Source organism: Phaeoacremonium minimum (genome assembly GCF_000392275.1).
Source record: "Phaeoacremonium minimum UCRPA7 unplaced genomic scaffold PA7_03_scaffold_468, whole genome shotgun sequence".
Taxonomy (NCBI): domain Eukaryota; kingdom Fungi; phylum Ascomycota; class Sordariomycetes; order Togniniales; family Togniniaceae; genus Phaeoacremonium; species Phaeoacremonium minimum.
Genome location: NW_006921370.1, coordinates 148,618 through 423,639, shown reverse-complemented (window position 1 = coordinate 423,639; position 275,022 = coordinate 148,618). Strand labels below are relative to the sequence as shown.

Here is a 275,022-nt window from a genome sequence, read left to right as displayed (position 1 = left end):
TAGATTGAGCGATGATTTGTAAATCGAGAGTCGAGAGTGTCGTTCAGACAGCCCAATCGAGTCCTCTGCCTCGTCCCTACTTCTAGTGCGCGCGCGGCTGAGTGAGTGATGGCGCTTCGCCTTCGACAGAGCTGATGTAAGACGCATCTGGCAGATGAAGATCACCACTGCAAGAGCAAGTATCTGCTTTTGCTTGATTCCATGGCCCTGGATACCTACCTTAGGTACTAGAATGACTCAACTGGCCCGTCTATACGACGCGAGGCACAGGCCACGATATCAAGTGTGCTGCTGCTACGGGGCATCGTGTCTCTGGCGCGCTTTGGGGACTCCATTTTTCCTTCGTCACCTGTCTTCCTCCTCTTTCCCAAAACGCATCACTCTTTGCTAGGGGCAGAGGGAGTGCCATTGACTCACTGGCTTCTAGTATCGGGACCTCGGCGTGATATCGGGCACCTGCACAGGAGCAGCGAAAAAAAAACATCAAAAAAATAGTTAAGAACGGCACTACTAGCGCCCAGCTGCAAGCCAGCCAAGGGAAAGAAAACTCCACACCACCCACCGCCCGACGGGGCGAGGGAGGATTGTGGGGTACTGGGCGCTAGCGAAGCCTTTTCCCTCAGCGCCATACTGCGCCGTACTATGTAGCAGTGGGCAGTCGCAGTCGGAGCCGAGGGACAACTCTCACCAGCGCAGGCAAATGGTAAGCATCGTGACCGCCTGTAGCTCAGGCTTGACATCGGTGGCTGGCTGCGGGCAGGGACATCATTGGCGGCCTTGGCTTGGGCGGCAAGAGACGCCGCCCCCTAGAGGATATCACCTGCTAGATTTAAACATGCGTGTTGACAAACAGATGAACTGATCGATCTACCGGTACTAGCTACGTACGCATACATACACGCACGCATGCACACGCGCAAATTGCTGCCGAGTTTTCAGATAGATGATACTCGAGTGACTCAAGTCAGGCAGGGCCATTGTGCAGCATGGTATGCGCCTCCCGTTTCCACTTTCTGGCCGACGACGAGGAGCTCGCTCTAGAGTCAAAGGTGGTCCGGGTAGCCGCCGCTGTCGGAGACCCAACTTGAACGTCCCACCCCACCCTTCCAGGGCTTCTCGAACACCAGGCCCGGTAGCACAAGGCGGCCAACCCACGACAGCATTGCTAGCTCTCCCTCTAGACCTCTAGACTGAGGTGTCGTCCGTCCAGTCCCGTCGCCCAAGACTCTTGTCAAGATGTCTGTGATATTATACCCGGGCCAATCGTAGAGCCTGAGAAAATTGGTTGACATGGCAAGCCTACGTAGGTAATGATTGTAGTATGCGTTGCGGAAGAGCGGGAGAGACTAATCAGATATTCACGATGGACATGCAAAAGTCCTCTATCAATCACCCTTGTCTGTCCACTCTCATTCACTATCAACAGACCTGGCCTGCATTATCAGAGGGTGATATCATCTCGTACCAGTATAGTAATCTCGAGCGGCAAGTACCTACTCTTACACCCGTTCGAAGAACTACCGGTCATTGTTGCAATTACACAACTGGTCTTACTAAGAGCCACAGATGAGCCTAACCTAACCTAACCTATGTCCTTCGACAAATGCCCAGCCCAAGCCCGCCTTAACTAGGATAAGTGACGCCAGACCCGTTCTGACAAGCCGCGATGAAGACGCAACAGCCTGCCAGAAGAGGCAGTCTCCCCACCGTCCCCGATCAGCGCCCTCCGGAGCCTCACCGCGCGAAGCTTCAGGTCCCCGGGAACTTGCAAGCTTGGCCTTACCTAACTCATTAGTCTGTCCATCATGCCTCCCGTCTTCAGCTCGGCCATCGGAGTGCCTCGATGCGGGGAAAGCCCCCTAACCAAACCCCCACACGCGCCGGCCAAGACCAGAGGCGCTCGAGGGGGAAGGAGCTTCAGAGGAGAAGAGTGAGCAAGCACATGCAAAAACTCTGATGATCAACGGCTTGCTGCATATGATATGACATGTTATGACATGATCTTGGCCTTCTTTCTACACGTTTCTGTGCGCATATACATCGAGAGAGGGAAAAAAAAAGGTCGGGGTGGTTTTCCTTGGTTCTTATTTTTCCATTATTCCGAAGACAGAGAGCAAATATCCCGTTAGGTATTCTACAGAACTTTCTTCCAATTAAGACATTTTCCTACTCCTCCGAGAGACCCAGGACAGTTCGATTCGTTCGGCCGTCCGTTCATTCGATCTCTTTCCCTCTTTTCTCCCTTCCTTGCCGTCCTTTGAAGAAGGGGAAAAAAGGGTTTCCATGTCGAGGCAGCGGTGATCATATCACTACACCTGCAGGGACACTCCTCTCATGTCCACGCCTCGGGCCTCGGCCCGTTTTACAGAATCTTTTTTGTCAAAAATCCATTCCCGACATATCGTGGCTGGTGATGCTACGACCAAAATTGTAGTGAAACAAGGAAGAACCAAAACAATCAAATCAATTCTCGGCGTCCGCCTGTGCCAACCAGGGTATCCTCAATCACGACCACTCACTCCTGCCTGCCGCCTGTCATTCGCGGCATCAGAATATCTGAAGTATAATGGGGGGAAGAAACAAGAACAATCTGCCTTCGAGCTCCAAAGAAGTCCCGTCATCGTCTATCGACGCCGCATGTTCAAAATTGGCTCCTCACCAAGGGAAGTGAACCATCCGTGAGAAGGAGAGTAGACATTAAAAATCATAAGTGTAGGGCGCCCCGTCAATTTCATACAGTAACCAGACAATCATAAACTCCCATGCAGATGGGACCCGTGGAACGATGAAATAAAGACAAAATTAAGGCTGAGGCTGGGACTGAGGCTGAGGCGGCTTCGGTTCTAGTGGCTGCTGTGGCTCGGACGGCGCTGGTTCCTTCTCCTCCTCTATCGGGCGCTTGATGTCCAAGCTCTTGCCTCTCACGGGAAGCAGAGGCGGATTAAGAGATCGGTCGGCCGGTGGTGACTTGTTGCGCCGCTCTTCACGATTCTCCTTAGCTTCCCGATACTTGTTTTTGATCCAGCCGGTCAGGCCCTTCGAGTCGTCCTTCACCTCCCTACTGCCAGAGTCCTGACTGGACAGGGCTTCGGCGCTGATAAGGGTCGGGTCTGAAGACTCGCCCGTGAAGCTCCGCCGCGCCATATTGGACCCAGTCCCCACAGAGCTGGTGCTTGCCTCCGCGTGTGTCGTGATGATTTTCCGGGGCGACGTCACACCAGGCTGAGGGGTAGAGCCCAGGTCCTCCTTCCTCCGAGACAACCGCCAACGACGTCTCTTCTCCTTGTCGGGTTGATCAGCTGCGTCTGCCGATGTTGGTGGCTCCTCGACTTGGTCGAGATCAGATCCCTCGTTGAAAGAGCTATGCAGAGATGTAGGAGGTGAGTTCTTGGGCTTGAGAGTGTGCTCTGCGCTGACCGGGTGCAAGCTGCCGGCCGAGGGAATCTGGGACGCCCGAGGGGTAGGTTCGGATGGAGTTTCGGCTGCAGATTTCTGCTCTGGTGTTGGCACGCCGAGCTCACCACTTGTTACCTCTCCGATTTGCTCCATGGGATTCGCAGATTCCACAGCAGGTGATGCTGCAGCCGAGTGTGTGAGAGACGCGGTTGAGCTTTGTGCGCTAGGGTTAGAGCTTCCTGGCAAGCGCCGCTTTCGAAGCTTGTTGGGTGTCTTTTTGTCTGAGTTATCAGTTGGTGACCTCTGAAATAAGCTTTGAAGAGTCCTCTCGCGAGAGGGCGTAACAACTTCAAGCTGAGGCTCGAGAAGCCTTTCTTGACTCCGACCTCCCGTAGTAGATGCTGCTGGGGGCAACCCTCCTGTGCTCGATGCGAGCGGATCATTGCCTGACTCTGGCGTTGCTACCTCCTCCACAGTTGGAGGGGCTGGAATCTGGGCATTGGGGTTGACAGGTGTCAAAGGAGTGACAGGTCCTGGAGAGTGGTCATTTCGGTTTCGCTGAAATCTACCAGACTGTAGAGCAGGTGACTTCTTGGACGGCACGGTGTTACTACGACCGAGACCTCCAGTCGGCGTGGTTGCCAAAGCAGGGCTGGCAGGGCTGGGTGCTCCGTTCGAGTGTCGTGAGTGTCTGGAAGACGTTGACCGGTTACGTCGAATCTTGCCATCCCTTGCCACGCTCTCAGCTCCCGCACTGGCATTGGAAGATGACCGATGCACTCCCGATTTCCGGATGGGAATGGGAGTAGCTGGTGCATTAGTTTGCGCGGAACCTTGTTGAACTTCCTGTACCGTCTTCTCATCCGCGGCGGTGCCCTGCATTCCAATCAGGAAATGATCTTGATTCTCGATCAAGAAAATGATGACGCATTGGTTGAGCCTGTACTCCTCTGGGGCCATAGCGTGCGCTGGGTGAGACAGCATACCGGGCTGGAAGATGGCTGCCAGATTCTGCGAGTTCATGCGATTCTCATCCGCCTTGGCAGCAAATACCGCGAGCAAGTCTAGAATGTAGAGCAGCAGCTGCCGGTTTAATGGCGGCAGCTCCGTGATTAGTTGCTGGTACCTAGCAATGGCACCGTCCAGGTCAAAGTTGTCTATGAACTGCGGCCCCTCGGCATCGGCAGCTCCTTGCTTGGTCGCACCTCTCAAAGGATCGCGGAACTTCTCATAGAGGTCCAAGGGCACGACCGGCTCGGGCAGATCGTTCAGATACCGCCGTAGGACATTGGCGGCATCGTGGACTGTGTATCCTTCCCAGCTCAAGCCCTTTCCATACCGGTCCGGAGAGTCGAATATCTGCTTGAGTTCTTTGATGCGCTTCTCCGATCCGCTCAGTCGGAAAATTCCCTCAACACCAGTAGCTGCACATGAATGTCAGCAATACCCGGCGGGGAAACCTGTAGGATTATGCAACCCACCCTTCTCCTTGAGGAATACGCCGCACTTAGCTACCACAATCGGAACGTAGCCGTAGATGTAGGACTTGCCGTTGTCGTCGACTAGGGAAATGGCGACGTTGGCATATGTTATACTCTGGCGCAGGGGCACGCCAAAGATGCCGGGGGGTTTGGTCTCTGCAGGGCGACGTTTAGTCTTCTTATTCTGTCGTCTCGTTCGCCTCTTGTACTGATTCATGAAGCGGTCATGTGAGGTCCTTCTCAGAAACGGCGAAGCCAGGCGGTTGAAGAGCCTCTTGGACCGACGCCAGGCTCTGCACAGCACGCCGTCGCTTGATTTGGCGGCTGCCCGGAGCGAGGCATGGGTTTCCTCGTGCTGGAGGATGGCCTGGAGGACAGCCTTGCCGGAGGCGTTGTTGAAACCGCCATCGACATCCTCGCGGAAGAGGGAGCTTCGCCTGAAAAAGACGGGGCGACGATGTAAACGGGGAGGAGGGGGATAGGAGGTAGGAAAGAAGATGGAGGGGGCTTCACCATGTGTCTCTTGATGCTTGGACGGCAACTTGAATCCCTTCCACCACGATTTGAGGTCTCGCTTGCTCGGCGGGGAGGCAGCTTGGGAAGCAGCTATATGGGCAGGAGGTTGTGTCTGATTGTTATACTGATGATGAGAAGCGATGGGCTGTGGGTTGGAGACGGTCGCGGGAGGAGGAGCGTTTGGATTTGGAGGCGGGACTGCGGACGTCATCGTGGTGACGGCGCAAAGGAGGTGCGGGCAGCTGCTGCCAGAGCGAATGTTTGGGGCGGCGCTTCTTCGCGACAGCTATTTCGTGGTGGTTTTGGTCTGATCTCTGCTAGTAATTAAAAATGTCAACCCTAAATGGGGGATGAAAGAGATCGCTTGTGATCGGTTGATCGAGGATGTTGGCGGTGCGTTGGGTGCTGTCCTTTGGTGGCTGTGATGGTGGTGGCGGATGTGGTCGTGGAGGTGAGCGGACGGCGATGCGCGCAATTGAATGAGTGAGTGGAAGTTGGACGAGTCCCCCAGGTAATGTAAGGTAAAGGCAGGTAGGTAGGTAAGGTAGGTAAGGTATGGTAGGGCAGGCAGTAATAGAGTTAGTTAAGGCAAGGTAGGAGGTAGGAGATTGGTAGGCTAGGCTAGGCGAAGCAGCGTTTGGTAGGGAACCTTGAAGTGGACCGTGACGCTATGCCCTGCAACATCGTGCAGACTTTCCCCCCTTCCCCCCCAGGCCAGTGTGGGTTGGTTGTGCTGGGTGTGTGGGCTGGTAATGTACCTAAGGTACCTAGGTACTTTGGGTACTTTGGGGAGGAGGGACTACCTAGGTCGGTATGAAGACCTGGACGACGTACCTGAATACCAATGCTGTGCTTCTTCAAGAGACGGAGACGGGACTGAGAGGGTGACAGCTTTGGGTATCTAGGCTGCTGTCTTGTTCAAATCGGAAGAGGATGCCCTGGACAATTCTGCTGCAATCCTTCAGATCTGTTTACTGCGTATTCGCTCGTTGATGCATTCAATCATCCATCTATCCATCCACCCACGCGGCAGGCTGCAGCTTGTTACAGGCACAGGGAGACTGACTCTCCTGTGGTCATTGAAGCTTATTTGGGTAGCCTGTCTCGGGGGTGTCGTTGCTTTGTTCTGTGGCTTGGAGAACAGGTACCTACCTGATAGGTAGGTATACCTGGTACCCTGGTTTTGGTAGGCCTGCTGGCAGACACTTGTGGAACAGCGGGGTGAAGATGCCTTGAAGATGCCTTGAAGAGTGACGACGCGTCCACAGCTCAGAAGAGGCGCGGCACAGAGAAGTGCGGAGAGCAGAGCAAAGCAAAGTAACACAATGTGATGCATGCAAAACCAATGAAGCAGAGAGGAATATCGGAGTCTCGTGCAGTGTAAGCCTCTCTGCTTTCTTCTGAGCTGAATGAGGAGGGCTTGTGATGATGATTGAAATTACACCGTAGAATGCGCGAGCGCGCGTGTGTGGGGAGCTTCTGCTTGGTTGCTTTGCTCTGCTTGTTGGGATGCGGCGGTTCTAAGGGTACCGGTAATTAATCAAAATTAGCTAGCAAGGTTAGCGTCTGGTAGCCAGTGGTAGGTGCGTCAGCCGGTGCGGGAATATAGCTGGGATCAGCTTGGGGGAAAATCTAGGCTACTCGTAGGTTAATTTGGGGGCATGGATGCTTCTCAAAGCAGCCTAATCTTCTTCAGGGCAGTCCATTTTTCACACACGGCACTGAAATGGGCCTGATGGGAGCTCTCTATGAAAAATCAAGGTACAAATTACGATACGATTTGATATTGACTGCATGGTAGCACGCACTTGGCCAGTTCCTGGGCAGGGGCTTCAATAAGGCAAGGTCAGGTAGTGTCCAGTCTTGTTTGAGTAATACCCCATTTGCTGCTCCAGTTGGCAGGAATCTGGCCTGTGCTCGGAAGCTCGCTCACTCAAGGGACCAACTTTGGAACGCTTACTACAGTCAAGCTGATCCTGGTAGAAAGCTCTGCAAAACGGCCTGATACTCTTCAGCACATGGACATCTCAGGGATCTCAAAAAGTGTCCAATTCAGTCCTCCCATCAAAGATCATGAACTTTGTGTCCCTGAATAGGAACGCTGTAGACTATTGGAAGGCTGTGGATACCTCGGCCACTGTTCAGGTCCCCAACGCAATCCAGGCAAGGCCAGAACTGCTCCCCAGGTTACATTGCTAAACCAGAAGGCTGGCATTACAACAGGCTCTGGCAAGTTTTCCAACGGCCTGCTCCAAGCTTCCACAGCATCCTTGAGAGCTTGAGTACTACACAGAATGTGCCGCGCTGCAGTTGAGGCACTGCAGGGGCCTGGGTTGACACGGTTGAGCTCTAGAGCCGTCTAGGTCCTCCGCGCCTGTCTACACCCAGCTAAAATGGATCTGGGAAGGTAGTCGCCGATCGGTGCGACCGAAGGTCAAGACAAAAAGATCACCCATGGCTGGCTCGCCATTCAGTCCTACCATTCAATGTGTGGCTCAGCGGTGGGAGAGGCCTTCCATGCTGGGCGGTCACGGTCTGAGCGCGCATGCATCATCATCTCTTTCAGTCTCGACCACCTAGCGGAGACCTAGCGGAGCTGGTCGATGTGCGTGCTTCACGTCGATCTCTCTGCTATATGCCTTCTTAATACCGCTGATAAGGCTGCGAGGAGCGCATCGAGAGGATGGGATTCTTTGCTTTCGCCATGTTTGGTTGGCTGGCGTCCGGGCATGCCCGTTGCGCTGAGAGAGCAATAGAAGCCAATCTCTTGAGGACCGTTTTCCCTCAGTCTTGCCGATCTTAACTGCGTCGGATGACTGGCTGTATTGTATTGTATTGTATTGTACTGTCCTGGCCTGGGCTGTACCTGGGCGTGTACATACTGGTGCATGCACGTAACATTATCTGGGCTTTCCGGCCGGCATCCTTGCAGTATGCCCTGGCCTCTCTCTGCAAGTCAATCTGAGTGACCGGGAGAGAAGCATACACAATGACGTAGGACCTATTCTACGCGGTGACAGCTATTCTGGAGAATCATCCTCATAGTCCGATGCTGAGCAACAGGTTATCACATTCCTCAAGATGATGGGCACAAAATCCGGGGAAGAGACCTTAGATTTCCCGCCGTTTTTTTCCCACGCCGAGGAACGCCGATTCTTTTTTTAGCTGCTGAAGTCATGCAGACTGCAGGTTCAGGACATGTGCCATAATGTGGTGGTGCATGCCAAATGTGCCTGCGACGTGAGCGAGTGTGTGTGTGTCACTGTGTGCCCATCTCCTGCCACAGGGCCGTAATGGGTATGTGAGCGAGTGGGTACGCATCCCGAACAACTTCAGAAGCAAGTTTTCCAGGCACAGCCTCGTCGGCCTTGACCCGCCGATGCCGTCGGCCATCGCCTGGGAGAGAATGCCGGTAGAGGGAAGGTCGATCGTCGCATCCCGGTTTCCGAGGATTTCGCTGGAGCCACTGATCGCAACCCTCCAGGAGCCCATCGTCTCCTCAACGGTCGACCTGTGGCTGAGCCCATGGCACATCGCCGTCATATGGCTCCATACAGAATGCCCGACGCCGCCGGGTCTTCAGCAAGTTCAGCTCATGTGCATGCGTGATGATTCAACAACCTCCAGCTCGTGTTTCACCTTTCAATGCACCTATCTGCAGGGTGTTCCCTTCGACAGAGTTGGCTCACGTCACCGGTAGGCTACTGTTTCGCAAACAAAAAGCTAAACGGCTTTCTTCGGCTCCATGTGTGGCGTAGGTCGTGATTCGTCGCTGGTATCCCATTAAAGCATACCAAGACAGCAAAGCTTGCGACCCGGGGAACCTGGGATGTCACTGCGTTATCGTAGCCTCATTGTCCGACATGATTGATATGCAGCAGCCTGCAATACGATGCAAGATGCTTTCGTATCTGCGCCGTGATGAGTTGCTGCCAACGGTCACGTTCAAGGTTCTACACGCCCTAGGATGTAGACTGTGGCAAAGGCAAATGTAACTGGCTTTGCAAGGTAAGAATGCTTATCGAAAACAACAAGTCTTGATAATTGGTCGACTGCATGTAGATGAAGCTATAGCTGGGATATTACACTTTCAGGCTCTACATTCTCGCAGAGCCACATTCTGGTAATTTTGAACCTGGGCAGTATGCGGCCGCTGGCCAAGGTTCTAATAGTGAAGAGGTCGTGTATCCATCTAAAAGATTCATTGTCTTCTGTTTCTTTGATCCCTGTGTTGCACACCCGAATATTGAACTCCAATTGCAGTCACGTGCTTGGTCTCTAACAGCTCGAAGAGAGCCTACTGGCTCTGATTGGCCTGTGACATCACTGGACAGCTCCTGCCGGGTCGCGTCCTCGTAATTTTCACAACGAGCATCCCGACCTTAAGCTTTTTGTACACCATACCCTCGACGCCCATCTATTCATCGAATTTTCGCCTCCACGATACCCTCTCCTCCAACACAGACTCTCTCACATAATGGATGCGTTAGTACCCCCTTTATACTCTAACAGTTGATGCCACCCATCACAAGAAAACCGGGAGCTAATGGACACGCAGCCTCGGTGGACTCAATGCCTCTGAGCAGCGGGAGCTCGAGCAGCGCATGCAGAAGCGCCAGGTCAAGGAGTTCGTCAGCGTACGTTTCGCACTCGCCCCTCGCGCGCACGCAGCTATCCCGCCTGAGCACGCACCCATACTGACCGTTTCCTCCCGTCCCACAGCTGTTCGGCAACCTCGTCGACCACTGCTTCATGTCCTGCATCGACGACTTCACCTCCAAGTCGCTGTCGTCCCGCGAGTCCGGCTGCGTCACCCGCTGCGTCCAGAAGTCCATGGCCATGTCCCAGCGCCTGAGCGAGCGCTTCCAGGAGCACAATGCCGAGATCACCGCCAAGATGCAGAGGTAAAGCGCCTCGGAGAAGGTTGCTAGGCGACGACGCTCTGCTTGGCCGGCCCATCGTATCCCAGAGATGAAAAAGATCTCGGAATCGATCAAGGCAAATGGCCAAGCAGGCTGTATCATATTGACAAGTTAAGGTCGAGGACCCATGGATCGGGGGGCTTGCTCTACCTGTTTCGGATCTATAGAGGCGAAAATCTGGACCCGTGGCCTATGGTGGGCCTGGGATGTTTTGTAGTAATACTGTTGTACATTTTACCTGCCTAGGAGCCGATGGCGCTCAATGAGTCTGTTGGGCAAGACGTTGCGGTTTTGGCGTAGTACGCAAAAGCTATGCCGGCATCAATTCAACTCCAAGATTTCACACATTTACACTTGGTCTCTGTCGTAACTGGGCCGCGAGCATGGTTGGACAAGGCCTATGTTTGCACTAATGTGATATCGATTTCTACCTATGATCACGCCGCTGAGCTCTTCGGCTCGGGTTTCATGTTCCCTGTGTCCCCTGTTCACGGTTGCCCAGGGCACGTGTGATGTTACTTGCTTCGTTCATACATTCCATGCCTTTCCCAAAGCATTTTTTATCCTAAGTCATATATCTTCAATCCGAATCGCTCAAGATTTCTTTGACAGCCTCGAGCAACGCAACCACCTTCGCCTCTAATTTATTGTCTGATTTTCCAGGGGCACCTGCCGCGGCAGTCTTCATGCTCCTCCAGTCGGCCTCCCTGCTGCCGAGTGGCAAGATCCTATCCCTGAGAAGTTTGCGGCTAGAGAGCCAGAACTCCACATTCTCAAGTAGTGTAGCCGCATCCCATGCGACATCGGGTATATCCCGGTTGTTGTTCATTCTCAATATGGCCAGCACGCGCGTGATCAGGGCCAGGGAATGAACCTCTGAGACCGTGATGAGGCTGACGTACTGCGGTGCTTCACGAGAGACCGTTCGACTAAGGCCTGGCGCCTCGAAGCGCTCTATGCTGGACTTTAAGAGGTTGGGGAACCGACTGAGAACAAATGCAACCTCAGGAGCAATGGTTGCACCGAGAACCGTCAATATATTGAGGAGCAGAGGGAGTATCCCCTTTGCCCAGATGCCGTAGCATCGTTGTGCGCCAACGCTGTCTGTATATGGAGACACGTTCGGTCGCTGAATATGAGTGGATATGTTGGCTGAGGTAAGCTGTCCAAGAAGCCCATCGCAGGCCAACTGCTCGGCGAGCAGTGGCAGCGTGGATAATTCAAGGAGAAATAGAAGGCTTAGCTCCCCATATACAGGATCGCCCTTGTCAGCCAATTTGTCAGACCACGAGAACAGCGATGTCGCAACATGGAGGACGTCGTGTGTCACCATGATGTTAAGAATCTGAGTCTGACATTGGTCCATGCCTGGTATGGCCAAGCAAGCCTGTAGGATAGCTGTAAGAAGCGCAATGTCTTCTGGGAAGACCATGGCCTCGGGGTCATGAATCAATGTAACCAGCGTTCGGAAGCCTTGTGCGACAACACGATCGAGGATGTTCAGGATACCCTGGTTAATAGCAACGATTGAGTCATTTGCCGCCTTGACATTGCCAACAGGCACTTGAGATCCATTATACCCTCTCAGGACGATGAAGAGTGTTTTCAGGAGTGTCCGGTAGTACTGGAGCTGCTCCGAGCCGAACGGGTTTTCGATGCCGTTAATGGTAGTCCAGAGTGTCGTGAGAAGCTGAACAATGTCCTTAGGCATTAATGACACCTCTGTCAGGCGTTGGACAAGAACCATGGCGAGATTTGCACGAGACTGCGTGATCCTCTCAAAGATTCTCGTGGGACCTTGGCTCTCCTGATTTGCGCTCAGGCACTGTTCTGCGACTTGCATCATTTGTTTTGTGATGAGCTGACCCTTTGGTAGGAGACACGTGCTAAGCTCGACCAACAAGAACTCCCAAGCATGGAAAAGGGCCTGTATGTGTTAATTTACTGAGAGCATCACCGAGGGGAATGTTTGCAACACTTACGATTTGGGCATCAACCAGAGACAGGTTGAGATTCGCCGTCTCCATCTCGTTCTTGAAGCCATTTTCTCGGGGGCCAATCCAGCCGGGGTCAAGTCTTAGCATCTCGTCCGCGAGTTCGAGGGCATAATAGTATTGTTTCCCTAGATCGTGTTGGGATACCAATGATCGCTTGAAATTGCCCAGTGAAAGGCCAGGATACCGACTTGCAAAATTCTTCGCAAAGTTCACGTGCAAAGAAGTGTTGTAGCCTGATATTAACACACCCTCTCGGAGGAAATAGTCAAGTCCACGAACGACTTTCTCGGCAAATTCGTGTTCTTGCCCCATCTGACGAAGATGATAAAGTTGCATGGCCAGGGTTTCTGCGATATACGCAGCAACCCGAGCATCGTTCGCAGCCTTCTCTGCGTTGTGTCTCAAGGTCTTTGACGAAGGCTCCAATACGCCACCATATGCTCGAAGCTCGTCCATGGCCTTGTCCTGATGGATAGCAAATATTGTCCATGGCCAATAGTTCTGTGCTGAGGTGAGGAAGTCCAAGATTGCGAGAAGCTCAGGCGTTGGAATGCTACTGATTGACTGAAGTTTATTCAATGCCGTAGCCAAAACAGAGTCGGGGCATAATTTCGACAGCTTGCTGTCTTCCTTCAAGGCTTCACGGGGTGTCTTGCCAGTCAATAAACAATTTGCCATCCATTGTTGCCGGTTTCGGATTATTACGGAAAAGAACTTCCACGTCTTTATCTCCTCAGCAGATCTTTCGAAGGGCTTGTCCAGTTTGGAAAGAAGTTGAAGGAAGGATTTGGATATTTGAGGACCTAGATGTCCAAGCAGCGATGGTGGATCAGTATTTGCACTGCCCACGCTGCTGGCCAGGGCACTCAAGAGTGAGAATGCCGAGCTTTTATAAGTGTCGTCCACGGCGCACAGTCGAGCAAGAACTGAAGCACCCTTGAAAAACTGCGATTCAATTGTCGCAGACGGTTTATTAAGATAATTGGCCGTCTTGATCAACGATGTTGCAAACTCGAGAACCCCTACCAGACGAGCAGAGATAATCTCAGTCCGCCTTGAATAAAGAGTCGAGTCTGGTAGATCAAATGCCACGAGTAACGTTGATAGTAGGGGCTGAAACCTCAGTGTTCCCGACGAGGAAGATAGGAAGCTGTCAATGACGTAGCTAGCAGCAGACTGGAGACACGAAGTCAGGAGATTGCCGTCATCTGGTTGGTCTACACCGAAGGTGTAGCTTGTGAGCTTGGTGAGAATAGGCACAACATCACGGACTAAACGACTCCGTTGGACTTCCGATGAGAATCGCCATGTCGAGGAGTTCTCAAGCACGTCTACAGCAGTCTGGGCTATAGACAAGCTGACTTGTGTCAAGACTTTGTCGGAGGTGCCTGTCCAAACGCTCTCGCCTCCTTTCTGCCGAACACCGAATTTGCCGCCGACCTTGCGATGAACGGCACTGCTCATAGCACTGTCAACGAGGCTAGAGAAAAAGCGGATGGATGCTGCTAAAACATCAAATCGCTCTGCAAAGAGATCCAGAGTTCCTGTGATACGAGAGAGTCGGCCGGCACGCGAATCTGTATTCAGCAAAGCCGATCTGGCCATGTACGCCCATATCCTGCCTGGCGAGATGGGAAGAACAGTGTGTAAGAATTGTATGCATGCTGTCAGGACCGCGATCTCCGATGCTTCGAAGCCGGATACGTCTCGTTGGATGTAAGTGTCAAGCGTGTCGCAGATTACGCTGACGATATCTTTTGTTCGCGGAAGAGCTCGGCTAGCCTCTCTCAACACTACGAGGCCGGCTTCAATTGAGTCAGCGGCGTCATTGCTATCAGGGACCTTCAACATCTCTGTAGTTATGAGCGTAGCTAGAAGAGATATCCCTTCACTTATCTCATCAGCTCGTAGCACGCCAAGTTGAGCGAAATTGGAATCCGCGCTTAGGTTCACGTCCAAGCGTTTCCCCAGCAAAGATAACGTCGAATGTTCATACTCCATCAGTATCACACGCCCGCTATCAGTAACAAAGCGGCCAAATGTACCAGCTGGAATGCAGAATTGTTCCTCGTCCGTAATTCGCCTCTTCCATGAGGATGCAGATCTGAAGAGTGGAATGTCTTCAACAATCCGGATAGTATTTGAGTTATCTTCTTCCTGGGCTAACTCGTAGCCCTGGAATCCGTCGGGCAAGACAAATGTGAGTGTGGGTGTCTTGAGTAGTGCTCTCAGCACCACCTCGGTAGCGTCATTGGTTGACTGACTAGTCAACAGTATTCGGCAAAGGCTGATAAAGGGAAGGAATTCGTAGGGGTATCGGTTCAATGCCTGAAGCAGATAAAATTCCAAGAATGTCTCGTCTCTCAAAGCGAGAGTGATAATATCCTGACTGGAGTCCGCAGTTCCATCATGTGTGATATCCCAATACTGCTGACCGCCTGATAAGACTGGGAGGAGGGTTGAAACTGGTTCAGGTAAATAGCCGACAATGGGATAGCTGGCCTTGAGAAGCTCAAGGAAGACGAGACGCATCCTGGATCCAACGCTGGCGCGGAAGCAAGCGTCTGGTGTCTGGCCCAATGTCTGAGCCATATCTGCCATGATATCGTATACTCGGCCACCTGCTGTTACTTCCATGGCAAGCTGCTCGACGACTTGCACATCTTGTTGCATAGATGAATCGGTCAGAAACAGGTCGTAAGATTGCGACTCCAGCGACACTATGCTTCCCGCAGAAAGCCGTCGACCCACGGGGCCGGATTGGCCCTGAATTTCTCGCTCAAAGCCTTCCTGGGCCTGTCGATTTTGCGCGATATCCCTTCGCTCGGCTCGTTCCTGGTAGGAGACATACATGCGATGAAGGATCAATGTCCACGAAAAGATGACAGGACTAGCCGTGATGAGATTCTGATTGGCGGCACCCATTATGGTGTCGTGTATCTCCTTCAGAATATCTGCAGAGGCCAGGTAGGTATCCTCCTTTGCCAGAAGGTCAATGTCACGGTCGAGATAAGGGATGGCTCTGTTGAGGTTTAGCAACTTCATCGAGATGACGCAGACCAAGCTCTTGATAGGCTGCACGAGCTCTGCTATTCGTTCATGAGGCTAGAAAGCAATCAGTAAGGCTGGCCTGCATAACCGCGATAGTGTTGCCAAACTTACAGATTGAAGACGGTCCATGAATCCATACTTGTCGATGAGTCGGAACCATTGAGAAACAATCTCGGCTGATGCGAACAGCTCTGAGGTGTCTAGAAGTTGGAAAATGAGAGACATCGTGTGTACTGTTTCTGTTAGTGTCGTCCTCAGCCAGTCGAGTTCTAGATCGTCTGTCACGAGCTGTGTGTCTTCAACAGCAGCCTGGATTCCTGCCTCTGAGAGGTCGATGCACCCAGGGAGTTGAGCCAGATACGTAGAGATGACTTTCTCGAGTTTTTCGCTCGAGATAGCAGAACTGTCCTTCGTACCGAGAATGGCTTCGCTCAAGGACTCGCGAGACTCGGCAACGCGACTGTCGGGCCGACTCTTTGCCTGGAGTGAGGATCCGTTCACCATGAAAGCAAAGGCGTATTCAGCCGACATCATGAAGTAACGCCGCTCGGAAAAGTATGTGGCTAGCAAACGCTGCCGCCTGCCTTCCTCCTTCTCGAATGCGGCCCAGATAGCCTCCGCATCCATGGTGTTGGACATGTTGATGGACGCCAGGAAGTTTGTTGCTTGAGCACCGTTCACCCCAACGGCGTCCTTGAGGTTGGCAACATCTTGAGTCGACAAAGGGCCACAGAGGTGGCTCTGGGCTCTCGACTGGAACTCGATTGCGACGATTCTCAAGGCGGCCACCTCGCTGATCTTCGCATTTTTGCTCAGCCATTGCGCATCGTCCTTGATAGCCTTGATATCGTACTTCTCATTCGCCGTCGGCGTGACGTTGATTGCGGCCGTCTTCGTCTCAAAGGCAGACTTCGTCTGGGCATCGGGTTTGCCGAAAACGGCGGCAGGGTCTGAGAAGCACTGTTGTACATAGGGATCCCTGAGGAAACGAACGAGCTCGGCGCTGGTCAAGCGGTCGGAAGAGGCATCTGAAAGGGCTGATGCGACCAATTTCCATGACCTGCGCTTCAGATTAGCAAACTGTCCTAGATAGCAATCGACTGGGGGCTAGATACGTACAGCAATGTATGCTCGCCCTTTAGGCATGCGCCCAGCGAGGGAAAATAGACTCGATCGGAAGCCGAAGCCATTGCTGTAGGGCTCAGCAAGCAACGGAGGCTGCTGCAGCTGCTGCAAACATGGAGGGAATGGAAGAGCTGTCGCAGCGTGCGGCGAGGTAGGGGATGTGAGGTGAGGTGAGGTGTGATGTGATGTGGTGGTGATGCTGGCGCGGGACAAAAGCAGTGGATGTCAGAGGTCGACGCGCTTTTCTGGCTGGCGCCCGTGTAAAGCTCGAAAAATGTTGCTGCTGCAGCTCTCAGGTACCTAAACAAGCTAACAAAGGTGCCGAAAGACCAACGAGCTTGGAAACCTTAGCTGAATGAGGCTGGCCTATCAGTTTCAACCGCTAAAAACAACTTGGGCACCTGGAGCCTCGCAGTGCCCTGTACCTAGCACCTAGGTAGTGTACAGGTGAGTTTTGGTAGGCGACGCTACGCTACCTGACGGCTTTCTGAGGTCAGTTTGCTGCCACCTGGTCCAGGCACAGACAGACACACTGTAAGCCCGGCACCCCGGATCATTAGGTATTAGCGCAGCTTACCTTTGTTAGCGCGGCCTCTCCCCTCCTTAGCTTAGCTAGATCTGCCCCTCCATCAATTGACGAGCCAGTGTGCCATTAGTTCCGACAGTTTTGAGAATTTATAAATCAGCCGTGCCGCTTCATCTCGAGACAGGTGACTCATGCCCATTGGCAACGACAATTCGCCTTTTACACAGCCAGACGACGGCGGTTTGTCTAGATTCCAGCACTGCTCGTCGTTTCTTGTCTTCTATTGAGCTTGACTGGGCCATTGGACGGCAGTCCTGCACTCCAAGATCAAGATGGCCGCCACGTTGGACATCATCGACCACTCGCCAAAGCACCCGGAGCCGTCACCGCCTGTTCCCACAGCTTCCAATCTTATTCTAATTGACAATTATGATTCTTTCACCTGGAATGTCTACCAGTACCTCGTCCTTGAGGGTGCAACGGTCACTGTCTTCCGGAACGACAAGGTTTCGTTGGAGGAGCTCATCGCAAAGAAGCCCACCCAGCTGGTCATAAGCCCCGGTCCCGGCCATCCAGCCACTGACTCGGGCATAAGTCGGGACGCCATCCAGTATTTCGCCGGCAAGATTCCCATTTTCGGCGTCTGCATGGGCCAGTAAGTCTAATTCGGGCAAATTGCTCTGTAGAAGATGATCGTTGTGTCTGACTCAGAAACTAGACAATGCATATTTGATGTCTATGGTGGAGATGTCAGCTCTGCTGGAGAAATTCTCCACGGCAAGACCTCGCCCCTGATCCACGATGCCAAGGGCGTGTACGCTGGCCTTGCACAGGAGCTGCCAGTCACCAGATACCATTCCCTGGCTGGCACCCATGTGACGCTCCCCAAATGCCTTGAGGTGACCTCCTGGATCGAAAGGGAGGACGGCTCCAAAGGCGTCATCATGGGTGTCCGTCACAAGGAATACACCGTCGAAGGTGTTCAGTTTCACCCCGAGAGTATTTTGTCTGCCGATGGCCGACTCATGATCAAAAACTTCCTGCACATGCAGTCCGGCACCTGGGAGGAGAACGAGCGACTGCAGAAAGAGGCTGCCACAAATGGCGCCAAAGATGCCCCAAACGGAGTGTCAAAAGGGGCAAAGAAGAACAACATCCTTCAGCAAATCTATGCCCGTCGAAAGGAGGCCGTGGCAGCTCAGAGGTTGGTCCCATCACAGCGGCTCGAGGATCTCCAGGCTGCATACAATCTCAACTGCGCACCACCACAGATACCGCTAGTTGAGCGGTTGCATCAGTCTCCCTTCGACGTTGCTCTAATGGCAGAGATCAAGCGAGCATCTCCATCCAAGGGTGTGTTTGCCCTCGACACAAATGCCCCATCGCAAGCCAAGAAATATGCGCTTGCAGGCGCGAGTGTTATCTCAGTTCTCACCGAACCCGACTGGTTCAAGGGAAGTATTGAAGATCTGCGCGCCGTGAGGCAATGTCTCAATGGCATGCCGAATCGCCCAGCCATCCTTCGAAAGGAATTTATCTTTGACGAATATCAAATACTCGAGGCTCGACTGGCCGGCGCCGACACTGTTCTTCTTATCGTCAAGATGCTAGACTCTGAGTTGCTCGAGCGCCTGTACAAATACTCTCTTTCGCTCGGGATGGAGCCTTTGGTGGAAGTCCAAAATGCAGAGGAGATGGTGGCCGCTGTCAAGCTCGGCTCAAAGGTAATCGGCGTGAATAACCGTAACTTGGAGACATTTGAGGTCGACTTAGGTACAACAAGAAGTCTGAGAAGCATGGTGCCGAAAGACGTCATCATATGTGCTCTCAGCGGCATCAACAGCCACAAGGATGTAGTGGATTGCAAGAACGACGGCGTGAACGCCGTTCTTGTTGGCGAGGCGATAATGCGAGCCCCGGATGCATCACAATTTATTCGTGAACTCTGCTCAGGTATTACGGCACCTCTCCCGAAAGTTGCGACTGAACCACTGATTGTGAAGATCTGCGGGACCCGTAGCCCCGAAGCAGCAGTCGAGGCAGTGAAAGCCGGCGCGAGCTTGGTTGGGATGATCCTTGTGCCGGGAACGAAACGTTGCGTATCGGACGAGACGGCCATCGCAATTTCGAAAGCCGTCCACGAAACTCAAGCCCCAGCCTCGACATACTCTAATTCAAAAGAACAAACAAAAGTGGCAATCGATTTCTTTCGTTCAGCCCGGAAGACCCTCACTAGCAGGGGACCTCTTGTTGTTGGCGTGTTTCAAAATCAGCCGTTAGAGGAAGTCTTAGAGAAGCAGAAACTCTACAACCTTGATGTCGTTCAGCTCCACGGAAAGGAGCCTGTGGAATGGGCCAGCCTCATACCTGTTCCCGTCATCCACAAGTTTGGTCCGGGAGAGCCGGGGGTCGGCCTTCGTGGTTACCATACAATCACATTGCTAGATTCCGGCTCGGGCTCTGGTGATCTCCTTGACTTCTCACTCGTACGACAGCAACTGGAGAACGACAAGGACTTGAGGGTGCTCTTCGCCGGCGGTCTCACCCCTGACAACGTAAAGCAAGTCATTGCGGCCATAGGACCCCTTTCGGATAGGATAATTGGTGTCGACGTAAGCAGCGGTGTAGAGGAAGGTGGAAAGCAAAGCTTAGAGAAAATCAGGGGGTTTGTCAAGGCTGCAAAAGCTATTCGATAGACTCCAACCCACAAAGACACAAAATCAAGCGTAAAAATCCAATAGATACCTGTTTCCTTGGAAAATCCTCCGTCCTCGATTCCACCTCAGTTTCCATAAATCCTCGTCCCCTGATTGCCCTGAGTGGCGTCTTCTATACCACCCATCATCGGGTGCCTTCCTTTCTCGTCACAAAAAGATTGCCTCTTGCTCACTCAACTTCTTCTAGGAAGCTTCGCCGGGGGCGATTCTTTTTCATTAGTTTTCAACGAAACGATTTGAAATTGCGGAACTAGCTCTCTTGTCGGTTCTACGACTGCATCGTTTCCCTTCCGATATCAACTTATTCTTCATCTTCCGCCTACAGTAGCATTCCATCTTTTGCACCCAACATCATTCACATACATTTCAAGATGGTGCGCAACAAGGCAGAGAAGCCCATTTTTAGAGGCATTGTCGCGTGTGTTTCTGGCGACCTCGGCCGCGATTGGTCTGAGGATGACATTCTGCGATGGATCAAACAGCGCGACGGCGCTATTGTTCAGCAGATGGATGGCTCTGTCACTCACTTGCTCTGCAGCATGGAGGACTTCAAGAGGAAGAGCTCCAAAGGTAATGTCGGCCCCTTTCGTCTGATATACCTCGGATTTACATAGACCTAACTTTGGGTGCTTGCTAGTTGCATATGCACTCAAGAATCTCAAGAAGTCCTGCCACATTGTCACCAGCGATTGGCTCGAGGACAGCATTCACAAGAAGCGGAAGTTGAAAGAGACCAAGTACTTGCTGCAGACGGCCTTCAGAGCCGAGCGAGCCCAGAATGCAAAGGAGATCAAGGCGCTGAAAGCTGCTCAGCCAAAGAAGCAGCCCGAGAACTTCGTGATCAAGGGTAAGAGAAATATATTTTATTGTCATGAGATGCATTCCTGACGGTCGTTCAGATCTCTACCATACTTACTCCGATAAGACCTACTTCCGCTATGAGGTGGAGCTCGTTAGAGTCAACCCTGATCATCCCGAGAACAAGAAACTCAATGAACGCTATTTTCTCTATGTATGTGATTAATTGTCTCTCCTCTCTATTTTATCAGCTGTTATGTTTTCTTTGTAATACTCTGGTTGTTGAGAAGTGCTAACGGCTTCTAAGTTGTTCGAGTCTAACGCGAAACCGCATTCCTACGCATTTGCTGCCAAATATCTTCAAAAGGAAGGCAGCCACCCCCTTCACATGCGCTCTAGCTCATGCGACAAAAAGTTCGATGTCGCGTTCCAAGAGTTTCAGGACTTCTTTTTGAAGAAGACCAATATCGACTGGATGGCTCGCCTGGCGGAGGCTGGCACGAAAGGCCCCAGATCTTTCCACTATACGCCTCCGGTGTGTAACATACTCGTTATTCCCTAGAATGAGGCATGCTAATCAAAAACAGACTGGAGGCAAACCTGTCGGTGTTGTAACTGGAAAGTATGCGAGATTCATCTGCCAACCCAGCGTTGTTGACAATGCGCAAGCGGCATTAGGGGCTAGCAGCGGAGGTCTTGATACGGAGATGCAACTCGACAATATACAGGTCGCTCCGGACGCTCCGGACGAGCATGCTACAACTAGACTTCAGCCTACACAAATACTCGTCAACAGCGAGCGCAGCAAGGCAACTCTCGAAGAGATGCAGTGTGAGATCGTTGATGAGATCGTGCAGATGCTCGTGGATGAAGTGGTCAAATCTACTCTTGAGGTTGATTTACCTGGAACATCTGACAGAATCCTGAGCTCTGGTATTCAGACCAAAAAGAGTTCGGCTCGTACAATTGAGGCTGACAACTATCGTTTGCAGCATATGCACACAGCACAACTGCCTAACCTCGACGTGCCTCGTGACGAAGACTCTGCTATGGAGGAGGCTGAAGTCATACATCACAATCAAGAGGATCAAATCATTTCCATCAACAAGGTGCCTGTTGAGGTTGATGGAGAGCTCCAAGAGGCGAAGGAGTGTGTTCATCCTCGCATTGCTGAAATCTCCGAAACAACGCTTGCGGCAAGTACGGGCAATGTCTATTTGGAGAAGGCACCAGCGGTTCTGTCTCCTGGCTCCACTGGTGAGAATACAAGCGAGCCAGGTCAGTTCGAGGACATATTGGCTAAATCCAGCATTCAGCACCTGGCGGCCAGTTACCCGACCCTTGATGGTAGTCGACTAGAGGAGTCTACAGGCGTGATGTATTACACCAATAGTGCGTGGTAACCGCCGCGTTTGCCTAATACTTTCAGAGCTTTGACTCGCAACATACTCAGATTTGCTACACGTTCGATTTCATTTATTCGGCCCAGATTACTTTGCATTACATAGCCTTAGACAGGGACCGAAAGCGGACCATGGATGAGAATGGTGGAGAGATAGAGTATACCTAGGTAAAACTGGCGCAATAGACCCTTTCGGAACTCGTAACTCCCTCGCTATGTGCCTATGATTTCCGAAACCTTTGTCGCGCTATCAGAGCCAATCCATAACACCGATTCATATGTGACCAATTTCTTGTTAGAGCGCGGCCAGTTGTCAACTTGCAGTATAATCAAAATCGCAGTTTAGGGAGAACAAACACCAACACGATCAAAAATAGCATCAATCCGTAGACCCAAGCGTATAATATCACTCTCCCCCACCACCCCTTACCCTCAGTCATTCTTGTCAGCGTGCTCATCCTGCGCGCTGCCGCGTCTAGGCCTCGCTCGTTCTTATCTAAACCTTCTCCGGCCTTCGAGAGAATCTCGGTGTCTTCTTCCAGAGCCTCGGCAAATTGCAATGAAGATTGTTTCAGATCCTCAGCCATTTTAAGAATCGACTCCGATAGTTCGTCCTGTTCTTGCCTCTGATGGTCCAATATTGCTTCAGTTGTCGTCGCTGCAGACAATGATGTCTGTGTACGGTTGCCAAATAGAGCTGCCGCAGCCCCTGTAGTTTGGGCAGTATTTTCTTCCTTTTCAGATTCTATCTCTGGCTGCTTGCCCCTTGACCTCACGGTCTGTGAAGTGACAACTTCTGACTCCCGCAGGAGGGTTTCCCCTCCAGGCCCCTTTTCTTTGATGGGTTCCTTTTCCTGCTCAGGTGCTACCGGTGCAGGCGTTGGCGATTGCTTTCTTATAGCCGGCGTCGGATTCACTTCCTCCTCCTCTTCTGCTTCTGTGTCTATTGCGGGGAGGTCTGTCGATCTGGAGTCCATACTCTCGCTCGGCGTGGCGATTATTTCGGCTAGGATGTCTTCTCCATCTGAACTATCGTCCTCCTCTTCAAGGCTCATCTGTTCTAGGTCTTTCATCCTATCCGTCAACTGCTCCAGTAGCTCCCGTTTTCGGTTAAGGTCGCCTTGTAAATCTTGCCTTCGAGAGTGCACTTTTACGGAAAGGGCATCCTGCTCCATTCTCGTGAGAAGCGTTCGCGCATAATCGATATTCTACCCAAATAAGATCAGCGAGTTTTCAAATGGCATACGGATGGACTGGGGCAACATACCACGCCCACTTTGTTTCTCTCATACTCGCTTGCCCTGAGCCGTCGTTCCCTTTCGGCGTCTGCGCGCAGGACGCTTTGCTGAAGCCGACTCAGAAGTCGATTGAGATCGGTCATCGGATCAACGCCTCGGGCTACGGGGCTCGGGCTGAGCATATCTTGCGACAGTCGTGCCATATTGAACCAGATCGCCCTCTGTACTCAATTTGCTCGTCCTCAACTCGCAGTGTTCGTGCTTGAATAATGCTGCTGTCCACTACTGTCCACCGACTGTCTACTGCGCCGAGTTGCTGTCCACCAACTGTCCAAAGTAAACCCGTAGTTGGACTTACACTTGGTATGGGTGCGGTCGCGAATTTCTGGTTCGTGTATACTTCTGGCTGTTGACTTACTGCATAGAACAGCTGTCGCGGCGGGAACTTGGAAGTTGGATGTGGCGCGAGCTTATGTGGCGTTTGCAGGAGGGTAACCCTAACCCTGGTCTTCACATGTGAGGAGTTGATGAAGGCAGCCACTACCATCACAGTTCTGTTTGTCTTGTTGAAGGGGTATCAATTCTATTGTTCTTGTCTTGAACACGTGCTACTCGTCTTTTTCAAATGCATCATTCAAGTAGCCCACAAAGCTTTCCCGTATCCTACTGACAGCCAGGTGCCCAACACCTTCTAATCCAATGCCTCCCCTATTCATGCCAATATATGCTCGCCTCAGGCGTTGTAGTTGAGGTAAACCAACCTTCTTTCCCGGGAGCTCGACGATGAAATCCTCTCCATCACTTCCACGTGCTATCCTGACCTCTGCCCCGCCATCCTCACCCTGCAATTCCAGTATCTTCTTGACGATGTCCTGGGTTTCCTTGTCAAGCACATATAGGTAGTCACCGCCGGCGCTTTTGCCCCTCTGCATCGCCGCCTGATTTGGCTTGACAACTTTCCTGCCATCGCCAGCAATCGAGTCCCATATATTATCAAATATCTTGCGCGTCTGCTCCTCATCGTCTTCCCATATTAGAGTGAAAAGCGGGCTGTCCCACCTGTTCATCGCATTGGGCTCCTCGTACCGAAACACCAGGTTCTCCCAATTGGCCTGCTCGTAGGGTGCTTCCGCCTCGTCTTCTTGTGCCGTACCGTCGTCACCGGCGGCTCGCTTCCGCAGTCGCTCCTCATTGACAGCCTTGGAGCGCTCCCTGGTACATCCCACCTGGAGCACGGCGCTGGGGGTGCTCACGTTCTTTGCCTCGCAGTACAACTGATACCGCCAGCCCTTGATGTAATTCAGGCCGTCGAGGATCACGATGTCCCGCGGGCCGAGCACCCTCTTGACTGCGCCGTACAGCGCGGCGCGCGCATCCTTCTCCGAGGCATTGGCGGAGCGGGTGTGCGCTGGCAGCCTCTCAGGTGACAGATCGTAGACAGCACGGTCTATGGACTGCGTCTGGTCGGACACTAGGTGCAGTCGATACTTTGGAGTGGTGCTGTTGGTCGCGTCCTGAGGATCAGGCTGAGACTTGATCTTCTCGGAGAGGAAGCTGTGTAATTGCTTTGCGCGGGTGGATTTGCCGGAGGTGGGAAGGCCCGTTATGATGATTAACTATTGTGAAGACGTTAGACCTCCATGGGTTGGAAGCGTGTAGAAAATTTTGAATCCTACCGGCATGGTGATGGTAATAGATCTCCCTTCATCTCTACTGACAATTTTTCTTACTGTAGAGATGCGTAAAGTTATGAGGGGTTGAAGTACTCAATTGTAAGGCCGTCTGTGGAGGCAAGGGTCGGCGGGGCTGCTAGTTATAACTTGTCGTAGGGACCCTTCCAAGGGTGATTTCTTTGGCCACGACTTTCCTATACCACCTGCAACTCCTCAAACGACGACGTCACTACTTGAAAAACCTACACTGGGTTGGAAGAAATTTTAAAAAGAAAAGAAAGCCAGAGACAAAAGAGAAAATTGACAAGAGCAAGATGCCTCTTGCGAGAGTAGGATTTCCCCCCTTTGTCAAAGGGTAAAGATATCACGAAGATTTCTTGAGCTGTTAAGAGTCAGTGTGTTTCCCCGAATTTTTGGTGGATCCACCCACTCTACCACCTTAGACCAACCCGTCCATCTTGCCTTCAATTTTCACAAAATTCGCTTATCCAACCTTGTTATATAGGATAAATGTCATATGCCTGTGTAGATAGTGGCACTCCACATCGACAACAAGGCACAAGAAATGTTATACTAACAGTTGGTCAATGTATTGTTCCCCTTTTTCTGATGCTGATATAATAAAGGTTCAGCCCCACCTAGGTTAGACAGCCTCGACAACAATATACTCATTATTGGTGGGAATTTTGGCTGATGAGAATTGATATGGGTGTCTGCACATGTGGGTCACCAGAATCTAGGGACAATAGAAGCTCTGTCCTCCAAGCATCATCACCCGTACCTAAAGTAGCTCCTTGAACAGAGAGAGTGATTAGAAGAGCCAATTTCGCCATTCTTTCGAGCTGATTCTACTTGCTGCCTTTTGCTATCGTTCAGTAATCGCTCCTTTCGCCCCTTGGAATATAAGGCATGCTGATCACGATGATCGCTACCGGCCCGTCGGTAAATCGTGGAAACCGCCAGCATGAGCCGATGACTGGCCGTTTTACGTCGGATATCGGAGCTCTAGTGGGCTGTAGCATCCATCCATGGCACTGGGATACCCCGCGAAGATCATCCTGTTAGGTATGATTGTACACCAACGTCGGTGGCTTTGAAGCAGATCAATAAAGTTGCAGGCGCGGTAGTACGCCGCCACTCAATATTATCTTCGCCGGTCAACTAACCATATGAAGATAATGGTCCCAGCCCTGTGAGTCAGGGTCTAGACTGCCCTATGCCATCATCTCTTTCAATTACACGAGTTTCAGACCTCGGGTCGTGACGAGCTACGATGTCAGGAGTCGAGCTATGTTGGATTGAGTTGGGTCCCGGCGGCCGGGTTCCAAGCGATGCGGCGCGCAAGACAATTCGAGTGCGGGCCATGCACGACATAGCAGTCGATCGCAAGAAATCAGCCACGTGGGGAAAGCGAATTGCTCGCCAGTCTAGAGGCTTGAGGACTCACGACGAGCCCAATAGCCTGCCTGGAGACAGTCAGCTGCCGGAGCATCAGTCGGCAGGCGAAGCGGGTATTGTGGTCCGTCAAGGCTCGAAAGCAACGAGAAAGAAGGTTGTCCGCATGTACCCGGTCCCTTTTGACAGCCTTGGAGCTTCGTCCCTGGTACCAGCTCGGTCTCTGGGCTCTCCAGCCGCCCCCATGCCTGTCTCGGGCGTAGAGCGCCTCACTGTGGAAACCGGAGTCAATCTCCTCGACCTGAATGAGTTGGCACATGTTCACATGGGCCATGCAGCCGGCCTAATACTCTCCCAGAACCCGGCAACACTTAACAAGCTTGTCAGTCGACGGAGGGAGTCGTTTCTATCGTATCTACCTCGCAGATATGGAACTACCCCTTGTCTCGATGATGCCATCCGCTGCGTAGCCATGAAAGCCAAGCGCTTCCTGGTTCCAGACTATGTCGCCCCAACTGCAGTAGAGCTGTCGCTGTACGGCAAAGCTCTGCAGAGCCTCCAGACGGCAGTCGATGACAGCTCCCGCTGGTCCAATCCGGATACCCTGTGTACCGTCCACATTCTAAGCATGTATGAGGTATGCCTTGAGCTGATCCTTACTAGGCTCAGTATGTGTAATGCTGACTCCATTAAGCTCCTCGACTTCCCATCCGCCACTAGTGCCTGGGAAAAGCACATATCTGGCGCTATGCTCATTATCAAAATGCGTGGACCAGATAACTTCAATGGCGACTTCGAAAAAAGCCTTTTGCTGTCATTGATGGCACCTTTTGTTCGTCAAGTCTTTCTAACTTGGCTCGGAATACTGTGCTGACCTCTTGAGATAAAGATATGTGAATGCCTCCGGCTGGGCCAGCCGTGCTTTTTTGAAGAACCTGCCTGGCAGCTGGCATTGTTGTCCGCTGCCAACAAAGACGACCTCTTCACTCCACAAAGTCGTACATACGTGCGCCTGTCTCTGCTGTGTGCTTCGTTGCCTCGTCTCTTCAGCGCTGTAGCAAGGGCAGTGCTACAACCGGACACGGTCAGCACCGACGTCTTGAATAGCACAGAGGCCGAGTTGCACAAGATCGAAAAGGCAATATTGAAATGGCGAAACGGTTTCGCCCTCTTGGCACGCACAACTCCTCTAAGTGAATGGTCATCGGTGGAGAGGGACCACAAGATGCAGCTCGATGCCGCCAGCCTCGGAATGCTCGCGGTGGCCTCCCGTCTGAGAAGCGCCATCTCAACGGATCGTCTGGGTGCGGAGTTGAGGAGTCTGGCATACGTTGACGAGATGGAAACAATGCTGCTGACTACCAGTCCTAAAAACCCCTGGGCCAATTTCTACCTGGGGCAGAAGGTGGTGATGCCGCATTCGATTCTGACTTCGACAAAGCACTGGCTTAAGCCAACCTCGGCGCAGGGCCGCGTCATCGAGGAGTGGAAGTTCCAAGCATGGACTAACACAATCTCCAAGACCTTTGTGAACCAAAACTAGAAGAGTGTCGGCGAGACTATCTTCACATATTCTCAGGATTTGGTTTATGACTTGGAGGCTCCCGCGAGGCGATGATGTAAAAAATTGTGGAGAAGATTGCGGCATAGAGCTCATTGACACGATCGGCGCATTATTGGAATTTTATGCTTACTATTGTTGCCGTGAAGGGACGGGAGTTTATACGGGTATTAGCGTGCTGTTTTGCTCACGGTGGGTTCTCTTCTTCGAGCATCAAAGTGGTTCAGCACAGCAGTCTAGGTTTGACTATTCGACTAAAGATTACGTATGATTACTTATGATCCAAAATTCAAGCACACATCCTGGGTATCTACAAGAACTCCCTTTTTGGTCATCCCTTACTTAAGTCATATTTTACACGTGCTCTGCCTGACGAGTCCCCCATTGCTGCTGCGATTGGGGCGGATACTGCGACTGATACGGCTGAGGCTGTTGCGGTTGTCCCTGTTGCGGCACACGATTACCCATCGGAACCGTGTAGCCCTTCTTCACTGGCTTCTTCTGCAGCGTCAAGCCCACGCCTTCGAAGATCGCTATGGCGACCATCTCCATCACGACAGCCATCCCGATGAAGTAGTGGATGTAGTCCGGGCTGCCACCAAAGGACCTGAAGTTTCTGTTGGTCGTGAACGTGGCCATGGCCGAGAAGATGAGCCGGACGAGCACAAATGGCATGGCGGCGGCGATCGCGATGAGGACCCTCTTCTCGCCGGGCTCTGCGTGCGAGATCTGCGTGCCGAGCTTGGCGTTGGCGATGACCAGGATGCCGTAGCCCCCGATCATGAGCCCGACGCCGACTTTGCTGAGCTGGGGCACGTCGTAGGTGGTTTGGCCGGGGTTTTTGAACATGTTTGAGATCTGGTCCCCCATCTGGGTGCCGCCGACAATACCCAGGATGAGACCAACCATGACTACGGTCTGGACGAGCCGCAGGCTGCGAGGGTTGATGAGCAGGGTCTGGCTCTGCTGGATGCTCTGTGACAGGCGGGTGGTCAGGCCCAACATGATGAGGATGAGAGCAGACAGGCCGATGCTGTTGAGGGTAAAGGCACCGACGTAGAGGTCAGAGTTGGTGGGGTCGTTGATGGTGGCCAGCTGCATCGAGGCGCCGACAACACGGATGAGACAGAAGAGAATCAGGTAGAGCCAGCCTGAGCTACGGCGGAAGCCGTGTCTAAGAGCGAGCACAATGGCGATGGCGAGGGCCGGAACGTAGACGCAGATCTGGGCAATGGCGACCTGGTTGACTTGAGATATCGCCATAGTGGATGTTTGTTTTGAATAATGATGTCCTAATTGGGGATATTAGAGGTTGGGAGTGAAAGCAGGCCAGTCGCCTATTACCAGCAAAAAGCCGCCTGATTAGAGTGAAGAGTCGTTGGACTTGAGGTTGCTACTGCCAATGCTGAAAAGGCCGAAACTGAATGGGTTCAGCTGGAGCAGTGATTTTATATATATATACCCATATGAGGCATGCGTGTTGAAGCAAGCCGCCATATGAAAGCGACGATCGTTATCGCTTTCGTTAGCGAAAGCTTGCGCCTAATCCTAGCGTTTGGCGCTGCCCCGGCGCGCGAGTCGTAGGAATGGGCGGCCCCTTGACCAGTTTCATGAGTTGGGAGGCGGTGCAACGACATGGTTAGTTCGCCTGGTTACCCACAAAGCGGACGACGACGATAAGAGTCTGTGATCCCCCGTCGGGCATCCTTCTGTCCACTCAAAGGACGTAGACGTGCAGGAGAAGATTGAATCCATCGTTCAGGTGTGCGAATCGTCGTCGCTCGAGTCGGCCCGCCCCCTCTTTCTCTCTCTCTCTTTTCTCCCCGAAGGCTCCTTCAGGTCCGCAGAGTGCAGATTGCAGGAGCCATGATGAACGAGCGCTGCACTTGTACGGTGAGTCCGGCAGAGAGGTGCCGCGCCTCGTCGATGTGATTGAGTCCAGCTTCGACGCCTCGTGCGCGCCATCTCAACTCAATTGGTCCTTCACAACGACGACCGCGTTTAAGCCTACTGCATGGTGCAGAAAGACGTTGAGGATCTGGGACGGCTCAAGGCCTGAAATGGCAAAATTGGCGAATGCGAGGTACTTAGTGACAGCAATCTTCCCCGTACCAGGGTTCTTGGCACAGCCCTGTAGGGCACCCCTGTAGAGTTTCCTGTAGACTCCCCTGTGAGACGGCGCCGACGGGTCTCTTTAGTTTCCTTCTTGGCGATCGATTGGTTCCCTACCGCTGGGAGGATGGATATCCCTGGTGGTCGGCAGCATGATAGGAGCTGCAGTGGACATTGGAAGATATATTTACAAAGTTAGTCAGGCAGCAAGATAGCTCATGCAGATCGTCCTTTTAAAAACCTCAAGGCCTGCAGCTTTGTGGGTGACAATGCTATCATCTTAAACGGTAGGTAAGTCCTGATAGCGAAACGAATAATTGCCGGTGTGTTCAAGTGGGACAAATATTCAACTGTGCAAGCCTGCCAGATTCTGTGATACCATCCAAAGTAGGTAGGAAGGATAGGAAATCAGGTGAAATGTCCCTCAATAGCTACTCTGTTTCGGCTTCCATAAATGCCTAGCATTTCTTCAGGGCAAAAATGAATGATAGGTGTCTCCGGAGTAGGTTTTTCTATAGGTATAGTTGCACTTGTTGAGCTCGTTTGTCGCTTCGTCGCGTTTGCGTTTATTCGTGCGGCACAGCTTGAACCCACTTTGCCACATTCTTATACCTGATATCAAGTGACTAGAAACCGTTGTCCGAATGTTTGAACCCAATAAGCCGGGTGTAACTGGTCAATGGTCCTTGTGTCAAAGTATACCCAAAATATTGTGTTTCCGTCGTCCTCTGCTACCATAGGTAGGTAGGGGACGTGTACCTGACCAGCCCCCAAAGCCGATGGCTTGATTCATGCGGAACGGCGCGCAGTTCAAAGCAACCCCGCCATATATGGACAACTTCAGGATTGGTAAAGATCTGTTCTGTCACCAACCTGTGAATTCTGATCTTCTCTCTGAGACATGATTCGTTGTACTCAACCCTCGGCAGAATCAAGAAATCATATTTTATCTAGCCTGCCAGATATAGTTGAGAAACCATCATGTTCGCATCCATCAGAAGGTCTGGTGTACTCCGTCTCTATTCTGATAGCAGACAGTAACAGTTAGTGTAACTGATATATCAAGGGCAGGTAGTCAGTCGTGTTCGTGCCTCGCTCTTTGTAACTGTTTCAGCGACTACATAAGGGAACAAGCCCTGTATTACACGTTGAGACTTCCTTGGAATTCAATTGCTGAGAACGCTAGCCAAATATCTCTATCGGTGACGGGATGTCGGTACTCTCACTGCAATTTTCGCCTTGCCCGAGCCTTCACGTCTGGGCTTACAGGTGGATGTCCGGTTTCTACCGCCCTCTGTGAAAGCCATCATGAACATACAAGGTGGTATTCAAAACATCCTCTGGGTCTTAGCTATAGTGGCCCATGCTAAATATTGCGCTGCCAATATGAGTTCTGCGCCTGGGCGAGATGGTATGAATGAGTATAGCCCATATATGCAACATACTTGCAGTTTGATTTCGTAATGGCTTTCGCACTAGGCAGCTTCAGAGCTTTGGTTGAACATCGCGTCAATAACCTTCTATTGAAGCGAAACATGGAGGCACTTAAGTTCAGGTCATTCGAAGGTTGCGAGCGTGGAAGTATGGGAGTGCAAGTCACAGTCCCGTAGAAACTGGCAATCTAGTACCATAAAGGTCAAGGAGCCATTTGAGCACCTGTGATATCGTTGCATGACGCCGAGCACGAATTTGTTGCTTGTGAGCTCATTGCGTCACACGCTGACACATCGATCCACAGCAAATCTAAATCAAGGCTCGAAGAGCTCTCGCGGTCCGAATGAAGGCATGCCAAGTCGTATCCTGCGATCGCGAATCGCCGATATCGAATCTCGTCGAGGGCTTCGCTGGCTCCAGCATGAAGACTAATGCTGACAAAGGCCGAGCCCTATAGTTGTTGGCCCTCGCGGTGATCTCCTCCAGGTTATAGCAACGATGTTTATGAAACCTAGGCTGCTCGAATCCTGCCACTAGACAGGCTGCAACATGAGCAACTCCGCGGGGCGATACTGGCCTCTTATGCCAAGAATGTATCGTTGCATCACCATATGCTTGAGTTATCTGCAGAGCCTCCTGATTAACGGAAAACCGTAAAAAAGCGCGAGACAGGGTTGTCGGGAGTTGATGTTGGACAGCCGATAACCTTACCCGGGTGGGCTCCCCGGACATTCGCCGGTGGCTTATGTTATAGGTGACTAAGAACGAGACTATTTTGAAAGAGCCTCGTTCCTGTCCCAAGTTTCAGTCGATGCACTCCAAATGCTGACCTCATCCGGGAGCATTATGGGATAATTACCCCAAAGAGCCTCCGAGATGCCGAGGATTTCGCGGGCGCTTTTGTGCAGAAAGGCGGGATGATCATCCATGGCGGCCAGGGCTTGAGGCCTCCTCTCTAGTTTGGGGTCGGGACGGTATAAATGGTTGACGTCTTTCAATCGGGGGCTGTCTGTTGCACCGAGAGAAGTCGGCGCGGGGGCACTGACAGGGCCGTATTTGAAATACGTACAGGGGCAGGACAAGAGGAGAGAATCGGGGGCGATTCGGCGTTAGTAGGCCGTTATCAGTCAAAGCCAAGTCGCTTGAAGCCATCGCAGCGCCATTGTGTCTGTTTTTAGACGTTGGGGTTGGTGAGCAGCGAATAATGGGCCGTCAGCGTTCCCAGTAGTGGAAATAAGCTTTTATTCCCATGTCGAGGCCTGTCCCAAAGAGCTCTAAACGGTCCAGTCCGGCGCCGGACCAGCTTCGCACAGCTATCCCAGATAGGAAAGACCCCTGCACCACCTGCATCACCACTGTTAATTTTCCCCCAAAGAAGGTCAGCGGCCTTTTTGATCGGCACTCGCTGGATATCGTCGAAGACATTGAGGCCCGGGCCAGCAGGGTGAGTCGTCAACACGGGGCTGTGCACTGCTTATGGCGTGGTGTCTCAAGTTTAGTCAACGTCAGCTATTCGGAGAAAGCTGTTACAAGCGGTTCTTAGCTAGTCGCGATTCCGGTTTGCTCTCGATGAGGGCATAGGCAATAAAATGGCCGTAGCGCACAAGTTGCCGGGGGAAGAGGGCGGAATATGTATAGACTGTCCCGTCGGCTCTTCAGTCCATTGGGTCCCAAACGAAGCAGACTTCTGGAGGCGGATGCAATCGTAGCAAAGACTCGGATTTTGGAGAGAATCAAGTTGAATCAAACTCCTCCCAGGGAGCCCACCATCTTGATATACTCTGACACCCGTTCAAACGCCAAGACCCCGCTCACCGAAGCACGATACTCCGGGTGGAAACCACTGCGGCAGCCCGACGCATGAGCGAGTGCGAGTAGCTGAAAGATCTCCGAGTTTCTAAAAGGACAATCCGGCACCCCGTCGGCTCTCCGCGGCACCAACCGCCCTCGACAAGATGGTATACTGTGGGAAACCATCCAAAGGCTGCTCTAACTGCCGGGAACGTAAAATTCGTGTAAGTCTTCCCTTTCTGGAAACATCCGTCTTTCAGCTGGGTCATCCCCCACATTCCGCCCCAACTGGGATGCGATCTGAGGACTCCACAGAGCTCGTACAGCTCCTTTAATCATATTTGTTGTGAGGCCAGCCCCGATCCATATAGAATTGACATTTGATAGTGTGACCAACGTGAACCTGGCTGTGGTCAATCCGAGAAGAGACAGCAACAATGTCCAGGATACCGAAATCTCGTCGATCTCATGTTTCGAGATGAGAGTTCTCATGTGATAAAGAAGGCCAAGGCAAAATCCCGAAAGAAGAGTGCGGTTTCGGCCGAGTCGGGCTCCTCGCCCGATGCGGTATCCAGCGCGTCAACGACCCTGCAGCAGACAACCACGACGAAGCCTCGTGGCAGCCATGCTTCCGTTGCTGTTCTAGATTCTCAGTCCGAGAGGCTGGTGGGAGCCAGTGTGTCTAATGACCATGTATTACCGCCCGCCAATCCAGGAAGTTGGTCTTCCACGCCTGCCGCATCCCTAACATACAATCTTAACCTATCCTGTATGGAACGTGGTACAGCGTACTTCTTCTCGCGTTATGTCACCATAGACGAGAATGCCTGCCACCAAAGGTTTGATTTTGTGCACGACATCTGGAAGCCGATCTCGCTTCTACCAGAGAAGCAAGTTGATGGAGTATTGGCCAGTATGACAGCAGTAGGCTTGGTAGGGATGGCCAACATGACAAAATCCAGAGCAACACTAGAATCAGCGAGAAAGAGCTATGTCACGGCGCTGCGTCTGACCAATAACGCGTTGAGAAATCCGGTTGAGGCAGTGAAGGACACAACGATGCTGTCAGTTCTCATACTCGGCCTGTTCGAAATGATGACAGAGGCAAGCCCACGGACTATGAAGGCATGGCAGGAGCACATTAGCGGCGCAGCTGCTTTAGCAAAGCTTCGCGGCATGAGTCAATTCCGTACAAAGGCTGGTATCCGGATGTTCATGATGCTCTGCCAAAACACAATGATTAGCTGTATACAAAAGGAACTTCCAATGCCTCAACCGCTAGTTGATCTTCGGAATGACTTGGCGAAAATGTTTCAAAGTAAGGAACCAGGAATTGAGATTTCTAATCCAATCTATAAGGTCTTGAAACTCCGGTATGACATCAAGCAGGGACACGTCACAGAATTGGAGGACATGATCGATAAGCTGAAGGATGTTGAGGACGAGTTTGAGCATGTTATATCGACCTTTCCTGAATCTTGGCAATTTCGTGCATACCGCATCACGCGGCGGCACCCTGCTGTTTTCAATGGCATCTGCCATATATATCCTAGCATGTGGGTCGCTACGGTATGGAACGGCCTGAGAACATGCCGAATGCTCATTCTGGAAACGATTGTCAGCGAGCTTGACAGGCATGCTCGGACTCACTCGCCAGACATAATATCTGATCGTTTTGAAGACGAGTATCAACAAGCCAGGTCAAAGCTCGAGAGGTTGTCCCATGCGATCACGGCAAGTGTGCCACAGCACTTTGGATTATTGAACCCGCTGGATGACTATGCGGATAGCCTTGTTCCCATAACAGCTGCTGAAGAGCAAGAAGCCGCTTCTCGGCTTGAAGAAGGTTCACCGAGATCTCTCAGAGACGACAGCCCCGGCTCGGATGACCAGGCAACAAGCCATACAGGACCGAATTTAATAGATCCAACGCAGACAAAAACACCCGAGGAGGAGGCAGAGCGGTTCATGCTATTAGCTTCAGCCACAAACACAATCGTCTGGCCGTTGTACACCATAGGCATGTCGTCAGTGTGTTCATCAAAGATGCGTCAATATGCGATTGATAGACTTCAAGCCATTCACAAGGAGACAGGCCTGATTCAAGCGAAAATTGTGGCAGGCATCGTTGCAACTCATCCGTCAGCTGCAGACCCTCAGGTGCTACCTTTGCGTCTTCACGATGAAGGCTGGCAGTGGAGCAGCGAATCCATCAAGCAAGAGCATGAGTCTCTGACCGTTTTAATGTAGATTTTACTTGGCGAACCCAGGCCTAGTAGAACATATTAGATACAGCGTCTCAAGTATCATACTCTGCCGTCCAACTCAGTTGTATGCCAGAGACCGGAAGGAATGGACGTCAGTAGTAATGTTGGGTGTAGTGAATGAGACATCTATATGCCAGAAACGCTGTGTCTGTGTTTTCCTCTACCAATTGTCGAAATTTCCAAAACCACCCGTCTTTGCCTTCTTCCTTGAAGGCTCCCAAGTATCAACAGGCAGTTCATCATCTTCGAAGCCTGTCCCCTCAGTCTGATTTGCCATTGCTGTTTTGAGATACTTGCCGACTCCGTTTGCGGCGCTGTCTTTACCAACGGTCCCATCCTCACGTATCCTCTTTCCAGTCCAGGTCGTCTTATCGTCTTCTGTGCCGCCACTTCGTTGAATCTCTGCTTTTTGCTGTTCCGCTTTTTCACGCTGGTCTTTATCTTTCATGAACTCTTGAAATGGATCCAGAAAGACGACTATGTCTCTAATGATGATATCATCAAGAGGGCGGCTAGAGCTATCGACCGGAACAGCCTCCATCTTATCTAGAACATCCAAGCCTCCAACAACTTTTGCGAAAATGGTGTGTTTTCTGTCCAGATGTTTTGCAGGCTTGTAGGTGATGAAGAACTGGCTCGAGTTTGTGTTCTTGCCTTTGTTTGCCATACTAATCATTCCCCTTGCGCTATGCGTGAGCGGACCGTCAAACTCATCCTGGAAATTCTTTCCCCATATGCTTTGTCCACCTCGTCCTGTGCCAGTTGGGTCGCCTCCTTGAATCATGAAATTCTTGATATTTCGATGAAAAGCCACACCTCTGTAATATCCCTTCTGAGCTAGCCTAACAAAGTTCCATACTGCTTTGGGTGCAGTTTCGGTCTGTAGTTCGATGTTGATGTCGCCCATGTTCGTCTCTATTCTTGCATAGCCCTTGACTTTGACTCGTTTTGGCTTTAGCATCCACTCCTCATCGGTCAACACTGCTCTCTCGCCGCTTGTTTCTGGCGTTAACCCTGTACTTGTGAAACTTGCCGCTGCCCTGCCTGTTGTGTATGCTGCCGCATTGTGGGCTAATTTTTTCTCTTGTATCGCCGAACTCCTGGCTGCACCGGCCGCACCGCCCTTGATCAAGGCTTTTGACGAGCGATTGACATCTCCGCCGGCTTCTCTCTGCTTCCTGGCCCTCTCCACAGCCTCCTTTGCTCGCAAGACTTTATCCCCTATTCTTCCTAGGGCATCAATATTGACGTTGCCTGCTTTCCGTTCCTCCTCTTGCTCCGGTGTTAACAACGCCTCTTCTCCGTCCTTGAGATACTTGAATTGGCTCAGATCTCGCGCAGCAGCGTTCTGAGGATCTTGGAGCGTGATTATATCCTTGCGTCCAAATTCTTTATCGTCCACCAGATCCTGCCACATCTTCGCCTTGATGTTCATTCGTTCTATTGTCTCCCACGCAAACACGTTCGCATAATTTCCATGTCGTATGGCGACGATATGGGTGTTATCTGTGAAAACCTTGAAGGTGACGGGGTCGATCAAGTCGCCTTTTCCGTCCGTTGGCCCAGCATTGGCGTCAACCTCGGCGTCGGCGTTGCGCGCAAAGTTCAGCTTGATCAAGTCCTTGGCTGCTAGGGGCTCGCCATTAACCGGGTTTGTCGAGTGCTTCTCCAGCCAAGCGCCAATGACTTCGACATCGAAAATGGTGCCGTCGGGGGTGCAGACAGGGTTCTTGAACGGCTGGAGGCTAGCGGCGCAAAAGTTGAAGGGCAGCCGCCTGAACGATGCGCCGGTCACTTTCGATCGAGAGCCGGTGCTGGCAGAGAAGGCATCTGAAGACGACCACTCTGAGTGTGTGATATACAGCTTGTCCGTGCCTTTCCCCATGTTGTCGATCTAGGATCTCGGACGAGTATCTTTGACGAGGCGTTGTGAAGGCGCAGGAACCGAGTCAGGAAGGTCTGTCATAGGAAGGGGTGTTTTAGAATCATCCTGAAAATGCTCTTATCGATAAAGCGAGCTGTCTGCGATTAGCGAATGAGACCCCTGGGAAATACCTAAGTAGTCGCTGTGGCGCACTAGCGGCACCTGGCATACGAATCACTACTGGAGGGTGCCAAGCTAGCCAAGGCTGCGCAACACTCTACTTTGAGTTTGGGAAGCATCCAGCTGTTATCTTCAACCACATGTCCACTGGCCCCTACTTCTCCCTTTCAGCCTTGAAGCATCCGAGGGAGCCGACATTCATTACGAATCTACGTCAACTTGCCATTTCGATATTGCTGGACTTTTATGATAGTCTGAAGCTGGCACCGGCGGCCATTTCGAACTAGGGAACTTGTCGGACTCGACTTCCAGCTCACGGCCAGCCCTACAACAACGGCACAATGAAGCGGTGGCTCTCAGTCCTTCTATTGCTGGCGCTGTCCATGAGGACAGTGCAGGCCTTAGAAGTGAAGATGGTATGTTAGCACTGCTACTTGACAATGTCGAAATCTAATGGTTATTTCCAATGCAGGACCAGACCGACGAGAACCGCCAACGATGCGCTGGTGCGACCAAACTCTCGACACTCCTTAAAAACACGCGACATAGACTAACGTAGTATCTATAGGCATGTACAGTCGCTCTGCATGGGGTGGTCCGGTCGATCCGTTCATCCTGATCAAATTCCTCCCGGTCACGACGGATGCGGACCCTATTGTGAGCATGGTGATATTCGAATGGAAGGACGAGAACTTCATAGGCGTCTTGCCCAGCCCGGACGCTCAACAGGTGTGCATTTATGTCATGTATACTCTTAGGAGAAGTGCTGATGCATCATTCAGAAAGTCGGAATCTGCGAACCGAAATACGTCCCCGGTTATTGCAACGAAACTGATATTGGAGAGTACATCCTAACGCCCAATGCCACCGAGAAGTCGAGCAACCTTATCCTCACGAGAGCTGTCCATCTCAAGGATAGCCAACCAATCAGATATGATATAAAGAAGACGGGCTATTATTGTGTTCTTACGGACAAGTATACGGCGACCGATTATACTGCCGTTGTTGAGTTCCGAAACGCATATGGAGAATTACCCGCAACCCAGATCCCCAAGCTGCCTTTCTATGGAGGAATAACGATTCTCTATGCATTGGTTGCAGTGTATGTTCCGTAAACTCCCCGTGTACTAGATCTCGGCTAACTGTTCTCAGATTCTGGGGCTTCCTATACTACCAACATCATTCCGATATTTGTGTGTATACCCTTAACCAACCTGCTCGTCACTCTAACACTCTCTAGTGGCTGTCCAAAACTACATCACTGCTATCCTGTTATTCCTTGTTGTGGAGATGCTCATGACTTGGGGTTTCTATGGTGAGTATCTTGTCCAACATTGTGTCCCTAAAATACGCTGACAAATAATAGACTTTTTGAATAGACATGGCGCAAGCATAGGATCAAAAGTCCTGCTAATTGTCGTGGCCGTTCTAAACGCTGCTAGAAACTCTTTCTCTTTCTTCCTGCTTTTGATTGTCTGTATGGGATACGGAGTCGTGAAACACACGCTTGGTCGGACTATGATCTGGGTCCGGTGGCTTGCAATCGCACATTTCGTGTTTGGCCTGGTCTACGCAGTCACTAGTCTTCTGATCACCCCTGACAGTGCTGGTAAGTCTTTTTCTCATCTGTCATCCAAGCTCTCAGGTCTAATCCATGACTAGGCCCCTTCGTCCTGCTCATTGTTCTACCCCTGGCGGGAACCTTGACGGCTTTCTATGTGTGGACTCTCAACTCTTTGAACCTGACGCTCAAAGATCTACGCGAGCGCAAGCAACACGCCAAGGAGTCCATGTACAAGAAGCTGTGGTGGTGCATTCTTCTCAGCATCCTGGTCATCTTTGCATTCTTTTTCTTCAACAGCTTCTCCTTTGCCTCCGCCAGTGACCCTGACTACGTGCCTTTCCATTGGAAGTCGCGCTGGTTCGTCCTGGACGGCTGGTTGAACCTGGTGTATTTCGCAGATGTGGCCTGGATCGCCTACGTTTGGCGCCCTACCGCAAACAACCGGCGCTTCGCGATGAGCGACGAAATCGCACAGGATGACGATGGCACGTTTGAGATCTCCAACATGGACATCGGTGCTCCAGATGACTCGGACGACGACGAGGAGGCGAGAGTTGGTACAAAGCCCACGGCAAGCAGCCAGCCGGCAGGCGCTAGATACGAGCCTCCCGCTGGGCCACCCCCAGGCACTAGCAGCAGCCAGCAGAGAAAGGTGTCAGAGGCACCGCGCGACTCCCTAGACGGCGAGACCATATTCGCAGTTGGCGAGGATGGTGACAAGTTCTCAGATGACGGAAGCGACTCGGGCGAGGAAGCAGGGCTCGTCCGGCAGGGCAGGAAATGAAAGACTTAGATTGAGGCTCAATGAACAGGAAGAATGTTGCGTATGTTAGAGGCGAGTAATTGTACACTATGATATACATCGGGCGTTTGGACATGTGTATTGCATGCATTGGAGCATTGCTAGGGAACGATTCAAAGAAAAATCTGAGACGAACGTTGCACATCTCAAGTCCAGCCTTCAAGTGTCCTGGTTATGCCCCAACATCGCCGCCAAAACCCACTGGCCGTCTTTTGCCGTCGTTTTCTGGTAGAATCGCCAACGCTTTGTAGAGCTTTCCCATGCCCTCCACCCCCCGATCTACCAGTCGTGTACAGGCGCGCTGAACGTCCGCTGCCTTGGCGCTGTCCTCCCCGGCTTGTGCCCTAAGGCTCTTGATTAACATCTCAGCTCGCTCCTTGATCCCCATACTCTCGAGGAAGTAGCCTTGGTCAACGGGCCCATGCACCTCGACGCCCTCACTCGCCTTGAGCGCCGCCTCCGCAATGGCTGCAAAGTCGACATCCGCGCTGAGATCGGTAAGGCCCGGGTCGACGAATGGGCTCACGTGGCGATGCTTCCGGATCCCACGCAGCGAGTTGATGGGCACGGTGCCGTCACCCGGGCCGTAGTCGAGGATGAGTGCTGCACCGCTCGGCTTGTCCTTGGGGTACTGCGCGGAGCCGCCGATGCGCGCGGCGAAGTCGGTTGCGTAGAGCGCCGCGTCCGGACATATCTCGATGATGGCGTCTGGGGTGGAACGCAATGCTCTGTAGCGTGACGACGACTCTGGTAGGTAGAGAGAGTGCCGGGTGGATGAGTTGGCCAGAGTCAACTGGAAATCCGGCGGAGGGGTATCGTGGCGCTGAGAACGCGGTGTGCCCAGGCTATCGTGTGTAGAGCCTGGAGGTGTGGGAGAGACCATCATCTCTCGCCATTGGAGCGTTGCTGTGCTGGTCTTGGAAGAGAGGGAACTATTATCTGATGGAGAGGCTTTGGTATTCTGGGTCGCGGGAACAGAAACACTCTGGAAGGTATGAATGGGAAGTGCGTCGAAGAACTCATGCGCCACGATGAGTGGCATGTTATTGGAGTCTTCTGTCTGTCAGCTTATTGCTTCGTGAGGACAAACATTGACTTACTCAAAGGTATGGAACGTATAGTCTCGGTCCATACAATAGGTAGTGAGGTATATTTGCAAATGCTATGATAACCAACTTTAGATTCAGTCATAGGAGCATCCTTGCCACAAAGAAGATTTTTCTGAGCAACTCTCAGCTCAGGGCTAGCCTCAACCATGTAGATGGCATCAATGGCATGAGACATATCTTTAAAGTTGCTAATAGTCTAATGGCTGTCAACTCCACATTTCTAGAGAGTCTTGAGGGACAACAGAACATACTCGAAGCATATCATCCATGAGAGTACCTCTCCCCGGACCAACCTCGATGAGCTCTACGCCCTTTTTCGGTCGCCCCTGGGTAATCCATTCTGCGACAAACCAGATACCAACAAGCTCTCCGAATATTTGGGATATTTCTGGAGAAGTCACAAAGTCACCTTTGACGCCAAACTGATCTCGGCCCTCCTGAATTGCACCGGTATAGTAACCACCCACATCAGCTGTGAGACACATGCGCATATAGCTGGCCAGTGGTATTGGCCCAGTTAGCTGGATAATGTTAGAAAACAAGTAGCTCGCACAACAGGTTCCTAAAACTTACTGAGATGGCATCAGCCAGCTGTTTTGCAAGAGGAGTGGACCACTGTCTCTCGTCACTCCTCCTCAGCGTCGTAGCTGATAAGCTTCTGTAGCTTGCAGGAGCTCTCAGCTGTGAGACGCCGAAAGGCTGCGAGAGCGCCCGCAGCCCGGTGCGAGCGACGCGAGGTACAAACGACCTCATTACGGCCAGTGCTATCTAGAAATTGTCATTTGAGATCTGTTTCATAGCATAGCCATGTCAAGAGCGCAACAGACGGAGGGGTTGAGCAGCTTCGGCAGATATATTCTTAGTGTAGTGGTAGCTGTTACACAGCTTTTAAAGCTGGAGCTTAAGATTTCGGCCAACCAGATGGCAATGTGGAACCGGCAGGCAATTGACAGCCTCGAAAACACCAAAATCCACCACCAACTGGACGCCTGAACCCTGACATCATTTCAAGTTTTTGAGAGGATAAACATTGGTTTTCTTTTACCTCGCTATCCCTCTAGCAGAGGTCGCAACTTTACACATGAGCTAGTAACTCTCTTCACCCGCGCGCTCACACCACCCACAATGGCGAGTAAGGGCAAGTCGCGCTGGGCCGACAGCGAGGAAGACGCAGCCCTGGAGGCGAAGCTCAAGCAAGAAAAGGAGGAGAAGAAGCGCCTCAAGGCCGAAAAGGCACTCAAGGCTGAGGCCGAGCGCGTAGCTCGTGCGGCGGAAGCAGCACGACAACAGCAGCAAGGGAACAACGAGGACGAGCAGGCCGCCGGGCCCCCAGCGAAACGACGGAAGCTTACGCCGGAACGAGACAGCCGGCCCAGCAATGTGGCTCCTGCGGTCGAGAGCACGGAGGGCACGAAGCTCCTGCGCTTCGAGGGCGGATCGTTTGGCAAGGCGCGCAGCGTGGAGAACTACGACAAGCTGAACGATATCGAGGAGGGCGCATACGGCTGGGTTGCGCGAGCAAAGGAGCTAGCTACTGGCAAGGTGGTGGCACTGAAGAGGCTAAAGATTGAGCCGACAGACCGCAATGGATTGCCTGTCACCGGCCTACGGGAAATTCAGATTCTCAAAGACTGCCAGCACAGAAATGTGGTGAAAATGCAGGAAGTGGTGGTTGGCGAAGACACGAGCAAGATTGAAAAGTGAGTAAGGAGTCATCATTGTTCAGTGGGGTCGGTACTAATGCCGTGATCTGCAGTATCTTCCTCGTCCTCGAATTCGTCGAACACGATCTGAAGAGCATCCTCGAAGACATGCCAGAACCATTCTTGGCTTCAGAAGTGAAAACCATATTATTACAACTGGCATCTGGAGTGGCCTATCTACACGACAACTGGATACTTCACCGCGATCTCAAAACCTCCAATTTACTCCTCAACAACCGTGGACAGCTCAAGATAGCCGATTTTGGCATGGCGAGATACGTGGGCGACCCTCCACCGAAGCTCACACAGCTGGTGGTCACACTGTGGTACAGAGCGCCCGAGCTACTCCTTGGCGCCGCCAGGTATGGGCAGGCAATAGACATGTGGAGTGTGGGCTGCATATTCGGCGAGCTCTTGACGCGAGAGCCGCTGTTACAAGGGAAGAACGAGGTGGACGAGCTCTCGAAGATCTTCGAGCTGTGCGGCATACCGACGGACGAGACGTGGCCAGGCTTCAAGAGGTTGCCCAATGCGCGCTCATTACGACTACCAAAGAGCGGGCTCACCACAGGCTCTGTAATCCGAGCTAAATTTCCCCTTTTGACGACGGCGGGGAGCAATCTACTCAATGGCTTGTTGTCGTTGAACCCGGCAAAGAGACCGACTGCGAAGGAAATGCTGGCTCACGAGTATTTCAGGCAGGATCCCAAGCCCAAGTCAGAAACTATGTTCCCAACTTTCCCAAGCAAGGCAGGACAAGAAAGAAGGAGGAGGCGGCAGACGCCAAACGCTCCTATGCGCGGAGGGCAGGCTGTTGACTTTGGAGCTGTTGACCTCAGCGGGATCTTCGCTGGTAGGGAGAAAGAGGAGAGGGGCGGAGGCTTCTCCCTGAGGATGATTTAACTAAAGGCATTCAAAGCATCGAATCATGCCATGTCAGACACGCTTGGCTATATGACTGATGAATTTACAAGGCTCCTTGCCTGCCCCAAGAAAGGGGTCTCTTGGATGCATCAAACTCTCCTGCGCTGCTAAGTCCAGACCGTGGGACCTCGATGTTGTGAACCATGTATTTGATTCGTCATTACTTAATATCTAGGGTAAGGCGATGTGAACCCCTTGTAAATACAGCAACCGCCATGATTTTATAGTCCCAAAGCCGATATTTCCAAAGCATTATAATATAAATGTCGATGGTTTGCCAACGCCCCAAATCGTGCACAGCCAGTTTAAAACACTTTCAGATGTTCCAACAGAACACCATTTGCCGGTCCCAGATTCCAGAAAGAAACATTCTACCGGGTCATTACAGCTGCACCCACTACTCTTCGCTCGACTCAACCTGTATCTTTTGCATCCATTACCACAGTCCTGTCACGAACCATGTGAAGCTAGCCACTGTAATCGCCGCCATCGTGAACGCGAATCCCAGCGCCCGCTTCTCGTTGTCGGACAGGGCAGCACTGCACGTCGCACACTTCCAACCCTCTGCTAGAGGGGTATACGGCCGCGGGGTGTACAGGCCGAAGACGAAGCCCGAGAACGGCGACAGGTACCCGGCCTCGGCGGTCGCGCTGACGCTGCTCTCGGCGTCGTAGATCAGCAGGGTGTACTGCTCGGTCAGCAGCGGGCTGGCCACGGCGGTTTGTTGGTAGCTGCCCGTGTCCCAGGTGAAGGCGCCCTCGGTGGCGAACGTCATGTTCTGTGTAAGGGTCCACGTGTTTGTGGCCTTGCTGCACGACACCAGCACGTCGATGGCGGTCGGGTTGCCCTGCACGTTGGTGTAGTTCCACCCCCACGTCACGTAGTCGCCAATCTTGTACAGCTGCGTGCCGGACGTCGCGGCGGGTGTGATCATGACGACGGAGCCGGCGGGGTCTTGTGCGTCGTACTCGGTGTGTGTCGCCTTGGCGGTCTTTGTGCCCGTCCCGGAGCCGCTCTTGCTTGTCGTCTTTCCTCCCTGGTTCAGATTTGTAGTGGTGGGCTCACTCTTGCCTTTCGTGGTGGCAGTTGTCGTGGCCTTTGCAGTGGGCGTTGCTGTTTCTTGTGGTGACTCGGTTGCTACCAGGCTCCTGTCAGTGTTCAAGTCTTGACTGTTTGTGAAGGCAAAGTCAGGGGACGTACTGGCTGAGGAATCATCATCCTGCCGCCTCACAATCAGTGAGTCGAGATCTGGGAGCCATGTCGGCCATGCAGCAGCCAGCGGGCTGAGAGCCAGAAGGATGGTGGTGATCTGTACGGGTTTCATGGCGTTCGTTGAAGGACGTGACTAATATCTACAGTAGAGAAAGAAAAAGAAGTATTCAATAGGGGCCTGAAGCAGTCTCCAATGCCCTGAGATTGTTAAAGGCCTCCAAACACGGTGTAGAGAGGCCCTCCCGTTGATTGTCGAGTGGTATTTGGTCGGTGGTGGAAGTCAATCGTACCGACACAGAATCCTCGTATTCGAAACACGCCTTTTCACGCTAGATCGTAGAGACGTAAGAAGCACACACGAGGAAGAGAAATGTTATTAAGAGTTGAAATAGGCTTCCGCTTGCTATCCAAGAAAGGTGAAGCGAGCGATTGATGAACAGCAAGAAGCGAGTGTCGGGGATTGAGGCAGAGGCCGTAGGAGAAAACGAAGGTCGTGAGGGTTGGAAGAGGAGGTTTGTGAGAGAGAGTGGTTTTCGTTGCAGGGTTAACCAACATGCAGCAGAGGAGGCGTCAACACTAACAAGCCGCCGTCACAGCCAGCCAATCCGATCCGTGTGCGTCCGTTCACATGAAGAGTACATAATACGGCGTTCGGGGACGGCCTGGGGGAGCAGAAAAAAGGAGTTGGGGGGGGGGGGGTGTGGTCCCCTGGGCCATGCCTTGGCCTTGGTGTGTGTTGTTTAGGCTTAGCACCGCATAAAATGATGTTGTGGTGGCGCTGTCTCTGCCGGGAATTCAGGTTAGGTTGCCCAAGGTTCCAGGGTGTCTCCAGACGAGGCCGTTTGGACCAGTCAGGATCCATGGCTGCCAGCTGATCCGATCGTATTGGGAGGGGCCCGCTGCAGCATTTTCTAGAGCAGGTTTTGCTGTGGTGTCATTTTGGTCTGCTATTCGAGTACCTCGATACTGGCACCTCGTGTTGGCAGCACGCTCCATTCCTGCCAGCCTACTCAGTCAATCATCAATCATCAATCATCATTGTGGCATTGTCTAAGCCGCCTCTTCACTCGGTCTCCTGCTCCAGCTGCCCAGCTCCAGGGAATAAGGCGAGAGCAAGGGAGCGGACTGGTTTGGCTACCTGCTGGCTAGCTGGCTACCAGTTACGCTACCGTACCGAGCGTACCTAGCAGAGTTCCCCTAGGTCGCCCCCCAGTCTAAAAATAATTAAGCTCAGGTGAAGAACTGACGGCGCGCACCGGCGAGAATCTCAACTGCCCGGAACCTTGCCTTAGTCCATGTTTGTTAGCATACAATTCCATCCACTCCCGAGACATTCCTCTTCTACATACTGTACTGCGTAGACACTCCACCGTGACTATCTGGCATGCAAATCCACTCATCTGACAAACTCCCATGCAACACAGTGTCGTGTAATGGAGCTCAAAAGACTGGACTTCTGCAGCTTCAGCCTCTCTTCCGCCGAATTCCTCTCCCTTCGGCGCCTGATGTTGAGGGCTCTGGCTCTTCAGCAAGGCCCCGGAATTGACTTTTCACAGATGATCGATTCGCCAGGCTTCGATGACACCAAGTTAGACCTCAGGTCACAACACAAGAAACAGTCCATAAAGTTGTGATGGACTCACCTCCCGGTATTAGAGCCGCCGCATACATCACCAACGAAATGGGTCGAAGGTCCTCGTCCGTTGACTCCTCCAGATACCTCTCCCAAAACTCAATGATGCTTGCGACTCTTGCGTGTAAATACTCGGTCGTGCCATAGCACTGGATGCCCAGACACGTTCCAAACTCCCTGAAAGCCAGCCGTCGGCTTGGATCTCTCGCCAGGATCCCACGGCCCTCGGCCAGCACATCTTCGGCTATCTCGACGCTCTCGTTGCCCAATTTAGCTGCCCAGTCCTCATCCTTGACCAGCTCGCACATCCATAGCCCCATTCCGAGATCGAGGGTGTCACGACTGGCGGTCAGCTTCCCCTCCCTACTCATGATCTGGTGGTACTCGTCGATCTCTTTCTCCAGCGACGGGGAGCCACCTCCAAACCTCTGGCCTGTCTGCTCAAGCAGCTTGTAAATCACGTAGCCGTTGGCAGGATCGACTATAATTCACACGCTTAGTTCCTATTCATGCGTAATGAGAGACCGCCCCTGTCACTTGACCAAAATAGCATCCAAAGACGAGTCAAACTCACGGTGCCCTTCAGACGGCACCAGCACCGTCTTCAGATCCATCGAGACCTTCCAAACCATCCCAAGCCGGCCGCTTGCCTTGCGCATGACGAAGAACGGGTGAATGGCTTTAGCAAGCTCGATCGCCTGCGCGTTATACGCCTTGTCGTCCGCGGCGAGCGCCAGCCGGTTCAGAGCAAACATCCATAGCGTCAAGTAGTGGTGATACTGGCCGTCGCCGTCGCCGCCCGCTGCGTCCACCTTGCCGATCCGCAGCCCTCCACTCAGCGGGTGCTCATCGCTCGCCGCCGGCAGTCTGGCGCCGCCGTCTCTCGCGCGGCCGAGCACGTCGTGCACCGTCTGCACGAGCCGCCTCGCGAAGAGCAGATAGACGGGCGACCCGGTCTCCTTGTGCAGCGTGATGAAGTTGACGACGCCGAACGCGTCCGTCCACAGGTAGCGGCCCCGGTGGCCGCCGGCGCCGGGGCTCTCGGGCGGGGTCCACCTCTCCGCCTCTGCCTGCGTCAGGCCCTCAAAGGGCCCGTAGACGAGCTGCATCGCTTCCTTGAAGCGCTGGAGCTTGGATGAGCCTGTAGCCATGATGAAATGCCTCTGCGCTGGCTGGGTTCTTGGTAAGAGTGCCTCTCGGAGGGCTTGAGTGGTGGTGTAAATGCAAGTACGTCTTGTGACCAGGAACATTAAATATTTCTGTCAATTGATGAATTGACTTTGATGCTCGTCACGAGATAGGTACGGATAGCATGCCTAGGTAGGTAATCAAGGCTGGGGTAACGCCATACTTACCGTGACTTCCATTTTGTGAAATTTAGCTTCACTAACGGACTTTTTTGCCTGCTTTAAATGCCAGCTCGCAAGAGCAGCTCAAGATCTACAGCTTTGCCTTTTATCAGTACAGGCATTGACTTTGGCAGAGAGCAAAAACATTAATCACATTGCCGATGCGTTAGCTGTTTCCATGTCTTATAAATTTCACATCGTGTCATACCAAGTGTCACACTCATGTCTGCGGTTTCTGTAAGTAACAATTTCATAATTCCACTCTATTAGATCCTACTATCTAGAGTCTTTACTATGAATTCCAAGTCCATAAACGCCAAGCCATTTTCCTTGTACCATAGTCTTCCTCATCAATTGCGTAGAAATCATCATCATCGATCAGTCTAAGTGCCATCTACCTTAATCGTAGATGTCCTCATCCATGCCGTCGTCTGCGATGATCTCCTCTAGAGCATCATCCTCATCGTCAACAAGCATCTCCTCATCATCAGCCTCGCTGTCCGGGTGGTTTGAGAGGACAACGATCTTGTTGTCGACCAGCTCGACTCTGGCCACCTCACCATCACGAATGTTGCCGCGAAGGATGAGGATTGCCAGTCTGTTGAGCACCTCCTTCTCGATGAGTCGAGTGAGAGGTCTTGCGCCGTAGGCTGGTGAGTAGCCAGCATTGCCGAGATAGTCTTTGGCTTCGTCAGAAATGGAGATGATGACATTGCGGTTGTTGTCTGCCAACCGCTTCTGGATTTCGCTGAGGCGTAGATCAACAATCTTGCGAATCTCCTTCCTGGTGAGACGGTTGAAGATGACAGTGGATGAGATTCGGTTGAGGAACTCGGGTAGGAAGTAGTTGCGTAGCGCATTCATGACAAGTTCGCGAGTAGTCGGGTCGATCTTGCCATCCTTGCCAGCTGGTCGGGCCAGGTACTCAGCGCCCAAGTTCGAGGTCATGACCACGATACAGTTGCGGGCGTCCACAATACGGCCTTGGCCATCAGTGATACGTCCATCATCCATCAGCTGCAGAAGCACTGTAAGGACTTCCTTCGCAGCCTTCTCTACCTCGTCGAATAGAAGGATAGAGAAAGGCTTGCGTCGGAGAGCCTCCGTCAACTGACCACCAGAGTCGTGGCCGACATAACCTGGTGGCGCACCGATCATTCGGCTAAGTGAATGCCTCTCTTGGTACTCGGACATATCGAACCGGATCATTGCCTTGGGATCATCGAACAGGAACTCGGCAAGTGCTTTCGTCAGCAGTGTCTTACCAGTACCGGATGGACCACAGAACAGGAAACTGGGAGGTTGATTGGGGTTGCTGAGACCGGACCGCTGGAGACGAATAGCGTTAGAGACTGAGTTGACTGCCTCCTTCTGGCCAACAACGATCTTGCCGAGGGCTCTTTCCATGTGCAGAAGCTTCTCTTTCTCGGAAGTCTTCAACCTGGTAACAGGAATGCCAGTCCATCTTGAGACAATCTCGTTGATCTGGTCTGGCCCGACAACATCGGTGATCATAGAGCCACCAGTATCCGCGGAACTGGCACTGATGGCAGCATCTGCAGCAGCTTTGTCTTTCTCAAGCTGCTTGATGATAGCCTCTTGTTCCGGAATAGCGTAGTATTGGAGATCGGCGGCCCTGGCGTGGTCACCCATTCTGCTCGCATCTTCCATCTTCACCTTCAGTTGATCCAATTTGATCTTGGCTTCTTGAATATCTTTGCCACGCTTCCTCTCGCTCTCATACTTCTCCCGAAGAGGTCTGAGCTCTTCCTCGACGTTGCTAGCATCCTGCTTAGCCTGTGCGAGACGAGCCTTCGAAGCATCATCCTTCTCTCGAGATAGAGCGTGAATCTCGATCTTCAACTGCCGCAGTTTACGCTCCAGAGAATCAATAATTTCTGGTTGCGACTCCCGGGCAACTCTTACAGCCGCGGCTGCTTCGTCGATGAGATCCACTGCGGAGTCAGGCAGTCTTCGTGAAGTCAGATACCGAGCTGCAAGATTGGCGGCAGCAACGATGGCGCTATCAGCGATGTTAACACCATGGTGGACTTCGTATTTCTCCTTCAGACCACGGAGAATGGAGACAGTCTCCGGGATTGAAGGCTCCTTGACAAGGACCTGTTGGAAACGTCGTTCAAAGGCGGCATCCTTCTCGATGTACTTGCGGTACTCAGCCAAGGTTGTGGCACCGATACAGTGTAGCTGGCCACGAGCAAGCATCGGCTTCAGCAAGTTGGCCGCGTCCATGCCACCTTCGCCAGAAGAGCCGGCACCCATCAACAGATGAATTTCATCGACAAATAGGACGATCATCTCCTTGGACTCCGAAATCTCCTTCAGTACACCCTTCATCCTCTCTTCGAACTCTCCTCGGTACTTGCTGCCAGCAACCAAAGCACCGACATCGAGCGAGAGCAGTTTGCAAGCTGCTAGGTTGTCTGGAACATCGGCATTGACGATTCGTTGCGCGAGACCTTCGACAACTGTCGTCTTACCAACACCAGGTTCACCAATAAGCACGGGGTTGTTCTTGGTTCGACGAGATAGGATCCGAATGACTCTCCTAATTTCTTCTTCTCGTCCAATGACTGGGTCGATCTTGCCTTCCCGTGCCATTGCTGTCATGTCGATGGTGAACTTGGCCAGATTCTCGTTTTCTTGCTCAGTGTCGGCTGTTCTCGAATCGACTCGCTTCGTGCCACGGATAGCCTGGACGGCCTCTTGCACCAATTTAGGTTTCGGGATATTGGATTCCTTCAATGCGTTCTCAATCGAAGAGTCCTCCGAAAGTGCTGTGATCAGATGGTCGACAGCAATGTATGTGTCCTTCTGTACTTTCTGAAGCTCCATCGCTTTTCGCAAGACGTTGTTGAATGACGGTGCCATGGAGATATTCTCCGGAGGAGGATCTTGGCTCGGCAGGCGGACCAAGGTCTTCTTCAGAGCTCTATCGAAGAGTTGCGGGTCGCCGTGAGCACGCTCAATGACTTGTCTAAGAAGTGTGGAGGTCGTTCCTTGCGGCGCATTCTGCTGGTCTTTGGACTGGTCGGGTAGAGGGTCGAGAAGAGCCACCGCAAGGTGGACGGGGAGGAGTTGTGTATGAGCGTATTGCTCGGCAAGGGCCATGGCGTCTTCCAACGCCTTCTTGGCTCGGTCGGTGAATTCCATTTTAGAATTCATCTTGAATTATGTGTACGAAGTGAAAAGGGGAATGATTGTGTGTTCGTAAAATCGTGAGGCGCGATGTGATGTGTGGGTAGCTGGAAAGCTCTGCTTCCAGGTTTGAGCTGTTGATTCAGCTTCGATGGTGGGGTATCGTCAACTTCGTGTTGAGTTGAGTATATTTTCTTGCAGAAGAGAACAAAGTGCAAGTTTCGGCTGCAGGAAGAGGATGAGAAGATTTATCCTACAGATTAGTGGAGTATAGAAGTTACTCAGGACCACGAGATTCTTCAAGGATGTCCGAGAAGGCGAGGGGGGCCGAAGCAGGACAAAGGCAGGACAAAGCAGGCTTGGAGGTTTCGCGCATGATCTCACACAGCTGAGAAGCTGGTAGAACACTCTAGATGGTATTGCTGGAGAAGCCCCGCTGATTCGCTGAAGCCCTTTGCCCCACGGTCGGGTCCCCATTTAAGGTTTGAGGTTGGGTATCATACCACTGTAATAAGTGCTGTAGCTAAGCTACCGCCTGGGTGCCGCCTGCCGTAGTGGGGTCGTCGACGCCAGACGTCACTATTCTCCCTTAAAGCTGGCCTAGAAAGACGGGCCGGATCAACCGGCAACCGCGTCAGCCAATCAATACCACAGATAAATTTTATGGTAGGGGAAAGACTCGAGCATTCGTATTACACCAAAGAGCTGTCACTCGATCACGGCGTCGTCTGCCAAACCATCAGCAGATAATCATGAACGCCTCGCCGGCATCTTCCATTGTAGGAAGGCTGTCAATCGGCATTTCGCGCGTCAGCATACGGCATGGCCACGCCACACCAAGATTCAGGCCGGCGCGCCCTGAGCTGACCGGCTTTGAACCCGGCCACGGCGAGAGGATATGGGTTTTCAACAATATCGAGTCGAACCAGGTCATTTACTCACACGGCCCAGCTATGGATGTAAGGAAGCAACACTGATTCAATTGCGCATCACGTTTATTGACCAAAATTATCAGTCAAACCGTGCCCTAAGACAAATACCATTCAATGGCAAGAAGTTGAAGCCAGCGAAGCTACGAAAAGACTACTGGAAGCCAATGGCATTGATACAATTTCCCGTCGGACTTGGCGTAGTAGGACAGAGTGTTTTTCAGAAACTGCGGGAGTTCAAACGATTGCATGAGCTCACCTGGGGCTATCAAACGTCCGACATCATCCTGAAGAATAAGAAAAAGGAAAGGGGCATTGCGCTGAATGATCAAAAGGCGAACGCCGTAGCCGACATTGCGGCAGTTCTTGGAGGAGCTGGTCGAGGAAATAGAATGTGGACGACAGAGCAATCAACCGACAACCTGATTAAAGGACAAGAATTAGAGTCGGAAAAGTCCTTGGTTGAGACAACAATATACTGGGCGAGCGAGTTGGACAGGGAGTTTGCACGTTCCTGGCCGGCGAATGTTACGCATGCGCTGGGGCTTCCGGAGAGGACATCCATATCAACAATGGAGGCGACCAACGAGGCAATTGCCTCTGAAGCGCCTCAGCCCAACGAGGAGACCACAGTCACAGCATAGAGGTCACAATTGGCAAGCGAGATTTGTACGATACAACGCAATTTGCATGGGCAAAAACTGGCCGTGACGGCCCAGTGGTATTTCCGGACAGTGTTTCCGGTGCTGGGTAGACTTTTCAATAGCTCAGCTGACATGTAAACTACTGTATAATGCATACATGCGAACAGGAGTATATAATCCCTTCAACAAATCGCTTATTTAGCTTTCATGACAAATTGCTTAAGATACTCGTAATGGGCGGTATTGGCATCCACGGTTTCGCGAATGACCTTGGCCGCCTTCTCACCGAACTTCTTTCTCCATTCCGCGTCTTCATCCTCGGCTGAAGGTGTTTTCTTCTGGAGTCGTCCGTTAGCGTTATCAAGCAAGAAAGAATCAGTTCGACGTAAGACTTACGTGACCCGGTGCCCTTGGTTTTAATTCGGTGCTCTCAATTGCGTCGTTATGGAATCCTCTCCACTTCTCAAAAGCCTTTGAGACATACTCCTGGTTCTCTTTATCGTCCCACGACAACATATCAGACGAGAACTCAATGCCGACTTGCTCGCAGAAGGCCTTGATGATGCCCTCTGGGTTGTCGAGCAGATCATCGGCATCGATGAGCGTGATAGGAGTCTGGTTCTCCTTATCCGCATTCACATCATCCGCGAGAGCGGGACCTACAATCTTCTCCTTGCGCAGATAGTCGAAGAGCCGGACAAGCTCCTCGTATCCGGCCTCGTTTGGCATGAAGTGATGAAATCCAGTCAGATCATCCAGGGGTGGAACCGTACATCTGAAGTATGAGGGAATGGCTCTCCTGGGATGCCGAATGAGGAATGTGAAGTGGAACTTCTGCAGCAACTCCTTCGGCACCACGGTTGGGTTGTCATTCTCAGACACCCCATTTGTGTGGCCATTGCCGTTGGTGTGTCCATTGCTCAAGCCCTTCGTGAGAGACGGGGCTAATGAGGCGGGCTTGCCGTCTGGGGGAAACCAATAGTAAGCCATGTCCTTGATGAACACTCGCTTGCCCTAGTGGGAGTAAGTATCTCATCACTTTACAGACTTGCTAGCAACCTTCTCGATTGTCTACCACAGATTTCGGGTGTCTGATAAGATCGTTCTCTCTTCGCCAAGGGGTAAATTCAGAGGAGACCAAGAAGATCTTGATATCACCAGCCTGCTCTATTCGCAGGGCATCAGGAAACAGCACTTCAGCGCACTTGCGCATGGAGTAGGAAATAATGAATTCGTTTGAAGGGATGTACAATCCGGGGTTCTCAAATGACTTCAAACGACAAGTAACGGGGAAGATCGAACCTCAGCGGCATCGTTCTCGAGTCGGTCCACGATCGTCTGATAGGTCGAATTTGAGAAACCACTCTCCTTTCTCGCAGCCTCATCCTTCTCGAAGCGCTGCGAGAGCCGTTCCGGCCCGTAGTAGAAGGCATCACCAAAAGGCTCATGGGCGCATTGCAGGATGTCACGCCTAGTCAGGAACACCTGGAGACGAGATCAGCGTCAGACCACGGCAACTGAGCCGGGAGAATCGGTACGTACCCTTTCGAAGGCGGTTGAGCACGCACGTGGGTGCGTAGCAACGAAGATTGGCCGATTCGACATGGTGGCAGGGGCCATATCTATTTTCACAGCACGTTGAACGGGTATCTCAGACTGAAACAAGAGAGCAGATCTGTTTGCAATCACGCACCAAAAGCACGTCAGTCGATCTAAGATCCAGGAACTACAGAACAGCTGGGGTTCATGGGCTAAGGCTCCTCCCGGAGGGTATTTAAGGCAGACTGACTTTGCCTCGACCTGGGGGCGCCATGCTAAGGGATGGTAGCCCAGGAACTGATCAGTCAAGATTTTCAGTTACAGCACACGTGTAGCACCGCGGGTACCTCGAATACCTCGAGTACCTACCCTACCCACACGCACCCCAAAGAGACTTCACAAAAGGTGCGCCCACTCTCTCTCTCTTGGCTCTGCATGAGAGGCCGGCAAACCACACGTCACCACACAACGGAGGCGCCGCCGTGGGAGTTGCGGCGCTCGCCTCCCACCGTAAAGCGCCCGAAACCGATGGTCCGGCCAGAAATGGTGTGGGATTGGGGTGGAAACTATGGAAACTATGCCGTCATGATCCCTGGAGAATGTGCTGCACACAGCGGGGTGGTACATGCACGTGGACCCGCCCGGCTACACTATTCTTACAATTAGGTTAGGTCGGGTAGGTAGATGAACTTGAAGCTATCCAAAGCTTCTCAATCGCGGAGTCGGCAATGGCAATTTGACGGGTACCGTGCTCAATGCTCGGCTTGTTTGTTAAGTGCAAATGGGCGAGTTAGGACGAGCAATTGGACTGCTGGCATCTAGAATGGGTGGACGCTTTCGTCGCCGAGCAAAAAACATATGGCTTTGAATTTGTCTATCCACATGGCACTTACACAATCACTACGAAATGGAATCGCCTTATAGGAACACTAGTAGATCGAGTCTACCAATATGCCCTCGGCAATTGCTAAATACTCATCGCTTCGTGCGGTTACAGCTGTGTCATGACGCCGCTCCGGACAAGGATACAGCGGAATTGGGGAAACCACTCCTCCGATTCAGCACCAGGTCTATCCAACCTTCAAACGACTACCAATGGTTCATTTGAGTCTGCATTTTACGCTAGTGGTGCAGAGACTTATCTGTCGCCAGTAATAGTCGAGATTGTCACCGCAGTGGCATTAAGATGGAGAACGTTGTTGGCCAGTGAATACACGCCTATTGGAAAGAGCCAGACTATTCTGTTGACTCCATGATATATCTTCATCCCTATCCTACGGATGTAGATTCATCACGAGAATGAAGTGGTCCTCATGGTTCTGCTGTTCATATGCGTTGAACACTTCTTGCTAAACTATCGTTGCTTTGCGTGTGCTCTTTCTGCCATCATCCACATTGGAATATGAAGTGCTGATATCTTCCCAAATAGGTTCCAATTGAAATCTGTTGGCAGCACAAGTGTGGCATCTTACATATAGAGACAATGATAGCAAGGTTACTTATCAACAATGAACTTCATGGCGCCCCAGTGGGCCAGTCGTTTCGCTTCTGGTCGAGCACGCAATCGTGGGGGCAGGCCCAGGCTCTGGTTGTCTCAGCATCTCCGAAAAAAAATAAAAAGCCACTTTGAGAAACGGTCTGGCCTGAAGGGCCTACCGGGTCTTGACAGAAATGGTCCTCAGATACAGAGGGTTTCGCCTCAGTCTACAGTCTCGTACGGTTGCAACCACAGCCCAGCCCAGGCTGGCGTGGGATATTAGGCGCTGGAGGCAAAGCAAGGCTTCATTTCGACGTTTACATTTGTCAAGAGAAGGTATTTTATGCACGGCCATTCTATTCAAGTTACGTTTGAGAAATGGCAACCGCCGACCGCCGTGCAGTCAAAATTTTCCATGTAGGTGCTATACTTGCAGCAGATAGCCATGGGCATAGTTTGTCATGGATTGACAAAAGGGGCAAGGGGTGGTCACTCATTGTACCAATGCAGCAGAAGCAAGACATCATTCATTATGAACGTCGTGGGGGAAACAGAGTCGATCGAACTTCGATTCGGTGGGCTTGATACACATTATACAATATATTCTACACATTAATCCATTTAGAGCATGGGTTTCTTCGATGCTTCAGTCAAGCCGTCCCCAGGTCCAGATGTTCAGGCCAACCTTTACACCCTTCGTCACTGGCAGCCCAGCGTGCCATGTCTCCTGATAAGACTGCCAAGTCCCATCTGGCTTGAAGTTCTCCCAGAAAACAGCGTTACCTGGCACGGGTTTGAACGTAACGCCATAGCTGGATGCTTCAGGGTCACCACTCAGACCGTTATGCCCTTTCCCATCTTGTTCCTCGGCTATTGAATCACATTCGATGAAGGAACACCAGCGACGGTCATCACTCCTCCTAGAGAGGAGGGGAAATTCTGTGCCGCCGCCTACAAGCTCGCCCTCGCCATCGTCAACCCAGACCATCATACTGCTCACTCTACCCCAGCCCCCTGCTGCCGAACTCCAATCGAAATGATGATTGTAGTGCCCGCCTGGCCTGTACCTCTGAGTGCGGAGGCGCTCAATCCAGAGTTCGTCACGCCAGCCCTGGAAGGACCTTGCACGAGACTCAATGCACCTGACTGTCTCCGTGCGCGGGACTATAGCTACCTCTGAGTCCCGAATGGTAGTCTCTCGTTCAGTAGTAGCACCACCGTCACTGGTAATGGTTGAAGGCTCGAAGAGAGGCTCGCTTGACAATGTTAGTCTAACCAATCAAGTGATGGTTTTCCTCTTCCTCCTGTAGAAGACATTCAGGGGTGGTTCAAATTCGCAGCTACCTATTACGATCCAAGTAAAAGAGCCGTGCCGATGTCTTATACTGACCTGATCTCGAGTAGATGAGCTCGCTCATTTTCAGACAAGAAATTCTCGATGTACACCACTAATGGCTCTTTGGAGAGAATATGGACAGAATAGGAATCTTGAGGGCATCGCGTGTCCGTGTGATTCGCTGCATTCTCTAGCGCCAGCAGGTCTTCGTTGATCGGCGGCCTGGGCAGGCGACGAGTAACAGGCGCCCCAGGGGAGAATAACTGTGAGATTGGATTATACAGGACGAGGGCGAAGGTGGCGAACACCACAATGTACGAAAACATTGCAGGAGCTCAATTGACGGCACACATCTGCCGTTCTGCTCTTTTTGCTCAAATGGAAGTCAACTGAGAATTGTACATCGGGAGGTTCGGCTAGGCAACTCAATTGCGGATGACGTACAGCCACTACGGACACTTCAGCTGCTTAGCCTTATCCCTGCAGCTGTCTTAGCTAAGGGGCTCGTATCGAATGCCGATTCTAATAACAAACCCATTCATCGTCCTGAAATTGCTCAATTGGGCTCCTACGGCATTACGCCAAAAAAAACTTATATGGATGAGTTGCGTTGTCCAGTGTCTTCCGTCACCATTGTGTCTCGAAGCGCCCCTCCAACCTCTATTAAGGGAGTTGATCGCGTCCGTCTATCCCAACCAAGTTTGATTCCAGTTCAATATGGCACAGCGGCCTCACAACCGGATACTTTTTCTATTATACAACGGAGTGGTACATGATTATTAGAAACCCGAGTTCTCTGGCTTCAACCATTGCCTCCAGTATCCCACAGTGGTTTATCCCTGGCCAAGCCCCAGGGATCATTATCGCCTGATCCGTCCTCAGGAGCAGGCCTTATGATATCTGCAACAGACTCAAATACGGAGCCGGACATGTCGCCCCAGTCCAGGCCTTGAAACAAGTCGGCCTCTGCCTGCGCGGTCAGCGGCGTGAAGGGAACTTGTCCGGGCGTGATGCCATCCCCTGACGGCCCCATCTCAGGGCCGCTCCTGCCGGGGGTGGCTGATGATGAGCTGCCTGCTTGTGTAGAACCTGCCGTCCTACTTGTCGAAGGAGACGATGTATCTGAGCCTGCGCGATGGGGCAGCTTCACGTGTCCCAGGACGCGCGTGTACAGCGGTGCAATGGCGTCTTGACCGCTCGGCATTGACGTCGGTATGATGAATGAATCGCCTCCTGAGATGTCTTGCGATGCGGCTGTCGCGTTGAAAAACATCGGTCCTCCAGTTGGCGATTTGGGATTAGGATTCAGCAGCCCAAACCCATTCAAAGCGGCATTTTGTTCTGTACCTCTCTGATCCAAGCCCTGCGCCGCTTGATTTAGAGATATAGTCGTAGAGTCCGCTGCCTCTGGCGACTTCATGCGTCTGCGTTTGTTGTTGCTTGTCGGTTCTTCAGCCAAAGCATCTTCAAGTCTCTGCTCTTGGAGGTTGACAGGAAGATTCGCCGGGCAACCTCCGGCATACTGTCCAGTGTCGATTGTTCTGCCGATAGGGTTACCAAGGGGCAAGCGGCCAGGCAGCGGTGGCTGCATCTTCGTATGTCTTGAGACCTTAGAACGAGCAAACAGTGGGATATTGTGGCCGCACGGTGCAGGCGGTATTTCACCGGTCGGTTTGGGGAGTGTCATAACGATCTTGTTTTCGACGCCATTTTCTTTGATGTCGAGAAGAATCTGCTGAAGGAATGCCCTAGTGATGAAGTGTTGCTTCCCCATCGCATCCATTGCTTTGACGAGGAATTGGATATTGGAAACACTTGTAGGGTCCTCGTCAACGTCCTTCAGGTGTGATATGTACACTAGGGCGGCGCAGTAAATCGATAGCGACACAAGTGGACTTCTCTAGGAGGCTTTTAGTGTATGAACAATTACAGGAAAGGCATTACTCACGTAGCCAGCATTGATGTGAGAAGTCACTTTGACAATGTTCACAATCTCCTGGGCAGCTGCTAGTAGCCGCACTTTGCTCACCATCTTGATGTCACCACGGAGATTAAATTCGTCCGACTTCTCGCAGGCGGCCTGGTGTAAGCATATGACGGCGGCGTGAAGATTGAGATTTGTGGATACAGCAATGGGGTCGCGAATGTTTTTTGGCAGTCGGAAACGCTCTGGAAGAAACATGAACGTACTCGACAACAGGTTGTCCATTTCGCGGTGACGATTCCAGAATGGACCGTATTCGGGATTCTCGGGGTGGTCAGTCGGCTTTGGCCTGTGGACATGTTTGAGGATTCGATTGAATATGTGACAGACGATAGCAGTTCCTGCAAAAGCGGAGTAGGATGCGCCATCGAACACTTCAGACAATGTAGATGCTTTTTCCTCTTTACACTGGTTGAAGGCCTCCTCAGAACATGGCAAGTGTGTCGTCACCTATGCATGTTGTTAGATTCTATAAAACTAAATCTTGCGTTTTACTGACCTCGGTATAGTCAATGAGGGTTGGCCATCCAGTGGTAATGCTGGCGTGAGAATCGATGCAGAACGCTCCCCATAGAATCCGCCTTCTCTCTAAACTCACAGCTGCTTAGCAAGTTTGAAGAGTGACTCATTAAAACGACGGAGAAGAAGCTCACACACCTTCAAGCTCTGTCCAATCCTTAGCTGGAGCAATGGTTGGCGCAATCTCTCCTGCCCCAAATTCATCATCTAGCCGATGCAGGCCCATCATATGGATGAGCTTGATGCACCTAGCCGAGCTCATGGCGGCCCTCGTGAACCACATACAGCGTGCCTCGTCAGTGGCGATGAGAGCCCAAGCCTGAGCGTGCTGAATCGTGAGAAAGAACTCTCCACTTCCCTACTATCGTTAGGACCTTTACGTGCGCATCATTCATGATAAGTACCTTTAGCTCATCTTCATACAGATATTGTCTGGCCCGACGATGGAAAGCATCATGATAAGTCGCATACTTCTCATGGCCATTAGCTGCCATAGTCCAGATGGCATATTGAAGCGCCATAGGCGGTCTCATATGAGGAGCGGAGTAGAAGGCTTTGAGGTAGCGCCCTGGATGCACAATAGGAATGAAATGATACTGTTTCTGGAAGAAGGATTGATGCCTGCATTTGTGAGTCCAATATCCCAATCAGCTTTCTAGCAACGACCTACAGCTCCTCAATCATCTCGTAAGGCGGGAGAGCCTCAAATAGTCCAAGATACAGAAGCTCATTGGCCGAGTTTCCGCCATCTGCTGGAAGAGGTCCTGCAGGGGGCATGTCTGACCATGAGAATGGTGCATTGGGCGGCCGGTCAGCTCCAGTTGGCAAAAAGTCAAAAGTACCTGGCGGAGGGTGTGATCCAGGTTCGACCCCTGTATTAGGGGACACATCAGGAAGATCGAAGTCAACATCTTGCTCGGCCGACCCTGTCTCCTGGAAACCTGTTAAGTCTACAAATTCGGCATCAACCTCAGGAGGGCTATCGTTCTCAGGAAAAGGCCTTCCTGACGCATCCTTGAGCATGCCCTCAACTTGAGCTGCTAGACATTTAGCCACAAGTAATTCCCTAACATGAAGAAAAAGGATATGGATGCGTAACCCGTACCTAGCCTCGCCTCCAACTCTCTCACGTTCCTCCGCTTGAAGGCCGGTTTCCTCCGAGACTCTGGATAGATACATTCGCCTTTGACTTTGACACACCGGCTGCATTTGGGCTTGACCCGGTCACATTTGAGCTTCCGGCTCCGGCAGGTGACGCAGGCGAGTGGCTCGTACGCCGTCCCCCCCACGGCAGACTCGGCCCCGGCCCGGTCTTCAGTCGACATGTTTTAGTAATCCATAAACTGAGAAGAAACCGCAGCGGACAAGACAGGAACCCCGCGCAGACTCAAGTCCGGCCCTGTTTGAGCCTTATGCAAATCTGCTTTCGTAAGTCCGATGCCTCTAGGACGCGTTTGGCAGTCTGGTGCCTACAGGGCGTTGTGTAGGCGTCTCGGTTTCACACTTCGGACAACTTAGACGGCGGGATTTTGCTCCGAGTGCCGACACTGGGACGTGCCGCATGCCACAAAGGAACATGACGCAGACCGCACCCTGCGCCAAGAACACTCTCAATTTGCACCCAAAAATCAGATAATAAGACTGACGACGACAATGAGTCAACTCTGCAAATGGCGCTCGTAAAAGCGTCAAGCCTTCGCCAATTGAACGCCCGTATGTGTGAAAACCGGCATGGCGGCCATCAACGCGCGGAAACCTTTCCCCAGTCGGCTTACAAATTACGCAACGTCAACGTGGAATAATTCCGAATCAGCCGGCCGAGGCTGCTGGGAACGTAATGGTAGGGCGAGAATGCTTGTAGCAGAGTTGTGCAACAATGGATTGCCCATTTGATGCTGGATTGGCTAAAATACGCAATGTGATCACGAGGCTCCCTTGTGCCTTGTCAGGAAGTTGTCAGCCGTGTTTGACAAGACGATCTACTGCCAGGAGCCGTTGTACAGTCACGATATCACTTGGGCGGATGGGTTCCTAGCCACAGATCGGGAACCGGTAAACATCTGCTGGCTCCCGGAACTGTGGGTGGTGTTTGACAGTTTGAGCCCTCTTTTCGGGCTCCGGAGACGGGGGAGCAGGACAATGTTCCGGACTGCCAAGACACCTCTCGTTTCCGACTGTGCCCCTCGGCGCCGATGAGACCGGAGCTTACGGTCGAAATGCGGTTCACCTGTGGGACAAACAAGAGGGCTGCCACAGGCTCTGCCCCATAGAACCGCCGCCTTGTGACCATTTTCTCGGATTACAAGTACTAGGCACGCTCTTTGTGAATTTGAGGCTCCGCTCTCTATGCTTGTATGACAGAAATGACCCTGTGCATCTTTTGACGTTTACAGATACAATATTCACCGATTCTTGGATCTCATGGTTCGCACCACGGTGGGCATCCTACTGAGGCATATACCTAAGGGTGATTATCAATTGGACACCAATGAAAAGGTCCTCAGCAGAGACATGGTTCCTAATCAGACGCCAGCCAAATAAGTCCATGTCGCAAGAACAATGCTCTATTGTCTTGCAATACGAAATCGAGCGGGGCCAAGGGGCCCGCTGCATTGGGCTCACTGCCCCGTCTAGTTTATCCCCGTTCACCTGAGGATTGCCATTTCGACTTCTCATTATGGCGAAAGTTCCTGAGGTATCGAATCGGAGACCCGGAGTTCTTGCCGGGATACTGAGACAAGTCAATGGGCTTACGTATCACCAGTTTGCCCAGGGGTGTAGATAGGAGTGACTGGTTCCAGCGTTGCTTTCGCTATTCAGGAGATAAATGCAATATCGACAGACCCTCCGCTTGGAGGGCTTCTGCTTTGGCTGCGATGCGATGTAAAGCGCCGAATTGCAAGGCCGCGATAACGTGTAGAGAGCTTTTTATTCTAGGAACATACTCCCGATGCGCAAATTGAAATGACTTCTGTCCTCCTTCTAGCTTTAGACACAAGTGTTTTGACGTTAGTACTCCGCCAGTCACTAGACTTATAGGACGCCCGCCTGTCGTTCGGAACCAACACTTGAGATTCTGACTGCCAGCCACCGTGCCGACACGCTGCATGTGCACATAGTGGGTGCAGAAGTGACGCGTTCGCAGGTGTGACCCAAACCGAGTTGGCTTTCGGCGCACGGGCTGCGAAGTCGACGGGTTAATTTGTGCTGATTGACAGTTGCAGATCTCGTCATATATGTCCATCTAAGAATAGACAACCTAGTGCTGTCGACCAACTGTGATCAGCGCTCTTAGGCTCGACAAGCAGCCGTTTGAGGTAGAGTAGTGGTTTTCTCCTGAAACCACGTAATGTGGGCACAGTCTTTGAAGACGGGATTTGCACTGCTGGAAGATTTATCTCCTGGTCAATAACCAGTGTTGAGGAAGAAACAGAACAGTCAGTCAGTCGCAGTGGTCTTGTCTGTAGTATGCTGATAATTGAAGAGGCAGTCTTAAGGGCTCTTGTGTTAAGCAACCGCCCATGATCTCACCAACAACGGGAGTCAGACTACCGCTTTTCAGGCAGCTGGCGCCGTTTCTTCCGCTGTGTCAGAATGAGGCAGGGCCGTGCTGTATGTGGGTAAGATGGTGACTTGCAAGCTGTGCGGGCGTGAAATAGGATCGACGGCTTACCGGGCCAGATAAAAAGACGACGGGGGGATGATCACTGGGTGCGGGATCAGGTCTCGCGTATCTGGTCAACTGTCGAAAAGCGGAACGAGGAGCTTCAGGGCCAGGGGTGTATTGAGTCCGTCGAGGGACCAAGCAATAGCGCGGAATTTGTTAATGCTTCAGCTCAGTCTTGTTCAATTCTCATTGCCATGCCCCCGGACGATGCGTGATGGGAAACGGAGGAGTTCTTAAAAAGTTGCAGGCTCCGCCTACTCGAGAACAGTAGGTTGTGACAGTAGTAGCATGCACAATGCACATGCACATGGGACTTAGAAAACTCCAATAAGGCTTCTTCCCCTCACCGAATTCACATGTTTGTGGCGTGGGTGCCAGGTAGTTTCAACCGCTCCTTTCGGAGAATTTATCATGTCTTAGCGATGGTGCCATGTTAGATTGAAAGGGGTCGGTATGGACCTGGGTCCAGGGGTGGACGCCGAGCCAGCACCTCCGGCAGTTTTGGCACATCTCACCAGACTGACACCAGTGCTACGGCCCGGCGGCCGGGTGCGGAGCGAGGGCTGGATTCGTACAGGCGCCGATTCCATCTGTTATCAACCTTGTAGCTCAGTGTTATAGGCTTCTTCATCGGGAAAACCCCTCGTAAGGAACGCTCCGTGTCATCCCTGGTCATCTCAAGAGTAGATCGAGTCATGTACCATGTTGAATTGTATTGCTTTGTGTTGTTATTATGTACGCCGTAGCGATGTGATGTGATGAGATGAGATGAGAGGAGAGAAGGTGAAATGCCCGATTGAGACTCTCCTGTCACCCTCCATCGCCATGACAGGGACGGAAGGTTGTCGAGTTTCGGTCTCGGTTCCCCAAATGCCTTGAGCTAGTCTTCCTCTGTAGATGATCAGATACAGTAGGTCTGTATGTATGCAGTGCACCACATCCAGATAGATAGATGGTCACCTCTTTAGTTTCACTTCGGGGTGCAACGCAACGCTGAAGTGCGCCTCTTTCTCGTGAAAACCCGGTGAGCACAAGCGTCTGGTATTAACCGCATGCGCGCCATGGCATTACATAGTATGGCAAAATGGCATCACAGGGGCCGCTGCTCGGGAACCGCGGGCAGAAGACACATCGTGGAAGCGGACTGGTGGAAATCTTGGTTTGACAGCCTTCTGCAATTTCTACCCGCAGCAGCGATACCCCTGTGAGATCGTCTCCCAGGTGGGCACAGGGCAAGCCACACCTGGAAGGAAGCACACCCATGCGAGCCATGGTATGCTCGTGTTCGAGGTCAAGGGCAAGGGCATGGTCATGGTCATGGCCATGGTTATGGGCCATTATCAATTCTGGTGGGCGTGGTGGTGCATGGCATGGGCTACCACTCTAGAGTACTGTACACTACTGCATTCCTACTCTAGTATGTACAGAGCCTATCCATCCCTGGGCCTGCCCAGCGTCCAACGTCATGTCATGCTTGACACGTAGCTCGCTATGCTCGCTACGGGCAGTGCTGTACCTTTTCGTACAGTACAAGGTCCTCATGAAAGGCGTAAGTCTAGGTAGCGTGGAGAGGCGTTGGCACTCTAGAAAAAGGAGGAGGAGGGGAGGATTGGGGTAATTGGAGAAGCCCAGCTAGCACCCGGCTCTGACTTCCATTGCATCCTGACCACCCTCACGAAGCACAACCCCCAGGTGCCGGATTCTATGCCGACGAGTCTCCTTGCTTGATAGGACGCATAGACAACTGCCCAGTTTACTGTGACCTTGGATTCTGAAGTTTCTGTTGCTTTTTGAGGGCAATTCAGGCCAAAGGAGCTTCATTGCCAGATACGGCAACTTTATGCTGAGACGGGATCGGCACAACTTGACTTATACACATGCATCCATCATCTCCTTTGCCAGGTGCAGGGGACGGTGGCGGCAAGACCACCCTACATCCCGCTGCCGCTTAGTCGAAAGCCATGCTGAGCCATGTACTGTACAGTACGCCGTATCCGCGTTGCTTTTGGCAGTGTTTTTGCTGGAGATTGACCCTCCAGCCGCTTCATGTGGAAGTGAGACATAACCGTCCTGTCTTGATTCCTTTTTCCTACACTACCGTCCGCCTCACATTGCTGGAGCATACTGCATGGTACTTCAGTCCCACAACTGCTACTTCTCCGCTTGTGACTATGACTGGCACATGCAAATCAGTACCTGGCCAGGCGTGGAAGCCATTTCGATAGAAAGGAAGCAAGCCACTGCTCTGCCTATCGAGGTGTGCTGTGCATCATTATTCACAATCTGGGCTTTTAAGTGACCTCGGTCTCGGCAAGCGAGCCGACTAAGAACGTCTCAAAGGCGTTGAGCCGTAGCATCGGTCGACGCCATCTTTTGCTCTGCCTTCCCAAGATAAACAAGCCTGGCATGCACGCTCTCTCTTTGCGTCCTTGCAGAAATGAGTGCCAGAAAATTCCGCAAAATGATACCGTAGCAGTGTCCTAAGCTCCCCTAGACGCTATTCCCCTTTTTGCAACGATCTTCCAGCCGGAGAATTCTCCATGTGCTCTCAGCCCGTTATCGTAGTGTTATGACTCTGGGAGGGAGCTTCTTTCGCCTGAGGAAGTCCCTGTCCTCCGGATTTCCACCGCCGGTGTCCACAACAGTTGCCCCTCAGCACAGCAGCTGCAGTAGTGCCTGGGTTTTGCTGTTCCGGATGCTTCCCCCCAAATGCGGGTGACAGGCAGAGAGAAACGGGCTTGAAAGGAACAGACCATGGGCGGTTGGCCCCGAGCCTGGCCACGCCTTGTACGCCTCCTGTCACCGCCATTGCAGTGTAATCTGTCCCAGGTTGAGGAACCAGGGCTTTCCTGCTAGCCGCGTGGGCTCTGACGAAGGAAAAGGAAACACAAGACACGGCATCCGCCTAGCACTAGCCGGTCCTCCGTGTCAGAGACAGACAGAGACAGACTGGGCTGCTAGAATACTAATGTAGAGCATACTGCTATCGCCGAGGCACAGGCCGATCATCTGGTGGAGACACTACGGGCACAGCAGGAAGCAAAGAGGGACAAGGAGCCCCGGACGGGGTCGGAGGAGGAGCACCTGGTGGGCAAGCAGAACAGTGAACGAAGCAGAGCAGACGCAGGAACTACGTACGTAGATCGGCGGTTTCTAATTAATTCGATCGCAGTAGAACCTACACAGGGTCCACACTCTTTGACCATCTTGCCGTCCTTCGAACGGCGCTGTGCTGTGCTTCTGTGTCCCGTGTTGCGTTATACTCCTCACTGCCCTTGGCATTTGAGGCCGAGAAGAGCAAACTGGGAAGGTAGCAAAACCTCTGCCGGGCTCAGACCACCAGCTAGGAGGGAGACCTCGCCCTGTACGCCACTATTCACCCCCCGAACCTACCTTACCCACCCGCTCGTGCTCGAGGAGCTAGGAAGGTGGTGGTGGTGTATTGTCTTGGAAATCCCCAGCCCCCGAACCTGTCTTACTCGAGCCGAACGCCTCAGACGCTCGACACCTTCCACAAAGACGTCGACTCTCGAGACCCCAAACAAATCAGACGCCTGGCAGAGATTGCAGGCGCTGGCGGTTGAGACAAGGTGGCCGCATGGGCGTCGATCTGTTGGGGCGAGACCTGCGGGCGAGACATACGAGACAAAAAGGAAGTCTCCGGGGGATGGCCCTTCCTTCGCTCGTGGAAAGGGAGATAGATGCCATGCATCATGTCATGGGACCATCCGCACAGAGACCAGTCTCGTCCAACGGTCTTTGCTTCTGATGGGAATCGGGAGGCGGTGGCCATGAGGTGGACAGATCGATGTATGTCTTAGATGCTCGTTACGTGTTTCTCTTCACCGAGTAGCTAGCCTGCTTCACTGTCACTGGCTCACGCGGCTGCTGTGGTTATAAATACCAGAATATTTTTTTTGCTGTGTATGGCTGCAGCTTTTTGTATATATGCACAAAGGTATCTCGATCTATACTTGTCGGTGCCGCCCCAATATAGAATACAGTTCACATTTCCCGTTATACAGAGTCATCCTGCCCTAGTAGGCTTCTACTCTTTTTGTTGCCCGCGTCTTGCCGCTGCCGTAGCCCGGCCCTTTTTGTCCCTTGCAAAGCCCGTGTAATAAACCCATTTTGGTTCCCGGTACAGGCGTCATATAGAATCAATATTAGAGTCGCACATCACGGTCGTATAATATACATTTCAAAAGCGGTCGTTACATTAGTACAGTGGAATCATAGTGTCCGCAAGATCAGACACTGCCACGCTTCATGGAGCTTCGTCGGCGCTCGAGATCCTCGTCAAAAGCGCTATCGCCACCGTCACTCAGGGGAGTAGCCCCCTTGCCCTCAAGATCGTAGTCTAGCCTCTCTGTTGAAGGGATAGGCTTGCCATCGGTACCTCGGCCGGACATGGCGTCGCTTTCGGCTCGGGCATTGTTGATCATTGTCGGCAGCTGCCTGCGCCGCGCGTTGATGAACCAGTTAGAGATTTGATCTGGAGAAAGACAAAATTAGCATACTTTCTAGACAACTTCGCACATACGCGGTATCGAAGCTGGTCCGGGCTCTAGGTAGACTTACTCATTTGCAAGCCCGTTTGCCGCATCAGGTCCTGTTTCTCGTCCTCCGTCGGATAGGGATGATGTAGATGAGCAACAAACCAAGCTCTGAGCTTATCCGTCGTCTCTTTGGGAAGATTGCCCCTTCGCTTGCGTTGCTTGCTGTCCCCACCCATGCCCATGCCACCTAGCTCACCGATGCGCATATATTCTGGATAGTGCTGGCCGTAGCCCTCAGCTGAAAAGGGACTCCGTCCATAGGAATGAATCGCGCCAGCCGAAAGAGATTGTACTCGAGACGGATGAGAATACTGATAAGGGTAACCATCCTGGCGGTAAACACCCGCTCCTGCGTCCATCATGGAGTCGTTGTGCTGCATTGCCACAGGCCGCGGTGGCTCCTGGACATAATCATCGCCTGAGTGCGTTCGCATGGGAGGAATCGCAGTACGCTCCAGGCGGAAACTCGGCAAAGTAGGACGGGGTCCCTGTCTGTCAACTGGCTCCATCGGTGTGGGGGATTGCATTGAGGGAAGACCGCGAGAGGGCTCGTATGGGCTCGTCCTCGACGAAGAGCTCCAGCTCTCTACTGCCGACCTCGGTGCTGCGGGAGGGGAGGGCCCCCTATTTGCTAGTCTGTCGCTGCTTCTTGATGAGCCTTCGTACATCCTTGGCACGCGCCCTCCTCTCTCAAGCTCCTTCTCTTCCTCGATGGACAATCGTCTCCGTTTGCTGGAGTTGGGAGAATGGACGTACTCTGGTGGCGTCATAGTTCCAGCTATCCCGCCCGTTGGCGATGTAGCAGATGAGGGGGTTCTAGCAGAGCCTTCCTGAGGCACGATGTGCAGTTGAAATTCGGGAATAGCCTGTGTCGGGTCAGTCAGCACAATTCCCCGACAACAGACTGCGTAAGATTACCTGACGGATGGACGGTAGAGCAATCCGTTCGGGTTCAGACCTGGGTCTTGAGGATCCAAACGCTGAGGGCCGTTCATCGTCCCAGGGGAAGTCTCGCTTAAAGGGCAGGTGAGGAGCAGGAGCCATGGCGAGCATAGACATTTTGGAAGTATCTCTAGAGCGCTCTTTGTCAAGATTTGTTCTTTCAGGCCCGGAAGGGCTATATTCCATTACAGAAAGGATCTTGTTCGTTGTCTTCGCCCAACAGTGGTATCTGGATTTTTTGTCAGCCCTCTGAAAGCTCCCCGAGATGCAGACCGGAGGATGCGATGACGACCAGAGGAAGAGCTTACTCTACCCACTAAGAAGGAGCCAGAGGAGGCTGAAGTCGGGAGGAGTAAAAGGCTGAATCCTGCCTTGTTTGCAGGACTTCAAATCTGTGGAAGGCTTCGGAGCAGATCGATCTGTCTCAGACAACACCAGAGACGTGTCTATCGTCCAAGAGAAAGCAGCACAAAGCCTGAAACGCTGATACAGCGATGGTGGAGAAACCAAACAATACGCCAAAGGGACGTATACGAACAACCAAAGGCGTGTTGATCTGATGCTAGAGAACGGGATACTCGAAGAACCTTTCAGTGTCTAACCGAGAGGTGGCTGAACGGCACAATATACAATGACGAAAGAGATGAGAGGATTTGGTGGTCAGATCCAGACGGTGCTCCCTTAAGTAGAACTACAATGCTCCGAACCTTGGGATATTGCCAGAGGGTAGTAGTATCTAACTGGACGGGCGTACAGATGTCGTGCCCAAAGAGAAGTAGCAGACAGCCGTCGACGGAGTAATATGAGGCGGGGGTTTAGATATAGAGGGCTTTCAAAAGAAAAGCATACGTGAAACCGTCACTAGTATAACCTGAGCCAACGTAGTTGACTGGCCAAGATTAACATGGTCTGGTCCAGGTTCAGCGGAGGAAACGGGAAGGGGAAAGCATTTAAACGCAGGCTCGATGGGCTATGTATGTACTCTAGCAAGTCAGTCTGGTGTGGAGATGCTCGTGAATGGGCAGGAACTAAACCTGAACAAGAGCAGACATGCGAAAGCATGGGCTGGGATAACAAGAGCATCCGCCAGACGTCTCAAAGGTACAGTACAGTACAATAGTAGCGCGGGTACGAATGCCAAGGGGGTGGAGGAGAGGGAACGAGAGCTGCTACAGTCAGGACAGACAAGTGTCAGTGCTACCCGCTCCCCGTGTGATGATGGGGAGTCCTCGGAGGAGGTAGACTAGAAGACCAGGAGGCCAAGGGGTTCCTTGACGAACTCCACCTGGGACCAGACGCGGACTAAGGTGGCGCTTCCTACCGTGGGCAACGGGCTGATTATGCCAGGCTCGTGGAGGTACTGGGATGGGCCAGCAGGGACCGGGATAAGGGTCCTTCAACAGAGAGCACTCAGCGTGTGTACATGATGGAAGTCATGGCATGCCATGGCATGGTTCGGCCAGGAGAGAGAGTGTGTGTATGCAGGTGGAGGAGGAGTGTGTAGAGTACTGTAAGCTACTGTACTGTACATGGAACCACACTGGAAAGGCTAGAAGAACGGCTTGCTGGGAAGCCAGTAACACGGAGGGAGGCGTGAATGTCGCAGCCAAGGGAGAGGGACTGAAGACGGGCAGTCCCACTAGGGAAGGGCAAGCGTCTATGTAGGGACAGGGGGATGCCACCCCACCGTGAGACCCCCCGGCCGCCTCCATGACGGTTGCACGCAAGATGAAATTGCCCGATGGACGCACCTCAAGCAGGGCGTTCCCTACCTGGTAAGGCATCGCAGATGCAGAAAGTTCGATACGGCCTGCCTGTACTCTATTATGCAGTAGCCAGGCAGGTAGTAGTAGAGGAGTAGAGTGGTAGTTGTCGTATACAGTGTGCACATGGTGCTTCGCTGCGTAAGGCATGTACAGCACCGCACGCTGTATTGTACGTAACGCTTGTGCCTCTGTTCCTAGACAGACAGACAGATCGATAGTCTAGCAGCGTGTGTACTGCGTAAAGTCGCAGCCAGGCCCGAAGTCCGAAATCTTTCGGCCTGCCCAAGTCCACACAAACAGACCCGCCGCCAATTGTGCTGGCGTTGGACGTAAGAATGTACATAGACCATGTTGGTGCACACGTTCCTGGCGTGCCATTGACGTGACTCGCAAGAGGACCGTTGGCGGAAGAAGCCTGCCCTCCCTGGTGACGTGACACAATCAAGGCAATGATTGCGATTCAGGGTACGGTACCTTGACAGGTCCTGCCACAGACGGGGGAACCGGAAGCCGGGACAAGGAGACACTATGTCAATTGCATCTTCTGAGGCATCTCCCGACTCACGGACCGGGTGGCCCGTCTAGAGACTTGGGACAAAGTATCTAACGGCGTTCCCTCAGGGCGGAGATGTGCAGACGCCGCGTCTAATGTCAGTGCCATGCCCATGTCAATGTCAATGCTAATGCAAATGCAAATACTGATAAAGAGGGGCGGCGGAAGACAGTCATGACGAAAGCACGACGCAAGGAGAAAAGCCCATCTCCAGCAGCGGGAGCCTAGCATGAGTAGCCTCTGAGGAACCAAACGTGTTGAGTGCTTGGTTGAATCCATTTTCGGAGACGCCGCCAATGTCAAGCTGAAGGTCAGGTCGGAAGATACACAATATGTTTCCCATGATGTGGATAGGTGTTCCGGAGGGCAGTCGAGTCGTACAGTCCAGCTTCTGGGAACCGCCTTGTGTGCGTGCACAAAAACACTTCAGCTACGGTCGCTCGGGAGGTGCCTCTCAAAGTTTTTTCGCCTCTGTGCGTCAATGATCTGCTGGCCCGCCTAGTGGTCCCGCCACAGCACAAATGTCCTCTCGGTCACCCACCCCTCAACGACGACATACTGAGGCACACTAATGTTATTAAGCTTCGACAGGTCAGCACTACGGTACTGTCAAACAAGGAAGGATGGGGGGATGGTCTTCTTCCTCGCAAGTCAGATTTGACGGTTGGCTGTGATAATTATCGCTGAATTACTTACGAATCCAGAGGCAATCTTCTGGATAAAGTCTATCCAGGATATGAACCAGGTACTTCCCTACTGTCAAGACGCCGGTGCATCTTAAAATCTCTCATTACGCCTTGCTGCAGCATACATAGGTAGCTCTTCCCAAAACATGCATGACATAAATGATGAGTGGCTCAGTGGGCTAGGAAAGTACCTTTGCTCCAGGTCGTGACGTGAAAAAGCCCCTGCAAGCACCGGGACAGCACAATAAAGGAATAATTCAATTTCCTTCTGCTGTTTGGATGCCGTCTCTAGAACACGGCTAATAAGACAAGCACTTCGGTCGGGACAATGCCACATATTCTCTTACCTCGACGTCGTACTGTACGGCATATCCAAATGCAAGCACTGCAAAACAAGCGCACCACAACGGCTGGTGGTCGTTGTCGTCAGGGGCGGAGCCCTTCAGCTGGACGAGGCTGCAGGGCTATCCTACCACCAAGAGACGATTGCTTTGGGCTCCTCCCTTTTACGGGCTGGGCAACCCACAATCAGCTCATGATCCAGTCTACTTCAGGATGGTCCATCCATTGGTTCAGTAGACTTTGAAACTAAGCCGGCGGTCTTGCTGTCTTCTGTCTGTCAATCTTGTCAGGGTGACTGACTTCCGTCACAAGCCGGGCTGATGCATATCCTTGGCCTGACACATCTTGCTGACCTAATAACATCGAGTTGTGTACAATGCACGGCTGGTAGAGTGATATTTTCGTAATAGTTGAACCGAAAACGATCCCGCTCTTGTAGAGTGCCGAGGCTTGACAAGAAGCCATATCCTGGAAAGACTCCAATGAGTTGTGAGGTCAATGCACTTAAACTAGCCTCATTAGACAAGTCCTCATACCCCTGAGCTACATTGACAGACCTGGAACGTCGAAACATAGGACTTTAATCAGACCGAAGCTTTCAAGGTCCAAAGCGTTGAAACTGTTGAACCTGGCATGCACAAGACAGTGTCACATGAGTCCATGAGGTCCGTCCGCGGTGACTTGAGGACTCCCCATGCCTCGGCCATTACTACGGTAATGCTCGGCAGAATTGGGGACATGGACGATCTTTGATATTACGAAACATAATTCTGAAGTCGACATGTGGTTGAGAACGGATTGTAGAAAGTATGTGCTTTCACGAAAATTGTCATGTTAGGTTTTTCCGGAATACCTGTTATGGTAAGAGCCACTTGGTCAACTTGGTCTAGTATTGCCAGTAGTCCCTGCCGGAAAAGAAACCAGCTAACCACCAACTAGGGAAGCCACAACCCAGCGAGGCGGTAATGCCGAAGCTACCTCACGATCTATCTCCGTCGACACATACAACCAATCTGTCTACGTCGAGACGTCTTCAAAGACGATAACCATTTTCGCAAATCGGGCCAATTTTGGACGAGATCCAGGGCCGGGACGATGCATTGCCGACAGCCAGACTCAGTAGGGCATGATCTACAGTGCAGTGATGTTTTAGCCCTTTATGGTGTGCCCTTGTCTTGTAAGACACCGTATCGACGAAGCAGCATCGATGACAGCTCGAATGGCCGCAATCGACGTGATACTGATAGGCTGTAACCTGTGATCTGCTAACTGGTCAATTAGTGCAGGAGACCTGACGGCACTTGTTCGGGACATTGAACTACATTGTCGAATCGAGAGAGGACACGCCTTTCGATTGGGGCGTCAAAAATCAACCCAGGAATGTTCCTCAGCGACGATCTGCTCAGGCTACCAGCGCCCTAGCAAATTGCGATTGGCCCTCCAGTGTCTGACGTTTCGATGCCAAGTCGCCTCAGTGTACTGCGCCCCAGACCTCGGCCGCGGGGTGGCTGGTGGTGTTTCTCGACGGGCATTTCTTTCTGATCAGTCTCTGACAGGTTTCGCCAATGAAACGCCTTTCCAAGTCATGCTCGGACCAAGCTCCTACTCGTGCACGTACGTGCTCCAGGTGCACGGCCTGGCTGACGGCCGTGATTGACACCAGGATTCATGGACCAAGCATCCTGGTTCATCTTCTCACTATCGAACAGATCTGCATTGGCGTCATTGATGGGTCGACAGAGCAGACATCGTTGTTTCAAGTCTCATTCGTCGCCTCCCTACCGCCCAAAACTAAAGTCGAGCCATATTGGCGCCAGCCATGGATACGGTGCTTGTCAATTGAAACCTCCCCACCGTCTCGGCCGGCAATTTGTCGGATAAGGGACCAAAGTACTCACTTCCTATGCTCTTCAACATAGGCCCCAAAGCCGATGACTACATTACAATTAAACTTATCGAGTCTTGGGTCAGTTGCTTGGGCATAGCTTCTTCCAAATACCAGTCTTGATATTCTAGGTCTTGCTCTCGCAGCTGAGACGCGCCGTCCGAAATCCCCTGACGGGCCCGAGCAGGACATTTGTGGGAATTCAAGATCTGGAATTGGCACCATTGTGGTCAAAAATTGCATTCTCGTGTCAGATCACTCAAGGGAAAAACTCATAGATCCATCACCAGCACCGGTGACACTACGTTCAATTCAGCAGGTATGAAGGAGATCCCAGGGGACCGTCATCATTAGTCCCATCATGAACTCCCTAAATGTGGAGAGCGAGACCACGTTGCCAGAGGGTCCTAACCACCAAGACTAACGAAACTCGGGTCTCCATACAGGCTCCGCGGCTGCAACTTCCATTCCTCTTTCGCATCCTCCCACTTCCCCCGGTGGTCACGCATCTCTTTCTCGGCGCCGGCCAATCTGCGGGAACGTCACACTCCAAGGTCAGCAACCAATGCTTGCACTATCGGCTTAGTCTGCAGCGCGTCTTTAGACAAGGCCGTGACGACCAGATTTTGCAGGGAGAGTAATGGGCTCCTCTGTCTTCCCCTAGTGCCCCAGCCCCGGATGTGACCACGATATTCCATTTTTGCCCTTAGCATACGGAGCTAGGAGATGTCTGACACGGCCGCGTTTTCAGCCCAATTGGACGTTGACCGATTATACTACCAATCATGACCAGCGCCATTGATATGGTTTCTCTGCGGGCCTGCCTTGTGACCTGATTTGAGGAGATGCAGAGAGCCGCCAAATGGCCAGACCGCCGTCGTCATGTGTCTTTTTCTTCCAGGATACTGCGCTGACTAGCAAGCCCGTTTCCAGAGAGCTGTAACCGAAGCTGGATCCACCATATCGAAATCGGTCCTGTTATGAACCAACTCGGTCTGTCAGACCCACTGCAGCGTCCCTGGACCCTCGCGTCCGGCGGAAGAATACCAAATGCTTGCGAAATCCTCGCCTGAGGATTCGAGTTCCCTGCATGTGTTGCAGGGTGAGAGCGTGGACAATCCTGCCGTTTCCCCGAGGCACGCCACCCAGCCACGGGCACTGGCTGATGCTGTGCCGTAGCAATCAGCTCGGTAGTATCACTGCAGCTCGCAGGCAGTATTAGACAGCGGACGACCTGGTTACGGCCACAGCAAATCCCCAAACAACGCAGAATCTCGACGCTCAAAATAGACACAATGACCAAAGGTAGGCACCCGATCGATAAGGGCCGGTGAGCCTTTGTGGCAGGAGGGCGGGCCAAGGAACTACCGCTCGGAACCTGTTGTCCCCGGACCTCTGGTAGCTTACTAGTGATGCTGAGTTGACCACAGCCCAGCAAACTCAGTTTTGTCGGGTTCAACCATCGGAATGGCGTCCATTTCTGACTCCAGAATATGCATACTGCATAATCCGTCAATCTACCTTACCTGACATGACCTACACTGGCTGTTCTACAGTGAACGCTTGTCTACCCGAAAGGCAGGTTGACAGGGTAAGGTAGCGTGCCTAAGACCAAGCTGGCCGCCAATTGCATCGATCTCGAGGTTATGCAGGATTCGCTGCAATCAGGTCGATCGGCCGGGCCGTCCTGGTTTTCTCGTTAATCTGGTGGACTTTTCTTGGCGTCATTGAAGGTGGGGGTGACAGCGCTTGGTGGAGCTCTGAGACGAGCCAGACACAAGCCAGACAGCGACATGGTTACCAACAATGGATCCTGTCAACAACGGCCGGTCTGAGATCCACGCAGCAGTCAACCAAGGCTGACATGGCCATGGGCGTTTCTAGGCCTTGAGAAATGCCATGATCAAGCCCTGAGTAAGACACGGAGCTTTCCTGGTCCTTCCTAGCTGTTCCCCACAAAGCACGATCCCTCATCACACGGCATTCCGGATGGCACATCTCCTCTGAGAGACAATGTCTCGCAATGGTCAACACAGTGTCTGAGCTTGATCCCCTCGTCCCGTCGTGCTGGTACCAGCTCCAACGAACTGCCGTCAACCTCTAGATGGATGCGCCAACATGCTTCCTCCATCATCACTAGACAGCCAATGGATCCTGTTCTGGGCACTGGCATTTTCCTTGCTTGGCTCGCTTGGGTCATGGTTGCAGCTACTATGCTCTTTGTGTTGTGGCTATGGAAAGGGGCTCAGTGGGTGTCAATGACTCGGAGAACCCAGCCTTTTCTGGCCTCCGCCAAAGACGTAATTTTTAATTGGCCCTTTCAGGAATCAGGATCGTCGTGACGAGTAAGGTACTCCTTGCTATTACAGATCCCCGTGCTTAAGCCATACAAGGCAACCTTGCTTGGCTTCTGGTCGTGAACAAGATCGTACAGCACATATCAGACGAACACGAGGCCCGCCTTGGATATTCATGAATGGTGCTGGCGTCTTGACTAATCCGAAAGCCAACCAACGACGCCTCTGAAGGGCGATCTCTACTGACGGCTTTCCACTTTGAGCGCCTTACATATTCGTGAGGGAGCAATCAGAAGTAGTAGCCGCTGTCGGTAACCCTCCTGTACCCTGCCGCTACCTAAATGCCTACCATCAAGGGGCAGCTGTCGGTGGCTGACTCGCTCAGGCGACTCGTCTTTCACACCCACCAAGAATATACTGAAGACTCGGATTTGCTATGCGATGTCGTAGTGACATATTGCCTAGAAGAATTACGTGCAGATTTCTTCTTACACCGTCAGCCCATTTAGACTCCGGTCGTATAACAACCATTACAGACGCCTCGATTGCTTGTACATCGCACACAATTTCACGATGCACAACACATCCCTGGACAGAGAGCCACGGGCTATGGCCCATCACTGGTATGGAGAACGCCTAACAACACCATAATACGAATGCCGCATTCAAAGCCGATCAGTGTCTCTGGGCTGCCCCCACTAGACACTAGTTAAACCAATTGGTCGGCGGGAAATAGCTCAGGCTCCATTCGCGACATTTTCTGCAATGGGCGAGGGCTGCACCAGGTTTACCTTGCTTCAGAGGGCTTGTCGAAAGTCAACGAACCCCAAAAGAGAACTCATCTCAGCCCCGCCCCTGGTGATACTATGAGCTCTTTGGCTGCAAAGAACACACGTGAACTTTTGAGAAGCCTCGACCTGGGACAAGAGGACGGCATAAGCCGTCAATTTATCACGTTTCCGGATTAATTCGATAAAGCGCCCAGCAATGATACATACTAGGAATGAGGATTCGAGCTTGGGGCGTCAAAAGTGGCCAGCCCAAGAGTGTCGGTAAATTGAAGCAGACGGCTTGCTGTGTTGCAGGGCCATGCGAGCCAGGCTATAGATCCCAGATGGTCTAGAATATCGCTATCCATGATTCATCATTGGCTTCTTCCATGAATCTCATGACTCTACATCCCTCACAAGATAATGATCGCGCTGTACCTTGTCTCGAGATGTCTTCAAAACGCCGAGATGTGGGTTGGATTTGGAGGCTTGGTAGATTCCTGGCATCGCATTTACTAGCCACAAGGTCTGAACGCATCTAGACTCACTAGGCAGCTTCCACGACGCCAGGTGGGCTTTCTGATCTGATGAAAGTCACTCGTCGCAAGATCTGTATCTGTGAGCGACGAGATTGACCGTGAAAAGGTCCGAGTGATTCATGAATTATTTGGAAATCGACCACCCCTGCAGATAGACGGTCATGTTGCCAGGCTATTGGTGACGCTACATCACTTTGCAGCCTCATATGGCGGTCTGTAATTTTGGGTGTCCCCTGAAGGACAGGCCACAAACAACCACCCAGAGGTGTGGAAGCACAGTCTCAATGCAGCTGACTTATCGTGAGGGGGAGGTTTGGCACAACATCGCGAATCTTGCAGACGGACGCGAGCAGCATGCGTTGTCACGGAAAAGGGAAGCCGATCTTTCACTGCCGGCCAATTGTTAGAGCCGCGTCTGCAACCACATGCATGCCTGTATCCCGCAGTCATTACCAACTTCAACCCGAGTTGACGGACTGGACGCCTCGTAGTGTGACGGCGTTTTCAAAGAGCTTTTCATCGGTCGGCACGGTTACCCACATCTAGATGGCGGTGCAGTTCCTGCAATCAATGTAGTGATGCTATACGGGCACGCATATCTATCACAGGTCCACCAAAGCCATGTCTCTTCGATATGGCAATGTATGCTTGCCTCTGTCATTCGACATTTCTCGGTCCATGCCCGGGACTGGAACAATCTTGCAACTGGACCGAAGTGTCAAGTTTCAGATGAGAGTGTTGCCGCCTGTTCACCTGCTCGCACAGTCGTACCAGTGTCCACCGACAAGTTCCGACACGGGAGATCTTCACAAAGATGACACCAGTGTTTCCTCAAACATTTTTTAAATCCGAGCGACGCCAAGGGTCATCGAGAAGCCGTGATATTGCGTTGACAATTGTAAATAAACCAAAAGGCCCGTTCTTGTATATCTAAAGAAAAGAGTATTTTCGGCTAATAGCCGCGGTTTAGTTCCATTACCTATTGGGTGCTACCAATTCGACAGTACCACTGAACATAAAAGGATACCTAAAGTTTCAAACCTGACCACCTTAGTCAAGCCACCAGCTAAATCCCGTCAGCAAGGCACGGATCCATGAGCGCCTGGCCAGGCCGAATTCCAGGTTCCCGGTTGTGACGCTCGGGTGGTAGTCAAGCCACGCGTTACTATTCACACGCCAACTGCACCACCAATCGTTAGCTTTACTTGCTTATTCCAAGGGCACCTTCTAGGCAAATGCAGAATAGCTGCTATTGTTGCTTTTTTCTGCGTCATGACAGCGTCTTGATGTTACACGCCAAACAGAGTCATTCCGGGTGCAAGTGTCTACATCCATGCTGGTAGGGTCTGTGGGTTCTGACCAGCCATCCTTCGTCTGGCCGCTTGTTTTTTTGATCTTCGACGCCCCTAACGTGTCACGAAAACTAAACCTCCTACCACATCTGTGTTCCCACTGCAACTTCCCAATGAGACATCTAGCTTTGTGGTTTGTTTCCTCTCACATCGCCAATTGTCAGGGAACCCCTGTTCGGATAACCTCGTCTCCAAGCCTATAGAGTAGAGGTTTGCCGGAGTGCCGTCGGCTCGATTGTATTTACACGGCTGTATCAGCCTGGTATGGACGTTCCAAATGGGCATCGCCAATGGAGGATGGGAATCCAGCTGCAAGCTTCTCCAAATGAAGTATAGCAGGCGAGACATGGCTATAATTGCCTGGAGACTTGACACGGTACGAAAGGGCATGGGATGAAGCCGACACAATCTGGTGAATGCCCTGAATCTGAGCCGGTTGCATCCATCCTCTGCACTAGTGAATAAGAAATGTGAACACTCGATTCAGGTCCTCCTGAGCGGTATTGTGTACTATGCAGCAAAGCTTTGCATTGCTCCCTATTGCGTATTCGCAACCGCGCGCATATAAGATGAAGGCCGTTTTGTTCCATGTTATACGCTATTGGTTTGACAGGGAACAAGGCTATGGAGAGATCAACCCAAGCCCTTGCACATACAGCGCAGGGACCTCGTCTTCTCTAATCATGGTATTCGTGTCGACCTGCCTGCAGGCAGGGTCCGCTGGCCCAGGGTTCACTTCACTTCAGGAGGCAGGTATCATCAGGGACAGTCCGTCCGCATCTCTCAATCTGTGGGCTGCATTCTATCACACCGAGAACCCACTGCTGATGGATGATCTGATTGCCAAATGCAGGGTGGTAGTTCATTCGTGTTCGTTCATGTCAGTCTGGCCGGATGCGTGCAATGGCCGGGGAGTCGCCTCCTCACCTTGTCCTGGCTGATCTCACCGACCGACATGCAACCGAATTACTGGCGGAAGTTGCTCTGCCGTTGTGCTAGAAGACACATGTCAACATCTCGACATGGGTGAATGTAGTGTCTGCCGTGCTCGGATCCGGAGGTACTTGATGAATAATGTAAATCCGGAACGACTGCACATGTGACAGGAACGATTCTTGATCTCCATTCGAGTACCGCAGTAGGGGGCGGCGAAGACTTCGGTCAGCAAGTGCATGTCCTTGGTTTCCGTTTCGCTTCGACGCCCGGACTTCGGCTGGCTCCCCGCGAGCGGACGGGATCTTGACAAGTTTGACAGCGGCCAGGGTTGTTGCCGACCCCATCATTTGCGCGATTCGCGAAAAACGACAAAGAAGGACAACGTGTCCGTGGTCAGACCCGCACAAGACGTCACTAACCCCGAGCAACATCCTGGAGGATGTGCGAAAGGGGATTGGAGTCGTCCGCACGGAACCGCCTGCCCAACTCGGTAGCCAAAGCCTTTTCACGATGCCACGGTCCTGGGAACTCGCTTGGTAGCTCGATTTCCTCGGGTCCCGGCAGCACTCAGCAGGTCGTCAAAGATCAAGATCTAGGGCCGGTGCCACATGCCCTTCATTTCTCAGAGGCCATGCTCGTACGAGCAGGGAGGGGAGAGCCAGATTGGTGGTGTGCTCAGCGCGGCAAGCATGTCCAGCCCGGTCGGTCGTCGTGGTCGTGCGCGGAGCCCCCGCCCCGACCTTGAACGGAGAGCAGATCGTACGCGACCTAGACGTTGACTTCTAACGGCGGCGTCTCCCATATCACATCTCAGATCGGCAGTGTTTCCATCGGCCGCGTGGGAGCGTTCTTTTTTGACCTCACCTCTCTCGGTCTGACAGGGGCCCCCGTTGACAGTGGCATCCGGCCCTCGCCCCAGCGCCTCGTTTAGGACCTTGGCTTATAAGCCAGCGCACATATAGGGGGTAACAATATCCACCTTGCCTGGCCCTGGCAGCCAGGTAGGTAGGACTGTAGGCCTCCACTACACACAGTGCCAGATCGAGACATGGAGGCCTGCGTACGCAGTAAGTGAGCAAGTAGCAAGCGGCCCCCATCCCTAGGCCGCAATGTGATTGAATTCCAAGACACCACCCACCCCAATGCTGCACAGAAACCGGTCCTGCCAAACCGAAATTGACCAAAACCTGGTTCGCAGGGCAGCCATGCCTCCCTGCCCTGCTTCCGCCCTGGTAGGCCTAGAGCAGTGCCTTATGAGGGTCATCATGTACATACCCTTGAGCCTGAACCCTCACCGGCCCCACGGCCTACTCAGGGGCCGCTCCGCCCAAACGGCCGATGCAGGCCAGCAAGCAGGGAATCGCTCGATCGGCTGGCTAAACAACGGCTTTTAGAAGATAATCCTTCTGGAATATGAATTAGCAGCGTCGCCTATAGCACAAAGACTGATATGTGGCTGTGTATGTGGATGCGTTTCGCTGTCTGTGTAATTTTCCGTTCGAGATATTACTATTCTCCAGGCGGACAATGACCTGTCCCTGACTGATCGACAATGGCACTGTCAACTATGGCACCGAAGGTGGAGGCCACTGCATATGACTTGATTTTTTGGAGCAGTCTTCCCACTTCGGGTATACTCACGGCGGCATATAGATTGCGGGTCAATGTTGTTGCAGCTGTGTCTCCAACCGTTGGAGCGGCACTAGATCGACTCGCTACCATGATCTCCCTAATTCGGCCCTTTCATGCAATTTTTCTGATATGACGGAGGGACTGAGGCGTCGTCACGAAGTCAGAGAGATATTGATCTCGTGCGGTGAATGAGGCAAGTATCGATGTCTGGCTTACGTGCTTCGCTTGGCTCAGTGACGGGCCACGCACGCATCATTGTACATTCAGCCGCCAGATGCAATTTGCTACACTGTAAGAAACACGGCCTGCGCAAATTAAAAGCACAAGGTAGTTGAGACATTGACGGCGGCTGAGGAGATGAAAATGCTTTGTTGTAATACGGTATCACCTATGCGCGCCGAACCGTCTCCGGTCTTTGATAGATATCTCTGTCCGACCTGATTTGCTCCAAACCTAAATCCTTGAAAATGCTTCTGATCCTCGTTTGTGCGGTTATTCTTTCCAAACATGCCGTGACGTGATATCTTCTGGTAGAGCCGTGCCTCCTAACCATAATCCACCTCGGTCAATCACCAATGTACCTAATATTTCACTGGCTGGAATTACCGGAACTTCGAAGCCGCTTCCAGAATGTCCTGTCTCGACTTGACTTCTTCTGGTCTCCACTGCCCGCTCCGTATTCCTCTGATAGCTTGCTGTCAGTTCCTTGGAAGGCAGTGTCGTTTTGTGATGGCTTGGGATCAATCTTGTCGAAGTCCTGCGACGGACGCTCCCCGAGCTTGTCTACACCCTCCTCGCCCGGAAAGGAGTAGCCTGTCCGGGAGCCAGATGCGTCTTGCATCTTCTCGATACCTCTCGCAAGCGGCTCTACGAAAGGGACTTTCCTATCAAAGTTGTCGTGGCCCTTGCCCTTTGTATTGTCTGAGCTGGCCTTATCAGGAGCAGCCGGCTGCAGGTCCCGGGCCTTTTTATAAAGCTCGGGGAATCTGTTCATGAACTCCGCTTCCAGCTCCTGCTGGTGTTCCGTGACCGCTGCCATTCTCTTTTCAAAAGTCTCTGCGTCAAGGTCGGCCCCAGGCACACGATCCTCCGCGCCGAGACGCGATAGCCACTCTTCGTATGACTTCTGGCTCTGCCTCGCTTCCTCTTGGGTCGGCGGCGAGCGCTGTCGGATGCTGTCAGCAAAGTCTTTGGACTCTTGCGTCATCCTGTCCCCGGCAATGTATTTGTCGAAGGAGACGGCAAATTCCCGATAGTGTCCTTTAAGATTAAAGCATTGTCCTCGCCAACCCTCACGCTTGAACTTCTCCAGCAGTGTCTCAGCTGTTGGGCACTCCCAAGGGAACTCAATGACTCTATCGTAGAAGACAATGCATTTAGACTTGTGCCATCTCGAGAACGCTCTCCGGCTTTGCTCGTCTGCAAACGCTCGTTCGAGCATGTGGAAATCTGCAATGTTGAGGAAGCTCTGGGGCACACGTAGGTTTACGGCCCCGTGGATGTGCGATTTCGCAAAGTCGGATGGCGACCTGAGATCTAATAGTAGGGTCTCTCCAGGAACAAAGATCTCTAGAAGTTGTTGTAGATGGCCCGCGAGAATCATGCGTATCTCTTCCCCGGAACTGTTTTTTCGGGGGTTGTCATCTATTCTGATGCTTTGTAAGTTGCGTTTCACAACCTCGTGTTGTCGCCGGTGATGGAACCAGAGCTGTAGAGGGTTAGAGAATTACTATCGGGACCAGTCCAAAGCGTTCAAAACTTACATTGATGTCTGATGTCTCGACCCCCAGATGAGACGCATAATACTCTGTCGTAGCAACGCTTGGTTCGGGATTGCTCTCAAAGTAAGCTTCGAGTCGCGATGTGACGTGGGCAGCTAGAGGAGGGCCTTCTGGAACATCCTGATCATTCATAAAGACAGTCCTTCTAGAGCTCCTTGCTTGATTAAGCAGTGGTGTCATGAGAATATTGCCTTCGTGTGCGGTCTCTCCAATGCTGTCCATCCCGGGTGTGGCCCCTGGTGTTGATTGGAACGAGACCGCTGAGGTTGCTCGCCGTAGAGGAACATCGGCCGAACTGCCTCGTGAAGAGGAGGACCTCATCGATGTAGTCAGAGAGGCTCTTTCGGATGCCATAGTTTGCGTTCTTCTATAGTCAGTCCTTGAGCCACTTGATGCGCCGGAGCGGATCGACGTCCTTGGGGCAGTTCCCCTTCCACCATCTATGTTGGCAAAGCCTGCACCATGGAGTCCTGTCCCATGTCGCAGATTATCGTGTCTTGAGCCAATTGTGCTCGCGTTGTCTGCGGGAGTAAACGTTGTGCCAGAAAAGAAAGACTCAGTGTCGGGACGGGTGGCCTCCTCGTCCATATCTTCCTCAATCTGCTGTGCTCCACGGTGTGTCAGGCCTTCTGCTCGTCCTGACATACTTAAAAAGTTATTTGATCGTATAAACGCAACGAATGAGCAAGCCTGATCCTCGGGAAGCAAGTCCCACACCATGACCGGCATTGACAACAAGAGCAATGTGGAGTGGCTCTTGAAGACACCTTGGACTTTTACATACTTCGCCAACGCAGGGAAACTCGAAAGCCATAGTTCCCAGGCATTCAAGTCCAGTCGTTGATCGTCCTCGAGTGCGAGAGAGATCATTACATGGGGCTCATCCTCGCATGGCTCAGACGCAAAGCTTCCTGGCTCGGGACCGCCTCTGCCGGAAAGAGGTATATCAATTGGACTAGGGTCTTGAGGAGGTGACGGTGGTATCCTCTCAGCGGGCACGACCCGGCACATCTCTATACTGGGCGCCCTGTGATTCGCCGTCATCATGAAATGAACTGGTGTCGACCTAGCCTCGAAGTGCTTTCCATTGATGGTGATGGGTCGAGGATGCTTCAAGCGAGCCAGGACTTCGGCATGCAGCATAGCTGCTGAGAATGTCCTGTTTCTCCACTCGCCAAGAACCTCGATGAGTGCGTTCGTAAAGGAATACCTTCCTGGATCTGGGGCTATTGCATCCCAACTAGACGCAGATATTGTCTCTGTAATGCTCTGGCCGTTGGGAAAGGTCGCGCTTGCAGCCCCTGCACAACAGTCTAGAAGTATCAAGACGTCTGACAGTGATCTCTCTAAAAGAGTTTGGGTCGCCGACCATCTACATCTTTATGAGCAAGACCAAGATATTTAGAAAGGGGGAATTGTGCTTACTGTAGCCATGGCGAGCCAGAATGTCGTGTTCTTTACGTAACATCAGCATCTGACTTACACAGAGTGTTTTGCGCAAGACTTACGCGCACCAAGTGCTCTGCCTAGACTCATCTATCCTCGCATGTCCTCCATAGTAAACGATAAAAAGTGTGTCTTCGGACTCGTGCTCTTTTATCAGAGAACCAACCCTCATCATCAGCTCTAAGTGAGAGTTCTCGGAAGGAATGGGGAAGACGTCGGTATCGAATCCGTAGTCTTCCCTGAAGCATTTCTCGAGGTCTTCTAGCTCGGGCAAGACGAAGAGATCGTCGGTTCTCCAGTGCAATAAGAGCGCCTGCACTTTCTTATACCGCTGCGAAGATCGACCGCGATTCGGGAAGGCTCTGCTCGCAGACTACAACATCACGCACATGAGTACTGACCCTTCGACAACTGGGGAAAAGAATTCACACAACGCACATCTTGAAGAGTTTGGGCAAACGAGTCCAGATGCTTCACATGATAGCTAACGCGGCTGACATCGTGAGTTGCTGCAGGGGTGCTAGCTCCGGCGGCACCAGAGCCATACTGCGGCGAGGAAGAAGAGCGTGAGACAGGCATCCTAGCCAGATCTGTAGAGGTGAGTTGACGTACAGTAGAGTCGGCACTGCTCAGACTACTCCCATCGGCCGGCCGCCGCGTTCTTAAAGCATAGTATGGTTGCTGCTGGTCAGTCATAGTGTTCAAGGCTGGTTGCCGGTCTCCCTGTCTTGCTGGGAGATGCCAGTACGGAGGACCCGCCGTGTGTTGACGGTGAACAAGACTAACTAGGTGATCGCAAGGGACACCGGGGCGACGAAAAAAAATCGATTTTACATTATTGTGCGGTGAGGGAAGAAATTATGTCTAGGTTAGGTACAGCGCGCTTTTTGGAGATGTTGTAAGACCATTTTCCTTAAGTTTCCCACCGAGCCATCATGGCGCATGTTCGGCGCCGTCAGGTTGTCGAGAGCGGCGGCTGAATCGTCGAAGTCCCGCTCTTCAGTTCGGTAACAAATTGGGTTTAGGGGCAGGGGATGATCGGCCCCGTTGTAGTTGCACTCCCCATGCTGCAATAGACACTAGTAGCATGTCCAAAAGGATACTTCAGAGTCGTCAAATCCTGGAGGCGATTCATGAGTACCAAGACCAATACCCCCAGTGCAAATATTCCCCGACTTGAAACCCTGTCACTTCTCGGTGAGGCAAGTCGGGCAGGCCGCTGGAGCCACTTCGGCGCAGAGCACCACGTGCTCTCCAATTGCGCCTCGACAGCTGGAGAGCTTGGCCTGATCGACACCAAGCTTCGGTAGCCGTTCAGGAACGTTGCCCTCGTCGCTTGCGGTGACGTCCGAGACCATTCCGCATCTTGCATCGCAGATCCAGCTTTTCGACGTATTCTCTGCCGGTGCCTAGCGTCGCTGTCAATCCGGCATTGGTCTACCAAACGAACACGGCTTTTGTTTTCTTGCCGGCCATCCTAACTACCTAGGTACCTTACTCAGGTAGGTAAAGTAGACACGATGCGCCAACGAATCACATTCGTCCACAAGCCGGGCACGGCAGTCGATCCAGCCTCACTGCAGGTCAGTGACAGCTTCATCAAGGGTCCTGTCTTTGAAGCCGCCCGCGAAGAGCGCATCACGCTGGCCCTGGATGAGCTCCCCTCAGAGCTACGTGACGTCGTGAGCAGCTGCCACGAGCTACATGTTCGATGGGTCAGCCCAAATGCATACGAGACTGTAGCACCCCTACTCTCAAGACTTTCGCCTGGCCTCCATGTCTTTTACACGCCGCAGAAGGACAGCCTTAAGCAGGGGTGAGTGTTGACGGACACGTCAAGATGTGTAAATGCTAAGTTGTTCATAGCGAACGTGTTTGTGCCGTTCTGAAGTATCTATTTGGTCGAAGTATCGATTGCTCAAGTCCTGAGGTATAGTTTCTCTTCAATCTGAGAGGAGATAACAATTGCTCACTACAAATCAGGCCTCTTTCACAACGTTGCCGAATGAGAGGTTCTCTCACTCTACGGCTTTCCAGTATCATTCACCACTAGACAATCTTGAACGGTTCATCCAAGCCGTGGTCAGGTTATGTCCCAATTCAGACCCATCTTGCGAGACTCGCGTAAAAGCACTTGAGGAAGCCACTTCTCTGGATGTGTCATATGACACAATCTCCCATGCCTTGAAGCTCACCGCAACCTGGCCGCTCCAGGAGCGACCGCTTCTTGTCTCATCGACCTCCAAACACAGGACCGAAGTAGGCATCCTGTCAGCGGACAACCCGCCAAACCTCGAGCCCTATGAGCTCGGTATTTCTGGGTTGCTGACTGTGCTGGGCCAAGACAGCAAGCCATCAGCTACCCTGTTCTCCTTCCCTTCGCGCCATAGGCAGTCTGGCTCTACCTTCTCATCTGACTTCTTGGAGCCAGCCGGACTTCATCCCACGTTACAGCTGAGAGTAAGCTCTCCAAAGCCACCCTCGGATGATTCCTTCTGCGCTCTCCATGCCTACTTCACGCTGCCTCGCACTATCTTCGCAGACAGGTACCAGCTGTCCGATCCCCTCTTCATGGCGTCGAAAAACCTGACAGCCCTGCGCTACATGAGCCAGCCTGTCGACCTCGAAGCCCCGGAATACCTGACGAAGCTCTGGGGCTCAGCAGTGCTTCTGGAGCTCTCCCCGCCATCCACAGAGACACAGGGCTCCTGGACGGCTGAAGTCCCGCTGCACCTTCGCTATCTCAAGCCAGCGCCTGGCGGCTATGAAGACACTGAGGTTTCCTACCCGGCAGTCTTCTGGGCGTGCGCGACAGAAGAGGGGACAAAGTTCCCAAACAACCCGTTTGAGAGGGTTAATCTGGGCTACGACGGCCTGTTTGGCCCCAGGACCGTGTTTTGGCATGTCGATCCCAAGCCTGCGCGGGGCGAGAGGCTGATGAGTGAGATCACGGTTCCCGTGCTGGATTATGACGGAGACAAGGGCTGGGGAGGTGTGATCAATGCAGGAACTGCAGCTGTGGTGCTACTTGGGTTTGCCTGGGTGGTGTGGAGGCTACTGAGTGTGTTGCTCCGGACAGGCTACGGTAGTGCCCCTGCGAAGAAGGCAGAGGACAAGAAGAAACAATAGGTGCACACAAGTGCTCACAACGCCGCGCGAGCCATTATATTTTGCTATATGACTAGATCTATAGTGATTAAAACACGATCATATACGCGCAACCTTTTTACTTTTCATTTCTAGATCTATGCCCTGATAAACGGCGCCTTTGCACATGATTCTGCGATCTAGAGCCAGGTGCTGAATGGTTGACATTATGTCCACACGACGACAGACCAGATCGGACGCTACGCCCGCTGACGCCTGCCATATTTGTGACTTGTATGCCGAGTCAAGCAGATCATTTTTTCCTTTTCTCAATGATCTCCTTGGAGACTTAGAAAGCGAAGACTTGGTCCTCGAGCTTGCTCACGGGCCGTGCCTTCTTGAAGCCCAGGCTTTCAGTCGCCTTCTTCAGTCCGCTGACCATAGGAGGAGGCCCGCAAAGCAGGATCTTAACATCGTCCGCAGCCTTGGGCAACCATTTCTGTAGGGCAAATTAGCACTGAGAGTGCTGTTGACTTGTATTTCGTTACGGGGTGACTCACAGTAAGCATGTCGGCGGTGACATATCCCACGCCGCCGGTCCAGGCTGCAGGCGGCTTGTCCAGGACGTAGTGAACACGGATGCCCTTGTCCTCGGCCACGAGCTGGTCCAAGTCCTCCTTGAGCAGAATGTCGGCCGGGGTGACGTTGGCGAAGATGAGATCAACTTCGGTCTTGTCACCAGCCGCACGGCCCCGGACAATGGCTCGGATGACCTGGAGCATGGGCGTGATACCAGTGCCGCCGGCGATCATGCCGAAGTGGCGCACCATGTTCGGCGTGTAGACGAAGGCGCCCTTGGGGCCCTTGACGCGGATCGTCTGGCCGACAGCCAGGCTGGCCATGTGCTTGCTGATATTGCCCGTGGGGTAGGACTTGATCAGGAGGTCGAAGTAGCCGGGCTGATGGTCGCCGCTGATAGGCGTGTAGGAGCGCACAATCTCCTTGGTGCTGCCATCGGGCTGTGCAATCGCAGCGCCAATAGAGATATGCTGGCCGATGGGAAGGCCGAGGATCGAGCTAGGAGAGGGGAGGCCGAAGCGGTAGCTGCGAACGCGGTGTTAGTTTTATAGCAGAATCTTAGGTCAGAGTCTTGGTGGACTTACATGGCAACGTTGTGTGAGATAACAGTCTTCTCCTTAAGTTCGAACTCCTGGAAAGCATCTGGCTTGAGTACCTTCTTGGGCTCTGCATAATATGTGAGTATCAAGCTCGGTCTCCGACTTTTCGAAATCGACAAGGGCTACTCACGAGTTCTAATGAACTTGAAGGCGCCGAGGGCAAGAGCAAGGGCCACAGCATAAGGGAGCCACTCGCGCTTCACGATGAAGGTGCCGAAGACGAGCAGGCCGGCGGGGATGTAGATGCCGTCGACATACTGCTTGGAAAGCAGCGACGGTGCGGACATATTCGCTAGCGAGCTACTCGAGATGATGCCGAGACTTCGCCGGCAGTTTTGTCACGGTCAATTGCGGCGCGTGCAAGGTCCGGAAGCGCTCTGAAGCTTCAAAGCGCCGTTATGAAGTCCTGAACGACGACTGCGAGAGCTTGTTGGGAGCTGACGAGGTTGTCGTTGAGGAGATATGCGCTGGCTAGAAATAATAACCGAGCCGAATCCGTTTTTTGCTCGCCCCGAAATCGAACGATTTTCGTTGCAGCGGCTTCGGCAGGCGGTGCAGTGCGGCGGCGGCGGTAATAATGTTGACTGGTGTGTACTTGGGTGGTGCAGGGTTCAACCACCACCGAGCAGCTCGGGATGCATAACCCGTTGGGGTAAGGCGATAGCGCACATTTGGTGGGGTCGCTACCTGTGTGGTCGGTCTCCTACCGCGGGGCTACACACACTAACAGGTACGTCTATGTGTCCCTTCCCTGTGGTATTGTGAATTGGACCTCTTTCCCCAAAATGGACAGCAAAAGGGAAGCCACCAAAATAACTAGGTGCTTCTCACTTGTGTAGATTCTAGACCAGTTCTCATATTGAAGAGGTATTCTGAGTCTTCTAGATCCGGCTCTTCACATTACTCAGCAGGGTTTTATACCGTTTACCCCGGTGTTGCGAACTAACTGGGCGGTTCACCGCTCCACATTACATTGTTGCAATGGCCGAGACTGCGCACGCCATTGAAGAGCCACCATTTCCTCTGACGGATGTAGACAAATGGGTTCTGTCACAAACTGATGAGGAGTTCAAGTATCATGACTGGAACGATTTAAGGGAGATAATTGGTGTGTATTTGACTCTATACCTGTCGCCCTAGGTAGTTCCACTAATGCCTACACCAAGAGACAAACAACTTGTCCGTGCTCAAGCGCAAGCCTTCAGATCTTCGAAGATATATGAAATGGACGGCAGAGACCAAACAGCAATATGGTTCTATGACCAACTACCTTTTGGTGCATCGGTTGCCCAAGGCCTGGGGACCCATACCTTTCACTCCCGCATCCACAGTCCCTCTTCAAGAGCCTTCAGACTATCGAGTCCTGCTCAATGACTGGCCGTATGGTCTGACTCCAGATATCACCCATATTGTAGTCTGGACTCGGACGCTCATCCCGACAGATGCAGAGACTGGTGATGTAACCTCGGAAAGCCGAAGACTCATCAGAGAATTTGTGAAGACATACTTCGCTGACAGGATGGGTGCGGATGGCGAGGATCGAGTGATGTGGTTCAAAAATTGGGTTGCTCTGCAATCTGTCAGGACTTTGGAGCATATTCACATCCTCGTCAAGGATGCGGACCCCGGATTGCTCAAAGACTGGACGAAGGAGCTAGACTGCCATCGTGCATGAGAGGATGCACCTTGAGCTTTGACGGCATAGAGATGGCCTCGGTGGCCTGGCCATATTGAGCAGGCTCATGCCGCCCGCCGCTGTTTGCGGTTTCCAGCCGGTGGTGCTGGTCCCGGTTCGGCACCCTGCATGCCCTGCATTCCAGCCATTTGGCGCGCTGCACCGAGAAGTCCATATCCCTTATAGGCACCATAGGCAGGGACAACAGCCCAGAGGAGCCAGAACTTGTTGCCGAAGAGTATGACGAGAACTTGAGTGGCCCAGGTGACCCAGATAACATCAAACATGTACTCCGTCAAGCCTGGGGCAGCAAGGTCCTCTCCAGAGGACTTCAACGCTTTGGTGGTTGCGTCATATGTAGGCCGTCCGGCCCGCTCCAGCGTCAACTCACATAGGAAGCTTGGAAGAGACAATAGACCATAGAGGAATATAGATCGTGACTTAAAGAAGAAATAGAAGACAAGGAAAAGGCCGTTGACGATTGCTGAGCCAAGGTGGAGGTTGTTCAGCGATGCCGTGTTGGATTTGGCCCGGTCCTTCTTCGCTTTCTGAGCCATGATGATCACTATGTTGTGTGTTGATTGCAAACGCCGTATGACCGAGAGATTGTGATGTGTATGGAAGCAGTTATCATCAATTCCGGTCTTGGTATTGGTGACGTTGGCGGCGGTTGTCTCAAAATGGCCTGTAGCGAGATGATTCAAAAAAGGTATGATGAAAGAGGTTGGTGGTGGTTGAGAACTGGCGGCTTGGAGGGGCAACCCCGCGCCACGCGACTTTCCGTTTGCGGCGCTGGTCAGCCTCTGATGCTACACCAGCCACAGGCGCTTAGATAGCCCCTTGACGCCCCGGGCCAACCAAAGCACGGCAACTGGTCTCCTACCACAACAATCCATCCCTCGAGGCAAGGAAAGGCGCCTGGAAACATCCGCGCTCCCACGACACCACCACCCGATCACCTGCCCCAGGACTTCCTGGACGGATTTCGAGGTTGCACACCTGCTTGGTACTCTGGTGGTTGGGGACCGACAGTAATTCCTTGTTCTTTCCTTTCGTCAAGGGGCATGCCTTTTTGCTTCTCAGGAGGACTTGAGGAGCTGTTTTGGCAAGCTGTTGTTGGAACAGGTCGCATTCTGTCAACCCACACGGCCACATCTTCACAAAGTGAAACAAGATTTCACGACCCGACGACAAGATACCGCCAAACTTGAAGAGAATCCAGCATCTGCTTCTTCAGCTTGGATATCCGAGTCGCATACAACATTCCGGTTCACCTTAATAATACCATCAACCATCTACTGTGTACCAAGGCAGTCAGTGGCGCCAGCTCTCATGCCTGTATTGCACTTGAGACAGTAGGCCAATATCAGTCGCCACTTCAACATTTTTGCAAGACAGTGGCCATAGCCTGTGTATTGTTCTCTACAATCGCTTTCTACTGACCGGATCCAGCTCTTCAGCTCGAGTTGCCAATACAGTGCTGTCGCCAGACACCAAACGAAAAGTCGGCAGATCTTGGTCCTCTTCGCATTCCCCAGGCAGCATCACAAATGTCTCATGGCTTGCCTCAGTTGATAATAAATCACCATAATCTCGCTGTCACACCAGTGTCATCGTCGGACCTGTCAACATGGCACCAGCTGCTGCAGCTGCCAACGGTCTCTTGAGACAGGCAGTCCATTACCATCTCGACAACTCCTCCTACGAGAACGCCTTGTTCTTTGCCGAGCGGCTCTGTGCACAAGACAAGACTGTCGAGGCGGCTTATATGCTGGCCCTCTGTCACCTACGACTTGGGGACGACCGATCGGCATACGAGGTTAGCAAGGCTGCTGGCTATCGGGGGACACATCTAGGCTGCTCATATGTGTTTGCTCAGGCTTCGCTGCGCTTAGAGCGGTACAAGGATGGTATTACAGCTCTGGAGAAGTCGAAAGGCTCCTGGCTCAACAAGAATTACATGGGCAAACACAACGCCTGCAGCAGGATGCCCCATCCCGATGCGGCAGCGTGCAGTTGTCTTCTTGGAAAGCTCTACCGCGCATATGATGACAAGACCAAGGCAGTGGCATGCTTCGAGGATGCGTTGAAGACAAACCCGTTCATGTGGGATGCCTTCATGGCGCTCTCGGACATGGGTGCCAACGTAAGAATACCAAACATCTTCAAGCCGAATGAGCAACTGCTGCGGAACTTAGATCAAGAGCAGAGTGTGTCCGCAGGACCGAAGGAGACGGGGCACACAAATCCCCTCGAGCCTTTATCTAAGCGATCCACGGTACGCACTGCAACACAAGAAGCTGCCGATCCCTTTGAAACCCAACGCTCGACTGCGTTTCAAGACATACCCTCGTTCAGCAACCTACAGTCCGCGGAAGTGGAAGGGAACGACCTGCTGTCTAAGATTGCTGCAGCTCGGTCTAGGAACGCGGCAGGAGGCGGAGCCGGACATGGCCAGGAGGGTATGGAAACGCCAACTGGGCCCAGTACATCTTCTGAATCACTCGTACCGCGCCCAGGACCTGGAGTTGAGCCACCCCAGGCACCTATGCGCAAGTCGAGGACAGTTCAACCAGTAGATACTGGCTTGTTTGAAGCCCCCAAATTGGGATACCGACTAGGGCCCAGAAGGAAGGAGAAGGGACAAGAGCCATCTGGGGATGTGGCGTCTGAGCCTGCCTCATCTCTTCTTCGGTCTTCGGCACTGTCCGGAGAACGGAAGCGCACAGTATCTGGACACGTCGTACAACCAAGGCAGATCCATCCGGAGGACCCTGGAGCTCCACCAAGGAGGAGCACGAGGCTCAACTTCATCAACAAGGCGACAGGCATCAAGGCGAACTCTGGCGCTGCTACTATAGGCGCCAGCGCAAATCGGGAACTGAAAAAGACTAGAGCTCCTGTCTCTCGTCTGATACGACCTGGGTCCAGTGGTACGAATGTAGGACGCGTAGTGAGCGGAAACCGCACCCGCCATGAGGAGAATGGAATGGATATCGACCATGCTGAAGCACCTACTGTCAAAGAAGCACCTATACAACGCTTGGCGCCAAAGCCTGTGGAGCCAGAGGTTATCAAGGCTGAAGAGACCCTCAAGTCAATATTAGAACTACTGAAGAGGTTCGCTACTGGGTATTCTCAACTTGCACAGTTTCACTGTCAGGATGCGTTGGCAACCTACGCCTGTCTACCGCGATGGCATCAAGATACGCCTTGGGTATTGGCGCAAATGGGCCGTGCTCACTACGAGCTCGCATCATATGCGGAAGCTGAAAAATACTTTAGGAGGCTACGCATTTTAGCGCCAACGCGACTGGAAGATATGGAAGTGTATTCGACAATCCTATGGTTCCTCAAAAGAGAAACCGACCTCTCCTTCCTTGCCCATGATCTAGTGGACTCGGCATGGCATTCACCACAGGCGTGGTGTGCTCTTGGAAATGCATGGTCCCTGGCTCTCGATCACGAGCAAGCTTTGCGCTGCTTCAAGCGCGCGACTCAGCTTGATTCGAAGTTTGCCTACGCCTTCACACTTCAAGGGCACGAACACGTCTTGAACGAAGAATACGACAAGGCACTCACAGCCTACAGGCAGGCTATTGCAGCTGACCGACGGCACTACAATGCTTATTACGGCATCGGTAAGGTTTACGAAAAATTAGGGAACTATGATAAGGCTTATACACACTATCACTCAGCCTCTGTCATCCATCCGACCAATGCTGTTCTCATCTGCTGCATTGGCACCGTGCTTGAGAAACAAAAGCAAATCGTCCAAGCACTGCAGTACTTCAGCAAGGCCACGGATCTAGCCCCTCGAGCCGCCCAAACCCGGTTCAAGAAAGCCCGTGCACTCCTTGCCATTGGGCAGTTGCAGGCTGCACAGAAAGAATTAATGATTCTGAAAGACCTTGCGCCGGATGAAGCTCGTGTGCACTTCCTCCTCGGGAAGCTATACAAGACTCTCAATGACAAGAGCCAAGCTGTTCGTCATTTCACGCAGGCCTTGAGTCTAGATCCCAAGGTAAGCCCTCCTCTTCTTGCATATGGTGATATTATCACACTAACTCTTGCATAAGGCGAGCCAACAAATCAAAGAGGCGATTGAGAGTCTGGAAGAGGACGACGGCTTCGATGATTCGATGATTCAATAATTTATATCAGAAGACGATTCACGATGGTACAGGGGTTCCTATGGTCTGGGCTGCAAGGGGCATGGTATGGTCCAACTTGGGAGTGCTTCTCAAGAGATCATGATGCAAAACAGGTTCATCATCGGCAAGCAAGAAAGCAAGCATTGGTTGACTGCCGGACTCCGACATGGTTTGATAGGCATTCAGCATGGCATTTGGCGTTCAGGAAACTGTCAGGCCGACTTCGTGTCTTTACTCGGCGGGGGAATTGGTTCTCAAGTTTTGTGTATAAGTACCCGAGCATGCATTGTGATGATTATGTGTATAAGACGGCACGGAAGACTTGGTGGTAGACAGAAAGGAGACCTAAGGCAATGCCCTCGAGTCCTTATAAATACTATGCACATCTCAGCAAGCACAGCTCCGACATACTGTCGGGCTCACTTCTAAAGACTAAGGAGAACAAACAACAGAATACTCAAATAGCACTGATTGAGGCAGTTCATAAGGCTTCTTGTGCATAGGGACTGGCACGCCCACGATATGCCTTGCCCATGTGGGAATCGAGATTCTACTATGTAGCACAACACAGAAGAGCTACTAGATGTTAGGGTCAAGAGTAGTGATCTGTGATTCTAGGTAGGTAGCCGAGTGAGCCCACCAGAAAGGATAAAAGCATGGCTATGTCCCACCCCCAGAATTATTCCCTCCATTTTCCACTTTGTTGACTGGAGTTTGTTGTTCTCCAGAAGCTCAAGTACCCAATTGGGGAAAGCGTGGTCTGCGTTGAAGGCGGAAGGTGCCTGCACGGACCATCAAGCCCGAAAATCAGCAGGACAGGGCGCTCGGACCATTCGGATTAGGTAGGTGTTAGGTAGTTTTTTTTGGCACTAGGCTAGCTGAGCAAACAATTGGGGCCGAAAATGCAGGCAAAGGAGCAGCGCTTTTCTGAGAGGAATTGGCAGCCGCAAAGCACCGCGTTTTTGGCCGCCATAACAATTGTAAAACAACGCCTTGCAAAGCGGCGCATTTTAATTCCTAAAATCAGCAGCAACAGACAACAACTAAAAAGGACTAGCGCTTTCCTTTCAATCACTCCCCATCACCGATCACCCCCAAACTCCCGCTGCCTATCTGCACTGCACCTATAAATCCTAAGTCCCCCTCCACCCACTCTCCTCGCTTCTTCTACCTTTCCTCTTTTATCACAGTCTACCAACGTCATCAACAAAGACATCAATTACTCCTTTGGGACATCATCATCCATCAACAAAACACATCTTCATCAACACTAACCCCCATTCACAATGACTGGACGTAAGTGCATCTTCATTTTCGCTCGATTAGCTGCGTCGGCGTCGTTGTCGGCTGTGAGGCTCCTGTGATGTGGTTGGTTGCCTTGGTGGGGTGTGGCAGTTGTGTATCAACAGTCGCGACGCGTCGCATCAACCATCGCATGCAACCCTCACCAAGCGTCAACATACTATTTTCTACCATGATGCAAATTACTGACACAGTTTTCAATAGGCGGCAAGGGCGGCAAGGGCCTCGGCAAGGGTGGTGCCAAGCGTCACCGAAAGATTCTTCGTGACAACATCCAGGGTATTACCAAGCCCGCTATCCGACGTCTCGCTCGTCGTGGTGGTGTCAAGCGTATCTCAGCCAGTAAGTTGACGCTTCCATTCGTTTACTCTACAGCTTGCTAACAGTAACTCCAGTGATCTACGAGGAGACCCGTGGTGTCCTGAAGTCCTTCCTCGAGGGTGTCATCCGTGACGCCGTCACCTACACTGAGCACGCCAAGCGCAAGACCGTCACCTCTCTGGACGTCGTCTACGCTCTCAAGCGACAGGGCCGCACCCTGTACGGTTTCGGTGGTTAAGCGCTCCATACACTACCATCACAGTTATGGAAGGTGGACGTTGGTTGCTGGATCTGTTTTGCCGTTACTGTTGCGCGTTTCCAGCCAACCTGTTGCGCGTGAGCTAGGCAAAGGGTTTGTGGTTTGACGCTTCTACGGAATGGTACTACACGTTGCTTTTTGGCGTTGGGGATCATGATAGGGAACCGTTATAGGGCGTCTGGAATGGTAGACGAGCCCGAGTCTTTTGACCAAATGAATATACCATGAACAACATAAACATCTGTCCCTAACGAATTTGCATTGTGAACTGTTTGGACGTGTTCTAGCTACGCTCTATCCTGGCATGACAGCCGTCCAGAACTACCCCTAACTTAGTGTCGTTGAGCAACTACAGCAGAAATGCCGCAGGCGAGCGGATCTAGCGGCCGGCTCTCATGACAATTCGTCTGCCTAACATAGCTGTACTCGACTATGGATTTCATCAAATATGTATGTGTTTCTATATGGCACGCATGTGTATGGGTTGGTAGACCCTGGGTATCATAGATACTTCCTCCCTGCTGCTGCAACTCTTGCCCTGAATACAGGGCTCCTCACTTCCATGTTGACCTTGTAGAAGGGGCTCATAATGGCCTTGACCCAGCTGTCGTACACCTCCATGAAGAAGTTCTTGATAGCTTCCTCTGTTGCCGGGCTGGTGGGATTCGCGGCGATCGATGTCGACGACCGGGAAGATGCTGTAGAGGCGGCTGTCGTAGGCTGGTGGAGTAGTAAGAACTTGGCGTTCGCGCCCGTCATGAAGCACGAGATGTAGTTGTTGAAGAACTTGTCGATGACCTTAAGATACCTGTCGGTGTAAGAGCCGGTTAGCTACGCAACGCCCGCCTTCAGGATGCGCTGCCTGTCTTCATCGCAACCGGCGTTGTCATGCGTACATTTGCCCATTATTCCACTGCACCTCCTCGACTACATCCAGCGAGCTGTGCAGGATGAACTGGTTCAGGTGCCTTGCCTGGTCTGAGAATCGTGGCTGTCCATCCCCGCCCTGCTTGGAGGTGCCGAACTCATACTCGAACAGCGGGTTGTCCTGCGTGCCAATTATGGCAAAGTAGTACGACATTGCGCTCGTTTATCGATCATCTGTGCATCTGGACGGTAGGTATCGAGAGGCTGGCGCGCTGTCGGCTGGATCACCGGATTGAGTCCACAGACAAGAAGCAACGGCGCTATTAGGAGTGCAGTAAAATGTGGTGGTGGTACTTGATGCGTGCACGGGCCACTCCGTCTCACCATTCCCCCCAAAAAGCTGGGCCTGCAGGAGAGGGAGGACCTCACGCATCTTTTAGCTGCCGCTGCGAATTTTCCCGAGCTCCATCGAACGTCTTCGGTCGAGCAACGACAACCCCGCAACCATGTTCGGGGCCTTCAGATTCACGAACCCCCTCAGCGGCGGCCTGCTATGGAAGATCCCATGGCGGCTATCGAAATTCCAGAAGATGCGGCAGCGCAGACGCCTTCGCGCCGTGGATAGCGTCATTGCCACCCTCGACAAGGCGCTCGCCAAGCAGGGAGAGACGCTGAAGTCGCTGGAGAGGTGGAAGGCCGAGATGCCGACTGAGCAGGAGATGCTGCCCAAGGACAAGTACACCATGTTCGACCGGAAAGAGAAGCGGTACCGCAAGGGCATTCATAGTGCGTTTCCCCGTGGTGATGGATGCATACCTTGAGGAGGGACTTGAGACTGACTGCGATTGACACAGAATTACCGAAATGGACAAGAGTGTCCCAGAGAGTCAACCCGCCTGGTTACTAATGACTCAAACAATAAGAAAGAGGGCAATCAGACTGTCAGGCGTACCTTAACGGCTCTTACAGCGATCTATGGACGTCATGTATTATAGGGGTGTGAATATCTATGGCTTTCCCAGGCATTTACATCTTGACCGATGGTTACGTGTCAGTACTGTACAAATACTTGCATTCGGTGGAAATTGTTCCCTTGATCATTATATTAGGGACAGAAAGAACATGAGAGGTTGGAATCAGACTAGATGAGCATACCTATGCTGCAGCTTAGTTACCAAACTCGATTAGAACAGGGCATATATCCTAATAAAGTACCACGTCAGATGACTGATTTTGTGTCCAACGTCAAAGATCAGTATCAGAAATACTCCTTTGCTTCACTATGACTGTGAGGTCTTATATATTCTAAGGCTACTGTCATCAAGTGCCGTGCTTGGATAGGCAGTGTGGTCCGCCCAGAGTTCAAGATGATGGCGGAAGAAAGGTCAGGCCAGCCGCTTACTCTGATTCGCAACATGTAACCTCCATTCACCATCAGGAACACTTCTTTCAGTACCAAGAATCAATTGGTTAATGACCATTGACCTGCTGTCCGAGGGGGTATTTTGGGTTCTCTTCGAGATTTCCCTTCTGATCCGTCCGTTTTCCCTAAGTTGAATAGTATTACAATTTATCTGAGTCGTCCATAGTCCTCTTCCAAGTCTCTACCGTCTCTCCTCGCCTCCTTCTCCAGTTGAATTGCTCTGCCGAGCCCACCGCGGCCCTCATCGTAATCCTCGCGATACTCGTCTCGTACCTGGCCACCAGACTTGCCTCGGCCGTACTGGCGGCCTTCCTCGAAGCCGGGGTCGAGATCTGTGCGAATGATGCGTTCGTCCAGCTTTGTGCCTCCGATGTACTTCATACAATCCAGTGCATCCTGGTGGGTGTAGTACTCAACGAAGCAAAACCCGCATGGGGTTTTGTTGAAACGGTCGAGTCCCATTACCAGCCGCTTAATCTCCCCGCACTTGCTGAACAGCTCGTAAACCTGCTCCTCTGTGGTGTAGAATGACAGGTTTCCTACGTATAAGGTCGTAGCATTCGCTAGGGGGTCCTCGGGCTGCACCTCGGGCTGGGTGTTGCTCATCTCATTGTCCTCGCCATCACGGTGATCGGTGCGCCTGCGCTTGTTCTATGTCGCAAAGTCAGTGGGGGTATTTATACAGTATAAGCAGTAGATGACCCGCTTACGCGACTGTTGAAGTAGGCACTCGGCCTGTCGAGTCGATCGACTGTGTTGCGGTAATATGTCGGCATTGTGAGGATTGGGTGCTTTGCAAGGATAGAAACGTGGTGGGTTAAGATGATGAAGGTTGAAATGCGACAAGGCTAAGCTGTTGTGGAGCTCTCGGTCGCTCCTGCAGGTGCAGGCGCGCTTGCACTTTTGGGGTGGCAGGGGTTAACGCGCTAAAAATGTTGCCTCGACAGACGGAGCTTGGCCAGGTTTACTGAACCAAACCACCTCTTCTTGATCCCATGGCAGCAAGGTGATAGAGATATAGTCTTCTCCTCCCTGCCGGCTGCAGGCTTTCATTAAATTTCTTTCTGAGCTCTCAATCTGACGGTTCTACACCATCTCTCTCTCAATTTCCCACATCTTGAAGCGTTGGACCGCTTGATTGCTCGGTGCGCACCATCACTGCCGCGATGCCCAGAATTAAGAGCTACACCCCGAGCTGGCTCACTGGGTCTTCACCCGGCCATACGCTTTTCGCCGCATCAGGAGAGGATCTCAGATCCTCTGCATTCTCCCCGTATGCCTCCAAGAAGAAGTCCCGGTCAGGCCCTCGGAGGACGATAGCACGACGAGGTACGGAGGTTTTCGTCGCGGTGAATCGAGAAATCCGCTGGGGAGACCTAGTGTACCTAAAAGAAACCTGGGAAGCCAAACATGGTAGGAATCATCCTGGAGTCCGAATAAAGCGCGAGGATTCCGACGGCTCTTTTGAGGTCTATGATGAGGAGGCCAATGGTACTCCGCAGGTCGAACCAACCGCAGCTGAAGGCTACCGCGTGAGTGTTTGCATTACCTCTCTACTTCATATTGCCCCTGACTCATATGAAATGCTTTAGACCATCAAGACGCCCGTCGCCGATGAGATCAGGCAACTCGTCATATCGCCGAACTCGAATTTTCTGGCGATTTTGACAGCACACACCGTCCATATCTGCGTTCTTCCGGATTCAGGCCATCTTACGGCGCCGGAGACCGGCCCGTTGAAGCCCAAGTTCTACACTCTAGGTCCTACAACACATGTCACGTCTCGACCGGCGGTTATGTCCGCTCTATGGCATCCTCTAGGAGTCAATGGTTCCACTTTGGTGACAGTCACGGAAGATGCTGTGGTTAGACTTTGGGAGATTTCAACCACAGACAGGTGGTCATTTGACTCGCCATCGCTCTCTGTTGATCTAAAAAAACTAGCAGATGGCACCTATCTTGAGCAAGATTTCGCTGCTTCGACCACTGCAACCAACACAGCATTCTCACCGGACTCTTTCGATATGGAGGTTGCTGCTGCATCGTTTGCAGAACGGAGTTCAGGCTTGTGGTCTCCAATGACGCTATTCATTGCTATGCGAGGAGGCGATATATATGCATTGTGCCCACTGCTTTCTCATCGCTGGTCTCCTCCTCCAACACTTATACCCTCTCTGTCTGTGTCGATAGTCGCAAAGCTTGCTGCCATCGAGGATGATCCTAATGTTGCCCCTCAAGCAAAGCTTCTGGCACAACAGCAGTTGGAATGGATGTCTGAGCTTGACAACCAAGAACCAAGAATTGTGCAGGGGGCTCCGGGTGATCCCGCCGTGGAGATCTATACACGACCCAGTCGTCCAGGAGTCGTCCCAAAACTACAAGGCCCATTCTCTTTTGATCTAGGAGTGGACCCCGATGATGCAGATGACCTTGATACTGAATTAACGGATATATTCGTCATTGGCCAGAAGGTTCAGACAGACGAACTTATGCTAGGAGAGGAAGAGGATTTGGAAATGGAAGACAATGAGCATGAAGGTCTCTCGCTATCTATTGTCTGCCTGCTCTCGACAAGCGGGCAGGTGAGCATATGTCTTGATCTTGACGGAGTTGAGGCTCAATGGTTGCCTCCTCGCAGCAAGTCGAAGCTTGGCCGACACTCGATAAGTGCAGACCCACCATCACTGCTCACCTTCCAGACTTTGGATGTTCTACGGCCGATGGAAGTAATCGATGATGGCTGGCCAGTCTTCAGCTCAGATGTTACATCCCGGTACTCATTTTTCATCACGCACAATTCCGGCATCACCTATTTATCTTTGTCTCCGTGGGTTTTCCGCCTGGAAAGCGAGCTTAATGCTGAGACAGAAGCTGGATCGGACTTCCGAATCGACTTGCTTGTTAAAGGGCAGAATTCGACGCGGGAGAGAGTCTGGACCCAACCACCGCCCGGCGCCTCATTATCTGCTTGTGTCGCAATTCGTGATCCAGACCTAGGGTACTTTGTGCTCTCAGCTACGTCTTCTGAAGCTGTAGCGCTTACATTCGATGTCCCGGAGGACGATGTAATTCCACTACGTCCTATCTCACCACCAGTCTACGAGGAATCTTCGGAGGCGAAACCTCTGATCATGTACACACCGCGCCCAGTGTTCCAGCCATCAAGCGTCTTCGACCAAAACTCAGACCTACCAAGTTTCTTGCAAATGCTTAGAACCAGTCGGCACAAGGCCATGCTGAACCAGGAAATACGCCTCTCTCCTGCCACACTCAAGCTCTTTTCCAGTGCACATGTCGTCCTCAGTGCGGAGACCGGTCGCCTTAACGAGGCCGTTGCTGAGCTGTTCCGCAAATGTGACAAACTCCAGACCGAGTTGAGGGAGCAGATCTCGAAAGCCAATGAGCTTAAGTTAAAGATCGAGAAGATCACAGGCGATGACGTGGAAGAGGAAGAGCCTATGACGGACAATGTACGTCTCAAGAGGAATTTGGAGGCACGCAAAGCCAAGCAAGAGGAGCTTGCACAGCGCTTTGAGAGACTAAGAAAGCAACTCAGTAAGGCAACCAGTCGCGAGCTCAGCGACAAGGAGAAGGCGTGGATGGAGGAGGTACAGATGATGGAACGGGGTATATTAGGCTCCGAGAAGAGTGCAACAACGACATCAAATAAAGCAAAACAGCCTTGGAAGCGATTCGACGATGTCAAGAGCCTCAAAGATGAGCTTTCGTCACAGGCGAATCAGCTTCAGAACAAGTCAACAGGCGATGGCGACGGAGGCTTGAGCACCTCGATGCCTAACCTCCGAGTTCCCTCAGAGATTCGCAAAGCCAAGGTTGCACAGGTAATGAGCCTGTTAGAGAGAGAGACCGCTCTCGTCGACGCCGTCAAGGGGCGCCTTGAGCGATTGTCTGTTGGATGAGAAGGCATCAATAGAGCATGTAGTTAGGTACGGTGGCAAACATATTCCAAGATTTGCGATTTATTCAAGGACATTACCCAATGATACTGTGAGTCAGGCATCAGGCGGAGGCGGCTCATCCACACCTGAGTCGAGTTTGCGGCTGCTGTCCACTTTGCAGCCAGTCAAGACATCGACTCCCGTACAGATGTGCAACATTATTGGGGCCCAATGGAATATGCAGTGAAGCACCGGCAAGGATGAATGCTGCAACCTGGTAATCAAAGATGTGGCGGCCTCTCCACGTTCTGATTCCCAACGGGTGGGAGGAAGACATCAACCTACTGGACATTTCCTCTAGCTCATGCAGAGAGGGCTACTGCGTGGGCAACGCTCATACAACGGTTAGTCCCGACGCTCATCTTGCGATCACCCTGGTCAGTGGAGAGTGGTGGTACAGAGATCCCCCACTCTTAACTAAGCATCTCTTTCGCCTTATTGTCAGATCCTTTACATTTTGAGATGTTAGGCTCTTGGACTTGTGGTTCACATTTCTTATGTCTTAATTCTTGTATTACGGCTGATCAAAGCAACAAGGCCACCGGACTCTAAACTTGGGGTATCATCCCAGCTAATGTATTGACTAGGTCCATCCGAATCTGTCTGCATCAATGGACTGTGACTAGTGGAACAGGGGAACAGGGTCACAGCGTTCTAACGCCTGCGTGTGCACAGCAATAGTCCTGGAGGTGAGCCACGGTGAGGGTGACTCTTGACCGGACCGGACTGGACAGGACAGGACAGAATCTCCGGTGGCTCACGGATTATGGCAGAAGCGCCATGCCATTTCCTCTCGAATAAGTAACATGTGCTTTGGCTGTTCAGTTTCTTCTGCCGCAAGCCAAATTACAAGCCTATGGCCGTGGGGTACGTCCGACCGGCGGCGCCGCCATCAATGTTAAGTGCATGGGAAGCTACATGTGCATACATACCACCTACTTGACTACACACATGCCTTTGGTCCCCAAACAACTCATGGACAGTTCCTCACCTATGGATCTTGCATGCCGTTCGCCTCGTTTTCCTCGCCATGCTTTCATACCTTTCCCTTTAGCAATTAGGGTTATGCTCTGGTCAGTCGTCCACAATCATAAGAGGATATAATCATGCAACCCGTCTCCCTCCCCCCTCAACATGTTGGTTTTCCGTTGAGAGTTTACGCGCTTCTTTTTTTTCGTCTCCATGAAAGTGTCTATCCCTACCCACAACGCTCCACCATCTTTCCTCTATGCGACTCAATGGGCCAAGATGGCTCACAACTCTCATTCTATTTTTGATTTAAGGAGCCAGATCCTGGGTAAGCTTCACCACACCGATTTCTTTTACAGAGACCGGAGAAATCGTGAAGTATCGTACTTACACCGCTCCTCTAGAGAACCTCAAGTTTGTCTCCTGGGGTAGTGCCCAACTCAGGACTCTGACAGCCAGAGACCCACTCGGGAACTACAAGGTTATTGTCACCATAGACGAGGACGAGGGCCGTCGCCCTTTTCTAGCTGAGACAGGAGAGACCTTCCAAAAAGCTCTGGAAGCACTCCACAACAAGTCTGCAGACCTAGTTCACAGACACATCGAGAGTGTTGGTTTCGAATATCGTCGCCGGTCCAGAAAGAAGTCCCCAAAATCGCTGAAGATTGTCGACGACTCTGACGATGGCCTCATGTCTACGAGTTCCGACGGTTCTGCGTCTCCAACACTGGCGCTCTCTGACATAGAGTCCGCTGACGAGGCTGGAAGCGATGATGATGATATCGTCTCAGTGGTATCTGACGCTCGTGAGAAGCGCGCGAGCAAGCACTCGTTGAAAAGTAGCCCTCCTCAGCCAGGGCCACCCAAGCCACCAGCTTCGTCGAAATCTCGAGTCGACGATGCTGAGTCCCGTGCTCGTCGAAGCCCATCAGGGGGGCCAACGCCTCCTCTCCCTCCCCCAGGGGCTCTGCGTGCTGCCGCGACATTCCCACCGCCGCCGCTGCCCCCCGGCTGGCGACCTGCGTTGTCCGGCCCACCGCCTCCCCCACGGCCTTCCTCGATGGCCTTCCCTCCGCCCCCCGCGCCACCCGTGCCGCCCCCCGCGCTCACGGTGAGGCAGCTGAGGGAGCAGATCCAGCAACAGCAGCCGCCAGCCGGCCCCCATGCCCAACTCTGGGACGTGCGCATGGCCATCAAGTTTATAGGGCGCGGAGACACACATGTCCTGGCAAGCGTGCGCCCGAGTATCCAGGAGCTGCGTAAATTCGCGACCGACTACGTAATGAAGAACCCAGCCATTTTCCGCACAAGCAAATCCCAGTACGAACAGCTGAGGCCACAGACCATGGTCAGGCGCGTGGTCATTGGGCAGGTCGGTTACGACGTATCGACATACCCTAAGGATGACCTTACGAAGCTCTTCACTGCCGGCTCTGCTGAAGGCACGGATGCGCAGATGCCATTGGTCGAAGTTGCTGTGTGGCCACAGCCTCAAAACTGTATGCCTCCAACGCCGGCGAACGTGCGCTCTCCGTCTTCCTCGCCCACTTTGATCGACTGAAGAGCTCCATCAGGAATGAGGACCGTCTCTTTTCGACTTTCTCTAGGCGCTAGAAACTGCCATGATGCACTGGACTCACTGGTTTTCTCTCTGAAGTATGCTATGTTTCTTACTACTGCGGCAGATTTACATGTTGCAACCGGTTTTCTGGATATTCCCCAAGGCCCGGCCCGTTCGAAGTCTCAAGTTTAGTTTATCTTCAAATCATACTCTTACTCCAAAGACTACATGTGTTCCCGGCCTTCCAGGATGAATACAAAAAAGAACCTTCCTCTACACTCGTGATGACCGAATGAGCTACGACCGAGATGACCAAGATCTAATGCTAGCCGCTGTGCCATGGACCTGACACATTTCCTTGACTGTATTCCCTCGATTTTCTGGTTTCCATCGTCCGCCTTACATTCACATTTCATACCATCCATCTCCACACCGGTCAGGACGGGCCCATACCGGATTTCTCGGCACGTTGCGTGTTTCCTTTCCGTCCATGCCTATCTAAGCGCTCAGGCAGGAATACAAGTGGTTTCAGGGGTCATACAGAATGATACAACCGGGGCGTTAGACAAAATGGGGAGGGGAAGGGGGACACGTGCATTTGGTATCAAACTCGTTTGTCAGGTTGTCGTTTCCGGACGTTCCTGGGCGCTTCGTGGGGATGGGGCTTACGGGGAGGAATGGGGGTGGGTTACTCGGGGCGTGCATGTGTGCAAAGCAAGCAAGGTCATCTATTCCACCGGTACGTAATATGGAGAAGGACATATACCATCCCGTCAAGTTTTCACAAGTAGTTAGACAAAAAAGTAATGAAGAGTGCGATATTATTTTCTTCAGCCCGAGACTGGTCAATTGTACTACGTGTATACGTTGGTCCTTGAGGCTGGTCATGCGCAACTAACTGTTGCTGAGTCTTTTTTCGTTCCCCTTTTCTTTGACCAAATGCGCAGAGTCTTTTTGACCGGTCAAAGCCAAAGCTTTCGCACCCCGCGACTTTGCAAGTCAAGTCCATGCAAGTCACAATCAACCACCTGATTTGCGAAAAGCTGATTTGTGCTTCGAGAGCCATATCGTTCATTGCAATTCTCTCTGGTGGTTGCTCAATGAACTGCTTGCCACGATCTCATGTTGTGCTATCAGTCTGCTTACCTGGCCCCCATCTATTTAGATAAGGCTGTCAATTCTCGATCCCGGATCCTTTCACCTCGACCCCATGGTTCCGCCAAACCCGAGGCCGAGGTGACAGAGGACGCCTCACTTCCAACGCGCTTATTTCTCGGTCACGAGGAAGATGTAGACGTAACTTGCATTTACTGCTGTGCCCGATTGCGACTATCACGAGGCGGTAGGTTCTCCTTGCGGCTGTTGTTGCGATAGGTGCTTTCCTGATTAGATAGTTGGGCCTGGAGATCAGCGAATTGAGTGGCGAGAAGGGGTTGTGTTGCAGGGTCATCTTCCACGTTCTTTGGCAACATCCCGAGGGAGTTTTGCCGATCATATTCCCGAATCATCGAAGCGCCAACACTGCCGATCTGGTCTGAGACCAGACCAATCCCTGCCATTGAGGGATGCCGACCACTCGTCTCAAAGCAAGGCTGTCGGCCTCCTGAGCTACCAGAAACACTCTGTGATGGCGGTTGAAGCTTTGGTGATTTCGGAGGATGGGTTTCTGGAAAGGCACCGTGCCAAGACATGTCCGCCTTCCGAGTTGCGGATGAGGTGCGAGGGGAGAGGCCTTGTCCCTGCTCTTGGTCGGGGCGTAAAAGGTCTCTCGCATGTCCTCTGTGGTAAGTTGCATCGAGCAGAGGATTCGTCGTAGTTGACAGACTGTGTGAAACGTCTGACAGTCCCGTATCCATACTCCAGCCTAACTGCGTCTCGTGTATGTTGTTTCCCTGAACGTGGTCGTCAACTTCGGATAGCCGGCTGGCGTCCCGAGTAGAGGCGGGCACGACGGATGTGCATTCCCCATGCTGTGTTGTATTGTTCGATGAGTATGTCGGTGCCCGAGGGTCTAGCATGTTGGCAGATGCATCCAGGCCATCACGACGGTTCACAGCAGCAGGCATTTCAGGAGAACCCCGGCTGACTACGCAGCATGTCAGCTGTGTCACCTGGGGGAGTGAGAAATGTCCTTAACTCACCGAATCGAAACTCATCGGGTTTGCTAGATCCAAGTCTTTCGTCTCGAGTTGCTCTTTCGTCAACTGCTTCTCATGAATCGAATGTTAGCGCACAACCCCCAATTGTCAAATACTGAATACCGCATACCCAGTTCACCAGCTAGTCGTTGGTGACCACGCTGCATGTCTTGTTGCTCAACATGCCTCTCGAAGTCGCGGAGGAACTGCTCCTTCTGCTGCCGCTCGACCATCTGTCTGACCCTGTTTGGGTGCTCCAGTGCCTCCTCGTCCTTCCGTCCATCGATCTTCCACTCCTTCAGAGTGCCGGTGAAATTGATGCTGCGCATGAAAACTCTCTTCTGGGCACGAGTAACTCGCGGCACTACAATACCTTGAGTTAGCGATCGCCTTAGTGGATGGGAGTTTTGGGTTTGTTTCCAGATGTCTCGAAAGCAACCCCCCAACATGTGTTTGGGACCTTGGGCATGAACTTCTGAACCTTTCCTACAAGAGGTAAGGGAAGAATTCCAGAGAGATACTCACTATGCTGTCGCTCAATGAACGCAACGGCCGCCTTCTTTTTGTCTAATATGTACAACAAGATCTCCTGAATATCCTCCATGTCGACGTCACGGCGATGGCCGCTGTAGCCTGCACCATTCAGACCCTCGTTAAACTTTGTCGCGAACTCGACGATGCCATGGAGGTGTGTCCCCTTGCAGATGAGTGAGAGCATGATGTCGAACTCGAAAGTCGTCCATTCATGTCGGTGCCCGTCCGAACGTTGCTCGAGGGACCTGTCGTCAGGAGCCATCTTGGTGCTGGCACGACGCGATTAGGAATAATCAGGGGAGGCTGTCGTAGTGCTTCGAGATGACGGGACCAGACCTAATATCATATCGCCCTGACTCAGTATTGGTTAGGTTGTTGGGACGACAATAACGATATCGTGCTCCTTTGAGGAATGGTTCTCCCCGGGCGGTAAGCAGCCTGGATATCACTCGAGGGTAGAGAGAGCTGGAAACAAATATGTGGCGTCGATGTGAAGATCGAATGAAGACGCAAGCCTTTCTAGGTAAGGAGATGTGACTACGGAGGGAAGGAGGTCGTCGTCTTATCTCAGGGGGAAGTCGCGTTGGCAGGCAGCGAGCTAGAGCAAGCTTCTCGAAGTAATAAATGATATAACGATGAGCCAGCCTTGATTGATTCAGAGACATGAGAGTGACTTTTAGACCAAGATGCAATGAAGGGGTGTATAGCAAGCGTATCATCCCACTGTAAGACTCGAGTGAAGGCAACTTGGCACTCTAAATGCTCGTTATGATGAGCTTCCGCTATCATATTCAGTCACTTTCCATCCATTGTAGAATCAAGGCACACATAACACAACTCATTCATAGTAGGCGATGTTGTCTAAGTGCAGTTCTATGTACTCATCAACTAGACTGTCTCGAGGGCACAAAGCACCATTACATTGCCCCAAACAGCGACCACTTTTATTTGACTGCAAATCAGCCCGCTTGCTCGATCTCCTCGACGATACCCAACCCCTCGGTACGCAGCTCTAATGCCCCCAAACGCCGCCTTGATGCCGTCCATGCAAGCCGAGTTTCTGTTATCATTCAATGTGAAATACTAGTTAGAACCGCCTAGTAGATGCCTTGAGTCCGATACTGGAAAGTATCATAACTGGGTTTTGGCTGTCAGCTTGCGCCATGGCTTTTTTTGGTGAACAAAGCTAGGTACTTACAGTCGTGTGTAGTAGCTCCCGATGGACTTCCCAATAATGTCGTTCTCGACAAAGTGTTCAGCGTCATCGGCGCTTAATTGCAGCTGGAATCGCTGCCGCAAATTGGTGGTGACAGTGGCCACCCCAGCCGCGTAGCATGGCATCTTCGAGTCACGCCCCATCATTGCTACTAGGTCGATGATGTTGTCCGCGGAGCGGCGCAATGCTGCACAGGTGTCAGAAGCAAAGATCCTCAATAAAGCAGATGGGGTTGATTTACCTTGGAATGCTTTCTTGCAAAGCTTCTTGAAGTCCTCATACTCAGGCGAGCCGAGTCCGCCCAGAACATCGACGTACTCATGAGTGAGCTTGAACGGAGCGGCTTCGAAACCGACCGATCCAGGCGAGTTCGACAACATGAAACCAAAATCTATATGGATGATGTGCCCCTCATTGTCAATCAGGACGTTGCCATTATGTCGGTCTTTCAGCTGCAAGACATAGGAGATCATGCTGTACGCTGCCAAGGACCTCTTGAAAGCATCCACGCCAGCCTTGTACGTGTCGCTGTCCGGCGAGCCGAAAGCCTTGGCAAAATGATCTTTGAGAGTTGCGATCCGCCGTCTGGGATTTTGACCAGACTCGATGGATGAAAGGGTCAAGCTTCTTTTAATAGAGTGAAGCGAGACACCGTTTGTGATTGTTTCGATCAAACCCGACGACTCCCCTGTTACGAGAATGCGCATCAACTTTACCCACACATCCACTCCAGCGTCCACCCAGATCTTGTGGCAGACGTCAATAAGTTGGCAGGCAAATGCTTCCTGTCGCAGATCCGCGCCCGTCTTGACGATGACACTAACAAGATCCCAGTTCTTCATCCAGCCGTACGGTGAAGACCGTCGAATGCGCTCCTTCTTGGCATGCCAGGCCTCGCCAAATACTGCGGCACTTGGGTCATCTCTGTCCCCTTTGCGTTGAATGCCACCGGTCTTGAAGTCATTCTCCATTCTCTCAACACCTGCGCTTGCATTTATTGTGGAATCAAGGGGTGTTTCGTCATCGAGGTCGGCCCCGTTGACTATTGTGTTTTGGGCAGTAGCTTTGGCTATGATAGTATCAAAGGTAGGGCCCTGACCGTCGTCTAGGTCAAAGCTTTGTTCTTCCAGACTCTGCATGCTTGCTATAATCTTAGCCCTGATGGCTGCCACCTCCTGCTTCGGGCGTTTGCCGCTCGTTGCCTCCAGCTGCGCCAGCATTTGTGATGCCGTTCGCATGTGTGTCGCCAGCGCAGAAAAGTCAGGCTGATCAACAGAACTGGTCCGCGGATTGATGGGTATCGTCATTTTTCTGAGCAGCGGGCCGGGGCTGCTAGACCGTGACGTTGACGCCCCAGAGCTTCGGGGCGTGGTCATCATGTCTGACGCCGTTGATACTGTTGTTCCACCACTCGACAGGCGAGGAGGGTGGCCGGGTGAGGCCAACTTCCCCTGTGCTTTGGCTGGTCGATCCTCGTCAAATGGTTTCAGCATCGGAGAGCTGCCAAGATCTCCTGAAGTTGGCTCAAAAACACTGTCGATGGCGGGCTCGGAAGTACGTGCCGCGGTATTTATCCTTGGAGAGTCAGATAGGTCAAATATCCTCTTCCTAGTTCCTTGTTCTGCCAGAAGATTTGTCAAAAGCCTCTGATTGTCCTGGGATTCATGATCAAATGTAAAGTCCTCCCGCAAGATCTCCACCATCAGTAGATATGGAACCTTCTCCGCGCTGTTTAGCACGGTGGCCTCGGCAGGATTCAGTCGCACAATACGGTGATGTCTGCTCTTGCCAGGGGCGCCATCCACCAAGGTTGGAGGACAGATGATAGGTATATCGACCTCGGCGGGCAGATCTTGCGCAATAAGGGCCAACTCAGCACGCAGGGCGCTGAGACGTGCTTGTTTCGGAACAATGACCAAGCGATTGGAAATATCCTCCAAAGCACTCAGAAATTGTGTTTCACAACGGAAATAGTTCTGCCTCAAAAGCCTCGTCTTTTCCATCGATGTCATATCGGCCTGGTTCAGAAGAGCCTTCACATGGGAAGAATGCCTACGGGCGAGCGATTCGCCCGGTCGAAGCCCAGCAGAGACCGGAGTTGCCGGCCGACTCACCATCCGCGGTGATTTCAGCTCCGGAAGCGGGAGGGAGGAAGAGCTCAGCCGCGCATCAAGCGCCTTCATATTGAGGTGGTTTGCTTGCCGCCTCTCGGTCTCGACAGGGGACCGAGGATCTGAGCCTGCAGATGTCGGCCGGGGTGGGGCAGCAGCTCGCGGCGACTTGATAGGAGCTTCCGTAGCACTCTTGGGGTTTGGAGCACTTGTAATCCTGCCTCCATCTTTGGTCCTCTTTGACCTCGTAGTGGTTGGAGTCACCGTATGTGCTCGAGCAACCTTTGAAGGTCCGCTGGTAGTCTCGAGGACAGGATCACCAATCGGCTGTGGCTTCCGGGCCTGCGCAACGGCGAGAGGGCCGGCCCATTGAGGAAGAATCGGCACTGCTATGCTTGCTAACACGAAACTGGCCAGTACGGTTACGGGAAGGACGTTCTCGGTGATCTTTTCCTGCCTTGCAGAGTCTCCGAGCCCGAAGACGATATGTTGAACCTTATTGTATACCCTCCTGCATGTCCTAAACGTTTCTGACTGTGGGTTCGAGGCGAGATCGTGTAGGTAGGTCTGGAAGAGCCAGAACGTCTAGAAGCCCTATTAGTGAGCGCCTCTTCACTGATGTTTTCCGGGCACCACGTACCAAGAGAGCGGCCGTCACGGATTCCTCGCACAAGTCCAACAAGAACTCCTCCAGAGCCATTGACTCATTGTCGACGCTGATTATGAGGTGGCATAGCTGCGGCAGGAAGAACTCGATGTCCTCGTACGGGAACTGGCGGAGCTTGTTGCACAGGACATGATGTATGCCCACATGATCGGCGTACCGGCTAGACGGCGAGAGAGGTAAGCACAGATGCAAGTGAAGCTGCAGCAGATGAACGGGCCCTTACGAGAGGTAGGAGACGGAGAGAAAGGGGTTCTGGTTGAAGACGTCGCTCTCGAGGAACCTCTGCAACAGGTCCCACGACATTGGGGCTACCGCCGCCGCGCTACAGGTCTGACAGAAGGAGAGACAACGGGAATACGCGCGAGGCAGGTAGCCTCATAGGGATTCGACATGAACGTGTTGGGCCAGACAAGCGACTAGCATGGCTGGGCAGAGTAGCATTCGCGGATCCAGTACTTGTCCGTGGTCTCCTATTGCGGCGACTGCTGTAGGTATGTTGAACAGAGGCTATCGTGTCTTTACGAGCAGGTAGTCAGTCTAGTTAGCAGGTACTGATTTCCATGCAGGCACTTTGGCGTTCGGCAAGCTAGGTCCAGATGCCCCTCAAGGTCTCCCTAACGCCTATTAGTCAAATTGATTGGAATTTAGGCTTGGCACCTATCCAATGGCCACGCACGGGCCCGACACCTGCTAGAGAAGCCCTCTCATAAGGGGCAACGGCGCGTCTTTCGGTATCGGTAACGTAGTTTAGCTGCCGTGTCTTCCGAGCCTCCGCCGTTTTAAACTTCACCGCACGTCTTTCACATCCGCGCACCCTACCTATGTATAGGGGAAAAGCTCACGCCTCAATGGTTTCTCGTGGATATATGGTTCCTAGTTAGGCACCGCTATTTATTATCTTACGCGATGTGAATACTACTTTCACCTTAATATGAGTGTAGACGCATAAGAGAACTCAGCCCCTTCTTCCCGCTCGTCCACTACGCTTTTCGAGAACCTCGAAGGTGATAGAGCATCGATGCCACGCCTGAGATCCAGACAGGTGGACTGCGGGAACTTTGCTCGTATTGTTTGGCTCTTTTTTGACGAAGATATCACGCATTCTACGCACAGTTCCAAGAATATGCTCTGAGAAGCGGCGCATAGGTTCAATTCTGCATCACACATTTTCTCTTGACAAAAAAGTCTGTATAATCGCAAGCAGTTTCCGATCAACAAACCCAGCAGCCCCCAAACTCCTTGCGACTCAGACCCGGACCCGGACATGAATCTCGGCACCAATCGGACTTTTGGTCGAGCATTGAGACCAACGCCGCTGTATATGCTGTATTCCCCGAAACGCCAGACATCGTGAATCGTGCCCCATATGTCATACCAAATTAACCTGAGAAGAAAGAAGACCCACCAGTCTGCTTCGTACAGACCTCAAGCCTTCTTTTTTCTCCCACCCTTGACCTTCTTCTTCGACTCGACGGCCTCTTCATCGCTCGAACTCTCGGCCTTCGCGCGACCGCCGCTCTTGGCCTTGTCTTCATTCTCAACGCGCCCAACAATGTCTCTTAAAAAATCCCACTGGTCGTCTGACTCCACCACATGCTTGAGCATCTGGGCCGTCACTCTCTTAGAGTTCTTTTCTTTGGCGACGTCGGCGCTCTTAGTGACTAGGGCAATCATGAAGAGCTCTAGCGCCTTGCCCACGGCAATGGGAGTCTGTTGAGCCACCTTGCCGACCTCCTCATCAGCTTGCATAATACGCTTTATGCGTGCAGTGGGGAATTTTGTCTTGACTGGTGACGGTTCGATGACTGGCGGCTGTGGGGCCGCGGCAGCTCTGCGTGGAGGCATTGCGCTTATGTCTCCTGGCTGCTGCTGTTGATGATATTCTTGGTGAGGTTGTGCGTCGGCCGGAGGTTGGAGTGATGGGGTTTGGGAGGCGAGTGGATTGTAATACTGAGGTTGCGAATACGACTGTGCTGGAGCAGAGTAAGGATAGCCTTGCTCCGCGTAAGGTGGCTGGTAATACGGCGGTGGTTGTTGTAGGCCAAAGCCAGGTTGAGATTGATGAGGGGCCTGCTGCGGAGATGTAGGAGTATAATATTGCTGGAGGGGAGGCTGCTGCTGGGCCTGGCGGCGTGGTGAGTAAGGGTCGCTTAAAGGCTGATGTTGGTGGGGTTGTTGTTGGACTTGGGGGTGTCCGCCGCCGAGTCCACCAGAAGGCGAGAGCGGCGTTTGCTGATAGTAGCTCTGCGGAGGAGGCTGCAGGTGCAAGCCTTGCTGCTGGTTCGACCGGCCTTGCAGCTGGTAATCCTGAGCCTGGGTCTGGTAGAAAGCCTGCGCGCTGGCGTCGTTGTTGTTGTTGGCAGCAGGAGCAGGCCCAGCGAAGAGCGAGGAAAGGTCCGGCGATTTAGGAGCGTATGTGCCTTCTCCCGACATGTCTCGAGACAAAGAGAAGCGCGGGGCACGAGGAGGGACAATAGAATTATGTACACCGAGGTACAGGGCCAAGGGGACACCAATTTCTGCTTGGGTCTTATACTTTCACCGCCGCTGGCCCTCGAAATTTGCACAAAAAAGGCTTTTGTCTGGCGTGCGGGTTTGCGGGTCCAGGGCCCGGGGGGTTGCAAGCGTGTAAAATGCTATGCTTCGAGAGGATTGTGTGTGCGCGCGTGCGGATGCAATGCAGTGCTGTACAGTGTCAAGCACAAAGGGAAGCTGGAAGACAAGACTTGACTGATTCGAGCCTGCTGTGGTCGAAGCTCCCGACCTAACGTCAGTGAGGTAAGGTTGGGTGGGGTGAAGGTGCGTTTAATAGCTGGTGTGGCTGGAATGGCTGGGTTGACGATGAGAAAACAGACAGGGAAAGAGCGGGCTTGGAGGGGCAATGTTCGATGGAGGGGTGCCGGCCGCGGGGCTAATAATGCACGAAAGCTGTCCGCCTGCTGCTACTTGCTGCTGCTGTGTCGCCCGAGAAGCTACCGCCTTCCCTTTTTTTTTTGGGGTTTTTTTTTGGGCCTTTTCTTGCTCCTTCCCTCTTACCCTTCAAAGAAAGAGTGGACAGGCACGAAGACTAGAAAATAAGTCGAGATGATGTGATATGGAGGCAGCTACGACCGACGGAACTGATCGGGCTGTCGAGATGGGTGCAGGTGCAGAAGCAGGTGCCCAGGTGGTACTGGATGGGCTGGTGACTGGTCAATGACGCGCCCGGGATCAGTGCAGGTGGTCAGCCAGTGCCTGCCCGTTGCGGAGAGACTCAGCTGCCTGCAACGGAAAGAGAATAAGATTCCCCGGAGGCGAGTCAATGGCTGGCGTTGTGGGCAAACAAGGCAACCACGACCAAGCCAGGGGGAGTCTTTTCCTTGGGTAGGGTAATGCCGTTCCAGTCTCTCGGGAACCCGAGGCAGCAGTCTTTGATTCGTTTGCTCCGTTTGTTGGTTGGGATGGGACGGGACCTAATGAATGGAAAAGACCCTCCTTCTCCTGTGGTGAAGGTTCAAGGGTGGGAGCAGCTTTCACACGTCACACAACACAACACAACACCGGACTGCTTCCAGATCCAGATCCAGTGGGATGCCCTGGAAAGGTACTGACAGCCTCTGCTCAAGTCTGGGTCACCCTAAAAGAGAGAATCCAGATGGAGAAGAAAGAGTATTTCCACTCACAAGCAGCGAGCTAAAGATACCTTACGCAGGCGTGCTGCACACTGCGCTACCTAAGGCAACTCAGGTAGGCAGGGTCAAGAGATATGAAAGCTTGCAAGAAAACTGTCTCCAATGTGAAGAGCCAGCTGTTCCAGAAGAAGAATCTCTGTTGTGGACGATGCCAAAAGCAGCAACCAGCTATACCTGGGTTGTGGCTGTCAAGCTTGAACCCTGTACCTTGTCTGGTACCGTACCCTAAGGAAGCCCTGAGATGTGGCCGATCAAAGACAACAAGTGCTTGCCTAAACGAGGATGGCTGCTGAAGTGTCTGAATATTGAAATCGGGAGGCTTATTTAAACCAAGGATGAGATAACAAGAGCTCGGCCTCTTCTGCTTGTTGAAGGTGGGGAGCTAAAGCGAGAGCTTGGACAGCAGTGGCCAGTCCAGTGCGACCAAGAGCCCAAGACAGCTGGGCGGGATTTTTCGTGGGACTTGCAGCCCGTTTAAGTAGCCGTCGCGCAACCTCGCGGTTCAGGTGCGCCCAAAAAGCATATCAACAGGGGTGTGCCGCTAAGCCTGTTCGGGCAACGAACTCATTGCACTGCCCCATCTTGAAGATCTACATTTCCAATTCACGATCACGCCCCATCTAGCCGTCCTACATACACAACATCTGTAGCTACATCGCATACCAACACCACAAGTGCAAACACCTTCAAATTAGACCTTGCATCACCGTATCTTACCGAGCGATTCGTCGACGGACAGCAGCTTCTCATGATGCTCGTGCTGCAATCATACTTTCACCTAAGTCGACTCAAGTGTGAAGAAGGTAAGCGGCTATGGTGAGCAGTCTAGCTCCCGCGAGTCATCATTCTTTCGGCTTGATCCACATATCAAGCATATATCACTTCTCGAAGGTCTTGTCATAAATGATGATAGCACAAGAGCATACTAGAGACCATGATATAGCGGTCAAGCTAGAAGCCGAGTCTCCAAGGCTCTGGTTCCTTCTTGATATGCCATGTGTCTATGACGGTCATAACTTGATCTAATCTGACATTGACATGACTTCCTTTCACCAAATCAACATATCCCCTCCTTGACCTTGCTCACGATGCTCCGCAGCCCCTTAAGTCTTTGCTCAGTTGAGCTGCTCAGGAAAAGCGAGGCTACAGGCCACGCATGAATGCCACCTGCCTCAGCTTCGGCCCCCACGAGGATGCCTGCTCCCTCCAGCAATGCGACAAGATTCCTGATCTCCGGGGCAAACACCTCCTCCTGCCCATACGTGACATAGACGCCTTTCGAAGGACTGGACTTCTCCCACCACATGATATCTTTACAACTTCCCGGCGAGGCTAGTGGGTTGGTTACTGCTGACTCGCTGCCTGCGTATTGCGCGCTGTACATCTGCAGCGTTTTCTCGTCTAGATAGTCGCTCGCTGTGTTCTTGTATTGAGGAGATACGAGCGTCGGCCATGGTGATATGAGCACGGCCATCCCGGGCTTCCCTAGGTGACGGGAGAGCCCCGAGATGCCTTGCTGCTTTACTCCGGCGCTAGGACTCTCCAGATGGAGCAGAAGGCTAAGGATCAGCGTCGCGCCGGCCGAGTCGCCGCTGACGCAGACTCTGGAAGCATCTCCCGTCAGCGAGAGAACATGCTCATAGCCGTGAACCATCTCGTGAAGCTGCGTCGGGAAAGCGGCGTCAGGCACGAGGGTGTAGTCAAGCCCGAAAACGGCTGGGTTCTTGTATCCTGCCTCTACCAAGAGTGCATGCCAGGACAGGAGAAATTCTAGGTAGAATGCCGAGCTTCCCATGGAAAATCCTCCGCCTAGATGTAATCAGCGTCCATTGCCAATAATTGTAGATAGAGTTTGTCGACATACCATGGGCGTAATATATGACAATATCTGGCCTCTCCACAGGCTCCTTGACAGCCCAGATACCCCTAAAGTTCCTCTATTTCCCTCGTTAGCAATGCTCGCTCTCTCACATAAATAGTAGGATCACCATACGCCATTATACTCTTGCCAGTAGACAGGCGATCTAAAATAGCCGTGTCGGAGCATGCGCCATCGCAGGAAAGGCAGCGCCACCTGCTTGGAGAAGAAGACGCGCCCGATCCGCGGCGGGATGCTGGCAAACGCGAAGCGAACACATCGCACCACAAAGTCCTCGAACAAAGTTGCTCGCTGCACGAACGGAGACCGGTGCCTTCGGGTCACCAGGATGTGCTCATACAAGAAGCTGACCGGAAGCTTGATCACTGGGGTGCCATTGTTAGACACGTGCAGCTCGGCCACGGACGGGCACATGACTGTGACTTACGCAGGAATGGCAGTGTCTGTATCACTGTCCATGTTGTCCTGAATAGCCCGACATGAATGATGAGCTGTGGTGCGAGGAAGATACAGAAGACGATGCAGTCAATGAATGAGACGGGACCAAGGATCATCGTCGCTGTTCATTCAGGTGTCTATGTTTGTGCCCCTCACCATTGAGCCTCCTTACAAAAGAGACCACTTGTGAGTCTGCTTGTAGTTGAATGAATGATTGCTCTTCAAGTTGCAGATAGAAACGAATGTCAGTGATGAAAAATAGAAACAGTGTGTACTGAAGTGTGATTCTGCTCACTATGTTGGAGCAAGGTGGTGACGTCGATGAATTTGTGAATATAGGTTTGCGTTCAATCCTACACTAGTTACCATGATATTTAAACGTTTCTGTCAGCATCCAAGCTTCTCTCAACCATGCAATTGCAAAATTTCAGTCAAGCACCCTTCTTATAATTAATTCCTTGATTTGAAATCCTTTAGTCTATTCCTTCTATATGCAATGCAGACATGACTTCCCGACATCTCATTAGTTGTGCGCCACCTTTAAGATTTTCTTCTCCATCTGCTCAAATGCGCCCACCACCTTACCATACTGCTGGAAGATGCCGTCCCTGAAACCGTCATCAACCTTCTCAATCGTATCCTCCTCCTTCCAGCGCTTTCCAATCAACTCATCAAATGTCTCGCCGTCCTTGCGCTCGAACGCCCACACTGCCTTGTACGCTCCACCCAGGGCGCAGGCATTACCGCCGACATCCAACTTATAGACACCCTCGGCACCGCCTAGGACATCGCCAATAACCCGTGCGATGGCCGGGTTGAGCGAGCCGCCGCCTACAAGGTATATCCTCTTGGGCTGTGCGGGTAGACCGTCGCTGGGACTATGCACGAGATTATGTGACCGTAGCCTCATCGACAATGCTTGAGACTCGACAATGACTCTCGCATCGGTCTCCGGGCCCCAGTCACTCGTCTCCTCTAATCCGCTTCCGTCCGCATTACAGGTGTACCTCCACGTGCCAGCCTTGATGTTTGGTACGATCTCAGGCAGGTAGAAGTACAGCCCCAACTTCGCCTTGTCGCCCTCGCTCTTGATGTCCAGTGGCGGCGTCTCTAGAACCTGCTTGTTGAAGGTGGCCCACTTGTCATCGCCCTGAGGCGCAGGAAGTACATCGCGGACCTTCTCGCGAGCTAGACCACCGTTTTTGTAGCAGAGCATGAACATGTAATGATCTGGTGTGGTGGGATGATTGAAGAAGTGGTATGACGGGTCAGGCTTGTAGTACGGAGTAACCATCAAGAAGGTCGTGGATGTGCCTAGCGACACAATGGCGTCCAGAGGTCGCAGCGGCAATGCGAGGATCGTGCCCGGGTTGTCGCCCGTGAAGGGGGCAATCTGGCAGTCCGGGCTGAAGCCATATCGCTCGACGTAGTACTTGGAGATACTACCCATGCTGCCGCCACCATCTTGACGTGGCTCACCAAGCTTCTTTTTCAACTCCGCAACACCATCCTTGCCGGATGTGAGCTCTAGAAGATGCTCACTCCACTTGTTGGCACCAATATCCCAGAGGTTCATACCGCAGACATCAGATATATCCAACGGAGCAACCGCACCAATGAGGAGTGACGCTAAGAAGGACGAGACAAGGGAGATTCGTGCGGTCTTGGCATACATGTCCGGCAGCACCCTTCGCAGTCGCATTATCTGCGGACCTGTGAATCTCTGGACTGAGTTAGCTTCCGACCGTGTCTGTTATGTATTCGAGGGGCTTTTACGTGATGCGCCGCGCTGCCTGTAACCTCTGCCAGACGATCCGCAGTCTCGAGGCTTGCGTCGAACTTGTCGCATTCCGCCTGGGTGCTGTGATCTTGCCAATTGGGCGCATACGGATGTGAGAGGGCGGCCGTCAACTGCTCAACTAGGGGCTTTGTCGGCTCCAGCCCAGCCAACAGCTTCTCTGCCTCGCTACTCCAGTATACGCTTCCATGCTGCTGGCAAGCTCCGCTGATGCCCTTGATCCTCTCGACAGGGACTTTCTTGTCCGTCAACCTCTTGAGCACTAGGTCGAGAGCCTCAAGCCACATTGCCACGGGGGCAAAGACCGAACCTTCGTCATCATTCTGTAGGACACCCTTATTAATCTTGTATTTGCTGGCAAAGTCGGCGTCGAAGTCGACTTTAGCTTCTCCCACAACGTGGAGATCTGATTGAATCACAATGGCTGCAAGGTGTTAGTCGAAGTGCCGCCATCTTGCGGTGTTCACTGTGAGGTGAGAGCACGAGCCTTTTAGTTGCTGGGTTGAGAGGTCAAACCCAAGATACAACGGGCCGCTCATCTTGGGTAAGCTCTTTAAAGGGTGAAAAGATGCTGATTTGGGTTAATAATTGAGAAAAGGATTAAAATTTGGGATAAGAGTGTAGCCAGATTTCTGAAGAGAGGTATGATGTAAAGCAGTGAAAGAAGAGCTCGCTCGACAGGACCTGCGTGGGCCAACGTGGGGTCCTAGCTAACATATGTGATCTCATTGTGAAAGGGTTTTGGCGGGGCACGACGGCACGCCTTCTGAGAGCCTCGTGCTGGCCGATTTTAGCCTAATGTCAGACAGCACTCACGTCCAATGCCGGCGTCGGATCTAGACTCGCAGGGATTAGCGCTCCAATCAAACCGGAGACGTACCTGGGCGTTGGGCAATGCTGGCTAAAGCTACTATGATTCCTTTCCGTGATACTTAAAAAGTCTCCCCGTCAGGTGGATTAACTGTCAGGCGCTGTTTGCGCTGGATCGACTGATTCACTGAGACAAGCGCATAGATACAGACTCTAGATGATTCGTATTGATTCGCGTTGTGTATGTCTTATCCCTCCCTGGGGGCTAGAATATATTTCCAAAATCTCCCTAACGCCATCCCAATGCTAAGGCTGTACTTGCACATATACATACAAAGTCCAGTGGCTTTTCTAACAACAGTGGCTCGACCAGCCGTAGAATAGGGGCCGAGTGGACAGAGTATTCTCTCAATGATGCTTATGGTGATGATGGCCATTGCCATTACTAGTGCCATTGCCGTTCTCATGAGTGTGGTTGTGCTCGTCTTCCTCGGGTTCCGGACTCGACCGTGGACTGACACTCCCCGGGATAAACTCGTCGAACTTGGGCAGCTCCGTAGTCTCCTTCGGCGTAAAGCGGGCACGCACTCGCCGCACACCCCGTACCTTGGAACCGACCCGTGTGCGGACCGCGTTCTCGACCTCTCGAACGTCCTCCACCGTCCAGGTGCCGGGCACGGCCAATTCTAGATCAACCAAGTAGTTTTGGCCGGATTTGACTCCGGAAACATCTCTTAATTCAACGTCATGTCCTTCACTGACTTCTACCAGGCTCTTTTGTGCTTGTTTCCGTACCGAACTCTTGACCTCGTCGTCGATGCTGCGATCCGCCAGCTCGTATAGTGCCGACAGAGTGTTTCCGAGCCCTGCACGGATGACCAAGAGCGAGATGAACAGTCCGCCGACGGGGTCAAGCCATGCCGCCTCCTTCAGGAAGTTCGCGCCGAGGATGACAGCCAGTGTCACGATTCCAGTGAGACTATCGACTCGGTGATGTACGGCGTTGGAGGCAAGGACGGAGGATTTACGTTCGCGCGCTACTTTCATGGCTGGGATTGATTGTCAGCCTTGTGTTACGGTGTGATGGGCACATGGGGCTCCAAGATGCTTACTGGCATGATACAGCCATTCTTTCACTACCACAGTGCCAGCAGCTAGCCAAGCAGCGTTGAGACTGGGCGCGACATGGCTGTGGCCGTGACTGTGGCCGTGGCTATGGCCGTGATGGGCCATCTCGGCAGCGGCAGAGGGATCGAGGAAGAGCTGAGCATAGAGCGACTCGCAGCTGCTCAGGCACATGAAGAGACCTCCGCCAAGCAGCATGCCTGAGACGCCCAGAGATCCCAAGCTCTCAATCTTGCCGAATCCGGTCGGGTAGCGGTCGGTAGGTGGTCGCAAGCTCCAGGAAACGGTCGCAAGGGTTAAAACGTCCGAGGCCAGATCGGTCATGCTGTGCCATGCATCCGCGATCATAGCTTGGGAGTTGAACATGTAGCCGCCGATGCCCTTCGCGAAGGCCATGCCCAGGTTGGAGTAGAGGCCAATCCTGGTAATGCGCACGCCGGCATCGTTCTTGTTCTGCGAGGTGAGGTAGACATTGTCGTGATGATGATGATGTGAGTGACCCGCGTGGGAGCGCGTCTGTGTGGTTGTGGTTGTGGTGGTGGCCATGACGCCGGACAGCCAGGACGATCGATGAGGTTGGGTGGAGAGGAAGACGGAGTTTGGGGAGGGTAATGAGCGACGATGGAGAGAACCTCTAGAGACAGACGGGGGACATGAGCAATGAGACCGGGCGGTGGTGGTGAGCACACGACAGCCGCTCGGATGTGGTTGAGGTGTCCTTAAGGGGTTAAATGGAGGATGCTGCTTCCGTAGGCGTAGGGATCTCAGCTGGTACGGCGCAGACGGAACTCGCAGGCACAACGACGAGGGGCCTGGGGGTCGTCTGCAGTATGGGGAAGGCATCAATTGCTGACCAGGGGGGCAGACAGTGCCCGAAACAAAGGACAGGACTTTATACTCTAGTATAACAAGGTAAAGATAGCAGGTAGTAGCAGTGGTACCGGTAGTGTAGTGGCAGTAGACCTGACAGACAGTGACAGACACGCGCGGCTGAAACAAAGCCAACCATCAGGGTTCGTTCGCCAGGTTTGGGGTGCCGGGGCGCAAAGTGATAAGCATGGCCAGGTACAAAACATCACCAAGCAAGCTTTGGGAGACGTCAGGAAAGGCTCGGCGGCATAGTCTCAAAAAACAATCGCCCTAGACGCGACTCGGTGGACACTTCGGAAGAAAAGGACATGTTCTCGGAGCTCCACACATCCACAGCGACGACGCAATTCCCGCCCGAAAAACGCTTCCAATTGCAGGGGAACCCACCGTCGCTGGGCTCGCGGGGACTATAGCCAAGGACTAAAGACTAATGTTAAGGCAGAGTTGCCCAGGGCTGTTACGACGCCTCGAAACGCCCGCTCAGGGGACGTACTGCATAGTATGCGCGCGCGGGCACAAGAGAGGCTTTGCTCCAGTAGTCTTTAGTGCATTACCAAAGCAAGCACTATGCAGGTAGTGGGGCCGGCGGCAAGCCTACTACGCAGTAGACTAGAATGCGTGGCCTCCTCCCACCTACCGAGTCAACCCAGTCACTCATGACGATGATACCTACAGCAGTACCACAGTAAGGCGCAGCCGCCCTTGACAATCTGCACAGTGTGTGTTTTATATGAGGATCTTCGATATCACAGTACCTTTTTGTCAAGTCTCTTTCCCATACATGCGTACGTGGATGCTTACGTACGTTATATAAAACCCCCTGGGACCAGAAGCATCAATGAGAAAACCTTTGATGCGCATACCTTACACAGAGGTCTTCTCTGCACCAACCGTTATACCGGCCAGTGCAAAGACCCTGCCCGGTGCTATAGCCGCCTTACAAGACTTCTTCACGTCACCACCTCCAAGGGGTCTGCCGGCCTCGACTGTGGTTTTGTCCGGGGCTGGCCTTTCTGTAGCGAGCGGACTGGCCGACTATCGTGGCGACAAGGGCACATATCGTGTGAACAAGACATACCGCCCCATATATTACCATGAGTTTCTTCAGAACCATGAAGCAAGGAAACGCTACTGGGCCAGGAGTTTTCTTGGATGGACGACTCTGGAGAAGGCAAAGCCCAATGCTGGGCATTATGCCGTGAGGGACCTTGGGCGACTTGGATTGGTCAGAAGCGTCATCACTCAAAATGTGGACTCATTTCACCCCAGAGCACACCCAAGCATACCGACATTAGAGCTTCATGGCTATCTGAGATCTCTAGTCTGTACATCATGTCAGAACGAGTACCCTCGAGACGCTTTTCAGGCCGAGTTGGCGCGTCTCAACCCAGCTTGGGCAGTCTTTCTCGCCGAAGTCCTAGCTTCTGGTGCCTTGGACACCGAGAATCCAGATGAACGAAGGGCCAAGGGCATTCGCACGAACCCCGATGGAGACGTTGATCTTCCTGATGCGCCTTACACAACATTCCGTTATCCTGCCTGTCCAAAGTGTCTGGCCAGTCCGCCAGCAGAGGCCGATGGCTCTCGCGGGAAAGTCGAAGTGGACCATGAAGGCGCCTGGCAGCCGAGCAGTACGGGTGGCATATTGAAACCCGCTGTAATCATGTTTGGAGAGAGCATCCCGAGCAGGGTCAAGATAGCTGCGGAGGAAGCTATCGACCACGCCGGAAAATTTCTAGTGTTGGCCACATCTCTAGCCACATACTCTGCCTGGAGACTTGCCAAACGGGCACAGGATCGAGGTATGCCCATAGCCATCATCAACATGGGTGGGGTGAGGGGAGAGGAAGCCTTCTTTGGTGATATAGACCCTCATCAAGGGGCAGCGCAGCGGGTCAGGATAGACATGTCTACGCAGGAAGTGCTACCGGCACTTGTAGAGGTCCTGCGCAAGTCACCTGCTATTGGAAGCTCCGCCGATGCTTACTCGGCTCGGCTCGAGAACAGTAATACTGCGGCATTCAAGGATATGTTGTCGTAGGCATAGCCTCTGTAAAGCGTACACATGTGCCATAAATATTAAGTTTTTAGAAAAAGCTTGCTGTGCCAGAACGGCTTTTCGTGGGCGCTTGTGCAGGTTCGTTTTCCTGGACCGTTGTGAACTTCTTGATCGACGGAGGATCCGATGGTTTTGTCTTTTCTTGCTTCTTTTGGTTCCTCGTAATGTCGTCTCTTTCAATTTCCTTCAGCACTGCTTCCCAATCGGCCTCCTTCTCTGGGTCTCCCGTTCCCAATGCTTTCTCCACGTCAAAGTTCTCGCCTCTTTGCAGCTTCTCGACCACCTCTTTGAGGAGACCGATCCTCACATCCGATTGCCTCACGAAGGCTGCGAAATTCTTTCTCAGTGAGATCATTTGGATCGACATAGATCCAATGAGGAGGAAGATTATAATGAAGAACGTCGCAGGATTCCAGTCTTTCGACTTTACTCTTTTAGGCGCATTTGGGTCGGCCAGAGCGCCTCGACGCAGGGGTTTCGGAATCAGAGACTTCCAAAACGACGTGTCGGCAACAGTCAGTGGTGAGTCGTAGAGGCGTGCGCTGGAGTGTAGAGTTCTGGCCGGAGATCGTGTGAGGCTCGAGCGAACAGCGCTAGGTATGGCAGCTGCCCTTCGTAGAGCTATACGTGCCATGGTAGAAGCTACGCTGGAGTCTAATTAGGATCAATAGAGACAATTGCGAAAGTTTGAGACACTGAAGATTGGTGATGTCGAAAAGGTACAGTGGATGGACAGCCGAAAAAAGTGTCTCCACACTGAGAGGTCGTGCCGGCAGACAAGGATTAGACGCTGTTGCTGTGCCAACATCTAGGCGGGATCTGCCTCCACCGGCGCTTGTGTACCGACCCGGGATTTTGCATCATTGCCTGTAAGCGTCGGCAAGCCCTGAGCCTCATGAGAGCATCATTCGACAACTACCTGCAATTTTTGTCATTGGCGTTTTCCTTTAGAATATTCTTGATTTTTGTTCATGGCATGACTAGGAATCAACCATATAGAATCTCCTAATGGCTTCTCTACAATCACAGGCCGATGCTGTCAAAAGCGCGGTAACCTCAATAACAACATGCTCACCGACGACTACTGTCCTGCTCAAGGACTTGCTATTAGCTAAAGATGCTGAAAACACTACAGAGACGCGAAATGCTGACTGTCGAACTGCGAAAACCCCACGAGCTACGAAAGCGAGGCCAGTATCGAAAACGACGAAGGCAGGCGCAAGCAAAGATGGAAAGGATGAGCTATCAGCAAAGGAGAAGGCAATTTTAGCAACACATGTTATCAACGTGGCTCTAAAATCTCTGGGAGAAGCATCGAAGTCACCGCAACCAACGCCAGCCAGAAAACAGCCAGCTGTGGGGGAGCTTGCAAAGACAGCATCTAGAAACGCGTTGAGGCGGTCAAGTTCGTCACCTACAACGCCATTGCACCCCCGGTCGCTCAATCGAACGTCTACATCTCCAGCGGCTACAATGAAGCAAAATCGGTCTCCGACTTCGATCTCCAGCTTGAGTGGCTGTCTATCAACCGTAGAATGCGCTCGAATTGCATTCTTGACTCTAAGGACTCTTCAGAATTCGTCAAAAATCACACTTCCGGAATTTCAGATGGAGTCTGGATTATCTTCATTTGCCGGAAGACTTATTGGGTTGGGGCTGTTTGAACAGGCTTTGAAGGAACTGAGGATATTGAAGAGAAGGCTAGAAGGCACTTCCGGTCCCGAAGTAAAGAAAACAGCCAAACCAGCTACCGTTGAGAGAAATACACTCTCCCAGTCTGTTGCCGATCTGCTAGACTTCCCGGAGACAGAGTATTCGGGCCAAGCACTTAACCTCATCATCACCACACAACTCCAGGTTCTTCGAATTTTGGCGAAACTGAAACGGCCATCAGCAATCGAAGCAGCAATATCATTTCTGCGAGAGAATCGCAAATCGTCGCCTGTCAACTTGATTCTCTCCTCCGCCAGGGCGAGCACTGCCGAAAGAGCAAAGGCTGCACGGCATTTGGAGACTCTCTCACAGCTTCTCCTATCTCTTACACCCAGTGTTGCAAATTCGGATGATGCAACAGCAGTTGAACCAAGGCTCAGCATTTCACCAACGAGTGCCCTCGAACTCCAAATGCTGGGCCTTCAGTCAAGGCTGCATTGGTGGAAGTTGGCGGACCACAAAGGTGATGCCGACAAAGACATCCTCTCGCCCATGTCTCGCTGTTTGACAGCATATATCAGGAGGAGCCGATCCCCAGGTTCTACGAATTACGAGCTTTGTCAGGATTCCTTCAAGAAAATCTTCTCTGAAGTCGAAGCTCAGGGCTTTAAGCATACTTCTTCGCTGAAAGCTCCATTAGCGCTCATCTATCAGGCATTTACAACGATGTCTAAGGAGTCAGGGAAAGTTTCTCAGGCTGTAGCTTGGGCGGAGAAGCTGAGGCTCCTAGTGGATTCTGGGGGAGATACTCCAGCCAAGTGCTGTGCTATTTCAGCACAGCTACTTGCACTACATTTAAAGGAACCCTGGAGACATTTAGAAAACGAGTCTCTGCTCAAAGAAGTCATCGATGGGTCTCAAGGGCCACTGAAGGGCGACAGCAGCGAGCTCGAGGAGCTTCTCACAAACCTCACGATGGTTCGAAGAGCTGCGTTGAATCTCTTGCTTGGGCAAGTAGCAGATCATGACAAGAAAAAGTTTCAGCCAACCGACAGTACAAAGGAGCTCCTGGAATCATTCATTCTGCAGCTGCCAAGATTTTGTCTTAGATGGCTCGGGAAACCTCCTGCAGTAAAGGGCAACACGAAGGATTTTCTACGCTTTGAGCAGCGACGACAGTTTCTTCTGAAGTCGTTGTACCCGACAATGGACTCAGCGATGATACTACTGAAAAATCACATCGACGAAAAGGCAATGACCTGGGACCAGTTAGACTCGATCCTCCATGACTGCATTGCTCTCTTGGAACACATTGGCGATAATGCAACAAATGGCTCCTCAGGCGCCTGTTATATAAAAATATCCCATCTCTACTACATGCAACACAAAGCTCTTCACCAAGGCTCAGATACAGAAGAGAAGGACATCGGGACCGCATTCAAGGCCCTACGGCGTTCCATAGACTGCATCAAATACCGACCTAGCAAAGAACAAGAGAAGGCACAGCTCAGCTTCAAGCTTGAACGAATGGTCGAACTTAGCAAGGCCCTTGGAAGGATCGAAGAAGCACTCGGGGCGCTTCAATGTATCCGGACTTGTCTCTTGGATGATGGTGTATTGGCAACGATTGCAAAAGCTTGCCAAAGTCAGCCGCCTGCCATCGCATGGACTGGTAATAATAAAGCAGAGAGCTTGTCTCGGACGATATGCTCCATATCCAAGATGGAGACGGTTTGGATTGACTGGACAGTTCATCTCGACGAAGCGGAGAGGCTTGCAGCTCTTGAACATCGCTTGCAATTCATTCTCCTCGGAAACAGAAAGAAGCAATCCGAGACGCGCCTGTCGGACCCTTGTGTTAGCACTCTTCTCGATTTGTACTCTCAAGCACGGTTCCCCGTAAGGAGGCTCAGGGTCTTGATACGGCTGCTTGTCGCTAATATTGGTGATACGTCTGAATTCGATGAGATTAAAGCGATGGTGGACGAGCTGGCAAATATCTCGGAGAGCGCAGCTTTAGGAGAGGACGCTTTGCTTGGAATCTCCCTACAACATCTGCAAGCCATGCGCCTATCGACCGGGCAGCTTACCTCACTGAACCCAGACTTTGATCCCATCCGGCAGGCACTCTCCATATGGCGCTCTCTTCTCTCGGACTGCAAGACGAAAGACAATCTTCTCCATCGCATCGATGATGTTGCCGCCCTTCTAGAGCATCTTCGATCGATAGCTGACTGCTTGCGACTGGCAGGTCGTGATGATATGCTGATAATTGCTCTGCAGTTGATAGCAGATCTCAGTAAGATGTCGTCAGATGCGGACTTGGAAGCTACATTGAAAGACCAAACAACGCTTGCGTTACAACTTGTCGATCACGGCCATTCGAATCGTGCCGCCGAAATCTTTGAAGAGCTCCAACAGGGGCGTCAAGAGGGACAAATATCCTCGCCAGAAATACTAATAGAGTGTCACTTATCTTACTCAGAGTATTTCCTCACAGTTGGGCAGCTGGAAAAGGCAGAGGAGTACCTCTCACTCGCACAAGAAGCGTCGGCGATAGAGAATAGTGGCTTTCAGAGAAGTCAAAGAAAGAACAATGTTGCAAATGCATCAGTCTTGTACTCATTCCTTGCTATGGGTCGTGGAGACGCCCATCGAGCTCTAGCTTATGCAAGAAATGGTGTTCGTTCGTTGTTTCAAGACTGGACGCGGCTTGAGCAGCAATCTGCGTCAAAGGAACTTGGTCATTCTGTCAGCTCAACAGAAAAGGATGAGACTCAAGAAGACACAAGTTTGGCAATGTCGACATGCAAACTCCAAGACACCGTTGTCAAAGGGGCACCTGGCCCTGAATTCTGGCGGCTTGCGAAACCTCTCCTTAGAAGTCTTCTAAGCTTATCGACTACATATGCGCATTTGGGCATGCACCAAGAGACGATGTATTACGCAGATCAAGCGCGGAAGATTGCAGAGACGTTGCATTCATCTGCCTATCTAGCTCATTGCGAATCTTGGATTGCCTTGGTCTCAGCACGAGCAGGAAAGGCTGCAGAGTCCCTTGAAATGGCAGCAGCAGCTCAGGCTCGGCTTCCAACAAATCAAAGCTCTCGCCAGTTAATCGAGTTGGTTTGCCGTTTGAGTAATACCTATCGCGAGCTTAGGGAGTCCGCCCTAGAATCACAAATGATTGCGAAAGCGGATTCGATGTTGGAGCATTTGCGAAGCAAAGGCTCTGGAGTCACTGCAAACACAGATATATTCAATATCGAATCTAAAATGAGGTACCTCACCATCAGTGAGAAACCAGTCAAGGCTGCCAGAAAAACGAAGGCAACGACGACTCGCAGTGCGCCGAAGAAAGCCACAACAGCCAAGTCAAAGGCCCCATCCCCTACTGCTATCCCCCTTAGTGGTGAGGTATCAATGCCCGAAGAAACGGCAGCTATCCTGCTACAAAAGGGAGCTTCGATGATCGTCAAGAAGGACTGGTCAAGCGCCATGGTACTTCTACAAGAGTCATGCTCCCTGTACAAGAACATGCCGCAGTCATCCGTTGGGCTGGTAGCTATGGCTCAATCATTACTTGGCCAAGGTCTCGATCAAATGGCAAAAGACTCCGTTTTCTCCGTAGTGCAAGACTCGACGTTGTCATTCCCATCAATCTGCAATGGTACAAACTTCGATAAAGCGGTGGATCGGCCGCTGCTAGCAAAAGCGTCACCTCCGAGGAAAGGACGCGCTACCACGACCAGCCGAGAGCGTAATACTTCAAAGGGGCGCAACAATGAATACCTTGAGAATCTTGGACGGGCTCGAGACCTCTTGTTAGAAGCCCATTCCATCGCTTCTGTGACAGGGGATGGAAGGCTGGTGCATCAAATATTGGGAATGATGCAGACCGTGGTCCTCCTATTGTCTGCCGCGTCATCAGCAAGCAACTGTGTCTTGGGCCATCCAGGATATGCTACGTACTCGGTGGAAATGGCTCGTAATCTGACATGGCGGAGAGAGAAGAAAGCACTTCTCCTTGAAAAGGATGTGCCAAAGTCAGGTGGATTAGACTGGCCAGAGCAGGTCAAGTCACCCGACTCGAGACGAACCAGTTTTGGCCTCTCGTTAGATATCAACAGACTACAGAAAGACTACATCGACATCATTCCGCCAAAATGGAGTGCGATATCGATCTCACTCAGCGAGAACAAGCACGATCTATGCATCACAAAGATGCAAGCCGATCAAAGTCCTTTCATTATCAGGCTTCCTCTAGAGCGCGCAAACTCCCGTGATGCCGATAATGAGATCTTCAACTTCCAGCAAGGTCGGACTGAAATACTCGAGGTCATCCGCCTCGCCAATGAAACCTGTCATGACGCGCGAGACTTGTCAATAAAGGGTGCAAAGTCTGCCTGGTGGGCAGATAGAGCAGCTTTGGATGACCGAATGAAAGATCTGCTGGAGAACATTGAGAATATTTGGCTTGGCGGTTTCAAGGGCATCTTCTCACAACACCAGCGACGCTCTGCCTTACTAGCAAGATTCCAAAAGAGCTTTCAGAACGTGCTAGACAAGCACCTACCTTCTCGACGACAAGTTCGAGGTAAAAGGGGTAAATCGGTAGCTCCGAAAGTCACACTGGACCCAAGAATCCTCGAATTGTTCATCGGGTTAGGCGATGCAACCGACCCGGAGTGCGACTTTGATGACGCGTTAAACGATCTGCTGTACTTCGTTGTCGACATCCTGCAGTTTCACGGGGAGCGAAATGCTTATGACGAAATCGACTTCGACTCCATGGTCGTCGAGACTTTCGACGCTTTGCATTCCTATCACTCAGCCGTCAAGAGCGAGCCAGAGATGGAACAAGGAGCCCATACGATTCTCATCCTAGACAAAGCACTCCATGTATTCCCGTGGGAGTCGCTGCCATGTATGCAAGGCCAAGCAGTGTCACGCGTACCCTCGCTTGCATGCCTCCGTAGGTTGATTCTCGAGCAACGATCCACAACAGAAGACCTTGATGCCGGTGCTGAGTCGGCCAAGCCGAGCGGCCACAAGGTCTCTGTCAAGTCAGGCAGCTACATCCTGAACCCGGGAGCTGACCTCAAAACGACACAAGCGACGTTCGAGAAGCCACTGTTGTCTCTCGGCTCCTCCTGGAAACGAATCGTGTCAAACAAGCCCACAGAAGCAGAGTTCGAGACTGCACTCACAGACTCGGATGTCCTACTGTACTTTGGCCACGGCAGCGGCGCACAGTACATCAGGGGCCGCGCAATCCGCAAGATGGAAAAGTGCCGCGCGACCGTCCTGCTCATGGGTTGCAGCTCGGCGAGACTGGCCGACGTAGGCGACTTCGAGTGCCACGGCCCCGTGTGGAACTACATGCTGGCCGGGTGCCCAGCCGTCGTGGGCACGCTGTGGGACGTCACTGACAGGGACATCGATCGCTTCGCCGGGCGGGTGTTTGAGGAGTGGGGTCTGCTGAAGAAGGGCACCTTCGCCGACATGGACAAGGGCAAGGACAAGAGCAAGTGGAAGAGCAGGGCTGCCGATGCCGACGGCGCTATGCACGCTAAGCGGAAGAGAGCCGCGACGCCCGACGGGCCTGATGCTGAGGATGGCAGGGCGTCTCTGGTTGAGGCGGTAGCCAGGGCGAGAGATGCATGTCGGTTTAGGTACTTGACCGCCGCGGCGGTCTGTGTTTACGGCATTCCGGTCTATGTGGACAAATGATGGGCTGCATGGAGCGAGTTGTCACCTTCATGGGTACTGGTCATACAGAATGTCGTTATGGAAAGGAGTTTGGAAAGCGGGCGCCTACTAGATACCGTCTCACGACGAAGCTTTTACTAGACTGGTGTTTGCATACCCATTGTATTTAATATCATAATGTGTATCGGCCTTCTGATCTTAGGAAGGTCAAGTACTGAGACGTCTTTGACCAACGTGCATACGAATCTCAAGCATCCAGCACAACGTTCACATCTCCTGCGTCACCGTAGCATGCTCCCTCTGCGTTTTCCTCGTTATGCTAACCGAGTCTGAGGGCCTCGTCGATCACGGCGGCTCCTTTCCGGTGTCGGACAGGCGGTTGGTGGCAGCTCTCACGGAGTAATGCACCGTGCCCTCGCAGTCGCTCGTCACCACGGGCCAAGCGGGCGGTGCTCAGGGGTACAAATTTTCGCCAGTGAGTGGCTGGGGATATTCCATTGAGAGGATACTCTGGTAGAACTATACATCGCTGTTATGGTCTGATGGGTGAGCGATGCCAGCACCTCAGCGCAATTCGAAAAGTCAACATGAAGTAGAAGTTTCGTCGTAGGAGAAGAACACCTGACAAGGATCCCCAACTTCGGGGGTCCTCCCACAGTATCATCAACACACACATAAGATTAGAGCGGGCAAACACAGCGCGAGGTCAGAGTACAGGTCGAGCAAGCATCGATGGTCACCTCTATCTGCCTCCCTCGACTAGCACGACGGGGCGGTCTTCTTCTTGCTTTGACCAAATTCGTTCTGACAAGGCGCGGGCAACAGTGATCGCGCCCGCCTAGGATCGGACATTCACAGCTGATGCAAGTGACAGGGCTGTAAGGGTCAAGTCGTAATCAAACGCATCGACCCACAAGGCAAAGCATCCAGGTTGAAGATCCACCTTGATGAGCCTTGTTCACCGGTGGCAGGCTAGGCGCGCCTCCTTTCAAGGTCCCGGGCATGCCTCTTTGAAGTGAAGCTTGCGAGAGCGCTCCGTGAAGATAATACGAGTAGCGTTGGATCCTGTGGCTACCTTGTAATGTTGGGTCCATTGAGGGCTCGCCTGCACCCGAGCGCCAATGGCCCGGGGGACCTTGCCGGGATGAAGAGTATGACAGGGGTAGCCATACTGTAGTTTCTGAGCTCATTTGAGAATGGCAAGACTTATTGGCCCTGTGTGAAGCAGCAGCAGAGAAACGAGAGGGCCAAAGCAGTCGCGCTACGATAACACAAACAAAAATTGCGACTTTTTGTTGTTATAGTGCATATATCTTAAGGCAGTCGTGAACATCTTGAGGCGGCCTCCTGTTGACGAATCTGGGGTCTTCCGACTCCCGCATATTGGACTATCTCCGACCTAGCTTTACACCATGTAAATCGCCGAAACGGCCGCCACGAGGCTGATGGCTTGATTGCAAGGAGATTAGGGATCTTATCCGGATGGGGTATCGTATTGAGTGAATCTCTGTTTTCGTTTGAAGCGGTCTGCCACTCCGACTTTCGATGCGGATGCCACCCGTAATACCCTATTCGCTACCAAATTTGCGCCGTAGAGATGTCCCGACAAAGAAACTTGACAGCTCATGAGGTTGCGGGGGTGAGCAGGCTTTCAGGTCACTCGTCACACGCGTATTCTCCATTAAGGAACACCGCAGCAATTCGGAAACTATTTCGTCTTCTATGCGTCTTTCTAGACAGTAGCCGTTAATTTAGCCCCAGGTTTTGCCAGATGAGTTAGATAGGCGACCCATCCCGCTGTGTGGTCGGGTTTGACTTTGATTCCCTGCAGAGCATATCCTATCGTCCTAGGAAATTCCGCATCGCAACGGGTGCCGCTGTCTATCTGCTTGGCTTCAGCGGGCCGAGTCGACGGGCAGAGGCAAGGAGGATATGGGGCTGTTACAACCGGCTCGGTTGATTCCTTGCTGTGCAACCGCGATGTAGTGGCTTGCATTTTGAGGGAATGGCCATGAGTGGACGTGCATATGTAAGTGAGTATGGTGTGTGTGGGCTCCATCCATCTCGGTTTGGGTCGGGTGCTGTAAATTGTAGACGCGAGAGCCATATCTTATGCTGTGATACAGAGACCCTTCATGGACACCTCATCCAGCGTGCAAGGGCCCTCGATGTCGGCGTGTCACTGCTTGACTAGGACGATGCAAGATGCGGTGTGACAAGTAAAAGAAGTATACAAATCATTAACACATAAATAAATGGAAGTATCCAGTGCCATGCTTGTTGTTTGGACTTTGCTGTTTGGCATAACCTAAACAGGAAACGACAGTCTTGAGAAGAGCAACCAGGGCAAGGAAACCATAAACCCATGCACTCAAGTGGGGCGGGAAAGCCGTTGAGGAATGAATTAAGGTGGGAAGGTCACCTAGGGTGCTTCCGTTCTGAAGGAGAATTTCCATTGGTCAGACTGAGAATCAGGCAAGGGCCGTGTTGAAGCAGTCTCTGGGGGACACTTGTTCCTGGTTCGCTTGAACAAGACTGGATGCATGATCACAGATAGACAAGTGACAAGGGACCAGGGGACCAGGGGACGGGCGGAACGGCGAGTCGAGATTTGCAGAAAACCTCCGATACACACGGAGTGAATGTTTGATGAACTCATCAGCATGTAACCCTTGGACCTGTCAAATTGTGGCAGGTAATCCTCGCCCAAACCAGCACGCGTAGTCGATGGTGCTAGCACCTACATATTTCTTGTATAGTGTTTGGGCTGGCCTTCAGAAAGATGCAGAGAACCCGGATCGCCTGGACGCGCGAATGGAACGGGACATTTTCATTTGGAGGAAGCCAAAGAAGGGGATCCCTTGGTGCGGAACGCCATCTTTCCAAGGTACCCATGCCCTGCAACGAGAGAAAAACGGCCGAGATTGCGTATTGTTGGTGGAGACGAAGGTAATCATTCATTGACGAAACCTGGGTGTCGACCAGCAATTGGCCAGCTGTCTTGTCAGGAGAGGAGATGAAGTGCCCGTTGAGACTGGTGTTTCCGAAATTTCCAGAGTGCATTCACTCAGTTTCTTTGTGCTCTTGTTGCATGGCTTAGACGGAGTTGACTCTGGCCTGGATATGCGTCTCACGAGCTGACGATGCACGTGGCTCATCGACCGTGGCTTCGCTGAGAACGCGTGTAGAAGCTTACCTCATCGTCTTGACCGAGGCATGGATAATGCCGTGTCCATTGACCGTTGAGGCGTGACTGGTTCATTATGCTCATGCACCCCTGCATGTGCCTTCTTAACAAATGTTTCTATATGTAGAACCGAAGGGGCCTTGCGGGGGCGGAACGCAGGCTGGAGAATGAAGTCGTCTATCGCAGACCGGAAAGAGGACATGCCTATTTGGCGGCCTTACTGGGGACAGTTAGGTGACCTGTTTGAGAGTATCTCAGGCTGGGCAGGTTGCGGCGGCTGGAGAGTCGCCCATTGCACTACGGCGGTACCTGGTGTGCGTTACTTTACTGGAAAAGGGCATGCGTACCCTGGATATGATCCCAGTCTTGTTTGAGCGCTCGGCCGTCATGGTTGCGAGATTGATCTGCTGGAGACCATCGTTAGAGCAGAAATAGCGCTGTAGGTGCCGAGGAGTGGAGCCCGAACTGGGGAGCGGGTCGAGTAGGAAAAGCCCCGAACGGGTGAAGTGAAGAACTGGAAATGGGTAGGTCAGTAAACTATGAGAGTGGTATTGACCATGGGGAGTCATTGCACGAGTGCTGCAGTGCGCTACACCTCCATTCATTCGTACAGTAGAGTGCATGTAGGAGCAACACTCTGTGAGATCGACACCGCCGGTGGTGAGTGGTGAGCAGTGAGCAGTGCTATATTGATATGGGACTTCCGGACCTCAGATTTGTGCTCCGCGCCAGTGATAACGGACAAGACCATTCCAGCTCTTTAGCCGACATGAAGAGCCCAGTGGTTGTAGTACGTGAACATGAGCGTCTTTGCGTGTTTCTGTATGTGCAAGGAGGAGGCGACGACAGAGACCTGTCAAAATACCCTTGGAGATGCAATGCTCAGCAACTTACAAGCCAAGCAATGGATCTCAATCTGATTAGACAGGCCTCCAATAGCTTGCTTCTGGGAAGAGGGTTCTCCACCAGTGTAGTGTAGCTGCAATAGAGGACGAGCAAGGAAAGTGGGAGGAGAGCCGGGGGTTGTGACGATCATCGTTTTGTTGTCTCTGGATCTGCGACCTACTCCGCCCTGGAGGCGCCCGAAGTTACCTCACTAAGCCTACCTAGCTACTGAGTCTAGAGTCTACTGTACCTTCCCTCTCCACTGCTCGAGGCGTGACTTCCCATTGTGCCATGCAGGACAGCACTGAATCTCTCTACCTGACTTTGCCAGGTACCTAGCCTAGCAGGCGCAGGTCAGGTAGATTAGGTATGATGAGGAGGGGCAGAGGAAGGCGCATTCGAGGTGGACTTGCTTGGCCCTATCGTGTGACTTCCGTTGGCGACATCGACCTTGGTCTAGTCTATGCTGGGACGGGCACAGCTGCCCAGATCCAGGCAAGCGTGGAGGGCTTGAAATGTGGAGAGAATGATCATGAAAGCCGCCTCGGTGCTGGCTGTGTTGTGTCGTGTTAGTAGTGGCGGCTGCATTATTCAAAGCTGTCGTCATGAGGTGCATGGGATGTGGAAGGAACCGAAGACGAGACTCGCAGCGCGCGCTATCACCCTACCTTACTTCCACGATCGCACTTGCTGAATAGGTACAGAATAGAGAGTCTGTACCTTCCCAAGGTACCTAGGTAGGCTCTTCTCATGAGATCTACCCGGATACCCTTGACCATAGATGCAGCCTCTATTATCAGACTGATAGGAAGACAGACAACACTGACGTCGCTGACATGTACGAACAGACAACCTGGCAGGCGACGGGATGCAAGGAGGTCGACGGCTGCGGCTTTCTGAAGCCTTGGAGCCGACGCAAACAACCTCGACGACATCTCGTCTAGCTTCGAACCCGGGATCGTCCATTGCGTGGTATGGCACCCACACCCACACGTTCATTCAGACATCTTCGTCCACACCTCACTTTACATCGCCCACCTGCCTAGCCCGTAGGCGCCTGTCACGATGCTTCCGACCCGTCCGGGCTCTGTCTGTTGTTTGCCTGTGCTACCTACAGGAGGCTGTGGAGGTTGATATCACTCGGGTCGATCATGTTGCAGGCCTAATGGCCCATCGGGATGTTCTGCTGTGAACCCGTTCCTCGCTTCGGTCATCCATCTTTGGGACGCAAGGCCGGGGTCCAGCACAGAACTACGCGCATTCAGAAGCGAGGTCTCGAGTCTCAGTCGCTCTTCATGAGCCTCTTCCCTATCTATCTTCGACAATGACTATGGACATGTAGATGTCGAGATTCCCGCACCCTTGCACAGCTCCAGCCGAACCTATCGGTATCTAAAGTTTTGTCATCCATTTTGTCATCGCTGGTACAATAGCCGTTAGTCCCCAGGGCTACTCTCAGCAGCCGCCAGAGGTGACAGCAGTACGCAGAGGATCCTGGTTGAAATGTACCTATATCATCGGTCCATTCTCGGAATTGCCCATCTTCTGAATGGATGCAGGCAACCCTGGACATTGTTCTACTGTACATGCGCACGACGCTATCTCTACAGTAGTGCCAATGCCCACTACAACGAATGAATCCCCAGCGTTCTGACAGGGCCCCAGCCATCCATTACAATCTCCACCACGGTCTTCCAGGCCCTCTTCCCTCCACCCGCGTCGTGTCGAGGTGATTAGGCTCACCACCGGACCCTCCCCCGGGCTTCTCGCCAAGCCAGTGCTGCCCTTTGGCCCCTTCAGAGCATCTTGTTTGTGGTCGAAGAGCTGCATCAATCATGGACGCACGAAGAAGTCACCCGCATGCCTCAACCCACATGGCTGCATGCAGCAGATGTGCCTCACTGTACTCTGTATCAACATGCTCTTGCTTGCTGAGGCGACGGACAGCACGCGTCCCCCTTGAGCGGGGAGCTGACTTGCTTGAACGGCCATCTGAGTCCACTGCAAATACCAAGATAATACTCATGTCCCTGTGGATCGCAAGATAAATCAATCTAGGTCACTACTCGCTCTCGGAGGAGCAGGCTTACATGATTGCCTTACCTTACCACTTACTGACCTTGGCCCTGCTGGCTGGCCATGCCATGCTGACCTTACTTTGCCTATTAACTGCCAAGGCTCTCTACACTGTGAACACCCACCTTCCATGCCTCCCCAATTCGAATGACGGACTTCATCCACCACCACTTCTCTATTTCGACCTTGTCTTTCTCCTCCATATGGTCTTTTAAATTGTGTGGCCAACGACTTCGCTTTTCCCCGTGCTCTCCTCCTTCAGTCCGCCCTCTCGTCCTCTTGTTGTCTCCTGCTGCTGCTGCTGAGGCTCGTCGTCACCTTTCACATCTCGCACAACGAGAGTCAGTCTTCTCTCCCAGGAAAAACGCTACCCCGGACTGGTATCACGAGGTACCTCGTCCCGCTGCGGAGCGCTTTAATGTACTGCTACTGCGACACGCCCACTCACGGAAGCTCGTTTCTACCCCACAATTTCTGACCGCCGAAAACGCTTCTTAGGCGGGCTTGTGAAAGGACCACCATCAGAAGCGCATGCATTACAGAAGGTCTGGTCTACCTTAGACTTAGACCAGGACTGGCACCCCTGCCCCAGTGCTTCTGGGATTCCCAGTCCCCCGCCCTCCACCCCCGTCGAGCTCGCCTTCCATAAGCCTGCAGTCCTAGTTTTAACTACAAGAGACGACTAGGGAGCCAGTTTGATCCAAATTCTCTCACTCACTCGTCGATACACCTCGCCGTTTCTTCCCTTCGCGACGCAGACCCGGCACGGCGCAGGCGAGTCAGTCCTTTCCCGGTCGACAACTTCGGAGTACCATGGTCCTGTTGTCCTCGACCATTCTGCCAACGACTGGATCGCAACCAAAGGCGCCCTCAGTGCTGTTGTGGAGCAGATTGGGGGAGAAGCGCATAAGCCTCGGCGCCGTGTGAGCAGTAACCGAAAGCCCAGTCCGCAGCAATCGCCGGATTCATACTGCTTCCTTCGTGTTGCCGGGTCGAATTCTTCGACGTCGATGATTATTTTCTCCTTCTCGGCACACATTTGCATTTCTTTACTCTTCTCATACAGCCATGTCGTCAACTCAGCCCCAAGACGACACAAAGCCTGTCCCCGCATTGGAACTGGACTTCTCACACCCAAATGATGACGCCGAAAGCCAACTTATACAGGCTGATACCACCAACTTACACGCTTTCAGCTTGGAACCTGCCAATGACAGCATCCACGCCGCAACCTCAGCACATAGTCTTATAGACGCCTCGCACTTTGGCGATTTTCATTTTCCCTATCAAGGTCTCGACGAAGACGTCTCCCTGGCTCAGCTAAATGATGACCAAACTGCCGATCTGTTTGCTACATCCCATCGGCCATCAATATCATCGGGGCCCGAGCGCCAAGGATCAGTAGCATCTATTACCGCTCATATTCCCAACTTTGCCGGTGTTGAAGCAGATCCAAGACGCCAGAGTCTTGATGCTATCTCCGATGATGGAAGTCAAGGGAGCAATGCACATGGGCATGGACTGGATGAGCCCTTGTCCGATGAGTTTGGCCTCTCTAGGAACGGTCCCGATGACGGAACAGACCTTGGAGGCAAGATGAAAGAGGACAAGACTGACTCAGTTCCGGCTTGGAGTGAACTGAAGACTAAGGCCGGAAAGGAACGGAAGCGACTGCCGCTGGCTTGCATCGCCTGCAGGAGGAAGAAGATACGTTGTTCAGGAGAGAAGCCCGCATGCAAACACTGTCTACGATCGCGTATACCCTGTGTGTACAAGGTGACAGCTCGCAAAGCGGCCCCGAGGACAGACTACATGGCGATGTTGGACAAGCGTCTAAAGAGGATGGAAGAACGCATTATCAAGATCGTCCCCAAGTCGGAACAAGATGGTGTTGCTTCATCGGTCCCTAGAGCTGTGGTCAAGCCTGCTATACCAGGCACTATCGCGACCGGTAAAGGCAATGGAAAGAAGCGCGGGGCTGACGAAGCCTTTGGGCCGGACTTAGATCATTGGGCCCGGGCTCCGCCCAAGACAAAGCTCGATGGCCCTATTAAACCAGGAACCTTGCTAGCACAAGAGTCTGAAGAGAGCAAATTGCTACAGGAGGGAGTCGAGGCATTGCCGTCCAAGGAGATTCAAGAACACCTGGCTGATGTGTTCTTTGAGAATATTTATGGCCAGGCATATCATATTCTCCATAAACCAAGTTATATGAGGAAACTCAGGTGAGTGTTCCCGAGTTGTCACAACCTTCGACCGATTGCTGATACTGTTCACACAGAGCCGGCACACTGCCGCCTGTCCTTATCCTTTCAGTCTGCGCTATTTCTGCCCGATTTTCTACCCACCCAAGACTCTCAAACAGTTCTATGCCGAACTTCCTGCGAGGCGAGGAGTGGGCAACAGTGGCGCGCGATATTGTCATGAAGAGATACGAGTGGCCCAACATCACAATACTCACCTGTCTCCTGATCCTCGGACTGCATGAGTTTGGCACCTGTCACGGTGGACGAAGTTGGGCATTAGGAGGTCAAGCGATCCGCATGGCTTTTGCGCTACAGCTACATAAGGACCTCGAATACGATCCTCAGAGGTTGACTGGGACAGCACAGCTCAGTTTCATTGATCGAGAGATTCGAAGGAGGACTATGTGGGCCTGTTTTTTGATGGATAGGTTCAACTCTTCCGGAACCGACCGACCGACATTCATCAAGGAGGAAACGATCAAAATTCAGTTACCTATCAAGGAAAAATATTTCCAGCTCGACATGCCAGGCCCCACTGAAGATCTCCATGGCAAAGTGCTACATCCTGTATCAGCAGATGACGGTGAACTTGCCGATGCGAAGAGTAACATGGGCGTCGCTGCTTACATGATCCGGGTGATCGGGTTATGGGGTCGTATCATCAACTATCTAAATCAAGGAGGCAAGGAGCTGGATGAAAACCCAATGTGGAGCCCCGATTCCGAATACACCAAACTCATCAAGCAGACCGAAGATATAGTCGCATCCCTACCCGAGACGTTAGCCTACACTCCCGAAAATCTCCATCTTCACGACACGGAGGGCATGGCCAACCAGTTTCTCTTTCTACACATCTCAGTGCAACAAAACATTCTCTTCATGAACCGATTCGCGGTGTCGACACCGAATGGGAACTCGCATCAAGACGTCCCGAAGACATTTGTCACTAAAGCCGGTGCAAAGGCTTTTGCTGCGGCGAACCGCATCTCTGAGCTTCTGAAAGATGCAGAATCATATCTCATCGCTGCGCCTTTCGTTGGATATTGCGCTTTTCTCTCCAGTACTGTCCATATTTTTGGAATATTCTCTGGAAACCCGGCTATGGAAGCCACATCAAAGCGGAATCTAGCAACGAATGTGAAGTTTCTGGCGAAAATGAAACGGTATTGGGGCATGTTTCACTGGATGTCAGAGAATCTAAGAGAGCAATATCGTACCTGTGCCGATGCCGCGAGACAAGGAAATCCTGCGAATGAGAGTGCCTCCTCCCCGATATTTCAATACGGCGACTGGTTTGACAGATATCCTCATGGTGTTTCGCAAACCGACTTCGTCGATCCCGCGGTGTACAAGAAGAAAGAAAGGGGAGATGATGCGGTGCTAGAGCAGAAGCCAGAGCTGCACACAGTCGAAGAGTTCTTCACCAAGCTCTCGCCCCAGAGCCAGGAAGGTCGAGATGCAGCAGGCCGACCTGTAACACTTAAGAGAAAGGCCGCTCTTAGGAAAGCAAGCAGCGTGACTTCGCGAAGTGACCACAATCAGTTGGATCCCTTGATTACAGACTTGAATCCGACCGCCGAGCAATTGCAGCGCTTACAGCATCAACGAGCTTTCTCTGGTTCATTGGGGGGTCAGTCCAGCGGGCCCACGAGCTTCAATCCCCTGACCATTCCACACTCGCATAGTGGCTCTAATTATCATGCTCTGTCGCCCATAAGCCCTGTAACGTTTGGCCACCATCATCACGCTGTAGGGTACTATCCGCAAGATATCTTGTCTTTACAACTTGCGCAACAACCCAATGGTATTCTCCCTCAGCTCGATAGACAGCTGGTGTTTGGTGCATATGCAGGTCTGGACCCCGGTAGTGATATAATGGAAGGACTTCACGGTTGGTCTGGCGAAGGTGGTCCAGCGAGCGCCTCGGGTCGTGGGGGTAGTAATGCCCCGAATGGTCAGTCTCGCGGGGGTGGGAATCCAGCTCATGGCGCAGCAGCGGACTCCCTGCATGCGGCGTTTGGACATGGCCACGAAGCCTCCTCGGCCTGGTTTATGCCCTTTAATATGGAGCCGCCAGAGATCGGACAGGACGTGGGTGTGGCCGGCGTCGGGAGCTTGGATGGTTTCGCAAACATGTTTGGCACAGGAATGACAACTCCGGGTGGAGGTCTTGGTGGTATGCATCGACGGGCCCATTGACAATCAGCCGAACAATCAGCCGAACAATCAGCAGCCCGAAGAAGGTCCAAGGCAGTCGCCAAACGGTACGAGGATTAGTCTCCCCGACAACTCATATTTGCCATATCTTCGGGATTTTCTGATTGTTCGCGCGTTATTATGAAGAGTTCATCTTCTGCACCATGTGATGCCAATACCAGGTTAAATCGCGCACTCGTTCCAAATCGAACGGCTGGATTGTACATGAATTTGGTCTACATTATCGCTATCGACAGGAACTCTGGAGCGACTATGATTATTTGTGTTAGAATGTATTAGGATGAGGCGCTTTTAACAGATTGGGTGGACTGGGAGCCTATGTAGCTTAAGATATCCAAAGTGAGCGTGAACAATGTAGGTTGGATCTTTCAATATCCGGCGTATTCAAACAGATAATGATCCTCACCATGTGTGACAGCATTTGACGCTCAGGTATAGAATTATGGTATGATCTTGTTTTACATCACATCTACTTAATAAGATGGGACGCCTGACTATGCTTGTACAGCCGTCTTCTTCCCCTTAGATCTCTTTCTCTTCTTCTTCCTCTGGCCATCAACGACACCAGGCTGCTGCTCAGCGTCAGCTTCCTGAGGGTTCTCATCGTTAGTGGCTTCTACGGTGCCCGCTAGCTTCTCAAAACCGTATGTCGGGCCGGTGTGTTCAAACTCTTGGCCGAACACCTCCCGCCGCCACTGGCGCAGACGAGCCTTCTTGCCGAGCTTCTTCTTATCTTTTCGCTTCTTCTCTACGTCGCGAAACGTGGCAAGCTTCTTGAGGCCGACGAACTCGTTGAGCGCCGAGTCTGAAGGAGCCATCAGGATGTCTCGCGCGGTTAGGCCGAATGTGGTAGGACTGGTCTCGCGATATCGGAAAAGCGGTGCCGCCCCATCCTTGTCTTTGGATTTCAGCGCCCGTGGATTGTCCAGTTCTAGTTGCGCATCCACGAGAGCCTCGATCTTCGACCGTTCTTGGCGAGCAGCGCGTTTGGAGGCGATTCGCTCTTTCTTGTGGTCTGCAGTGGTCTTGCGCTTCTTTGAGGGCCGGCCTTCATCCTCGGCCTCATCATCTTGCTCCTGTCCGTCTTCATCCAAGTCACTAAGACTAATCTCGGGTCTCTCTTCCTTGTCCTCGAAGTCAGGGATGATGTCTTTGATATCGATATCGTCATCCCACATCGGCTTCTTTACCTTCTTTTTCTTTTTGTCGCCAATGTCCTCTGCGTCCGACTCGTCTACACCCTGTTCAGCCTCTGCATAGTACTGGTCGCCAAACCGGCGACTCATTTCCTCCTCCCATTTGTCATTATCCCATGCATCCTCAAGAAGCCTCATCCATTCATCGTCATTCAATTGCTTGCCGCTCAAGCCCGCGGCTTTCTTGATCTTGCGTAGCTTCTCTTCGGCCTCTTCTACCTTGAGACGTTTTAGGCGTGCCCGCTCCTCCGCTCTTTCGGCCTTCTCTGCTTCCTTCTTCTCTTTCTCTAGCTCTCTTTGCCGCTTCCGGCCCTTGGGATCTTCCCGTCGTACGGACCTTGCCTCGACAAGTTTTCGGGAGTATGACTTCAGAACCTCATTGCTCTTTTCAGGGTCCTCAAAACGTAAGTTATATGCAATCTCAACCTCGTCTGCCAAATCGTTGTCTTCGCCCTCGTCCGACTCAAACGCTTGCCATTTGCCACCTTCCTCAGGCACCCAAGCCCTCGAGGTCATGAAATTGGACAGGAACAGGTCGGGGTCCTTGTCTGCAAGCTTGACATCAACATCGACGTCCTTCTTTGTAATCTTCTGCACCCGCGAGGGGTGCACGCCGTCCTGGGAGCCGGCCGTTGGGTCGACCTTTGGCTTGATGAAGTCGTCCTCCGAGTCATCCCCTTCGCCAGCGTTTATCTCCGACAATATGGCATTTCGCAGGTCTTCTTGCTCCTGAACGTGTGTCTTTGGGGCGGCGTCACCCATTTCCACATCGTCTGTCCCTACGTCACCCTTCATGTACCGCTCGCGATGGTAGTCATGGAGGAACACGGGCTTCTCTTTCTTCTCCTTTGTGGCACCCGCATCAGTCTCAGTCATCGCCCTATAGAAGGTCGAGTCTTTGTCGTATATCCTCGGATCTCTGTTCTTGATCGCCTGTAGGGTCGCTGAAATTTCAGCATCGAGCTCCTCTGTAGCTAAAAATCCTTCTTCGTCTTCTGTTTCGTCTTCCGAGGAGTCGTCGTCTTCGTCGTCATCTTGCCCTTTGCCGTTAGGCTTTGCCGACTTGAATTTCTCTTCCACTGTAAAAGCTTAGCTGGGAAATGAGACATTGAAGTAAAAGTCAATGGGACTTACGCCTATGAATCTCCTCTCTCTTCTTGTTGTGCTCAAATCTCCGAGCGAACTCTTGGTTGATCTTCAAACCCGAGTTCTCAAGTTTGGCGCCGCCATCTTCCAGATCCTCTTCACTAGAGCTGCCGGACTCGTCTTCAAAAAGGTTTCTCTTTTCAGTTTTGGCTGCCTTTTTGGACTTTGTCTGAGGCAAAGAGTCAAGTTTATCAGTGCTGCTGGCCACTGAGGAAGCGACACCTCGTGCCATCTTGTAATGGGTGCCTGTTCTGCTTTACTGTAAATCTTCGCAATCGAAGATCACAAGCCGGCTCAAAAGCTCAATTGACGGGAACTTTTTTTTGGGCAGGGAATATTTTTGGGGACTGATAAGCCAATTGCCTGTGTTAGTGCAAACCGGGGCACGAGTACGGAAGTCCTTAACAATCAATGACTGCCGGCAGTGGGGCAGGAAAGAGTGAGTCGGATCCAGGCATTATATTTATCCTGGGCTTGCGTGGAGGGGTCTGAGACTAGCGCCGCTTTGGGTGTAGTCTCGCCTTTCCGAAGGCGGTCCAAACGGACTCTCCAACCACCAGATCGTCTCCTGCTACCTTGCTAGTCTAGCTCTATCTGCATCCTGCCTATCACGTCACAACTTCAACAAGGCAGCAAAGGAACAACCTCTTCGAATATCTGTCCTTCCTGACCATCACTGGCCGATCTACCTGAATTTCGTTTGTGGAGGACCTCACGATAGAGAGCACACAAGGATAATCCCTAAAATGGCCGACTCAAACGCTCCAAAGCCGAGCAGCAGCGTCAAGCTGGTGCTTCTAGGCGAAGCTGCCGTCGGAAAGGTAGGGCTTCACGAAGTTACACCTGATCATCGTCAGAGTTGATGCTCACAATCCACCAGTCATCCCTTGTCTTGCGCTTCGTCAACAACGACTTCCAAGAGAACAAGGAGCCAACCATCGGAGCCGCCTTCCTGACACAAAAATGCAACCTGCCAACGCGGACAATCAAATTTGAGATTTGGGACACCGCAGGACAGGAGCGATTTGCATCTCTGGCGCCCATGTACTATCGAAACGCACAAGCAGCTCTCGTTGTCTACGACCTGACCAAGCCTACATCGCTCATCAAGGCCAAGCACTGGGTGGCAGAGCTGCAGCGGCAGGCATCCCCGGGCATCGTCATTGCGCTGGTGGGCAACAAGCTCGACTTGACCAACGAGGCGGCTGGATCGTCCGGCGCTGATGGTGAGGAGGCTGATGGTGGCGATGACTCCGGGGATGCCCGGAAGGTCTCAACCGAGGAGGCCAAGACCTACGCTGATGAGGAAGGGCTGCTTTTCTTCGAGACCAGTGCCAAGACCGGCGTCAACGTTACGGAGGTGTTCACGGCCATTGCAAATGCCATACCGGAGACGTCACTCAAGAGCACGAGGGGACCTGGTGCGGCGCATGCCGTCAGCCGGGGAGAGGAGCAGAGAGTGAACCTGGGTGGACCTAGGGACCAGGCAGCGAAAGAAGGCTGCTCTTGTTAAAGATATACCAGAGATGCAGAGCGAACATGGACAGTTTAGTGCTAGGAGTAGTTGAGCCGATATGGCCGCGGGAGAGCATTGCATTTCAAATCGGTGGTTCGGATGTTATAATGCTATGACGCTCGATTTACAGAGCATGCTCTGGGGCAACATCTTTTTCTGTAGTTAACAGCCTGTGGCGAGGATGCTACAGGCAGGATCAATCCAGCGTTTTTGACACCTCAATAATACTATCGCATTACTCTATGCCCGCTGTTCTGTATTTGGCGAGCTTCCAACGTTATAAGTTGCGGTTTGATATGTGACTGTTCCCAGCTCATTTGCACCCACAATCAATGATGATCTGCAGGTCTGATCAGCTGCAGGCTCATTTCTACTCATTCTGCTGTAGAACAATCATTCTCGAATCTTCAGCAGGCAAACTGGTGTCTTTCTTCTTCACAGGAGGCGGTTAGGTCGGGTGCCACCTCGTGCTGAAACTCCACCTAGACAGGCCATCATTGGTCACCCTCACTATCGGATTGTTCCCAACGCACGGGCCAAGCCCAACTCCCGCTTCAGCCTCTCAGATCCCAATTTTTCCATAGTCACAACGCGACACTGCAACCTAGCTGTGGCACCTTCTCTACACCCAATTCTCACGGCAAGACACCTCGCCATCAGGTTGACTCACGCGGCCCCATGATGAGCGAGCACTCTGTGCAGACAATTCTGTGAGGTATTTCCTACGGGGACGAGCCTGTCTGCGCTGATGAGAAGTATTTCACTTTATCCAGCCGTGTACCGGTAGTCAGCAATGGCTGCGACTGCGATCACGCCTGCTCAGGCGGAGCTCATCAGGTAAATTTGCCAACAACAATCCCAATTCCTGAACCTCAACTGACATAAGTTGGAGCTCTCTGACCCAGGACGAGGTGCCTATCAAGCTGCGCTGCGCCATCTGCAGCAAGCTGGCAGTGAATGCCTATAAGCTGCCATGTTGCGAACAGGCGATTTGCGAGACCTGTATGGCATTTACCCCCTCGCTATACCACCGCCGCCTATATTTCTAACAATTGCACAGGTCATTCTACCCTCCCGTCGTCTTGCCCCGTCTGCGAGCACTCGCCGCTCTCTGCCTCGGACTGCAACCCCAACAAGGCTCTTCGTACAACGATTAGAGTTTTCTTGAAGACCGAGGAGAAGAAGCGTGGAATCGGCCAGCCGAAGGAGAAGGATGCGACGCCTGTTACGCCAGTGGAGCCGAAGGATGTAACACCATCTGTTATTCCTGAGAAAGTTGGCGAGATTGTCGAGGTCACGGATGCAGCAGATGCTTCCCAAAGCCAAGATGATCATGCCCTAGCTGCGCCATCTGAGGAATTGAAGGGAACTCCTGTGGTGGAAGAGGCCATAGACGCAAATACCTCAAGCGACGCAAAGGTACGTTTCCTATACTATGAAGCTCTTACGAATCTTCTGACAAAATCAAACAGGATGCGCCTTCCCAGGGGTATGCGCCTGACAGTTCCGGCGATGCTGAAAACACGCAGATAGTCGAACATGAAGGAGGCGATCTCGCTGCTGAAGAACACAAAACGGTCCAGGTCGGGGAGGCACACGACAACGATGAGGAGGCCGAAAATGACGGTCAGCCGGGAGGAGACTCTTCTAATAGTTTCGGGTTTGATGCTGCCAACGGGGGTTTCCCAAACATGAACTTTGGCAACGGAGATTTCAACCAAATGCAAATGATGATGGCTATGCAGAACGGGATGGGGCCAAACAATTTTGGCGGCTTCCCGATGATGGGTGAGTTTGACAAGTGTTTGCGCTTGGAACATGGAGCTGACCTAAAGTAGCTGGAATGTCTGGCATGATGGATCCCATGATGATGCAGAACATGTACATGAACGGTGGCTTCGGATCACAAGGCATGGGCATGAACGGCATGATGGGCATGGGAGGCTTCAACGGTGGTGTTGGCTCAGGCTCCGATAATAACTGGAACGATCAACAGTCATGGAATGTCGGCCAAGATAATTTCAATCAACCAAATGCTTCTGGCATGGGCAACGGTGATTATGGAAACTTTAACTCGGGCTTCCAAACAGGCTATAATCAAGGTAATTTTGGACATCACAACCAATTCAATGACTACCGCGGAAATCGCTTTGGCTACGGACGTGGACGTGGCCGTGGCCGAGGAGGATACGGATATGGCCGTGGTGGCTACGGCTACGGCATGAACGGCAACTATGGCGGCCAGAACTACATGTCCCAACAGTATTCTGCTGGCACGGGCGGTCAAACCCCGAATGATTCACAGACTCCCGGAGTTGTATCAGGTGATACCAACCAGGCTGATGGCGTGGATGAATATGGCCGAACTCTACGTCCTGACGATGGAGAAGCTGGGGATTCTGAGAACGCGGCTGCAAATGAGACTGGCGACAAGGGAGCTGGCCAGGAACAGGCTGAAGGGACGGGAGGAACTGATAAGACGTCAGGCGATGATGGCTTAGCTGAAGGTGCAGCAAAGCCGATCCCGGCCCTTGGTGATACAGGTTCTGCATCTAATGGTGACCCTGTATCTGCTTCTGGTCCTAGCGTGATACCTACTGGACCCATGGCTGGGTATCAAAATTACAATCGCGGTGGCAGCTTCGGAGGCATGCCTCCTCCAGCTCCTGCTCCCGATGTTCCTTTGAATGCCCCTAAGGGTCCTAAAGCTATGCGTCAAGGTCTGCCGAACACAAGTCTACTAAATCTTCGAGCCAGGGGGTATCACATTCCAGGAGAGAGTACTCAAAGCCCCAAGTCTGTCACGCCGGCCGTAGCGAGCCCTGCCGACCGGCCCCGTTCTTCGCGGAGTAGTTCTCCAGATGCTCTCAAGAGACGGGACTCGGAGCAGTACCACAAAGGAACTAGAGAGCCCGAGAAGGAGCGTGATAGAAGTCGTGAACGAGAGCGTCGTGGTCGAGACCGGACCAATGACGACTCCCGTTCACCCAGTAGAAGTCACAGCCGTGAGCAGCGAGACTCGCGAAAACGTAGACGGCATCGCTCGCAGTCAGCTTCAGATGACGAGCGTGACGATGATCGCCACCGCCGGAGACATCATAGAAAGCAATCGACACATGGCGAGGATGACGGGTCTGCGGGCCGCTCTAGAGACGAGAAGTATGAAGAGCGCTCGAGATCCGCTTCGCCAGATGATTCTAGGCGATCTAACCACCGCAGCCGGAACGATCGTGATTCGCAGAAGCGCCGTGATCGCGACAAGGATCGGGATCGAGAAAGGGACCGAGAAAGCGACTATGATCACCGCCGGAAATCTAGTCATCGTTCTCGTAGAGATAGGGACTATGACAGGGAGTATGATCGTGACCGAGAGAAAGACAAGGACCGCGGCAAAGATCGCACGCGGGATAGCAGAGATCGCGATCGAGATCGTGACAGGGACAGGGACAGGGACAGAGACAGAGACCATCGTCACCGCAGTAGAAGGTCTTCTGCTGAGCCTCCCACACCTGTGGAGCCCAAAGAGAAAGATTTCAACCCACCAGCTGGGCCACGTGCGGCAAGTGCTTCCCACAGCAGAAAGGGGATCGAAATCAGGGGCGCCAACATAAAGTCACGCGAGTCTACTGATCCGGGCCGACGTCCTTCACAATCGTCGCAGAGAGCCACGCCGACAGGACCTGCCGCCAGTTCAGATCCGCACGCTGCAGAGCGTGAGGCAAGGAACCGAGAACGGCTTCTACGCGAGACGCAGAAGCTGGCTGGTCTCGCCGGCTTCAAGCGCAAGAGCGACGACGGAGAGGATGCCAAGCGGAGCAGACGCAAAGGCCGGAGAGGAGATGTGGTCACGGCAGACGATGAGGAAGCAAGGATGAGGCGGCTGGAAGCCGAGAGAGAACGTTCGCGTTGGAGCTAGAAGCCCGATATCAGCATCCGAGGCATCGCTAGGACAGCTGGATCGTTCAAGACTAACAAGCCATCGTCAGACCTCGATTACTGAGGGCGATGCGCTTAAATAATATGACATTGTATGATGGCAAACTTGAGGCAAAGGTCTGTTGCTCTTTGACTAGATGCACATGGCATTTCATGGCTACGCTGTGGATGAGTCCTGATCATCAGCAGTCAAAGCTTTCCCTCACTTGGACCATGGTATATACCCACCCATAATAGCAGGATCAGAGTCACATACTACGACGTCACTCGAGGGGAAGTGTGTTATCGTTCATTGTATGCTACCGATAGATGCCGAGTCATAGAGAACACCAATAAATCCAGTGCTTCTCCGTTATATCAAACAAATTGAGAACAACCTAATGTATATGTGTCTGTTATTTCAGATCACTTACAAGCTGACCGCTGTTGTTGTCGACCTCGTCGTCTTGCTGATCGGTCCATAATGATCACATCTGGCGGCCTTGAACCCTGCAGAATATCAAGAATGGCCCTATAATAAGGCACCAAAGCTAGCCCATAGTGTGCATGTGGACAGAGAACCCACAGCTACTATGCAGTAAAGGGCCCCGGCTCTGGCGGGAGGAGCGGGGTCAAGTTGCTGTAGTTAGGAATGAGACAATCCGTCATCCACCTCACGGCCTCCACCACTATCAGCTTATCATTATCAGCGAGCGAGTCCGAGACGGACGGGCTGGCTGACTTACCTTTCCCCCCTTGACAACCTCCAACATCCATTCCATGTTGATAGTGACTTCCAAGCAGCGTCTTTTCATGATAACTATTTCTCCAACGGCTATACACAGCCCTTGCATGTAGGGTCCTTCATCATGCGACCCCTTCCCGGCGAAGACGTCCACCCTGGACGTCCCACCCCGCGCGTCTCTGATAACGACCTCCCCACTGCCTTCCAGCATCCCTCCGGTCCGCAGATGAGCTACTTTGTCGGCGACGAGTCCGCCATAGATGCTGCGATGGAGCAGTCGTCTTGCCACTCCCACCGTGCTCGTGAGGCCCGAAAACACCATGTCACCGACTCTACCGACTCCGGCGGGGGCTTATCGGGCCTCGGCCGTGCCCGCGATACGAGCGCCGCACCAAGCGGGAAGAGCCACATCGAGACAGACATGAGCTCCATAGGCTCTGTGTCTCCGAGGTACCAGCACGCAGGGGCTTCTACAATTGCTAGTCAGGCGGCAACTTCTCTACCCATGACACCGGTCATGCTCGGCGCCTCTGGCCCCGCCTCGGCGTTTAGTGAGAGCTCGTCACGGAGGAACTCCCTGTCCGGCTCGTTATCCGAGGAGCTTGGGAGTCAAGCTCTGAGCATCAATGAAGATCTAGAACCAGAGCCGTCGGCAAGCATGATGGACAGTGGTAGTGCTCCGCAGCTCATCATGCCGAGCATCAAGATGCCCAGTCGTCGGCCGTTCACGGAGGAAGGTAAGAGACTAGGGAGGCTCAAGGTGCTGATCGCTGGTGACTCTGGTAGGTATCCCGTCTGCTCTTTTGACATTGCTTCCTCGCTACCTTGCAGTAATACTTAAATTGTATAGGCATCGGCAAGACCTCCCTTGTGAAAGCTATCGTGCAATCATGCGAGCATATCGTCCACGTGGACCCGATCGCCCCTCAACAGATGTCACTTGTCCCTCGTTCAAACTCGCGCAAGAGTAGATCAAGGTCTTCCCGACCGGAGAACATCACAGCCCAGATAACCGAGATATATGCAAGCACAAAACCGTACCCCGAGTGGTGGTCGGACTTGGATGACTTCCGCGTTCTCGCCAGGAGGAAGAGCTTGGGCGATACCGTTTTAGACAGGAACATTTGCTTTGTTGATACCCCTGGATATGGACACGCTTCCTCTGTAAGTCTGCGCCAAGAACATTTCCCGAGTGTGTCACTGACAGTTGTAGTGCATGGAGGCCATCTCACCGGTTGTTCAATATGTTGAATCGCATTTCGAGCGAGTGTATTCCAATGCGTCAAGTGATGCGGAGATGCTAAACATGCTTGGTGGTGATGGAGGCTCGCAGGTGGACGTTGTCTTTTATATCATAAGGAACAGTATGCCATCCTCCGAAAGCTGTCCTAGATCACCGGTTAACATTGCTTTGTAGAGCTCAAGTCTGTCGATTTACAGTATCTGAAGCAACTGGCACCGTTGACGAACGTCATCCCTCTTCTGGCTCAGGCGGATACATTGTCTCCAGAGGGCTTATCTCAGACCAAAGCTCGAATCAACAGCGAACTTCAAAGCGCAGGTGTCCGGCCGTTCCAATTCGCTGGTGCTCCGGCAGACGCGTCCGGAGTTGCTGCTGCCTCGCCTCCCTATGCCATTTCCAGCGCGCCTGGATCTGATCACGATACCATGGATGCCAGCCTTCTAATGAGCCCAGACTATGTTCAACCACTGATCCCATCAGAACTGGGAACATTAGTAGCACAGGTGTTCTGCGAAAACGGGACGTCCTGGCTTAGGCATTCCGCAGCGAGGAAGTACCTGCAGTGGCGGATGTCGGACAACGCGTCCAGACCGCAAGCGCTATATCGGCCTTTGAGCACGCCCAACGCCATATCTACCTCATTAGTCACGACCTCACCGTTGACGCCGCCAATGGGAGCAACATCGTCCTACTCCTTAGCCCGAATAGCTGATCACACCCTGCGAGAGGAGCGGCTGGCCCAAGTCAGACTGGCCAACTGGGCTTCTGAGCTCCAACGCAGTCTAGCGAATGAGCGCTCTCGATATGAGCAACTTGCGCGTAGCGAGAGGGCCATCTGGCTGACGGAGAAGCTCAACGAGTGCGTTCAGGATGGAACACTGGTTGCAGTGGGCAAACGTAGCCCTAGCAACTCGCCTATGCGCGAGAAGATCAGGAGAAAGCTGGCAGGCGACCGCATGCACTCAAGCACGACGATGCGGCATCAAGATCCACTGGGCTTGCTTGAAGTCGCGGCAGAGCTGAAATCCAAGGGCTGGGTGGCCTTGGAGCTGCTAGGGAGCCTGAGCGTCCTTGGTGGGCTCGCATTTTGGATGGCCAAGCATTACTTCCACTTCCAAGCCTATGACTATGTCGTCGGAGAGTGGTACAGGTGGTGGTACGGAGATCGTTGAGTGTTGGGGCTCTGTCGAACTGTATACAGGCTCATGGGGCCCCATGGGTGTGGGTGGCGGCTAACATCCTTTGCATGCATCATTCTGAGTAGAGAAAATATCTTGCTCATGTAGTAGACGTGGCTATCGCTGGCGTTGAGGACGTTGCATTCTCCCATCTTGAACCTCACTCTGTCTCTCCATAGATACCACACAGAAATGAAGACCTCTCACTTTTCCCCAATAGGGACAGTACCTGCCTAGGTAGTTCAAGCCATCCTGGGATGTTCACTTGGTAGAAGTTAGTGCCTTTGCCTGCCGCGCCAGATGCTCTCTACCCCTGCTGTGGGGCGTGTGCAGGGCCTCCACAGTAACCCGGAAAAAATAGCCAGCCGCCCTGGCCGGCCATTGGTACAGCGTCCGCTGCTTAAGCACCACCCTTGTCTCAAGTGAAGCTCGTTGGCTTTCACCTGCAAAACATCCATCCGACAAACCACCAACTCCCCTACCCTTCGCCTTCCTACCTCCTTTGCATATCCTCCCTCCAAACGGAACAGCGCAGGACAAAGCAGGCGGCTGCGATACTTGTCAGCGTCTGCCACGTCCCTTGCGCGTATCGGATTCCTTCCTCTTTCATCTATTCTCTCACCTTCCTCTCGGCCCACGGTTTTGTCTGCTTTGACACGAAAGCTTTGGCTGGCTTCCTCGACTATTCTCTCACCCTGTGCCCAGTCGGCTTTCATCTCTGCGCTTACTCCGGCCACGCGATCGAGTATGGCGTCTGAGAAGCAGTATGGCACTACGCCTCCCATCTCCGTCACCCTCCCAACGGAAGGCGAGAAGCAATCTACAGAGTCTCTCTTCCGTGAGCTGAAAGCTCAAGGGACTTTCGAGCATGCTACTGAGACCCAGAAGAGGTACGCTCAACCCCTCCTCACACGCTATTCAACTCATACTAACAGTGAACCTGATAAAGAGAGAAGGTGCTAGCATCGATTCAAGCCATCGCAGATGTTTTCGTCAAGAAGGTCGCAAAGGAGAGGGAGCCGGAGAATGCCCTTCTGGCGAGGGATGCGCGAGGTCATGTCTTCACATATGGTAGCTACCGGCTAGGCGTCTACGGCCCCGGTTCCGATATCGACACACTCGTCGTTGCGCCGCGATATGTTACCCGCGAGGACTTCTTCAAACACTTCCCTGGCCTGCTGAAGGAGATGACGCCACCTGGATCTATCGAGGACTTGGCTGCGGTCACCGACGCATTCGTCCCCATCATCAAATTCGAGTACTCCGGTATCAGCATCGATTTGATCTTCTCCAGAATAGCTACCCTCAAGCAATTGCCCCCGAGAGACAAGTTCAACCTCCTCGACAACAACCTCCTACGAGGACTCGATGAAGCAGAACTACGTTCTTTGAACGGCACAAGAGTGACTGACGAAATCCTCGAGCTCGTTCCGGAGAAGACATCTTTTCGCTTGGCTCTGCGCGCCATCAAGCTCTGGGCACAGCGACGTGCTATATACGCCAACATCATGGGTTATCCAGGAGGAGTGGCATGGGCAATGCTTGTTGCAAGAATATCCCAACTCTACCCCAAGGCAACGGGCGCTGTCATTGTCAACAAGTTCTTCAACATCATGCGACGCTGGCCGTGGCCACAGCCGGTCCTCCTGAAGCACATCGAGGATGGCCCCTTACAAGTCCGCGTTTGGAATCCCAAGATCTACAAGGGAGATACTTTCCATCTAATGCCCATCATCACACCAGCATATCCATCCATGTGTGCCACATTCAATGTCACCAAGTCTGCCATGGCTGTCATTCAGAAAGAGCTCGACACATTTGCAGAAGTAACCGACCAGATCATGTTGGGTAAGAGACCCTGGAAAGATTTGTTCGTAAAGCATACCTTCTTCACCTCGGGTTTCAAGTACTACATCGCAGTGATATCAGCCAGCAAGACGAAAGAGGCACACAAGCTCTGGTCCGGTTTTGTCGAGTCAAAGATCCGACTCCTAGTCCAGGGCATAGAACGCCATCCTTCCATTGCGCTTGCGCGACCGTTCAACAAAGGCTATGAACGCACGCATCGCTGCAAGACCGGCGCCGAAGTCAACAAGGTCCAGGACGGTGATCTCTCTTTCGTACTGAAGGAAGCAGAAATTGTCGAACAGAAAGCTACGACCGAGGTCGCAGGCGTCGAAGTAGCTGGCACAGAAGTGAAGGCCGCAGACGGTAATGGAGAGGAGGCGGCAAAGCCTAACGGTACTGAAACAGAGACCAAGGAAGAGACAATCGACGTCTACACGACCACACATTACATCGGACTAGAGCTCTACGAAGGTAAGTCTATCCTTCCGTTTGTTATTTCTCAATACCCGTCTTAGTCCTCTTCTACTGCCACGTTTTCACAATCACACCATAACACCCGGGTCATTAACATCACAGGCGCCAAATCTCTCGATCTATCGTACCAAGTCAATGAGTTTAAGGATCTCTGTCACAACTGGGACAAGTATAAGGACGAGTTGAACGAACACTGCTCCCTCAGTATCCAACATGTCCGCAAGTGAGTTAGGCCACTCGTTTCTCTCTAGTACTGTGACTGATGAGAATTTACAGCATCAACCTGCCCGACGACGTATTCGAAGCTGGCGAAGTGAAGCCAACAAAACCGATCAAGAAGAAGGTCCCGGCCACCAACGGCGCGGCTAAGAAGCGCGGTGCCTCTGAAGTACGTGCAAATGGTTTGACTTCTGGCTGCGGCGTGAGATATAGATCCTCGTGGATCGTCGAGGAGCAATCAATTCCACTGACAATAGCCAATACCTTCCCTGATGAACCTACTGACAAGCATCTCTCTAGGACCACCCGACCACAGCGTCAGCGAAACGCCAACAAACATCAGCTGTTGCGGCTGGCTGAACACGGCCGCGAGCTGCGTTAAGCAGCTTGTTGTCTCTTTTGTCACTCATGACTTGATACGTTGGTTTCTTGCTGTCCCAGAGATGGTGAACGGCCTTGTGATTACTACTAACAGACAGGGATGAAATCCGGCTTTGAAGAGCCCTCCTCCCTTCAGACACCCCTAGTTGCCATTTCATGGCACGCGGCGGTTATACCCTTTGCAAAATGGAACACAAAAAAACTAGAAGGGCGTATTTGACCGCCTCTCACTACATTCAGATGCATTGCTCACAGCTTTTCCGGAGTTGTAGACAAATAAGACGAAACGGAAAATCATAGAGCACATGGAGTCAGGGGACCCAGGTTGTGTGGTATGGAAACTTCGATACCCTTCAGCAAATGATATTCATGAGCAGGCCGATCTGCTCGGATCATGAACAGAATCCGCGACAGTACCGCAGGATGAAAGCCAGGAACAGCCCAGGAGTGGCTCGCCTGGCTGTGTACTTAGAACAGTCGCATCAGCATAATAAAATCACATTCATGAGGCATAAGTGCCTCACCAAATATCATGATTGTTCTTCGTTGAATCATTGCTTTTGTGTCCCTGTGACCGTTGCCTTGTGAGGTATCTCATCTATCCTGCCCAAACAGCGTGAAAGGCACCCTTGCTCGGTCGTAGTCCAATCCGTCTTTCCTTGCTGCACAAACCTAGGCAGTAACTTGCCATTCCGTCTAGTCATCCTCACCTTCATCGCTGCCACTTGACCATCCCTCGTGATACTCGTCTGCCATTTCGGCAAGATCGTTGCTCAGGGTTTCTCGATCTTCGACACCAATGGACCGGACTACCGTTGAGCGTAAGAGTCTCAGGCGCTGCGACAAGGCTGTGTCAGTAGTCAGGGCTGTGCTAACGGATATTGGTCCCGCCAGGATCTCCCCATCGTCGCCCCTGAAAATCTTCGGGAAGCTGTCTGGTGTAGGGTAGCTTAGTTGAGAGCGGTATGTCCTGCTCAATGCCTCTCGATCATTCCGTCGACGGTGCGCCGCGTCTTCCCTGTCATCCCCGTCGTTCTCTTCCTCGTCTTCTTCGTCTGCCCTCTCTCCGCGCGTGGCCAGGACCTGGCTGAATATCTTCGGCACGTTGAATCCGTTTTGACGATGGCTGTCGGCCACATCGTCGGGAGGGCGGAAGTCGATATCCAGCCGCAGGCCGTCTGACGGTTCATCACCTACGTTCTCGCTGCGAGGAACCTGGTCGGATCGGGCTATGCTCATTTGCAGGTGGGCGACTGTCTGCTTGCCGTGCACATTCAGCAGATTCCCAATATTGCCTAGGCTATCCCTATTCGTCAAGTCTTTGAGTCGCGATGGCAGCGTGGCACTCTCTATGGCCGTTGATAGAAGGGCAGATGTATGCCACGCGGAGCTAGAGTCAAGTGCTAGGGAATGGGGAGATAAGTGCTGCGGTATTGCCAGCGGAACCAGTAGAGAAGCTTGCTTGTAGATCTCTGTCAGGCTCTTTGCCTTGTTCACAAGTCGTAGAAGCCGCTTTTCCTGTGCCATTATCAGCCACTGATCGCGCATGAGAGAAGGAGGTGCTCTTAGGTGTGCATACTCTATTCAGCCCTGGAAAGGCATCCTGCAGTCCCCACGTCCAGATGGTAGTCTTGCCGTATTCGTCCCTCAGGCGTTCTATATACCGCGAGGCAAACCCGCCCCAGGCGTCATCCACGGTGGTCATGATCTGGATGGCCTGCATTTGATCTGCCTCCTCCGCAAACGGCCTGATGTCTCGATCAAGAAGGTCGTTCTCCTTGTCGAGGGACGAGAAGAGGTCTTCGCCCGTGTCCCATCTCTCGAATGGCACGAGGCTGGAGTTGAGCTCATACTCATTGAGCTGCACAATGGAGCGCGGATGGAAGAAAACGCGGTTAAAATCAGACCAGTATCTTACGGTGCTGGTAGTCAGTTCCGGTGGCTCCAGACCGGCGTCGAGGCTCTGCTGGTATGCGCTGGCCTCGATGGGCTGTTGTCTTTGCACAACTGTTCTGCCATTCCTGGATCGGGCATCTGATGAGCGCTGATCCACCTCGACGATGGAATAAGGATGTTGGTACTAACCACAGGCCCTGTGGCGGACCGTCCTGCTGGACTTCGTACAGAGCATTGATCTGCCTCAACGAACCAAAGCCGCCCTTCAGGTCGTAAATGACGGTCCTTGGCATAAAAGTCTCGGTGCCATCAGCACCGATACCTGGTCTCCAGTGAACATCATGGTCAATAGAAGCCTCTTGGTCTTCGGAATAGGTAAAATATGACTCCTAATATACCGTTAGTAACCGACGACTGTGATTGATTGTACTGATCATGGATTCAACATTGTTCTGACCTGTGCATTCCAAAAATGGGTTGCTAGATAGTTACTTTGCTGGCCAAGCTGCAAAGTTATAATCTCATGCATGCTGTTTCTACTTAATCGATGCAATAGTCATCAAATCGTGAAGTGTTTGGAAGTCTTTGGGCTGCGGTCGTATTGAAAGGTTCATAATTATCTACCTCCCTCCTAGTAGTTAGTGTAAGCATTTCTTCGTAAAGTGGTTGCAGTAGCGCGTGGGTAGCTTTATCTTAGCGCTATCGCACTTACACTGGGACTGGGAAATACCTGGTGGGCAGGCTCCCAATGAATTATTATTTCTTGCCGCAAATCCACATGAGACGGCAACCACTCGGACCGGCGAAACCCACGGCTCTGGTCGATCCAACATGTCTCTAGACATAAAGAAAACGCTCCAACAGGAGTTCAACTCGTTCAAAACACCGCCAACCAAAGAGGTAGCTCCAGTGCCCCAGGTCGGCGCACAGGCTCCCGAGTCGCCACAGCTCATCCTACCCCGTGACAAGCCAAGCATTATCTTCTTCCTACGCCATTGTGGCTGCGCCTGTAAGCACCATATCCACCACCCCTCGCCCCTTGGCATCAGCCTTGGTTTCCTGTCACAATAAGCGCACTCTGCTCACACGGCAGCGTTTCCCCTCTGCCAGTCGCAGAGAAGGCCTTCCGGTCTCTGACCAAGTTCTCCTACAAGCACCCAGAGATCCACTGCGTGGCCGTCTCGCACTCGTCCCGCGAAGCCACGGACGCCTGGGTCGTGCAGGTGGGCGGCGAGTGGGAGGTCGACGTGGTCGTCGACGAGGGGCGGGATCTCTATGCGCAATGGGGGCTCGGCCTGTCCTCGTACTGGCACACGATGGGCCCCAAGGCCGTCTACTCGGCGTACCGCCTCGGCGTGGATGAGGGCGTCTGGAACAGGGCTACCGAGTCCGGCTCGAGATGGCAGACGGGCGGCGCTTTCGCCGTCGATGAGAATGGCATCGTCAAGTGGTCGCAGCCGGCCAGGAACGCGGACGACGTGCCTGATCTGAAGCAGATCTCGGAGGCCCTGCAGCCCCCAGCGCCGAGTTCGTAAAACCTCGAGCAGGGTTCAATAGGTTCTGTGGCTTTATTGTCATCTGCGGCGTCATGGGCTTGCTTTGGTCTACTATGGTATCGGCATTTTCATAGCACTCGAGTATCTCACGTGTCACTGCACAGTTTGCTGTTGTTAACTGGAAATCTTAACGAGAATGTTCATTAATGATAACTTTTGATGCCCAAATGCTAGAATGCAATATGTGAGGGCAGGGTCTCTTCATTCTTTTGCTGATGAGCAATGCACGACCATGAATGAAAGGGAAAATCATATAGACCAAGGTATACATCTGCGGAATCCTCAAGCCCGACTTCTCAGGTATCTTCAAATGTCGCGTTGACGGCTGAGACCAATCGATCCACTATAACCATAATGAGCTTTGAAGTCACATTGTAAGCAGGCATGATCATGACATGGTCTCCTCGCCGATTGCCTGCACAGCCTTGACCATGATAGATCATCATCGGGTTCTTTGCATTCATCGCCTCAACATGGACCCTACGCGCGATCTCCATGCTTGGATCGAAGGGTTCCTTGGTGAGTCGGTCTCGAACAAACTCTATCCCCCAGAATAGACCCCGGCCCCTGATATCACCCACATGCGGATGTGCTCCAAGACGCTGCTTGAGGAGTTTCTCAAGGTAGCGGCCTTGGACCTGGACGTTCGCGAGAAGTTGACCCCTTTGGATCAGCTCCTGCACTTTGAGGGCAGCAGCAGACACCGATGCATGGTTTTGAAACGTGTGGCCATGAGTGAAAGTGGCTCCGGCACGCCACATTTCTTGCACGACCTTCTCACTGACAAGGACGGCCGACGCAGGCTGATAACCACCAGCGAGGCCCTTCCCGATGGTCTGGATGTCAGGGACAACGCCTTCCTGCTCCCAGGCATGGAGGGTTCCAGTCCTTCCCATACCGCACATGACCTCATCAAGGATCAATAGAGCACCATTTTTATCGCAGACCTCTCGCATGGCCCGGAAATAGCCTGGAGGGCTTGGCACACAGCCCATAGCAGCGCCAACCAGAGGTTCGGCAATGAAAGCTGCAACAGTTCCTGGCCCAGCGTCCTTGAAAGCTCGATCGAGCTCCTCGGCTTTTCTCGTGACATAATCTGCATCTGATTCTCCAGCCAGCTTCTGGCGATATGGATTGCAAGCAGATACCCGGTAGACATTGGGCAGGAGGATATCTTCGAAAGGGGCGCGTCTTGTGAGGTGACCGGACATGGACAAGGAGCCAATGGTGGTGCCGTGATAAGATTCCTCCCTAGCGATGAAGTTTACTCGCTGAGGCTCGCCTTTCCACACGAAATACTCTCGAGAAAGCTTGATTGCAGCTTCAATTGCTTCAGATCCTGGGGGTGTTAGCACATAAAGAGTAAAGCCTGGTAACTTGTTGTGTTGTCATACCAGACGACGTCAGGTAAGCCACCGGTAGCTTCCCACCAGTGCTTTGCTCCAGCCATTTCCACAACTTGAGGGTTGGAAGGTTGTCAAAGAATGCCCAAGGGACATATGTGAGTGTCAAGGACTGGCAAAATATAGCCCATAGAACTTTTCTGTTGCCGTGGCCTATGGAGGCAACACCCGCTCCGCCACAAGCATCGAGGATCTTTCGGCTGTCTTCTAAGTTGAAATAATGGCCTCTGCTTCTTGTAGCAATGGGATGACTGACTCTCATGCCTTGCTTAAGACTCAACCCTGACTCGGATTCGGTCAAGGCGCCAAGGTCAATTTTGGAGATATTATCTTCAGGCGAGTAGATATATGATAGCGATCGCCCCGACACTTGTAGAGAACGAGCCATTTCCACGCTTTCAGAAAATGCTTAAAGTATCTCGGTGAAGTGTTAGAAGTTGCCAATGTCTGAGATTAGAGAAACTTGGCTTGAAGGGAGAACAGAGAGAAGTGAAAGTTTGGTTGATACTCGATCTGAGCTGGCTGGTCTGCCGCCGAAGTAGGATGGCTTTATAGACCGCCAGCTCGTACTCAGCCTTTTGCTCTGACCGAGTTATCACCGCATTGAGCTTAAGAAGAACCAACAGCATCTGCCATCACCCACCTTGCATGTTGCCCGGTGGGATGGACGAATAAGGGATATCTTTCCAACAACCACGGTCTCTGTGCCTCGATTCCGACGGCAAGCACTAGTATCAGGGCTGTAGACCAGAGAGAAGAAGACAAGAACCAGCCATTGGTGTTTGTATGGGTCACAATTGCGGGTAGTCGGAATGGAAGCTTGCATCTAGCGGAAGGGGATTAGGGAGGATTGAGCGATCTTCACCGATAGGGTAACCTCAGTGAACGCTTCGATTCTCTCAAACAGATAACACAAATGGAGCCTAGCCAACCTGATCACTTGCGCTGGCTTATCGAGAACGTAGATCTGACTCAGCTCATCAGTCGACTTTGGGGAGGCTCACGGTCGTATGCGCAGAAGTATCGGAACTAGATCTAAAGCCAACCAGCAATCACGTTTTCGGTCCAGTGACTCTCGGGTAGATCTCTATCCCTACACTCGAGACCCCTCGTTGTTAGCTTGAAAGGCGGTAAAAAGGGCGTGTGTGAATAGTGAAGACTTTTCACCGGACATCTGCAGATGACCACAAGTGACCGCCGAGCCAGTCTAGGATTTCAAGTTGTGACTGAGACACAGCCACGCGGCCGGACTCGACTGGAGACAAGTTATGAATGAGAGTGGTGGCGACGGAGCTACCAGACTGTCGGTATCGAAACCACACTCAAAAGAAGCTCTGATCACCATGATTTTGACGTGAATGGATTAAATAAGAACATCTAAATGCGAACAATGGCCATCTGACTCTGCAGTGTAACAACTGCACAGAATTATTGATGTATAGGAACCGTGTGAAATAGGCGCCGTGTCTCTGATGTGCAACAGGACGCATGGAAAGCTCTGTCAACATGCATTCTAACCAAATAAGGTTCCTTGCCATGAAGGAGGGATGCGCGGATCGTCGGCGTGGCAGCTGCAGGGCAGGGTAGCTGACGTCGGGCTCATGACATGCCCGGGTGGCGTGTCCTTCGTCTCGTAGGAGATGATGAGACTCGACATGCTCGGATGATGTCCTACCCTCTTGGGCAGTGTCCCTTCCGCTGACTTGCTTGCCTCAGAGCACACGCCACGGCACGGCTAGCTGTCTCATGCCGACTCCAACCGGGCCGAGTTAAGCAGTGAGCCGAGATGGCATCTGCACACAACCGCGCTGTCAAGCTGTCCATTAGAGTCAAGCAAGGCAAAGCACACCGAGACACGGAGGCTGAAGCCCTGCATATCGAATCAATGACCACTCGATCAGTGGCTACCTGCATCAGGACTTTTTCGATACAGCCATCTGCAGGGAAGCAAGAGTTACATGAACCTCGCGACTCCTTCTGGATTTCGGCTTAGACATACCCGTGTCCTGTAACCTTGCTCGGAACAAATTACGACACACCATAAGTGTGCATCCGTTCCTCACAGAAGCAGAAACGTGTCGAATGGTGTGGGAGGACGAGAACGCCCAGCAAGTAAGGCAGCCCTGGACGCATCAATTGGGCGTTAGAAACTGCGGAAGTCATAGTAGTTGGCAGAAATGAAGATCGATCCTGCACAAGAACTTATGATCATGCGCCTCCCTGCAGTATCCGCAGCTTAAGCAGGTTCAGTCGGTCAACCGAGCCAACAAAAGTATTTTGTGCGCCAACCGTTGGCACAAGAGAAGACGCCCTTTTCATGACGATTCCCAGTGTCGGTTGAGGTCTTGGGAAGACGCTTCCTTGTGCCAGGACAATCAACATTAGTTCGTCAAGAGCATCATTGCCTTGTCAACAAAGTAGTTACTACTTTTGAAGCCTGGTGGAGCTATTGTAGTAAGCAGCATCCTTGATGATCGACTATGTGCTATGATGCCTATTGTTAGGCATCGTTGTCCTCGGTAGACCAATGTCTATTGTTCTGGCGGAGTATCGATGAAAACTGTCACTGTGGGAAATCATCCAGGATAACCTGGGAAACGAAATTGCTAGTTTTGTCCCTTCAGGAGGGCCTGCGGGAACTAACAACCTTGCATTCCTGTCAGTCTCAAGGTCCTCTTAGCATATGAATTGGTCAGTCTTTAGCAATCAAAAAGTTGAGAGGCATCAGAGACGTGAGATTGACAACGACAAATCTCAGAAATGATATCAAGGGAAGAACAACATTCTTTTCTCAGGTGAGAGCTGTCGGATATGGCATCATGTGCTATATCATGTGCCAGAGTTTCTGAAGTGAAGATTAGCGGGGTCGAATGGCGTGCATACCAAGGCATGCTTTGGTAGGTAAGGTTTGTTCCTTCCCTGGTTGAAGGGATCCCGGCCAGTCAGTGCCCAAAGAGTCGAAGAGCATTGTTGAATACTTCTAAGTATCTTTTAAGTAACATTGTTAGTGAATCGTGTGCAAAGCTACTTGAATCGACTTGGTGCTGATAGCGTCTTTCTTGTTCGTGCACAGACCATTCAACCCACTCAATTCCCACCAAACACGTTACAGGGAAAGATAGAGGCTGGAGGCGACGCGAATTTAGCAATCGCGATCGAGTTTGCATGTCATCAATTAAACAATCCACCAGCACCCTGACAAAAGAAGACAATCAGCTCTCCTCGAATATTCTCCAGAGCGCAGGCGTGGGCAGATCTTCATCACCAACTGATCGTCGTTCAGAATCACGTCCTCCCACCGGCCATTCTTGTATGTCCCACACTAGCTGAGGTACATTCTTGAGGGTGCACCTTACCTTGCCGCATCCGTCATCTGTCACGACTGGTCAGGTCTCGTGTAAAATCCATTTACCTGGCTTCAAGGCTTGCCAGCAAGGTTTCCTCTCAACCACCACACACGCAGTCCAAAATCCCTCCAATTCAACACTGAAAACATCATACCATCTACTTTAGATGCAGTAATCAATCTTGACGATGCCGACTCCGATCAAACGCTCCCAGCGGCCTCGTCGAGACTCGGCGCGCAAAGAGCTTGTCTCCGAGCGCCCGGACGATTCGTCTCCCTCAAGACCTGCAAAGCGCAGAAAGAAGGTAAGGACCCAACATATCGTGTCGCTAAGGCATGACTTGAAGTACTGACTGCGCATTTCGCTAGGCCGAAGACTCACCGACGGATATCGTCGAGGAGGAGGGCTCGAGCCTTGTTGCCGACGAGTCTACCATTAATCTCAATGATTACGATCAAGTCGTCTCTCGAGTCGCGCAACATCTACTTGCACCGCGCGACCAAACCATCCAAGCGAGCAAGGATCACTCTAATGCGATACATGAAACAAACAAAGCTGGTGTCCAGGCCTATGCCAAAATCGCGGCTCAGGATTGGACATTCTATGTGACGAAGCTTGCCGTCAACATTGGTCGTTCCTCAGACCCTCCTCCGCAGCATCCGGAGGGGTATGATCCAGAGTCGGATGAGGAGCATATCCACATTGATCTCGGGCCCAGCAAGATGATTTCACGTCAGCATGCCATTATCTACTTCAACTCGAACCAAGAAAAATGGTTTCTACAGGTCAAAGGGCGCAACGGCGTCAAGGTTGATGGCAACATCATGAAGTCGGGACAGAGCGGCCCGTTGGCGAGCGGAGAAGTTATCGAGATTGGTGGCATTGAGATGATGTTTGTGCTGCCTTCGGACCTCAGCCCTCTGCACATCCATCACACCTATCTTCAGCGCGCTGGTCTCTCCAAGGATGACTTTCCTAGTTCAGCCCAAAAACACCGTGGGGGTGCTCGCCCGACGTCTTCTGGCGACATTTCTTCATCCCAAAGCGGTCCCCAATCTCGACTTTCGCGCGGCCAGCAAGCAATTGCGCCCGCTCCTCCAGACTACAAGCGACCTGGTACTCCACCTTCCGTGAAGAGCCGTGCCCAAGCCGCCCAGAACAAGTCGCCTCAGGCACGAACGGCTGGGACAATGCTTATGCATACTAGCGACGTTGATCTCAGTCTTGACGAAAACCAAAACATCAAGCCGCAGTATAGCTACGCGCAAATGATAACGCAGGCTATTATGAATACGCCTGACGGGAAATTGAACTTGAATGGCATCTACAATTTCATAATGAACAACTACTCCTATTACAGACATCAACAGGCTGCTGGTTGGCAGAATTCGATTCGTCACAATCTGTCTCTTAACAAGGCTTTCGAGAAGGTGGCAAGGTCGACAGACGAACCAGGAAAAGGTATGAAGTGGCAGATTGTCCCTGAAGTACGAGACGATATGGTTCGCAATGCATATAAAGGAGGCCGCGGTGGTCATCGTGGATCATCAAATCCGTCTTCGCCAAACCAGCTGAATTACATCACTCAAGGCCCGAAAGACATGGCCGCCAAAGAACCAGGATCATCTCGCAAGCGCAAAGTATCCCCATCAGGATCACCGCAGCCTCGTTCGTCCTTGAGAAACGCACACATGACGCCAGACCGTAGTTCTCGGCGCCTCGAGTCAGAAGACACAACTCTCGCCGCCGACGGGAGCCCTCTGCCTCGGGTTCGAAAGAATGCTGCTGCTAGTTCTGCCAGTTTGTCAGAGACAGTGCCCCGGTCTCCTACCTTAACTTCCTCATATTTGCAAGAGGAAGGAGCCTCTTTTGTGACACCAGCTCCGTTAAGAGTTCACCCGAAGCTTGCACCACCAAGCACAGCTCAGCGACCCAGTCAACACATGCCCACAAGCTCGCCTGCCCCATTTTGGAAGTATGCCGAGATTGGTAGTACTCCATTGAAGCCAGCCCAGTTTGACTTGAGCCCTTCGAGGACCATAGGTGGCATGCCACAGAGCAGTAGCCCCCCGCCAGATCACAGCAAATCACCTGTAGCTAGTCCGTCTCGCGGTGCCAAGAAAGAACCCGAGGAACCGGCCAAAGTTGAAGAAGTCGAGGAGGATGGCGGCTTTGATCTCACCAAGTAAGTTCCACTCGTACATGCCTCGTACATCAAGAAGCGTACAGCTAACCAATTTCAGGGGTTTCCAAAGTATCGGAGCCTACCACGCCCCAGTCAGCAAGGGATTTTCTGTCGCGACTGCGATGAATGGAGGGCCTACGAATGGGAACTCATCGTAGCTCTTGGTTTTGCTCAGTCTGAGTTGATAGCCACCCTGATGCCGGCAACCAGGTTTGCTTCACGATATCTTGTCTAGTGTATCACTTTCAGCAGTACCGTATTCAAATATCCTTGCACAGAGTAATAGTGACAGCTCAGCTTTCTTAGCTAAATGAGACGAATAAACTGAATGGCCAAACGCCTTGAAGGAATCTTCAAAGAATATTTTGGATATTGCTTTTGTATACGCAAATGAAGTTGTTCATGGGGAGTGAAGATTTATTTGATCAACTATAAGACGAACGGAGTGGCATCGTCAGTCCGGAAAAGCTCGCTCCATATATATGCCAACCCAATGCGTGGCGCCATAGCAGAGTTCTTTTGTGTGCCAACCCCCCTGATACTGTACAGAACAAGTGGTTATACAAATAGTAAGCTATTAAACAAAACGCCAAACCATGACTGATGATGCACAAAGCCACGACGGGCTTGATGGAGATCCTTGGATAAGCCCCATTATTACTGTAATACAGGTGAGTGGTTGGGTGGGTAGAGTGGTGTGGGTGGGTGATGGACTGCCTTATGCGGTGGTGCTGACTGGTCCGTTGCGACGGCTCTTGGGATTCTTGCTCCTCGGCCCCTTCTTTGCAGCCTTGCTCTGCTTGTCGGTGCCCTCAATGAACTTGATTAGCTCATCGATGCTACGTGCGTCCATAGACGGCTTCTTCTCGAACTCGGACTTTAGCGCCTTGTCCGTAACCTGTGCTGTGGTGGTGGTGGAGCTGCCAAGGGGTGAGTTCCTCGGCGTGAAGCGGATGCCGGCACGCAGACGTCTGGCCTGGACATCCTTGGCGTGCTTCGCGATGGAGACGGCGTTCTGCGTCAGCTGCTCGAGCCAGCTCTCCGCCTCCTTGGTGTTCTTGTCCTCGGGACCCAGCTCGGACAGGAAGATGTTGTACGACTCGCGCATGCGGTTCACCGCGCCCTTGGAGTCCTGGTCCAGGGCGAGCGCCTGCGCAAGCTGGAAGAGCAGCGTGGCAGAGTTGACAGACTGCTTGCCAAACACCTTTTCACAGATGCGCAGCGACTCCTCGAACCACCGGCGAGACTCGTGGTAAGCCTTCAGATGTTGCAGCATGACCGCGGCGTTGTTGATGGTGGTGATGGTGTCGGGATGATCAGGCCCGTAGATGATCTTCCACAGGTTGAGAGCATGCTTGGCATACTCGAGCGCGGTCTTACTGTCGCCTAGCTGGTGCAGGAAAAGGCTCAAGTTGAGATAGTCAAGCAAAGTCTCCTGGGAATCGACGCCGACTGTTCTCTCGGAGACGATGATGGCCTTGCGTGCAAGCTCTACGGCAGCCTCTTTCTCCTCTAGTTGGTAGTACAACATAGAAAGCGAGTGGTAGACTCTAGCAACCTCCGGGTGAAGGATGCCATAAATCTGTTCATGAAGTGACAGAGACTCCAAAAGAAGTTCCTGGCCCAGCTTCTTCTGGTTTTGCGCAATAGAGATCTTGCCAGCTTCAAGAGCCTCCTCGGCAAGAGCACTGCGGGGAGACGAATCCTTGACAATAGGAACGACATTGACAATGTCATCAGGAGTAAAGGTATGAGGTACACTTGCTGAAGAGGCAATGGAAGCTGGTGAAGCATCACGAGCCTTCTTGTTCTTCTTCTTCTTGCTACCCTCGCCATTCGCTTGGCCGTTTGCAGCAGGAGCATCAGTGAGCGCGGGCTTAGCATCAGCAGCGGCTTCGGATGAGTCCGCTGTGAAGGCAAAGCTCTTCGCCTGGACCTGGATACCTAGCTTCAAGCACACCTCTCGCAGCACTTGCAGGTGGCTCAGCTGGTTGTGCCATCCAGGCTCCAGCGTGTATCTGAACCTCCGAGCAGTCTCAATTTCGATTGCCTCACGCAAGGTTTCAGGTGTCACGTTCTCAAAAGCTAGGTCTGCATCATCATACAGAGCCCGTATCGACTGGTCAATATCGGCTGTAGGCTTGGAGTTGAGTCCAGATCCCAAGAAGCAGTTGAGCAGATGGGCAATGCAGGCTGATGTCAAAGGTAGGGCTAGGTATCGCAGATACTTCGCAGCCACGTGCTTGAATGATCTTACAACCATCTCACGCACGCAGACTTCCCGAAGGCACTCCAGACGAGGTCCTTCGCTCAGTGAAGCGACCTTGCCCATATAGCGCAGGTTGATGCCACGCTTATGCAGCAATTTGCTGAGCGACCTGCCGTCCATGGGAAAGCTGATATCAGATTCCTTCAGGTCGTTGAGCAGCTCCGGAATAGCCACATCACGCAGGAAGTCGCAGGCAGCACGAACATCCTTCTCGTCCGAAGACATTTCCTCTTTTTCGGCCTCACTCTGCGGGACCTGTCCACTGAAAACATCAGGGTTGAGCGCGTATTTGAAGTTTGACACATCAATCCGCTCGTCCTCTGCCTCATTCTTCTCGGCAGTCTGTTCATCGCCTTCTGGCTTCTCTTCTATCGCCTTAGCATCCTTCTTAGATTCGGCACGCTTGGCAAGCTCAGCATTGACCCAGTCCCTCATCTTGTTCCTGACAAAGAGCTCAACTAGTTCCGGCCGCAGGACTGTCATCCGATGGGGGTATTCTGAACCAGTGGCCGTCTCGCCCTGAACGCCATGCTCTTCGAGCCAAGCAATGTCCAGAGGGGTGATGCGATACAAATCCAGCACGTATTTCCTGCCATCAGTACCAAGCAATCCCTTGGTCTCCACGCTGGATTCAAGGTCGAATCGCTTGCCGTCCTTGTCCCAGACAGCATGCTTCTTGACCTTTAGCGCTTGAGACAGCTTCTCGAAGACAGAGGTGAATTTGTCGTTGGCCGCGACAACATCCTTACCATCCACTGCGCCATAATCGATCTGGTTCTCGCCTGGGTCTCGCTGCTTGAAGATACCTGGCACAATGCTCTGACCCACAATACGCTTGCCGAGATAATCCACAACAACAGTCCCGGGGGTATACAAGCCGTCAATATCAAGCTGATTTACCAGCTTCACACCGCTCACATCCTTGCCAGTAGCCACTCGGGCAGCCTCATCACCACCCTCAGAGGTGAACGTGCCAACACCGTCAGCTCCAAACGAGAAGAATACGTTGTTGTACACGAATATTTGTGCATCTCTCTCCTCAGTGGGATTCAATGGCGCGACTTCTCCTCGAGCAACAAGTACTGCTCCCCTTGCCGCCGCATCATTGTAGTCAGCATAGAGCTTCGATAGGAGGCGCTCCCTGAAGACTCTGTCTTGCACGCCATCCTTTGGTAGCTCTTTCGCCGATTGAAACTCCTCATTCCAATCTCTCAATGTATCCGTGTTCTCAACGCCAGCAATCAGGAAAGACTCCTGCGTTCTTGTGATATCTGGAATATGAGAGCACAGGGGAGAGGACGAAGAAGGTATGAGCCAGGGTGCCGCTGGGATAGCATTCGTGATCTGGAAGGTCGCCAAGGGTTCCTTGCGGTTGTTGAACTCCTGGAGCTGTGCGAACGAGCCGGCAAAAGATGGCGAAATCTCCTCGATCAAGCTCAATAGCGAGTGAGCTGCATGGCCCTTAGGTGCGGGTCGCGGGAATGGGTCAAACTTCGCATTGGATGATTTGTTCACGAAGAAGCCTCCGACATGGGCGGTTATCTGATGTTGCTCACCCTCGTTCGTCGTGACGATCAGGTAGAGCAGATGGCCCTTCTGTCGCAGATGGGCTGGCGGAGGATTCCAAGGCGACAAGGAAATGGCCTTCACAGTTTTCGGCGCCGGGTCGCTCTCTTCCGGCAGCAATGTGGAGACAGCTGGACTGGCGGCGAAGTCATACTCTGTAATGGGGGCAGGACTGGCCTTGTCCGCTACGTCGCCAGCTTCCGCAGCGACTTTGTCAAAAAGACTAAGACCAGGCAGTATGCCTTGAATCGTGTCGGTGCGGTCTCCAGCGGCACCAATGAGTTCCCTCACCCTAACGAGGTGGATTCTTGCCTCCTTCTCCGTGTACGGATCCTCCACCAGCTGAATCTCAGATTCATGGCCGATGCCATTGATATCGGAAATCTGGACGAAGTCGTTGATTCGTTCGCCCTTATGCTCCAAGTGGAAACAAGAGTATTGTAATGCCGCAGGGAGCTCGATTATGGACTGTCGAACCTCGTGGACTTGCTCGTGTGGGGCCACCTATACTTCAAGTCTCAGCACTTGAACCACAAACACCTAGAGGACTGCTGAGGCACTGACCATGATTTGGACCTTATTAGAAGAATGCGGAAGCGCAATGTAGAGGCTGAACATGGCATCTGTATTCGATTAGTCCAGACGTTCGTCTAGCACCGGCGAAATCCCAAGAATCCAAGTGACCAGGGAAAGGAGCAGGATCATACCTTCAGGAGCTTGTTCAGCGCCGTCCTCGGCCAGAGGAGCGTCGTTTGAAGCATCTGTCTGCTTCGGAGGGTCTTCGGGGGCTGCGGCGCCTACTTCACGCTTTGATCAGCATCGTCCTTGCTTGTTTCCACATCACACCCTCCGGGCATCATACCAGCGGCAGCAGAGCCATTTGTTGCTGCAGCCATTGTGATTAATGGATGGGGATTGGCTATATATCAGAGGTTGCAAAAATCCGAACGATGCGCCCCGTCCGAAGTGTTGCCGTATCTATTTAAATCAAGCGCAGACAGCTGTCGAAGCAATGACGAATTTTGAGGTCAAGCACGTCGAGACACCAGAGGCCGAGAGATGCGAGATGAGTGTATTGTACAGAGGAATTAAAAGGATCGACAGCCCCCAATTAGCCCAGAGAGGGAGGATTAAGGTATAGACGATTCGAGGAATTCGCGAAGGGCTCTAGTAAGGCATAGAGAAGGGAACGAAAGCATGAGGGCAGTGTAGGTTGCAGAAGAAGAACACCGGGGACTGTCTTTACGTCGATGATTTTTTTTCCTGCAAATGGGCCAAAGAAAATAACGAGAGTCCCGGTCTAACGGGAAACTCCCGGCAGCTCGGAGAAGGACTAGTTCCAAACCCATGGATACCTCACGCCATGAGCCGGCCTGGGTAGCGCTACCGCTAATTAGTATGCAGAGGTACCTGTCGAGTAGTTCAACGTAAAGTACCTCGAGCTCTGTGTACTCGAGCTCCTAGGGGCTTGAAGGCACTGGAGGGGACGCTGTTCACCAGTAGGACGCGCGAAAAAAACCCGCAAAGGTGCCCCGAGGACCCAAAAGGTGCGGTAATCCTCGCCCATTCTATGGAGCAGCTGGCAACGCGCCAATCGAGTTCCGGGTGTCACGCCCCAGAAAATCTTTAGTGCTAATGTGCCGGTCCTTGCCGCGCTCTTTTGCCTGCCAGAAGCCCTGCTGGGACTGCAATGTGAGCTAAAATTATTTACTTCCCTTCCAAAACGGGTAAGCACGTAAACACATTGGCTGCCCCGGTGCCGACTGCCATCTACAATCTATCCATCACTCACCCTCGAAGGGCAGATTGGATCATCGGGCATCATGCGGTGTTAGCTACCTCAGTGCATAGCATCAACCTTGAGCATTTCCTACCGCTTAACACACCAATCATCTTCAAGTAAATCTGGCATACTTTTTACCCTCCATCCTAGCAGTATCTCTGCTGCGTTGACCAAGCATCTTAACAAGCATCAAAGGGCTTTTGCATCGCTCTGCTATACATCTCGAAAGCATCTTATCCGATGTCCAGCATTGATATATATAGCTCTAGCAGTGGATATGGACACCTCACCTGGCGCTCCCTCGACATGGCGATCTCGGCAGCCTCTGAACTCGACTCAGCCAGCCCTGGAACACTCGCAAACATGGACTGCGAGTAGATGCCGTCGCTTGCTACGGCCACTATTTTCTCATGTTGCTGCATTGAAGAAGCAAGTCAGGAGAGAGCAAGCAGAAGCAGCTGTCGAATGCGGATCAGCTGGTGACTCAGGGCCCGACAACGTTGCTATCGCTTTAGATCCCAACGCACCAAGGAATAAAGTGCGGCATACTTATTCTCGAAGGCGCAAAAATCCAAGGCAACCCTCTGAGTCCTCGGCTAAAGACAATCGACCAACAGAACTCCCATCCACGATGTATCAGCATTCTCGACGCCGTACTGTTCTTCCGGGAGAAATCGTGCTTCCGACCCCGGTCTTAAAACGAGCACGAGGTCATCAAATACTGTCTCCTGTTCCTCAACCTGCTCTAGGTCAAAATGACAACACTCGGCCCAGAAAGAGACAGAAGCTAGTTCGGGGTGACTATCCTGTTTACGTTCGTGCGAATCTGGAAGATGAGTTGATGGCTCTTCGCATGAGCATTCCTGCTTGTCAATACCCAGTATACGAATCTCTATTTCGTTCCTTTGAAGCATTACTTCGGGCGACCTCAGACATGAGCCAAGTATCGAAGCCTAAATCATTGCTTACTATGTGCCTGCGCAAAGTGCCACATTATATCGACGAACTGGAGTTCTGGGAGCAGAAAGACGCAGAGGAGCACGGCAACAAGTCAATCCTACAGCATTCAGAGATCCCTGACCAGATCTATGGTGAATTGGAATCTCTAGGCTCTGCAGACTGTGGTTGGAAGCATCTCAGAACGGTAGTCCGGGCGCACGGTGTCAAGGTGATCACTGATGCTATCAGGGATGGGCTCCTGGACATTGCCTTTCCAAGGCTTCTGGTGATGCTTTGTTGTCGCTCACAGTGTTACATCGAAGGGGAAGACATCATTCGAGTTATGGTGGACCGCCAATACCCCAAACCAAAGACAACTAACAGTACCTTTGACGACACACGACGGCTCAGTCCCCTACGTACGCTCTGTGACTTTGCTCGGGACAGCAATCGACCCCAAACTTTAATGAGGCAAATAGCTGCCCTGCTAGGCAATGGCCGCTTACCTGCCAGTTGGTTGACCACGAAAGAGTTTAGAGCCGTGTGGTCCTCGGCAGCTCACAGCATCTCTGAAGTCAAGGGATGTGATGAGGCGGTGTTCTTCGTGGTTCAATCAGTAACTCTATTGTGCCAAATGGATTCAGAAAAAAATTGGACGGCATCAACATTTCAAGACGACGACTTTTATAGAAATGCTCGACAAACTTTGATCAGTATTCTGACAGTATTGGTATCCATACCAAGACTGAGTAAAGAGGCGGATGGGCAAAGCAATTCGCCAAAACAGAAAAGCATCATCATCACTAGGAGAGTAAGGTACATCATACAAGCTTCTCTTCGGGGAATCATGGGATCACAACGGGGAAACATTTCTCTAGCTAAATATCTCCTCACCTTGGCAGAATATTTCACTCCTACCAGTCTTAAGATGGACCATGATGGCTCCACCGCACAGAGCCAGCTGTCCCGTCTTTGCAAGACAATGTTGAGTAGCGGAAAGGGAAGGGCCTGGACTCAAGTCTACGAAGGTACCCTTTCTATGATGTGCTCTGTTGCGCATTGCTGTGGACGAGGTGCATCGCTACCGTCACATCACTATGTTCTCGAACTTTCCAACATGCTCAACTCCTTAGAGTTACCTGGTCAGCCGTTTAAGAGAGTCGACTCCGCGGCTGCATTCTCCCTCGCAGAGAGAACTAACGACTTGCGTGACTTGGCATACGCTGAGACTTTTCGTGCATCTCAGTCGGGCGGGACTACACCAACTTCACAGAAGTCTGTCTTTTCGGGCTATCGTTGGGATAAGGATATTAGTGGTGAGTTGTTGTTACCGCCTCTGTGTCCTCTAATGGCTACTTTGACTGGGAAACTTTGACACATACTAATCTGGTAAATAGAATGGGTCATCGCTAGCCCAGCCTTCGATAGACTGGAGACTGTCCACTCCCCATCGATTGATACGAGGCGGAGCACTGCTCATACTCAGACTTTCACAGTGAAATCAGATCTGACACAACAAAGTAACAGCATACTTTCAATCTTGGGTAATGCAGATGACTCATCTGAAGATGACTCCGTACCTTCAACAGATACATCTGAAGACGAAACCACATTCACAAAGTGTTCGAAGGGTAGCATACGAAACATAGATCATCGATTACGACGAAGGGGAAGGGATGGCATGTCGAGTAGTCTCCAAACTACAGCACAAGCCCGCAATCTTGCCCTTGGCCAGGAGAACCGCAAGCCAAGTCAAATTGCTAAAGGCAGTGGGGGAGGCAAGAAACGGCACACTGGTGACCTGCTTCGAGCCCGCATTCCGCTTAGGACCCTCGATGGAAAGATGAACCATAACGAAAGCGATGACGAACTAGGGATGTGAACCACCAACTTCTGTCACATAAAAGATGACCCCTCTTGTGGGAGTCGACGAGAATAGCAGTGTCATGCCAAGGCATTCATCTGATAATGTCGACGAAGAGGATCTTGTCAGGGACACAGCCTAGACAACCATCGCATCCATGTATCAGGACGGTGGATATCATGGTGGAGATTTAAAAAGCAGATAGACACGACTGGCCTATGGAGTAGAGGCTGAAATAATCCATATCAAGATACTGCAGATCATCTCGGTGGCTACCGAGTTTTGACGCACAATTCGAAACAGAATGTGGCTCGACTAAACCTGCCGTGCGAGATAAGGAGAGTAGGGCCAGGAATACTGGACGATTCGGCCAGCGCATTTAGACCCGAGACGAAATCCAGAAATTTCACGGAAGTGACGGCACAAGTGCAGCGAGAATCGTACAGATCTGGCCGACTAGTTCATACAAACTGGGACTCAAAGAATAGCAATGAAAGACGACATTGTAGCACGAATGACATTACCTGACTGAAAACATCGCCTCCAGCCGTGGAACTCACCTTGACTCGTAAATCTCCGAGAAACTCGGTCGAAATGCGGCTCTGAAAAAATATTAGTTATCAATTGGAACCAAAATGGCTTTTCATGGTGGTTTGGGCAAAAATGCCATCTCAATGTAACCCTCGTTCAACCCATTTAGACGGTTTCAAAACCGTCGCGATGACGCACGCACATCAAGAACCATGGCGTCGCAACGTTTGACTGATGCACGACCCAGATTTTTCGGAGTCCTAAAAAAAGGTGAATCATTTCTTGGCATCCAGTACGTAGTCTCACCAGAGAACATGTTGACGTTTGTGTGTCCGTGGACGCGGGCGCAGTGGCTGCTGCGGTCCGGGTTGTCTCCCATCGCGGTGGTGGTTGGGAAAGGCCCGAAGTTCGACGATTTCCACATTCCAGAGGGACGCACATGACCTGCCCCAGCCACAACACGACGTTCACGATTCGGCGGGACTTGTAGTGACGATATGCACATAATTGCTCGGGATGTGGGCATTTCATGCGCGGGAGGCCTGTCCGGGCGTGTTCGGAGCCCTCTTGCTGGTTGCATGAACCAACGTCTGTAGGAGGCGTGTCCCTTGTCCTGACCAGTATTGCGCAACACATTCGTCCTGTTTTAAAAACATGAACAGTGGCCACGAAGGTCGGGCCATGGACCGGGGGTTCGATAAGTCGCTACATGTGAAAAAGGCGGAACCAAGCTTTTGCTGGACACCAGAGATGAGACAGGTCGTGCGATAGTCCTGGCCGCCTCTGCTCATGAGAAGAAAGAGAGATACATTGCCAAGGGTAAAATGAGCCGTTGCAAAGCCAAGCCTATCGTGCGGCCTCTATCATTTCGATTTCCTGGTCCACCTCCGAGGCGGACGATTGATGAGTCTCAAGTGTATTACGAAGGCATGTCTCACGAAATTCTGTCGAGACCCACGGCCGATATGATCAATAACCAATATCGGGTTGGCCAGCTGGATGTGGTACAAGGCCCGACCAGTCACGAGGCCAGCCTCTCGAACCCATGAGGATGATGGTCAATGAACAGTCGATCTGCGCTTGTTCGATCAAATTTTGATGGAGAGAAACCTGACCGCTGTGGCTTCCTGTTGTTTGTGATTTGCCATGGCCTGTTTTGCCCGTTGTTGCCAATCATCGTGCAAGCAAACAACCCGAACTCTCCTGAGAAGGCCCCTGTCCGCGGGGCGGCCCCTGGCCACCCACTGGAGTGGTCGTTTCAGAGTTGTCGTCGTTCATCGTCGTCCAATCGGCCCCGCTTTCGCGCAGCCAGCCACGCCGCTGGCTGGCGAATCATCAGCTCCAGGCCGCCGAAGAGAAACGCATCGCGGGACGGCCATTCGCTGGAGGCGGCAGAGCCTCGGACGGTCCATCGCAGGCTTAGTGCTGTGGCGGACGCAGGTACAGGCCGAAGCACCCCAATCACCCCTAGCATTGACGGGACACGCAGCCATGTCGAACACGAGAGACCTGCGTCTATCTGCTGCTGCGTATACTTACTGCGCATAGTACATGTATCTGGGCAGCTTTGCAGGGCAGGGGCAAGCAAGACGCCCAAGCCAGCTCGGCGCCCAGGGCTTCCCTGGCCCCTGGAGGTCGGGCAACCCCAGCGAGGATCCCTCTCTCGTATGCGTCTTCCCATCGTTCTATCGGAAGATCCTGCTCGGTGATCACTGGGCCCCTGGGGAGCGGGCTCGCCTGGAGATGAGGGACCGGCGCTGCTAATATATCTCAGAGCAGCTAAGCAGGGCAAGGCGGGCTCAGGCTGGCACCCCCTTGATTCGCCAATCTACACCATTTTACCAAACTTGCAAAGTAGATGCTGACATGCAGCAACCACGAGGGGATTCTCCGGGTGCCGGTAGGATCAAGAAGCGCGCGCTGCTGGTGCTGGCACTGGTGCTGGTGCTGGTGCTGACGAAGTTTGCCCTCCAAGAGATTCTAGGTGTAGGGATTGGAATGGTTCGATACGCTATGCGTTTATGCGCCCACGCCATCGTCATTAGGGGAGGGCGGAGAGGACGACAAGCAGAAACAAGGTGAACGTCAGCGTAACTAAGAGATGCCAAAGTGAGACAGCCATACGCAAGTGTGAGAGGGCGGTTGCTTGCTTCTTGCTCCACTGAGCGTCCTGGGAGCCTGGGCCGGTGGAGGCTTGCTCCAGGTGCTCCAAGTAAATTGGAACCGCGACGGGTAGTTGATTGACTGTGCTGCACACAGCAGACGCCACGCCCGCAATTGTAAAACACACACCTCTCACACCCACTCACACTCACCCACTCACTCACTTCAGGTACACTGTCCAGTGGCCCACCTGCACTCCGGGAGGGGAGGGAGTGAGTTGAGTACCGGTACCCATCCCTTCTTTCTCTCTCTCTGTCTCTGTCTCTCGCACTCACACCCCCTGACTCCCCCAGGTAAGGCTACACCAATATATCCTGCCATGCCACCACCGCCGGTAGGTGCATTGCATTTCACCTTCCACTCCGTCTTGTTTCTGTTTCTTCTCTTTCTCGGAGCCTCTCCGTGACTTTCCCAAAAGTCGAAGCCGTCGCTTGTTTGCCCAAGTCAATTCGATTTCACGAGCGCATCGACATCGTTCTTTTCGAGGCTTTCTCTTCTTCTCTTCACATTTTTCCCGCTTCGGCTCGTCTTAGTGCCGCGATCACTTGGCCCCTCCACCAGCCTCCTTCAACCACGACCTGTGAGCTCATCTAGCTGAGGGGATCACCGACCTCGTCAGTATTTTTTCGCTGTGGCATTCCTGAGGTGGGCAAAGAAGAACATCACGGTCTGGTCACGCAACAGTATTATTCTTCTGGAAGATAACGTACGAGGGGAGATAAGTGGCACTGGACAGGAAGCCATCATTCAGCCATCGTCTCACGATTGAACCCTTCTTTTGACTCTGATTCTGTCGTCACTACATCAGGCACAGACCTGCCATCATTTCAAAAGCCACAGATTACATCACCTTTTTTCTTTCTTTTCGTGCAGGACTCGAAAAACGCAGAAACCCTTTTTACTGAGCTTGGGTACTTGACTTGATTCTCTTCAGAACTAGGTCTTCTTCATCCCTGTCAAACGAGTATTACATTCGACCAAGGACTTATGACATATCAACTGGATATCTGAATTACCTTCTCTCACCACTCTTTTCGCCCGCAAGGGAAAACATTCGCAATTCATACTCTGGTCTTGGATTTTGAGTAGGAAGCATGTCTGCAACACAGACCGGAACCGCTGCTGGGGGAGGTGGAAATGGAACTGCTACTGGAGGGCAGGCGCAGGCGGCGCCTGGTGAAGGGTCGGCCATCAACCCGGAGTTGGAGAACGAGATGCTATCCCGTTACCTGTTCGCCGTCCTTGGATGCTTGGCGGGCGTCCTCATCATCTGGAGATGTATCAACGTGCTGGTGAGGTATGTGCGGCAGGTTACATGCCTCAACAACGACACCCAGCGATACTTTGCAGCTCCGTCGTCCAAGGTGTCGTTCTTCAAGAAGACTATTCAATATGCACCTATCCTAGGCAAGCGACACAACCGGGAGTTCGCCCTCAGCTCCGCAGTCAATATGGGAACTCTCCCAACGAGGCTTCAACTTGTCGTCTTAGCAGGATACTTCGCAACCAACGTTGCCTTTTGTGTCTTGAACGTGCCTTTCCACGAGAACTTCGACACTGCTTCAGATCAACTGAGGAACAGGACGGGTGTTCTTGCGGTCGTCAACATGGTCCCACTGTTTCTTATGGCCGGGAGAAACAACCCCCTGATCAACTGGCTTGGCATCTCATTTGATACCTTCAATTTGTTGCATCGATGGCTAGGACGAATCGTCATTCTGGAATCGATTGCACACGTATTGGCTTACTGGATCGGTTCGGCCGCAGAGAAGGGATTCCCTGCTGTCTTCCAAAGGACAATAAGTGTTCCTTACATGATGTGGGGCTTTGTTGTGAGTACACCATCCATCTATTGCTGCGAATCCCTGCTTACGACTTTGTAGGCCACTTGTGCTTTCATCGCCATCGGTATTCAGGCCATGAGCGTCTCACGACACGCCTTCTACGAGACATTCAAAATCGTACACATCGCTCTAGCGGCCTTGGCTGTGGCTGGTGTTTGGTATCACTTGGTCCTGAAGCATCTCCCGCAAATCAAATACCTATATCCCGTCATTGCTCTGTGGTGCCTTGACCGACTGGCTCGATTCCTGCGTGTCATGTACACCAATGTCGGAGCGGGCGGCACCAAGACTCTTGTAGAAGCTCTTCCCGGCAACGCCTGCCGCGTGACTGTCACCATGGCTCGGCCGTGGACTTTCAAACCCGGCCAGCACGCCTACCTGTATATGCCTAGCATCAGTGGCCTGCAATCTCATCCGTTCTCGGTCGCCTGGAGCGAGGAGGCGGAAGATCTGCATGGAGAAAAGCTGCCCATGGATCGCACTGATGTGCTGGCGATGCGCAAGACAAGCATGTCCTTCGTGATCCGGGCTCGCGCCGGCTTTACTGGCAACCTATACAAGAAGGCGTCCGAGTGCAAGGGCGGAAAGCTACTAACAAGATGCCTTGTTGAGGGACCGTATGGAGGCATGCACAGCCTGCAATCATATGGCACGGTGATGCTCTTCGCCGGCGGCGTCGGCATCACGCAAGCAGTCCCGCACGTCCGCGAGCTTGTCGCTGGCTATGGCAACGGCACTGTTGCCGCGCGCAAGATCGTCCTGGTGTGGATCATCCAGAGCCCAGAGCACCTTGAGTGGATCCGGCCGTGGATGACCGAGATTCTGGCCATGGAACGCCGCCGGGACGTGTTGCGCATCATGCTCTTCGTCTCACGGCCGCGGTCTACCAAGGAGATCCACTCGCCTAGCGCCACCGTCCAGATGTTCCCGGGTCGTCCCAACGTCGACACCCTATTGGGCATGGAGATGGAGCAGCAAGTCGGCGCCATGGGCGTGTCCGTCTGCGGTCCGGGAGCACTCAGCGATGAGGTCCGCCGCGCGGTTCGCAACCGCCAGTATCAAGGCACGATTGACTTTGTCGAAGAAGCCTTTTCGTGGTAAGGACAGGCTGTTCGCCCCGCCTGCCTTTGCCCTCTTGGAGTGTACATAATTGCTTTGTGTTTTGCGTTTTGCTCATGTTCAGAGAGACATACTACCCCACGGTCCTTTCCGTTGCGGTGCCCCTGGAGAGATTCTTGTACATGGTTCGATAAACATTGCTCCAACCTTCCTGTCAGGGAGGCGGGCTTTTTTGGATTTGTTTTGCAAATAGATGGCGTGGGAAGGGAGATATCTGCTACTCAGTATGGAAATGAAAGAAGATAACGATTTCATCGATGTTCTGTCGCTACCAATGATTGTCCTCGACTGCACTTAATATTCCCTCCTCGTGAGATTTCGAATATTCTCTTGTGTCTTCTCCTAGATGGTGACAGGAGAAATGCCTCTGCCCTACAGACTTGCACTATGACATCTCAAAGAAACCTGGCCTTATCTCTTGTGGCTTCGATCATGGCACGGACTGCTATCGGATAATGGACCCCGCATGGGAGGGTCACCCCACCTAAGTCCACTAAGTCGTAGCACTAAGATGCCCCTCCATCCCTTCCAGGCTCGAGCCAGGGTCTTCTGTAGTGGACTGTCGGGTGACAAGCGACAGCTGACCGGCCACTCACCCACCCCCCAAGTCGCCCATGTCACGACCTGGACCGTTCGTTAGCCTCACCTAGACTTCCTCCCAAAGGCGACAGATACCACACCTCAGGCAGTCGTCGTCCACCAGTAGGAGGCTGTGCCACCTTAACTATTAGTCCTCACACCTCTTTCTATGGTCTCTTCACTTTCTTGACAACTCCTCACGACAAAGCAGACCTTCTACTGTAAGCTACCACTCAAGAGGAGCTCTTTTTCTTCCTGCCCGCCCTGCCCGTGCCCTGCCATCACTAACGTCATCGAGCGATAGCCAGCCGGCAGGCTTACCTGACCGTGATCTGATTCCCACCACATCGCATCCCACGATATCGATATCCTCTGCAAGCCACTGGGCTGTAACGTTTTTTCTTCATATCAAGCAGCCATGGGTCTCGCATACAATACCTACCTGAACGGCGGCAAGATCTACGGCTGCAAGAACTGCAAGGCGCACCTGTCCAACCACGAAGACATCATAAGCAGAGTGAGTTGCCCTCCTCGTCAACCCACAGGAAAACCAAGCGTCCTCCCCAAGCCCAGGAAGGATCGTAGGTATGAGAGGCGGCGGGCCCTAGACTGATCGCGCACTCTTTGCAGAACTTCCGCGGTCAGCATGGTAAGGCGTATCTCTTCAACAACGTGGTCAACATCGACACCGGCGAGCCTAGCGAGCGTAACATGACGACGGGCCGCCACATCGTGCGCGACATTGCCTGCAAGCAGTGCAAGGAGACGGTCGGCTGGAAGTACGACAAGGCGTACGAGAACAGCGAGAAGTACAAGGAGGGCAAGTTCATCCTCGAGGCCGAGCTGCTCTGCAACGTCAGCTGAGAAGGGGGGGGATGCATGTCCATCTCGCCGCCGCCTTTGTGGTGCGGCTGTCCGGGGAATGCACTCTCGCCCGCGATGCACAACGCGCTTGAGATGAGCGTTGACCCATCGGGATGGAGCTAGTATCACCTGCCGGGGGATGGGTCGGGGATGTGCTGGTGCTTTGCTTTGCCTTGCGATTTACGACATTCATCATTTGCATATCTGCTTGGCGTTGGGGAGGATGCTTTCGGTTTGGCTTTTGCACAGCTTGAGGATTGGCGGCCTCTACGGCTGGACATGAGATTGAGGGATTTGGCTAGGCTAGGATAGGTACAGTAGAGGAGGCTCTGAACTCGCATCAATTCACATCAACTCACACACTAGCTCTGCATAGGCTTCTGTCCACTGTCTGGACTTGCGCTACTCGATGCATGTGACGGGAGGAACGCTAAGCTCTCTAATATGGTTTACCTGGGTCGTTGGACATGTCATTCCTTTGCACTGGACTAACAGAGATATCCGAAATAGCAAGGGGAAGTAATATTGAGACGACTCTGGAGCCTAAAGCTGACTAGAAACAACCAATCCAAACCATGTAAGTGGCCAATGTCCAAACCGGAGAAACAAGACAGGGTCCAACGTCCGAACGCCAGCTCTTACAAACTCCATGTATGCAATGCAAGGAATGTCTCGTGTGTATATACAAGTAGAAGGATGGCTCTACAGGTGTTCAACGGGCTCCTCTGGGAGGAGCTCGGGGATGCCCTCTTCAACCCTGAGGAACTTGAAAGGTGGCTGGACAAGCCCGTTGAATAGGAAGGTGAAGTACACCAGCAAGACGAAGCCCACCACCTGGAGCCACTTGAAAGTCTCCCAGCCCAGGCCAAGGGACACGATCCAGATGAACAGGGTCCTGCAGGTGTCAATGGTGGAGCGCGACGTCGCGCTGACAGACCTTGTCACAGACAGTCCGAAGAAGTTGAAGCCACTATTACATGTTGTCAGCAGTAATTCAGTATCTAATGAAAAACATGCAATCTTACCCAATGCTGAACATGATGAGGATACTGGAGAGAAGCACCTGAGGGTTCTGGGTCCACTGCTTCCAGCCCTCAATCATGTCGAAATAGCCGTACTTGCCAGCCTCCGTACGACCAATGGCAAAGTGCAAGATAATCATGCCAAGCACCGTGACAATGAAACCAAAGAGGCCCTCAAAGCCAACCACACGAAGGGGCTCGATCGTCGAGCGTTCTAAGATGTACTCCTCGAGCACAAACTGAGTGGCAGTGAAGATCTGCGCTCCGGCGATCAGGAGCACGCCGATGACGGCGCGCAGTGCATCGGCATTGATCTCGACGTCTTCCGGCTCCGGGGCTGGGGACGGTCCGCCGGCCGAGCTGTCCTTCTTGTCGGGGTAGATGGCCCCTGCCAGGCCGACAATGGCGACGCCGAGCACGACGCCCAGGAGGGACAGCCACTGGAAGAGATGCAGCTTGCGCTTGAGGAATAGCACGCTGAACAGGCCGACGAAGAGCACCAGTGCGCCACGGGTCATCTGGTAGATGGATGCCGCGACCAGCAGCAGACCAGCATTCATCAGTGTCGTGCCGCATATGTCACAGATGGCTGGCAGCGCCAGCAGCGTGACGCGGAAGCCCTTCAGGAGACCGTCCGACGACTTCTTGCTTGAGCCATTGGGCGTCAGAGCGTCCGTGGACCGTATGCTCGCGGCGTCAGCATCAGCGTCGGCCTCCGTCGTGTTGACAGCTTCGTAGCCGGCTTCCTTGGAGACGAAGCGCTTCCAGAGATTAATCAGGCCGATCACCAGCCAGCAGCCCATCTCGCCGACGAACATCTGCGCCGTCTGGATGACGGGCTGCTCGAAGTTGGCTCGTTTCTTCGGATCGGGGTCATCGCAATTTCGGACACATTGATTGTCCTGTAGGCGCGCAAGCCAGTCAGTATGAATTGTCCGTAAGCTAGCAGTTGCTGTAGAGTGTAATATACCTGATACTTGGTAAGGAGAGTGTTGCAGACGCCTGTGAGAAGCATCATCCCCACGAGGAAGGGGATAACGGCTCGGGACGCCATGATGAAGATTGAGGTTGTAGAGCGTTGTCGACTTGCGGTCGTGGAAGATGGCGGGATGACAGGCAACCGTTTCCAGCAAGTGTGCAGTTTACCAGCTTGGGAGGTAGACCAAGCTGTGGTCGATGCAGATAAATAGGAGAGAAGAGAGACAAGAGAGAGCAGACAGAAGTAGCTGACTGTTTCTCTTGTGGTGTCTATTCAGGCACCGAAATGGAAGTCTCCGAGCTCGCCTTTGTTGAAGAGTCGAGGTCAAGGTGTGGTGTCCGATAAGCCGCGAGGCACGTCGATACAGCCGAGCCAGCAGTGGTGACACACGCACTGCGGAGATCACGCGGGCTAGTGCTGCATCCCTGCTGGACCAAGTCAGCGGCTCCACTAGCCAACTCTACAACAGCCTCTTTGAGCATCTGGCCAGCAAGCCACTTCAGGTAGACAAGTCATAATGCCAATGCGCGTTGGAAATGTATTATTGTCTGAGTAAATACTGTGCTAAGGCAATGGGGGTGCCATGTATGATTGACAAGTACATCTTTGGAAGTTTGTAAGCTACTTATGATGCTCGACATAGGTTGACTCGAGCAGTCATGAATCTAAAGAAGTCTGAAATGACATACATGTAACTACCTCTGTAGGTATCACTGATGGAATCTCACTCGCTACAGTGCTGATAAACGCCGAGGGATCAAGACCTCTGATATTATTCACATACGCTAGCTGATTATGGGTATCTTATCCTGCTTATACTCCCGGTCGCACCGCTTACAACGAAAGTTGATCTTTAGTTCTTCTCCTTTCTAGCAAACAAGCCGTGCTTCTTCTCCGAGTCCACCTTGTTCTTCTCCTTCTCCTGCTTCGGCGCCTTGTCCTTCAAGTTGTTGTAGTGCTGAATTCCCAGTTCTTTGTCTCTCGCAAGCTTCTCCCGGTCTTCGTCACTTAGAGGGACACCTTCAATACCCTTCACCTTCTTTCCTTCTATAAACATCATCAAGCCTCCCAATGCTGCAACAATGCAGGCCAGGGCCACAAACAGACCAGTCGACCAACTAGGCCTGTCATAACGGTTCATGCCCCACATGAATCCAGACAAAACACATTGGAGAAACGTGTTGCCAACCATCATCCAAACAACAAAATCCATTCTCCACAATGCGGTAGGTGGTGCCCGCGTTCCCGTCAATGGCGCGTTTGGGATGAGCTTTTCTGGGAAGGGAACGCTCGCCATCGGAACGTGTGCGTCTCCCTCGCGGTTCTGGATGTTGTCCGGGCCAACATCAAGGGGGAGTGTCTCAGATCCACCAAGACGGAACCATCCTCGATGAATGCCTGCGAGGCGGCGGAGAGCCTCCTGTTTGCCCCAAATGCGATACCTCATGAGGTAGTAGAAATCACGGAATCTCCAAGGCGCCAATCCAAAGCCAGTCACGCAGAACAAGGCGTTGAGGATCTGCGAGTCCCACTCAATCCATTTTCGACGAGGGGAGTTGATGTTATTGCAGCTCGGATGGCACATGGCAGGGCTGGCGTTGCAGAGGAGAAGGAAGAGCATTCCACCCCATGCGACGACATTGAGACCATAGACAACGACGCAGAAGCCAAGCGGTGTGAGGGTGTAATTCCAAAATGCAATTGCGGCTTTCTTGGTGGACTGTCGCTTTGAGTAGCTCGGTGGGAAATGGTAGCCATTGTCAAAGGACTCTGTTGCTTTGAGTTCAGGTGCACTGTCCGTGGTTGCCGCGCGCCCAGCATCGATTGTCACCCCATCCGAGGATGACCCGGGTGCTCTGCCCTCCCTCTGCTCAGCGGATGTGGAGATGTCTTTCTCGATTCCGTCATCATGGTTTTCTTCTGCGATCTTAGGTGTTGATGAGAGCAGTTGTCCTGATTGTACCGAGGCAGACGCCCGTCTCTCCACTATAGGAGACGGCGGCGCAGGATTGCTGCTGGCGCGACTAGGTCGGGTGGTCGACTCATCGGAAAGATTAATTATGGAGGAGGCAAAGTCGCCTGTGGCCGCCATAAAGCCCGCCGGCGGATGCGATTCCTCAAAGTCCTTCGACAGACTCCGTATACGGTTTGATATGACAGAGGCAGTTGACGGACGCCTCGGTGGTTGTGTCTTGTCCGTGGTAGAGCTGCGCCGGCGGGAGGGTGGAGGCGGCGCACCTTCAATGGGGGGGAACTGGTCGACTTCTCTTGAGCCGGCCATTGTGTGTTGAAGGCTCTCTCGTCGAGAATGTCGTGAAAAGCGGATCTGCGGATGTTGGGGAGAAGGAGAGATGTACCGGGACCAGATCAGTTGATCGGACAACGCAATTAAAGTGGTAGTGGCGAAATAATAGAATTTGAAGAATTATACAGTGTTCAGGCCAGATTGTTGCCAGCAGAAGAGAACTGGTTCTGGCAAAGGGATCTGGATTGAAAGGCAAAGGGGAGGAAGATGTGTTGTTGCGAAGAGAAATTGTGGTTGCGAGAGTCAGGTAAATGCGACGGTCTAGAGTCTAAAGAGGTAGCGAGAGCGAGCTTGGCGACGACATGTGCCACATAGTGGCTTTGAGTCGTCGAATGCACCTGCATGCGGTGCGGTGCTGATTGAGGTAGATCTACTGCATAGTAGGTAGGTTAGATAGGCTCATAATTAGGTCAGCCACGCTCTGGGCCAGTCGGAGCTCCCACACCGGCACACTAACACGGCACGAATTCAAGTTTAATTGGGTGGAACACCCCCGCCCAATTCCAGCCTGTTTAGCTGCTGGAGTGCGAGATTCATCGTCATACGCGTATCTCAAACTCTGGATTCGTGATGTCACAAGAGGCCATAACAGAGGGTTTTATAGTGTTTCTGTGAGACCTGAAGAGCCGGGAAGCAGGCTCGTGAGACACGCGGCTAGCTTGGATAGCATATCGAGTATCATAATGACGCTCTGTCTAGGTGGTAATTCAATGCGTGTGAGCTGGTGACAATTGTATGATAGGCGATACTACAGCCAGTTTCATAAGACCAGACAAGAAACTATTGCGCAGGAAAGCCACAGCACATACCTCACTCTTGAAGCCAAATGCGGCACCATCTCTCAAAAGAGTTGCCAGTATTCGTTTGTGGGCGAGAAAAGAAAGACACCTCCTGCCAACCTGAGTAGGAGGTCATGTTAGAGCTTGCAGTGATGGGCCAGGGTTAGGGAAATTTTTGTAACTCAGGCTCCGCTCACCTCACCTGCATACCAGCACCATTTGCCAACACGAGCACCTCTTTGGCCCCTTGCATACCATCGCATACCCGGGTCCTGGTATACTTAACCTACCTGGTCTCTCAATCTGTTTACTCATTTCAAATCTGACCGGATTCATCATGTCTTTCCCGGCTCATATTGAATCCCTGACGCTTGCAGTTCTTGATAATCTTGAAAATCAACAGGACTGGACGAGCCTCAAGGTTCACCGAGATGCATCGAAGCCAAGACCTTTGATTTCTGGCCTGCCGCCTCGCCGCATCTATGTCCATCCAGATGAGCAAATCGAGATCCTCAAGGCTGAGAAGGCGCAAGGGCAGAGCATACCGCAGCCACCGGAGCTCGAGTGGGTGATGCCGATCCATCTGGCTGAGAAATCGTCTCTGAGTGCTTTTGCTGCAGTCTTTGATTCCATCGAGGCCATACCTCCCGGTACAGCAACTGAGGGAGCTGCATCGGACGACACGGCCGTACAGTGGCGCCAGTGGAGAGGCCCAAAGAGAGGCAAGAGGATTCTACTTGCTACGGTACATGATGACTCAACAGTTGTCTACTATCTCATGCATGATGGCATCGTGAAGCCCAGGCAGAATTGATTATATGTCAATTCTTGTTGTACACTCGACGCATGTCTAAGATACAGGCAAACTAAGCATGGCATTGCTCAGCCAAGCTGAGGCCTGCTATTGTTCAATGCTCCCGTCTTCGCGATAGCCAACTATCAAGGTGTGAAGATAATTTTCTGCGCCTTCATGCTGTTAAACAAGTCATAGCCCTCGACAGCGGACGACAACGGCATAATCTTGTCGAACATAAAGCTACTTAACGTTAGCCGCGCATGACCCAGAATAGAAGCTGCCATATCAAGGTTTGCTTACCTCAACTTATCCTGATTCCTCGCGAGTACCTCCAAAGCCTCCGGGAAGACTGACCGGACGGGGCATCTTCCGGTCTGGATTCTAAGATTTTTGCTGCGAATATATTAGCTTCGGTCGTCATTGACAACTTATGTTTTGGGATTTACCCATAAGCTTCCGATCCGGAATATGGGATCTGTTGAGGTTAGCTTTGGCCTCTCAAGTGTCTTCGGCTCCGATCCTACCTCAGCATTGTGCACACCGATACTCGAGATCACGCCGAATGGCCGGAGGAGATCGAAAGCCGTTCTCAAGGCGGGACTCAGCCCGACGACCTCGATTACTGCATCAGCACCTCGTCCATCGGACGCTTCCTTCACACGCTTGAGCATTCCTTCTTTGTCAGTCATGAAGTTGAGTGGCTCCGCACCCAACTTCTTGGCAAGCTCAAGGCGGCTGTCAATGCTGTCTACGGCGAACAAGTGCTTGGGCTTGTATTCCAAGGCAGCGATGATTGCACAGAGACCAACTGGACCACATCCAACCACGACAACAGTGGCGCCAGCCTTCTCTTCCGGGCTCAGTTGTCGGAATGCGTTCTTCGCCCCGAAGTAGCCAGTCGGAAAGATATCAGCCATGAGAATCAGCGCTTTGTCATCTATCTCAGGTGGCGCCTTTGTCACCGTCCCATCTGCGTATGGAATCCGCACGAACTCAGCTTGGCCACCATCCCTAGATTACTCTCAGAATCGACGTCTCGTTCCCGCTTGATTAGTTGATATGGCAACTTACAGGCTAGCCGAGCCAAAGAGCTGTCCCTTGGCACAGCGGGATGAATAGCCATTATGGCAGTAGAAACAGTCGCCACTACACAGTTCATCGCAGGTCAGCCTGAACATATGCTGGTACTGCGTGCTTGGCAGTACCAATTGCTCAGTGCTGTACTCACCATGAGGTAGTAAAGGGTGTGACGACCTTGTCGCCCACCTTCACTGTTTTCACCTCATCGCCAGCCTCGACAATGATACCGGTGAACTCATGCCCCATAATAAACCCAGTCTCCGAGACCTGGTGACCCCTGAAGACATGAAGCTCCCTGCTCAAGCTCAATTGTCAGGAGGTCCATTGGTAAGGAAAACCAAGATGGATCTTGGTAGGATTTCACTAGTACATACGAGCCGCACAGGGCGGTGGCCTGGACCTTGACAATGATATCTTGCGCATGCTGTACTACATGCATGTGTCAGCCAGAATGAGGCGAAAAAGCCATGGGGCTTGGCGGCGGGAAGAGCCTCCGGCCTTACACTTTGGGGTCGGCCGGTCCTGGACAGAGACCTTGAACGGCGCATCAAAGACGACGGCCTTCATGGTGCTCGGCAGCTGCGACTGAGACATGGTGGTGCAATATGAGGTACTGATTAATTGAATTATTGAATCAATTTGCGGATTTGCGGGGAAGCAGATGCTATGACATGATGTATGTGAGGCATTGTTACTCCGCGGCACTGTCTGTCTCTCCAAAACACAGCCGTCAAATCAAGCTACAGTGCTGAGTGTAGCCATCCATCATGTTCCGAGGGCTAGAGGAATCCGTAGCGGGGTAAGGACCAACGAAGGCCCTCTCCAAGGTGCGACTTCGGCGGATGAGTGCCGGATTATTCACGGCGATTCACTCTGAGGCAGGTAGGTACAAGCGGGTTCCTCCACTCTTGAATTTAGCATTGAAAGATTTGCTTGGGGCTTCCTCGCCGTTCAATATCTTTTATGAATTCGTTTGCATCAGGCATGAAAAGATATGACGTGAGACAGAAACGGAAAGAGGCCAAGAAGTAGAGGACTAATAACGCTCGCTTCAACCTGTGAGGATGCGCAAAATAGAGGTAGGATTGATGGGAGAGGCACAGAACGACAATGCTGACCGACCACTCAGAAGGGCAGTAGCCTACTGGAGGGGGGGTGGAAGCAGATGAGGTGGTGCAGAAAGCCTACAGGGAGTGGGTGGACGTCCTCATCTTCTGTCCAACCATCATGATGTTAGGTGTGCCCTGGGCTGGCGGCTCAAACCCGCTATTCGCGGCTCCTTAGCGGCTGAGGCTTTAGTGTGCGGATAAAGTGGTCAGAGTCGCACCTGGCGGATCGCCGCGAAACGTCCTCCCTAAGACATTTGACACCAGAATGCACATCGGTGCTCTCAGGCTCAAGCACATGTGCTGCTGGCTGCTGGTCTTGCTTCTGCATGCAGATTGCGGACGGGACCGGCTTGCTCTCCGTCCGTCGTCCTTGTTCGCTGCCGCGCTCTCACCGCTGTCCTTGTAGCATTGGTAGGGCATTTACTCGGGACCGCGCTATTGCCCCATGGACCCAGCTGGCACCGAATCCCAGAGCATCAACGATGGCCAGGAAGGGTCCTGTCGCAGAGGCCCCAAGTGGGTCGGTAATGAGAACGACAAGCAATAAAGTTTCGCTTGTGCTGTGATGATCGTCTCACAGCCCCCCTTATTGTGATGTGTTTCTCCTTGGGACGACCACGAAAAAGCGAATGCGCCGCAGGCATTGCGCAACCATATTTGCCTCCTTTTAATTGCACGGTCAACGCCGAGAGGTCCCGTTGATGCGATGACAATGCAATATAGCAGAGATAGAGAGAGCCACGGAGTACGCGGGCAACAGATGACGCATCCCATCGAGCTCAGCCATGCTGGGGTCTCTGTTTCTGTTTCTTCGGGTTTGCCATGCACCATTCGTCCATCTCGCCAACGTTTCTCCACAGCGGCTAGTAGTACTAGAGCCTCATGGGTTATTACTCTGTACCAACCGAGAGGATCGCCGGTGAGTTACTCGCCCTGTTCCTCGGGGAAGGTTCCGACTGAGACCGACTGGCCTGTTTGACCATGTGAAATCTCCTTAAGGCGCACACAGCCTACTAGAAGGGAAGAATTAAACGAAAAGGACTGACGCCCCCAAAGCTGTTGTGCATAACTCACTCGATCGAGTCTGCTGATAAGAACGTGGCATTCTCCGGCCAAGGCTATTCACCAGCTTGCATAGAACGGTGTGGTGCACTAGAGGCCATCTTAGTCCCTGAAAAGGCATCTGGGGCCTGCCCCCTTGTACCGGTACTTGTGTTCTCACCGGCCGGGGGCATGATTCAGATCTCGTATGAAAGTACCTAGAAAAATGACAAGACAATTGGGCGGGATTGGTTGAGGCTGAAATGCCCGCTAGAGACACAGCCACTCAATATAAACCGCATCCCAACCCCACACCCACACCTATTCGAAATGGGCATGGCGACAACGAAGACCTTGCTTAGCAGAAAGGTCGAGTCTGACGAGACGGGTTAAAGAAAAGGGGGTTGACAAAGGCAGAGTGAGTGGACAAGAGATGAGACACGATCAAGGAGTTAGGGCAACTGGGAAGATCCGCCGTCCTTTGCCATGTGTGAGACTGCAATGCCCATGGACTCGGCCATCTCTGCTTTGTGGTGTACAGCGCCGCCTTAAAAATGATCCCCTCAGAAAAGTTTCTGGTCTACTGAACACCCAATTTGTGGAGGAGCGCCTAGGGAGACTAGTCTTTTCTGCCGTCTTTCTCCTCACGCCCAACTGCCCAGGGTCATGCGACGACCTGTGCGAAAATGGAAAAGCGGCAATTTCTAGAAGAAATCACTCACTTGATGGTTGCTTTCCAAGATGGTGGGAGGGTGGGTAAGTAGGCTTCGAGAGTAAACCCCAATCGCTCTTAGTTCAAAAAGATGGTAGCGGTGCAGAAACAGCAGATCTTTTGCCTGCCCTACGCGGGCTCTGGTTCTCGAATCGAAACGGGCGATGCACCCGCCTACCTTGCCGTGAGAGGGGCGGCAGGGCAAGTGTGGGCAAAATGGGCTCTTTACTTACCCCGAGCGATGGTAGGGCCACGCCAGAGAGCATCTGCCGCGTGTTCGCCAGTTCCAAGTTCCAGCCGGCCAATCCTTAGTGAGGAGAGCCACTGGCGGACGGGCGGACTGAATGATGATCTGGGGGAAAACTCGGCAGCTGTGTAGGTAGGTCCCGTAGCTAGGGAGTAAGGATAGGTAATGTAGGCGTCCATGGGCATGATCGGTCGCCTTACGTGAAGTATTTCATGGGCGGCGCGGCGCTAGAAGTGAGGGAAACGAAACAGATTTATTTTATGCATGCATGCCATATCGACGACATCTTCCTCTGGGAGGAGGACCCGGGAGGAGCAATGAAGGACAGGGCAAAGCAACACACGATGCCCAGGCCTGAATAGACATTCGGTCTAGTAGAACGCAATGTGCAACGTGCATTTCATTCCTCTTGTGGGCAGCGCAGGCATGCTCTCCTGTCTGGGCGTTATCCTTCAAAGTACTGTACTTGGCGAGCCGGACTGGGCCGCAGCGCTGTTTCTCTGCACTAACCTGACCGTTAATCGGCTGCCATTGGGCGGTGTCCATGGACGATGCTGTAGTTTAGCCCTGCCATACCCTGTCTGGCCCATGATAGTGAGTGATGATGAGCATGCAGACTGCACATCTGCTCCTGTCGCCGCCTCCCTGTCCCTTGCCTTGGTGTGCGCGGGAGTGAAATGTTGTCATGCCTGGCGGCCCGCGTTGGATGGACCCCCAACGCTCCTCATATCAGGGTTTCCTCTCATAGGGCAGGGGCCAAGGTAGGTATTGGAGGAAGATGCGAAGGAATTGGTGGAGAGATAGATCGACAGATCCGGAGCTGCGCGTTATCCTCGTTGTGAATTCCCAGCCGCGGGAAGATGCCAGAATATCTATCCACCCAGAGAGAGAGAGAGGGGGGGGCAGGGAGGCCAAGGGGGAAAGAAGCCGTCATGTCTCTGCTGGGCTGTGCCCATGATCTGTTGTAGATATACGAGTGAGACGCCGCCTTTGCCTGCCTACCCGGTGCTTTCCCAGGCAGGCAAGTACAGTACTTGGTGGTTTGACGGGTCAAGATGAGCCTCGAGCGTCGACTTTCATTTCGGGTTGCGTGTTTGTGTGAACCTTCAGTCGCACTCTTCATTCTGATTGAGAGTCGTGGGTGCACCGCAGCAGGAGGATTAGCTACCAAATTCCCACCGGACTTCATCCTACTTCTTCACGCATGTCGGGAAAGCTCGACCCCCGACTTGACAGAAACGGGAAACTGCGACCTCTCTCTCCACAAGCAAGGACGCCGACCCTCGTAGCAATTAGTCCAAGTCGGGAGTTCATTTTTGAAGTGACAAGTCTGAAAGTCAAGTCAAGTCCGAGCAGACAAGGCAAACCTTGTAGATTCTCGACTTAGACGAGACAAGATAGAACAACAACCAACTTGACTCAACTTAACACAAGACAGTCAAACTCAAGACGGGCCTCGGGGAAGAATATCGAGATTCAATTGGAGGCGTCGACACCTCTCGTGCACCTCTTCGGTATGTACTAGACATCGGGCACCTAAGAAGGTGGTAAGGTATCATCTTGCCCGTTCAGTGCAACTGACCAACCATCCGTCGCCGCTTCCTCCTCACATATCTACCTACTTAGTTACCGTACCTACGTGCCTGCCTTATTCCCCATCTGCATGCACACCCGCCGCTTCTCACCATCAAGCATCCTACCATTGGATCTCTCTACCACCTGTCCAGGTATCTGCCTGCTTTTCTACCTTACCACCACCTCACCACCCACCACCCTCCGTCACATTGCCGTGGATTGGATTACCTTTAGTTGCGGTCAACTCGGAAGAGTTCCCCTCTCGCGTCTCTGTTTGCGACATTTTGATATTTGTCCGGGGTCCTGCATCCTGCCCGTGGGCAACCCCTCTGTCGTCCTGATTCTCTACAACAAAATTCAACCGAGCAGCCTCGCTATCTGTCTACCTATCTATCTACCTGGACTAAGCCGCCACGACCGTTATACCTTGCCCTTGATTACAGACCAGCAACGCCTCTATCTCCTGCCACTTGACCTGCCCGGCACCATCTCACAGGGTCGAAACAGCGGTCATCTCCAGTCCTCTGTTCTTCCGTTTACAGTTGCATGCAGCTCACACCCTGTCGATCTCCCTGCTCAGCTACTGCTCTGCTCTGCTCTGCTGGGCTGGCCCGGTCTTACCTCATCCACCAACACCAGGGCCGTGAGTGGTTGTTGCCCGGTGGTCAGGTCTTACCTACCTTACCTTGCGCTTGTGCGGCTTTGAAGGCTCTCCCGCTACCCGTCTTATAAGCGGCTGAGTACGTTCCACAGGAGGCTGCCAATCCCTTCCCTTGCCGTTGTTGCGTTGCGTTGCGCTGCGCTGATTGCTCCGACATATTCCCCACGGATCCTTGGGTACGTGCATTCGACCTGATATCCATTCGACATCCCATCGCCGCACGTACACGCACCCGCTTGAGGCTGGCATATTTGGACAACTGACTTTCTATCTGGGCTGGCTTAGTTCCGTCGACCTTCGCCTTGCCATACCTAAACTTATTCGACACATACCACACCTTAATTCCCGTCCCTGTCCCATTGCACAGGAACTGGGATCCCGGCTCCCGCAGCATCCTTCACAGCCGCCTCACTAATTAACTTACTACCTTTTGATCCCTCGTCCCGATCTTTCCAAGCATCCACCATCCTGTCTGTTCCTGTCTGCCCCAGACAGATAGAGGCACACACACTTGGACAGAACTGGACCCTGCCAGGTTTCTTCACCTTCCGTTACTCGACGCTGCGCTAGACACCTACCTAGTCCGCACCGCACCACGCTAAGCACACCATCCACGTCGCCTCTTGGTCTGCCAGGCTCTTGCAGGGCCATCAGGTAACTCGACATACTGGACGGGTCCCTGTCACATACCACATCATCCTTGCCCGGCCCACCTTGTACGGCAGGCATACCTTACCTTGCCTACCTGACCTGGGTAATACCTCTCGACGCTTGACCGTGGGCCATACCGACAATTCGCCTTCCTCTCCAGGGCTCCATCCCATCCATCTATCTATCCATCCCGTCCGGTCTCCTCCCCTAATAACCACCAAACCACCTCGTTCGTCACCCACATTTGTCGTTGCCCGCTTGGCTACGCTACGGTATTACTACCCACTGTAAACGACTCACTGGGAACGAAGCCGACTCCCCCCTCCGCAACATCCCTCCCCTCTTTTCCCCCCGACTCGTTCGCAATTTACCGCTCCCCCCGCTCCAAGAACGTCACTTAAAACGGCTCGGTCACGCGGCCAGATCTCCCTCTAGGGTCGCCGCTCATTGTCGCCGCACTCCTTCCTTGGGGCTCTGTCCAACCGAACCTCCACCACTAGCCGTCAAAGCACATACATACCGCCCCCTTCACTGCCTCTCCACACGCCCTCCCTCCCATTTCATTCTCTCAACATCTGTTGTTGAATGACTGGCGCGACACCCACTGTCGTGTTGCCCTATTGGCACAACCAAGAGCTCGGCAGATATCTTTGTCGCGACTGCTCGCCCCCGGCAGATTCGCGCATACGAAGGACGAGGCATAGTCGAAGGCCGAGGGAAGAGACAAAGGGCTTACAAGACTTGCTTTCAGTAAAAAGAGGCGCACAGAGGACAAGACACAAGCAGATAGACGGACGGGCAGGACATTCGCGTCTCAGCTTCCGCCATCATAGCCTCCTCTTTTCTCTACCTTGTCCGATGGCGAGCTGAACGGACCATCTTCGTGAGTAAGAGCACCGAGCACAAGCGAAGCTATGAATACGACCGCCGCTCCGAATTTCGCTCACGCTGCTCCCAGCGACTTGTATGATCCTGATGAAGTAATCCCTCGGAATAGTCCACTCTTCGAAGCTACCAACGTGGTTTTACGACCGTCGCCATCCCCGCCGCCGCATATCCCCCCGCCTCAAGTTAGTCCTTCCTTCAGTACCAGTGGCAGGAAAACTAAGCGAGGAAAATTCAAGGTGCGGCCAAGCCAGGGCGATGCCGTCTTAGTTTCCTTCATGGACAGTGGCAGGCGACCGGATATTGCGAGCCTCGCGGGGACACAGGCACTTCCATCTGACACGTCTGAAGAGGCTTCCACTCACGACGGCTCCGACAGCTCTGGCGACGAAGACGAGCTGATGCTAAAGGAATCAAATGCGCAAGCCATTGGACACGAGAAGGAGCAAGCTCTCAGTGCAATTAGGAATATCAATATGTCTAACGATCCGCCGGCGCCCCCTGAGGCCGGGAGCGCGATGGATGCCTTGAAGTCACTGGCAGCGGGTGCTATGAGGAGCCTGATGTTGAAAGATACGAACAGTGAAAGCGATAATGGCCCGACACCCCCGACTGCTGTCGAGTCCGAGACGAGGCCCGAGAATGGACAGAACTTGGAAATATCGCAGATTTCTCTGGTGAGACGAGATGGGCTGGTTCGAGATGGCCGGCCACAGCCTCTTGCTCCGTCACAATCTCCCTACAGCGACTCCTACTCCCCACATCAAGTAGGCTCCATACTTGCAAACAAACACGATCCGAGATCGCCAACCACAAGTCTTACCGAACGTGGTTCATTACCCCCGATTCATATGTCGCCAAGGACAGACTCGAATGGACCAATTCTGCCTTCAATAAGGGATCAACTTGGGGATTTCAGGCAGCTTGAGGTACAGTCGCCAGCCTTCTCGCACCATTCACCTGGGGTCCCACGAATCGTTGGCGGTCATGGGTCACCACCAGTCTCCCCTCAGGATTTTCGCCAACACAATCCAATGTCTCCTGGACAGTCCATTGTCCCTCACAGCCCATATTATCCTGTCAATGGAATATATCAGCAGCGAGTCAGTGTGGAATATAGCAGTAGTAATACGGAAACCCCAAGCACCGATCATTCTGGGTCTACGCCTGCAACACAGACGTCCGTCGCTGATAGGATGAGTATTGATGGCGCTGCATTTAACAATCCCGAGGGAATAGGAGCGTTCATATGCAAATTCCCAGGGTGCAAGGCTCCACCTTTCCAGACACAATATCTATTAAATTCGCATGCAAATGTACATTCTTCTGCAAGGCCTCATTACTGCCCGGTAAAAGGCTGTCCGCGAAGTGAGGGCGGCAAAGGTTTCAAGCGGAAGAATGAAATGATACGACATGGTCTTGTTCATGACTCGCCTGGTTATGTCTGCCCCTTCTGTCCAGATCGGGAACACAAATATCCCAGACCAGACAATCTACAAAGGTGAGATACAATTCTTCCATCTTTTTATTCGATGGCTTGCATGTTGCTTTAGATTCAAAAATATAGAATTCTGCGCTAATAGCTCTCCAGACATGTCCGAGTACACCATGTCGACAAAGATAAAGACGATCCCCTTTTACGGGATGTCCTTGCGCAACGTCCAGATGGACCTAGTCGCGGGCGAAGGAGAAGAGGTGTTGCAAACTGATGACTCTATCCTCATCCCCATTCGCTTTACTCTTTTCTTTGCATATATAATCATCTTAAGCGATACCCACTTGGAGGCTGTTCTGGAGCCGCTCCTTTCCATGGTCAGCATATTTTCGCTCGCTGTACATAGTTTTGACATGTGCTGGCAGGAATATTTGGAGGGGCTACACTTGTTCTAAAACTTTGGGAAGTTGCTCTCTGTGAGGCGCATTTTCTCCTGGTTTTGAACTACGGCGTTGATCACATCGGCTTCATCCACACAACGGCGCGAGAGGGAGGGGAGGGCCACTTCTCGAGGTTGGGCGTTTCTGGCGCAAAGCAACAAACATATTCCCCGGTGGTGGTGTCCAGCTGCTCGAGTACGCACATCCATCTTGCGTTCGTATTTTGTTCACCTCGAGAACAATGTCAGAGGTTTTTTTTATTGCTTCTAATCTTTTTGTCGGAGGATATACGGGTTTTATTTTTACCTTGCTGGTTGCTGGGTGGGCGTCGGGCTGAACACGGAGGTCACGACCATCACGAAGCGATTATTTTTATGAACAACAATAACAGAAGTACAGAAAGGGGAAGATAAGAATCTCCTTTGTTGAGGTTCTAGCCTGTCTGCTCCTTCGTTTGCACTGAAAAAGAGACCGGTGGGATTTCATGGGTGTGGAAACCAGTGTGAAAGTGCGCAAGAGATCAAGAAAAGGGGATTTCTGATATAAATCAATTGCAGTGGTTAGGTCAAATAAGCAAAGCTTTGCAATGCTCGAAAGAAGCGTTGCAGAAGACGATGATTCGGTCCGTCAACGAAATTTGTTCCCATGATATATGCTATCCTATCCTGTGCACAAGTAGCGGTATGGGTCCTACAATGATGTAGTCAGAATGAGCCAGTACAGGCGTCAAGCAGCTAGTACCGCTCGACAGTCTCCCAGCGTCCTACACTGACCTGGCCGTCGCTGAGAATGTCGACCTGGATTCCCTGGTCCGCAGCCCGACTACCCATTTGCTCGACGACAACCCAAACGCCACCACCTGGCCCCCGGACCATATCCGGGTCTAGATCTACCTCCGGCGTGCGCACCCCCATCGTGCCATCGGCAAACTCGCCATCCCCGCTGACGGCCAACGTCGTCCGGTGCGGGCCGCTGCCACCCTCGATGGACACCCGCAGGCTGCTCGGCACCGCTGGCAGTCCCCCGCCGGCCCCGGAGAGGCTACCGCTGCGGGCGACGAGGCTTGCACGCGTGAGGCGGCTGACCGCCACGCGGGCGCGTTGCACCGTGTCGCCTTCGCTGGCATGAACCTCGTCCCCTTGGAAGGACACGACGGGGGCGAGCTCTGTGCGGAGGCGGCCGGCCGCGTCGGAGAGCACTGGCCTGATGGTCAGGGGTACGTCGGAGCCCACGCGCAGGGTGAAGCGGGCGTGCTGGCCCGGCTCAAAGGTTGAGACAACAGCGGTGTAGGTCCCGGCATCAACCACGGCCGATGGGGCCTTGGTCTCGGCCAGCGCGCAGCCGCGCCGGTACTCGCCGGACGAGGCGACGATGTCCCTGGTCGAGAGGGCCATCACGCGCTCCCCGCCTGCCCAGACGAGATCCACGTGTACGGGGATGTCGGCACCGTCAGCGCACAGCAATAGGGAGACAGACGTGGGGCGTGGCACGGTAATGCTGAACTGCGGGTTGTGCAGAAAGGTGGCGGTGGCAGCGTTGCCGCCAGCTGTGCGGCGTGTCCAGTATCCTTCGAGCTCTTCGTAGTGTTGGTGTGCTGGCGCTGCCTGGGCCACGTCGAGCGGGCAACGGGAGAAGAATGACAGTGTGAAGGAGTATTTCGGCAACGGGAGATCCTGCTGTGCTATGGCGACGGTGTATTTGACTCCGGCTTCGGCGTCGATCCGCATCAGGGTCTGAGGCGAGTCTACGTAGGCCCCGCGGTGAAGGGCCCGGTCGGGCAGCTGCACGCGCTGGCCGGCGGTCGTGTTGAAGAGGTAGAGGCTCATGAAGCCCAGGGAATTGGACACAGCGGCGAGGCTTCCGTCTTTAGAGTCACCATATTCGTTGGCGGTACGGTTGCGAGCTATGGCTAGCTCCCCATCCTGAAAGTGACGAGAGAGGAGAATCCAAACAGCCCCGGAGGATGATGCTGAAAAGCTGTACTGGGGATTGTGTGCAAAGGAGAGCGCCATTGCTGGCGAGGGGATCGTCCATGTGAAGTGATGGTCCTGCCGATCTGTGAAGAGACTGGGGTTCCAGTTGAGGTATAGAGATTCAAAGTTTTGAATAACGTCTTCAAATGTGATCCAAAACGCGCCCGTCAGGTCTGTCGTCGAATCTGTTCTGTCGGATCTGGACGATGAGCTGGGTGGATAGGCGGCAACGTCAATGGTGGCGGACGACCCGACCCCTTTCCAGACCAGACCATCACACCATGGATTCTTCAGTAGCAACCGGCGGTTACCAGATTTCTCGTCGACTTTCATGTCTAGCACGGCGTAATCGTGCTCGCCAGCTAGCCCAAGAGCATCTTCCTCTTCGGGAGAAAGGCGCCCAGTTCCAAGAGTAACTACGACATCGCTGTAATCGTAAGAGTTCTTTATCCGCTTCCAGATCTGGTCAACCTCGATATCATCACTTCCACAATATGTGTTAGCATTGCTTTATCAACTCGTTTGACATTCCCATACCTCTGAAGAAAGACCTGTTCCGGTATCCATCCTGTGAGTACCCAAAGATCCGTCCCTGAATTGCTCCCAGGAAAGTCATAACCCCCTCGAACTTTCAGATAGGCTTTCTCCAGTAGTGCCGGCCATATTAAATGTGGGTTCTTCCGGTCGACAACGAAGAGTGTCCTAGACGTCTTTGAGGCCGGCAGGCGATCATCGATGACGACCTGGCGGAAACAGCCGTTGAAGTGTAGGCGGAATATATACTTGCCATTTTGTGAAGTGACGGGCGCAAAAGTATTATTGTCGAATGGATACATGAGAGCCGAGAGCATCTAGGGGAGAGTGTTGGAATAGCGCACAGAGAAAACAGTCAAGCATATCATTACTTACAGAGTCTTTCGTCCGGCGAAAATGGGGCATAGCAGCACACAAACTGGCAACCACTGAACAATCCGTGGTGATGTCCTGAACGAGGTCGCTTTCAGCTTGAGCGATCATCATACTGTCAGGAACCTCATCGCCACCGCCACCCCTAGAAGCATGGAACAGCTGACTGGGCCTTTTCCAACCCGCGAATATATCACTCTGCCTTTGGGAGAGTGTGAAAGCAGAGGTGTCACTGAATGTAAACGGATGAATAAGTGACCAGCAATAGGCTTCTGAAGAGACTTACCTGTAAAGGGGTTCCTGCGGCGATGATTTGCGAAAGGCATTTGCATCCGGTTCAGCGTCCCAGGGCGGGAATACGCTCCCATGTAATCGAGACGATCGCAGCAGGATTGCCTTTTCCCCCGCGGGTAGCTGGCGGCTCTGTCGAGGCCATTTTGACCGGACTGGAGCTGGCGCCGGGGGAGCTTTGAGGCGCTCAGCGCGTGTAAGCAGCTCCTCACATTTGCGCTTCAGTCTGGCCTTCTCAGCGGCATTGGGAGCCTCGCGGACAGCCTTCATATAGTACTCTGCTGCTGCGATGGCGTGACTGAGGGCTTCTTTGCCAGTCGAGCGAGCTATCTTGGCTTCATGTTCCTATACACGACCAATTAGTCAGGTGTCTCTAACGAGCTTGAGGGGACAAGGCACCGTACTCGAGCCTGTGCTTCCATCGCTAAGCTTGGGCTTTCACAGCGCTTTTACACGCTATACCAAAGCATGAGTTACTCTAGAATCGCTTTGCTGCATTACAAATAATTATTGAAGAAAGATAGATCTTGAATCAGGAGTGAGAAGCGAATTATGTTGAGGTTTGAAGGGGTGCTATTCTCATTGCAGACTATGGAGGCTGTGCACACGATTCGGCAAGTGCACGCTGACTAGTGCTCCTTTCCATTGTTGCTGTAGGTGGATTTAGAGTATTGAGGCTGCCGTTTTAGAGCCTCCAGGCGCCGCAGCGGGCTGTGGAGACTCACTCTGGGGACGCATGCCACCCAGGTAGGTAGGTACGTTTGATATAGGTAAATGATCTGTATCATCTTGCTATGACAGCTGGACGGGAGTTACTAGGCAGATGAGACAGGAGAGCACCAAGGTGGACATCTACTCGTTTCCTTTGGAACTGGCTTGTATTTTTGAAATAAGATCGTAAAGCTGCACCGGCTTAGCTTGATTTTCCCGCGGTGCAATAACTCTTTTACCTATACAAGCGGGCTCAAAAGTAATTAGATAAATTGATGAAATGAAATTGCAGACGTCGAACACAGCCAAGAGTATATCCTAAGAACCGAATAGATAAGAAATAAAGGGCCATAGAAAGATTATCATTCCTCTCATTAGCGGTATCCGGCAGTGAAGAGAAATCCTCGGTATATTCTTAGGTAATACTACTACTACCTGTATGTACCGACAGAGGGACACTCGGTTCAGTGGAGTGGCTAGAGCGAATGCGGGGCAAACCGGCAGCCACAGTGACGCTGCTCCGAGCTGCTGGGGCGGGCACTCTAGCTGCACGAACACAAGCGAGCAGGGACCAATGCGCCAGCTTTTTCCCCACATGCAGAAAGACCGAGGTTGACGGCTATCAATATCACGGGCGGAGCACGGCAGCACAGACATACCCGCCCGCCCATACTGACCTACCTACCTACCTGCCTGCCTGCGCTTCCGGCCCGGGCCAGCCCATAACTTCCTGTCCTCCGCCAGTTCTAGTCCTGCGCATCACAAATGTTCGGGATGCAGAATTCTGACTGACCGATCGAATTGCCTTCTTCTTGCCGGACCGAGACCAGATTCCCTTGCTTATGAATCGGTGATAGCTTCACAGATTAGCCGACTTTAGCAGGTGTCACAGTCCTCGAGGGACAATCGACTCTGAGCCCCCCCGCAATTTATTGTGCTCCTCCATCCAGCAATTCTCGCCGTAGTCTCCCTCAAGATCTCAGCGTTTCCCCGTCAAGATGGCCATTCAGTCCAAAGTCGCTCCGATTGGCCCGTGGGGTCGAGCAACTGCCGGTGCAACTGGTGCTGTGCTTGCCAATGCGCTCGTATATCCTCTAGACATGCAAGTAGATTCACTTTGCCAGTGAGAGACATCTTCTAACTCTGTATGCAGTGTCAAGACTAGACTACAAGTTCAGGTCAAGACGAAGCCTGGCGAAGCTCCTATAGCCGATTCAGATGCGACCGAGCCTCACTACGACTCGACATGGGATGCCATCACCAAAATTGTGGCAGATGATGGTGTGAAGGGCCTGTATACTGGTATGAGCGGCTCGCTGCTTGGAGTTGCCTCGACGAACTTCGCCTACTTCTACTGGTACTCTGTTGTCCGCGCGCTCTACTTCCGCTCGGTCAAGAGCGCTGCTGCCCCGTCGACGGCGGTCGAGTTGGCGCTAGGCGCCATCGCCGGTGCTGTCGCCCAGCTCTGTACTATCCCAGTTGCTGTCGTAACCACAAGGCAACAAACTCAACGAAAGGAGGAGAGGAAAGGCATGCTTGAGACTGCACGAGAGGTTATCGATGGTGAAGATGGTGTCAGTGGGCTGTGGCGAGGTCTGAAGGCCAGCTTGGTTCTTGTCGTGAACCCAGCCATCACGTACGGCGCGTATGAGAGGCTGAAGCCTGTTCTCTTCCCAGGCAAGGTGTTGAAGCCCTGGGAGGCTTTTGGTAAGCGTCTAAATTGTGCCATCATTTCTGACCTTTCAACTAATGCAAACTCAAGTACTTGGTGCCCTGTCAAAGTCCCTGGCAACCATCGCAACCCAACCACTCATCGTAGCGAAGGTTGGCCTTCAATCTAAGCCGCCCCCGGCGAGACAAGGCAAGCCTTTCAAGAGCTTTGTCGAGGTCATGCGATTCATCATCGACAACGAGGGCGTCCTGGGCCTATTTAAGGGCATTGGTCCTCAGATCCTCAAGGGACTGCTCGTTCAGGGCATTCTAATGATGACTAAGGAGCGGTAAGTTCAACAAGTCCTCTTCATTTGCTCATCCAGCTAATCATATCTCGTTTTAGCATGGAACTCCTGTTCATTTTGTTCCTCCGCTACCTCCAACAGGTACGGGCGAAGCAGCTGGCCCGATTGACCGCTGTAAAAGGCAACCTTCCAATCCCAATCACAACGAAATAGACGACCAATAGAAACTTTCGTAGAAGGAATATGGTGGTCCAGCTGTATAAGTAGCTCTGGAAAAGATCTTGAGAGCAGATGCGAAAGCCGCAGTTGAACAGTTCTGGCGGCAGGGTGGTTCCTCCTGGCCATTAGGCGGCGCAATGAATACGGGAATGGTATTAAAGGATTTGATATATACACTGCATCTTATTTAGATAAATGTATCACTTTTGGCAGTATTTAAGCACCTCAGCTTCTGATGCCTGGCGAAAGGAATCCGGTCCTGGCTATTGCGAGCACACAACGCTAAGCTGTAAACAGCAAAACGCGAGTGGAGCCTCTCCCCAATGAATGTGGCTGACGCTCGCACTAGCCACATCTCTTTTGTTAGGGCAAAATTTCGGATACTTTGTGCGCGATTCAAATTCTACCCAAGACTTCACGACTCCTAGTTTGACTCCCAGATCTCGACGCATCGCGAAATCCAGTCACAATGGCCAGTATGTGACAATCCCCTGCCTATGGAAATGAGGGAACTGTTTTGCTGACAAGATTTCAATAGAGTCCAAGAACTCGTCTCAGCACAACCAGAGCAAGAAGGCTCACCGTAACGGGTACGCTCCAACATCCCCCGAAAGCATCCTGCAATCCCTCGTGCACCGGCTAGACAATTGGACGTCCTTGCTAATGGTGTTTCTCGCTGCAGTATCAAGAAGCCCAAGACCTCCAGATACCCCTCTCTCAAGGGAACCGACCCCAAGTTCCGAAGAAACCACAGACATGCTCTGCACGGCACCATGAAGGCTCTGGTGAGCTTCCCCATTACTGGCGACAGCGATACTTCGTGTGGGAGTCGGTCCGGTCACTAACACACAGTTTGCAGAAAGAGTTCCGTGAGGGCAAGCGCGAGACGGCATAAATGTGTGCGTGGACGAAAAGGGTGCAGGGCGGCGGCGATGACTGCTGAGGAGATTACATTGGGCATCGGCATCATATGACGGTCGAGGGAAACGGCGTCCTGTGCGTATTCTACTACTACCGGACGAAATCCCCCGGGGTTTTCTTCCATTGGCAAATGCGAGCATCAACGACCACATTCCAGACCGCCCGTGACACCAGTCGAGTTCCTCCTTGCAATGTGACGCAAAGATACCAAACCCATGGCTCGGCCAGAGATGAAGCAACATGACTGTGGTGACATGGACCTCCCCCAAAACGGCATTTGTGTGTACAGCACTGAGCTTCTTTCCCATGCTCAATTGCTGAAGGATTATTTCTTCGTGCCAAGATTGATTTCAAGCCCCTCTATTACCAAACACCTCTGTCCCTTCTTTGCCAAAAGGCTAAGGTGCATGAAAGAAGGGCCACATGCTAACTAAATTGCAATAACGTCTGAATCACGAAGTGAAAGAGAATGAGTCCATTGTGAGAGATTGAGTAACCCATGGCAATATGTGTCGTTTTCGTCTGATCATCCTCTTCTTGGCAGGCAGTTGAAGCTAGCGAGTCTACAGGAAAGAGCATTTTCGTTGCCTTGAATCCTCTAGATAGCTTGCTATTTATATTAGTCATGATTAATATCCATGCTTTATCTGGCAGTCTAATTCAGTTCACGGTATATATCTAAGGAGCTCTTTCCATCCTTCAAACTAGGTGTGTAATTGAATGTCATTCTTGGAGTTTTCACCGGCCTTGCCTTCATAGTGATTCACTATCCAGAACATGAGATCAATCTCAGAGAAAGGAAGCAACTTCTTGGAGGAAACTACAAGCCATTTTCGCAGAGATGGTCACTTGTTGGTGTCGGTCCTGCCTCAGCCTTGATTTATTGACTTAGAGTTCTTGTGGTCTCAGTTCAAAGAGCCGGGTACAGTTCAGTAGAGCCAGGCCATAAGGGTATGTCTCGCGACCGCTCGTGTGGACCTCTCTAACACCTCGTTGATTTGATATCAGCAATTGATGAGTCTCTACAGAGCTATGTCCGAACCGAATCTATTCAATGCAAATTCTGATGATCAGCTTGTGTTGGACCTACCAAGCGACCAGTCATAGTCATGGGCAAATTTCCTAGATCTCACCACAGTTGTAGACCCTATGTTGCCCCAGCCTTTGCTACGACAAGTCGTAACTTTGAGAATATTACGGTTCCATACATGATTGACTCTCAGCAAATCTTTAAGTTTTGTCACCTATTTTGTTCTGGCATCGCCTATAATCATTGACACTCACTTCGTCAACGCTAACTCTCAAGAAAGCACTTCAATATTGTTACTTAATTCTAGTTTAACTACGCAGAACATACCGCAGTTGGAAAGACTACTCTTCTAGAATTGTGAATATGAGGAAACATGTGTTATTATTATCAGAGGGATAAGTTGAGTAGGCAATTCACACTTCCACAGGGTGGTACATGGGACCTAGACCTCAGCCATGATGTGATTGCGCCCCGGGAAAAAAAGTCGCCTCTGGTCCCTACTACCTACTCGTCAAGAAGGAGCGAGTACAGCCGGCTATCAACTTGCATGGCGACGAAATCCATTACTTACGCTTGCCGATCAGATACAGACAGTGTCAGATGACCTGCATTCAGTATACTCCACGATATGCCAGACCGAATGTAATGTATCAGAGTCAACTTATCCCATATTCACGGGATATTGTTGTCCTACACTATTCCTATTGTAGACTAGCAATCTTGAAATGCACTGTACTAAGTTGTATAGTGAAGTGTTAGAAGGCCAAAGTCTAGGCCTCCGTGTTAAAATGTTCCTCTATTCTACCACAGTTATTATAGATCACTTCATGTCGACTACCTAACTCGAAGTTGTTACTGACCGAATATCCCATAATGTTAGTGGAGGAGACAGCGGAGGTAGAGAGATGCGTGGCCACATAGGCCTACACCTTACCTAATCTGAAAAGGAGGGACTGTTGCATCAGAATCCATTGGTTTCCGCTGTAGCCCGTTTTCTCTTCCCGCTGGCTCGCTTATTGTTAGCAGCAACGCTGCACTTGGACATTTGGTAGGACCTGGACCTGGAACTTGTTCCTTTTTCACCTCCCAACCAAACCCGTCCGTCTCCCCCAAAAAACCCGACCTTCCTTTCCCATCAACGGCGACAAAGGGTTTCTTTTGCGCCCGCTGGTCCTGGCTGAAAGCAAAAGGAGTTCCTCGTTGTCATTCTTCGCCCTCGACCTTCGCCGTTGCTGTTTAATACCGTTTATTCCGTAGGTACCGTCGTCTCAGCAGCTATTACCAATGGGAACCGGGGAGAACGGTCCCCTAATCCCTCCTCAAACCAGGCTTCCTCCTCCTTTCAGCTCCATCAGCCAAGAAGGCTTTGCTTTGAGTCTTCCATACTCAAAAGCTGCCTATCTGGCCTAATAACCCCCGAGCTTGCCATCAACCTCCACCTGCATACTCCGCAGGCACTGTGCTGCTGCTCAAGTCTTTTAAATCCTTGCCATTTGCCTTCGCAACTGCCCCCGAGTGCATTCTTGTTACTGTTGCGTAAGACCTGGCCAGGCGCTGTTTGCTGACCTCGAACTCGGACAATAGAGTATCCACAGAACCCCTTTTCGCACCCTTTTCGACGTCTCCTTTGAGGTCAGCACGGTCTGCAGGAGCTTACGGAAAGCCGATATACCTCGTCCTCCTCATCGATCGTCAAGCCTACGAGGCGAGCGAACTTAACTTCCCCAATATTGCCAAACTTGGATTGTTGCTACATAATACCTTCTAAGCATTGATCCGGGGTCCTTGGAAAATCACGAAACACCTGCATTGCATGTCACGGGCCACTGATCGCCGCGACAGCGCCTCCTCGAACAGCCTTGCAACCCTGTTTCAGATACTTGCAACAGGGCCCTGGCCATCTCAGTCTTAAAAAACACACAGCGTAATAATTCTTGCTCAACAACATCATCGTCGACCTCCTTTGCTACTTCGGTCATGCTCAACAACATGTCTGCTAGCCACATCATGAACAACCGCAATAGCACCCCCGAGGCTACCAACACCTCGTCGCTGCGGCCGCCCTCCTCGAGAGCTGTTGGCGCCGGGCATCACCTCCGAGCCTCTGCCGACATGGCCTCCCTCACCGGAAACGCTCAAGCTGGCAAGCTGAACCGCCCCAACTCCGATTTCTATGGCCAAACCCAACATGGGCCGGGTCAAGGTGCGGGAGACATCGATCCCCAGGACAAGCTTGCCCAACAATGGATTGCGGACATTGATCAATACGAGACCACACTGGAGGAGATGGCTGCTGCTACACTAGACCAGGACTTCAAGGATGAACTCAGCGCTATTGAGCAGTGGTTCAGAGTCCTCAGTGAGGCTGAGAGAACTGCGGCACTCTACGCGCTCCTGCAACAGACCACCCAGGTCCAGATCCGCTTCTTTATCCAAGTGCTACAGCAGATGGGAAAGAATCACCCAATGTCTGGTGTCTTGTCCCCTGCAAACTTCGACAAAGGTAGGTCTTGGTTCTTCCTTTGGCTCCTCACTCCTTCGGCATGCCTAATACTAACTGGTCTAGATCCGATGTCGAACCGTCTGAGTGATGCAATGAACAAGTTGAATGTAGACTCTGCAAGGAACTCACTGGCTCGTGCGCCATCTAATGCTAAGCGTCACTCGGGGCTTGATACTTCTACCATCAATGCCATGTTCCCTGACGCCGCAGCTGCTATCGCCACGGAGAAGGCAAAGTTCACCCAGCAGACTGGCAATCCCCCGACATCGAACCGAAACAGTGCTGCAGTCGATAACCGAAGCTCTCTAGCAGCCCCGACCATCTCTACACCTGGTGATGGACTCGATGCCAACGGGCAGAACCCTACATCACCCTGGGGAGTTGAGGGACGACCCAAGTCATCTTCTGGCCAACCCCCAATGGGACAGTTTGTCCAGCCTCCACCCTCTGCTGGCCTTCGATCGCCTCGTCCCCAAATCAGTGGCAACCAACAGATCCAGAATACGACACTTAATGCTGGTGACAAGAACGATCTGCCGCTCCTTTCACCATATGGTGCCAGTGGAACCTGGGCTTCAATGACGAACACCCCAATGGTTGCTAACTTCAGCCCCCAACAGAGTGGAACCCAGGCGGACATGGTAGCGAACGCTACTGCGATGAAGCTTGCGGCTCTGTCGACGGTCAACAACCGCTTCGCGCTAGATGATGTTCGAAAGTACAGGCGAGCCCGATCCAACGACGCCCCTGGCGCGCCGTCACAGAACCCTCTGTCACCAGGTGCCCAGGGTATGGGAATTCCGAGTGGTGCGAACGTTGTTATGATCAACGACCGTGGCCAAATCGTGAGCCAGGAACAGATGATCGCACTGCAGAATCAGCAGTTCGGTGGCGGCCGATCTCGACCAAGCTCGCCTGGCCTCGCTATGCAGACCGGGTTTGGCCATATGGCCTTCACGTCTCCCCAGAACAACGGCTTCTTGAGCGCATACGATGGCACTTCGCCGATCTTGAACCCCGCGTTGGGCGGCATGAATCTGGGACAGCTTGTCGGTCATGAAGGTTACCTGTCAGACCATTCAGAGATCAACAGGGGTCGTTCTCCTCGTGGACGGCGTGGTAGCAGCAAGCCACCTGAGGATCCGACCGACCCCTCGTTGCTCCAAGACATTCCCAGCTGGCTACGAAGTCTTCGTCTGCACAAGTACACCGACAATCTCAAGGACATGAAGTGGACGGATCTCATTGAGCTGGACGACAAGCAACTCGAAGACCGGGGCGTGAATGCTCTTGGCGCCAGACGCAAGATGTTGAAGGTCTTCGAGCAAGTCAAAGGTATGAGACAATGTTCTGATAATACGCAGACCACAGACTAACACGAGACTACAGAGGCGAAAGCCGAGGGCAAATTGAACTAATACACCCTTGCATATACTTGGGAGGCATCATCTATGCCAGAAAAGGCCGTCGAGCGGGACTAGGGAAATATTTCATCGTAGGGAGGCTTGGAGCTCGCGCTCAGGAAAACGGCGGTCTAGACTAGAAGCATTCCTTGTAGTCACCAAGTAGGAACTAGGGCATCTCTTGGAGCTCGGGAAACACACTCGACATATATGGGAAATGATTAAACTATATCTCGCCAGGCAGGCTCTCATCTACATTGTATTCATTTTCACTTCCAGTGAAAGCTTCGTGGACATGAATTGTTTTTGCCAAGAGTGAATTACTTTACACACAGCATAGATGTTCAGACCTATCGATTCATCTCGATACGTAAAATTCGATCAATTATATCATTTAGGATTTGTTGAATTGGGTACTTGAGGCACGTACAGGACTATTTCTCTGGTGTTAGTGTAGTCATAGCTTGTACGGGCTCTAGAAAGCCCCACATTTGTCAGAGGGAAGGTGGGGGTGAGAGTAGAAGGACAAAGCCGCTATTCCGCAAAGAGGCCTTGCATTTTTGGGCAGGTATGAGTGTACCTTGTAGACTAAACCTTGTTATATGTTTCTCGCCACGAGATTCTGCGACAAGGGACAATAACACGTTGATGCTAAGCACCTTCATTGATCACTTCAGGTATTGTTAGGGAGAAAGGACTTTTGATGACGCAAGTTGAGCTTCATCAAAACTTCCAGCATGAGCTCTGCGGAAACAGGACCTGTTTGGCCGTGAACACAAGGGGAGAGCGAACGTAATCCGACGTATCGACGGATGAACCCAGACCTAGTCAACTGCAAAGCACCAGCAGACGAGGACTCATACTTCATTTGTCGTGATGGATGCCCGAATCCAGGGCATGCTTAGGGGAAATGACTTCCAAGATTTTGCAGATGATGAGGTCCTGCCTGACTTTCCAGAGGAGTCATACGGTGGTAATGAGTTCGTAGATGGCTCATGTCTCTCCGCCAGCGCAAAGTTCTAATACATTCTCTAGGGACGGCGATGATGCTAATGATGACGATGGAGAAGAAGACGGCTCGGAGATCTCGGATGCAGACTCGGTCGTCTTTCAGCTACAAACCGATATGGCCAAGCTGGATGCCGACGTCGCCGCATTCAGGGCAGCTCAAATCGAGGACGGTGAGGATGTCGACTTTCCGGAAGGCCACCAAGGAGCAGCACGCGGCCGAGGGCGTGGTCGAGGGCGCGGGCGCGGTGGCCGTCGCCTACGCGGGCCGCGCAAGGCGGCAGAACCTACTGGCGAGATCAAGTACCGACTGGGCCAAGCATCTCTGGCTTTCATGGAAGAGCGATATGAGGACGCAATGGCGGTGGTGCTCGAGGTGATTCGCGTCAATGCGGAGACACATCAAGCATGGGTCATGCTATCGTCGATCTTCCAGGAGATGGGCAAGACTGATGAGGCGATGATGAGCATGGTCTTTGCCGCGCATCTGCGCCCAAAGGACTATCACGGGTGGATGGCTTGCGCACAGTTCGCGCTTGACGATATCCAGGGAAGTCGCGAAAAGAATCTGTATACTGCCGGTCTGTGTTTCAGCGCCGCCATACGGGCCAACCCAAAGAGTATCAAGGCACGAATCGGCAAGGCAAATGTCAGCCTCGAGCAGGGTCATGCTACATTCGCGGCGGCGGAGTACGAACGCGTACTGAAGAAACGCCCATACGATATTGAGGTCCTTAGACATTTTGCTGAAGCTTCTTTCGACGCAAAGGATTCGCACAAATACGTCCAGAGCTCAAGGGATGCCTATCAACGTCTCATTACACATGCACGGGGTGGTGGGGAGATCAAGAATGGAGAATTCGAATGGTCAGACGTCTTTCTCTACGGAGAGATGTTCGCTTTCCTTGAGCAATACGAAGCTGCCATCATAGCGGTACGATCACTCTCGAGGTGGCTCCTCGGTCGAAACGAGGAGTCGTTCTGGGAGCAATTCGAGGAAGATGACCGAGAATGGGATCGCGATGATGGGCGTCGGCTAGATGTTCTGGAGTATGAGGCGGGACGATACCCTCTCGAACTTTATGGCTTCAGCCTGCCCCTGGATCTACGAGCGAAGCTAGGCACCTATAGGCTCAAACTTGGGCATGAAGATGAAGGGCTGCGACACCTTTCTTGGCTGAACCCCTTCGATCCCGCGACTGAGGATTTACTACAGGATACTCCTTTCGTCGTGAAGGAGATTGCAACACAGCTAATCGAAAATGAGAGGATCGGTATGGCCTTGCAGTACTTTGACCTATATCGGAAGATCGTCATAGAGCCAGACCCAGAGGTCCTCGTTCAACAAGGTCAATGTTATCTCCAGATGCAGGACGAGTCTTCTGCCGAGGAGTGTTTCTTGGCAGCTATAGAAGCTGACGACAATAACATTGACGCTCGCTTCGAGCTAGCCAAGATGTACGAGAAAGCCCGCGAGGACGAAGAAGCATTTATTCTTGTTAGCGAAGCAATGCAGCTTGAGAGACGCCAAGCTGAAGACGACGAGGATGGCGAAGAAGACACAAGTGCTGAGCGCGGACGGAAGGCCAAGGTGTTACGTATTCTCGCTCCGAAAAAACCACGAGAAAAGAAACCAGGCCCGAAGAGGGCTCCGCGTGAGAAAGAACCACATCCGACAAGATACCGACCAAGGCGGCTCGGAGGTGGCGATAAACGACGGGATTATGAGAATCAAGTCACTGAGAAATTTAAGGAGAAGTACAATCTCGTGCAGCAATTGCGATCGCAAGTTGCAAGTGGTGATAAAGATGTCGTTGCGATGTGGATGGCGGCTGCCAAAGATCTAGTAGATGACTTCAGATCCTTCAAGGAGTTCTATCCCTGGGAGAAGTACCTACAATTCCTCGGCCACGGCAGTTTCTTCAAGGAAAACCGGAAAGAAGCGCAGAGAGGTATTCAAGTCGGAGACCAAGGCAATAGGGGCCTGGCCGCAATGGCAGAGCGACTCCAGCACAACCTGGTTCCTAGTGAGACCATGGAAGGTGCTCAGCAACTAGCATTTCAGCGGCACGAGCATCGAGGCATTCCCTTTGACGCCTGGCTGGAGCTATTTTTGGAGTACGCGATCAGCTTGGCTCAAGCTCAGCAACCGCAGGAAGCATATCTTGTTTGTCAGTCTGCTCGAGACTCGATCGTGTACAAGTCAAATGACAGCATGTTCTTGATCCACGTCGCGTGGGCTGCGTGCGCAGTACAAGCTGGAGACGAAGAAACGTGTGTCGCTGTAGCGCGTTTCTTCATGAGAAATAATTACGCCGCTACGGACAGTTACAGGATGTTTGCTGCTCTCTGTCGAGTCTGTCAATCCCCAATTTCTTGGTACGCATCGGGCCCGGCCCAGAAGTATATGCTTAGACAGATTAAGGCTATGGACAAAACGCTGCTTCCACCTGAGCAAGCCGCAAAAGTAGTCAAGGGGGATGCGGCAGCACCGGAGGGAAAGGATGATCCTCGTCGCCATGAGACGCTGGATGTCTGTCTCTTGATGTTATATGGCCATATCTTGTTGACGTCCACAAGCTATACTTATGCTCTGAGCTACTTCCTTCGAGCTCTTTCTATTGATCCAGAGAATCCCATGGTTAACTTGAGCATCGGAATTGCCTATGTTCATTATGCCTTCAAGCGACAGGCTGAGAACCGGCAGTTCCTCTTGCTACAAGGCTTCAACCACCTGTTCCGATATTACGAAGACCGCATCAAATCACCTCTTTCGGCGGAGAGGCAGGAGGCGCATTACAACCTTGGCAGGGCGTACCATCTTATTGGGACGTATCACCTTGCTGCAGAATACTACGCCCGAGTCCTCCGTGAAGCTTCGGAGCATCGCCGTGGGGACGGCAGCTGGAAGCAGGAGGACTTTATTGTTGAGGCTGCGATGAATTTGCGGACTTTTGCCATCATCAACGGTGACTTTACGACCGCGAAGCAACTCGCTGAGGAATGGCTGGTTTTGGAGTGATCTAGGACCACGAGCAGACACCATAGATGTAAAATATACCCCATACTGTAAAGCCGTGTGATGCTAGTTTTGTGATGGGAATAGACGACATGTATTGTTTCTTACTGTGTGTACTTATATTGCTCTCCAGAGATGTATCGCTCTGACAGCATGAAATATACCCTATACTGCGATGAAGGAGAAAATGAACCACAGCTGCCTGTCGTGAAAGTATATCAGCCATATTGCGCGTCTGAATTCCTGGCTTACTAGCAGAGCTCTCTTCAGATTCCTCAATTACAGGTTCAGGTTCAATTAGACGAGTCAATCGATATTATTTCGTGAGTCTTGGTTGCTAACGTAAAGCCTTACGTTTCTGGCTGCCCCTCGTCGTAAGCTGGTGTTAGCGAACAGATCGTCGGATCCGAGACGATCAATTGAGAGTGCCCCTCGTCCGGACTTCGTATCACCCAATAGTGGAGCTTCAAGGTGACATGAAGTTCTCGGGAGCTCAGGTAGCTTACCCCTAACTTCTCACCTTCCCACCGTGTGCAAGCGTCCACGCCGCATCGACGTATGTGCTATACGTCGGCTAAGATAACCCTTGTAAGTAATGATACATGGAGCCTCAAGAGCCTCGGAACAACCTCTCATTTACAACTTTATTATCTAGTCATCAATCAATGGAGTATGTCTTTGTGATCAATTGATTGTTTGACATACCACGTGTCCAATCAGTCTTGTTGACTTGAACAATTCCTTCCTTCACTCAAAGTCGTCTCCTGCAATAGATAGGAATCTATCCTGCATAGAGTGTTGTTATCATGCCGTTTCCTCCGGTGACCAACAAAGCTTCCCAGGAGGAAGCTCTGCCTCAATTCGCATCGCCATCTGGCTCTCCGCCGCCTTACTACGAGGCCGATGCATATCCTAAAGTTCGAGCCCGCCGCGCGCTACGCCCATTGTTCTCCGTGCCTGCCAGTCTTTTGATAGTAGTCTTCATCTGCGTTGTCTGGCTGGGCTTCCACTCTAAACACCAGAGCGGCGATGGACACAGTGCACACCTGTCTTCCGCCGTGGAGCAATCGTTTTCCCATATAAGCCTTAAGCAGTTCCAGACGTCCTTGGGGCATTGCACCGCAATTCGGACTTTCCCGCAACGCATTGAGCCATCTACCCGGAAGTCCAATCCGCGATGGAACGATGCCAGTGGTCAAAAAGACACGATCATCTTACGCAATGCGACTTTGTTTGACGGGGAATCCTTCTTGCCTGATCCTGTGGACATTGTTTTCAGCAAAGGTCTCATCGTTTCTGTCTCCAAAGTGTCCTCTGATACGAGCCGCCCGCTCGTCAACGGTGCAAAGGAGCTTGATCTCCACGGCCAATATGTCACTCCCGGCCTGGTAGATATGCATAGTCATCACTTGGTTGGCGCCTGGCCTAGCACAGGCGAAGGTGATCCACTCGAAGATGCGAACGAAATGCACCCGGATTTTGGTCCGTTGACGCCATTTGTGCGTGCAATTGATGGCATGAAAGCATATGACCCCGGTGCTAAGTATATCGCGGCCGGCGGTGTCACCAGCAGCTTGATCATTCCCGGCAGCGCAAATATCATGGGAGGCGAGGGCACACCCGTGAAGAACATTCCCCGTTCAGGCCCGCACCACGAGTACGTAGTCGAAGACCTGCTGTTGGAACACGGCGTACCACTTGAGGAGCGTCTTCGATATATGAAGATGGCCTGCGGCGAGAACCCGAAGCGCGTCTACGGACATACCCGTATGGGAAATGCATGGATCTTTCGGGAACAACTATCTCGCGCGAAGGAGCTTCTTGAGAAGCAAGATGCTTGGTGTGAAGCCGCGGTCGGTATGTCTTCTGAAGGGGAGAAGAGGGCCTTTATTGAGGCCATGGGATCATTCCCTGTGGAGTTAAAGCTGGACTCTACAGTGGGCATGTTGAGGGGCCGGGTTGCGTTGCACAACCACTGTTATGAGCCGGAGGATTTCGAGACGATGCTGAGAATCAGTCACGAGTTCGGATTCCGCGTGAGGGCTTTTCATCATGCGATCTCAGCATGGCTTGTTCCTGAAATGCTCAAAGAGTACGGCGATAATGTAACGATCGCCACTTTCGCCGAATATGGTCTTTACAAAAGGGAGGCGTATCAGTCTAGCCTACACGCCGGCAAGATTCTCAGCGATCATGGAGTACCCGTTGCGTATAAGTCGGATCATTTTGGAGAGGACAGTAACGCAAGATGGCTCTTACTCCAGGCAGCCGTTGGGCACTCCTTCCATCTCCCAGCTGAGAAGGCTCTACAAGCTGTGACGTCTGTTCCGGCGGCAGCCATCGACCTCGACTACCGCATTGGATACCTAAGGCCCGGTTATGACGCAGATATTGTGGTGTGGGATGCCCACCCGTTGTCAATTGGTGCAACGCCCCGTCAGGTGTATATCGATGGTATTGCTACGCTCGATCCCGTCAAAGTGGAAGAGAGCGCTCCAAGAACTGCCCAGCGCTCCTCGCATTCAGAACGCGGAGTTGCCAAACCTGCCATGCGCGCTGAAGTGTCACAGGCGGAAAGGCAAGACATTTGTGAGAAGGCTACAACCCCTGGGCGGCAATTCATCATTTCGGGCATCAAGAAGTCTTTCTTGGACAACTACCCAGAAGTTACTGTGAAAGGAGATCACGACGATGGCGACTTGACCTTAGTTATTGCCGATGGTGCTGTCACCTGCTTGAGCTACGGTGCAGGTTGTGCCCAAACTGCGTCACAGGTCACAGAGGACGCTACTCTGATCAATTTGACTAACGGTTATCTAAGCCCTGGTCTTACTGCCGTGACTACGTCGCTGGGATTGCTTGAAGTCGCGATGGAGTCAGCAACAGGTGACGGGGTGTCGATTCCTATGACGAATGTGAGGGATCCAAGCAATGTCAACTATGCGAAATACGGAGTATCCATAGAAGGAAAGGGGATTGCTCGAGCACGAGTAGGCGGGGTGACGAGGGCTATAACACCTCCATTCACATTCGCTGGTCTTGTTCGTGGCGTCTCGACGGGCTTCAGGACAGGAAACGACAGTAACCTGCTCAATGGAGGCATTTTCCAGCCTGATGTGGCATTGCATATCAACCTTGGAGAAGAGGCAAAGGCCATCGAGGGAACTGAGAGCAGGGCCATTTACGAACTGCGTCAACTCTTGACCACCTACAGTACGAAGGAAGACAATAGCGCTTATGCATCAGTGGTTAAAGGCAACCTGCCTCTGGTAATTCACGCTCAGAGTGTGGTATGAGTTTTCTTTCTCTCCTATGAGCGAGAACAGTTCACTAACATGGTCTCAGCATGCCATTCAACAAGTGATACTCTTGAAGAAAGATTATCCAGATTTGAAAGTGGTCATGCAAGGTGGCCACGCTGCACCGCTGGTGAGTTATGCTTTCGAGTCATTACTCCACGAGAAACACCAAGATTACATCGTACTGATTTGAAAATGCTATAGTTCGCAGAGGAACTTGCTGAAGCAAAAATTCCGCTCATTTTCACCGCACATAGAGGAAGCCCGGCTGTTTGGAGTGCCAAGGATGCGCTGCCAGGGCCACCTCTGGGACGCAGCCCGGCAAGTATATTGAGTGAAGCGGGTGTTTTGTATGCACTTGCAATTGTCCTTGATGGTGTGCTCAGTCTTGAGTCTAGATGATCCCATGTGAAAATGCTAATGTTATCATAGGGCCACCAGGGGATTCTCGTGTCCATGACTTAGCGCTTGAGGCATCTTGGGCTGCTAAGTATGCAGGACTCAGTGAACATGAAGCGATCCAATTGGTATCAAAGAACGTGGAGGATGTTCTGGGCCTTAAACCTAGCAAGGACATTGTCATTTGGGAAGGCAATCCTCTCCAGTTTGGGACACCAGTGCTTGCCTTCCAAGAAGGGGCACAAGGGGCGAAGCTGGAGCTGAACAGCTGTTGGCCAGATGAAGCCGATGACTAGTCAAGTCTGTCGCCACGTACGAGAAGTTGCAAAGTATAGAAACAATTTAGGACGGCGGAAGAGCCGAAAATCTCGATGAGATTTCTGGGGCAACTGATAATTTACAGATACATCAAATCAGAATTTTCATTCCCACCATCTTTGGGCTTTAGTGGTGTGGAGGCCATCTAGGTGCAACTTGGTGTCTCACTTATTCCGTGAGAGTGGTATCAAGGTATAATTTCGCGGAAGCCAGCAGTAATCCATTCTCTCCTCTCTCGATGGCCATGGTATATGAATCACGAAACGATCTGGACCATGGCTGTGGCACCAAGCTGGAGATTGGACCAAAGCGGCGAAGTCGGGGATGTCTTTGGTCGATTACTTACGCACAGAGTTGCCCGAGCTGATGACCAAAGTTGGTTGACTGACTGGTCTGAGTCCGGACAAGTCATCTTGACACGTCGCACGACGTGGCCTCCCGGAAAGCTTGGATGTCCGTCGAATTACGGGGGCACACAATATTCTTCGCCCACAGCCACTTATACCACAACATTCTAAGCCTTTGACAGCAACGAATCAAAGCTTTGCTAGGTGTGTTGTTCAGATGCCATGTTTGTCCGCCCATGTAGAAGGTTATCTGGCAACGGGAGACATCCGATGGGCTGAGTCATGAGGCTGTCGCATCTACATGCCAGAACTGTATCTGATTCCTCGGGTCTCAGAGGCGCTCGGCCCGTCGCAAGACAAAGGCACGAAGCCGCAAATTTCGAGCTTACCAACGACTCAGCAGTTCCCGTGTGAATCAACTTTTCCCACTGGACAGAGCGCAATTCGCCATGCTGTTTCCCGCGCGCTCGTGATGTCACAAACGGCGAGTTGCTCAGGATGCAAAGACATTCTCGTTTGAAGCGCAGCACACAGACATGCTCATGACCAATGACAGAGGAAAAAGCAAAACCTAGAAAAGGTTTTCGACATGATGGGCCTCGAAGAGTTTTCCAAGAACCTATCAACGATGCCAAAAAAGAAGAGCTTTCGTACGTTTCTAAACTTGATTGAGTCAATGACAACGTCCAGTAAGAACTCATAATTACCCCTGAATATGCCCAGGTTCTCAGAGTTCGAAAAGTGGGACTGAGGGGCAATAGTGAGGTCCGTGGGCGTGGTTTAGCTCTTTAGGTAGGTAGCCATCTACGGGTGGTGCGTGCGGTGGGGTAGATTTCAGGAACAGGAAGGAACAAACCGATTGTGGCTCGTAGTTTCCCATGCTTCGCGCCGTGCCTTGCTGCCTCCCAGTTTTAGAGTCTCTTTGTTTTGCACCCACACAAAACCCGCCCGGCGGGTGGCACGCTCACCAACTAACCTTAAAGCTTGAACAGTGAATGCATTGGTTGAGAGTGGCTCGCCATCACTGCCGCTTTGATTCAGGCGCGCGCAAATCGGCCATGCCAGCGACCGTTTGGATCGACGAATAAGTGCCATTATGGCATCTTCAATATTTCAAAAGTGAAGCAATTAAGTTGCGCGAGAGAGTGAGAGAGCCAAGAAGGCGAGACTTGCCTTCAGGAATGGGAAGCACAATGAGCATGCACTGGATTCACTAGCACAACATCGGGCGCCTCGGCGTCGAAAAGCGACATCCCACAGCCACCTACGGCGATGTGCACAAACTTGAGCGTTAGTGGGTTTCGAAACAGATCAAGGCCAGACCGCTAGCACAGGAGGAATGCAGACAAACAAAGAAGGTCCACGGAAGGTGGAGAATCGAAGCTGGTAGACATTCTTTGATCGACTGTCAATCCCCGGAAGCTGGACCGAGTAGCTTACTGCGTAGCCATGGGCAGCCCTTTGACACAGCGGAGGCGCAGTGCCCATGTTCCCGCCAAAATGATTCCAATTTCTCGCCTTTCTAGCATCTATGCGGCATGTCGAGAGGCTCCGCCATCGTCCCACACGCCTCGAAGCGTCGGGCCTTCTCTTTAATCCTGACGTTATCTCCTCAACTCGATAACCTTGACGGGGAGGCTCTGGGCGGCGCCCTGGAGAACTCACTAGGACATTCTCAGTCGACCGAATGCACTAAAATGGCTAGGCCCGCGGCGGAAGAGGCACCAAGAAGGGATGGTAAATTAAGGGCCGTTTCAGCTGCACGAGCTTTATCGTTTTTCCAGAACTAAAGTGCTGAGGGGTGGGAGCGCAGGGGGACCTTCCAAGAACAAGCCGATAGGCCCGTACCACAATTCAAGGGCCACCTGGGCAGGGTTGCTGGCGATCCCCGCGAGGGATGGCTCGGGGCAGAGAGAGATGGGATGAACGGGATGGTTGAAACGCTCGCGCTGACAGGACAATGAAAGAAACACTGTACAGTGTGTCGCTGCCAGAGGAGTCGGAGACTTTTCATAACTTTGACACCTGGTCAGCGCTGACCCGATCGGGAATATGACATCCAGAAAATGCCCGACGCTGAGCTGGACGCTGCAACGGGACTACGTTGTCGACGATCCGCATCGGTGTCGATCGAGCTGGACTCTGAGCCATTTCCCCAGTGACATGAGGCTCCTTTCTGAGCCTGGTCAACTGGGCGAACTCAGACTGAGACGATGACGAGTGGCGGCCAGAAATACAACTTAGGTCAGATCACTAAAGGGGAGAACAACGAGTAACGGTATTAGCGAGAGACTCCTGACATGTGCAGTGAGATCCTAAGTTTGGACTTTAGCCGCCTTCCCAAATCGAATTGTAACATAGACGATATCTTATGCCATCGCGCTGGTTAGGAAGAGGATCTCTAAAGGCAGATGGCTAACTTTGCAGCTTGGCTCTTGACAATGGCAGCTAGCTAATGGATGACAAGCAGATCATTGCTTCTTGTCAATATCTACGGCAATTTTGCGACGTCTGGTTGATTCTGAGCAAACCCATGTTGAGGCCACGAAACTAAGCTGCTCATCTGCCATGGGGCTAATGCTATTCATATGACATGTTTTGCATTGCCGACTCACCCTTAGAGGTGGTAAGCAGCTTGTCTGTACAAGTCCGCAGTGAGGCAATTAATAAATCGGGGGTTGACACATTCTGGCAGCTGGCCAAGGATTGCGATCAATATCGTGTATCCCATGTCGTGGTCACAGTCTGCCAAAGATGGTGGCGGGAGTAAGCCACTGTGCTTGCTACTTTTGCAATTTAACGGCGCCTTCCTACTGGACGCCACGGCCGCCTCGTCCGTTTTGTTTCTTTTTTATCTTGGGCCTTTTTTTACCGCACGTCCTTAACAAGACAGGGCCAGACTGCCAGCACACCACCACCCCCGACCAGGTGCAGCGGGAATCCAGGAACATCTGCAGGTCCTGCCAATAAGGCGAGCCTGCCCCCGACAACATGCAGGTACCAAACTGAAATTCGAGCAAGAATGGGCATCTTACCCGCATCTTCTCAGATCAAGGTCAGTACCGTCCAACCACGCAATCTTGTGTCCATCGCGTCCACATGGCGTGCATACCGGTTAGCAGAGCGCATCCTCCAACTCCGCAACTCTATCTTGTGCAATTGGATCTCGCGTGGCTAGGCCCTCTTGCTACTTCGCTGGAATCTCGATGACTCAATTGGCTGCACGATTCATTATCAGGTCGAGTGATGCAAGCGACGAGGCGGCGGCATATCCAAGATCAAAAACTTGGACAGACGGCCGCCTCCTGGGTCGTCGAAACGCCCATGTCAGCCCGACCGCCAGTGCTGTCACAAGGTCACATCTAGCGAGGAAACATGTTTACGCGCCACCGCGAGGCCGTCATAAGCTCAGCGTCTCAGCAGGGGGTCAATAGTATTCTGGGCTCAGTTTGTCTCCCAGTGTCACCACTCCCATCTATTATCCCTGCTCCTCTGGCGAGAACCTAGCCCCGGCGAGCTAGCTGCACCTTGCATGCTAGGTTGCATGCGCCGCAGGGGGGATCACACGGATTCACACAAGGGCCATAATCCAAGTTAGGCTTGACCCATGTCTGCACACATGGTCCTCCTGGCTCCGGCCGTGGACCTTGACAAAGAATCCAACCTTCGTCCCGTTCCACTGTGTATTATCGAGCTACACAACACAGACCAGCTGGGGGACAAGCAACACCCGGGTCCACCACCCTGGATCGCGCATACCGATAACTAACTAAGAATTGCTAGACGTGACCGGGCTCAACACCACGGTGCCATGGCCAAGAGGTTTATTAGTCTCTTGTCCCTCGTGAACCCTTTCCTTCTGTCCTTCTCTTCCCACCCTCAACTCCTCTGGGTTTCTGTCTCTCTCTATTCCACCCTCCTTTCACCAACTTACTTTCTTTCATACATTGACGCTCTTGCACAAGTTGCTGGGCATTTTCACTCCTTTCTCAAATCAAACAATTCTTGTTTGTTACTTTCTTTGAAGCAACCGAGTTCGCTGCCATTGTCACTATCGAGTCAAAGTAACTCTAGTGATTCACTCCTTGTCTATCATACAATCATCCCACGTCCTGGAGCTCCGGAATAGCACCCAAAATACAAACTCTCAGAGACTACAATTCTAGAGAGAGCAGATCTACTCTTACATTCACAGCACGATACCTTGAAAATCTAGATATCCGCTACATTGTTTAGGAACAAAACAACAAATCAAAATGAAGACCTCCGTCGGCTTCCTGGCGGCATTTGCCTCCGGTGTGACAGCAGTAGGAACAGCGGGGCGGTCATTTGCCGTGCTGAGATTCTTCGGTGATGGAGCGCTGGTGGAAACCCGAGCCGACCCAATCGTCCAGCCTAACGTCGCTTCGAGTCACGTACATACCGTCATGGGAGCGAGCAACTTTGGGTTCAACTCTACCGGCGACTCCCTGTTCGAGTCTGAGTGCAGCAATGCCCTGATTGAGGGTGACTTCAGTGCTTACTGGATGCCAAAGCTGTACTTTCATGACAAGGATAAAGGCACTTTCGAGCCCGTTGAACTGTTTTATATGAACGTCTACTACTTCTTCGAGGGAACCAACGACAAGATCAAAGCCTTCCCTAAGGGACTTCAAATGGTTAGCGGGGATGCCATGACACGAACGTGCCCTACTTCGGGCAAGCAGATCACGGATCCTGATGATGGCACTATCCAGCCTGCTCAAATCACATGCCCCCGAAGCAACTTTAACCCTCCATCATATCCAGTGGACTCTGACGGCTCAAAAGCTGGTATTGTGGACCCCAACAACAAGGGTTCTGGTGTTGGATTTCCATTCGCTGAATGCGATGGCTATGCGTCCCCTCTGCGTGCCGATTTGCACTTCCCTTCATGCTACAAGCCATCGGTTGGCCTGACCAACTACAAGGAGAATATGGCCTGGCCTACACACACCGGCAATGGCATGCAGGACTGCGCAGAGGGTGAGATACATGTCCCACATCTTTTCTACGAGATGTATTGGAACACCCCCAAGTTCATCGACCGCTGGACTCCCAACCAAGGTTACCAGCCATTCGTCTTCTCCAACGGAGACGTGACTGGATGCTCTCTCCACGGTGACTTCTTGGCCGCCTGGGATGAAAACACCCTCCAGCACATCATTGACACTTGTGATGCGGGTGATTCTGGTATGGACAACTGCCCTGGTGTCACAGTCAGAGATAAGAAGAAGGAGTGCCACATTGCACCTCTCGTCAACGAGGCTGTCACTGGTGTCTTGTCTAAGCTTCCTGGCGACAACCCATTGGCAGGCTGGAGCTACGGCACCGGCACCGGTGGTGGATCTTCGTCTGGCGGCTCTTCTGGCTCTTCCAGCTCCGCTGCCGCGCCTGCTCAGTCCTCTACTACTCCCGGCGGTGTCAAGGTCGACCCACCAACGACCTCAAAGGCTGCCCCGGTATCTACGCCTCCTGCGGAGACTGAATCTGAGTCCTCAACTAAGGCTCCCGCTGCTCCTACCACCACGGCAGTCGAAGAACCCGAGCCGACGTCGACCAAGGCTCCCGTCGAGTCACCAAAGCCAACGTCCGCCCCTGCCGTCGTCAACAACGCTGGCAACGGTGTCCATGTCTCGACCGTGTGGGACACCATTTATACTACTGTCACAACCACTGTTTACGAAGACGATCTTCCAGAAGCCACACAGGCGCCGTCCGCTGCGAATGCATCTCTACCTGATGTTGCGGGATGGAAGTATGCTGGCTGCTTCAAGGATACCCGTACGCGTGTCATCCAGGGCGAGAGGCTCCCGAACCTAGGCGCTATGTCAAACGAGAAGTGTGTGAGCTACTGCCAGTCCAAGGGCTTCTCCGTGGCTGGCACAGAGTATGGTGGTCAATGCTTCTGTGGCAACGAGCTGGTCGGCTCCGAGCAGCTAGCCGAGTCTCTCTGCGATGCTGCTTGCGAAGGCGACAGCGCAGACACCTGTGGTGGTGACTGGAGCCTGACGCTCTACAGCTCCACCGGCAGTGCTCCTCTGGCTAAGCGCCACGAGCACGCTTACAACCACTTCCTCAACCACCGCCGCAGCGCTCATCGACGCAGATGAGCGACTGTCTAACTGTTTCGATTCTTGAACATACTGGTTATTTGGGGCATAGAAGATGAAGAGTACCGCATGCTCGGTGATCATTTATATACCTTTGTCTGGACATAGAAAAAGGGGTCGGGACTCTGGGGACATGGCAGACACAAACAGGCGCAGGAACCACATCACTTCATTTTGATTTTTTTTTATTCTGGCTTGAGGCGCTTGCGTGGAGCACACCTCAAGTATGATGTTACGAACAAACCCTTTCTCTCCAGCTACTGGACAGACACACCTTCGCTTCTGGCTTTTGTATGATTTACACAAAATCTTCGATTCTTTTTTTGAGGGCAATGACACCGTGCTATTTTTGGCCGGGCTTTGTACCTATTTGGACACACTTAACAGATCCTCATTGGTGGCGGATTTTGTAAGGAAGAGATAGAGCCCGAGGGCGTTAGATGATCAAATCCAACTGCATGCGGTCGCTAAAAGTCGTCCCTGTCGCATACCCAAGCTTACTGTGACTGCCATCGTGTATCATAATTAGGAGTCGATCACTGAAGTCGGATACTGGTTCAAAGCCCGTTTTGGGGCATTACTGGTTATCATTCAAACTATATGCATAGAGGTATAGCTATTCTGTTAAAGGTATAATCACGTAATGCCCCCTTATATCCAGAATTAGATCTCCTTCAAGAAGCCAACCTCGACCAACCGATCCACGTCGATGTCCAGGTCTGCCAGCTTGGCTCTCGTATTCTCGCGAATCCACAAGAACGCCTCAAGCAGGAGGCGTCTCGTGACCCTGGCCACGTTCCACCGCGAGCCCTCCCTCTTTACCCGCATGGTTTCCTTGCCCAGCACGTACACCACCTGGCTCTCGTGCGCCTCCCGCAGGGCCGCCAGCTCGACCGCATCTGCCCCGGAGCGCTGGGACACGGCCAGCTCGATCTGCGCGACGAGCTCGCGCGCCATGCCGGGGCGGAGGACGTCGTCGGTGTAGCCGTGGCGCATCACCACCGAGTAGCAGTTGGGCAGGAGCGAGGGCAGGCCCTGCCTCTCCTGCGGCGAGGGTGAGCGAGACGACGATGCTGGCTGCGGACGAGGCACGGCCGACTGCGGCTGGAGGCGGGTGACCACGAAGCGCTCGCCGTGGGGCACGGTTGCGATGGGCAGGGGCCGCATGTGGAAGAAGATGACGACGGCGGGCCGGGCGGCGAACTTGCGGACGAAGTGCGCGAAGCTCGGCGGCAGCATGGCCGTGTCGCCGTTCTTGTCGAAGAAGATGCCCAGCCCGGGAACGGTAGACACAGGGGTGCCGCCGAAAGCTTGCGTGAGTCTGATCTCGTCCTTGGGATCGCCATTGCTGGGTGTGCGCGCCGGGTCGCCGTGCGCGAGTAGGCTAGAGGGCGGAAGACGGTCGAGAGACTCGGCGGCCCACTGGTGCTCCTTGCCAAAGCGCCACAAGATGAAGACGGAAGAGAGAATGACGGCGAGGAGTAGCGTGAACCATGCGCCGTCAGGAACCTTTGTGAGGACCGAGGTTAGGAAGGCGCCGTCGAGGGCGCCGAAGATGAGGAATACGGGGAGGACGAGCCAGATGGGCAGACGCCAGGCGAGTATAGCTACGAGGGTGACCATACAGGTCGTGATGAATGTCACAAAGATGACGCAGACTCCATAGGCATTTCCTAAAGATGTAGTCTGTTGGTATTGGTTTTAGCAATTGGTCTTGGCGGCAGCATCATGGGTTCTGCAGGGGTAGACTTACATTGTTGTATACGGCCGTGACGATGACAGTGCCAATCATCAGGAGCCAGTTCGCAAGAGGCATGTACACCTGATCGTGGAACTTCGTGCTCGTATGGACAACCTTGATGTGGGGGAAGTAGGACAGACGCATGACTTGTGAGAGGAGCTGAAATGTTGATGTGATCATCGCTTGGGACGCGACGATGGCAGCGAGCACTGCAATGACCAGCGAGAAGTACAGGCTTCCTGGCGGTACTGTGTAGAAGAAGGGGTTAGTGAACGCCGTCTCATCCGCATCCGTTGAAATGAAGGCTGCTTGTCCAGAGTAGGCGAAAATCAAGCAAGGGTATGCGAGACCAAGCCAGGAGATCTGTATGGCACGCTTTCCAAAGGCTCCTAGGTCCGCGAAGAGTGCTTCGACACCGGTGAATGCGAGCAGTAGACCGCCAAGTGATTTCCAGCCCTCGTGGCCATTCCTTATAAGATAAGCAAACGCATAGTGCGGACTGAAGGCCTTTAGGACGGTGTAGTCGTGAACGGCTAGGTTGTAGATTCCCGCACAGAGGTTAAACAAGAGCCAAACGACGACGATGGGTGCAAACGAGGTGCCGATTTTGGACGTGCCGAAAGGCTGCAAGAAGAATAGAAACACCAAGATTGCGCATGATATGCCGACAATAGTAGAGGTTCCTAGATCTGGGTTGGCGACACGGATGCCCTGAATGGCACCCAAAACGGACTGGGCAGGAGTAAGTACACCATCGGCCATAACCATGGCAACACCTAGAACACCAATAATCTTCAAGAAGAGCTTGGCGGCTGAGGAATTCTCGACGAAGCTCCGAAGAGGTCGTCCGGAGGATCTCAACTCGCCAGTCTTGTAACGCTCCATGCGAATCATGCCACTCGTAGTAGGATCGCGCTTGACTATGTTGGTGTAACGCGAGAGGAGACTGTAGAGGGCAAATGTGCCTCCCTGGCCATCATCATTGGCGCACAGAACAATAAAGGTGTATTTGACGGTGACAATAAGAGTCAGGGACCAAATGATGATGGACAGGGCTCCGGTCAGGTCATCCCATGATGGCTGGCTGGAGAACGTAGAAGAGTAGACGTAAAGGGGTGAAGTCCCTAGAATGAGAAGGTTAGCTCCTAGATGTCAATCTCAGGATACACCGAAGCTCACCGATATCACCATAGATCACTCCAGTTGCTGTTCAAAGTATTGGAATTAGTATTGTTCAAATGGTGGGTTTCTATCATGACTCTTCACCTTGCCAGCTCAGCCACAGAAGGATGAAGCCACTATACTTCTACCAGCACATCAGTACATCTCTCGAATGTTGGCCCGAAATGCGCGAAAACAAATCTGAGAATATACATACTTGCTTGTGACTATGGTTTAGATCTTCCTCGGCAATGCGCCGAGCCTTCTCCTCATCATCGATGCTGAGAGACTGCTCCAACGCAGTATTGATGTCTTCTTTCGTATCGCTCGCCCGCGAAACCCCGGAATGGACCGGCCGAATTGGTTCCGCAATGCGAATACGCTCAGGTTCTTCTTCGCCCATTTTGAATGAAGTGGCAGGAGAAGAGCGGGAGAGATCGTAGTTGCAGATCTACTTGATTGAACGGAACCGAGGGTTCACGAAAGGATGAGACACAGGGAAAATGTACGAAGGGTAAATGCAACTGTACTGCTACCTTGGTGGAAATACAAGAGTGGCATTTATATTTTCTAGCCAGCTGCATGGGTTACCAAGAGTCTTGACTGACGAGCCTGGGCTATCTGACTCGTGGTAATTAATTATATTATGTACGACCGTGGTAGTCCATATCAACATCCCTACTTAGTGGTGCAAGCCATGTTTTCGGCATACTCATTTGGGAAGGGCCGTTTTCTTCAAGACCTTGTATCCAAAGTCTCAGCTACATGCCTCGTCTATGAGAATCTGATCAGGTAGGATGGAACCCCCTGAGACACATGCAATTGGCTTTGGGCATTACATCTGCAGACCACGTGTGGTGGGGAGGCCTCCCCATAAGAGAGCGCAGAGGCAGGAGTGGGAAATGATACCCTCAGATAGCGAGCCATCTTTTGCAGGGACGATTGTGTTGTAGCAGAATGTGGTGAAGTAGAAAATACCACTCCGGAGGGTACCTGCTCCATCAAATCTCACCATCAAAAATTTGGTAGACGGTCCATGAGCTGTGCTAGTGATAAAATCGCTCATATCTTTGTCTTTTACGCGTGTGTATGTGAATAGAATAGAAAGGATGACAATGTACAGTCTCATTGTTCTTCTAAGTGCAAACATGGTGGGCGAGGTTCCTGTACAGGAGCCTGGGTAACTAGCCCTATGAAACAAGATTTGACATGACGATGATGGCAGGAGGTTGGTGGAGTCTGGGGCTATGTTACGGCGCTTGTGTGATTCAGGATTGCCCAACCAATAGGTGAATCAGCCGCGAACTGGACGACTTCCACCTTAGACCAGATTCATCCAAGCGACGACTATCGTCAGGGAGTAGACAATAATACCTCAGACTAGGAAAGGGTAGTCCACGATCTGGGTGCTTTCTCTAGTAGACATATCTAATCCTGCTCAACTCAAAGAAGGCACGTAAGATGTGCGAGTCAACCAAAGTGTTCGAATGAAGCCGTAAAAACTCGACATGCAATAAAATATCATGCAGTTCGTGCATCATGGCAGCTCTGTTCAGCATCTATCTAAGCTTGTAACAATGCAGACACCATATTTCCTAGCAGTGACCCGAGAACGACCAATGCGGGCCACAGCATTCGTAACAAACCTTGCAGGACATATTCCAGAATTCATTTCCTACCTTGGAGCTTACGCCGGCCCTGTCATTTGTGACTGTTTTGGCCATATACCTAGGTTGGCCTTGATGATGGTGGAAGTCTCGGCCATTGGCCAATTTGATGTCAGTCTCGGAGGACGTTGAATGTGCAAATCCGTTAGTGCGTTTTGGGAAGGTTATTGCGACAGGCGCCAAACCTGACGGGTGGAGGACATGGACTGGGGCTTTTCAGTCCATGGAACAATCATGTTTTTCTTTTCAAGTTTTTTGCCACTTCATACTGTAGATGTATGTGTGCTATCGATTCTTGTTCCGTATGCTGGCTTTTCCCAAATCTCAAATGCTCTGAGATGAATTCGGTTTTGATGGACATTAAGACATAGACCTAGATAGCGCTGCTGGGTATCTAGGTAGTTCCTTGAAGCATTCATATACTACAGGATCAAGTCTCGTCATAATTTAAGACCAAGTTCTATGTGGACAAACCCCATAGCTCAATGCCTATCGCATCCTCGGTCATCGCGGTACCTTTCGAATTGAACAGTGTAACTTCAAGACGCGTGCAGTTGTCATTCATCATCTGAAGTCTCTGTGTAGAGCCCTATAAAAGATTGGCAGCCCGTGCTTTCTGAGCTTAATTGCCTAGTGCGGACTTGGCGCCGTGTGGGGTTGCTCCGCGGTATATCACTTCCAGGGTCTCGATAATTTTTTGAAGCGCCTTAAGTTGACCAGAACGCCCGCCTCCGCACAGCTTGGTACCGTCATGTCCCTCTACCATGAGGCTGCCGATGTGCTGGACACCTCCAAATTGGACGGCGGGAATCTCAGGTCTCGCGTCTTCGGCCGCAAAGATCGAAAATCGTCGCCTGCCCAGATCTACGCCTTAGCCCTCGAGACTTGCAAATGGAGCCTGGTCTTGAAAGAGGTTGTCGAGAATGCGCAGCTCCTGCAACACGAGAAGAAGGTGCGTCTGCGCTCGTCCTCGACATTTTGTGTATTCCCACCAGGCCAATGGCACCTAGCTAACAGATCTGGTAGCTTACTCCCCTCCTCTCGCTGCTCCTAGTCCATGATTTCCTGCTCTCCAAGAGCGGCATCGCGCTCCCGGCGTCTCACGGTCTCCGAGCTTCCATCGAGCGTCATAAAGCCCGACTTACCTCAGAGTTTACACGAGCCAGAGTCCGAAGAAAATGCCCCACGATCGATGCACTGAGGGAGGTGGTAGAAGCAGATGCCATTCCGGACGATGCACATCCACGCTGGATCAGGATCAATGCTGTGAGGACTACGCTGGAGCAAGAGCTGGAGACAACATTCAAGGATTTTGAAATAGTGCAGTCTCCTGTGCAAGTGGTGAAGGGCACGGCAAAGTCTATTCACATCGACGAGCATATCCCCAATCTTGTGGCCGTCTCTCCGAGATTCGACTTCACCAAGTCAGCCGCCTACAAGTCTGGAGCCCTTATCTTGCAGGACAAGGCATCGTGTTTCCCGGCATATCTACTTAACCCAACACCTGCAGGTGGCGATGTCATCGACTCATGCGCCGCCCCAGGGAATAAGACGACACATATAGCAGCGATACTGCGTGGGCATTACGATGTTGCAGGAGATGTCAAGCAGACCATACATGCATTTGAAAAAGACGCTAGGAGAGCCAGAACCCTCGAGAAAATGGTGAAGCTAGCTGGGTCGGATATCTTTACCCGAATAAACCAGGGTCAAGATTTTCTTAAAGTCAACCCCGCCGACGAACTTTATCAAAACGTCGGGGCACTTCTGTTAGACCCTAGCTGTTCTGGCAGCGGCATTGTAGGACGCGATGATATGCCCGAGCTGCACCTACCAGTGCTGCCAGGTGCTAATGGATCGCGCAATCCCAAACAGAAGTCGAAGGAAACTTCCGCCAGCAAGCGCAAGCGCGACGATGCTGAGGAGATTGCGGAGAACGTCATGGTTGATGATGATGGCAATACGACAGTCTTATCATCTGAAAAGGACCTCAACGCGCGGCTGGCCTCGCTCTCGTCCTTCCAGCTTACTCTGCTACTGCACGCCTTCCGGTTCCCTGCGGCTAAGAGGATAACATACTCGACCTGTTCAGTGCATGTAGAGGAGAACGAAGGAGTGGTTCTCAGCGCTTTGCAGTCTGACATCGCAGGGAAAAGAGGGTGGCGGATTTTGGAACGAGCACATCAACCCAGTGGCATGCAAAAGTGGCCCGTACGCGGTCTTGAAGGCGCTTGTCCGGGACAAAGCAATGTTGCAGACGCCTGCATAAGAGCATACAAAGATGACGGCCGCGGAGTCATGGGCTTCTTCGTTGCTGCTTTTGTCCGGGACGGCGATATTGACGATGCGGACGCCTACGACAACACCGGAGGCATAGGGGAGATGTCAGGGGGACAATCGGCCACAGCAACCGCATTGGTTCCCTCTCCTCACTCACGTGGCAAGCGGCCTAAGACACAGCCTCAATCTGCCTATATTGATGAGCGCGACCACAACAACGTTGAGGTGCACGAGGAGAGTGACTGGAGCGGCTTTGATGACTAACTGGGCCCTTGTTGCTATATTCGTTCGGCCGAGCTGATGGGCAAGGCTCTGCGAAGGATCTGCCTCGGTACCTCGGCATGGCGCACACACTTACCTCATTTAGGACGTGAGGCCACTTACAAGGCCAGTGTCAAAAAAACAATGGGCCATGTCTGATAAGACGTGCGGACTATTGCGAAAATTTCACGTATGTTCCTTCTTGAGAATCGGCCCGCTCTCGTTCTGTTTGAGGATGAGAAGGAATGGGCATGGTGAGCCATCTCTCTTGGTTGTATTGCCAAAACGCAAGATGCGTCCCGCTGCCTGCGGTGCAACCGTGCAGGAGGCTCTGCACCATCTATCTACCTTGCTGTCATAGCACCAGTCCTACGGGACGGCAAGCGCTAGAGACTCGATCAAGGATCGACTCAAATGTGTCATCTAAATAAAGGTCGTTCACAATCATCTACCAGGTTCCGAAGGGTCCGTTTTGTGCACGCGCCTTTACGGAAGCGAAGTGAGGCGGCCTCCAAGGTCGGAGCGCGAAAGTTCATTCAATCCCTCTAGGATCCGCTCATCGTATCATTATGCTGTTAGTCGAACGAATGTGCACAAACCAGTTCCAATGCATTCGTCGGCGAGGGCGTACTCTAGCCAATGGCCCATTGAATCTGGCAGTTGTGCCTCGGCGCGGCGCTTCAACTTGGGCCGGTCGGAACGGAAGCAGGACCCGCAAAGAGCCTGAAAAGTGCTCGAAATCGTTCTGGAAAGTCTTTCTGACTCAAGCACTGGCCACCGCCAAAGCATGCGCCGACCCGCCGACACGGGCAGCATCCGGGCTGGCTCAGGCTGCTTCAGTCCCTGCCAAGGCGTTTATGTCCGGTAGTCCCGGGCTAGTGACGCCTAAAGTTTTGTGCATTACGGCATGCGTCGTGACGAAGCCGCAAGGCTCTTCTGCCGTCTCTTGCACAGGGTGCTGAAGTCATCGGGTCTCAACGTCTCGGCGCTACGGTGCTCTGGTAGGTGTGAACCACGCTGACCACCCCTCCCTCGATGTGTCGGTATGAGTTTAGCCAAACTTCCGTTGGAGTTCGGGAGCCCGGACGGACGAAGTTCTTGTTATCTACGTTGCTTGCGTGCGCGGACGCCAGACTGGGCACAACCCATGCACAATTTATAAGCCAGCGCCACACAGCAAACGGCGTATTGAGCCCAACTCTGGGAGAGAATCAGTCCCGTTGTGGGTCGCGGACAAGTAGCGTTGATTGACGAGATAAAGAATCCGATGGAGCTGGAATGATGCGATGGACCGAGCCTGTACGCAAAAAGTCCTGGCCCCAATATATATAATTCCGCCCCTGCTCTCCCGTCCCTCTCTTTGCCTTGTGAAATGTAGTTTGACGCTATCGTCTTGTCACCATCTTCCAGACAGTCAACATGGCGACTCCACAGGTCAACTCATCAGCCTCGTCTATCACGGCGACAGAAGCCAATCCCGATCTTGAGTCACAACGCCCGAACAAGACCCACGTTTCCCACTTCCAGATTGTCTTCGACCAGGCCGGTGTCACCCCGGAGGTTCTTGCACACAAGTATCAAGGCCAGGGAACAGCAGAGTCGCCATATGTCGTCGAGTTTCTCCCTCAGGATCCCCGTAATCCTATGCTGTTCTCGAAAACGAAGAAATGGAGCATTACCCTGCTACAAGCTGTCGCGACACTAGCTGTGGCTTTCGTCAGTACCGCGTTTTCGGGCGGTATCTTTGAGGTCATCGCCGACTTTGGCATCTCACGAGAGGTGTCCATTCTCGGTCAGTCTTTCATCTAAATTTGACATGGCATTCTCGCAGCTATACTAACATAAGTCAGGCATCTCATTGTTCGTTCTTGGCTTTGCCATCGGCCCCTTACTATGGGCACCAGCAAGCGGTAAGACCAAAAGACAATGACCCCTGATCTCCTGTGCCACTTCCGTACTGATACAAATTCTTAGAGTTCTATGGACGTCAAATCCTTTTCTTCATCACTTACATGGCCCTCACCGCCTTCAATGGCGGTGCAGCTGGTGCCAAAAATATTGAGACGCTGGTCATCCTGCGATTCTTTGCGGGCGCTTTCGGCTCGTCACCCCTGACGAATTCCGGCGGTGTCATCGCCGATATGTTCTCCGCATCGGAGCGAGGTCTCGCTACGGCCGTCTTTGCGACCGCACCTTTCCTTGGCCCGTCGATCGGTAAGCATTCCCTCCTGGTCTATGCACCCCGCCCGGAGCATACCTCATTCGGGTGATGTCTTGCACATGCAGTCGGGCACGAGACAGAGTGATCACGTCAGCGCTAACGTTGCTCCTTCTCTTCAGGTCCTATCGTTGGTGGTTTCCTTGGTGAGGCCGAGGGTTGGAGATGGGTTGAGGGCCTGATGGCTATCTTCACAGGTGTGCTGTGGATCGTCTGCACGATATTCGTCCCCGAAACATACGCACCGGTTCTCTTGCGCAAGAGAGCCGCTAAGCTGTCCAAGCAGACTGGCAAGGTCTATATCTCCAAGCTGGACTTCGGCAAGCCCCACAAGACTGTTGCCGCTCAGTTCAAGGTTGCACTATCGCGACCATGGATCCTGCTCTTCAAGGAGCCTATTGTGCTCTTGACATCCATCTATATGGCCATCGTCTACGGCACACTCTACATGGTACGTAAATTTGAAACAGGTATATCCTTGGCTGGCCTCAAGCCCGTCAGCACTCTATCTGGAAATCGTACTGACTTATGTGGTGCAGTGTTTCGCTGCCTTCCCTATTGTTTTCCAACAAGGCCGAGGATGGAGCCCCGGTATTGGCGGCCTGGCTTTCCTCGGTGTTGCGATTGGCATGCTCTTGGCTGTCGGGTTCGCCATGTATGACAATAAGCGCTACAACAGAGTCGTTAAGGAGCACGGTGGAGCGGCACCGCCTGAAGCACGCCTGCCCCCTGCCATCATCGGATCGATCCTCATTCCCGTTGGTCTGTTCTGGTTCGCGTGGACCAACAGTCCCAGCATCCACTGGGTCGTCTCGATTATCGGAACAGGCTTCTTCGCCGCCGGCATCGTCCTGGTGTTCCTGTCCTTGATGAACTACCTGATCGACTCGTACGTCATCTTCGCCGCCTCCGTGCTGGCCGCCAACGCGGTGCTGCGGTCCCTCTTCGGCGCCGCCTTCCCGCTCTTCACGACGTACATGTTCAACGACCTCGGCATCCACTGGGCCAGCAGCATCCCGGCCTTCCTCTCCCTGGCGTGCGTGCCCTTCCCCATCCTGTTCTACAGGTACGGCGCGCAGATCCGCATGAAGTGCAAGTTCGCGCACGAGGCGGCCAATGTGCTCGAGCGCATGCGCTCCCTGCACGTGCAGATCGATGTGGACGAGGCTGAGGAGGAGATGGAGGAGGAGGAGAAGGCGCATCGCATTGAGTCTCGGACGCCACATGGTGGGCTGATGACCGATGACGAGGAAGCCTCTGGCAGCGCGAAGAAGGAGGAGCAGTAAGGAGTCGCTGGAAGACCACCCATGGATGGGTGTGTTAGAAGACACGCGTTCCTGTGGTCTCGACACGCATTATTATGATCATATCATCTGCATTGCACGGCGTGGCGTTCATAGTAATGAGCACCCTTGTTTTAGGCGTGCATGGCGGTTGGCAATATAGACGGACAATGGAGCAGGACTTATAGATATATTATAGACATAATAGAGTAATCGGCCCTCAAAGGCAGGAAATATCACATCCACATTCAACACCATCTACACGCAGCTCGCACTAGATACAAAGTGTTCCATGACGAGTACTGTGGTTCTGGAAAGTTTTGCTAGGGAACGTGAACACAAATATCAGTGAGCGACACAGGCTGTACGATCAAATGTTGTCATATGTACTCAAAGTAGCGTTACCATTCCATCTAGTATTACATTTATGTCGATATTCCCCATTCAGGGATTCCCTGCTTGCCCTGTCTTATAGGGCATCGCTTGTAGCTAGCCTTGAGACAAGACGCTACCCAGCAGCTAACGTCAAAAGAGCTTGGGAGTATAAATGTGGGTGAGACATCAAGTCCAGCCAAATCAAACTTTACAAACTCAAAAATGAATTTCCATTCTGCTTTCGTCTTACCAAATCTCGAAGCTGGTTACTTCATCTTTGATCTTTTCCCAAGCTCGGGGATACAGTAGTCCCAGGCCAACTCTCTTAAACTTCTTCATTGTTGTGTCGATAGGCTGGAGCAGCAACGCCCAGTACACCTTTTCTGAACGCCCGGCTTGTATGAGGTCGACACATGTATCCTAAAAGCATCAATAATATTTGTCAAATCTAGAAATTATATGTACTTACAGTAGTAACATGGGAGCAAACCTCCTCATCGTTCGATCTGTGTTCTTGATGTTCTCGGAGAGAATGTAAGGCTCTCTTCATGTGACGGATCTCATGCGAAGTGCCTGGATCCGGGGAACAGTACAGAAAGCTAAAGAAGCAAAAGTGAGCTCGGTTCGTACCAGCAGAGTTCAAATATGGAGAGCTTGACTTCTCTTACCAAGGATCGTCAGAGAGCCGGTCATTTGAGGCCAGAAAGAAGCAGAAAGCCTCTTGACAATATTCTAGTCCATCAAACACAGCCATACCAAATATTCTGTCGGCCATCTCAACATCATGGAGCAAGAAACAATTCAGTCCATTGTCTCCATTCCGGGCAACTCCCCATGACATAAGCCTTTCGGGGAAAGTAACAGGCTGTGGAAAATATACCACAGGCACAAGGCAACATTCTGACATAGGGTGTTGGGATACTCTTGTCCTCAACAGTGATCCAGTAGCATCCAAAACTCCCGAATCTCTCAATGCGAGATCAACGTCTATGCTATTCAGACTTTCTATGGAGTTTGCCAACCACTTTTTATTCCATTCAGTAGCTGCCCAGCACCAAGAAGGTAAATCCAATACATTCAACTTCTGAGTGTGAAACTTGCTAAACATCCAGAGAAGTTGTTGATTGAGATTGTTTTCCCAAACTCCAAATCTGTAATTGTCACTCCTAGACTTTCGCATTTCGTTGACTATACCGTCAATAGCAAGCAAACGATCCTTCTCATATGTCAGCTCTTTCCCCGAGTACTGACCAAGAAGCTCTGTCCACGATTTATGCTCAAATGTACCGAACACTCGGTAATTATTGCGCTCATCGTGACAACCCTCGTGACATTTCCAAATGATTCCTTCCAGTGCGAAGAAGACCGTTCTGTGAGACATGTACCATTCTTGAAATGCCCAGGCTCGACTGCGGAGAGGGCCTTCCAGCATAGAAGTTGCTAATATGTCTCCTTCCTGGAGCTGTAGTGCAACATTGTAAGTGCCCATTATTGACTCATTTTTTGTTAGATAGGGGAAACGAGACACAAATGGTTCTGGACTTTTGGTAACGAAAAGACCCTCAGTGGAGTCCTTTGAGCCTGCAGCTGCGATGACTAGAGCAGCATTCTTGTAAATTTCCCCCATCTTTGCTGATTCATTGCGCCATTCCTTCTCATCGTCTTGATTGATGCAAAGCGAATCTATCCAGAGGTAGTCAACCCCCAAGGCCTGAACAAGTAGAGCAGCGTGTTTGAATGTCAGTGGAAGCTGATTGAAGGGTATACCGGCAAGATGATCTTGAAGATTGTCATTTATTGTGCGGAGTGGTTGCTTGTCTTTGGAGCCCCAACAGTGACTTAGAGCGCAATACCTGCCTTTTGAATGGCCTGTCTCAACTAATTTCACTACAATTCCCTCACCCTCACCAGTGACTAGAAGGAGTCGAGTAGGGAGATCAACGAAATCTTCCTCGGATCGCTCCAGACTTAGGTGACGCCCGCAACCATCGTGATGAGCCTGACAACTATGTAGCCAGCCCTTCACAAGAGCACCAATCTCTATGTGCGTCCAGCCAAGAATCGGAGGACATGTAGTGATTTCAACCGATGCAGGTGTTCCTAGAAATGATTTGTCAGTCTTCGTACAAGTTTCCCTAGCTGCAGGAGCCACTATTTGCAGATACTCGGTCTCACGATCAAACATACCGGCATCAGCCCACACAGCAAGTGTCAGATTGACTTTCTCCCTTGGTCTGGACTGCCATCCTATGCGAATAATTGAATATTTATGTAGGTCATTCGCATGCATAGGGTATACCCAAAACATGCTCAACTTATATCGTGAACTATCATCATCAGGGTGGTCGAATGCAGATCCATATCCGTTCTTGAGAAAAGTATAGATCTCCTTGCATAACCAACAATTCTGCGCCGAGATGCCAAAGCGCCTTCGCTGGTCGAGATGGCAGATCTTCTGCGTTGTGTTGTCTGGAAATCGATCGAGTGGTGTGATTTCAAGGAAGGCACAGCAAGTGCAGCAGTTATTCATATTGTAGCCTTTATGAAGACGCCTGTCTTCACATAAATATCATTGTGATCACCAAATGGAAGTTTGCTCAGGCTGGAGATTGGCATACACGCCGGACCCCATTCCTGCCTAAGGCGCCAAGCCTCCGCATATGCAGCAAAGGGCTTACTGACTATACCCTGGAGAGTTGAGTAGCACAACTTAATATGCAGATTGCCTCACCTAGGTACTATGTGAGATTTTGGTAATCAGTCGAATCAATATTTTCGTGGTGATTGGACTAGTGTGACTCGGGTTTGTTGCCCTTCAATTGAGATTACCGTCGTAAGTACATTCCCTCCCCTTATGAGACTTTTCGTCTTGTCAGAACGTATCGCCATATTATACAGCCAACTGTGAAAATAAGTTTATAGTACTATCAATCACTACGTTTTCTTCCATCTGGGCTATGAGACTTCTATCACCATAGTCGTCCGTCTTTCACCGGGCCAGACCAGCGGTTCCTCGCCCCTCTCCTCCCTCCAGTAGTTGGTCATCTCTACGAGGTCTTCGTCCAGGATCCACCACCACTTCTCTACGAATTGCTCCGGAAGCTCCCATGCTCTACCGTCCCAGGGCCGCCTTCCCCAGCACCTGATGCCCATCCTCATCACATCATCTGCCAGCATGTCGATGTTGACAAAGCCCTTGGCTTTGATGATCCTGTCTCGTGCCGTTGGAAATGGGATACAGTCAACGAAAGGCGAATGGGGCACCTGTGCTTGGAGCGCTGTCGGCCGCAGACTTGCTGGAGCGGTAGGGGGCGCGGTAGCCAGCGTGTGAAGCGCTCCGCAACCGATTTTCAGAGCGAATGCATTGTGAGTTAATGCGGCCACAGCGTGCATGGCGCGTATGGTGAGATCGAGACCCGAGGAACCAAAGGCGACGAAGTTGTCGTGCGTAGTGGCGAGTGCCATACAGTCTGCTACTGTTGCAGGTCTGAGATCGTCTGTAAGGCAAGCCATGCTGCGAAAAGTGAATGCTGGGACTTACCCTTTACTTCCCGGTATGTTGGCACTTGTTTGTGAGCCATCGTCGACTAAGGCCCAGTCACCAGAGAGACGGCTTCCGCCCTGGTCTTGCTCAGTAGTAAGGTCATCACGATCTGTGGACGGCATTGGAGGTTGGTGCTCCTTGCCATTCCGGCGCAGTTCCCCATCTTGACCAAGCGACCCAGTTTTGGTTCTATCTGCATCTAGTGATGTCGTCTCAGACTTGTTCAGGTCAGTTCGTTGGACTCGCTTTTTCTGCGACTCAGGCCTGGTATTCTTTGCCCCTATGAAATGCTTTAGTAAAAATTCCCAAGACAAAAGAGACAAGAGATTTTGATATACTTGAACGTCGCGCCCTTTGCGCCAATCGATTCTGTATTCGGCGCCTCTCCTTCTCGTCAGTGACCCCTGTCCATTTGTCGTTATCTGATTGTACGTGGGGTAACCATATTGACTCCATAGTTGTTATCACACGCATGAATTACTTTCCATGTCTAAGTCTGGCAAGGAGCTAAATGGTGACGTGAAATGCGATGGCATTCAGCACACCAGGATGCTTTGTCAATGAGTCGTGCAAGCGGACGGCAGACATAAAGTGGTCAGGGAGTTTTGTCAGCGAACCTGGTCACTATTTAGCGTCTCCATCGCTCCCGAAACTAAATGCTGACATCTGCCCCATGGCTGAATCTAGATAGATCAAAGCTTAAATTCCCCCAGATTCATCACTAACATGATTTACAAAGCACCACAACAAATGTCACCATTTAGTCTGATCGACTCATGGATGTGGCTGTGGCTGGTTCCTGCGGCCACACGAAGAAAACATCCACAAACATACGAAAGAAGAGAGGCAACTGTATCGAAGGTCATTATTTAGTCGAACAATTATGTGATCATAAATTTCTCATCTTTCGCTGTTGGGGTGATGTTTATTGGACTAGATACAATCTATATAGCTTCGCGAAATATTCAAAATCTTTTGAGTCAAGGGATATGTTAAACAGTGAGAAATCATTTGAACTCTGCTTCAGTGAAACAAGTCCAGCCTAATTATCACATCTTTTGTTTGCCAAAAACACCACGATGGCCGCACCCACAACGCTTCTTACGGGCAAGACGGCGATTGTCACTGGAGGAACACGAGGCATTGGCGGAGGCATCTCTCGGGAATTCATCGCCCGGGGAGCTAATGTGGCTATGATATACGTGAACCCAGCCAAGAAGGCTGCAGCCGAGACGTTCGCAACCGAGTTGTCTAGTCTAGGCGGCGATAACTCTGCTATTGCTATTTGTGCCGACCTTGCTGAAGCAGACGGTCCGGCCACGATTGTGAAGAAGACTTTGGAAAAGTTCGGCGGCAACAGGATTGATATCATTGGTAAGTAGCTGACTGTTCCCAGCATTTGAGATATTGCACTTGTTAAACAGTCGCCCCTTGTCAGTGAATAATGCGGCCCTATATAACGATACACCGACTCCTGATTTGACAACTGATATCTACGAAAACATCATGAATGCAGATCTCCGAGGCCCTATATTCTTGGTCCAGGCTGCATTGCCCTACATGCCTCGTGGTGGGCGAATCATCAATATGTCGAGCTTTGCAACTCGTCATATTCCCATTGGCCCCGGAACTCCACCGATGCCCTTGTATCTGGCTGCGAAGTCCGCGTTGGAGAGCTTGGCTCGAACATGGGCTGTTGAGGTATGATTTGTCACTTCGGTAAACGTGCTGGGTCTAACTATGTGTTCTCATCTTAGTTTGGACATTCTCGAGGAATAACCGCCAACGGTATGTTGATTATGCTTGTATACTAGCTTACAAACTGATCTTCTGGCATGTAGCTGTTTCTGTGGGACTTGTCGAGACCGATATGATGGCCTATCTGCCCGAAGAAGTCAAAGAGATCATTCGGGCGAACAACGCCAAAGTCACGGGAGCGGCACCCCGTACTGGAACGCCTGACGATATTGCCCAGATTGTAGCATTCCTTGCCAGTGAGGGAAGCCGGTGGGTAAGTGGAAGCACCGTGAGTGCTAACGGAGCAACTGTTGCGATTTAGGCGTGGATCGACGCTCTTGATGACGAGCCTCGAGCGGTGAGGTATCAGATGTTGTACCATGTGGATTGTTTAGAGAACATCAGTGGACTCAATCTGGAGGCTCCTAACACTCCGGAGCGATTTGCTTTAGCTAAAATCTGAGCGCAACATGTCCGGTTTCACGGACTGGAATTACCAGATCATGCTTGTATTACAGTACATTAGGAAGCAGCCTGCTCATATATGGGAATATCATACCGCCTATCCATGTGAATCGATTTCACTGACTATGGGAGATGGGCAAGAGGGGTAATAGTAATACCAGATGTGATATCAATCCGAAATAATGTGTTCGACTTCCGGGAGAGATTCGGGACAGCCCCACCCCCGGAAGTGGGTCGTCCTCCGGCCAGTTTGGCCGGCGAAATTAGCCGGACACGGCGAAGGTGGCCGGGAGGGAGCTCCGAGTTTATTCCCGGACTATATTGAGAGCAGATCTCTCGATGACTTGAGTTTGAGTCATCTGGAATTGTCTGTATAAAAAGCGATGAAACGCACTCAGAGATTTATCTGAATTTCAAAGCCATGTCATTCGCTATGAAACCAATTCAGATCTATAACGCTCCTCCGGGAACGGGCCCAAACCCGTGGAAAGTTATTATTATCTTCCATGAGCTTCAACTCCCATATGAAACTCTTTGGATTCCATACTCAAAGATTAAGGAAGAGCCCTACACCAATCTCAATCCCAATGGCCGTCTACCCTCAATGATCGACCCTAATACGGATGTGACACTCTTTGAGTCGGGTGCAATCGTGCAATACCTAATCACCCAGTACGACAAAGACAATACTATTAGCTATGGCAACGACAATTTGCAGGATAAATGGCTAGTGAACAGTTGGCTTATGTTTCAGATGAGCGGCCAGGGTCCAATGTTTGGGCAGAAGATGTGGTTTACGCACTTTCATAAGATTCGAAATGTCACCACCGCAATAGAGCGCTATGGTGATGAGACGAAGCGTGTCGTCGGCGTCATAAATGGCCATCTAAAGAAACAGAGACAAAAGCTGGGCATCAGTGCCGGCGAACCCGTTTGGCTTGTGGGCAACAAGTGCACGTACGCTGACTTGGCCTTTGTGCCTTGGAATCTTTTGCTTTTGGCGAGGTTGTTTCCGGATGGAGACCTCAAGCCTCAAGAGGAGTTTCCAGAATTTTACAGCTGGCATCAAAACACGATCATTCGCCCAGCAGTACACGAGGTTGTGGAGATGCGAGAAAACGCCATGCGCACGATGGAGGATAGTGCAGCAGCCGCACTCCCGAAGCGGGAGGACTAGACTTATGAGGCAGTCAAGATTCTCACATATCCTAAAACGGTTTACTAGCTGTTGAGTATTGAGTTCATCATAATGTAGTTAAATCTGTGGGCGTATTTTGCGAATCTTTCAGGTATTGCCTTGCGACTATGAGTCGACATTGTCTTAGGTGCATTCCCTGCTGCTTTGCACGACAATATAATTCATCTCAGAACACAACTGAGCACGTACGACCACAGTCAGTAGAAAGTATGGCATCCCGTCCGCTCTGCCTTAATCAAGCTACTGAACGCTGAACTAGTAGTTGGGTCGGTGACGACCAGCGAATCCTCGGTGTTGTACGTTAATTCATTTTTTGCCTTCTTTTTGTCTGTTCATTTTAAATGTATCGAAATAGCCATAGATAATTTTTGCTTGACTTAGCTTTACGTGGAATGTAAATCAGGTGCGGAAGTGATGGTTATGGTCTTTCAAATGTATAATACATTGTTTGGTAGGAGGACTTGGCAGTCTCCATCGAACTAATCATCTCTTCCCAGCCTTTGGCGTCTCGCCATCCTCCGTGGGATAAATATCGGTTCCGTACGTCTCATTAAGCGTTACATGAGTGACAATGTCTCCATTTTCCATTCTTACCCAAGTTTGAACCTCCATCTCACCCTCCTCGTTGAAGTCACCATCATCATTATCGTCATGAAACGACAATTGAACGAAGCGAGATCCACGATTCCAGTTTCCATATCCGCCATATCCAGTGTGCTTAGAGAAGCATAGAAACGGTCCCTCGTGTTCATCGCCATGTCTCTTTTGTTGTCCTGCTCTCGGCTTCAAGTGGTGATCTTCTGGCCAAGGCGAACACCATGCATCGCCATGGTCATGTCCAACGTATACGCTATGTAAGCCCTGCTCCGCCAGGAGTGCGTTGGCGAACGGCTTGTCCTCCGATCCTTCACCCTGGATAGACAAAGGTACATCGTCGTTAATTCCGGGGAAACGTGCTGGGTCAACGCCGGTCCTTTGAGCTGCTAGGAAAGGATGTGGGGGTATGTGGACGAATGCAATGCTCGGTAGCAAGCCATACGTCTTCTGAAGATCTTTTGCTGTCTTGGTGAACCAGTCGACAGTTTCAGGGGCGACCCAATTTGGAATATCATCCTTGTTGGACGAATCGCGCTGATAACTTGCGCCTCCTCTTGAATCAAAGAACCAGAGAATGGCCGCAGGTCGGCCTGAGCCAGGTTGCTGAATAAGAAGGTAATAGTTGGTAATTCCGGGCAACTTCGTATCCATGTGTTGTGTATACGATAATGGGTATTTCTCCTCGGCCGCGAAGATATCCTCCCGAGATAAATTGTACTTGGAGTCATGATTGCCATACGTAGATGCCCAAGGGACTTTGCGATCGACCATGGGACTTACAATTTGGTGCACATAATACGAGGAGTTTTCCTTGAAAGTGTTTTCGCCCGTGATGAGGTCACCATTGATTACAACTAAGTCGGGCTTTTGATAGTCAAGGATAGATGCCATGACACGAGTCGAATTGACGTCTTGATCAATGCCCCAGCCGTTTTCTTCCTCGCCATAATGAAGGTCAGAGAAGATGGCGATGGTGAATGTGCTGGACGAAGTCAATGAGAGCTTCGGACCATCGGGTACAGGAGGGTTATGGGGAGGTGCTGGCGCTGGTTGGCGCCCCGGGGAGACAGCGCGAAGAAATAGACCGAAGATAGAGAAAGCCATCAAAAAGACGGATAGAACTAACATGGCCATGAACCATGTTGTCCTGCTGTGTGACGAAGCCATCGTGGTACAGCACGATTGTCCCTTGCTTCGATACACTCAGACTTGTAGTGGTGACGCACGGTGGATAAACACACCAGACTGGCATCGATTGGCGATGCTACAAGATCATTGATTCAATTGACAGTATTCAGCATTATGAGGCCGGCTGGACATCTCGGATCATAAAGAAGACCCCGGCCGCACGATCAGTTGCTCGATCCAGCTGATGCTGTCGGGATGGTGATGTTTCTCAGCTCTTCTCTCCAAAAGGCAAAGACTCAGTCAGATTGTAGAATATGGATTAGGTAATCACCACTCTAGTTGCCGCACCGCCTAAAATAAGATGCTGTCAGATGTGCTGCAATAGCGCTGTAGCTATAGGGTTACAGCGCTAAGACAAGAGGTAGTAATAATCTTAAAACAGGCTTACAATGTGTTTCATGCGATGCTGCCTCGAAGTAATTAACAACACCATGCGGCTCTCATCAACGAACTTTCTTTCCATTTCATTACTCATAGGGCCATCTGGAACGAGTCTTATGGTCCCCGACCTCTGAACGGCGATGTCAGGGTTTAGAGTGCTGGCCATATGGCTCTTCACCTCGGTGTTCACGATTCTAGCTTGGGATCATAGTTCTCAAGACTCCCTGCAGAGATCAATCAGTGAAAATGACTGGATTTTGGTAGCTTGTGAGTCTTCTGCATGCCCGAGGAAGAACTATTGCTAATGAGCCATGGTGAGTAGTCGTTGCGGTAAGCATACTCGACCTTCTCAATAAGTGACGAGAAATTGTAGAGCTAATCAGTGCTATGTTGCGCCTTAGCCTTCTGAGTAAGTTTCTGAGATATAGATTTGGCCACTCAAGCTCACAATCTTGGAGGCCTAAAAGCAAGGCACTTGAGCGAGAGTGGGATGCCCTTGTCGAAGGCGCAAAGATCCCGCTTTCGAGCATCGATTGCGAACAACACTCGGAAATATGTAATGAGCTAGGCGTGGATGGCTATCCAACGATCATATTATACCATGGTCCTGACGTCCGAACGCGTTATCTCGGACCTCGCAGAGCCTCGGGGTACTAAATTTATTACATCCTCAGTGAGGCTTGAGCTAACACATGGTTCGGGAGGTAGTATTCTAAATTTCGTTGCTCGATTGCAGCGTCCTTCAGTCTCAGAGGTGGCAGAAGATATCAAAGCTTTCAGAGTCATTGATGAGGCAGTGTTTGTTGGATATATCGACGTTAATGATGCCGAGGCGACGCAGGCCTTCAGAGACATTGCCGAACGCTACCGCGAGGAGTTCACCTTCGGGCTAGTGACTGATCCAGAGATTATCGAGACAGAGAATGTCAAGTCGCCTACGGTCGTATGCCACGTTCCTGGCGATGGTGACACAAGACCATTCACTGCCTTTGCCGAGCCAGGTGAATTAGAGAAATTCATCCTCGAGGGATCAAGGCCAGTCATTGGGGAGATGATGCCCTACAATCAGCAAAGGTTGCTTGATGTAAGTCAACTCCTTGAATGGATCACATTGTCGGGTCTAACCAAAGTCCGCAGCGTGGTTGGCCCATGATATACATCTTTGCAGAAACTGAAGAGGAACGAGCTCGGTTACGGATGAGTCTGGCCAAATTCGCAAGGGGATATTACGACTCCCTAACATCCGTCACTGTCGATCCTCTGGAATTTCCTGATTTGCCTGCGAAGATGGGCTTGGAGCCAGGCGCCTATCCCGCTGGCGCAGTTCATCAGCTGTCAAAAGACAGGGTTTACCCCTACCACAAAGGCAAACCTCTTGATTCGAGGTCGCTACAACAATTCGGGCTGGATGTATGGCAAGGACGTATAAAGCCTTGGACACCACCAGGCGTGACAACGACATACACAGATATAGGTCCGACACATGTGGCTTCGCGCAAGGTTTCTATTAGGAGCATTCCCGGCATGAATATACGGGTCGCCGGACATGATGAGTTGTGATTAGGTTCTGTTGAAATATAAATAGGATTCTAAATATCAAGGTGGTCCTATAGCTAGAAACAAAGATTACTTGCGTAATACAGTTACTTATTCACAGTTTAAGAGTGAAGAGACGCCAAATCAGAGAACATCCCCTTCATTCAAAGGAGCTTTGTATTTCTGTTGGGCTGCTTGCCTAATTTCCAAGATCTTGCAGGCCGACATATTCCCAGTACCGACCTCTCTTCACCATCAGCTCTTTGTGACTACCATATTCGATGATTCGTCCGCGCTCGAAAACGTAGATACGGTCAGCATGCGCGATAGAGCTTAAGCGATGAGCGACGGCAAATGTTGTGCGACCTTCGGATGCGATGTCTAAACTCTTCTGCACGGCTTTCTCGGATGCAGTATCTAGAGCGCTTGTTGCCTCATCAAGAAGTCTATTCCTTATAAGTGCATGGTCTCTTGTATTAAAACAATTGCTCGGATTTTGATACTCACAGAATTTTGGGATTTCGTAATAGAGCCCGAGCAATGGCCAATCGTTGTTTCTGGCCTCCTGACACTCGACTTCCTCGAGCACCAACACTGGTGCTGAGTCCTTCTGGTAGAGATTGCTATTGATGTAAGTGAGGTATATAGGAAGGGGCATCTCAAGCACATACCACAAACTCCCAAATATTCGCCTGTCTACATGCGTCCTCAATGGCGACATCGCTGACATTCTCGTCGTTGCTGATAACATTGTCCCGAATCGTGCCATCGTATAGTGTAGCATCCTGGTCTACTAGAGCAAGGTGTTTCCGAAAGTCGCGCAGCTTGTAATGGCGTATGTCCCTACCATCGACTACAACACTGCCTTTCTGTGGGTCATAGAAGCGCTCAATCAAATTCAAAACTGAGCTCTTGCCGCTGCCACTGGCTCCGACCAGTGCAATGAGTTGTCCAGGTTTAGCAGTCACACTGACGTCTTGGAGCACTGGATGGGTATGTTGAGTCGGATACGCGAAGTTGACGTCGTACAAGCCCACATTGCCCTCTAGGTGATTCACGATTTGACCTTCGCATGAGTCGATATCGATTTGAGGGACGCTGTCCAGCAACGCTTTGAGGCGCTGCGCTGCCTCCTGGCCACCCGCCACGTCTGGAGCATATGAAAAAACACCTCCTGCCGCTTGACAACCCCATATAATTGCAATGAAACAGATGAAGAAATTACGAATAGTGTACTCTCCGCTTCCAATCAACTTGACACCTCCATACCAGAAAAGAAGTGCCATAACGAACATGTTCATAGACCATGACATCCCGTATAGTAGCGCTGAGAATGCGTTCTTTGCAAGTCCAGACTGAAAATCGTCATTCAGCTTCGCCGTGTACTGTTTCAGAATTGTATTTTCCATCCCGAGGGCAGCCACAGTCCTGATGGCTCCAACGGCCTCAGACGCAATACTAGCTGCCTCAGTACTTTTGAAGTGCCGCTTTTCCAGATCTTTGATGATACTGAAGCGGGCGTAGCCCACACCAAGAAGCAGCGGAACTGTTGCTGTCCCGACTAGTCCGAGTTTCCAACCAAACGACACCGATACCGCTATAGCCGAAATGGTAGTGAATGTGCTATTCAAAATAGCCCCAAGAGTAGCACCGCTCAGCCCGTTCAGTTGGGACGCCTGCACAGAAAGGAATGCAGTCAGCGCGCCGGAGCTGTTTCCAGGGCGGCTAAAGAAGGCGAGGTCTTGTCTGAGGATGGCTTCGAACGCGACACTCCTCGCTCGTGATACTAGCCTGGCGGATGCGATCGCAAGCGGGACACCCTGCAGAATATAGGAGAAAAGCATGACAAATGCCAACATCCAGAGTAGGCCACTCCAGAAATTGACATCGTGGCCACCATTGGTCAGAGAAGGATCCGTCAAAGCCATTGTGCTCTCCCCAAAAAAGACAGCCATCAAGGGGTATCCGGCGCCTGAAATAAAGGCACCTATGAGCCCTAGCACTAGGAGATGCCTTTCCTGTCTATTAAGGCTCCATACCCATCTGTAGAGTTCCCATCTGGATAGTTTCATGACTTTCTCCGTTTTCGTCTCAGTCAAGTCTTGTATTTCATTGGGTTTGTGAGATTTGACTTCCTTCATTTCTTTATCATCCATGTCAGAATCTGAAGAATTGCCGCTCGACCTGTCTGCATTTCCAAGCAAATCCTGGGCGCGGACAAGAGACGAGTAGGTGCCACCTCGTGCAACCAAGCCTGCATGAGTGCCTTCCTCGCTAATATGACCATGTTCCATCACAACAATATGATCAGCGTCGCGGATCGTAGACAGCCGATGGGCAATGACAAGTACCGTTCTTCTTTCCCCATAAAGGTTGATCGCCTTTTCAGATTTAGTATCCAAAGCCGCTGTGAACTCGTCCAGAAGAAGAATTTGGGGCTTGCAAACGATAGCACGCGCAATAGCAACTCGTTGTCGTTGTCCACCGGAAAGCAAGCCTCCTCTCTCTCCGACTAGCGTGTCATATCCTTGAGGGAGTTCTGAGACGAAGTCGTGAACATAAGCTATTTTAGCAGCGTCCTCAACGAGGCGACGCCTAGTCGCGTCATCGGTCTGCCTACGTTAGAATGCAAGTCCATAACCAACAAGGGGACCACACCCACAGTTTCAAGTTCTGTTCCGAGAAGACCGTAGGCAATATTTTCAAATATCGTGGTGTTGAAGAGAAATGGTTCTTGGCCGACAAGGGAAATTTGTGTTCTCAACCATCGAAGGTTGATCTCCTGTATGTCGGCACCATCAAGGAGAATCTGGCCAGAAAGCGGGGAGTAAAAACGTTCTATCAAAGACACCAAGGACGACTTTCCAGATCCAGAAGGGCCAACGACTGCGGTTGTTTTCCCCGCTGCGACCTTCAAACTGAAATTCTCCAGGACTATTTGGTTGTCTCTTGAAGGATATACTAGCTTCACATCCTGAAACTCGATCTCTCCCTTCAATTCGGTAGGTATAGACCCCCCTGAGAAGTTTATCGGAGGTGTCCGGTAAATAGTGGCAAGTATTCGATTTGCTGCCGCGCCTGCGGCAGCAAATGCTTGTGCGTAAGGAGCAACCATGCCAAGCTGGAATCCCGCAATTGACATGGCGTAAAGAGTCGTAAGAATTTCAGATACAGTTGCGTCGCCACTTACCAAGAATCGATGACCTTGCCAGAAGGCTAGAGCAAAAGCACTCATTTGCAGCCAAATCAGTGATCCAAGAAATAATGCCAGAAGCGATTTGGCGCGGGAATCCAGACTTGCTGGGTTGCTCAGACTATCGTTGAACTTCTTCAAAAATCGAGACTGCGATCCATATGCTGCGACATTTCTCATAGAGGAGATCACTTCTTCTGCAAATGATGCAGCGATGCCGTACCCTTTCACCGACCCAATCTGGGCAATCCTCATTCTTCCTCCGACGACTACCATAATCATGACGAAAGCGACGGGATTGCAAAGGAGAACCAACGCAAGCCTCCATGATCGAACGAAGGCGATGGCAAGTGCCGCAATGAAGCCGCCTACTCCCGTGACGGTAAGGCCAACCTTTTCAGATATCCCGTCTTGCACTAGATTCATGTCTGCCGTGATGCGAGCGGTAATCTCGCCAGCACCAGTTGTGTCGAAGAAGCCGATATTTTGCCGTAGAAGGGCGTCTAGATAAGTCGAACGAACTCTCTGAGAAATACGTTGGCCGGTGAAAGTGAAGCCCATTATCATCAAAGCAGTCGAAACGAGCGCAGCAATTCCTAAGCAAGTTAACTTTTTTTTATCACCACTCTCGACAGTAGAAGGGATTCCTACCAATGTAGACAAAGTAAAGCACAAGGTCCGTAGCGTCGTCAGTGAAACTTTGGATATCGCCACCGTCTGAAGTGAAGTCCGAGAACTTTCCAGTAAGGGAACCGAGTATGATCTACCAATCGTTAAAGAGATTCTGGTCAACGAGTTACTGCCGACACCTACAGTCATCATCGGCATACAAGCGCCTGCAGCTGCAGCCATTACCATGGAGAACATCATGATAAGCTTGTCCGAATTGGAAGCGTAGCGATAGATAGCGAGATAGCCGGCATCACTGAAGGGTGTCTCCAGTTGCCTGTGAAGTATATCGTGTTCATTATCACTAAGATTTAGGGGGTTATAGTCCGAGGACGGCAACACCTCTGAGGAAGGACTCATGCCGCGAAACTCTCGATAGTATCAGCTGTCGACGTGAGAACACGACAAGGCGAAGTTAAAGAAACTAATATTTCGACATCAAAGAGATAAAGACTAGACATTCTTTTACATACATACATACGAAATAAGGCTGATGGACCTTCATATATCTAGCTTATTGACTACATTTTAGTTAACGGACATGACAAATTCAAAATCACATTCAAGTATAATTACTGTCACTTGACAGTCTTACACTTCATTAACAGATTGAAGGCTACATCATGTCTGCGAGATGTTGCCTTCGGATTCCCAAGACGGCGGTGCTTTTTCTGGGATAAACGGAGGAGGGTTGGCCCGGCCGGACACTTTTCGAGACATCTCTGCTGAGACGGTACCGGCGAGACGGTGCCGCCATATTGTTGACTCGGCCTTCATACCATACAGATGGCGAACGAAACGGAGCAGCACGGCGGAGATGTCTTCGGATCGAGATTAAAAGATGGGCGTTGACCACGATCCTGCTCCCCAACTTACATACTCGGGTTGCTAATTTGAAGGGTCGCAAGAGTTTCAGGGGTTCAGTTCAGCGAGTAATGCAAGTCAGTGGGCCGAGCGCGTCAGCCAACTGTTAGTGGAGATCAAGACTTCGCATATCGCTTTGGGAACGAAGCAGATCTCGCATTCCATTTTCATATGCGAAAACCTAGTACCTTGATTGGCTTCAATTCATACATTTTGAATTTATGTCATTATATAATCTACATAAGCTCTACAAGAATACCTTAGCGAGACAGTGCGTCTCAAGTTGTGTGGCAAATGGAGACTTTTCAAGCTTCGGCTGAATAACAAAGCCCGGCCGCCGGATAGCGTTGTCTCACGACATAATCAAGTACGACCCCTCTACCATCACACCGGGCTGCTAATGAGAATTGTACATCCACAGCTGGTGCTACTGCTACTTTGAATATTCGCTGACGTGAATGGAAAAGTCTCCGAATTGGGTCTGCTACAAATATACGTATCTACAGCATTAAAGTGACTTTCACAAACACTTCGGTTGATTATACTTTGCGAAGTGCCTCTCGCTTCTCCTTTCGAGGTCGTTTTGTCCGCCTGAATCTCGCATACTCCTGTGATATGGCACGCACAATGTCGCCGGTGACTGCGGCCGCACAAGTAACTTCGTTTGCACACACATTCCTCCTCACAGACGGCGTCAAACCGAAGTTGGAGGTCTCGGACCCGTCCGAGGCTCTTCGGAGGAAGAAGCGAGCACACAGAAAGTCTAGAAATGGTTGTGTAAGTGTCCGTCAGGCGTACTTTTGTAATATTGGAAACCTTTTGATTTTTCACGGCAAGTACGAAGACGCTGCATAGGTAGTCCGCCGATGCCGAATACAAATTAAATTCGCCGTATGGCATGGCAATTTTACTATCTTTCTGCAGCTGTGCGTCTCAAGCTAGACCTGCTAATACGGATATTCTCTGCATAGATAACCTGCAAGAGACGGAAAGTCAAGGTATGGCGCGAGTACTGTGCATCACGATGCAGCCACGTCACGGCCGTGTCCAGCATAGCTAAGTCGGATCGTAGTGTGATGAGAAGCACCCATGCGGGAATTGTGTGAAGCGGAAAGAACTCTGTTCCAATGCTCCTTCATGCGTAGAGTCTCTCTCCGAGGAGCGCGTGACATTCCGCCTCGTGCCAGAGCTAAGTAACCGCATATTCTCGTCCGGCTTTGATGCCGACGAGCGAGTCAACTTGCTTCATATGGAGCTGTTCTATCACTTTGAGAAGGTCACCGTGCCCACGCTCTCATTCGATATATGGCCGCATATGCTGCAGCTCTCCTTTCAGGTCCGTCGATTCCATACCCTGGGTACCTCGTTCACCGTCAAAAGGACCTCTGACCGATCCATGTAGTGGGAATACCTCATGAACGCCATGCTCTCCTTAGCAGCTACACATCTGACCATGCTGTGCCCGAACAACGAGCGATACAATTGTGCTGCAATGTCCTTTTTGACGAAAAGTATTCAGGACTTCCGAACGAACTTGTCTGCACCTATCACGTTAGAGAACTGCGACCCCCTGATGGGCACGGCGATACTGATCCATTACCTGAGCTGGTGCAATCTCGAATTTCTTGAAATACAGCCTGGACTTGAAGATGACTGCAGCCCTGAAATAGCGCATCTCGACCTTGCCAAAGACCAGATGTTCCTGCTGAGCCCCGGCGTTCGTCAGATCTTCTTCGTATCATGGCCGTTCTTCCAGCGCAAGAACAGCGTCTTCGTGGAGATAGCGCTGCTCAAGCCATGCAACAGCCTCGAGGATTCGCTCGAGCCGCAGAACATCAATTTCCAAATTAATGCGCACGGTTTCACGGACATCTTCGACGATCCGGTATACAGCGGTAATCCCAGGGCGCCACTGCCGGCGGCACCACCAGCCACGCCGTCCTATTCCTCGCCACCACCCGAGTTCTGCCCCAGCCGCGCAGAGATCTTCCAGCTGCTCACCATGCCGACGACTCTGACCCCCGACACAGACGTTCAATCGAGCGTCCACCCGACCTGGGATCTCAATCTTGTCAGGGATGAGCAGCAGGAGATGTCCATCTACCCCAGCCTGAGCCCCAGCCCGCTACCGCGACCCCTGACGCCTCAAGCCGCCGACCTCGCCGAGGCTCTCAGCCCGCCAGCAGTACACGGAGACAGGGAGGCGGTGCTGCGTGCCGCCTACGACCGCATGGTTGCCCGCCTCAGTGTCGTGTTGTGCTTCATGCCGGATGCGCACTTCCCCTCGACGGCGAACCTGTTGTCACCGACCCCGGTGCCAATGCCGCAAAAGGCCGACCTGGAGAAGTATATCCTGTCGTTCCCTCTGTTGTGCTTCGGCCCGTTCCTGGAGCTGATCCTGGCGGGCGACTCGCGCGCGCTGGTCGTGCTGTATCACTTCTACCGCGCTGCGCGGGTCCTGCTCCCGACATGGCAGTCGTGGTGGTGCGGGCGACGGGCCTCGGTGATGGAGACCCTGATCAGGAGTGAGTTAGAGGCGCGAGGGTTGGACGCATGCATAGCGACAGCGCCTTGCGCGATTTGATACCCGATGTGAGGGGTTCACAAAAAGCGTTGATTGAGAGGAGCTCATCATATCGTATTGAAATGTCCGTCAGGAACAGTACTCTTATAGACGTCTATAGAAGGAAGGCGATGCAAATGGGGATCATGAAGCAATGAAGCCAACCGTCATCGTCTCCTGTCCTCCGCCTCTCGTGAAGACTCGCGGTTCTACACCTATATGGCCGATACCAATTCCTTGATCCGGAACAAAAACGCCTTTACCTCTAGCCGAACCAGGACTGTGCTTTTTGGTCATCTCCTATGCAAATCTAGGCAGCTCTCTACGCCTCGCAAGTATATGCAGTACAATCCGTAAACCAGTACACACCAGCCAGCCAACCTGGCGCCGCCGTGATGCCACCCCGAAACCAGAGATTTGATGGAAGCAAAGCAAGCTTGAAGCTTTAGAAATTATAGCGTGTGCCTTGCCGACCCTTCTTTGGCGGCGGCGCGGCTTCGATGGTCTCCTTCTTCCTGCCCCTCTTTCTTGACTGGGGAGGCGGAGGTTGCTCGCTGTGCAGATGGCCAAGCTCCTCCATAGCGGTAGTATTCTCCCAGTCTAGGCAGCGATAATGTCTTGGTTCAGGGGTCTGAGCATTCCTTGTTCGGGTGCTCATCCGCTTAGAATCGTCCTTCTTCTCTTCCTTGTCGCCTGGGTTCAAGTAAGCCTTGCGATTTTTCATGTGCTTGATAATCTTCTCCTTGAAGTTCAAGATCTCCTTGCGCAACTTCAGCTCGTTGTAGCCCCGCGGATCAAGCCACTCTAGAAGCTTCTCGACATCTTCAGGCTCACAATAGTAGCCCCATTGTTTTGAAGTGTACACGCTCGTCTCGCCTTCTTCTCTCTTCTTTCGCTCTGGTACAGTCATGTTGAACTTTGCCTTGTACTCGTTCTGATAATCAGGCTGCATATCGATATAACCTTCACGCTCCAAGTCGCTGGGACCCTGTATCCAGAGACAAGCGTTGGCGTAGTCTGCCGAAGCAGTTGAGCTGTCAGGCAGACCGCCGTAGGGCATTCCGTTGCGCTCAAACCAGTAATACCGATTCCAGAAACGATCCTTGCCCAGGACTCTCGTTCGCGGACAGTCAGCTTCTCGAAGATCATTGTCTATGACGGCGACTTCCTCTTCGCACTTGCTGATGAACTCTTCCTTCTTCTGAATCTCCTTGAGGAGTTTGGCGAACTGCTTGGATTGCTTAGAAGCCTTGGCAGCCTCCGCTTTTTCCTTCTTCTCCAGACGTTCTTTCTCTTTTTGTTGGCGTTCAGCAGCTCGGTCCTGGGCTCGTCGGAGACTGCGGCCACGAGGAGCCTCGTCATCGCTGTCAGCCACTTCGTCCTCAGCAGGTGTCATCTCTTCGACGCCGCTCATCTCTACGTCAACATGGCCATTGACGGCCTCTGCTGAAGGTGAATTTGGTATATTGTCGGGCAAAAGTATTTTGCGTTGGTCATTCAACTGCTTCAACTCTTCCATACTGCAAAAAAATTAGATACTCGACTGGAATTTGAGTAGATGGGGTGCTTACGCTTGTTTCCGCTGTCTTTGCCAGTCAATCTTCTCCTTTCTGAAAGCTGTCATCTGCTCACTGCAGTCCTCCATGTAAGCGCGGATAGCCTTAGTCTCGGCGGTGAGCATGCAGATGATTTGCAGTGCCTGAATGCGGTAGTTGACATCGAGAGCAGCGTAGTGCTGACGAACTGTCTCCTGAGTAGCCTCGACATCCCTCGGGACCAACTGAATAAGGAGCTCCTCGCATGACGCGTGGAGACTTTGTTTAGTGGTGTGGGAGAGTTGGTGCAACAGTCCGACCATGATCAACTCCCAGCCGCCGTCCTTGAAGTCACGTTTCCTCAGGTGGTCGAGCCAATCATAATCGGCAAGAACATCCTCAGCTCGATGTTTTGGTGCATTCTCCGCCTCTTCACTTTCCTTCTGAGCTGCTGCAACCTCAGCTGCGAGCCTCTCCGCTTCAAGTTTGGCCATACTGCTTCTAGTCGCACGGCCCGTTGGTTGCGGCTCCGGATCCGCATCGCTATCAGCATCCTCTTCCTCATCTTCTTCTTCCTCGTCGTCCTCGTCGTCTTCCTCTAGCTCGGGAAGTTTGAATTGTACTTTGCCTCCGTCAGCTTCGGAATTAACTAGGACCTTCAAGACTGCGCAGTGAATCTCATCGAAGAGCTGACAAGGAGTCTCTTCTGACGCAATCTGAAGTGCCTCGACATAGTCGTCAAACGTAAAAGAATCCAATTTGAAAATCTCGCAATACACATTGAGCGTATCCCAGGTCTCCAAGAGGGGTCCAACAGAGTTCATTCGAATCTTGTCGCCCAAAGGGGACCGGTCTTTGACCTCAACAGGGGGGTCATTGCATAAGTATTTGAGTGCAGGTCGGACAATATCTCTCGGCTCAAGCTGTAGATCTTCGATCGGGTACTTCGGAGGTGGAGGAGGCGGCGGGGGTTCTGGCGTGAATACTGGCGTCATGGCTCCATGATTTCGGTAAGGAACTCCAAATTGGAAGGGGTTACCGGGAAGAGGGAGATGTACAAATGCGCCAGGCTCAGGTCCATGATGCTTGTTGCCCTTGCCTCCCTGGCCCTGGCCCTGCTTGCCCTTCTGCGCCTTGGTGTGTGCGGGCTTGAGCTCTGGTAATCGCACGGGCCCGTTATTTGTGAATGCATTGTTCAAGCCATTCATGTCTTGCGGGTGGACCATCCTCTTCTGCGCTTGGACCTGTTTTCGCTCCATCAACTTGGTATCGTAGCGCAAATGCGGCGGGACACGCGTGTCAATTTTGTATTGATTGGCAATGTCATGCTTGACAAGCCAGGGCGCACCATTCCACGCTTCTCTTGTGACTGTCTTCTTGATGAAGGATCGCAGAACGGACTTCGTAAATGTCCTACGGTCACGGGACATGTGCGAATCGTCGACAACAGCTTCCTCATCCGGTCGTTCCACCAGGCTGACAAAGTATCGTGAGAAGGGTGGCGTCAGAGTACCGTCCGGGAGCACCTTACTGCCGAACCTAGTCTTGTCGCGCACGATGCCTTGCAACCGCTCCCCCGTGTGAATGTTTACGGTGACTGTCTCGCCGGGGTAATAATCTGTCTTGAATTCGTCGTATATCTGGTCGACCAAGTGATCGATTCGAGACACGGTCTGGAATTGGACGCGTCGAAGGATTGGTCCCTTGAGGGGCTCGGGGAAAGCTTGCTCGACCTCTTGGGCGCCGGCAGTCTAGACCATTTCTGTTAAGCATTGACAAGAGGGAGTAGTAACAGTAGACTTACCTCGCTCTCCAATGCCTCGAAGAAAGTAAGGCCGGAGTGGCCTGTGATCTGGCAGATGAAGCGACGCTGGTGGTGTAAGTGGGGGTCTCGAGATTGCGCGCCGAACTAACACGACGGCTTACCTGTTTATAAAAGTCCATCCTGGAAGAAAAGTCAGAACACGGTCGAATAACTCCTAGAACTTGGGGCAATAATACCTGGTCAAGTAGTCTTCATAGGTAGCAAAGACCTCCCCCGTCTGGGGGATCAGCCACACCTGGCGACTGCTCAGCTCCAGATCCCGGTGCATGCAAAAGCGCACACTTACCTCGTCGGACTCATCCTCTATGGCCGGCGGCACCAGGAACTGGACCGGCTTACGTTTGAAGAGGACCTTGAGTCGTGGGTCAGTATGGTGCAGAATCTGCAGTAGGGGGAGGGCGGCATACCATATCGGCGGACTAAGACCGCATCTAGATATTGGCCGAAAATCGTCTGCAAGGCTGAAAGTCAGCCTTCCCGGTCCAATACTTGGGACTTGAGGCCTCTGAGAGATGGATGGCTTCAATCGTGGCGGGCCGTGATTGTTGTTGTGCCCAGAAGTCGCGGTTGTGCCGGGTGGGCGACGTGGACCCAAAGCCCAAGTCGTGGGAGGTGGAGGTGCAGGTGCAGGGACTGGGGGGCAGCGAGCGGCACTCTGGAGGACCGACTTACACTTACACGAGGCTGCTGGGCGCGACGAGACGTGTTTCTGGGTGATTCTCGGGGCTGTAGAGGCTCTTTGGGTTGTTTCGAGCTGTGAGGCCACGGATGAAGGCGATGAGGAGGCCAGGAAGCTGACGTGCCGTGAGAAACAAAACAGGAAGCAATTTTTTGAGGAGAGGAAGAGTCCCAGGTCCCGAGAGCGTGCATCCCAAATAAGATGCGTCCACCCTGGTCGAGCCAAGTGGGTCCCGGACGGAGCGGCGTGTCAAACAACAGGCACACCTTCTCTCACCCAACTTCCCTTGTTACCTGTTAGGTGCTGGCGGCGTCCTCCCTCTCCTCCTCCTCCCCCATTCTCAAAAAGCCCCCATCAAAATCACAGTCCTCACTCCTCTTTCCTTTGTTCGCCTCCAGAATGCAGAATCCCCAGCTGAACACACCAATCTTGTACTCATTTTGATCCCCTCAATGAGCAGAATTGATTCGATGTTATACAAGTCAGATGCGACCATTTTTCGCATTTTTATCTCACAATACACAATTTTTATAGGAACCACCAGGCAGGGGGTCCTCGAGGTGAGCTGGCCGCTCCCCGGCCTCCTTCACAGGACCGCGCCTCTACACCAAGACAGCTCGCCACCCTTGCTCTGCAACACTTTCAAGTCTTCTTTAAAAACTTGATTTCAATTGACTCCAAGGTTCTGAGATTGAATCTGCTGCTCAGAGGGTCAGATAATCTCCAATATCAACAATGCGTCCGATGTGATTGAGGCTCAACCGGTGTAAGTGCATCAGATCAGTATCGCCTGACCGAAGCTATCTCTTTCAATATGAATGAGATGGCTCAATTTCTCAAACGGAGCAGTGCATGCTGTTCGGAAAACTGAGACGTGAGTATCTGCAAGTTTTCAATGTTGTTGATCTCTTCAAATCCGACTCACTGGGTCTATACCGACGAAGAGAGCGGCGAGTGGATTGGCGTTAAGCGAAACCCATCAGCCTTGCATTGTTTTCCCAAAAGCAAGTACAACAATGGGAAAGTGTTAGTGAATATTACTCTGGACACGGGAAAGAGACTTTTCGCAGGCGAGCTTAGTGGATTGCAAATTTGGCAAAACAATCTCTAACAAAGGCTCGAGGGCAGTACAAGCGGGAAGAAAAACACGTGCTAGTAATCCTTGCATTTTATATACGTATACGCCAGGGGTAGCATGTATAGTAACCTCCACTGGGCATCATCCGCCGTGGCCACTGTCAATTTCAGCGCATACCGCTAATCCTTTAAGATGCTCATGGTACATCAGTATTGCTACGCATTTGCAAATTCTAATTGATGTTTATTTGGTATATATAAGATGCGGCTTTCTACGTAATCTAGGAGGTGAAATAAACCACCATGAATCCAACCCAGCTTCCAACGACCCCTACTGCTGAGTAGGAGCTCGTAAACATCAGGGGCAGAAACTCAAAGCTCTTACCGAACACGATACCGTGGATCAGAGAGCAGTATGCAATCAGCGGTATGCTTACAGCAATGTACAGGGTGTTTAGACGGTCAAACAGGAACAGTCTCGGCCTGTTCGAGGCCGGGGCGAGACGGTCAAAGACCATGAGGAACAAGACAAGCCAAAAGACCGTGTAGATTGTCTTGATAGGGAACTCCGCTGGAGTAAATAATAGCGGGAAGAGAGAAACATGACCCGCGACAGCGAGCGGTCGGAAAGCACTCAGATATCGCCTGTCTTTCAGGGCTATGAGGCTGAAGGGGATGATGACCAGAAGAATTGCCTTCTCGTGAACATGCCACCCGAATAGGAATGACGCGTAGCCGCAGAGAGTCACTGCGCTAATGAAGGTGTCCCAAGTCGGCTGGAAGAAGAGCTTGATCAGAGGGATTGCCTGGAAGAGCAGAGTAAGGCCAAAGCATATCCTCGGGCTAATCTCCGGAAGCACGGCAAATGCTGTGTCTCCAACTAAACCACGAGTTACGCTGTTTAAAGCCTCCTCTTTAATCGGAAGGCCAATGCGCGGTGCGACTATGAAAATATCAGTATTTGCAGCCAGGAGAACATAATGCTGAGGAAAACGCCATACCATAGATCAGTACTCGATCGGTGAAAGAGTACATTGCCCATGCATTTGGTGCCCAGTAAGCATGGCAGAGCCCGCGAGAGAACGGAAAGAGTCTGCTCAGGATCTGTGGAATTTGTTCCTTTAGCGCGAAGGGGCCAAAGGCGGCACCCAGTATCGCAGCGATGCCGCTGCCGAGCTTCACGCAGTTGAGGAACTGAATTCGGAACATGGACTTTGGCGACAAGCAGTACACGCGCAAAAGATAGACAAAGTACGCGGGCGCTAGGTACGAGTAGATGTGCTTCATGCACAGCAGGGTAGCGAAAATGAGTCCACTCGCCAGCAACCCCGATCTCTTCCGAGCCAGCACAAGAGACGCGATGAGGATACCGTACATGACGCCGTTGTACTGGAAATGGATGTGATCGATGATCAGAAGACCGGGAGACAAGAGAATGGATATAGCAGCAGCTTGCGCAGCTCGTTTCGATGTGCCATGAGACGAGTCCACGAACATCTGCAGCGCATACACCAGCACGAGCTCCGTAAGGATGACCGTGGCTCTCTGGAAGTATACAGTCTGCCAGCTATCGTACTCCAAGTTGTATATCTTCAGCATGGCCGGATCTGCCAGCTTTGCGACTTGTGACAGGATCCATTCGAAGTAGGCGAAGAAGGGAGGGTAGTCCAGAGTCCACTCTGACGTCTTTTCGTAGTACCACTCCCAGAGTGGCAGACTGTGTGTAATGGCGAGCCAATTTCGGTGGACTTCGAAGTCTGTTGATTTACTGCTCGACTGCATTAGCTACCAGTGGCTCCTGGGAGGCAAGTGAAAGCATGTGAAGTCTGGCAGGAGGACTTACTAGGCCGGGAAGAGCAGCACCTTGAACGCTGCAGCTACTAATGCGCATTGCGCAATGGATGGGCGTATTTCAGACATTGAAACATGTCCACTCGGGGCGGATCAGGTGATGTTGTTGCAGCTACGAAGCTGGTTCACGAGCTCGATCTTCGCTGGTCGGACCTGAGCCCGGACTTTGCGTGGTCTTGGAGACAATCATTTTTGTTGTTTGGAGCTTCAGCCACTGTGGCTGCTTGAGCCACAAGCCACACACTCAAGCGATGCCCCCACTAACAAGGGAATTGGAGAAGCTCCTGCAGGGGCCGTGCTTTGGGACAGCTTGCTTCAGATTTGGGCTTTCAGAGGGGCTTGCAAGCTGGCGTCTCCACAGCCGGCGCTGAGGCGAGACACGGCCGGTTCTTTAGAAAGAGAGACCAAAGCTCTAAGACAAGCCCGTTTTCGGGTGTCTAACTTCAGCAACTTCCTAGCTACAGTACCATGTGCTCTTTATCCTCTTTTATTTAGCGTCCTCTTGTGATCGGCCATACTGTACCATTATCTACTGCTCCGTCTCGTTACTTTTTGAATTGCATTTCCGCTGTTGCTGGTCGTGTGCATGCTCTAGTCCCGGAGCTCTGGGCCGTTACATCAATTGGAGTTTGGCGGCGACCTTGGATCTGATATTCTGCCAGGGTGGCCTCAACCCGCGCGGAGACTGAAATACCCTGAACCACCTCCCGCAAAACCATAGTATACCCATATCCCTCGAGACTGCATTCCTGCTACCTCTGAAGCTTGTGAATAGCTTCATTCACCCGAGACATCGCCATGCGTGTCCCATCATTACTGTCGCTGTGCCTTGCGGCTGGCTTCTCGCAGATACAAGCACAATACCTAGTTAGTGAGCTCAGCTTCGGCTATGGCACAAGGTATGCAGGAGACATCGCGTGAACTTGCAACTCTGTATCTAATGGCATTCTAGGATAACGCCAGACAACACGAAGAACATTCCACATTTCTCAATCCAGGGCACGCCAGCGCCGCCCGAAGTCCTCTCCAACAAGATCATCCTCACGCCGCCCGCGCCGGGCAACTCCCGGGCGGCGCTCTGGGGCGACCGAGACCTCATGCACACGCAGTGGGTGGCGGACGTCGACTTCCGCGCCAACGGGCCCGAGCGCGGCGGCGGCAACCTGAACATCTGGCTGGCGCGGGACGGGGCGTACGCCGTGGGCCAGGGCAGCATCTACACGGTCGGGCGCTTCGAGGGCCTGGCGCTGGTCATTGACACGCACGGCGGCACCGGCGGCATGGTGCGCGGCTTCCTCAACGACGGCACCACCGACTTCAAGGCGCAGCAGGTCGACGGCCTCGCCTTTGGCCACTGCAACTACGCCTACCGCAACCTGGGCCGCCCCTCGCAGCTCAAGCTGCGCCAGACGGACAGCAACTTCCGCGTCGAGGTCGACGGCAACCTGTGCTTTGAGAGCGACAGCATTGCCCTCCCTGGCGGGTACAGGTTCGGCATCACCGCGGCTTCGGCGGACAACCCGGACTCGTTTGAGGTCTTCAAGCTGGTTGTGATGACCGACAACCTCGAGGCGAACCAGGACAGCGCACCTCCAATCCCTGGAGAGCAAGAACAGCAGCAGCAGCCTATGCTGAATCGCCAGAAGGACAACCGTCCGCCCACACGGTTCAGCCGCTCAGGGCTAGTCGTAGAACAAGACGTCTCCTTTGAGAAGGACATGCCCGACCAAGACGCCAACGCCATCACGAGCTCCAAGGCGCAATTCGCCGACCTTCACAACAGGCTACAGAGCGTCAACCACCACCTGTCCACCATCTTCCGCACCATCGCGAACCAGGACAGCATCGGCGAGAAGCGCCACGAGGAGCTGTCCATCCAGCTCGGCGAGCTCAAGGGCCTGATGACGAAGCTCGACAAGATCGTCGATCTGGAGTCGAGGATGCAGAACTTGGAGAACGAGGTGCGCAGGGTCAAGGGCGACGTGTCGAGCAAGGTGAAGGAGTCGGAGCACGCGATCAAGGGGCTGATGAGCGATACCCACGCCACGCTGCAGGACACGGTGAAGAAACATGCCGCGCCCGGCCACAGCCGCCTCATTTTTGTCATCATTGGCAGCCAGTTAGTGCTGGTCGGCGGCTATTTCTTCTATAAGAAGAGAAAGGGCGGCTCGCACAAGAAGTATCTGTGAGGCATGAGCATTTGGGACGAGAATCTATGTACAAAATGTGGCGTTTGATTATATAGGGAATTTCAGGGTTTCAGGTAGCATGAACACTTGATATTTGAACGAAGTCATTTGATTATTGCCCGCCACAATTCTCCATAAGTGACTTGGTCTCATCGCGTCTCAACAGTAGCCCCAACTAGGCGCCCATTTTAATCCAACTAAAATGGATTCAATCTCTTAGAAGCCTTCACCGTTCATGATCGCCATGGCCTCCTTAGCCTTCGGTGCGGTTGTCAAGTTCTCATGTCCGTCATCCGTTACCAAAATGCAGTCCTCGATGCGAACGCCGCCGACCGGATAGTACTGCTCCAGGATCTCCTTGTCGATGAACTTGGCATGAACAGGGCTCTTGAGGAAGTACGACTCGATGTACTCGCGGCAGAAATAACTATTGCACGTATCAGTATTCTATATCTCTCTCACAAGATTGCATTGACTATTCTGCAGGTGTGGGAGAGGCAGAGAGACTCACATGCCAGGCTCGATGGTGACAATCATGTTCTTCTCCAGCTTCTGCCGGCCCTTGTACGGCGGCGGCGTCGTGACCGCGTCCCGCGCCATGCGCACGAGCAGCTCCGGCGTGAACATCTCCCGCTTGCCCAGCCTGCGTCCGAGTCGCCCGGGCCCGCCGGCGCCGGCGCCTTGCACCCCCTTCTCGCCAAGCAGCAACCGCTCCCGGCCCATGACGTCGTGCACCTCCAGCCCGACGTGGTGGCCCAGGCCATGGGGGAAGAAGGCGGCCACCGTGCCCGCGGCGAAGATCTCGCGCGCCGTCCCGCCCGTCAGGATGCCCAGCCTCAGCAGCTCGACCACCGCCACCATGGCGGCGTGCAGGTGCAGCGAGTAGTAGACGACGCCCGGCTTGATGCGGTCCACGCACTCGGTCTGCATGCGCTCCACGACCGCGTACACGGCCTCGGCCTCGGGGCTTGCGAACTTGCCGCCGATGGGCAGCGTGCGCGTGACATCAGACGCGTAGCAGTCCCACTCGGCGCCCGCGTCCAGGACGACCAGTTGCCGGCCCTCGAGCGCCTCGTTGTTGGCGCCATAGTGCAGACTTGCTGCGTTGGGGCCGGAGCCCGCAATCACAGGGTAAGCCTGCTTGGCGCCATTGGCGATGCAGAAGCCGGTAAAAACGGCCTCGATCTCGCGCTCGTTGGTAATGCTCTTCATGCGCTGCAGGATCATCTTGTGTGCAGCGCTTGATACAGCGTTTGCCTTGCGAATCATCGCCACTTCGTAATCGCTCTTGACCACGCGGGCGGCATCTATAGCAGGCCGCAGCTTGTTGGTGTCGATGTGAAGAGGCCCGCGGCCCGGCCGAGTGCGTGGCGGCGGACCCTGGTTGGCGTTCAGGACATACATGATAGACGTCGGTCCCAGCGTAAGATAGAGATACTTCTCCAGGTTGGCAATGTACTGCACCTGGTCGACTTCATAACTAGTCAAGCAGTCCTTTATACTTGGCGTCGAGCCATGCCATAGCTTCTGTGTTGGGTCGACGTATGGAATCCAGAGCGTGAGCAAATCATTGCCAATATCATATGTCACGGCGCAACCTGGAAAGTTGGCACCAGACAGATAGTAGAAGCTGGGTTGGTGTCAGGAACCCAAGCCACAAGGCAACTAATGAACGCAAGTATCAGAAAAGGGGCAACGTACTACCTCCTCTGGCGAAACGGCACTTCAACATCAGAGTCCTCGAAAGCCCTCGTAGGCTCACCCGGCAGGTAGATCAGGCCCGTTGAGAAGCCCAGCTCCTTGACAACCTTCCTCGCATGTTGTTTTGCTTTGCAAATAAGTCAGCGTCAGTTCGTGAGCCATTGTTCTGCTATAGCGCATCAAATACACCAAGCCGGATGGAGCATGTCATTGAATTCTGAGCTAGAGATGGCATAGTCCAATACCATATGCGGACCAACCCATTTAACATATTTGGCACCACAGCCACATAGCAATTCAAACCCCTGAAAGAACCTACCAAGGAGAAGGGGGAAAAAAAAAGGGGGCATCAAAGAAAGGCACGCAGCTCACCTGGATACCTAGACGGCAGCGCCGTGCTCGATATAGACGGGATAGGCGCAGGCGGCAGCGGCGGTGAGAGCGCCGCCGCCGGTCCGGGAACCTTCACCTCGATCGCCCTGGACACGCGCGCACACACACCGGATTAGTTTGCCAATCCCTATAAACCCAGCCGCAAGGCATTGCCCGCCGGAGGATGATCTGGCTGGCAGTTGGGCGGGCGGTGTCTTCTTACTTACAGAGCATCGAACTCGTCCACCACAATCAAGTCGTAGTCGGCCTCCATCGTGCTTGCGCCAACTGGGTGAGGGTGAGGAAGAGAGCTGCTGGTAGCTCCGCACTGTATGTGCTCCGTACACCTCCGTACGTAGGCCGGGCGCCGCGGATCTCTCTGCTCGAGTCACGACAGCTCGTCGGAACGTGGATTCGGTTGCCGAGGTAGAGGATGAACAAGAGACTTGGACAGATGAGCCAAGTCGACTTGGAAAAGGAAGATTGGACTTGGCGCAGCGTGAGGGTAAGCTCCAGGTCAAGTGTGGTGGTGGTGAGCACAGTTCATTGTGGATGACCGTCTGTCCATTCTGTTGGGGTGGCTTTGTCCTCCTCTTGCACATGCCAATGCCAAATGCAATCAGCAAATGCCCCTACAGCCACACCTCAGCCGGTGGTGCTCCGTACCTACCTACCTATACCTATCCTACCTTATGAAGCTAGCTATCTACCTGCCTTATTACAGTAGTCCGCAGTACAAAGCTACCTAGATAGGCTAAGGTAAGACAGGTAGGTGTCCATCTAGGTAGGTAATCAATCACTGTAGGTAGCTATTAATCCCGTAATCGCCCCTAACTTACCTTATCGCTTTCGTACTGTAAGTAACTGCGGGCCGCGTTCGGCAGCAAATCCGCCCAACAACCGCCCTGGAGTGTTACAAGGATGGCAGGCCGACCGATTGTTACCACCCAACCTTCAGCACCTTGCCTGACCCGCCTTTCTGAAGTACCTGTAAAGCTTTGGAGGTACAATACCTGGCGCTACAGAATCCTTCCACCTCCACACCTCAACTCATAGCCAGCTCCGCCCGTTCAAATCGGGTAACGTTTGCGCCATGGCCAGCCAGCCAGTCAGTCATACAAGTACGATGGGTAATAATATTAGGCCTACAGACTACTGTAAACTACCGCCGCGTACACGTTATAAGCTATGATTACCTTAGCTGCCGTGCATTACTCAGTCTGCCTCGGCCGATAGACACTTGCCATCCCCGATGATGGACCCCTTTCGAGTCATGTTGATTCAGAATCTTTTCGTTAAGCGAGTCTGATGTCACTCCGCGCCAAAGACACTGGGGCCTCTTCAGATCGTCTTGTTTCATTAGGTACAATACATTCATCTCTTATCTCGCCTAATTTTGAATTTGAAGTCTTGAAAAATGAAATGGACTTGCCGTCTTTGGTTGGAAGCAAAGACGACAAGACACTAAGTGATGGAGGTATATAGATACATCGGAAGGGAAGAAGGTAGCGAGAGATATGTACATAGAAATCGTTGTGGTTCTGGATCCCACAGCCAGCTAATGCTGGCGGGTCCCGATGTGTGATGATTGTTGTAATAGGATATGAGAAGACGTGCCTGTCATTTCCCAATGCCTTTCATATTGGACCGTCTCCTTTTTAAATCCCCCCCGATATCGAATGCCATGCCCCAGGGCAGGCTGAAGTAAACCGCTCCTAGAGAGACCCGGGAGCTTGCCCAGTCGTCTCATCCGAGGCGTCCAAGGGTATCATAGATTTGAGCGCACAAAACCCCCTCGCTGTTGTTGTTGTTGTTGTTGTTGTTCGTATTATTTGCCGGCCGTTTCGTCTTTAGATGGGTCGATAATTAGGTCCAAACGCATCGCCCCAGTTTCCCCTGAAACCCGGGTCCGCCATCATCTCCTCCAACTCCCTGTTTTGCCGTTGCTGAGGGTCGTGATGTTGCTGAGGTTGCCCTTGAAGAGTTAACATGTTAGTCGAGTTGTACATTTGTTGTGACAAGTCCAGGCCGTGTTGGCCGTGCCCTGGTTGCATCAGGTATGATGGTACAGGGCCCATCAGCTGGCCCTCGATGTCGTCATACATGTTCGGCATGTAAAACTGGCCCGAGGCTTGAGGCTGACCTCCGCCTAGGTGAGGTGATTGCGCCACTTGTGATGCAGGGCTCAAGCCCATCAAAGGTTGGTTAGGATATGCGAAGGGATCTGCCGATGGAAACATTATTTCGTCAAGTTTATAAATCGTGTTTGCGCTGCTGGTCGGCGTCCCTTGGTTCATGAATGGGACTGTCCGGTGGCTCGTGGTAGGCGTGCCACTGGACTCGGAGCTTGCTCCGGTGGATGGCATATCCAGTGGTAGAAGGTCAGGGAAATTAGACATAAAGTTTTGTTGGCGGGTTCGTGCCTGGTTCTGGGCGACATTGTCAAACGACATTCGATGAGCAATGTGTCTGAGGTGGTCTGCTCCCGTGTGTCCAGATTGCGGTCGATGGAGCTCGTCAGAACGGCGTTGCGGTAAACTTGCTGGCAAGCTTGATGGCCCACCCTGGGGCGGCAGCGAACCAGCCTTCGGTCCTGGCGCAGATCTTTTCTTCGTCGGAATAGGACGACCTTTGCCTTTCTTCGTTTGGTCTGGAAGCTGATCAAACAGAATCTATAATTGTCATATATGTCAGTGCCGGAACTTGTTGAGCAATTAACGCCACTCACGCTGAGAGCCCCGGTAACCCTGTCCGCCGCCATACTTCTCTGGGCCAGACTTGCGATGACTTCTTTTCCTGCTGTTGCATCGGCAAGAATCTCGGCAGAGCCTTGCTTCTCTGGATTTTCAAGGGCATAGAATACAAGCGCAAGAATAGCAAAGTACTCGGTGTATAAGATAAACCAGTACGGGCCAATCAAGGTGGTCTGCTTTCTCGTTTCCATTCCGATGTGGACGATATTTCTGGAAACACTGATAGCGGCCGCAGCGCATGCATAGTATCGGTCATCAACCGTTTTCCCTGCGGACAGTCGTGGAGATACATAATGCAAGAAGGGTCGATACAACATCATTTGCACATGAGCATAAGCGAATCTGAGTAGTGTCCGAACCCTGTAGATCGCTGAAGTTAGCATCTGAAGTATGCCTTGACTTGAGAGGGAGGAGTAGGTCAGGTAGCCGATTTCAGCTCGGTCGAGAGATGCTGCCATGCCGCTGCAGATTTAGAAGCCTAATGAAGGCTCACAACAAAAATGCGAAAGACTTACCGGATCACCTCAATTGGGCCCTCTGGGCTTGGCCGCCATTGAATCGGAAGTTGTTTGTACCAATCCTGCAGCTCCCCTTCGATCTCTTTGATTTTAGCGTAGCTTATCATATAGACGCCCATCGAGTCGGCGCTCGCAGCGTCCTCAATTGACTTCATAGGATAGATATGCTTTATCACCTTGGCCAGGATGCCCATCAGCCTAACGTGGGCATTGAACGCCTGAAAGAAGGAGCCAGTAGCATCGGCAGGCGGTGTCAAAATTCCGTCTTTGGTAATGTACTCGTCGTCAACCTCTGTCGGCAGCGGTTGGTCGATGTCTTCTTCGCGCATCAATAGGGGGAACCCGAGCAATGCAGATACGTATGTATCCATCTGCCGAATCACATAAAAAACACGTCGTCTCGATTCGAGTTCGATGCACGTCAGCTTGACCTGCGGTAGGTGGCGGTGGAGACCCATCCGTAAAGCTGCGCGGAGAGCAATGCCTAGGAACGAATAGCAGCCGCTCAAATTCGATGTTGCCTGAAGGAAAAGAATCATGTACAAGAGGGCTTGTAAAGAAATCAGATCACGACATTCGGTTATGTCCTGAATCAACATCCTAGCAGCCGTGTAATATTTGATTCTGCACAACTGTCAGCAAAAGCATCGCATATGAGAAACGTCGGGATTATTACCCTTCCTCCATGGCCGCCTTGTAATGTACAGGGTTAGCTGGGTTATCCTCAGAGATGTTGTACATGCTGCCGAGCGCCAGAACCGAATACAGGAGTCCTAACGCTCTGTTGTCCTCAACCGTAAAGGTCTCGACAGGTTTTTCATACAACCTGTCAAAGGTTTCGTAGAAGGAGGGCTGATGAACGATCCGCAACAAGCAAGTGGCGCAATTCAGCGAGTAGTAGCAGAGAGTGCGGGCTCTCTCTTTGGAGGGAAGATCGTATATATCTGGCAAGTTTGAATCCCATGGCGAGCTGGTCGACGATCGGGGAGAGTCCAAATTGAACATCCCAGGTGGTCGCGGCGGTCGAGGAAGGAACGGCGCATTGTAATCAGTCCCAAGGAGCCCTCGAAAATGCTCTCGCATCCGCCTCAGAAAGACAGCGCCAGACGACCGTCCGTGAAAGTCCCACTGACCACCTTCCATCAGGTCTAATTGGCCCATACCTCCAATCATAGAGATAATTCCAGCATCCTGTTTGTCAGTCGCCGGTGGCTCCTGCTCACTTTTCGATCTTGCAGCCTGAGCTCGAGCCCGCTCTCGATTCTGGAACTCTTGTTGCACGACAGGGTCAAGGTTTGGGTCAGTCAGGTCCACATCTGGCATGAATTTCCGCAGCAGTGCCTCTGCTCGTTGCAACTTGTTCTCCAAAGCCTCTATATACTGAGGCGCAGGATTTCTCCGGCGATTGGAGGGTTTGTCGTACGTACATTCTGGTAAGTTGACTTGTCAGCACAGATCATGATTGTTCGGTCCGAGGAGTGGTGTTACCGTAGCTGTAGACCGAGCAGTGTGTACAAGGCTGCTTGCCGTCACATTTGATCTTCTTGCGGCGACATTCGTCGCATGCTCGTGTCACCCTCCGCCTTTTCTGGACAGGCATTGAACGCGACGTCTCGCCTTCATCATCCTGGTCGCCAGAGTCTTCTTCCTTCACAATACTCTGATCCACTGGGGATTTGACACTATCCGAGGGAGAGCCCGGGTCCTGCAGCTCCAGGCTCTTTGGCGATACAGCCGCAGACTCATCATCTGACCTCTCAGGTGAAGTTGTCGAATCCATTATCCTCGTCGAGAACACCACGGTTCAACCGTGTGTCGTCGAAGGTTGATATGGGCCAAGAGCAGCGTCCTGACGCTGGCAAAGACTTGACGGCGCAACGGTGAAGATGTGATCACTACTCGAGCCGTGTTCTGTTCGGTCTCCGCCTTCCCTTCAGGTAGTTCTCGTCCTCTGATCTGTCGATTGTGCACCGGGCGCATGTCGTAGAAGCAGTTTGTAATGCGACTACAGCCTACAGCATGCTCGGCCACGACGGCAAGACTCCACGCGCGTAAGCATGGAAGTTGAGGGGTCTAGCCGGGTATGCGCAGTTCACGTATGCCTACGTGAACTTGTCGTATGGACCAGCCGAGCCTATTTCACCAATTCCGGCGGGAGCAACCTTCTCAGTCCTGCGAAGAGCTTGTCCTTTTGGCGCAGGAAGATGGAGGAGGTTACTTAGTAGACGGGAGGAACCAAGAGGAGGAGCGGGAGCAGGGTTTAAGAAAAGCAGCTCAGGACACGACGGCGCTTGATGATGAGGACAAGATACGGAGTGGGACCGCTAGAGCAACAAGTTCGAAAGCGACAGCAGAAGGCAGGGGTACGCCGCTACGGTGCCGAGAGGGTCGGAGGTGGAGAAGTCAAGTTCCCGAGGGGGCGGACGGGACTGGTTGGGGCGTAGGGTAGGACGCACGGAGGCAGGTAGGCAAGTAGGTCGGTAGGGTATGTAGCAGGGACGGGAACCGATGAACAAAATAGATTAGAAATTAACAACAATGGAGGAGAAGAAGATCCAATGTAGATTGGACAGGAGACAGCGCCGAGTCTGATTGGGACAAGACTTGGTCGAGTTGGGGGGCCAGCTGGAAGAAGCACAACTAGCCTAAGTTGTCCAGTAGGAACTGCTTTTCGGTGGTCTTCGCTGCAATCAAGTAGCGAGGGAAGATGTTTAATGGATGGATGGGTGGATGGATGGAAGTACGGATTTGGGTATAGGATAGAAATGGGGGTCCTTGTGGTATGGGTAAGGTAGGTAGGTAGGTAGTAGGAAGGTCCGCTTGAATGTATGTACGAATGAATGAATGAATGAAGGAAGGACAGGTAAGGTCTCCAATCAATCACTCAATCACTCAATCAATCAATGGATGAATGAATGAGTGAACGAACAGATGGATGGATGTACTGTGGGCTGCAAAAACGCGTTAGTTCCTATGCTGGATGTAGTTCTTGTACTGTACCGATACCCAAGCGGGCTGGTGTGGTAAGGAGGTATGGGTACGCGGCTAACAGGGAAGCGTATGGGACGGGTGCTGAGGAGTTTGCAAGAATGAGGTAATAAGGCCCCAGGGAAAATCTCCGGGGTCATTGTGCACTACCTACAAGGATGGATACATGTAGATGCATGCTATGTATGGTATGTGCGGTAAAAAAAAGTATGGCATGATATGGGAAAGGGGAGACAATGGGGAGGGATCATCGAGGTGAACAAAGGTCTCGTACAGGGAAACGGCCCGGATCAAGAGTCCAGGTAGGTCATGGAACTGAGACGCTGGAAGCCGCTGGGCCCGATGGAATCTATTGGCCGATCAAAAGCCAACATCTGCTGTTCTGGATTGATCAACACCCGTGTTCGACTAGGTCCCTCAACACGACCCGCAGTTGTTCGGATCGCGCCAGCACTGACACGAGGAGGAGGAGGAGGAGGAGGAGGAGGAGGAGAACGACGACGACGACGACGACCGGAACAGTAAGGCAAGGCACTGTAGTGAAGAGTCGAGGCTGGGTTGGATGTAGGGTCTCTGCGTGATGGAGGTAGAGTGGCTGTATCCGAGAACGCCTTGCAGGAATAGTCGCCGATGCCACACAAAGGCAATGGAACTATGGACCAGGGACCAAGAGCTGATCACCTTTCCCATGCGACGCAATAGGACTCTAGGAGGGATGAGGGGCGTTGAGGGGGGCTTAAAAGTTCGAGTCGAAGGGGGGTGCAGGCAGTGAGGGGAACACGAGTAGATTATTGGATACGGTAGCCAAGGTAAGGTAAGATCAGGTATCGGATGCGGTATCATCAAATGGGCTCCAATGATTGTGTAATGAATGTGAGTGTCCTGGTCCAGGTGCGAACATAAAGACATGCCTAGGTACTAACTGACTACCTGACGGACACTGATAGTGGGAAAAGCGGGCAGGACCCTTTCTGCTTATTTCCGCAGAAAAGGGGAGTTGCGCCCGAGAGAAATGCGCTGCTAACGAACCAGAGGTCGAGCTCGGGTCGACTAAAGTTCCTCGAACACGCCATGCTTGTACTCTCTTCTTATCCTATGCGACATGCTCCCGAAACTAAAGGACTTCAAGGTGCGCGAGAAAAAGAAGCAGAAGAGGTTGATAATGGTGGTCATGGATCACACACGTACCTATAGGAGCTACCAAGTCTACTATAGCTAGTAGCCATGCAACTGTTGACAGCCTTCGCATGGCATGCAGTTGTGGTGTAAGGTAAAGTCCATACCTAGGTGCCTAGGTAGGTCGAGGGAGGTACCTAAGGAGCTAAGCTAGGTAATGGTAATGGTAGGCGGTTGAGATGTCAGCCGCAGCTTGGGGCAATGGATGCCCCCCGCACCGACAGGACAACAATGTCAATGCTTCCACCAGCCGAGACCGCTTGGGTGGTGGCTCGTGTGTGAGATGACTCCTGCCGGGAGAGCTTGCTGCTTCAAGGAGAAGCCCGCTGTAGCAGATCCCAATGGCGTAAAAATGCGCTCGCCGGGCACACAACACAGAGGGTGGTGCAGCTGGGCCAAGTGGATGCTGGGCCAGGTGTACGCAATGGATATGTTGATTGTTGAGCCCTTTAGACACCCCTTGACACGTTTCGTTGCGATGTCCACACAGGTTGTAGCTTGAGAGGCAACAGGGTCAAGTTTTGAAGCTGTTAGGCATTGACCCTGCGCGGCGAGATTGTGATGCTTACCAATGTATCTGCAATGATTGAATCGGCGTCACGCCCGTACCGGTTGAGGTTTTGTCTCCGTTATTCGTCTACGCTGACTCGGAGGAGCGTCGGACTTTAGCCAGGGATGTTCATGTACAAAGCTGTCCCGGCGAACGAACGGGCGAATAACCTGCCCACGTACCTACAGCCAGCATAACCTTCCAAAGCTCATCCTTACCGACCTCGCCTCGCTCGCCTACTGGGCTGTGCTTTGGGTTGACAGATATAGAGCCCACATATGAGGCGCAATATGGCTGTGCGATGCCGTATGAATCGGTATGGTACGTACGCACTACTCCGTTTGTGATGAAGGGAGTATGTGTTGTATGAGTCTGTACATGTGTGTCCGAGCATTGCACTCGCCATATCCAGTCTGACTGATAAACGAGCGACATGCTACGCAACAACGTTAATGAGGACGGACCCTCTATCCCAAAAATAATATTGCTGGGACCGCAAGCGTGGACGCTACTGCGTAACAGCAGCACGGGTAGGGTGTAGTGACAAGAGAAGAGGGAAGGCGATGCGGTACGGCTAGAACGGCTCCGGCTGAGTCGTGAAAACGGAAGCACGACGTGAGAGGCTGGCAAAAGGCTTGCAGGGCATTCTTTGGGGCAGACGTTTGTCCTTCTGGGAGATCGACACTCGCTCAGCTACGGCTATGAGTGGTCGGTGTTTTCTCAGCCAGGCGAGCCAGGGGACCTGGGAAGGAAAACATTGAAGGCTGGTGTGTCTTGGCACCGTTCTTGGCTTTGACGGCTGGCATCTGCCTTTCCCCGAGGCCAAGGGCTAGGGTAGATAGATGTGTAGGTACAGTACTGGAGCTTCTCCCGCGTCCTCTGTGGTAGAGGAGAGCGGGAATACGGTGATTGTTGTTGGATATGTAGTGTCTGCGGCGGAGGTACCGGTACAGTGCCATGTTGAGCGATGCGGCCCCGGGGGCATCGAGCTTAGTCCTGCAGAAGCTCGTGCATCGGCTCGCGGTTCTCGCAAGGCGTCCCTGCTCACGCCCACGTTCCATTATCTGAGTTGGTGCTGCGCTACTGAATTGCGCGGTGGGCTCGGTGGGAACCCGCCATTCTCCAAGCGGTGTCGTGCCTAACCTTGCGGGCCCTTGACCTTCCTAGGCCGGACGATGAGGTGCAGCGTATTGAGCGAGAGATGTGTCTTTTCGGGTTTACCTCGAAAAGCCATGGAGGGACACCCGGACGCATGACACCAAGAGCCCCTCGAGCCCCTACATACACGTACTGCGTGCCGCATGGGTATACCTGGGTATACGCAGTACATGTAGGTAGTGAGAGGAGGCTAGCTCGCTAGGATGCTAGGCGTGCTGAGAAAAAGGTGGTGCCGGCCCCACAGGAAAGGGTAATGGCGCGCAGGGATCACGCAGCTGCAGCCGATGAAGTCATTTTGCCAAGCCGCCAAGCATTTAACTGGATCGATATTAAAAGAATGGCGCCCCAGGAGCCCCAGCAAAAAAGGGCCCCCGTCAGACGGGGAAACCGCAACCTGAACGGCGCTTTTTTTCTTTTGGGCGTCCATTGGGGCGCGCACCCGCTTCTTGACGCAGTGACGCTGCACGTATAGAGGGGCATGCCACGCTACAAAATCCGCTACGTGCACTACACTACACTAGATACGTGAATGAACGTACCATATACGGGCACACACAACCTTGAACTTGGCGCCAGGGAAAAGACCCCCGCCAGAGCCGGTGGTGGCTTTCGCAAGGGTAGCGCCCAGGGTGGCGCCCAGGGTGGCTTTCAAGGGTGGCTTCACCACATCAATCAACAAGTCACCTCGACAGGGAGTGTCTCCGTCCGGCGTCCTGCTTCCCCGCCCAAGTGCTGCGGTGCTGCGGTGCTGCTGCTCCCATGCATTGCATGAGAAAAGCATGAGCACGAACGTGAGCGTGAACGTGAGCGTGGGAGGCATTTGCTGCGGATGACCAGATAGGGAGATGAGATACCTGTAGATACAGATTGCCAGACAAATTCAAGTCTTGACCCAATCCGATTCAATTCCATTCTCAGTTCCCAGTCGTCTCCGTCTCCGTCGCGTTCCAAATCCGCCGGTGGGTCTCCGCACGGTTAAGTCGTCGCTCGGTTGAGGATTGGCAACCAAAAAAAAAAAAAAAGGACACCTCACATGAGCAAAGGATTGGACTGACTTGGAGAACAAATTTCTACCTAGGCAAAGACACACAGACAGATACAAAGAAAAGAATGGATCCCCCATCTACTGTAATGTAATTCAGATCCGTACCGTGCCTCCATCTCTCCATTAGTCGCCTTGTTAGCTACAGCTTCGGAGATTTACTACGCTTCGATGATAGTCCATACTACCTACGAGGCATGCCGGTCGTCGCTCGCGCTCTGATCGACACTCGTACCGAA

The 275,022-nt window shown here is 52.2% G+C and overlaps 62 protein-coding genes across 62 annotated transcripts; 30 read left to right on the top strand and 32 right to left on the bottom strand.

Moving 5' to 3' along the window:
- Positions 1-2,802: 2,802 nt before the first annotated feature.
- UCRPA7_6428 (putative rho-gtpase-activating protein) lies at positions 2,803-5,094 on the bottom strand (the record flags this gene model as incomplete). Its single annotated transcript, XM_007918966.1, has 3 exons — positions 2,803-3,677; positions 4,230-4,820; positions 4,878-5,094. 3 exons carry the CDS (start codon positions 5,092-5,094, stop codon positions 2,803-2,805), a joined length of 1,683 nt encoding a protein of 560 aa, XP_007917157.1.
- Positions 5,095-9,870: 4,776 nt separating this feature from the next.
- UCRPA7_6427 (putative mitochondrial import inner membrane translocase subunit tim-9 protein) lies at positions 9,871-10,301 on the top strand (the record flags this gene model as incomplete). The annotated part of the gene is made up of 3 exons (XM_007918965.1): positions 9,871-9,878; positions 9,952-10,030; positions 10,116-10,301. The coding sequence occupies 3 exons, from the start codon at positions 9,871-9,873 to the stop codon at positions 10,299-10,301; spliced, it is 273 nt and encodes a 90-aa protein (XP_007917156.1).
- Positions 10,302-10,895: 594 nt separating this feature from the next.
- Positions 10,896-12,990, bottom strand: UCRPA7_6426 (putative nuclear pore complex protein an-nup188 protein; the record flags this gene model as incomplete). The annotated part of the gene is made up of 3 exons (XM_007918964.1): positions 10,896-12,242; positions 12,298-12,437; positions 12,561-12,990. The coding sequence occupies 3 exons, from the start codon at positions 12,988-12,990 to the stop codon at positions 10,896-10,898; spliced, it is 1,917 nt and encodes a 638-aa protein (XP_007917155.1).
- A 1,156-nt stretch (positions 12,991-14,146) lies between these two features.
- Positions 14,147-16,553, bottom strand: UCRPA7_6425 (hypothetical protein; the record flags this gene model as incomplete). Its single annotated transcript, XM_007918963.1, has 4 exons — positions 14,147-14,165; positions 14,480-15,417; positions 15,475-16,423; positions 16,483-16,553. The coding sequence occupies 4 exons, from the start codon at positions 16,551-16,553 to the stop codon at positions 14,147-14,149; spliced, it is 1,977 nt and encodes a 658-aa protein (XP_007917154.1).
- Positions 16,554-17,346: 793 nt separating this feature from the next.
- Positions 17,347-21,932, top strand: UCRPA7_6424 (putative anthranilate synthase component 2 protein; the record flags this gene model as incomplete). Its single annotated transcript, XM_007918962.1, has 8 exons — positions 17,347-17,669; positions 17,733-18,967; positions 19,232-19,679; positions 20,057-20,301; positions 20,369-20,578; positions 20,631-20,743; positions 20,837-21,064; positions 21,117-21,932. The coding sequence occupies 8 exons, from the start codon at positions 17,347-17,349 to the stop codon at positions 21,930-21,932; spliced, it is 3,618 nt and encodes a 1,205-aa protein (XP_007917153.1).
- Positions 21,933-23,777: 1,845 nt separating this feature from the next.
- On the bottom strand, positions 23,778-24,851 carry UCRPA7_6423 (putative rna polymerase ii elongator complex subunit protein; the record flags this gene model as incomplete). Its single annotated transcript, XM_007918961.1, has 2 exons — positions 23,778-24,785; positions 24,846-24,851. 2 exons carry the CDS (start codon positions 24,849-24,851, stop codon positions 23,778-23,780), a joined length of 1,014 nt encoding a protein of 337 aa, XP_007917152.1.
- A 3,301-nt stretch (positions 24,852-28,152) lies between these two features.
- Positions 28,153-29,061, bottom strand: UCRPA7_6422 (putative transmembrane protein; the record flags this gene model as incomplete). Its single annotated transcript, XM_007918960.1, has 1 exon — positions 28,153-29,061. One exon carries the CDS (start codon positions 29,059-29,061, stop codon positions 28,153-28,155), a length of 909 nt encoding a protein of 302 aa, XP_007917151.1.
- A 6,501-nt stretch (positions 29,062-35,562) lies between these two features.
- Positions 35,563-37,287, bottom strand: UCRPA7_6421 (putative cyclophilin type peptidyl-prolyl cis-trans isomerase cld protein; the record flags this gene model as incomplete). The annotated part of the gene is made up of 1 exon (XM_007918959.1): positions 35,563-37,287. The coding sequence occupies one exon, from the start codon at positions 37,285-37,287 to the stop codon at positions 35,563-35,565; it is 1,725 nt and encodes a 574-aa protein (XP_007917150.1).
- A 500-nt stretch (positions 37,288-37,787) lies between these two features.
- Positions 37,788-39,794, top strand: UCRPA7_6420 (putative integral membrane protein; the record flags this gene model as incomplete). The annotated part of the gene is made up of 8 exons (XM_007918958.1): positions 37,788-37,862; positions 37,919-37,952; positions 38,015-38,103; positions 38,229-38,548; positions 38,599-38,639; positions 38,687-38,761; positions 38,813-39,055; positions 39,109-39,794. 8 exons carry the CDS (start codon positions 37,788-37,790, stop codon positions 39,792-39,794), a joined length of 1,563 nt encoding a protein of 520 aa, XP_007917149.1.
- A 190-nt stretch (positions 39,795-39,984) lies between these two features.
- On the bottom strand, positions 39,985-41,412 carry UCRPA7_6419 (putative duf185 domain-containing protein; the record flags this gene model as incomplete). The annotated part of the gene is made up of 2 exons (XM_007918957.1): positions 39,985-40,635; positions 41,173-41,412. 2 exons carry the CDS (start codon positions 41,410-41,412, stop codon positions 39,985-39,987), a joined length of 891 nt encoding a protein of 296 aa, XP_007917148.1.
- A 634-nt stretch (positions 41,413-42,046) lies between these two features.
- Positions 42,047-42,625, top strand: UCRPA7_6418 (putative cyclin-dependent kinase g-1 protein; the record flags this gene model as incomplete). Its single annotated transcript, XM_007918956.1, has 1 exon — positions 42,047-42,625. One exon carries the CDS (start codon positions 42,047-42,049, stop codon positions 42,623-42,625), a length of 579 nt encoding a protein of 192 aa, XP_007917147.1.
- A 1,359-nt stretch (positions 42,626-43,984) lies between these two features.
- On the bottom strand, positions 43,985-44,872 carry UCRPA7_6417 (hypothetical protein; the record flags this gene model as incomplete). The annotated part of the gene is made up of 1 exon (XM_007918955.1): positions 43,985-44,872. One exon carries the CDS (start codon positions 44,870-44,872, stop codon positions 43,985-43,987), a length of 888 nt encoding a protein of 295 aa, XP_007917146.1.
- A 1,484-nt stretch (positions 44,873-46,356) lies between these two features.
- Positions 46,357-47,544, bottom strand: UCRPA7_6416 (putative l-ascorbic acid binding protein; the record flags this gene model as incomplete). Its single annotated transcript, XM_007918954.1, has 2 exons — positions 46,357-46,874; positions 46,968-47,544. The coding sequence occupies 2 exons, from the start codon at positions 47,542-47,544 to the stop codon at positions 46,357-46,359; spliced, it is 1,095 nt and encodes a 364-aa protein (XP_007917145.1).
- A 597-nt stretch (positions 47,545-48,141) lies between these two features.
- On the bottom strand, positions 48,142-50,925 carry UCRPA7_6415 (putative heat shock protein hsp98 protein; the record flags this gene model as incomplete). The annotated part of the gene is made up of 1 exon (XM_007918953.1): positions 48,142-50,925. One exon carries the CDS (start codon positions 50,923-50,925, stop codon positions 48,142-48,144), a length of 2,784 nt encoding a protein of 927 aa, XP_007917144.1.
- Positions 50,926-52,665: 1,740 nt separating this feature from the next.
- Positions 52,666-54,284, bottom strand: UCRPA7_6414 (hypothetical protein; the record flags this gene model as incomplete). Its single annotated transcript, XM_007918952.1, has 5 exons — positions 52,666-52,809; positions 52,868-53,485; positions 53,774-53,956; positions 54,014-54,127; positions 54,261-54,284. The coding sequence occupies 5 exons, from the start codon at positions 54,282-54,284 to the stop codon at positions 52,666-52,668; spliced, it is 1,083 nt and encodes a 360-aa protein (XP_007917143.1).
- A 12,959-nt stretch (positions 54,285-67,243) lies between these two features.
- On the bottom strand, positions 67,244-68,079 carry UCRPA7_6413 (putative homeobox domain-containing protein; the record flags this gene model as incomplete). The annotated part of the gene is made up of 2 exons (XM_007918951.1): positions 67,244-67,488; positions 67,575-68,079. The coding sequence occupies 2 exons, from the start codon at positions 68,077-68,079 to the stop codon at positions 67,244-67,246; spliced, it is 750 nt and encodes a 249-aa protein (XP_007917142.1).
- Positions 68,080-81,841: 13,762 nt separating this feature from the next.
- Positions 81,842-83,053, bottom strand: UCRPA7_6412 (putative tyrosine-protein phosphatase non-receptor type 6 protein; the record flags this gene model as incomplete). The annotated part of the gene is made up of 3 exons (XM_007918950.1): positions 81,842-82,874; positions 82,931-82,960; positions 83,016-83,053. The coding sequence occupies 3 exons, from the start codon at positions 83,051-83,053 to the stop codon at positions 81,842-81,844; spliced, it is 1,101 nt and encodes a 366-aa protein (XP_007917141.1).
- A 2,946-nt stretch (positions 83,054-85,999) lies between these two features.
- UCRPA7_6411 (putative protein pbn1 protein) lies at positions 86,000-87,608 on the top strand (the record flags this gene model as incomplete). Its single annotated transcript, XM_007918949.1, has 3 exons — positions 86,000-86,295; positions 86,346-86,409; positions 86,463-87,608. The coding sequence occupies 3 exons, from the start codon at positions 86,000-86,002 to the stop codon at positions 87,606-87,608; spliced, it is 1,506 nt and encodes a 501-aa protein (XP_007917140.1).
- Positions 87,609-87,915: 307 nt separating this feature from the next.
- Positions 87,916-89,031, bottom strand: UCRPA7_6410 (putative nadh-cytochrome b5 reductase 1 protein; the record flags this gene model as incomplete). Its single annotated transcript, XM_007918948.1, has 4 exons — positions 87,916-88,065; positions 88,127-88,670; positions 88,730-88,811; positions 88,875-89,031. The coding sequence occupies 4 exons, from the start codon at positions 89,029-89,031 to the stop codon at positions 87,916-87,918; spliced, it is 933 nt and encodes a 310-aa protein (XP_007917139.1).
- A 3,018-nt stretch (positions 89,032-92,049) lies between these two features.
- UCRPA7_6409 (putative 20s cyclosome subunit (nuc2 cdc27) protein) lies at positions 92,050-92,998 on the top strand (the record flags this gene model as incomplete). Its single annotated transcript, XM_007918947.1, has 2 exons — positions 92,050-92,697; positions 92,834-92,998. 2 exons carry the CDS (start codon positions 92,050-92,052, stop codon positions 92,996-92,998), a joined length of 813 nt encoding a protein of 270 aa, XP_007917138.1.
- A 743-nt stretch (positions 92,999-93,741) lies between these two features.
- On the top strand, positions 93,742-94,573 carry UCRPA7_6408 (putative 20s cyclosome subunit (nuc2 cdc27) protein; the record flags this gene model as incomplete). The annotated part of the gene is made up of 2 exons (XM_007918946.1): positions 93,742-94,443; positions 94,499-94,573. 2 exons carry the CDS (start codon positions 93,742-93,744, stop codon positions 94,571-94,573), a joined length of 777 nt encoding a protein of 258 aa, XP_007917137.1.
- A 1,286-nt stretch (positions 94,574-95,859) lies between these two features.
- UCRPA7_6407 (putative histone h4 protein) lies at positions 95,860-96,434 on the top strand (the record flags this gene model as incomplete). Its single annotated transcript, XM_007918945.1, has 3 exons — positions 95,860-95,869; positions 96,080-96,217; positions 96,271-96,434. The coding sequence occupies 3 exons, from the start codon at positions 95,860-95,862 to the stop codon at positions 96,432-96,434; spliced, it is 312 nt and encodes a 103-aa protein (XP_007917136.1).
- Positions 96,435-96,956: 522 nt separating this feature from the next.
- UCRPA7_6406 (putative trafficking protein particle complex subunit 2 protein) lies at positions 96,957-97,536 on the bottom strand (the record flags this gene model as incomplete). The annotated part of the gene is made up of 2 exons (XM_007918944.1): positions 96,957-97,263; positions 97,352-97,536. The coding sequence occupies 2 exons, from the start codon at positions 97,534-97,536 to the stop codon at positions 96,957-96,959; spliced, it is 492 nt and encodes a 163-aa protein (XP_007917135.1).
- A 292-nt stretch (positions 97,537-97,828) lies between these two features.
- On the top strand, positions 97,829-98,229 carry UCRPA7_6405 (putative mitochondrial 54s ribosomal protein 31 protein; the record flags this gene model as incomplete). Its single annotated transcript, XM_007918943.1, has 2 exons — positions 97,829-98,108; positions 98,177-98,229. The coding sequence occupies 2 exons, from the start codon at positions 97,829-97,831 to the stop codon at positions 98,227-98,229; spliced, it is 333 nt and encodes a 110-aa protein (XP_007917134.1).
- A 663-nt stretch (positions 98,230-98,892) lies between these two features.
- On the bottom strand, positions 98,893-99,521 carry UCRPA7_6404 (putative nuclear cap-binding protein subunit 2 protein; the record flags this gene model as incomplete). Its single annotated transcript, XM_007918942.1, has 2 exons — positions 98,893-99,396; positions 99,456-99,521. The coding sequence occupies 2 exons, from the start codon at positions 99,519-99,521 to the stop codon at positions 98,893-98,895; spliced, it is 570 nt and encodes a 189-aa protein (XP_007917133.1).
- Positions 99,522-101,951: 2,430 nt separating this feature from the next.
- Positions 101,952-102,665, top strand: UCRPA7_6403 (putative nuclear pore complex protein an-nup82 protein; the record flags this gene model as incomplete). The annotated part of the gene is made up of 1 exon (XM_007918941.1): positions 101,952-102,665. One exon carries the CDS (start codon positions 101,952-101,954, stop codon positions 102,663-102,665), a length of 714 nt encoding a protein of 237 aa, XP_007917132.1.
- Positions 102,666-107,301: 4,636 nt separating this feature from the next.
- UCRPA7_6402 (putative phosphatidylinositol 4-kinase pik1alpha protein) lies at positions 107,302-108,168 on the bottom strand (the record flags this gene model as incomplete). Its single annotated transcript, XM_007918940.1, has 3 exons — positions 107,302-107,345; positions 107,503-107,736; positions 107,898-108,168. The coding sequence occupies 3 exons, from the start codon at positions 108,166-108,168 to the stop codon at positions 107,302-107,304; spliced, it is 549 nt and encodes a 182-aa protein (XP_007917131.1).
- Positions 108,169-109,003: 835 nt separating this feature from the next.
- Positions 109,004-110,360, bottom strand: UCRPA7_6401 (putative phosphatidylinositol 4-kinase pik1a protein; the record flags this gene model as incomplete). Its single annotated transcript, XM_007918939.1, has 3 exons — positions 109,004-109,043; positions 109,105-109,309; positions 109,364-110,360. 3 exons carry the CDS (start codon positions 110,358-110,360, stop codon positions 109,004-109,006), a joined length of 1,242 nt encoding a protein of 413 aa, XP_007917130.1.
- A 2,965-nt stretch (positions 110,361-113,325) lies between these two features.
- Positions 113,326-113,745, bottom strand: UCRPA7_6400 (putative dna polymerase epsilon subunit c protein; the record flags this gene model as incomplete). Its single annotated transcript, XM_007918938.1, has 1 exon — positions 113,326-113,745. The coding sequence occupies one exon, from the start codon at positions 113,743-113,745 to the stop codon at positions 113,326-113,328; it is 420 nt and encodes a 139-aa protein (XP_007917129.1).
- Positions 113,746-116,628: 2,883 nt separating this feature from the next.
- UCRPA7_6399 (putative xylulose kinase protein) lies at positions 116,629-122,276 on the bottom strand (the record flags this gene model as incomplete). The annotated part of the gene is made up of 9 exons (XM_007918937.1): positions 116,629-117,380; positions 117,436-117,508; positions 117,565-117,872; positions 118,474-119,611; positions 119,665-120,110; positions 120,503-120,527; positions 121,016-121,545; positions 121,609-122,074; positions 122,268-122,276. The coding sequence occupies 9 exons, from the start codon at positions 122,274-122,276 to the stop codon at positions 116,629-116,631; spliced, it is 3,747 nt and encodes a 1,248-aa protein (XP_007917128.1).
- A 7,908-nt stretch (positions 122,277-130,184) lies between these two features.
- On the top strand, positions 130,185-131,936 carry UCRPA7_6398 (putative cell division-associated protein bimb protein; the record flags this gene model as incomplete). Its single annotated transcript, XM_007918936.1, has 1 exon — positions 130,185-131,936. The coding sequence occupies one exon, from the start codon at positions 130,185-130,187 to the stop codon at positions 131,934-131,936; it is 1,752 nt and encodes a 583-aa protein (XP_007917127.1).
- An 8,338-nt stretch (positions 131,937-140,274) lies between these two features.
- Positions 140,275-142,003, top strand: UCRPA7_6397 (putative zinc finger transcription factor 1 protein; the record flags this gene model as incomplete). The annotated part of the gene is made up of 3 exons (XM_007918935.1): positions 140,275-140,288; positions 140,345-141,824; positions 141,995-142,003. 3 exons carry the CDS (start codon positions 140,275-140,277, stop codon positions 142,001-142,003), a joined length of 1,503 nt encoding a protein of 500 aa, XP_007917126.1.
- A 1,017-nt stretch (positions 142,004-143,020) lies between these two features.
- UCRPA7_6396 (putative ribosome biogenesis protein kri1 protein) lies at positions 143,021-145,100 on the bottom strand (the record flags this gene model as incomplete). Its single annotated transcript, XM_007918934.1, has 2 exons — positions 143,021-144,801; positions 144,857-145,100. 2 exons carry the CDS (start codon positions 145,098-145,100, stop codon positions 143,021-143,023), a joined length of 2,025 nt encoding a protein of 674 aa, XP_007917125.1.
- A 514-nt stretch (positions 145,101-145,614) lies between these two features.
- On the top strand, positions 145,615-146,381 carry UCRPA7_6395 (putative rab5-like protein ypt51 protein; the record flags this gene model as incomplete). The annotated part of the gene is made up of 2 exons (XM_007918933.1): positions 145,615-145,689; positions 145,749-146,381. The coding sequence occupies 2 exons, from the start codon at positions 145,615-145,617 to the stop codon at positions 146,379-146,381; spliced, it is 708 nt and encodes a 235-aa protein (XP_007917124.1).
- A 796-nt stretch (positions 146,382-147,177) lies between these two features.
- Positions 147,178-149,200, top strand: UCRPA7_6394 (putative pre-mrna-splicing factor 38b protein; the record flags this gene model as incomplete). The annotated part of the gene is made up of 6 exons (XM_007918932.1): positions 147,178-147,221; positions 147,277-147,386; positions 147,445-147,803; positions 147,857-148,172; positions 148,223-148,942; positions 149,142-149,200. The coding sequence occupies 6 exons, from the start codon at positions 147,178-147,180 to the stop codon at positions 149,198-149,200; spliced, it is 1,608 nt and encodes a 535-aa protein (XP_007917123.1).
- A 1,968-nt stretch (positions 149,201-151,168) lies between these two features.
- On the top strand, positions 151,169-153,459 carry UCRPA7_6393 (putative gtp binding protein; the record flags this gene model as incomplete). The annotated part of the gene is made up of 4 exons (XM_007918931.1): positions 151,169-151,826; positions 151,895-152,208; positions 152,258-152,408; positions 152,996-153,459. 4 exons carry the CDS (start codon positions 151,169-151,171, stop codon positions 153,457-153,459), a joined length of 1,587 nt encoding a protein of 528 aa, XP_007917122.1.
- A 753-nt stretch (positions 153,460-154,212) lies between these two features.
- Positions 154,213-156,388, top strand: UCRPA7_6392 (putative poly polymerase pla1 protein; the record flags this gene model as incomplete). Its single annotated transcript, XM_007918930.1, has 5 exons — positions 154,213-154,355; positions 154,415-155,784; positions 155,890-156,010; positions 156,064-156,175; positions 156,323-156,388. 5 exons carry the CDS (start codon positions 154,213-154,215, stop codon positions 156,386-156,388), a joined length of 1,812 nt encoding a protein of 603 aa, XP_007917121.1.
- Positions 156,389-157,083: 695 nt separating this feature from the next.
- UCRPA7_6391 (putative misato segment ii myosin-like domain-containing protein) lies at positions 157,084-158,576 on the bottom strand (the record flags this gene model as incomplete). The annotated part of the gene is made up of 3 exons (XM_007918929.1): positions 157,084-157,905; positions 157,967-158,408; positions 158,473-158,576. The coding sequence occupies 3 exons, from the start codon at positions 158,574-158,576 to the stop codon at positions 157,084-157,086; spliced, it is 1,368 nt and encodes a 455-aa protein (XP_007917120.1).
- A 538-nt stretch (positions 158,577-159,114) lies between these two features.
- Positions 159,115-159,818, top strand: UCRPA7_6390 (putative alkyl hydroperoxide reductase subunit c thiol specific antioxidant protein; the record flags this gene model as incomplete). The annotated part of the gene is made up of 2 exons (XM_007918928.1): positions 159,115-159,292; positions 159,394-159,818. The coding sequence occupies 2 exons, from the start codon at positions 159,115-159,117 to the stop codon at positions 159,816-159,818; spliced, it is 603 nt and encodes a 200-aa protein (XP_007917119.1).
- A 317-nt stretch (positions 159,819-160,135) lies between these two features.
- UCRPA7_6389 (putative class iii protein) lies at positions 160,136-161,050 on the bottom strand (the record flags this gene model as incomplete). The annotated part of the gene is made up of 1 exon (XM_007918927.1): positions 160,136-161,050. One exon carries the CDS (start codon positions 161,048-161,050, stop codon positions 160,136-160,138), a length of 915 nt encoding a protein of 304 aa, XP_007917118.1.
- Positions 161,051-164,776: 3,726 nt separating this feature from the next.
- On the top strand, positions 164,777-165,723 carry UCRPA7_6388 (putative forkhead transcription factor fkh1 protein; the record flags this gene model as incomplete). The annotated part of the gene is made up of 3 exons (XM_007918926.1): positions 164,777-164,893; positions 164,958-165,585; positions 165,635-165,723. The coding sequence occupies 3 exons, from the start codon at positions 164,777-164,779 to the stop codon at positions 165,721-165,723; spliced, it is 834 nt and encodes a 277-aa protein (XP_007917117.1).
- Positions 165,724-167,492: 1,769 nt separating this feature from the next.
- UCRPA7_6387 (putative eukaryotic translation initiation factor 3 135 kda subunit protein) lies at positions 167,493-171,505 on the bottom strand (the record flags this gene model as incomplete). Its single annotated transcript, XM_007918925.1, has 4 exons — positions 167,493-171,113; positions 171,174-171,232; positions 171,317-171,406; positions 171,472-171,505. The coding sequence occupies 4 exons, from the start codon at positions 171,503-171,505 to the stop codon at positions 167,493-167,495; spliced, it is 3,804 nt and encodes a 1,267-aa protein (XP_007917116.1).
- Positions 171,506-178,983: 7,478 nt separating this feature from the next.
- On the top strand, positions 178,984-180,834 carry UCRPA7_6386 (putative ferric reductase like transmembrane component protein; the record flags this gene model as incomplete). The annotated part of the gene is made up of 2 exons (XM_007918924.1): positions 178,984-179,721; positions 179,773-180,834. The coding sequence occupies 2 exons, from the start codon at positions 178,984-178,986 to the stop codon at positions 180,832-180,834; spliced, it is 1,800 nt and encodes a 599-aa protein (XP_007917115.1).
- A 1,015-nt stretch (positions 180,835-181,849) lies between these two features.
- UCRPA7_6385 (putative yippee zinc-binding protein moh1 protein) lies at positions 181,850-182,295 on the top strand (the record flags this gene model as incomplete). Its single annotated transcript, XM_007918923.1, has 2 exons — positions 181,850-181,948; positions 182,062-182,295. 2 exons carry the CDS (start codon positions 181,850-181,852, stop codon positions 182,293-182,295), a joined length of 333 nt encoding a protein of 110 aa, XP_007917114.1.
- Positions 182,296-182,997: 702 nt separating this feature from the next.
- On the bottom strand, positions 182,998-184,371 carry UCRPA7_6384 (putative integral membrane protein; the record flags this gene model as incomplete). The annotated part of the gene is made up of 3 exons (XM_007918922.1): positions 182,998-183,265; positions 183,321-184,219; positions 184,288-184,371. The coding sequence occupies 3 exons, from the start codon at positions 184,369-184,371 to the stop codon at positions 182,998-183,000; spliced, it is 1,251 nt and encodes a 416-aa protein (XP_007917113.1).
- Positions 184,372-185,149: 778 nt separating this feature from the next.
- Positions 185,150-186,577, bottom strand: UCRPA7_6383 (putative alpha-l-rhamnosidase c protein; the record flags this gene model as incomplete). The annotated part of the gene is made up of 2 exons (XM_007918921.1): positions 185,150-186,216; positions 186,535-186,577. 2 exons carry the CDS (start codon positions 186,575-186,577, stop codon positions 185,150-185,152), a joined length of 1,110 nt encoding a protein of 369 aa, XP_007917112.1.
- A 1,742-nt stretch (positions 186,578-188,319) lies between these two features.
- Positions 188,320-189,850, bottom strand: UCRPA7_6382 (putative alcohol dehydrogenase protein; the record flags this gene model as incomplete). Its single annotated transcript, XM_007918920.1, has 7 exons — positions 188,320-188,416; positions 188,477-188,569; positions 188,623-188,651; positions 188,701-189,187; positions 189,405-189,551; positions 189,631-189,685; positions 189,760-189,850. The coding sequence occupies 7 exons, from the start codon at positions 189,848-189,850 to the stop codon at positions 188,320-188,322; spliced, it is 999 nt and encodes a 332-aa protein (XP_007917111.1).
- Positions 189,851-198,746: 8,896 nt separating this feature from the next.
- On the bottom strand, positions 198,747-201,604 carry UCRPA7_6381 (putative palb protein; the record flags this gene model as incomplete). Its single annotated transcript, XM_007918919.1, has 5 exons — positions 198,747-200,469; positions 200,523-200,836; positions 200,895-201,036; positions 201,178-201,527; positions 201,587-201,604. The coding sequence occupies 5 exons, from the start codon at positions 201,602-201,604 to the stop codon at positions 198,747-198,749; spliced, it is 2,547 nt and encodes an 848-aa protein (XP_007917110.1).
- Positions 201,605-202,891: 1,287 nt separating this feature from the next.
- On the top strand, positions 202,892-204,064 carry UCRPA7_6380 (putative peroxisomal adenine nucleotide transporter 1 protein; the record flags this gene model as incomplete). The annotated part of the gene is made up of 4 exons (XM_007918918.1): positions 202,892-202,999; positions 203,072-203,600; positions 203,656-203,893; positions 203,950-204,064. The coding sequence occupies 4 exons, from the start codon at positions 202,892-202,894 to the stop codon at positions 204,062-204,064; spliced, it is 990 nt and encodes a 329-aa protein (XP_007917109.1).
- A 3,946-nt stretch (positions 204,065-208,010) lies between these two features.
- Positions 208,011-209,942, top strand: UCRPA7_6379 (putative protein vts1 protein; the record flags this gene model as incomplete). Its single annotated transcript, XM_007918917.1, has 3 exons — positions 208,011-208,524; positions 208,588-209,859; positions 209,914-209,942. The coding sequence occupies 3 exons, from the start codon at positions 208,011-208,013 to the stop codon at positions 209,940-209,942; spliced, it is 1,815 nt and encodes a 604-aa protein (XP_007917108.1).
- Positions 209,943-210,803: 861 nt separating this feature from the next.
- Positions 210,804-213,957, top strand: UCRPA7_6378 (putative rna polymerase iii transcription factor tfiiic protein; the record flags this gene model as incomplete). Its single annotated transcript, XM_007918916.1, has 2 exons — positions 210,804-210,907; positions 210,963-213,957. 2 exons carry the CDS (start codon positions 210,804-210,806, stop codon positions 213,955-213,957), a joined length of 3,099 nt encoding a protein of 1,032 aa, XP_007917107.1.
- Positions 213,958-215,420: 1,463 nt separating this feature from the next.
- UCRPA7_6377 (putative carbohydrate esterase family 9 protein) lies at positions 215,421-217,250 on the top strand (the record flags this gene model as incomplete). The annotated part of the gene is made up of 1 exon (XM_007918915.1): positions 215,421-217,250. One exon carries the CDS (start codon positions 215,421-215,423, stop codon positions 217,248-217,250), a length of 1,830 nt encoding a protein of 609 aa, XP_007917106.1.
- Positions 217,251-222,744: 5,494 nt separating this feature from the next.
- Positions 222,745-224,448, top strand: UCRPA7_6376 (putative wsc domain protein; the record flags this gene model as incomplete). The annotated part of the gene is made up of 1 exon (XM_007918914.1): positions 222,745-224,448. The coding sequence occupies one exon, from the start codon at positions 222,745-222,747 to the stop codon at positions 224,446-224,448; it is 1,704 nt and encodes a 567-aa protein (XP_007917105.1).
- Positions 224,449-225,111: 663 nt separating this feature from the next.
- On the bottom strand, positions 225,112-227,753 carry UCRPA7_6375 (putative potassium uptake protein; the record flags this gene model as incomplete). The annotated part of the gene is made up of 5 exons (XM_007918913.1): positions 225,112-226,134; positions 226,202-227,313; positions 227,369-227,395; positions 227,456-227,495; positions 227,568-227,753. The coding sequence occupies 5 exons, from the start codon at positions 227,751-227,753 to the stop codon at positions 225,112-225,114; spliced, it is 2,388 nt and encodes a 795-aa protein (XP_007917104.1).
- A 2,015-nt stretch (positions 227,754-229,768) lies between these two features.
- Positions 229,769-231,561, top strand: UCRPA7_6374 (putative nol1 nop2 sun family protein; the record flags this gene model as incomplete). Its single annotated transcript, XM_007918912.1, has 2 exons — positions 229,769-229,969; positions 230,044-231,561. The coding sequence occupies 2 exons, from the start codon at positions 229,769-229,771 to the stop codon at positions 231,559-231,561; spliced, it is 1,719 nt and encodes a 572-aa protein (XP_007917103.1).
- Positions 231,562-232,977: 1,416 nt separating this feature from the next.
- UCRPA7_6373 (putative fluconazole resistance protein 1 protein) lies at positions 232,978-235,062 on the top strand (the record flags this gene model as incomplete). The annotated part of the gene is made up of 5 exons (XM_007918911.1): positions 232,978-233,350; positions 233,409-233,468; positions 233,533-233,772; positions 233,899-234,227; positions 234,316-235,062. The coding sequence occupies 5 exons, from the start codon at positions 232,978-232,980 to the stop codon at positions 235,060-235,062; spliced, it is 1,749 nt and encodes a 582-aa protein (XP_007917102.1).
- A 4,995-nt stretch (positions 235,063-240,057) lies between these two features.
- UCRPA7_6372 (putative glutathione s-transferase protein) lies at positions 240,058-242,357 on the top strand (the record flags this gene model as incomplete). The annotated part of the gene is made up of 6 exons (XM_007918910.1): positions 240,058-240,352; positions 240,417-240,679; positions 240,736-240,766; positions 240,820-240,989; positions 241,038-241,073; positions 241,629-242,357. The coding sequence occupies 6 exons, from the start codon at positions 240,058-240,060 to the stop codon at positions 242,355-242,357; spliced, it is 1,524 nt and encodes a 507-aa protein (XP_007917101.1).
- Positions 242,358-252,298: 9,941 nt separating this feature from the next.
- On the top strand, positions 252,299-253,390 carry UCRPA7_6371 (putative c6 transcription protein; the record flags this gene model as incomplete). The annotated part of the gene is made up of 1 exon (XM_007918909.1): positions 252,299-253,390. The coding sequence occupies one exon, from the start codon at positions 252,299-252,301 to the stop codon at positions 253,388-253,390; it is 1,092 nt and encodes a 363-aa protein (XP_007917100.1).
- Positions 253,391-253,814: 424 nt separating this feature from the next.
- UCRPA7_6370 (putative chromatin assembly protein) lies at positions 253,815-257,139 on the bottom strand (the record flags this gene model as incomplete). Its single annotated transcript, XM_007918908.1, has 7 exons — positions 253,815-254,889; positions 254,941-256,655; positions 256,709-256,774; positions 256,831-256,849; positions 256,906-256,964; positions 257,016-257,081; positions 257,137-257,139. 7 exons carry the CDS (start codon positions 257,137-257,139, stop codon positions 253,815-253,817), a joined length of 3,003 nt encoding a protein of 1,000 aa, XP_007917099.1.
- Positions 257,140-258,766: 1,627 nt separating this feature from the next.
- UCRPA7_6369 (putative dolichyl pyrophosphate glc1man9 c2 alpha- -glucosyltransferase protein) lies at positions 258,767-260,405 on the bottom strand (the record flags this gene model as incomplete). Its single annotated transcript, XM_007918907.1, has 3 exons — positions 258,767-259,428; positions 259,487-260,253; positions 260,329-260,405. The coding sequence occupies 3 exons, from the start codon at positions 260,403-260,405 to the stop codon at positions 258,767-258,769; spliced, it is 1,506 nt and encodes a 501-aa protein (XP_007917098.1).
- A 729-nt stretch (positions 260,406-261,134) lies between these two features.
- On the top strand, positions 261,135-262,525 carry UCRPA7_6368 (putative lectin family integral membrane protein; the record flags this gene model as incomplete). The annotated part of the gene is made up of 2 exons (XM_007918906.1): positions 261,135-261,235; positions 261,289-262,525. The coding sequence occupies 2 exons, from the start codon at positions 261,135-261,137 to the stop codon at positions 262,523-262,525; spliced, it is 1,338 nt and encodes a 445-aa protein (XP_007917097.1).
- Positions 262,526-262,741: 216 nt separating this feature from the next.
- UCRPA7_6367 (putative xaa-pro dipeptidase protein) lies at positions 262,742-264,437 on the bottom strand (the record flags this gene model as incomplete). The annotated part of the gene is made up of 4 exons (XM_007918905.1): positions 262,742-262,952; positions 263,037-264,155; positions 264,227-264,353; positions 264,416-264,437. 4 exons carry the CDS (start codon positions 264,435-264,437, stop codon positions 262,742-262,744), a joined length of 1,479 nt encoding a protein of 492 aa, XP_007917096.1.
- Between the last annotated feature and the right edge of the window lie 10,585 nt (positions 264,438-275,022).